General features: G+C 37.6%; 1 protein-coding gene and 2 long non-coding RNA genes across 18 annotated transcripts; 2 read left to right on the top strand and 1 right to left on the bottom strand.

Annotated features, from left to right (window-relative positions):
• Nucleotides 1-110,699: 110,699 nt before the first annotated feature.
• FER (FER tyrosine kinase) lies at nucleotides 110,700-243,368 on the bottom strand. 15 transcript variants are annotated; one of them, XM_058166510.1, is made up of 22 exons: nucleotides 243,270-243,285; nucleotides 241,225-241,391; nucleotides 234,252-234,377; nucleotides 228,870-228,969; nucleotides 225,174-225,443; nucleotides 221,081-221,254; nucleotides 220,343-220,442; nucleotides 215,444-215,627; nucleotides 210,035-210,172; nucleotides 208,269-208,388; nucleotides 204,091-204,213; nucleotides 203,269-203,458; nucleotides 182,130-182,234; nucleotides 179,127-179,330; nucleotides 170,569-170,691; nucleotides 158,361-158,417; nucleotides 155,760-155,875; nucleotides 155,244-155,338; nucleotides 138,162-138,285; nucleotides 118,802-118,956; nucleotides 114,076-114,198; nucleotides 110,700-112,454 (listed from the first exon to the last, which is right to left on the bottom strand). In XM_058166510.1, the coding sequence occupies exons 5-22, from the start codon at nucleotides 225,378-225,380 to the stop codon at nucleotides 112,309-112,311; spliced, it is 2,484 nt and encodes an 827-aa protein (XP_058022493.1). In that variant the 5' UTR covers nucleotides 225,381-225,443; nucleotides 228,870-228,969; nucleotides 234,252-234,377; nucleotides 241,225-241,391; nucleotides 243,270-243,285; the 3' UTR covers nucleotides 110,700-112,308. The 15 variants fall into 15 exon arrangements, 12 of the variants coding, with proteins under 12 accessions (XP_058022493.1, XP_058022495.1, XP_058022502.1 ...); XM_058166512.1 differs by lacking the exon at nucleotides 243,270-243,285 and adding an exon at nucleotides 242,628-243,259 and having other exon boundaries at nucleotides 241,225-241,263; XM_058166519.1 differs by lacking the exon at nucleotides 243,270-243,285 and adding an exon at nucleotides 242,628-243,259 and having other exon boundaries at nucleotides 182,142-182,234.
• On the top strand, nucleotides 119,989-126,294 carry LOC131189898 (uncharacterized). 2 transcript variants are annotated; one of them, XR_009153153.1, is made up of 4 exons: nucleotides 119,989-120,451; nucleotides 122,038-122,248; nucleotides 122,343-122,495; nucleotides 126,017-126,294. It is a non-coding gene; the product is annotated as an uncharacterized LOC131189898 (long non-coding RNA). The 2 variants fall into 2 exon arrangements; XR_009153152.1 differs by lacking the exon at nucleotides 126,017-126,294 and having other exon boundaries at nucleotides 122,343-123,091.
• LOC131189899 (uncharacterized) lies at nucleotides 196,035-202,593 on the top strand. The gene is made up of 4 exons (XR_009153154.1): nucleotides 196,035-197,020; nucleotides 197,912-197,996; nucleotides 198,844-198,902; nucleotides 202,145-202,593. It is a non-coding gene; the product is annotated as an uncharacterized LOC131189899 (long non-coding RNA).
• Nucleotides 243,369-243,793: the final 425 nt, after the last annotated feature.

Raw genomic sequence — 243,793 nt, forward strand, 5'->3', positions numbered from 1 at the left:
TTTAACTGAGGAAAGGTTGTAATAGACAAAGCTGTGTCCTCAGTTCCAATTCTTTTTGCCATTAGAGACACTACTCTAGAGAAAGGGGCTAGGTAAGATTAAAGGCAGTGTTTGAAAACTTGTTCACACACACACACACACACACACACACACACACACACACACACACTCACTCACTCATAATTTAAAAAAAAAAACAACGTGCTTTGGAGGCTTTCTTCAGACCATGCTAGCTGTGCATGATGGGGTTTGTGGACTAAATGTGGGGGTGTTGTCTGCTATGAGAAGGTAGATATATAACTAAATGATCATCATTTATCCTCCACTGATTCCATTTATCTAAAACATTTATCTTTGTTATTCTTTTAATGGCTATTTATTTTCTATCACACCTCACTAGCCAGAGGTAGACATTTTAAATCATAGGTTTCTGATTGAAAGAGATCAAAATATTTATTTGAAATCTTTCACTTAAAAAAAAGAAAAGAAATGTGTTTTATTTCCTATTACATTTCAGATGGCTTCTAAGAGCAAATCATTCAAAAAATAAATTGAATTGCTGCGATAAAAATGAGTAGATAAGTATAAATGTATGTAGACCTCTGGCCACTGAGGTCAACTAAAGAATCTCATTGAAAAGGGATCCATAATACAAGCTATATTACCTATCATTCTCCTATCATTCTCAAGGACCTTAGAAGGTAACTAGCATAGAATAGTAGTGAAGACATTTACTAGACTAGACTAGACTAGACTAGACTAGACTAGACTAGACTAGACTAGACTAGAATAGAATAGAATAGAATAGAATAGAATAGAATTTTATTGGCCATGTGTGATTGGACACACAAGGAATTTGTCTTGGTGGATATGCTCTCAATGTACATAAAAAGAAAAGATATCTTCATTAAGGTACAACACTTACAACACTTAATGATGGTCATAGGGTACAAATAAGCAATCAGGAAACAATCAATATCAATATAAATCATAAGGATACCAGCAACAAAGTTACATTCATACAGTCATAAGTGGAAGGAGATCGGTGATGGGAACGATGAGAAGATTAATAGTAGTGCAGATTTAGTAAATAGTTTGACAGTGTTGAGCGAATTATTTGTTTAGCAGAGTGATGGCCTTTGGGAAAAAACTGTTCTTGTGTCTAGTTGTTCTGGTGTGCAGTGCTCTATAGCGTCGTTTTGAGGGCAGGAGTTGAAACATTTTATGTCCAGAATGTGAGGGATCTGTAAATATTTTCACAGCCCTCTTCTTGATTAGTGCAGTATATAGGTCCTCAGTGGAAGGCAAGTTGGTAGCAATTGTTTTTTCTGCAGTTCTAATTATTCTCTGAAGTCTGTGTCTGTCTTGTTGGGTTGCAGAACCAAACCAGACAGTTATAGAGGTGCAGATGACAGACTCAATAGTTCCTCTGTAGAACTGTATCAGCAGCTCCTTGGGCAGTTTGAGCTTTCTGAGTTGGTGCAGAAAGAACATTCTTTGTTGTCCTTTTTTGATGATGTTTTTGATGTTAGTTGTCCATTTTATTTTATTTATTTATTTGTCAAACACAACAGTATATATAAGTATAAGCATGAAATAACCATATGAATTGGATATAATCAAAGGGAACATTAGGACAGGAACAGTAGGCACGCTGGTGCTCTTATGCACGCCCCTTACAGACATCTTAGGAATGGGGTGAGGTCAATAGTAGATAGTCTTTGGTTAAAGTTTTGGGGATTTTGGAAAGAGACCACAGAGTCAGGTAGTGCATTCCAGGCATTAACAACTCTGTTACTGAAGTCATATTTTCTACAATCAAGATTGGAGCGGTTCACTTTAAGTTTAAATCTATTGTGTGCTCATGTATTGTTGCGATTGAAGCTGAAGTAGTCTTCAACAGGAAGGACATTGTAGCAGATTTTATAAGTTATACTCGGGTCATGCCGAAGGCGGCGGAGTTCTAAATTTTCTAAACCCAGGATTTCAAGTCTGGTGGTATAAGGTATTTGGTTGTGATCAGAGGAGTGGAGAACTCTTCTTGTAAAATATTTCTGGACACGCTTAATTGTATTAATGTCCGAAATGAGGTGTGGGTTAGATCTTGCGATATGGTAGAACCTAGAAATTTGAAGGTTTCTACTGTTTCTACTGTATTTTCTAGTATTGTGAGAGGTGGAAGTATGGAAGGGTTTCTCCTAAAGTCTACCACCATTTCTACAGTTTTGAGTGTGTTCAGCTCCAGATTATTTCGGTCGCACCGATTGCCCTGTCCCCCAGATTGACTCGCTGGACATATTTCTGGTGGCATATTCCTACTGTTTGACCCACCGACCGGGCAATGATTTAGGACACGCAGACGCTTTAAGCAGGTGCCCCTTGCCAGACACAATTCAAGACCCAACTCCAGGAACCCCAATCTTGTTGATTGACTCTTTGAACACTGGCCCTGTCACTTCTGCCGAAGTTGCCAGGACATCGATTAAAGACATTATTATTCACACTGTAATCGGTTGGGTGCAGAGGGGGTGGCCCGTTGCAACGGGCAAGGAATTTAAGCAGTTTGCAACCAAGCGTTTTGAATTGTCTGTGCAAGGGGAATGTTTATTGTGGGGAGATAGGGTTGTTATTCCTTTGAATTTGTGGGAAAATGTATTGGAACTATTGCATGTGGGGCATCCGGGTATTGTGCGTATGAAAAGTCTGGCACGGAGTTATGTGTGGTGGCCCCAGATGGACAAGGACATTAGTGACTGGGTAGGCAGATGTCAATCTTGGCAGGACTCTAGACTGCTACCTCCAACGGCTCCGGTGAGGGAATGGGAGAAATCCCAAGGACCGTGGTCCAGAATTCACATAGACTTAGCTGGCCTTTTCACGGGCAAACATTCTTAATAGTAATAGATGCATATTCCAAATGGTTGGAAATAATATTGATGAAAACCATGACTGCCGAGGCAGTCATCAGAGTGTTGCGGTGACTATTTGTAATGCACGGTCTGCCTGACACAGTCTCGGATAATGGCCCACAGTTTACTGCCACTCAATTTGAAGGGTACTTGGCCTAAATGGGCATCCGACATGCCCTCTCAGAGCAATTTCATCCGGCTAGTAATGGCCTTGCAGAACGTTTTGTAAGAAGTGACAAGGAGGCACTGTCCAGGATTAGCCGGGGGCGATGGGAGGGTCTGAAAAAGGCACATCGATCAAATACAGAAAACAGGGTCCTTGAGTGGCTAAGACTGCTAAGACAGTCTGTTATTAACAGCAGCTGCTTGCAATTACTGCAGGTTCAAGTCCCACCAGGCCCAAGGTTGACTCAGCCTTCCATCCTTTATAAGTTAGGTAAAAAGAGGACCCAGATTGTTGGGGGCAATAAGTTGACTTTGTATATAATATACAAATGGATGAAGACTATTGCTTGACATAGTGTAAGCCGCCCTGAGTCTTCGGAGAAGGGCGGGATATAAATGCAAATAAAAAGAAAAGAAAAGAAAAGGTTAGAAGCCAAAATAGAAACACAACAACCAGGCCCTGACTACCCACTGTTTACACCAACAGCTGACTCAAGCCTGAAGTGGCCAGAGGACTTATCTGGGAGTTGCAAAGTCTAGCGACACCCCACAGTCCAACCAGAAGTCAGCTGGGAAGAATCCGCCCAAAATCCTGGCCCGGAGGGCCAATCAGAGGAGCTGGAAGGAACAGTGAGTCCCTCTGACCAGCTCGACTCCCCACCAGGGAATGAATTGCGCAGGTCAGCCAGGCACAGGGAACGCCTCGGCTACCTTTGTGATTATGTTGGTAAATAATATGTAAATACTGAACTAAGTGTGTTCTGGGAGGGGAGGAGTGTTATGTATTTGAATTATTGGAGGGAATTTTGGGCGGGAAAAAGCACGTTTCTGATTGGCTGGTGCCACAGCCCAAATACTATATAAGGAAGACTGTTCTGCTATTTTCTTCACTGGGTTCTCACAATAAACTTAAGAGCTGTTGTCACCAACGACTGTCTTCTGCCTCCTCATTGCTTGGTCCATGGTTAGGTAGAAATGCAGTGTACCTTTTGTGTGCAAATTTAGCAGCTACGTATTTTAGGTCATTCTGTCTTTTTTGCAGTTAATTGCTTCTTTAATTTCAGTTTGGTTACATGTAATAGAATTGAGTGCAGTGTTACATGCAATGTAAATAACTAAATGAAAAAGGGTGAATATGAGGGAAATATTTCTTTGGGAATGTGAAAGGAATTTTCTTTTTTTCTACCATAAATCTGTGGCAACCTGAGTAGAGTTCACATATTCTGAGATGTCCGGTAAGACAGAGCTCTTGGGATCTCTGAAATATTATTTGTCCATTGCTGAAAGTTATGCCAAATACAGTTTTGTTCCTTGCATTTGCTTAAGAATACATTGCAGAGCATCAGTTATTCTATTAAAAAAAAATCAAATGGTGTTGATACAATCTTACAATGACAAAACTGATCAATAATCCCTAGGCAGCCACTCTGATGGTTCAGAAACTGGAAAACCTGCTGAGTTTAAAAAGAATTTCAGGCCATGAGTATCTTATCTCCCAAATGATAGAATAGTAATCAGCTATGCTACCTTATCTATGTAGAGATAATCTCTTTAAAGTGAATATAAGGGTCATTATTCAAGTTCAGCTGATATTAAGATGCTTTCTATCAAACCAAGACAAAACAGCAATGTAGAATCATAGGGTTGGAACAGAACTTGATGGTCAGCACAATTAATCATGGTGTACTGCAGTGGTGAAATGTAAAATTTGTTACTACCGGTTTTGTGGGCATGGCTTGGTGGGGGATAATGTGTCTGGGTGGATGTGGCCAACTTTTTTTTTTTACTTTTAAAAGCATTTTTTCTGTAAAAAAGGCTTTTAAAAGGCTCCTCTGACAATCCCAGCTGAACAGAGGCTTTTCTTTTCTTTTAAAAACATTTTTTTTGCCTTTAAAAGAAAAAAAAGGCCTCTGACAATCAGGCAACTCAGCTGGGATCATCAGAGGAGCCTTTTTAAAAGCATTTTTTTTACAACCTCTTCAGCCAAAGATGTAGAAAAAATGCTTTTAAAAGGCTCCTCTGAAGATCCCAGCTGAGCCACGTGATCATCAGAGGCTTTTTTTTTAACTTTTAAAAGCATTTTTTCGCCCAAAGAAAAAATCAAGTTTTAAAAATCTCAGCTGGGCATGGCGGGGGGCAGGGATTTTTGCTACTGGTTCTCCGAACCACCTGCTGCCATAGCTACTGGATCAGGTGATCCAGTCCGAACTGGGAGCATTTCACCCCTGGTGTACCGAGCAAATAACTGTCCAACGTTCATTGTTGGGGCATCCATGACTTCAAAAAGCAGGCTATTCTATTCATTATTAGCTCTGACAGACAGTAAATCCCTTCTTAGGAAGGTTTGGATCTTCCACTCATTGCTTACTGTCTTACTCTTGCATGTTCAGAGGAATAAATCCATGTCCTTTGCCCTGGGACTTTTTATGTATTGGAAGACTGCTATCATGTTTTCCTTTAACCTTCTTTTCATACCTTGTTCCTTGAATCAGAATTTAGCCTCCAAGCACCTCATCATCTATGTCACTCTTTTCTGGACTTTTTATGCTACGATAGAATTGCATAGCTGGCTGGAGGAACAAAACTTGAAAAATGAAAAGCGCCACACAGTTTCATCAATCCTCTTAAAGATATTTCCCAAACTGAAGTTTATTCACTTTTTATTTTATGTATTAAATTTTGAGACCGAGTCTCACCTAGAGCAATTCTGTGCAGTGTACAATTAAAAAATATTGGCAGTTGTGAAGTGTGTGTATGAGAATTGCTTATATAGTGGCACATGATTAAGTGGCCATCTCCTCCAGCATTCATTGCCAACAGGTGGCCGGCAAAGATCACAGTCAGGGAAGACAAATGCAGTAAAGATTCTAATAAAAGGAAATGTCTAAATTTGCCTTGTTAAATCATTTCCATCATTACTCAGTTGAGAACATTGGGGGAAATGTAATTCATTCCATATATATTTCAGTTCATAGCTACCTTACTCTGACTAACAGCTAATCTGACCACAATCTATAATTGGTTGGTCATGGAATGCCAGCTATGAAGAAAGGGGCCAGGCAAACCCTGGTTTGCTTTACTGCCTGCTGAAAAAAGACCTTTGAGTGCCAAGGTATCTCATAATTCATGGGCGTCTAATAAAATTGGATATGCTTTATTGTTTATTCACTGGCAGATCCGCTCTTTTGCTGCTGCATTTTTCCCTTGACATATGTACTTCAGTGAACGGGTGGAGAAGTACTTAAATAAAGCTTTGTCCATTTATGAAAATGAACATGGTGTCAGATACGTACCTGTAGAATTTCAAAAACCAGAATGACTTTGCCTTCCAGTTTTCTTTGCCCTTGTGCTCTGTGTCTGTTAATGAGTTAGGAGCAAGACAGTTAATTAAGTGAGCAACTTGATTAGCATTCTTATTGAAAACATGAGGATTTAAAAAAAAAAAGCCCTAGTGGTTTCAATAGCTGGAATTAAATAGCTAGTGCAGCTGAGACTATTCAGCACTAGTTAGATGTAATTTATTGTTCCATGAGTGCAGCAAATCAAGCTGGATGTTCTTGAGGAGGGAAGTAATTGATTCGTTTTACTGATAACAAACTGAAGACCAGTCAGCACTGTGATACTGTAGCACAGATCAAAAGACATGAAGCTGTTACTGAAGCTGTTTTTCAGGGAAAAGCTCTATTATAAGTAAGGCAATACTTAAATTAAACATTGTAGCAATCAGTAAAAACCACAGAAATGGTGGTAGACTTTAGGAGAAACCCTTCCATACTTCCACCTCTCACAATACTAGACAACACAGTATCAACAGTAGAGACCTTCAAATTTCTAGGTTCTACCATATCCCAAGATCTAAAATGGATAGCTAACATCAAAAACATCATCAAAAACATCATCAAAAAAGCACAACAAAGAATGTTCTTTCTACGCCAACTCAGAAAGCTCAAACTGCCCAAGAAGCTGCTGATCCAGTTCTACAGAGGAATTATTGAGTCTGTCATCTGCACCTCCATAACTGTCTGGTTTGATTTTGCAACCCAACAAGAAAGACACAGACTTCAGAGGATAATTAGAACTGCAGAAAAAACAATTGCTACCAACCTGCCTTCCATTGAGAACCTGTATACTGCACGAGTCAAAAAGAGGGCTGTGAAAATATTTACAGACCCCTCACATCCTGGACATAAACAGTTTCAACTCCTACTTTCAAAACGACGCTATAGAGCACTGAACATCAGAACAACTAGACACAAGAACAGTTTTTCCCCGAACGCTGTTACTCTGCTAAACAAATAATTCCCTCAACACTGTCAAACTATTTACTAAGTCTGCACTACTATTAATCTTTTCATCATTCCCGTCACCCATCTCCTCCCACTTATGACTGTATGTGTTCTGTCCCCCTCCTCAGTCCGGGAGACACGAGCAATGGCTTAATTAGTCGGCAACTATCAGCTCTGGCAGCAAACTAGTGAGCGTATGCCAAGTGTCTCTGTTATCTCTCTTGATGCCGATGAATTAGCCAGGAAACCAGGAACAAACAGGACTTCAGCTCTAATTCTGCCCCCCTAAGCAGTTGATTTGCTTGCCATGAAGTGGTATAGCAGCCCTTGCTGCTTTTATATTCTGTGGGGTGTGGCTCCATGACTTAGCACTTCCTAGGCCTGCCCCACTCCTTCTTCTGTTGTTCCCGCCTCTCCTGCCTACGAAACCTAGGGTCCAGCCAGGCCGGTCTGGAGGTGTGGCCTGGGGGGGAAAGAGTCAGAGGACGGAGGCCTCATTATCTCCTCCACCTGGCCTGCCTCTGGCTCCTGGAGCTGAGCCAGGGAAGCCAGTGCTCCAGAGGTAAATCCTGATGGCCCTTCCCCTTCACTTTCCGAGTCACTTTCTGGCAGGGGCTCCGGCTCAGGGGGCGCAGACACAACAGTATGACTGTAACTTTGTTGCTTGCATCCTTATGATTTATATTGATATTTATTGTTTCCTGATTGCTTATTTGTACCCTATGACTATCATTAAGTGTTGTAAGTGTTGTACCTTGATGAAGGTATCTTTTCTTTTATGTGCAATGAGAGCATATGCACCAAGAAAAATTCCTTTTGTGTCCAATCCCACTTGGCCAATAAAAAAATTCTATTCTATTCTATTCTATTCTATTCTATTCTATTCTATTCTATTCTATTCTATTCTATTCTATTCTATTCTATTCTATTCTATTCTATTCTAAAATGCCAACCTGCTGATGTCTCACCTCCAGTTGGTAGCATTCTTGTCAGGTTCTCATTTTGGAGAGAAGACAGAGGGGCCTTCAGGAGAACTTTGAGCCCAACCTAATTTCTTCAGGCTCAGCCAGACTATGCCCTTCAAAATACCCTTCTAAAGAGAGATGCCGAGTAAACAGAGTAAGAGTTTGGGCTCTTGATTCCCCCTCTCCTCTGCAAGTCTGGCAATAATGCTAACCACAAGTAGATTCTTTCTAAGATGTTTAGAAACTTCATGGCTCCACTCATCTTCCTAATGGTTATCTCTGGATATGGCAGAAATTGAGAGAGATGTTGTCTCAAAGGGATACTTTTTTTTCTCTGAAAGAGCATTTCTTAGCATTTGATGTGGTAAAAATCAAGTCAAACAAGAGTAAAGGAGAACAGAATTTAAATGATATGCCACGACATACTCACAAATCAGGTGCAATATTCTAAATAAAGACGATAGCCTATGAACGTTATTAAATCCTCCCCCCCCCACCCCCAAAAATAATCCTGTCAAAATCTGATGTTTATCTATTAACTAGGCTGGCATACATTTTGAATTGCCTCTTGATCACAATATTGGCAAATTTGATTGGAGAAGAGCAAGAGTCGTTAATTTAGAAGCCATGAGGGTTTACCAATTAGAAAAGGAAATGTGATTAAGTCTCCCAAATTAAATTAAAAATGTTTAGAAATTGCTCAAGCCGAACAAGAATAGATACTTAGGAATTTCTGCATGGAATATAACATCTCTATTTATAACATATAAAATCTCACGATTTATTTTATCTTTACCCATCCCTGATAAGATTTCACAAGTAAAATAAGTAACATTTTTAGAAACTCAGAATTTTGTTTTATGAATTCTTAAAGATAGGTTGCGCCTAATTTCCCATCATAGAAACTTCTTTGACATTACAGAAACTGTGTCAATAAGTCAATTTTGCAAACATGTTTCATTCCTTTCATTTCTTCTCCTGATATGATCTCCATATCATTTCTGAGGCTATTCTGTGGAGACAGGCACCAGACAGGAAAAAAGGATTTAGCAACCCTCCCAAAACAATATATTGTAGCAGCAGAAAGAAAGGGGTGATATACTGTCTCCCCTCAGAGAGTATCATGAAGCTGCTAATGTAAATTGGCATGTGTTTATCTGCACATGAATACTTTCATGGGTTGCAGTCCATGATTTGGTGTTGCTGCTCCTGCCCTATGGAAGATCATTCCCTTTAGAGATCAGGTTGACCCTTACCTTGGTGGCCTTCTGTAAGGGCCTGAAGACTAGGCTTTGTCATCTGGCCTGGAGACCACAGTGGTGTGGAGCAAAGATGAAATCCAGCAGGTTCTAACAGGTTCTGGAGAACCGGTAGCAGAAATTTTGAGTAGTTCCGAGAACCGAAAAATACCATCTCTGGCTGGCCCCAGAGTGGGATGGAAATGGAGATTTTGCAATATCCTTCCCCTGCCATGCCCACCAAGCCATACCCACAGAACTGGTAGGGAAAAAAATTGGATTTCACCCCTGGTGTGGAGCCTATAAAATGACTGCATCTTGAAATATTGGGCTCTCCCTTTGATTGTATTGTATGCTTTTTCAATGTTCTAACATTTTGTATTACTTGCATGGTTGATTTTTTCATTGTTTGATATTGTTTGTACTTTAATTGTAAACTACTATAAGCTAATTGTAAGCAAGTCATGAATGTGTGGTAGGCAGCTATAATTAATTAAATCATACAAGCAACCAAGAAGTTCTTAGGATTGAAGGCTTTACCTATTCTGGTGTAGAGCTCACAGACTAAAAGCTCATATTCCAAAGACCTTGTTTGGAGCACCCTCCATATTTTTTTTTCCTACGTCATATTTCTCTTCAGCCAAGATGTAAAGCAGCCAACAGGAGTTAAATTATTTAGAAACTTGTAGCAGAGAATCTGACAGGTACATTTCTTCATCTCTGACAATAACGAGACAAATATAGTAATGGCATCCTGTAATAACTAATATTTTTCCCCACTCATAACACTTGACTGACAGCTGTTTCCAATGAGAGGGCCAGTTCTAACCACATCGATGTTTTTCCTATCAATAGGCTGAGTGAGGCAATTGTCCACAGGAAGCTCCTTAGATGTTACAATTACATCACTTGAAGAATATGAGAGATCAGTGATCGGATCTCTTAAGATGAGATTGTCACTTTTCCCTGTGCACTACTGTGCTGGTAACATTCGGATGTCTATAACTTGTAGTGTACTTAAAAGACAGGAAGATACAGGGTGAGATCTTCTGTGTTTAAAAGAAATGTTGTCTATAAATGTACACAGAATAAGCTGTTACTTTTAGTACTGACAGTATTTCCAGTTTCACATCAAATTAAAATATTTAGAAGGCTAAAAAAACTACGCACACAGTTTGAAATATGATAGAAAAGAACCAGCAAAGTAGTATTCTTTATTTCTAGAAAATCCACTTTAGATCTCTTTCAAACTATTTTTTTTTGCCTAAAGACAGTTATTTCACTTTTGTCATCTATATTCGAGTGGAGACAGTTCTCATTAAAGAGATATGCCTCATGACCTTAATTAGGAAAAATTGCTGACAGATTTTTCTGACTTTATGTTTAACAAAGTTTATTATTAGAAAATTCAATTAACAATCATAATTTTGGAATATTCTTTTTCTGTTTTCTGTTTCATGGCAGAATTAGATTTTAGATCCCATTATTTTGCTTATCGTTATATAGCTGTTGTTGGGTGTTGTTGGACATATTTCTTAAGACATCCATCTCAAAGGCTCAAACCTTGAATTTCATTTCTTGAAGAGACTGAAGCTTGGACATCTAGAGGAATAATAATGAATTTCATCATGAATTTATTCCTGCTAGGAGGAAAATTAACAGAGATGAAGATCAATTAGCTATTACAAAAGAATTCCAATTATAAATCAAACGCAAGTTCTATAGGTAGAACAATTAAAATTAAAATCCTTGTACCTTTTTTCCCACACATACATTGAGAGACAGAGACTTTATGTGTGTGTGCTATACATGTGGACTCTAAAATGAGTTTATAGCAGATTATGTGACCATGTACAATTACATGATCATCTAAGAATATCTTTAGTAGAAAAGACTTACTCTGCTGGGCATATGAGAGTCAGTTATAGTAAAGAAGAGTTATTATGAAACTGCCCCGGAAGGGGTCAGACAAATAGAGCTTAATCATTTGTGTCTCTTCATCCCTAGACAAGAAAGGGTTAAACAAGAGAGAAAATTTACTGCGTATAGATCTACATATATTTGGGCTTCTTCTATGGGAAAATCATTTTTTAAACTTAGTAATGAAAAAGGTGATAGTATAATTCAAAACAGCTGACAAAGAAAGGAATTTGAGGCAATTTAAATGACCTATGACGTGGCTATCTGTCAAGTTGGAATGATGACAGCAGAAACCTTCTGCCCCTCCCCCAGCAGGTTGGGACAGCTATATTATTACCAGTTCTGCTATAATCACAGATAATCATCTGGTGGCATTATCTAAACCACAAATCTGGCTCTTTCAACTATTGCCTTCTAATCTAATAGAATATTAGAATAGAATAGAATATTTTTATTTATAGACCGCCCTTCTCCCGAAGGACTCAGGGCGGTGTACAGCCAAGAATAAAATACAGAAAGAAAACAACAATACAAAACTAAAAACAACCCTTAAAAAACCTATTTGATATGGCTACTTATAGATAAAATATTACCCTCTAAAATTTAATGGATTTGAAAGCATGTGAAGATTGGATTTAAAAGCATGATAAACCATATACTTATTTTTTCCTTTTTCAGAAACTCACACACACTAACACATTGTTTTAAGCTATTAATCTCCAAATGCTACCATCGCGGAAAATTAAATACACTGGAAAACATGGACAAGCCACTAAAAATGTTGCAGCCAAGCTCTGAAAAACAAAATAAGATGAATTAGTGTTCATTCAAGCAAGACATCTGTTGAATGGTATGAAGATTATAAGATTTTTTTCACCAAAATAGTCATCTACAGTGTTCATCAAATTAGCATAATTTAATTTTTAAAACTCAGGCATTTAATAAGTATTGTATAATGGCATTTGGCATTACCCAATTTTCTAGATCCTTTCAAGGAGCAATTCTACTTTAAAAAAAATACCCTTTACAAGTTTTTCTTCAATAAATTCAGCCTTCATGTTTTTTCACCAATTGCTTCTAATTGTGTTCACAATAATTCTTTATTTAATACTGTTAGGAATTTCTTGGCTTTGGGCACATGTGATTAAGATCTTGCTGATCAGAAGATCAATGGAAAAATTGGAGCCGATTTTATTGGAACTTTAAGCTCAGTGCTTTGGAATTGCCACAAACTTTGGTTAGTGTCCAGAAGAGTCTTCTTAGGTAGTGTGAGTTGTATCAGGCATGAACAAACCAGAAGATAGTGGTGGGAGGACAATTAATTATCCATGAAATCTTCCAACTGTTTCTTCATGGTGCGTAAGGACTTCCTCTTAGAGGATATAAATTGAAATGCTAGGATTTCATGAATACTTCTCCAAAGCTTCAGAGGGATAGTCATAGTTCTTTCAAAAAATTTGCAGTGTGACAGAAGGATAAAATTATAAAATACATAGTGAACAATTACATTAACTACATATTATTTAATTTATATTCAGTTGATTGAAATTAAATTGTTTGGTCCATCCATTTTTTGCTTTTTTATCTCCAGTTACAATTCACTTTGGAATCCTAACTCCAAACCTTGAAGTTATCAGAATAGTGACTGAACTATTTCTCTATACCACTGATCCTTTGTCTTGAATTATCTCATTTTTCTATTACTAATAATAGTTAGTAGTACCTTTGTACATACTACAATTTTCCATTTAAAATAATTTCCAAAGTATCCAATCTGTAATGTTTTGATAAGGATAGAAATTGTGTTAGTACTCTAACCATATGAATAATTCTCCATGAAAGCTTTACCAGTCAAATGCACTCTAGATGCAGTGTGATATTGCTTCCAGATTTCCAATTCCATTTGAGTCTGGTGGCTGAGAATTATGGAAATCTGGAAGACGCCAGGCTGGGAAAAGCTGTCAAATACAAGTGCGTATGTTGGTTGATACAAACATTCTCTTCTCCTCTTCCCCCAATTCCCTTTTATTTATATTTGCTCATGTTCTACAAGTTAGAAGGTTCCTGATTATTGAACCATTGAAAGAATTCAATATTGCAATTAATGCTGGATCAGCTACTGCTAATAGATGGCAGAGTTATCTCTCTCAATTGTGATTTTTAAAAGCTCAAAATTTAATAACTTCACACCAGATGCCAAGTTTTAAAATTAAAGCATGATTGAATTTATCAGAGTATTTTTAAGATATCAGAAACAAAAGAGAGAGAGAGAGAGAGACGGAGGGAGAGAGGGAGAGAGGGAGAGAGAGAGAGAGAGAATAAATACTAATTTGTTGCATTTGGATATATGTGGTTGAAATCTTAGCATCTGTTTGCATGGTTGCCTGTTAACATATATTGTGCACCCATACATGTAGATAGTACATCAAAGAAGTGTGAAATGACAACATTAAGATGGGGAAGCAGTACAGACAGATGGTGTGTTCACTTAAACATGTTCTTTTCTCAAGCTTGGTAGAACAAATGCTGTTGAAATGTTGTAATTAGTAAAACTAGTTGAATTGTGTACACAAACCATTCAGAAGTGGAAAGGGGGAATCTGAAAGCCATACTGGGACTTGGTTAGAACATAAATCCAGGAATTTCCTTTTAGCAATAAGTTACAGCGCTTGCAAAGCAGGTCTTACAAAATTGATCATCCTAGTTTAGCATTTGTAAGTCATTACCAATAATAATTAGGATATAGCCAGAGGTTTGTTTTACATTTAACAATTCCACACTAAATACATCAGTGATGCGTGGTAAATGAATGGAGGGAATATATCTGTTTATGGTCTGCCATTTGCTTAAGTCATAAATATTGTTAATTACATATAATTAAAATATAGATGGGACATTTCCATGAATTCAAAAGTAGAACATGGGGCTTATGCCAGTAACTTTGGCCCCGCCACTTTAATTTGAAAACTTACTGATTTTTTTAAAAAAAATCAATATATTTAATACAGTCACAGCAATAGCATTGACCATATAAAATAGTAATATGTACTAATAATACATACACAGTAAAAATTTGAAAATCTTGCCTGCTCAACAAATATTGTTCCAGAAACAAACTGCTATGTAAAAAGGATATAAACAGGAAGCACATTTCAATAAAAGTTTCTGATTGGCTTTGACTGAATTGAGTCTACCACTTCTAACTTAGAATTTACCAATCACTGGTGGAAAATTTAATTTTGAAGCAGGCACATCTTTGAATACCGTTTAGTGGAGCACAAAAACCATGAATTACTTTATAGGACAATCGTTGCCAAGTCCAATCCCCTCAAAGTGAGGTCACTATCAACAAATCAAGGTGAACAGCAAAGGTTGCATGAAATAACAGTGGTAATTTCCACACTAATTGGTTTCTTGTTCTGAGCAAAATTGAACTTGATCTAAATTGCATTGGTGTCCATTACTTTTTTGGGGTGTCCCACGAGTGATTTATGCTCAGTCCATCAGAAACATTTTGCTCAGAACTACTTGAGTGGTTTTTCTGCCTGTTACAAGCAGTAAATCATTCTTTCTCTTTTGGGCAGCCTCCAGTGAATCTCTCAAGAATACCAAATAATATTGAAAGGGGGCTTGTATTTCTGTGATTAACTTCTCTAACTTTACTTGTAATGGTTTTATAATTTATTCTGAAGAAAAAGTACAACATTTTGTAACCTGAACCTGTTAAAACAAGAATTTCATCCATGTATTATTGTGGTATATGTAGATAAATAAGAAACAGAAATGGACTGCCAGTCTCCATTCTAGTAAATAAGGACCCCAGTAGATCTGCAGTAGAGCAACACAAACTTTTCTTATCTTGATAATTCAATTTTTATAAGGTCTTTGAATTTTTGTAGGTTGCCGGGTATAATCAAACAATGACTGCTATAGCTGGGCTTCAAAACCTACACTGTGAACACAAAAAATAGTAGGAGATGCAGCTGTAATGTCTGCATCTCCTACTATTTTTTGTGTTCACAGTGTAGCTTTTGGAGACCCTACCTGAGCACTGCCAGGGAGCGTTAGTCAGAATAGGTCTCATTAAACTGGAGAATCTACATCTGAATCATCAGACCTGCAAAGGAACGGAAGGGAGAAATCCTAAATGTAATTATTTGTATGCACACCTTCAATAACTCTAACATATATCTTTATAAATGTATCACACAAGTGGACCTTTAAAAAATCCCAGTGAAAGAAAAACAATATTTTAAAAAATGTTACGTTGCTGCATTTAGAATCAGTAACCATCTATTTGTCAAGCACATATAAGCATGATGCTGCTCAGGGGAGGGTTTTAAAACCCATCTCTACTGTCTGGGTGGGTGGGCGGAGCCTCTTGCCACCACGCTACTGGTTCGCCCGATACAGGGCGAACCAGTAGCAAGCCACCATTGATGCTGGTGTAATACTATGGTTTAGTGAAGGGGGGGGGGAGTCACAATATGTCATGTGACACTGCCATGACAACACGAGTTTGACACCCCTGCTGTAGCCAATCAAAATGCAGATATATTTACATAGACTTAACAAGCAGAGCAGATAAACTGGGCTGGCACATTCTGGAAAATATTATTTTCAAGCTGGAATAAGCAGAAACACATAGGTGGAGGGGAATTTCATGGTATGTTAAGACAAACCGAGGATGATTGTCTCCATTCCTGCTTTCCAGGAATGATTAGTAGCCATTATATGATGAAATAACTTGGCCATTCAGATCAGCCTGTTGTTTTTATTTAGAAAAGCTTAAAAAGATGAAAGGAAATTGCCACTTCAGGATTTGAATTTTTCTTCCTTTGGCCATGTAGATAATACACAAAATTGGCATGCACACACATTCCCCAAAGACTGAAATCCCACCACATATGTGCGGAATTCTCAATGCAAAGCAGATCTTTCTTTTCCTTTTTCATATCCATTACAGCTCCTGATATATCCTTCAACTCAGCTTCAGAAAGTTTCTAATCCTCCGATTCAGTTTTTGAGGACATTAACTGTTCAACAGAAATGGACAAGGACCCAGTGATCCCCACCCCCAAATATCATTTATGTAACTCTTCCTCTGTCTCCTTTTCCCTTTCCCTTCATCACAGTGCCACACTGGAATTCAGCAAAGAATTACATTCCTTTAAATACTTGTTCTGTGCCTGGGTATCTCTTGGGAAGAAGCCCTGGAGCCTGTTGAGCAATATGTTAATGCTGAAGAGGAGGACTAATGAGCAGATGTAGCACCGGGGATCAGAGTCTGATAGAAATTACAGGAGGTTCAGATCTCAGTTTTGCTATTAAGACACTGGATCATTGTAGGCAACCTCTCACTTCAATTTCAATTACATCTGAAGGTAATTTAATTCAATGTAATTCAAGTAATTACATACAAATCCAATTCAATTATAATAATTACATGAAAGTTGTGGCCACTATTGGAACAGAATACACGAAGTGTCTGGCAATGGGGAAAGCAATATATTTATATTATTTTGAGTCACAAGTAGAAGCCTAACATGTAGAAGATTTTCTCTTCTATTTCTGGAAGCTTTGCTCTCTCAGACTGGAATCTTGTTTTAGATATGGGTAAAGCTAGGGAGAGCCAGTGTGATATAGTGGTTAAGGCACCAGAATCCAGAGACAGTGAGTTTTAATCCTGCCCTAGGCATGAAGTCACCTGGGTGACTTTGGGCCAGTCTCTTTCAGCTCTAAAAAGCATGCAATGGCAAGCCACTTCTGAAATCTTGCCAAGGATACTACAGGGATTAATCCAGGCAGTTGCCAAGAGTCAATGCTGACTTGAAGGCACTAAAAAGAAAGAAATCCATTATGAAATCCATTTTTGTTAAATCTTTGAAGAATTTTGTGGGAAGAGACAAAGAAAAAATAAAAGAAATCAAGTTCTAGGACATTATTTCACTGATTAAATATCTCACTGTTAGAAGTAAAAGGAAGGAATATAAATTTGGTTGATTTGGCCAAGCCTAAAATCGATATGTTGTTATTTCTGATAATTCTTAGTGGAATTTTGTCAACATCAGGACCCACATAATAAGTTTTTACAGATTTGTTTGTTGATATCAGATGGGATATGTGGAGAAAATGTATTTGATATATTTTAAGAGAAGGTGATAAATTAGTAAAATTGTTTACTCTTGTGATAAAGAGGAAAATAATTTCTTTATATATTTCTTTTCTTTTTTAATACTATATTCTTATTTTTTCTTTATTATTTTTCTGTTTTTAGTTTCCTTTTTTCTTTTCTGCACCTTCTATTTTTATTTTTTTATATATGCTTGTACTTTATATTAGTTTTATTGTTTTAACAGTAATTTTTAATAAAACTACTATTAAAAAGGAGGCAACCAAACTATTTCCTTTCTTTGGGTTAACCTGACCCTTATTTTGAGCTAGCTTGATCTAGTGGTTAAGGCATCAGATTAGAAATCAGGAGAACTTAAATTTGAATCCCACCATATCCATGAAAGCCAGCTGAGTGACCTTGGGCCAGTCAGCTCACCTCACCTCAAAGGTGTGTAGTTGTGGGGAAAGTAAGAGGAAGAAGGCATGTTTGCCACCTTAAGATATTTGTAAAAATAATAAAGGTGGGATATAGATAAATAAATGCATAAATGATTCAAGAATATAGCATTTGGTTTATGTTTTAATGTACTGTTCATGGTTCAGCAACATTGTGCAAACTGAGGCATTTTTTTTTCATCAAAAAGCAAAAAGATCCAAGGCTTAGTTGATATATGAACTATTCAAGATCTGAGATGCTCCACTTTTCAGCTGAGCTAAAATCTTTTCTACTTGGAGACTGAATCTCAAATCACACACATTCAATACAAGCATTCTAGTATTAAACTAGATTTCAACCTAAGAAGCCCATATTATGTTGTCTAATGGCCATTGCTGCATTGGAAAAAGAGCCACACATGCAGTATTCTGTGTGGTCTTACCAAGGCTTTATAAAGCGGTAGTAACACTTCAAGATCATGTGAAATATTAGTATCACATTATAAAGCCTTAGTAAGTTCACATTTAAAATACTGCATCCAGTTTTGCTCACCATATTATAAAAAAGATGTGGAATATCTGAAAGAGTGAAGAAAAGAGCAACAAAGATAATTAGGGATTAAAACAATTCATGGTTGCAGAATTAGATATGTCTAATCTAGTGAAAACAAGAACTGGGATGACATGATAGGAATATTCCAATATTTGAGTGGCTGCCACCAAGAAGAGGAGCTCAACCTATTTTCTAAAGCACAAAAAGGCAAGATAAGAAACAATGGATGGAAACTAATCAAGAAGTGAAGCAACCTAAAATTAAGGATAAATTTCCTAACAGTGAGAACAATTAACCAGTGAAAACGGCTTCCCTTCAGAAGTTCTGGGTAGTCCATCAATGGAGACTTTTAAGAAAAGACTGGACCACTTGTCTGGAATGATATAGGATCTCCTGCTTGAGCAGAGAGTTGGACTAGAAGATGTCCAATTCTGTTATTCTGCTACATATAGCTTCCATAGTTACAATTAATCTTCTAATAAGAATTTGCATTCTAATTTAGACAAGTAAAATAATCTGGAATTGAATATTTGCTGTATTCTCAGCTCTGGGTAAAGTAAAGCTTGTTTTTTATTTCTCTCTACCAAAAATATAGCATATAGCAGTGAAAAACAATGGTGTGTTTGGATAATTCTACAGAAACTCAAAGAATGTACCCAGTATATATGGCAATGGCACTGCCAAGCTTGTAAAACCATACTCTTCCAATCATTCATGCTCAGGAGAATCTACAGAATGAATCGAAAGCCAAAAACAATGTAGACTCTCAGATCTCCAGCCAAACTGAGCTTAACAGCAGGTGGGCACCAAAAAATTGTGTTTCAAGGTACAAAATCTATGCGCATTTGTCAGGCCAAATGATCAAAAAAACCAGTGGGCAGTTGCTTGTACATGCTTGCTTGTTTGAGCTTGAAATGAAACTTCAATTGTGACATGACCCAGTGAGAAATTGGCTTGCTCTGTCCACCCAGTAAGCTTCCCAATCTAAACCACCTAACAGCTGTATCATGAAAATAAAGGAACCATGAAAAACCATATTTTACAGGACACAAGATGGGGATGCCAAAATTCTGCTGTGCATAACAAGACCACATCTTGTATAAATGAGTTTATTGAATGTCCCAAGTCAAGAGGAGAATTTGAACATTTAGCTTATTTCTAAGTCTGATATCATATTTATACAGGTAGTCCTCAACCTACGATCACAATTGAGCCCAAGGTTTATGTTGTCAAGTGAGAAATTTGTTAAGTGAGTTTTGCAGTATTTTTTAAGTGAATCACTAAAGCTGTTAAATTAGTAATAAGGTTGTTAAGTGAATTTGTCTTCCTCATAATCTTTGCTTGTCAGGAGGTCGCAAAATGTGATCACATGACCCCAGGACACTGCAATCTTCATAAATATGAACAGCTGCCCAGCATCCAAATGTAAATCACATGACCATGGGGATGCTGCAATGGCCGTAAGTGTGAAAAATAGTCATATCACTTTTTTCAGTGCTGTTGTAACTTTGAACAGTCACTAAACAAAATGTTGTAAGTCGAGGACTACTTGTATATGATAATAACTCTGTATAGATCAGTAGTGGGATTCAAATTTTTTACTACTTGGTGGCTGTGGCAGGAAAAGGATACAGTAAAATCTCCATTCCCATCCCACTCCAGGGGAAGGATACTGTAAAAATCTCCATTCCCTCCCCACTTCAGAGGAAGGTTACTGGAAAATCCACATTTCCTCCCAATCAGCTGGGACTCGGGAGGCAGAGAATAGATGGGCGTGGTTACTGGTTCCCCAAACTACTCAAAATTTCAGCTACCAGCTCTCCAGTTCTTGATTTACAACCATTCGTTTAGTGACTGTTTGAAGTTACAATGGTACTGAAATATGGGACTTACAATCGGTCCTTGAATTTACGAACATCAAAGCATCCCCACGGTTATGTCCCCAAAACTCGGGTGCTTGGCAACCGGCATTTATTTGCAACAGACATAGCATCCCAGGGTCTGTGGTCACCATTTACGATTTTTCTCAGTTTCTGACAAGCAAAGTCAGTGGAGGAAGCCAGATTTGCTTAACAACTGTATGATTCACTTAAGAGCTATAGTGATTCACTTAACAACCATAGCAAAAAAGCTTGTAATGTTGAGTATGATTCACTTGAAGCCACCTTATTTAGCAATGGAAATTCTGGTCAAGAACTACCTGTAATGACACTTTTGTCTGCTTACCTCAATTCCACATTGCTTTGCAGCATCATAACAAAAGCGACACTTAGAAGGGATCAGAGATAAAACTTTTTGTATGGGCTCATGATTGTTCTTGAGAGTAGAAACCAACTTTAGTAAGGATTACTGAAGCAGGGCTTATTCTTACAATAGAAAGGGTATTGCTTTCCAAATTAGTAAATTACAGGGATATCGTAAGCCAAGTGTAGCATCCAGATAGCTATATGTACTAGGAGAGTCCAAAGCATCTGTGCATATGGATTTGGCAAAAAAGGCAAAAGGAAGTGACCTCATATTCACAATCCATTAGATAAAGAGCAGGCAGAATGATAAAGAGAGGACATAAATTAATTCTCTTAATTTGCATTAACTCCAGTGGTGGGATTCAGCCGGTTCTCTCCGGATCACGTGAACCGGTAGTGGTGACTACGGGAGGCTCTGCCCACCTGCCTGGATGTAATGTGTGACTACTGCGCATGTGCAAAAGGCCATGCACATGCACAAAGGTGGTGCATACGCTCACATATGTGAACCGGTAGGGAAGGTAGATGAATCCTACCCCATTATATGACAGCTAGTTTGGTGTTGTGGTTAAGGTATCAAGTTAGGAACCAGGAGATTGTAAGTTCTAGTCTCATCTTGGGCACAAAGCCAGCTGGGTGGCTTTGGGCCAGTCACATTCTCTCAGCCCTTGGATGGAGACAATGACAAACCACTTCTGAAAAACCTTGCCAAAAAATTGCAGGGACTTGCCCAGGCAGTCTCTGAGTATCATACATGATTAAATAGGAAAAAAACAACCCTTCTTTATTGACACCCTATCAGTTTGTGGTTAGAAGGTGCTGAAGACCATGCCATTGGATTTGTACCCTAACAGGAAGAGCAACATAAAGTTAGAAATCGAGATATCTCTCAGTTGTATATTTTATTTCCAACAATCTTTCAGTTTTTCAAAGGTGAATGAATTATTTAATACACCCAAAGGCAATGACTTAAAATAGCCCTAATATAGCATTAAAATATTCAGACAATAAACAATAGATAATAAAAGAGAATTACATTAAACTGTGAAAGATTGTTAGTTATATACCGTAGGTAAATAGTTACACAATGACTCTGATTTTTACTCAGAAATAATTGCTGCAATTCAATAGTTTAAAAAACTTACTCCCTAAAACATATCATAAATTGCAAACATGCAGCTCCGTCTTTTGTATATCTTTCCAAACATAACCACAACACACTCTCCTCACTGTATACAATTAGGTTTCCACTTCAGTTAGTTACCATAGGATTTCGATCCAGTCTTAAGCCTACTTATCTGAAATTATGCCATCTTGAACACTTGGAGATTTATTTTTGAGGGGACATAATAGATCAGGCTTTGACATTTCCTTCAGCACAAGTATATGAAGATAAATCTTATGTAGTTCACTGTATTTTCATTCTTACTTAAACTTCTCTCCCCCAAAATTTTAAGGCGATGTCCAATGCTACAATTCTGTGCACTTCACAGTTTAGCCCGGTTTACTTCTGACTTCTGTATTGAATCTGGTTGCATTAATCTCAAAAGAGTCTCCTCAGATGCGCCTGATCTTACACCATGAAAGACTTTTGTAAAGTTGGGCACAAATCAAATGAAATGGCAAACGATTTGCCTAATATTACTGTATTTGGGAAAGAAACTCACTGTAGCAGATGGCATAAAGAAAACATTTATAATGTACAAGAAAATACATTTAAACAATCTTAAATATTGCAATAGAAAGTTTCTTCATTTTCCTTTCTGTCTCAAATATTTCCGCTAATGGCACAGAAATTTGCCAGACATTGTGATTGTATTCTTTTAACCTGGATCTGGTTTAGAGGAGTTCTTAACATTGTTACAATTGATTTCTGTTTCAACAGGGCATCCTGCTCTGATAGCACTGACAGCAGCGGCAAAATGCCTTCTCTTTGTCTGAAAAGTGAAAGCATTGCCCTTCAAGATGGACATGTCTTTCCACGTGCAAATATGTCAACAATCGTAGAAGTCCCTTTCATTTCTCAGTATAGAAAGACATAGGTCTGTGGAAATACAAAACAGATTACTATTCTGGCTTTAATTTTTATACACCATTTACTATTTTCTTTCTCAAATTCAATGGGTTTTTTTTTGACAGTTTTATGACTTAAGAATTGGAGCGAAGCACAAATACAATAAAATATTGCTTCTTGCAAAATAATTGAGATCTAGCAGAGTCTCACTGACCAGTGTTGAACAGAAAGCGTATGAATCAGTGGTGGGTTGCTACTGGTTCTCCCCGGTTCGGGAGAGCTGGTAGCGGAGATGTTGAAGTGACAGCGAACCGGTTCGCTCCGACCATCATCTGGGCCTGCCTGCTCACCCCAGTGCTATACCTACCTTTATTCCTCCATTTTTAGCCCAGCTGAAAGAGTGGATTATAATGCCTCAACTGTTCAATCAGTCAATGAGCTTGCGTGAAGCATGTGTGCCCATGGTAACACCGGTTAGAACCCACCACTAGTATGAGTCACTGCAAAAATTGTCCTCAAGTACAGCAATACCAGTCTACAATTTCTAGTAGCTTATACGCCTTCTCAGAAGTGGTTTTCTGGTCAATTCAAAGAATAGAGGAATCAGAAGAGGCAAAGGAGCATGCATCCTGCTACTGCTGTTGACTTTACATACTTTGAAGAGAAATGCCAGAAGGGGAAATGCATGTCTTTATCTGAATGGAACATAGAACATAAAATAATAGAGTTGGAAGAGACCTCGGAGATCTTCTAGGCTAGCAGTAACCAACTGGTGGTCCATGGACCACTGGTAGTCCACGAGAAAATTTTGGTGGTCTGCAGAAAAATTATTTGCATTTTTTATATTGCACTAAGTCCTCAAACTATGGTCCCTGGGCCAGATACACACAATGAATGTTTGTGTTGCTGCAGAGAGTCTCCCTCTTCAGGGTCTTTTTGTGTGGGTTGGAGGTGGGCAAAAATTCCGACTTGGGGTCTGCTTCGGCCTTCTGGTGCCGGGGAAAGTGCTGCTGGTGGCAAAGAACCGGAGGGCCTTGTTCCAGTGGGACTGCATCATGGCCTGGAACTGGCTGACCATCTCAGCCTGCTGAGCCTCCAGGCACCAGTACCTGACCTTGTACTCCCAAAGGTCTTCCCTCTGCTTGAAAAGCCTATGCTCCTAGTTTTCAGTGAGGTGCTTCTGCTGAGCCTCCTTCTCAGTCAAATCCAATTTGAACTGAGACAGCTGTTTTGCCAACTCTTTCTCATGGTGGCTGCTTAGCTCCAACAGCTGCTTCCTATTGGGGCCCTAAGGAGCCCGGGCTGGTGGGCAGGCAAGAAGTGGCGAGTAGAGGCTGGCAAGGTGCACCTCGACGTGAGTGACATCCAGTTGGCCATGCCCACCCAGTCACATGACCATGTTGTCACACCCAGCCAGCTAGTCATTAGGCAGATCATATTAGTTCTCCACAGGATTTAAAATTATGAATTTAGTGATCCCTGAGGTCCGAAAGGTTGGGGACCCCTGTTCTAGGCCAACTCCCTTCTCTGTTGTGGTCTGCCAGCAGCCTGCAGAGCTGTCAATGGAGTCAGAAAGCAATGAGGCTGAGGAACAACATGGGCCAGTCCTGGAGGCTGGGGAAGGCCAAGATGAGGTGTCTACGTCAGAGGTAGAGATGGGGCCAGGGCCATCGGGGAGTGATGTGGGGACTACTGAGCCTCCAGCCATTTTTGATGGCTTCTGAACTTCAGAACTCATATTTTCCCTCTACTAGAGAACTGTGATCAACTGGAGATTTTTAAACATATTCTTTTGAATGCGCAAGGAAGCATTTATAGGAAGCAGTTATATTTCACTTCAGAAAAGTAATAGTAAAATCAAGACAATCCCCAGGCTTCTGGCTTTCAGTTTAAAAAAAGACATATGATATCAAAGAAAAAGGTGAAAAAAGGCGAAAGGACAGCATAAGAGAAGTGACCTGGTTGGGAGAGGGATCCCAGATGTGTGTTGTGGTTCATAATACATTACTTAGTTTAATGTCTAATATAGCAACAACAATAATCTTCCAGCAATTTCCAGTAAGAAAAAGGTAGCCGTACAAGACTGATTTAAGGCTTGGGTGAAAATCCCATGGCTGGTATTGCCAACAACTGGATTCAATGGATCTTTTCATTTCTAACTAGTTGCCAGAGGCTCAAGCAGGTCAGAAAAATCAAGATGGTAGCCACAGCTGCTCGATCAAAACCTCGACCCCTTTCTTATGTGCAAGATTGTTTTCCATTTTGAGTGTAGAGTGGAAATAACCTGTTTAAAAGCCAAACTGCAAATAAATTGGAGCAATTCAGAGGGCTGCTATTTTACACTAGAGATGATTCTAGGCACTGCATACAGAAACCTTCTGAAAGGTTTTTTGCCGATGGTGATCAAGCGATAAAGCTCAAGAGATTGTTCAAATGATGAGATTCTTTGGGGCCATTGCAGATGACTTTATTACTTACATCTTTTCCTGTTGGAACATTTAAAAGGATTAAAAATAAAAAGTGGAAAAGTATTTGCTGGCAGGGAAATGTGGCAAGGAGGAAATAAAAATACCTCCTCTCGTGTGGTAAAATGCAGTTTCTTCTGGATTTGAGGCAGTTTGGTGTTTTACAAAAATTAATTATATACAAATACAGCCGACTTGTCCCCATACTGCAGAAGATAATATAGGCACGTATAATGTAACTATCCTCTTCATAGCATGAAATCCAACTGCTTCTCTTCTTACCAAATAAACATTTCCACTTTTATTATCATGATCTCTTATATTGAAACCATCACAACCCTAGAGCCTGAATGCTAATTACAACTACTACTGTTACATTAACATTTGTTTTTAGTCATTGTATGACTTAAACCTCAATAATGCAATGGGGAAAACGTGTACAGCCTTAAAACAAATATATTATTTTTTGTACTTAAGTACATTGCAATTCCTGTTGGGAAGCAAGGATTTTCCTCTGTTTCCTATTAAACATGACACCATTTCCCACAATTAAATCTCCTTCAGATACAAAGGATACAACACACATTATCCCTACTGGGAATGGTGTGAGTTATAGCCCAACAGGTTTTAAGAATCCAGAGTATGAATTTTATTGACAAAGATGATCAAAATTTGCAGAGGGTGTAATATTCTTTGGAGGCCAACAAGGATGAGTACTTACACTTTGCCAACAAAGAAGAAAAACTTCACCCAAGAAAGCATTTGTATAAGAGGACCATAAGGGGCGTGCATAAGCGCACAAACGTGCCTACCGTTCCTGTCCTATTGTTTTTCTTTTCTTCTTCCTATATATATATATATATATGCTTATACCTCCTAATATTTACTCATATATGTGTTTATATACTATATAATCTTTTTGTATGATACCTACATATATAGTTGTGACAAAATAAATAAATAAAATAAATAAATTTGACAATTTCCACGTTCAATTGCCTATTTAGTAATAATTACTACTTTTCCACTGAAGGAAAAAGCAAAGTGGGACAGCAAAGGATGACATGGTTAATGTCCCAAATGCAGTAGGTCTGGGCAGACTCCAGCAGACAGTGGAACACAATTGTGGAGCCTGGTATGCTGTGATCCATGGAGTTGTGAAGTCAGACACGACTTAATGACTGAACAACAACTACTTTTCCAAAAGAACCCATAATTCAAAGATGGACCATAGATTTGCAAGAGACAACTAAATGCACATTCTAATACAGGTCAAGAATGCAATTAAAATATTCCAAACATGTCATTGTGCCAACTTCTGCTTAAATATATCTACTGAAGGTCATCCACTTCTTCTCCAGGCATTTGGTCCTTCTATAAAAATGTTTTTGCTGTTAAGCTGCTTTTCCTAACGTTTAACTTCCTACCACTTCCTATCACTCATCCAGTCTCTTGGGAGATTAGAGAAAAGACGGTGGTGTTTTTCTGTGTGTCTTTTAGGTATCTGAAGTACATTATCATATCAATCCACGTCGTATTTTTTGGTTATATAATCATCAAGGGTATAAAGATTAATAAACAAATATTTCCTTGTGGCTGAATATTCTCACTGACCTCAATCTTTCTTTGTAGGATTTGCTTTCAGTCCCCTGATCATCTTGCTTCTCTCCTTTGCACCTGTTCCAGACAGTTTATTTCTTTTGACGTAGCTAAAATTACATTTATCTTTTCTGCAGATATGTCCCACTGTTAAATTAATTCAGTTTGTGACCCTGTACAATTTCAAGATGCCACATGTTTCCACCAAGCATCAGAACCCTCCTATCCCAAACCTCTCCATTTGATTTGTTGTTGTTTTTTCAAAGGAAATTTGATTCCTTTTCCCCAACTTTACATTTTTCTCTCTTAAATCTCATACCGATCAGATTTAAATATACATATGTTTTTGCCGTTTCTCTCCTCAGTTGCTTTTAACTTCTTCCGCCTAATATTTTTTTTCTTTTTTGATGATTTACTTAATTTTGCATATCTGAAAAGAAACAGCACATTGGATATGAATTCTTGCTTGAAGTATAAATAATTATTTCTCATCTTCTGGGCATGTGACTTTTTAAAAGGAAAAGATGGGTGCAGTTATTTGTTGAAAAGTGAATGCTCAAAATGTACTGCTGATTTAAATGAGGTGGTCATGTTCCTTTTGAGCTAAATAATTTTGCATATTACATATTCTGAAAGACTTATTACTGTAATTTATGATTTTGTTTTTTGACTTACAGGTAGTCCTCGACTTACAATTATTCATTTATTCATTTATTATTCATTAAAATTGGGTGGATCCAGGTGAGATGTCGGAGGGCTGTCTTGTTGAGACGGTTTGGGATGAGTTTGACCCTGTGGCTCCCGAGGATATGGACAGGTTGCTGGGGAGGTTGAATGCCACCACATGTTTACTGGACCCGTGCCCCTCCTGGTTGGTACTGGCCACGCAGGAGGTGACACGAGGCTGGCTCCAGGGGATTACGAATGCTTCCTTGTTGGAGGGGATCTTTCCGGCCGCCTTGAAGGAGGAAGTGGTGAGACCTCTCCTCAAGAAGCCTTCCCTGGACCCAGCTGTATTAGGTAATTATCGTCCAGTCTCCAACCTTCGCTTTGCAGCGAAGGTTGTAGAGAGTGTGGTGGCATGTCAATTACCTCGGTACCTGGATGAAACTATCTATCTAGACCCGTTCCAGTCCAGCTTCCGGCCCGGTTACAGCACTGAGACGGCTTTGGTCGCGTTGGTTGATGATCTCTGGAGGGCCAGGGCCAGGGGTTATTCCTCTGCCTTGGTCCTATTAGACCTCTCAGCGGCTTTTGATACCATCGACCATGGTATCTTGCTGCACCGGTTGGAGGGATTGGGAGTGGGAGGCACCGTTTATCGGTGGTTCTCCTCCTATCTCTCTGATCGGTCGCAGACGGTGTTGACGGGAGGGCAGAGGTCGACCCCGAGGCACTTCACTTGTGGGGTGCTGCAGCGGTCGATTCTCTCACCCCTCCTGTTCAACATCTATATGAAGCCACTGGGTGAGATCATCAGTGGTTTCGGTGTGAGGTATCAACTGTACGCTGATGATACTCAGCTGTACTTTTCCACACCGGGCCACCCCAACGAAGCTATCGAAGTGCTGTCCCGGTGTCTGGAAGCCGTACGGGTCTGGATGGGGAGAAACAGGCTCAAGCTCAATCCCTCCAAGACAGAGTGGCTGTGGATGCCGGCACCCCGGTACAGTCAGTTGCAGCCGCGGCTGACTGTTGGGGGCGAGTCATTGGCCCCAATGGAGAGGGTGCGCAACTTGGGCGTTCTCCTGGATGGATGGATGTCTTTTGAAGACCACTTGACGGCCGTCTCCAGGAGAGCTTTTTACCAGGTTCGCCTGGTCCGCCAGTTGCGCCCCTTTCTAGACCGGGATGCCCTATGCAGGGTACTCATACCCTTGTGACATCTCGTCTGGACTACTGCAATGCTCTCTACATGGGGCTCCCCTTGAGGAGCACCCGGAGACTCCAGTTGGTCCAGAATGCGGCTGCGTGGGTGATAGAGGGAGCCCCTCGTGGCTCCCATGTGACACCTCCCCTGCGCAGACTGCACTGGCTACCTGTGGCCTTTCGGATTCGCTTCAAGGTTTTGGTAATTATCTTTAAAGCGCTCCATGGCATTGGGCCGGGATACTTACGGGACCGTCTTCTGCCACCGATTGCCTCCCACTGACCCGTACGCTCTCACAGGGAGGGACTCCTCAGGGTGCCGTCAGCCAGGCAGTGCCGTCTGGCGACGCCCAGGGAAAGGGCCTTTTCTGTGGGGGCTCCCACCCTCTGGAACGAACTTCCCCCAGGACTTCGTCAACTTCCTGACCTTCGAACCTTTCGCCGTGAGCTTAAGACACATCTTTTTATCTGCGCAGGACTGGATTAGAATTTTTAAATTTTAAATTTGGTTTTAATGGGGTTTTTACTATTCTATTGGGGTTTTAATATTCGGCCGTATTTAATAAGTTTTTTAATTGGGGTTTTAACTTGTATTTATGTATATTTTTTACTTGGCAGTAAACCGCCCTGAATCCCTTAGGAGATAGGGCGGTATACAAATATGATTAAATAAATAAATAAATAAAATAAAATAAATAATAGTGACCATTTGAAGTTACAATTCACTGAAAAAACGACATGACCATTTTCCACTCTTATGAGCATTGCAGCATCCCCATGATTACTTGATCATAATTCAGGCACTTGGTTACTGGGTCTTATTTATGAGGGCTTCAGTGTCCTGGGATCATGTGTTCCCCTTTTGTGACCTTCTGAAGAGCAAAGTCAATGGGGAAGACAGATTCAATTAACAACCATGTTAGTAACTTAACAACTACAGCAATTCACTTAAGAACTGTGGCAAGAAAGGTCATAAAATGGGGCAAAACTCACTTAACAACTGTTTTGCTTAGCAACAGAAAAATTTTAGGCTCAGTTGTGGTCGTAAGTTGTGGACTACCTGTATATAACAATAATTTGAAAACTAATGTGGAAATGAAAGAAATGAATGTGTTTCACTTTTACATTGGCAAAAAATACAGATAATAGAAATTCAAAGGAGATGTATTCTTCATCTGTTATATATTGATCTGGACAATAATTTGAATACATATTTTATCTCTTAAGAACTCAGTTTTGAGGAGTGTTCTGACCCAGCTCCCCAAACACGACAAACCTTCTGAAGTTAACTCAAAGATTCCTTTATTAGGAGCTCCAGCAACCCCGGCAAAAAGCTTCTCTCACTGCAGGCTAACAAGTTTGTCCAGCAAGGAAATGAATAGTTGTCTGCCACATCTATTCATCTCCGCCCCCCGCCTTTTATCCCCAGAGCTAGGATGGGGCTTCGTTAGCAGAGATGGCTCTTCCTTCCCAAGGATCTGCCCACGGATTTCCACTGCTCTCCTCTCCTCTGCCTTACTGCACATCCGCGTGTCAGGCACTAGACCCAGCTGTTCCTCCTCTTCCTCATCAGCCACCTCCAGACCTCGGGGCTGTTGACTCTCCATCTGAGAGCTGACAGACAGCCCAGGCTTTGCCTCTGTCTCTCTCTCTCTCTGCCAGCTCCATTCCCTCTTCCCCCTCAGAACTCTCAGGTTGCCTTGATGCTGACCCTGACTCCAACGCTTCCTCCTCCTCTGATTCGGCTGTTGGAGGGGCTGGCGCTCGACAGGACACAACAACAGAAATTTGCACTGCATATATGAGTTTGTATACTTGATTTTCTTTTTTATTGTTAAGTCAAATAATTCAAATTTAATAATTATATAACATCATGAATATATAGGTTAGATTAGCTTAGTCTAGTATATAATTCACTGTAGAAAGCAATTATGTTTGGAAGAGCTGTAAAAGGAAACCAGGCTGTCAAAGAACTCAGTGGCTGGACACCATCAAAGCTGACACCAGCCAGAGCATGGAACAACTCAAAGAAGTAGTGCAAGATTGGAAGATGTGGAGAAATCTGGCCCATAGAATTGCCAAGAGTTGCGCTCGACTGAACGGATAACATCATCATCATCAGTGTATGAGAAATTCAATTTTAATTAACTTACAAATTAGTTACAACAGCTAATGTAAATTAGTTGTTTTTTTTTTGCTTAAATCCATTCAATATTTTATGGTAGCAAATTATTCTAAAATGCCATTGAAAGGTCAAAGGCAATCTTAGCATGGAAGAAAGCACGCACGCCTGATAAGGTAAATTGTTTAAAGAATGTCTGAAGTTGGCCACTTCTTTAAAAAAAATGGTTCCGAAAATGCAATCAATATATTTGCATTGAAATGTTAACCTAAAATGCTTTACTATCAATACGGTGTCTTCTTTTTTCCTTAAGTACTGAGAAATTCCTTTTAACCTTTCTGTTCCTTTCAAAGATCCAGAGAGCCAAGTAGATGTAAATGTACCATTCAGCTGTAATTTTCCAGATTTTATATTCTAAGCAATATTTCACTTGACAGAGGAAAAAGGTTAGCATAGAAAGGTCACAGAGAATTGTGCTAGGTTTTGTGTTTCATCTATAAATTGCTGCTTGTTCTGTTTAGCTTTTCTCTCTTCTTGTGAATTGTGCTTAGCATAAAATGAACCTCTAATATAAAGGTATAACTGCATACATATTAGCGAATTATTTTAGGGTGTAATCATAATGATCATTCAGAAAAATATTAATTCTAAACGAGATTCATGGGCTCTGCGGTTTTTAAAGACTCATTGACTGAAAGAAGTCAGTGCCTTGATTTACACGAACTTTTCAGCATTAAAGATTTCCTTCGCACACATGTGCTAGTTGCTCCGTTTCAAAGCCAAAGAGCCAGCGCTGTCCAAAGATGTCTCTGTGGTCATGTGGCTGGCATGACTAAACACCAAAGGCACACGGAACACTGTTACCTTCCCACCAAAGGTGGTCCCTATTTTTCTACTTGAATTTTTTTACATGCTTTCGAACTGCTAGGTTGGCAGAAGCTGGGACAAGTAATGGGAGCTCATCCCGTTACGTGGCACTAGGGATTTGAACCGCTGAACTACACACCTTTCGATCATTTTAGCCACTGAGCACCACATCCCCTCAGCATTAGTAAACCAATAACTGCTTTTAAATACTAATTTTCACCTTGGATTTTCCAAGTTTTATCTTTCTCAGTGTTATTCTAGTGTTAGAGGAAAACAGATATTAGGGTATATATTTATTAGACCAATTAAAGATTTTCATCAAAGCAAAATAGTAAATAATAGCAATAGCATTTAGACTTATATACCACTTCATAGTGCTTCACAGCCCTCTCTAAGTGGTTTATAGAGTCAGCAGATTGCTAACAATCTGAGTCCTCATTTTACCTACCTTGGAAAAATGGAAGGCTGAGTCAACCTTGAGAAAGAAAAGGGTGCATGGAGGAAAATAAAAAAGGGAAGGAGATGGGACAAGATGACTGGCTAATTCAACAAGCATGGGATTTCAACAAGCATGTGCAAGAAGGTCTGCGCATGCGCAAGATGGCGGCTCGATAGGAGATCGGAGCCGACGACGGGGATTGACGGAGGGATGGCGGCGTCCAGGTGGCATGCCGAGCGGTTTGCACCCCCCGGTCGGGTCTGTCATCTCTCTAGCAGCCGTGGGAGAGGTCTGTGGACCTTCTCGGATTCACGGCTGCTGAGAACGAGACCGGGAGGACGAGGGCAAGCCGTGGACGGTGGCCATTTCGCTGGGCGTGCGGCGAGGCCGCGGCTCGTCTTTTGTTTCCTCTTCCCATTCGGACCATCCGGCGGTTTTTGCCTGCTCCGGTTCTTCTCAAGGCTTCCCCCAGGTTTTTCTCTGTCGATTGGCTTGGGGTTGAAGGGCTGTGATGGGTCTTCCTTATGGCCCCTGCCCGAGACTTTCTGCCTGTGCTCCTCGCCGCGGTGACATCGGTGACATTTTTACAACATGCCGGCCCCTTTGGAGGCGTCTGGTTGGGTTCTGTCGACAGGCCTGGCCCGGTGGAGTGGGCAGACCCTGGATAGGACCTGGGACTCTAGGAGCGAGTGGCTGGCCTGGTAAGGCTTTTAGCCCTGGACTATCTTGATGGAAATAATGGGGGGGGGTGTTGAGGTTTCCTGGCCTAGTGTGGCCTGCTTCTTCCCGTGATTATAAGTGTTGCACCATCATCTGCAATGTTTGTCATCTGCATTCTGCATTGTCATCTGTACTTGACATAGGCCATTTGAGACTCTTGGGCCATGGTTGTGCTTTTTAGAACTGTTGGGGAAGATGACTGGAGACCGATTTATGACTGATTGGGAGACCTGTCTGGAAATATCTGTGGTCACCGCTGACTGGGAGAGAAGTACCACCTCTTTCATGCTATGGATTTTAGGACTGAGCTCTGGGCAGAATAGTAGTATTTTTGTCATCATAGACTCTATCTGCCTATTTTTTTCCCATCTTTTTCCATCTTTAAGCCAGCCACCATCTGAAGAGTCATCAGATGATGGGTATCCATCTGAACCTGATATAACATTCTGCCACCCTGGACAGTATTACCTCTCGTCGGCCTCTATCTCCTATTTATGCATTTATTCGTTTATTTATGCGATATTCAGCTTTGGAACTCTTGCGCCTGCGAGGTGCCCCCGCCTCGCAGGAATGGCCCGCTTCATTACCAAGGGCCGGCCTCAATGATGGGTCTTGGGACCCACAGAGGTGGCATGCGAAGAGAAAGAGCCTTCGGGGTTTTTTAGATAGGGCATTTTTAAGGGGTGGGAGGGTTAGGGCGGGTGTTGGGGGTAGCCAACACCCGCCCTAACCAGGGGAACCAGTTCCTGCGTGTGCTCGTGGCGGTTATTTAATGGGTTCGGAGGTTATGGGGGGGGTTGCGTTCCTTTTTGTGAGGGTGGTTCTATTTGTACAGTAAGTGGGAGGGGCAGATATGGCGGAAGGGGGGGATCGTATTGTTCTGGGGGGGTGCACGCTCGATGTTTGCAGGCGATCGCGCGCCCCGATCCCTCTGACTTCTCCCGTTTCCCAGATGGTCAAGACCCTCAGAGCCTGGGCCTTTGGCTTATGCTATGCAACGCACGGTCCGTGGTCAATAAGGCCCCCCCTAATACATGATCTTATCCAGGGGAGTGCCGCGGATCTTATATGCATTACGGAAACCTGGTTGGGCACTGAAGGGGGCGTGCCCCTTGTTGAAATGTGCCCACCGGGTTTCCATGCATTCCATCAGCTGAGGGCTCAGGGTAGGGGTGGGGGGGTGGCGGTTGTTATTAGAGAGAGTCTAGAGCCGAGGGAGACCACTGTACTTCAGATTGCCGGGTGTGAATCCCTCTTTGTGAGGTGGGGTCATAGGTGTCAGATGGGCTTGTTTGTCGCGTACCTGGCTCCTTGCTGCGTGACAGCTGCCCTGCCCGAGCTCCTGGAGGTGCTTGCTGGGGTGGCAGTGGAGACCCCCAGACTTTTAGTCTTGGGGGACTTCAACTTGCCATCTTCCGGTACATCATCGACAGCAGCTCGGGAGTTCACGGCTTCCATGACGGCCTTGGACCTGACCCAAGTAGTGGATGGCCCCACTCACATTGGGGGAGGCACACTGGACTTGATTTTTATCTCTGGTCAGTGGTTGAAGGATCTGGACTTGAGGGATGTAGTCACTGAACCTTTGTCATGGTCAGATCACTCTCTCCTTCGCCTGGACTTTCTGACCGCCAATCAACACCGCAGGGAGATGGAACCAATACGTTGGTTCCGTCCCAGGCGCCTGATGGACCCGGAGAGGTTCCGGATGGAGCTTGGGCCGTTTCCTGAGGGTCTGGCTCACGGCACGGCTGAGGAACTAGTTGCGGCCTGGGAACGGGCCGTGGCTGGGGCTTTAGACCGTGTCGTGCCTTTGCGGCCTCTGACCCGGCGCAGGTCCCAACCGGCTCCTTGGTTCTCCGAGGAGCTGAGGGGGATGAAACGCTGGAGAAGACGCCTAGAGAGTTCCTGGAGGTCCAGCCGTTCGGAGGCCGATCGGACACTAGTTAGGTCCTATAATAGGGAAGCGAGACGTTGCTAGGTCTCCTCCCTCATTGCGTCGGCAGATAACCGCCCGGCCGCCCTGTTTCGGGTGACTCGTTCCCTCCTTCACCAGGGGGAGCGGGATGACCCGCTGCAGGGACGTGCTGAGGAGTTTACCGGTTATCTATACGATAAAATCGTTCAGCTTTGGGATGGTCTGGACCAAAATTGGGTGGATCCAGGTGGGACGTCGGAGAGCGGTCTTGTTGAGATTGTTTGGGATGAGTTTGACCCTGTGGCTCACAAGGACATGGACAGGTTGCTGGGTAGGTTGAACGCCACCATGTGTTTACTGGACCCGTGCCCCTCCTGGTTGGTACTGGCCACTCAGGAGGTGACACGAGGCTGGCTCCAGGAGATTACGAATGCTTCTCTGTTGGAGGGGGTCTTTCCGGCCGCCTTGAAAGAGGCGGTGGTGAGGCCCCTCCTCAAGAAGCCTTCCCTGGACCCAGCTGTCTTAGGTAATTATCGTCCGGTTTCCAACCTTCGCTTCGCGGCGAAGGTTGTAGAGAGTGTGGTGGCATGTCAATTTCCCCGGCACCTGGATGAAACTGTCTATCTAGACCCATTCCAGTCCGGCTTCCGGCCCGGATACAGCACTGAGACGGCTTTGGTCGCGTTGGTTGATGATCTCTGGAGGGCCAGGGATAGGGGTTGTTCCTCTGCCTTGGTCCTATTAGACCTCTCAGCGGCTTTCGATACCATCGACCATGGTATCCTGCTGCACCGGTTGGAGGGATTGGGGGTGGGAGGCACCGTTTATCGGTGGTTCTCCTCCTATCTCTCCGATCGGTCGCAGACGGTGTTGACAGGGGGGCAGAGGTCGGCCCCGAGGCGTCTCACTTGTGGGGTGCCACAGGAGTCGATTCTCTCGCCCCTCCTGTTCAACATCTATATGAAGCCGCTGGGTGAGATCATCAGTGGCTTCAGTGTGAGGTACCAGCTGTACGCTGATGATACTCAGCTGTACTTTTCCACACCGGGCCACCCCAACGAAGCTATCGAAGTGCTGTCCTGGTGTCTGGAAGCCGTATGGGTCTGGATAGGGAGAAACAGGCTCAAGCTCAATCCCTCCAAGACAGAGTGGCTGTGGATGCCGGCATCCCGGTACAGTTAGCTGCGACCGCGGCTAACTGTTGGGGGCGAGTCATTGGCCCCGATGGAGAGGGTGCGCAACTTGGGCGTCCTCCTGGATGAACGGCTGTCTTTTGAAGACCATTTGACGGCCGTCTCCAGGAGAGCTTTTTACCAGGTTCGCCTGGTTCGCCAGTTGCGCCCCTTTCTAGACCGGGATGCCCTATGCACAGTCACTCACACTCTCGTGACGTCTCATCTGGATTACTGCAATGCTCTCTACATGGGGCTCCCCTTGAGGAGCACCCGGAGGCTCCAGTTAGTTCAGAATGCGGCTGCGCGGGTGATAGAGGGAGCCACTCGTGGCTCCCATGTGACACCCCTCCTGCGCAGACTGCACTGGCTACCTGTGGCCTTCCGGGTGCGCTTCAAGGTTCTGGTAACTATCTTCAAAGCGCTCCATGGCATAGGGCCGGGTTATTTATGGGACCGCCTGCTGCTACCTAATACCTCTCACCAACCCGTGCGCTCACACAGAGAGGGACTCCTCAGGGTGCCGTCGGCTAGGCAGTGCCGGCTGGGGACGCCCAGGGGAAGGGCCTTCTCTGTGGGGGCTTCCACCCTCTGGAACGAACTTCCCCCAGGACTTCGTCAGCTTCCTGACCTCCGAACCTTCCGCCGCGAGCTTAAAACACATCTATTTATCTGCGCAGGACTGGACTAGATTTTAAAATTTAAATTGGTTTTAAATGGGTTTTATTATGTATATTGTTATTTGTAATTATTCGGCCATTTGTAATAAGTTTTTTTAACTGATGTTTTATTTTGTATTTATATGTATATTTTTTATTTGGCTGTGAACCGCCCTGAGTCCCTAGGGAGATAGGGCGGTATAAAAATACAAAAAATAAATAAATAAATTAATTAAATAAATAAATAAATTTGCAATTTGCTACAAACTTGAATGTGGAGGATGAACTGCAGTTCTCTAAATTTCATTCTCTCAGATAATGGAAAGATTTCAAGTTGCCAAGACTGAAGAAATAGCTTTTTAAGCAAATGATATGCAGAAAGATAATGGATATATTAATAGCTTTGATTTGTAAGAGCTGACATGCTAAACGTTTTAAAGAATGTTCCAATTTTAGAATCCCATATGGACATAAAATCTATTTGCAAGGATGCTACTTGTACCTGTAAAAGTGTTTTGATTCTGTGCCGGCTAATTTAGTGAATGGGCTTATTTAGCATAAGGACAAAGATGGCCTAGAGAAGGTAAATCATCTATTCATTCAGCAAACTGGGATTACTGCAGAAGAAAAAAAGCTATTTTTACATTTATCTGAATGGTGCCAAGCAGCCCTCAGAATCTAAATTTAAATAATAATCCCATCTTGTTCTTTCTGATGTCCCAGTCAGCATCAGACTGTACCTATTATTGGCTAAGTGATACAATGACTGAAATCAAACTGGGAAAGAAACTGGATGCTATTAGTCATTCACAATTGCCTTAAGATGTCTAAAGGTTTTGAAGCTCACTATTTTTGAAGCTGAGTATTTTCTGTTTAGCAGGATGATCCTTCACTTCAGTAGATAGCTGGTTCTGATTAAAGACAAAACCATCCCCATTTTAGGCAATTTTAAAAGTACAGCAAGGAAGCAAGGAAAAAAGCAACTGAGTCATTAGACTTGGCCAGCTCCTGGACTTTTGTTGCAAACAGGATTAAAGAAGCACGAATCCAGTTTAACTCTTGAGACACTGTCAGACTTTGTGATGTAAATGCAGAAAGGAAGGCAGATTTACTACTCTACAGAAGAATGGCATCAATGTCAAAAAGGAGCTGAGAATATTTATCATGAGAGAAGCACTTGACAGCTCTTGGGGGGGGGAAAGCATAGCAATAATTTCTGCAAATGGTTAGATTGAATTGCTATTTAGTGGGAAGTAAAAGAGAAAGGGTAGAACTGAAGGGCAGCTATATCCTTTTTTTTAAAACAGGCAGCATTATTTTTTTTAAAAATTGTATTTATTATTTAAAAAGTTGGACAGGGCGCAAACGTCTTGGCGTTATCTCCGTCATATAAAACTAAAGTGTAACACAAATCTCTTATATATTCAATATGCATTACTAATTACTAATTATATACACATATTTAACCCCTTATAGATGCTTAAAGGTAAAGGTTCCCCTTGCACATACATGCTAGTCGTTGCCGACTCTAGGGGGCGGTGCTCATCTCCGTTTCAAAGCCAAGAGCCAGCGCTGTCCGAAGACGTCTCCGTGGTCATGTGGCCGGCATGACTCAATGCCAAAGGCGCACGGAACACTGTTACCTTCCCACCAAAGGTGGTCCCTATTTTTTCTACTTGCATTTTTACGTGCTTTCGAAACTGCTAGGTTGGCAGAAGCTGGGACAAGTAATGGGAGCTCATCCTGTTACACGGCAGCACTAGGGATTCGAACCGCTGAGCTGCCGACCTTTCGATCAACAAGCTCAACGTCCTAGCCCCTGAGCCACCGCATCCCTTCTAGATGCTTACATTTACATATATTACATCTTCTTTCGATCTACACAGTCTTGTTTTTATGTGTTCCAACTTCCATTCCTTAAATCTAACCATTGGTAAAATCTATTCCAAATCTCATGGTATTCTGACTCCTTTATTTTTCAGTTCCAACATCAGTCTATTACATTCCGCACAAATATTTTCTTCATTATTTCCCTTTCTTTAGGCATGTCCTCACTCTTCCATTGTTGGGCATAAACTATTCTCGCTGCTGTTATGATATGTAATATTAAATATGTTAACCCTTTACTTTGACGTTCTTTTATGATTCCTAATAGGAATAATTCTGGTTTAAGTTTCAATCTCTGTCCAGTCATTTCTTCCAACCACATTAGAATCCTTAGCCAGAAATCTGGTTAGATTGTAATGCTACTTAATGGAAAGTAAGAGTAGAACTGAAGGGCAGCTATTATCCTGGTTTTTTAACAGGCAGGCAGCACTGTTTTTTAAAGGACTAATTAATCCACTGCCTTTCTTCAGACAAGCTTTTGACTTTTCCAGTAGGCATAACAATTATTTTGAAATAAAAAAATTAAAATAGAACCCCCAAATTACATACCAACCAGGGGTGAAATGTAAAAATGTTTGCTACTGGGCATGTGGGCATGGCTTGATGGGTATAGCTTGGTAGTCATGTGACTGGGTGGGCGTGGCCAACTTGACATCACTCACTGTTAGAGCCAGGAGCTGCACACTTTGAAACACATTCTGTTCTTCTGAAGCCCCCAATGCTTTGAGTTTTCCTCTGCCACCCAAGCGAACATTGGAGCCTTCTCTTGCAGAAGCAGAATCCAGGCACAGAAATGGAAAAAGGAGGGGGGGAATGGGAAGGAGAAGGTGTAAGAAGCGGAATCCAGACACAGAAATGGAAAAATGGGGGGGGGGGATGGGGAGGAGAAAGTGTAAGAAGCGGAAACCAAGCACAGAAATGGAAAAATGGGGGCGGGGGAATGGGGAGGAGAAGGTTTCCTGAGATTCCTGACATTTGGCGATCTAAGGAAACGTCTTCCAGCTCTTCAAGATTGACTTTAAGAAGCCGAAAGCAAAAGTAGTGGCAGCGGGAGCAACAGGGACGTGTGTGTGTGTATGTGTGTGTGTGTGTGTGTCCCTTTGCAAGGATTTGGAGGCAGACACCGCCCCACCTGGGAGAGGAGGACCGAGGAGGGATACACACACACACACACACACACACACACACACACACACACACCCCTGTTGTCCCTGCTGCCACTACTTTTGCTGTCGGCTTCTCAGAGCTCTTAAAGTTGATCTTGAAGAGTTGGAAGATGTTTCCTTAGATGCTCCGAACAATGAGTTTGGCAGCGTGGAAGGCAGGGAAGCATGACAGGGCTGCAAGCCATGGACCGATTTGGGGGTGTGGCCAGCCAGTAATTGCTACTGGTACGGCAAACCATCCCCAATCTCCGCTACTGGTTCTCCTGATCCAGGCTGAACCGGTAGCATTTCACCCCTGATACGAATCCTAAAAGCGTACAACTCAGATGAGCGTCATAGATGACAACTCACTGGATTTTGGAAAGGCAAAATCCTGAAGCATCTGGCTAGGGCTGACTTATAGCGGGTCCTCCCCATCCAGGCTCTTACAGTCTCTAGGCACTGGGCAATCGCCTGGATAACCTTGCTTGCTGTATAATTATCTTCTGTATACTGATGATACTGCACCCCATGTTGCCAAATGACCTCTCTCAAGAGCTTAATGTAGAGGTTAAATAGAAGGGGTGAGAGAAATGAGCTCTGAACCACCTTACTTAAGAACTTGGGATAAATATTTCTTTCCCACATAGGCTTCTGGAACTGTTCTATCATTCAGTGTTCAACAATATCAGATAGCTGAATTCCTCAGACCTGGAACAGATTGAGTCTTCAGAAAGACCCACTCATTTTAAATATATAGTTAGTGGCAGGCATGGGCAAACCTAAGGAGTAGTTTGCCTTGTTTAGGACTAACCTAAAGCTACAGACCATTGTTGAAGCCACACTTTCCTGCTGAGAGTTTACCAAAATAATGAGCTTTTGTAGGGATTCTCCAGGTTCTTGACAATGCATTGCTAGGCCAGAACCAAGACTTTATTTCCATACCCTGTGAGTCTTCAAAGTGTTCTCAGATTCCTATCTATGATAGGTTAGGTCCAATCTAAATATAGTCGTGTGTGTGTGTGTGTGTGTGTGTGTGTGTGTGTGTGTGTGTGTGTGATGTTGTTGTTGTTTTTGTTGTTGTTAGTTGTGAAGTCTTGTCTGACCCATCGCGACCCCATGGACAACATTTCTCCAGGCCTTCCTGTCCTCTACCAACTTCTGGAGTCCATTTAAGTTCACGCCTACTGCTTCAGTGACTCCATCCAGCCATCTCATTCTCTGTCATCCCCTTCTTCTTTTGCCCTCACTCTTTCCCAGTATTAGGCTCTTCTCCAGGGCAGAGTCCTTCCTTCTCATTAGATGGCCAAAGTATTTCAGTTTCATCTTCAGGATCTGGCCTTTTAAAGAGCAGTCAGGTTTGATCTCCTCTAGGACTCACCAGTTTGATCGCCTTGCAGTTCAAAGGACTTGCAGGAGTTTTCTCCAGCACCAGAGTTCAAAGACCTCAATTCTTTGGCACTCAGCCTTTCTTATGATCCAACTTTCACAACCATACATTGCAACTGTCTCTGCTTTTTAGAATGCTGTCTAGATTTGCCATAGCTTTCCTCCCTAGGAGCAAGTGTCTTTTAATTTCTTGGCTGCAGTCTTCATCTGCAGTGAACTTGGAGCCCAGGAAAATAAAATATGTATGTATGTATGTATGTATGTATGCATACATGTATGTATGTATATATGTATGCATATGTATGTGTGTGTGTATATAGATATATGACTTCTTTTAAAAAGGTTGAGAGTCATTATAAATTTTGAACAATACACACATATATATACAGTATATATATCAAAATGTGTAATGACTCTCAACTTTTTAAAGACAGGTATATTGATTTTATTTTTGATGCTTTACTTAGAATTTGGGGCTTTGTAATTGTTTTTCAAAAGCTGCTAAGACCATCTTTGGGGACTGGATATTGCTAAATCATATGTAATTGCTGTCCATTACTAAAAAAACCAACAGCAATCAGAATTGTGCAGCTTGAGATGGCAGAATAATTTCAGAAGCATCCCACACAGCAGGCTGCAAATTCCTTTAATCATTAAACAAAAATGCACTCCCACACATAATACATTGTTTTCTTCACCTTTCTGAATAAACAGCATATGTGGTAGGTTTATTATTATTCACACTATACAGATGGGGACCAAATGTTGAAACTGGATAATAGTCCATAGGAGAAATAAGATCTGGAAACCTAGAAGACATATTCAACTATTCTGTTGGTGTTTTCGTTTGTTTGTTTTTCCCTTCTGTATAGCTCTTTGTTCAGTTGTTAGTTCTTAACATGTAAACAAAATATTTCCCCAAAAAATCTCAACAAGCCTTCAATCTGAATGAAAAACATTGTGACATCTAACCTTTTACCCCATCTAACCCCATCCCATTGGGTTCACAACCCCTAGTGATCACAGAAAAGGAAGTGCAAGACCTATTTCACAGACAAAAGCCAGGAAAAGCTGAGACAAGATAACTCCTTCTTGCTTAAAAGTCTGTGCTCACCAATTGGCCCCCATCTTCACCCGTATCTTCAATAAATCACTAGAGATGTGCTATGTTTTAAAAAAAATTAAAATGATATTGGGGATGCTCGACTGCCATTTCAGAAAGAAAAGGAGAGAGGAGTAGAAGGAGGGAAGAAAGTAGGTAGGAAAGAGTAGAGAAGGAGGAGGGGAATAAGAAGGTTAGATAGGGTGGAAGAAGGGAGGAGTGGAGAAGGAGGAGAGGAAGTAGTAAACTGAAGGAGATGAAGGATGTGAAAGTAGTAGAGGGTAGAGAGGGAGGTTGTGAAGAAAGGAAGTGGCAATCGGGCAGGCCTGAATCAGTAATAAATAAAAATTAATGATTAATGATGGATAATAGTTTGTACATAAATATGATGTTGGAAAATGGAAATAAAAATTATTTATAAAAAAAAAAAGGAACTGAATGACTAAAGACCAGTTTCTCTAACATTTGTAGTCATGAAAACCAGTGAAAGGCTAGTGCTGTCTCACTTGAAAACCATCACGGATCCGCTGTTAGACCCCAGTATACAATTTGTAGCAAATAGATCAACAGATGATGCTGTTAAAATGGATCTGCACTACATCCTACAACATCTTGACTTTCCAAAGACCTATGCAAGGGTCCTCTTTGTAGACTTTAGTTCAGCATTCAACACCATAGTTCCAGACATTCTTCTAACTAAGCTAAACCAGCTAGTGGTACCTGAACACATTTGTAAATGGATCATAAACTTCCTAAAAGACAGGAAGCAGCAGGTGAAGCTAAGCAGAATCACATCAGATACCTGTACAATTAGCACAGGGCTCCCACAAGGCTGTGTGTTCTTTCCACTTCTCTTGTCTCTATATACCAATGACTGCATCTCTAACGATCCATCTGTTAAACTACTGAAGTTCACAGATGACACAATAGTGATTGGTCTCATTCGAGACAATGATGAATCTGCATACAGACCGGAGGTTGAACAACTAGCCTCATGAGGCGACCAGAACAATCTGGAACTGAGCACACTCAAAACCGTAGAAATGGTGATGGACTTTAGGAGTAACCCTCCCATACTACCACCTCTTACAATACTAGACAACACAGTATCAACAGTAGAGATCTTCAAAAACGTCATCAAAAAAGCACAACAAAGAATGTTATTTCTGCGCCAACTTAGAAAGCTCAAACTGCCCAAGGAGCTGCTGATACAGTTCTACAGAGGAATTATTGAGTCTGTCATCTGCACTTCTATAACTGTCTGGTTTGGTTCTGCAACCCAACAAGACATTCACAAACTTCAGAGGATAATTAGAACTGCAGGAAAAAAAAATTACTACCAACCTACCTTCCATTGAGGCCCTTTATACGGCACGAGTCAAAAAGAGGGCTGTGAAAATATTTACAGACCACTCGCATCCTGGACATAAACTGTTTCAACTCCTACCCTCAAAACGATGCTATAGAGCACTGCACACCAGAACAACTAGATACAAAAACGGTGGGAGACGTGCGTGGATGCGTGGCAGAGCTGAGCTGGAACGATGGCTCGCGTGCCCACAGAGAGGGTGCTGCGTGCCATTTCTGGCACGCATGCCATAGGTTTGCCATCATGTATCTATGGCATGTGGTAAAATCTAAAGTCCAGCTATAAAACCCAGATCTATGAGATCTGGCTCATGTGTGAAATGAAAATAGTCCTTCCATGTTGACTAGTTATATATTCTTTTATGATTGTCTGAAAATTCCAGTCACTTATTATAGATCCATCAACATATCGGAGTATTATTTCTCGTATAGCAATGGTGAGGGACTATAACTCAGCAGTGGAGCGCTTATTCTATATTAGGAATGTCCTGGCCTCTTTAATTTAAAACCTCATTGAAGATGATTAAGTGAAATATCTTTAATGGAGACCCTGAATGTAGTCAGTATTGATTTAGCTAGATGGATATTTTGTTTTGGCAAGGTAACTTCCTACATATATTGTAACATTACTGTAGATGCTCTACAACAGCAGTATAAATTATTTTTGAAAAGCAGGCCTCCCCGTTGATTTTAAATGACATGCCAGGGAATGCACTAAAAATGGGTTGGAATTGCATTTAATTTAAGTATAAATTTAATTATATGGGAACTTAAATAATTTAAACCATTAATATAACTGTGACTCAGGTACATAGTAATGTTTTCCTTCGGTCATATTAACATTTGCAAATTGGCACCAAACTTTAGAAACACTTTAGAAGCCTACCAGAACTTTAGGCAATTATTAAATGATTGAAATTTTGTCCAATTTTATACAAGCTTTCAAGGTTGCTTGGTTGTTTTGTTTGCTTGCCTTCAGAAAGGATTTATACAGTATTTATTGATGCAAGGCTCACAATAGTACATGTCAACTCTTTTTATTAGCAAAAATATGAAAACTTACTAGTGCATTTGCCTACCTAGCAATAAAACTGAGAGGTCTAAATGGAAGAATTCAGCAAAAATGCACAATCTCTGTGCTGATCAAAACTGATGAACTAGAAACAGATAAAAAATGACTGATTAAAAATTGAAAAGAAATTTCTAGCATAACTCATTTTGCAAGTTAAGCAACACATGCAAATTTTTTATGCCTGAAGAAATTAATTATAAAACACCCAGACAATTGAGTTTGACTTGATTCTTCATTAACTTTTGATAAGGTGTAGATGATGGATAGGAATTTTAAATGTCTATATGGCTTATGATCTGAAAAGAATTCCATGTATCTCTCTCTTTGCATTTCTAAGAAGCTCATTCCTAGTATCTATGTGTTGTGGTCTGCCAGCAGCCTGCGGAGTTGGCAACGGAGTTGGACAGAGATGAGGCTGAGGAAGAACATGGACCAGTCCTGGAGGCTGGGGAAGGCCAGATGAGGGCTCTGCGTCAGAGGCAGAGGTGGGGCCAGGGCCATCTGAGAGTGATGTACAGACTCCAGAGCCTCCAGAGGCTGACAGTAGTGAGGCAGAGGAACAGGAGGAGACTGTTCCTAATGCACGAATGAGAAGAGCTGCCAGAAGGCAAGAGCAGCTAAAGCAAAGAGGACAACTCGGGAGTACAGCTAAGAGATGTTTGGCCACTCCCATAAGGTTTAAAAGACCAGCAATGGCATTTGCGTTCTTTGCCGGAAAACAACATTGATAGCTTTGTCTTGCTGCATTTGTTTCTTATTGGAGTCTTCTGCTTTTAAACTTTTGCCAAGAAAGGCCTTTGGCAGTTTGCCTAATTAGACCAAGGTTGGTGATAAGACTGAAGAATTTGCTTTTATTTAGTTTGAACTACGCTGAGAATGAGTTAATTCTCAGCTATTCTAATAAAGTCTGTTTGTTTTTGAACTGATTGCGTCTACTACTATCTACTTGGGCCTGGGTCACAATGCTATGTCCTTTCTCTTGTTGACCCCTTGTCCTAAAAAAAGAAAAAGAAACTGCCAGGGTGATATGCATCGCCTGGAATCTGCTCTAACCACATTGCCAAATTTTTGTATATGACTTTCTGTCAAAAAATGGGAGCATTGTCTGGTTGGTGAAATAGGTTAGGCTGATATCTGTCTGTCTGTCTGTCTGTCCATCCCTATCTATCTGCTTATATCTCTCTCTGTCTATCTGTCTGTCTGTCTGTCTGTCTATCATATACTTATCTATCATCTATCAATCATCTATCTATCTATCTATCTATCTATCTATCTATCTATCTATCTATCTATCTATCACCTCAAGTATCTTCATCCTCTCTTCCTCCCCTCTGTCTCCCTCTCTCTCCCTCCTTCTCTTTCTCTCCCTCTTGTATCCATCTATATTTATCATCTATCATACCTGGAAACATATTGAAGACCGTGCCATAGCTGCTAACAGCCAGCATGACTTTCTGAAAGGCAGGTCATGTGAAGCAAACCCCATCTTCTTTTTAAGGTAACCTCCTAAGTGGGCAAGAGAAATGCTGTGGATACAATCTGATTTCAGCAAAGACTTTGACAAGAATTCACATAACATTCTCATTGGTAAGCTGTGATTTGATGGCAATAAATTGGATCTGCAACTAATTGATTAACTGCACTCAGCATTCAGCATTAATACTTCCACGAATGAATATATGTACCCCAGGGTAATGTTGCAGGATTCAATCTAGGTCGATTAATACTTCCACATAGAATAGGAGAACTACTAGAATGGGGTTCTTCAGAGATCTCTCTTGGGGCCAGAACCATTCAACATTTTTCTTAGCCCTCATAACAGGATTGGTGGGCTGTTTTCTAATGTAATATGATTCCTCTCTGCCCAGTTTTCTAACCTGTTCTGATGAGATTGCAGCATTGTTCTGTCATTCTGAGCATTGTTAAAGGAATTTAGCTAATTTAGCTGGGCGGTGTGTGTGTGTAAATGCTGTTCAGGCCTCTACTCGGCATTAGTGAGAACACACTTTGAATAATGTGCATGATTCTAGGTACCCCATTTCCAGACTATTAAAATATTGTCTTTGATAGAATATTGTTAGGTCTAGCATACCCGACAGATACATTTTTCAGTTTAATTCATTTAAACTTAAAAATGTTTATTTTATTTTATTTTATTTATTTTTGTCAATCATATATAACAGTGTATATAACCATCCCGTGATGAATGCACAACCTCACCGGTTCCTCTTCACGTTCCCGTGCTCAAACACGCACTGGTCAGCTGGCCGTCACATGCGCAGTGCCGGCGGAACCCGGAAGTGCGGCAGTCCATCGTGCATGCACAAGCTGGCACCCAAACTTACGGGTTGATATCTTGTGCATGCACAATGGACCACCGCTCTTCTGGGGTTGCTGGCACCGCGCACACAACGGCCAGCTGACCAGCACATGTATGAGGATAGGAACGTGAAGAGGCGCTGGCAGGCTGCGCATTCATCATGGGACGGTTTCACGTGCCACTTCCAGCACACAGGCCAGCACGCGAGAATGCCAAAGGTTCGCCAACACTGATATATAAGATAACAGGTAAAAGTATAAACGTAATTTGGATACATGGAAAGAATAAGTAAAAAGGAATATTAGGACAGGGACGGTAGGCACACAGGTGCACTTATGCACGCCTCTTACAGACCTCTTAGGAATGGGGTGAGATCAACAGTAGACAGTTTAAATTTAAAGTTTTGGGGGTTTGGGAAGGAAACTACAGTGTCAGGTAGTGCGTTCCAGGCATTGACCACTCTGTTACTGAAGTCATATTTTCTGCAATCAAACTTGGAGCGGTTTACCTTGAGTTTGTATCTATTATTTGCTCGTGTATTGTTGTGGTTAAAGCTGAAGTAGTCATTGACAGGTAGAACATTGTGGTAGATAATTTTATGTACTATGCTAAGGTCAGACTGAAGTTGGCGTAGTTCTAAGTTGTCTAAGCCCAAAATTTAGAGTCTGGTAGCATAAGATATTTTATTGCCGGTAGAGGAGTGGATGACTCTTCTCGTAAAATATCTTTGGACTCTCTCGATTGTATTTGTCCAATATGCAGTGCGGATTCCAGACAGATGAGCTGTATTCAAGAATTGGTCTAGCAAATGTTTTGTATGCTCTAGTTAGTAGTACAATTTTACCGGAGAAAAAGCTACGCAAGATTAGGTTAACAACTCTTAGTGCCTTTTTGGCAATGTTGTTACAGTGGGCTCTGGAACTTAGATATTTAGAAATGAGTACTCCAAGGTCCTTGACAGAGTGAGGGTCATCTATACGGTCATGTCCATGTAATTTGTATTTTATGTTTTGATTTTTTTTGCCAATATGCAAGACAAAGCATTTGTTGATTGAGATTTAAAGTTTAAGAACCATGGCTGAGTTTATCTATTTTCTCTCCAATAACCAAAACAGGCAGAAACAGAAAAAAAGGAACAGATGCATCAGAAGAAATCATTAATACATTAAGACATGATTATCAACTTTACGCCTTCTTGAAAATCTTCAGTAGTTTGGGTCAATAAAGGCAGTAGTTCAAATACTAGCAATGAAGCTTGGCAGTCATGATCGCATGATGTCTTGCTCAATTGCTACCTATAAAAGAGCTTTGGTAAAGGAGGACTTTTGTAGCAGGCTAAGCTTGTCTGAATGCCTTAACATCACCACTACACCATCATTTTCACTCTTACAAGTGCTAAGCATCTGGACTGGATTTCCTGACCACTTCTTCCTTTCATATGAAGAATACTGTCTTTTTCATCTTAGACACACAGACGGGTGAAATGCTCCCGGTTCGGACCGGATCTCACGATCTGGTAATGATGGAGGTGGGTAGTTCGGAGAACCGGTAGCAAAAATCCCTGCCCTCCCCCCGCCCATGCCTCGCTGTTCCTCTTCTTTGTCCCTGAAGCTCTCGGGGGGGATAATATAGCTGCAAACGGCCTTAAATGACTGCTGCGGAGCTTCAAAGGGCCCCACTACAGCTGATCAGCGCTGTAGGCAGCTAGTAGATCAGTGCCTCTATTTTTAAAGAAGATAGACCGGTGCGCTCCCAAAAAAAGGCAATTAGTAGACCGGTGCCTCTATATTTAAAGAAGGTAGACCAGTGCCTCCCAGGGGCCTCTGGTGGCTCAACAGACTAAGTCTGTCTGTTATTAACACAGCTGCTTGCAATTACTGCAGGTTCAAGTCCCACCAGGCCCAAGGTTGACTCAGCCTTCCATCCTTTATAAGGTAGGTAAAATGAGGACCCAGATTGTTGGGGGCAATTAAGTTGACTTTGTATATAATATACAAATGGATGAAGACTGTTGCTTAACACATTGTAAGCCACCCTGAGTCTTCAGAGAAGGGCGGGATATAAATTCAAATAAAAAAAAAAGACAATTAGTAGACTGGTGTCTCTATTTTTAAAGAAGGTAGACCGGTGCGCTCCCAAGTTTTGTATACTTTATTATTTTTATTATTTATTATTATTGGCCATGCCCATTCCCCACCTGACCACCAAGCCACACTCACCAATTAAGCCATAGCCACAGAACTGGTAGGGAAAATTTTTAGATTTCACCCCTGCACATAGACTATAAAATGGACTCTTGGGTAATATAATCTTCTATTCCAAAAGCTAATACAATAAAAGCAGGAACAATAAAAAACAAACAAGAAAAGATTAACAAAGCAACTTGAATAGCCCTCTGCAGAATTTGTGGGGAAAAATATCTCCTGGTTCCTCCTTATTTGTACATGCATGGATACCAATCTTTTAATATATATTTTTAATATTTAATATTTTCTAGCAGACCAACTGAATCAGATTTGGATTTTACACATTAAAGCACCAAACATTTCAGATTTTTTTTTCCTGATATGGATTTACGCTTCTAGTTCTAGTTCTGAAATAAACATGTACCTTTTTATTAGAACTGTGCAGAGTGTCCAACTCATTTTGAGTTGTTCCAGAAATAGCCTGCCCTAACAAATCATTTTATAGCCATGACTGATAAAATATTAATGGCAAAAAACAAACTTGCAAGCATTTTGGCTATAGGAGCACACAGAGACAGAGCAGAGGGACTTAAATATAACCCTAATGGGAGACCAGGTTATTTGTTTTTGTATGATATAAAGTTCAATCTTTGAAATTTGTAATGCTACTGTTATTCAGTTTACATTATTCCTGAAAACCATTTTTGTGGCAGCAAAGAGCAATACCATTACAGATTTATTTATTTATCAATATCCTGCCTTTATTTTATACAGCTCAAGACAGTGTACTTTCACCACATCTTTTACCTGAGTCTGGTCACTTTTTGTACATTCCAGTTACCGTTGAGATCTACCTTTCCACTTCTACCTTCAGTCTACAGGACGTTCTGGAACTCTTTGAAGTGGAATTCTGGACACAATATTTCTTTTTTTTTATTGAAAAGGTTTTACAACAACAATTAAATTTTTCCCCTCCCCTCCCCCCTCCCCCTCCTTCCTCCCTCCCTCCAAAACTGCCCTCCCCCCACGACTTCCCGGAGCAAACACAAGGTATAGTTCAATAAACAAACAGTCATACATTAAATTTTTAAAATCTAACACAATTATAATCCTTCTCTCTCACATAACCTGACTTCTTCCATTAAAATCAAAAACAACGTTCTTCATTCAAAGGCAATCTGAAATTTCTTAATCTGATATCTATTTTGAATATAATCAATCCAATTCTTCCATTCATTTAGATATTTTTCTTGAGTACTGTCTTTCAAGAAGGCTGAGATTTTAGCCATCTCAGCCAAATTGGAAACTTTCAATATCCATTCTTCTATTGTAGGTAAATCTTTTTTCTTCCAATATTGTCCAATCAACAGTCTTGCTGCTGTTATTAAGTTCAAAATCAATTTAGTCTCAATCACTGTACAGTCTGTTGTTATTCCCAAAAGGAAAAATTGTGGTAGGAACTTTATCTTCTTCTTCAGAACATTCTGCATAATCCACCAAATTCTTATCCAGAAAGACTTAATTTTCTTACAAGTCCACCATACATGAAAATATGTAGCATCATCACAATTACATCTCCAACATTTCGCTTGCATATCTGGATACATACATGATAATTTCTTAGGATCTAAATGCCATCTATAAAACATCTTATAAAATTTTTCCCTTAAATTCTGCGCTTGCGTAAATTTAACATTTCTAACCCAAAATTTTTCCCATGTTTCCAACATTATTGGTTCCTGAATATTCTGTGCCCATTTTATCATACAATCCTTTATTAAATCTCTTTCAGAATCTATTTCTATCAACACATTATACAATCTCTTTATATGCCCCTGGGTTTGATTTCTAATTTGTTTAACCAAATTTTCTTCATTTTGAATAACACCAATTTTCTGATCTTCTTTCCATCTAGCCTTTAACTGTCCATATTGAAACCAAGTATAATTCCTCCCTTCTTCTTTTAATGTCTCCAAAGATTTTAGTTGTAAATTTCCCCTCTCATTATGTAAAAGATCTTTATAAGTAATCATTTCTTGTTCCTGTTCTATATTTATATTCTCTACTGCATGCCGAGGACTTGCCCATATAGGAATTTTATAATTTAACTTATAATAATATTTTTTCCAGACACGCAGAAGAGAAATTCTCAACACATGATTCTTAAAAGCTTTGTCTACTTTCTTATCATACAATAAATATGCATGCCAACCATATAATAAATCATAACCTTCTATATTCAAAATCCTTTCCTCCGTCAAATTAAACCAATCACTTATTACCGAAAGAACAACTGCTTCATAATACAATTTTAAATTAGGCATTTTTAATCCTCCTCTTTCCCGTGCATCTTGCATTATTTTCATTTTGACTCTCGCTTTTTTCCCTTCTCATATAAATTTATTAATTCCAATCTGCCATTCTTCCAAATTTTTGCCTTTCTTAATTATTGGTATCATCTGAAACAAGAACAAGAATTTAGGCAAAACATTCATTTTTATAGCTGCTATTCTCCCCAACAAAGATAATTGTAATTTTTTCCAAGTATTCATTTCCTTCTGAATTTTTTTCCATAACACATCATAATTATTCTTATACAATTTTACATTTGATGAAGTAAGAAAGACTCCTAAATATTTAACCTTTTTTACAATTTCAAATCCTGTTATTTCCTCTAGTTTTTTTTTCTGATTCTTAATCATATTTTTGGTTAACACTTTTGTTTTATTTTGATTCACTTTAAACCCTGAGACCCTTCCATATTGATTAATTACTTCCAACAAATATACACTCGAATTTATAGGCTGAGTCAACATAACAACCAAATCATCTGCAAATGCTCTGACTTTATATTCATGTCTTCTAATTCTAATACCCTCTATCTCCCTTAACTCTCTTATCTTATCCAATAAAGGTTTCAAAGACAAAATAAACAATAAAGGTGATAAAGGATACCCCTGCCTTGTTCCTTTCGCAATTTTAAAACTATCTGTCAAACTACCATTAATTATTATCTGAGCTTTTTGCTCTCCATAAATTGCCCTAAGTATTCTTATAAAACCATTTCCAAATTGCATTTTGTCTGTTAATTTAAATAAAAATTCCCAATGCAAATGATCAAAAGCTTTCTCTGCATCAAAAAATATAAACGCTGCCGGAATCTGATTTTTCTTTTCCAAATATTTCATTAAATTCACTATCTGCCTAACATTATTCCTCATTTGTCTCCCTTTTATAAAACCAGACTGGTCAGTATGAATCCTTTGTTGTACAATTTCCATTAACCTATTTGCCATTATTTTCACAAAAAATAATAATAATAAATAATAATAATAAATAATAAGCCGTGGTAGCTCAGGCTGGTAAGAAGCCTGTTATTAGAACACAGCAGCCTGCAATTACTGCAGGTTCAAGCCCGGCCCAAGGTTGACTCAGCCTTCCATCCTTTATAAGGTAGGTAAAATGAGGACCCAGATTGTTGGGGGGGCAATAAGTTGACTTTGTAAATATACAAATAGAATGAGACTATTGCCTTATACACTGTAAGCCGCCCTGAGTCTTCGGAGAAGGGCGGGATATAAATGTAAATTAAAAAAAAAATCTTATAATCATTATTCAAGAGTGAAATCGGTCTATAATTCCCAGGCTTAGTACAATCCTGATCCTCTTTTGGTATCAATGAAATAAAAGTAGTCCTCCATGATGGTGGCACTCCTCCTCCCATCAGTATCTGATTAAATAACTCCATAAGTGGACCAACTATCTCATCCCGTAACTTTTTATAATATATTGCTGTAAGTCCATCTGTGCCCGGGGATTTCCCTATTTTTAATTGCTTTATTACCAAAATAATTTCCTCAGAAGTTATAGGCCGATTCAACTCTTCCCTTTGTTCATTAGTTAAACCTTTAACCTTATATTCTTTCAAATATTTATCAATATCCATATTCAATATTGTATCTCTGGCATATAAATTTGTATAATATTCCAGGAAAGCTTTTTTAATTTTATCCTGTTGAAATCTCACTTTACCGTTATATTCAATTCTTTCAATAGTACATGCTTTCTGTCTTTTCCTTAACATATAAGCCAACCACCTCCCTGATTTATTGGCATTACAAAAAGTATTATGTTTAGCATATTGCATATTGGTTGCCACCTGATCTGCAATTAACATATTAAATTGACTCTATAATATCTTTATCGCCTCATTAATTTTTAAATCATGTGGATTATATACCAGTAATTGTTGTTTCCTCTGAATTTCCTCTTCTAAATCCCTACGCTGTTTTTGTAATTTTCTCCTCTGTCTACTATTAATATATATCAAATTACCTCTCATAAAGGCCTTGCTAGTGTCCCACACCATTTCTATCGAAGTTCCCATATTCAAATTATAATCAAAAAATTCTTTCATTTGTTTTTTACATTGATTTACATTATCCTCATATCTAAACAAATTTTCATTTATTCTCCATGATCTTCTTCCACCTTCATATTGCAACTCCATCCATACCGGACTATGATCAATTAAACACCTTGGAAATATCTTTGTTTTCTTAACCCTAGAAAGCAAGTCATTGGTAATTAATATAAAATCAATATGTGAAAAAGATTGGTGCCTGTCCGAAAAATAAGTATAGTCTCTATCATCAAAATTCTGCCTTCTCCATATATCTTTCAACTCAAAATCTTCCATCAAATCAAAAAAAGATTTAGGCAGTTTTGCATGCATAGGAATTTTCTTAGAAAGAGTTCTTTTATCTTTTCTAATATCCATTACACCATTCCAATCCCATAATATAATAAATTTTTTATAGTCCCAAAGAGTCAATTTTTCATGTAACAGTTTATAAAATTTTTCTTGTTGTTGATTAGGTGCATATATGCCAATCACAAGTGTCTTTTTCCCTTCTAAAATCAATTCAATAGCAATATATCTTCCTTGAATGTCCGTTTCAATTAATTTAGCTGATTTTTTTTTTCCAAATATATAACTATACCATTTTTCTTATTCGGAGCAGAAGAAACAAAATGTTTACCTAATTTCGAATTAATCAAATATTTCTGATCTGATAATTTTATATGTGTCTCTTGCAAACATATCACATCATTTTTAAATTGTTTCAAATAATGAAATATTTTTCTTCTTTTCTGTGCTGAATTCAAACCATTAACATTCCATGTCAAAAATTTATTTGCCATCACTGGCCTCTTGAAGCTTCTGAGCAATTAGCTGAAGACTCTCACTCTTCGGCTTGGCTTTTCCCACAGCTTCAGTAGTAGAATCCCATTCCTGTCTTTGAAGTCGTTCCTCTATCTCCTTACACCTAATATCTCCCCTTGTCACTCTTTGTTCTTGAGGTTGTTCTTGAGGTATTGACATCACAGGTGTAGTTTCAACTTCCCCACTCTGTTCCTCTTGAAGACTTTTATCCACTGTTTCTACATCCACTTTCAATATATTAAAAAGAAAATCTTTTGCTTTCAACTCAGTATCAATTCGATATCTCCTGCCTTGAAAAAATACTGTTAAGCCAATTGGAACCTCCCATCTGTATTGAATCTGATGCTTCTTAAGCTCTCGTGTAAAAAATCTAAAGTCCCTTCTATCCTTTAACATTTTAGCAGGGATCTCTTTCAAAACCAACACCTCCTGTTCTCCTATTTGCAATTTCTTTTGGTATGTAGCTTGCAAAATCTGATTTCTTATTGTAGAAGTCAAAAAATAAATTACAATGTCTCTTGGGAGCTTTTTCTGCCTCGCTACCCAAGAATTAACCCTATATGCCTTATCAATTTGAAAATCAACTTCTCGAGGGTCCATTCCTAACATTTCAGCTAAGGCTTCTGATATAACTTTTTAAATATCTTCTTCCTTCTGATCCTGGAGACCCCTAATTCTCAAAGCCTTCTCCAATGCTCTATATTGCAATACCACCACATGGTCCTCATTTTTATCCACTTTATTTTGGAGCTCTCCAACTTTATTATCCAAATACTGATTTGCTTGACTAATTACTTCCACTTTATCCTCCATTACTTCCAAATTTTTTGCCAAACCTTGAAAAACCATCAATAAATCATCTCTAATTTTTTTATTAGTCTCTTTAATTTCTTCCCTAAGTTGATCCTTCACACCATGAATATTATTCATAATTTCTTTAAATCTCTCTTCAGAAACTCCGTTCTGTTCCTTTAACATATCTTCCAAGTTAGTTTCAGACCCCCTTCTCGTCATGGGAGCTTTTGGTGGCTTAAAAGCCATTTTAATTTAAGTAACGTCTCTAATTAGAATTGTAAAATCTCAAAGTCTCAAAAAGTCTCAAATTAAAATTGTAAAATAAAAACTTTCACCTTGCCTCCTATGGAGAGCTTCTATTCAGCTAAAATCCACAAAGACAAACTTCGCTTTCTCTCACAAGCAGCCTCAAATCCACTTCCTCTCAGACGCCATTTTTTCCTTCACTAAATTAAAGTGAGAAAAAGTTTTCCCCTTTTGTTAAAAGAAGTAGAAGTCAGCTCTCTTCTTGCTTCCCCAGTAATCGATCACTTGTATTTGTCCCCGTCTGCTTCTAGTATTCAAAACGGAATCAATTGAGCAGAAGTGGGCGTCTTCCTCTTGTCCTGCCTAATTAGCAGGATCAATTGAATTTCCAGTGGCTTCCGTCTTCCCCGGAGGACGGCTGGAATGGCGTCCCGAACCGAGATCCTGTAAAAGCTGGTGTAACAGCGGAGAACAGCTGTTAGCCAGCTTCAAAGCTTTTCTCTGGGTGAAAGAGATTAGCAAGAGTGGCTGGATAGCAGAAGATTGCCCCAGGGGCTCTGCTTTCTTATGCAGAGTCTCGGAGGGGTGCCTGCCTAACCCAGCCCTACTCCAGACACAATATTTCTTTGTTTGGTGATGTTTTTAGATAAATCATTATTAGCAGAACACATTTCAAAATTGGAGCATGATAGAAAGAGATGTCATACAGCCTTTGCCCAAAGATTGGATTTAGGATTTTCTTTAACTGGGGCAAGTTTTGCCCAGTTAAAGGTCATAACAATGAAAGCATGGTGTATTTAGTAGCATGGTATAGATACCTGATGTATATTCTTCCTTCATTTTTAAAATTTCATTTCCAACATTATATTTAATTTCGAAGAAAAATGTGAAATAATCCTAACACTTAACTTTAATAACATCAATAGAATAGAATAGAATAGAATAGAATTTTATTGGCCAAGTGTGATTGGACACACAAGGAATTTGTCTTGGTGCATATGCTCTCAGTGTACATAAAAGAAAAGATACGTTCATCAAGGTACAACATTTACAACACAATTGATGATCAATATATCAATATAAATCATAAGGATTGCCAGCAACAAGTTATAGTCATACAGTCATAAGTGGAAAGAGATTGGTGATGGGAACTATGAAACGATTAATAGTAGTGCAGATTCAGTAAATAGTCTGACAGTGTTGAGGGAATTATTTGTTTAGCAGAGTGATGGCCTTCGGGAAAAAACTGTTCTTGTGTCTAGTTGTTCTGGTGTGCAGGGCTCTATAGCGTCGTTTTGAGGGTAGGAGTTGAAACAGTTTATGTCCAGGATGCGAGGGATCTGCAAATATTTTCACGGCCCTCTTCTTGATTCGTGCAGTATACAGGTCCTCAATGGAAGGCAAGTTGGTAGCAATTATTTTTTTCTGCAGTTCTAATTATCCTCTGAAGTCTGTGTTTTTCTTGTTGGGTTGCAGAACCGAACCAGACAGTTATAGAGGTGCAAATGACAGACTCAATAATTCCTCTGTAGAATTGGATCAGCAGCTCCTTGGGCAGTTTGAGCTTACTGAGTTGGCGCAGAAAGAACATTCTTTGTTGTCCTTTTTAATGATGTTTTGATGTTAGCTGTCCATTTGAGATCTTGCGATATGATAGAACCCAGAAATTTGAAGGTTTCTACTGTTGATACTGTGTTGTCAAGTATTGTGAGAGGTGGAAGTATGGAAGGGTTTCTCCTAAAGTCTACCACCATTTCTATGGTTTTGAGTGTGTTCAGTTCCAGATTGTTTTGGTTGCACCACAAGGCTAGTCGTTCGACCTCTCGTCTATATGCGGATTCGTCATTGTCTCGAATGAGACCAATCACTGTTGTGTCATCTGCGAACTTCAGTAGCTTAACAAATGGATCATTGGAGATGCAGTCATTGGTATACAGAGAGAAGAGAAGTGGGGAGAGCACACAGCCTTGGGGGGCCCCTGTGCTAATTGTACAGGTATTTGATGTGATCTTGCTTAGCTTCACCTGCTGCTTCCTGTTTGTTAGGAAGCTTGTGATCCACTTACAAGTCTGTTCCGGTACCTGTAGCTGGTTTAGCTTAGTTAGAAGAATGTCTGGAATGATGGTATTGAATGCTGAACTAAAGTCTACAAAAAGGATCCTTGCATAGGTCTTTGGAGACTCAAGATGTTGTAGGATGTAGTGCAGAGCCATATTAACAGCATCATCTGTTGATCTATTTGCTCGGTATGCAAATTGCAAGGGGTCTAAGAGCGGATTCGTGATGGTTTTCAGGTAGGAAAGCACAAGCCTTTCAAAGGTTTTCATGACTACAGATGTTAGAGCAACTGGTCTGTAGTCATTCAGTTCCTTGATGGTGGGCTTCTTGGCACTGGGATGATGGTAGGCGTTTGAAGCAAGAAGGAACATAGCACATCTCTGGTGAGTTATTGAGAATATGGGTGAAGATGGGGTCCAATTGGTCAGCACAGACTTTTTAGCAAGAAGGAGTTATCTTGTCTGGACCTGGAGCTTTTCCTGGCTTTTGTCTGTGACATAGGTCCTGCACTTCCTTTTCTGTGATCACTAGGGTTGTGAACCCAATGAAATGTGGTCAGTTGTAGGAGGCTTGGCTGTTGTTGGTGTGTCTGAGATGGGGTTGTGGAGATAGGTGGCTGTAGTTTCCTTTCAAACCTGCAGTAAAACTCATTCAGGTCATCTGCCAGTTGTTGATTACCTTCAGCCTGGGAAGGAGGTTTGCCATAGCGGTGATATTTTTAAGAGTTTTCCACATGTTTGCTGGTTCATTTGCTGAAAATTGATTCTTTAGCTTTTCAGAGTAGCTTCTTTTGCTGCTCTTATCTCCTTGTTAGTGCATTTCTGGCCTGATTGTACAGCATTTTATCACCTTTTCTGTAGGCTTCCTCTTTGGAATGTCGTAGCTGCTTAAGTTTAGGTGTAAACCAAGGTTTGTTATTACTGTGTATTCGCAAGTTTCTTGTAGGTACATAGGTCTTCACAGAAGCTGACATATGATGTTACAGTATCTGTGAGTTCATCCAGGTCTGCAGAGGTATCTTTAAAAATATTCCAATCAGTGCAGTCAAAACATGCCTGTAGCTTTAATTCTGATTCCTCCGTCCAGGTTTTCACTGATTTAATTATTGGTTTTATGGCTTTAAGTCTTTGCCTATAAGCAGGTACAAGGTGAATCATGCAATGATCAGAGTGTCCTACAGCTGCACGTGGTAAAGACCGATAGGCATCTTTTAGTGTTGTGTAGCAGTGGTCTAGAGTATTCTTGCCTCTGGTGGGACAATTGACATGCTGAAAGTATTTTGGTAGTTCTTTCCTTAAGTTTGCCTTGTTTAGATCTCCCAAAACAATGGCCAGTGAATCAGGGTGTTTGGCTTCAGCCTCCATGATTTGGTCAGCTAGAGTTCGTAATGCCTCGTTTACACAGGCTTGTGGTGGGACATAAACAGCAATTAGAAGAAATGAGGAAAATTCACGAGGCGAATAGTAAGGTTTGCAGTTGATAATTAGAGTCTCTAAATTGTTGTCACAGAATTTGTAAATTATGTTAAAATCTTGACACCAGGTTGAATTAATATATAGGCATAAGCCTCCTCCTTTCTTTTACCAGATGTTTCTGGAATCCTGTCTGATCGTTCAATTTGAAATCCTGGAATGTTCAGGCTGCTATTTTCAATTGATTCATTTAACCAGGTTTCAGAGAAGCATAGGACTGCTGAATTGCGAAAATCAGAATAGTATTTGTTTAAGAGGAGTATTTCATCCATCTTATTTGCAAGTGAGCGTATATTTGTTAGGAAAATTGAAGGCAGAGGAGTTTTAGTGCGAGTTCTTAGCTTGATTAAGATCCCAGATCTTTTACCTCGTTTCCTTCGTTTCCGTCGTTTGGTTTTTTTAGTAATCCATGGCTCCGTGGGAATTGCCTCCTCCTGTGTTAGAATCTCCTCCGTGTTTGTAAAGACAGGCGGGGGTGAGATTAAAGAAAGCTGCTCCTTAAAGAAATGTTCCTTAATTTTTAGCAGATGGTCTCGTGAGTAGGAAATCCGTAGTGAGTCACAGAGAACAATTAGAAATAAAGAAACAATTAGAGAGCATTTCACCGAGGCAGCCTTCGTCGGCGCCATCTTAGGTAGGAATGAATGAATAACCATTTTTCTTTCTCTTATCTATATTCAATACTCTAAGGCATCTAATTAATAGGATATTAGAATCTATTATATATATCATTGTACTGAAATAACACATCATATCAAAACAGAAGAGAAGAAGCAAGACATGGTTTACCTGGCTAGATTTAATAATAAGTTAAAGGATTGAGTTATATTAACTCTTTATGCATATATTTTCAGTTTCTTCAAATGTTACTCATTTAACCATTGTTTTATATAATCTCTTCTAATTTTATTAGCATTCATATCTTCTGGTTGTTATATTTCATCAATAAAATGTTTTTTTTAATTGCACTGTTGAATGTATTTTTATTCCTTTGATTATTTGCTAGAAACTATACCAAGTATTATTCAACATGATAATGTGTTTGGGTATAAATGTTTGTGTTTGGGTATAAAAAGCTGAACAAAACATGTTTTACTTAGAACCATCCTCAGGCACACAGTCAATAGCCATGCTGAGTTCCAAATAGTAACCTAACACATCCGATTTCTACTATGTTTCCCCAAAAATAAGACCAGGTCTTATTTTCTTTTGGCCCCTGAAAAACTTCTTTTCGGGGTGTGTGTGTCTTATTTTCCCCCATGGGGCAGAGGGGCAAGCAGCCCCTCGTGCCAGCTTCCCGAAGGGTCACAGCAGGCCATCCTACCATTCACGAAACAGCTGATTTGCAGGTGCTGGTCAGGCTGCCGCCTCCAGCAAATGTGGCCACTTTTGTAGCCAACTGTGGCCGCAAAAGAAGCCAGAGGCCAAGCAACGCACCCCACACACTTCACGCCCTCTGTTGTGTCTGCGCCCCCCGAGCCGGCCCTCCTGCCAGAAAGTGACTTGGAAAGCGAGGGGAAAGGGCTGTCAGGACTTACCTCGGGAGCACCGACTTCTCTGGCTCAGCTCCAGGAGCCAGAGGCAGGCCAGGTGGAAGAGATAACGAGGCCTCCATCCCCTGACTCTTCCCCCCCCGGGACACACCTCCAGACCCAGCTGATGGCAATCAGGCCTGGCTGGACCCTCGACTTTGTAGGCAGGAGAGGCGGGAACAACAGAAGCAGGGGTGGGGTAGGCCAAGGAAGTGCTGAGTCATGGTGCCACACCCCACAGGATATAAAGGCAGCAAGAACTGCTGTGTCTCTTCATAGCAGGCAAATTAATTGCTGAAGTAAGAGCTGAAGTGCTGTTTGACTCATTGGAGATAACAGAGCCACTTGGCAGACACTCGCTCTTTTGCTGCCAGGGCTGATAGTGCCGGCTAATTGAGCCATCGTTCGGACGGAGGCGAGGGAGGACGGAACACCCTCCTTACCTAACAGTGATAGTCACAGCAGGCAATTCTGTCCACGGAACAGCTGCCTCATGGGTGCCACTCCAGCCGCTGCCTCCAGCAAGCATACATTATTTTATTTTTGCTCTCTTTCTAAAGCCTGAATGCAAGGACTATATTAAATTGAGGAATAATCTTCAGTCATGCGTAATTACTACTCAGTGATTTCATTTGACAAGTTTGACTTCCCCATGCCCATGAGTTAAAATTTACATTTTTATTGCAAAAAACAACCTCAGACAGTGCTCAGGAAAGAAACGGCTTCAGCTTTAACTTGTTTTTGTTTATTTGAAAGCCTATTCCACCAGACAAGCTGACTTCCCATTCATTTTTTTAAGCATTAAAAAATTAGCATTAGCATTTACGAGTGAGAATATGATGGGCTTTGACAGTCTTTTGACTCAAACAAGTTTCTATATGACAAGAGAGGCAGAATAATATTTGGAAACTTTTCTGTTTATTGTTAGCATTTAAATATGTTTTAATGCATTTTTCTGGACTTTGTTGTACCTTGCTTAGGGTCTTCCAGGAGTGAGGCAGGCTATAAATTTTGTAAATCAAATGAATAAATTCATTGTTATTAACACAAATACATTAAGATTATCATTTCTTAACTATCAACATTATGCAAGCCTGCCTTTTTATAAATTAGAAAATTCTTATATATAGTTTTAATAATCTTTCAATTGTATTGTCTGGAGTAATACACGAAAAAATATAAAATGACAGAACATATCTCTTTTCTCAATAATAGGAATACCAACTCCGTCCTCCCCTCTGCTGTTTCTCTGTGAATTTTCCACAAATATACAAATACTCCAATGTCCTATCCAGAGAATTTGCCTGGTGCCTTGTGAATGCCATACTCAGTTAAACATTTTAAAAGATTTCCTACTTTATTATTTTAGGAGCTTCTGAAGATAGTCTGGACTGTGATATTGACTTTTTACATTTTTAGTTCTGTCATTCTTAGCTTAACAATTTATGTCTTTTTGTGATCTATTGTGACTGTCGATCAGAAAGGTCGGCAGTTTGATGGTTCGAATCCCTAGTACAGGTCTCCTGCGTGAGCAGGGGGTTGGATTAGATGACCTCCAAGGTCCCTTCCAGCTCTGTTACTGTTACTGTTCTACATTTTTGTACAATTTTGCTTCCCATATGTAATGAATACTTTCAAAGAACTTTGTTCAACTTATAAAACACTACAATATCAATAAAAATCAATAAAAACCTGCATCCATTTTGTCATTTTAGCCATTACTTGCTGTCAGGTTGATGAATATAAAAACACATCCTTTTGTAAAGTCTAATATAATATCAGGTTTTATTTGATAAAAACTCAAATATCTGGACTTCATGATTACAGGAAAATTATTAAGAATTTAATAAAGTTGTAGAAATCACAAAAGCTGTTTGCAGAGCGTAGAAAGGTTAGAAAGTAGTATTTCTCATTTCTTCTTCACCTTCTCCTTGTTTGCTTCCTATGTGTACTTAATTTCTCCCTTCTCCAGCTTTCCATCCCCTTCTCTCTAATTCAACAATACCATCAAACAATATTATCTATTGTAAATAGATAGAATAGAATAGAATAGAATTTTTTATTGGCCAAATGTGATTGGACACACAAGGAATTTGTCTCGGTGCATACGCTCTTGGAGTACATAACAGAAAAGATACATTCATGAAGAATCATCAGGTACAACAATAGATTTCAACTTTCCCAACAGTGTGTCCTTAAATGTATTTCACTACAACTCTCATACTTCCCACCCAGCCTTTTCTGAGTTGTGTAATAATTTAGTATCATGGGAGTTGTAATCTACCAGAAAAGCGCCAAATTGAGTAGGATACGTTACCTGAATTTATCCTACAAATTACCTGAATTTATCCTCTTGTTAAACAATGGCACATTTGATATCATTTTTGTTTGTGAAACATGGCTGAACTCATCCCTTCCTGACTCCGTTATCTCAAACAAAGAATATCAAGTCTATCGATCAGATCGTGAAAACCGAAGAGGTGGTGGAGTGGCTATCTTTTATAAAAAGTCACTGAATCTAAAAAATATTCAAGTAGCACATAAACTTTCTCTTCCTGAAACTATTGTATGCGACCTATCCCTTGACACTACTCTTCGATTCTTACTATGCTACAGAGCCCCTGACTATGACATTACCCATGTAAATATGCTAACCTCAATGCTAACATGGTCTACCTCTTGCCCATATCCTCTCATCTTCCTGGGTGACCTAAATCTACCTCTCATTAACTAGATAACTAATGAATGTTCAACTGACCCAATCCATGCTACACTATACAACGCTGTTACAAACCTAGGTCTTGAACAACTTGTAACTAACAATACAAGACTCAACAACTGCCTTGATCTCATCTTCTGCAACAATTCAAACTCAATTTATGGACTACAAATTAAAGAACCTTTTTCCAACAGTGACCACTGCATGATTGATTTTCGTCTCAATATACGTCCATACTTAAATCATCATAACAACAGTATTCCCAACTACAACTTCAAAAAAGCCAATTACGACCTTATAAACAACGATCTTTCATTTCTGGACTGGCAAAATCTGTTTGTAACCTGCATAACCGCTGAAGACCACTATAGAGTCTTCCTACTTGAAATCAATAGAGTCATTAAACTATATGTACCACAAATGACTACCATGACCAGGAAAAAAAAACTACCCATATCAATAAAAAAGCTTCAATCAAAAAAAAAATCCCTCTGGAAAAGAAACAAAAAAGGCTATGTTGCAAATTTCAAAAACCGCTACAGAAATATATGCAACCAAATAAAAACTGAATGCACAAATTACCACACCAAGCAAGAAGAGAACCTTTTGCGCACAAATTCCAATCGTGCCTTTTATAATTTTGTTAACAATAAACTTAAAGACTCAAGACCCATCCCACCACTAAAAGATTCTAACAACAAAGAATGCAATGACGAAACAGTTAAAGCAAACCTCTTCAACATTTTCTTTGGCTCAGTTTTCGTTAACTCCAATAACACATATCCGACATTCCACAAACGTACCAGCAATGATTATGACTTAACTCATATAGATTTCACAGAAGATAACGTTAGAAAAGCTCTTCATAACCTAAAACTATCGCTATCTATTGGACACAATGGACTATGTGCATACTTCTTAAAAAAACTTTCCATCAATATAGCAGAACCCCTAAGTATTATCTTTGATAAAGCTTTCACTACCAGTTCCCTTCCCAAACTTTGGTCACTAGCCACAGTCATCCCTATCTTCAAAAAAGGAGATCCCAGCTTAGTCGAAAATTACAGACTGATCTCTCTTTGCTGCGTCACCTGCAAAGTCATGGAATCAATCATCAACCAATCCATTACCTCACACTTAGAAACTAACAACCTACTCTCCAATAAACAATTTGGTTTCAGGAAAAAATTATCATGTAACTTACAACTTCTCCACTGTAAAAACATATGGACTACAAATCTTGATCAAGGCAAATCAATAGATGCAATCTACATAGACTTCTGCAAAGCTTTTGACTCAGTAGTACACGATAAACTTCTCCTAAAACTAATATCCTATGGCATCTCAGGACCCCTTCACAAATGGATATCTGCTTTTCTGTCTAACAGACAACAAGTGGTCAAAATTGGCAATGCTTTATCAAATCCTGTTCCTGTCAAGAGTGGCGTTCCTCAAGGCAGCGTCCTTGGACCAACACTCTTTATACTATACATTAATGATCTTTGTGACCTCAAGTAATTGTGTTCTCTTTGCTGACGATGTCAAACTATTTAACACCACAGACAATACTACTATCATTCAAAACGACCTTGACCATCTAACCGCTTGGTCTAAAAATTGGCAGCTCCAAATTTCAACCAGCAAATGCTCAGTCTTATATATAGGAAAAAAGAACCTAAACACTAAGTACATACTAGATGGACATTACCATACAGACGACCCCCATCCCGTTAAAGACCTTGGAGTTTTCATGTCAAATGATCTAAGTGCCAAAGCCCACTGCAACTACATAGCAAAAAAAGCTCTAAGAGTTGTAAACCTAATCTTGCGTAGCTTCTTTTCCAAAAACACCACACTACTAACCAGAGCATATAAAACATTTGCTAGACCAATTCTAGAATACAGCTTGCCTGTTTGGAACCCTCACCACATCTCTGACATCAATACAATTGAACGTGTCCAGAAATATTTTACAAGAAGAGTTCTCCATTCCTCTGAAAACAATAAAATACCTTATCCCACCAGACTTGAAATCCTAGGCTTAGAAAACTTGGAACTCCATCGCCTTCGACAAGAGCTAAGTTTAACTCACAGAATCATCTATTGTAATGTCTTTCCTGTCAAAGACTACTTCAGCTTTAATTGCAATAATACTAGAGCAACTAATAGATTTAAACTTAATGTCAACCGCTTTAATCTAGATTGCAGAAAATATGACTTCTGTAACAGAATCATCAGTGCTTGGAATACTTTACCTGACTCTGTGGTCTCTTCTCATAATCCTAAAAGCTTTAACCAAAAACTTTCTACTATTGACCTCACCCCATTCCTAAGAGGACCATAAGGGGTGTGCATAAGCGCACAAACGTGCCTACCGTTCCTGTCCTATTGTTTTTCTTTTCTTCTTCCTATATATATATATGCTTATACCTCCTTATATTTACTCATATAAGTGTTTATATACTATATAATCTTTTTGTATGATACCTACATATATTGTTGTGACAAAATAAATAAATAAATAAATAAATAAATAAATAAATAAATAAATAAATAAATAAGTGAACCCACAGTGTTTCTATCACCATAATGCAGGTGCTGCAAGAATACACATTCTATTGCACAACCCAAGGACCCATGGTAAATCTTTCTACCGTGTTTTCCCGAAAATATGACCTACTCAGAAAGTAAGTCCTAGCTTGATTTTTTATACGTGTGCCCAATATAAGCCCTACGCCCCCAAAATAAGCTATAATTAAGACCCCTGCCACTCCATGGTGCACAGGTAAAAATTAACATAGGGTGGGGATGTGGGGGTGGAGCTGCCATACTACTTACCTTCAGACAGTTGCAGCCTTGCACACCTCAACCCATTTCCTCTGCAGCCGGCAAGGCTTTCCTCAAAGCCTCTGTAGCCAATAACAGAGTTCTGGATTGATCTGGAGCTCTGTTATTGGCTGCAGAGGCCTTCAGGAAAGCTTTGCTGGACAAAGAAGTTCCTGAAGGCCTCAGATAGTGAAAAAGAGTCTTGTGGTGATGCGCACAAGTGAGGTGAGTCAGTGGACAACATTCCCCCTGAAAATAAGAACTGGTGCTTTTTTTGGTGACAAAAAATATAAGGCAGGGTCTTATTTTTTGGGAAACATGATATATGAGCTGAATAGACCCTGCAGATGACAACTTGGAGGGAAGGAAACATAGGGAGTTCATAAGCAGTATGCCAGTCTTAAACAAGCAGCTATGTCCTTATGTACTGTGAAAATGGACCCCTGAGGAAATGTTGCCTTAAGATAATTCTACTTCTCACATGATGAAAAATCACTGTCAGGTGCAATGATTTGATTTGCTGGGTTCTGACAAAAACTACCTATTCAGGATAATGGATTTGCTTAATGACCACATGGTTATTAGTAACCATGTGATTCCCTTAGCAGCCAGGTTGACTTCATAAAAATGGTTGTAAAACTGAGTCAGGTCATATGAACCGCTTAATGAACTCAATGGTTATAACCGAAATTTCAGGCCTGATTGTGGTTGTTAAGTGAGGACTATCTGTATCTAATAAAGCCAGAACCTTTACAACCCCACCTTGTTTACCAGCCAAAATGGTTGCTAAGTAGAGTGTGTATGGGGTGGGGAGAGCGCACAAAGATCATTGATTGGTACTTTCTCTCAGCTTTTAGCAGCCTTTGTTTGTTAAATGTAGTAATTATATTATTTCTTTAAAACATTTAAGGAAACTGATTATTACCTTTTTTCGCCCACCATTCATTTTTGGTCCCTCTCTCTCATGCATACACTTGCCATGTTACTGCTCCTAGATTTAATTTTGAATGAAGGTCATGACAGCTATCAGTTTTCAAACGTATCAAAAATTATAAGCCTTTGAAATAGAGCATTATAAAACACAAAATAACCTTCGCTGGAAAACAATCTCAGCATTATTTCTGTAAATATATATAGTTGTCTCAAAACTGCCTGTTGAATGCCACGATAGTATAAAGTACTCAATGGCTCTTTCGAATGTCTGTTATCTGGAATTCCTTCAGAATAGCAGCAAAATCTCCAGAAAATCAGTATTTTCCCTATTAATATTGTGATACGCTTTGTAGAGGGGAAACATTAAAACATTCAGTGCAAAAGAGGAATTCTGGCAAAAAATAAACTCAAGGAGCTGCTGTAGCAAATATAATCTATTCTAAAACCAAGTCCTACTTGTAAAATTTGAATGTGCTGTAGAATATTCAGAGGCACTTTGGGATTCTATCGTGAATCTTAATGTTAAAGCTAGATATTAATAAAATTGTTAGGTAATTAGAGAAGACAAACACAATGAAAATAAAGAAGCAAATATTCCAAGATGAATACTAGATATATAAAAAACTAAGAGCTTTTAGTTTAGATCCATTCTCAAGGACCACTTATCGTTTTCATCTTTAGCTTAGAAGTAGTGTTTCTCAACTTTGGTATGCATGTTGGCTGGAAAATTCTGGGAGTTGAAGTCCACAGATTTTAAAGTTGTCAAGGCTGAGAAACATTGGTTTGGAGGCTCAGCCCTTGATCTTCCTAAATACAGAATCAGACCAATCACTTCCTGCTTCACTTCAGAAGCCAAACATCGTGATTGAAGGTACTCATGTTTCTTAAAATAGGGCCCAGTCCTGTAATGACTCACTTAATGACTACATTGCTTAGTGAATGAAATTCTGGTCCTAATCGTTGTAAGTCAAGAACTACTTGCATACATTTGTTTCTTTTAAGGAATTTCATGAGGGCCTATTTCAGTGCTAGAAAAAAGCATATGCTCTCTCTTGCCAAGAATGGCTTATAGTAGAAGAACTAATAGATAGTTATAACTATAATAAACTATAAATAATAAAGAGTAAAAACTACAAATAATAATTATTGTTCCAATTACATTGGAACAATCTGTTGGCATTCTGCAACATATTTTAGTATCTTCTTAGTACTTTGGACAGTTTGTTCAATAAATTAATTAATATGACTGTCCCCTTTTCAAGCAGTTTATTTATTTATTTATTTATTTATTTTTGTCACAACAGTATATGTAAGTATCATACAGAAAGGTTATATAGTATATAAACATATATATGAGTAAATATTAGGAGGTATAAGCATATATATATATATAGGAAGAAGAAAAGAAAAACAATAGGACAGGAACGGTAGGCATGTTTGTGCGCTTATGCACGCCCCTTATGGTCCTCTTAGGAATGGGGTGAGGTCAATAGTAGAAAGTTTTAGGATAAAGTTTTTAGGATTATGGGAAGAGACCACAGAGTCAGGTAAAGTATTCCAAACACTGATGATTCTGTTACAGAAGTCATGTATGAAGTCATATATGAAGTCAGTTATGAAGTCAGTTATGAAGTCAGTTATGAAGTCAGTTATGAAGGGTTAAGAACGTCAAGAAAGAGAAAACAATAAATCCTAATAAAACCTATGGTGTGAGGTACAGCAAACTTCACACAGCAAGCTTCACTGTCTTTCTGGTCCAGCAACTTGTGGGACAACCTTATCGAGGGTGTTATTGTATAGGGCAAACACACAAACACAAATACAATTCTTATCACAATAAGCTGAATAAATACATTGTCGGTTTAAGGCTTCTCTATCGAAAGTTTTGAGCATAATCTACCCTGCTGGTCCAGTTTGGATTGATAGATGCTTTCCAGTTTCACCATCTGTGGCTGAGAGAGACTGGCACAAGCCCCTCTTATGGGTTTCATGCCTAAGTCAGAACTACAGCTGGGGTCTCCCTGTCCAGCACCTTAGATACTATGCCTCATTGTCCCCCATATACATGAGCAAGTGGCTTGTAAATAAATAAAACAAACCTATGATATATTATAGAGAAACTGGCTGTTGTGACCCAGGTCCAAGTAGGTAGTAGGAAACTCAGTCCGTGAAAAAACAAATTTTATTCAAACAGCTGAGAATTACTTCATTCCCAGCGTCTTCCAACTTAAATTAAAACAAATTCCTCCCAACACAAATTCCTCAGTCCTATCGCAAACCTTGGTCCAATTAGGCAAACTGCCAAAGGCTTTTTTTGGCAAACGTTCAGAAATCACAAAAATAAATGCAAGATATAGATGAAGTAGAAGATGAAACTACCAACATTGTTTTCCGGCAAAGCCCAAACACCATTACTGGTCTGTTTTAAGCCTTATGGGAGGGGCCAATCATCTCTTGGCCCTACTCCCGAGTTGTCCTTTTTGCTTGAGCTGCTCTTACCTTCTGGCAGCTCTTCTCATGTGTGCATTAGGAACAGGCTCCTCCTGTTCCTCTGCCTCACTACTATCAGTCTCTGGAGGCTCTGGAGTCTGCACCTCACTCCCCGATGGCCCTGGCCTCACCTCAGCCTCATCACTGTCTGACTCCGTTGCCAGGCTGCTGGCCTACCACAACACTGGCTGAAATCCTACCGGCTGAAAATTTTCTGAGAAGAAATAAAGTGAGAAGGCCATTTTTATCTTCTTGACTTTTTCTAGGTTTTTTTTCCCTTTAAAGTGTTTTCCACTGTTGTCATAACAAATGGAAATTTATTTGTATCAGTTTTTGATCTGATTGAAATGCTTATTTATACTGGGATATAGAAAAGACTTGGGAATATTCTTTATACTTGGATTCTTTATTCCTCCTTATTGTCTCCTTAGAATCCAGTTCCTGTTGGATTTCAGTCAGTAGTGGGTTTCAAATCCCGTCACTACCGGTTTGCGCGTGGATGTGTGTGCACTTGCACGTGTGCATGATGCTTCCACCCCCACCACTACTGGTTCGCCTGATCTGGGGAAAACCGGTAGCAACCCACCACTGATTCCATTGTTCCATACTAATCAAGTCAACTCTATATGAGGGGTTTTGAACTCCAAATCACCCTTCACTCCAGAAAGCACCAGCATAATATGATAAGGAGTAAAGAAACTGGGCCAGTGTTAAGAGTGAGAGAGAGAGAATAGCATAAGTCCCCTAGGCCAATCACAATATATTTATTATTATTTTTTTCAGATAAAATGTCACTGTACTTAAGAATGCTCAACAGCCATTTGTTGCTTGCTGCACTTGTGCTTCTGGTTTGAAAGGATTAGCCAATGACATCACCATTGCCATGGGGATGTCCAGTTGGGGATTGTTTTCATGTCCCTGAGAGGAGCTGGAGTGAAGGGTGAGAGCTCAACCTCATCCTGCAGCAGCTCTCGGGTCTCGAACGCAGGCTTGCTAACCTCCTGCCCAGTGTTCCAAGCACTCGAACCACAGTACTCCTAAGGGTCATTTGTTAAACAAGTAAAGAAGCAGTTAGAAGAAAATGTTTAATTTAATTTCTATATTAAATTTTGATAATTTAATATAGAAATTAAATTAAACATTTTCTTCTAACTGACTTGTGGTATACCTGATATATATCTGTTTAAAGGTTTAAACATCTGATTTTCTCCATGGTTCTGTATCCCAGCAGGAGCCTTCTATTGCTTTATTTACATATCAAAGAAAAGAAAACTATGTCAGGTGCTCATCACAATTTTAGAGTTAGCAGAGATTCATTCTGCCTATTGGTACTTATCTCTCCAGGCAAAACATTGAATATATAGGAACTCCAGGTTCCTTGCAGCTCACCTTCTTGGCTGAGACACTTAAAGAAGAAGCAGTGGTGACAACCTTTGAAATCATAGTAACTTTCTTTGGGAAACAAGGCGAAGACAGCTACTTTTCTTTGCCTTAGTCAGCAAGCAACAGAGCTTTCTTGCCTCATGTTGTTCAGAAACAGAATGCATGCTGTTCTTTAGGAACTGCATGGAGAGACCTATTCTAATATCAGTTTAAGTTTCTTGGCCACAGGAAACCTACTTCGAAGCTATTATCTTTTGGGCTGTGAGCCTTTGTGCATTAGACTGCTGCTGGCAGACCCGTGGCATGCAGTGATTTGGTGCCTCAAGGCAAATGCCATTATTGGGCACTCTCCCAGCGGCGCATGTCTATGCATCCTCATTACTGCCATATCGCATTGAGGAATGACACCATTACAGAGTCTTTTCTGTCATTATCCTCATGACTCTTTTGTGCAAAGCTGCCTCTCACCAATATTGTGGGCTCTATTGTAAGTTACGAGATGCAACTGATTTTCTACACTGCTCTAAACTGCCTGTATTTTGCAGCTATTATCCTCTTTGGTCTTCTCAGTGGGGGATAGACAAGACATTTCAGAGGTGGTGATAAACGGGGCAGGGGCTTAAAGAATGGGAAGGAGAGGGAAAGGAAGGGAAGGGAAGGGAGAGTGGACAAATGAAGCCACTCCTGGTACAAAAAAGACTTTGCCTTTGGATGGAGTCTAGTGTAGTATCAGATAGACTTATAGAAGCAAGGGACAGAGGAAGTTATGCTTCTACATTTCACACTTTAATACACTTCACAGCCTTTCATAAGAATACAAATAAGTATGTGACAAGATGTGTTAAACCAGGGGTCTCCAACCTTGGCAATTTTAAGACTTGTGGACTTCAACTCCCAGAGTTCCTCAGCCAGCTTTGCTTTCCTCAGGAGTTGGAGACCCCTGTGTTAAACTATCACTCTTAAAATTCATAGTTATTTTGATTTTGGTATAGTTCTAGTTCATTTAGTGACATGCTTTCTTTCTCTCACAGTCAAGCACTCAAAAACATAGATCTAAAATATAGCTAAATGTGTGCAATATTTTGGTCATCTTGTATAAGTCATCTTAGAAACACATTGGATGGAAGATTTGGGGAAGGTGAGAAAGAGATTCAGGAATATAATATATTCCTGTAAATTTTATATTGTTGATCTCTAAACTGGATAACATTATTTAATTAATGTAATTATTTCTCATTTTCATATACCTCCAGAATCCAAGGACTCCTGGAACCTGGTAGACAAAGGGGGGGAAAACATATGGCTAAAAACAAATAAAACCAGCATAAAACCAGGTTTTGGTTACCATCTTTAAAGTGCTCCATGGCTTAGGACCGGGATACCTTCGAGACCGCCTTCTGCCACTGATTGCCTCCCAACGACCCGTGCGCTCCCACAGAGTGGGCCTCCTCAGGGTGCCGTCGACCAAACAATGTAGGTTGGCGACCCCCAGGGGGAGGGCCTTCTCTGTGGCGGCACCAGCCCTGTAGAACGAGCTTCCTCCGGGATTACGACAACTCCCTGACCTCCGGATCTTCAGACTTGAACTGAAGACTTTATTATTTCAGCGCGCTGGACTAGCCTAAGAATAAAATGTTTTAACTAAATTTTAAGGGTTTTTAATGGGTTTTTATCGTTTTTAGTGATTTGGCTATGATAATATTTAGTTTTAATTGGGTTTTTAATGCTTATTTTTATATTGTTTTTTAATATGCCTGTGAACCGCCCTGAGTCCTACGGGAGATGGTGCGGTATAAAAGTATGATTAATAAATAAATAATAAATAAATAAAAAAACATCAATGGTGGGTTTCTACCCGGTTCGCCCCAGTTCAGGCGAACTGGTAGTGGTGGCGTCGGGAGGCTCCGCCCACCCACCCACAGAAGTGCATGTGCAGAAGCACCGCGTGTGAGCTTACAATTCTGAACCGGTAGCGAAGGTAAGTGGAACCCACTACTGATAAACATCAAATCTGTCATAACATTATTATGTACAAAGCAAGCAAAGCTACTCAGCATCACATAAACTCAGCTTCCAAACTTCTCTGTTTCAAGCATGTGTTAAAACAGAGTCCACATAACCTCCAATCAAATCATTGTAGAAAGTGTTTTATAAGGTTATCAATTATAAATCCCTAAACCAACATCACTAGGCATCAAATATTGGTAACACATTTAGTGTTTCTGGAATGGAATGGGGGGAAAACACAGAAGTCTGTAGAGAGAAAAAAGAGGTTTACTAATAGAGTGAAAAGCAAGGAGAGTTCAAAAAATAATAAACTTATTGAGGGATGTTTTATCTGACTCTGTATGATTTTGATATTTTTAGTATGTTTTCTGAAGGACAAAGTGCCATTTGCAGGTTACAGTAAATAGGACAGAAGTTGTAGCGGTATGTGTTTTTTTTCCCCTTTATGTATCTTTTCCAATTTATTTCCTTTTCAGGTAATAAATTGGAAAATATGTGTATTTTAATGCAGCATGACAAATAGACAGTTATGCAACAATGTGCAAAAATAATGACTCTAACTTCTGAAAAAAACCTGTGCTTTCATCCATTGAGGAAACAAAGAATGGGAAAATGTGCAGGTTTTCCTAATACAATCATCTGTTGGAAATAAAACCTTTGGCTAATGATTATCTGCTTGCTGCAGAATTAATTTAGAAGTCTTAATTATGAGTTTAGTTCAATTTAATTGCAGGAAATTTGATAGAAGATTGCAATTCCAAAATACAAACTATACAAATAAATTAAGAAAGTTCAGATATAGTGAAAATTCTAATTGGACCCCTGCTGTATTTGAACAGATCTAACCTTATCTTGCATAGCTTCTTCTCCGTTAATATTGAACTGAGCCGCGGTGTGGCTCAGGCTGTAAGAAGCCTGTTATTAAAACACAGCTGCCTGCAATTACTGCAGGTTCTAGTCCCACCAGGTCCAAGGTTGACTCAGCCTTCCATCCTTTATAAGGTAGGTAAAATGAGGACCCAGATTGTTGGGGGGGGCAATAAGTTGACTTTGTAAATATACAAATAGAATGAGACTATTGCCTTACACACTGTAAGCCGCCCTGAGTCTTCGTAGAAGGGCGGGATATAAATGTAAATAAAAAATAAATAATTTTTTTAAAAAGACTGCAAACTAGGGCATACAAAACTTTTGCCAGACCAATTCTTGAATACAGCTCATCTGTCTGGAACCTGCACTGCATATCAGATATTAATACAATCGAAGGAGTCCAGAGATATTCCACAAGAAGAGTCCTCCACTCCTCTGCTTGCAACAAAATACCTTATGCCACCAGTCTTGAAATTTTGGGTTTAGACAACTTAGAATTTTTCCATCTTCGGTCTGAGTACATAAAATCATCTGCTACAATGACCTACCAACCAATGAATACTTCAGCTTCAACCGAAACAATACAAGAGCACACAATAGATACAAACTCATGGTAAACCACTCCAAACTAGAGTGCAGAAAATATGACTTCAGTAACAGAGTTGTCAACGCCTGGAATGCACTACCTGACTGTGTGGTTTCTTCCCCAAATCCCCAAAACTTTAACCTTAGACTGTCTACTGTAGACCTCACCCCAGTCCTAAGAGGTCTGTAAGGGGCGTGCATAAGCATACCAGCGTGCCTACCGTCCCTGTCCTAATGTTTTCTTTTATTCATATCCTTTTCGTATATTTATAATTATGTTTATACTTGTATCTGTCATAAAATACATGCTTGATGAAAATAAAAATAAATAAAATAAAAATAGATCCAGTTAGATTACATTATGTAGGTATTAAATACAATGTGGTGCTATGTACAGAATGTCATTAAAATATCTGTATTATTAATATTGGATACCTGGATAGGATTCTGAACAGATAAAAAGAAAGCAGATCCATTAAACATTTAAGAACCAGTAGACCAAATATCACATTATATCGGTATTATTTGGAATATCACTTGATTAATTTAATTTTTATTTAGTTTTAATATTTTGTAAATGATACTACTAAATCCAATGAAGGGCGGGAACCCTTTTAATCTGTTTGAATAGGATCTGAAAAAATTGTTTGGTACAAGTCAGGCCACTTATGGCAGTTCCACTGTTCCTGAAGTATGACTTCCAGAATCCTCCCCCGCATCTGCCATGTTTCCTATAGATCAGAGGTCTCCAAACTTGGCAACTTGCCAACATGTTAGCTGGGGAATTCTGGGAGTTGAAGTCAACAAGTCTTACCATTGCCAAGTTTGGAGACCCCTATCAGGGTTTCTTAAGTTTGGCAACTTTAAGATGTGTGGACTGTCATGCATGCTTGCTGGGGAACGGGAGATAAAATCTTGAAGTTCCTAGGGTTGAGCGACACTGCTATAGATGCTAGAATTTATAACATGGAATTCAGCAAAATTGGAAGCTGCTCATATTATATCTTCCTAATGTAATAGTTGAAAGAGGCAAAAGTGTTAAAAAAGAAAAAAAAACAAGTATAAGTGGAAGTGTCATCTATCTAAATCAATCATTTCAGTTTCAAATAGACTAGAGTAAAGCTAGAAATGAATCAACAGTTTTCCAAATCAGCCAGCATAATGGATCTAGATTCTAGATTGAGCTAGAGCTGCTTCTGAATAGTTGTAGTTGGGATCACTTTACAAAATTTATATGGCTTATACTGTCAAATGGAAAATAGTGAAGTTTAGCTGTTTAGCTGTGCTAATTGTTGAAGCATAGAAAACATGAATTAATTTGTAATGAATCTCAGTTTGAGTGACCTAAATATTAAAGTAAATTAGATCAAAGTCAGGGGACTCATTATATACCTAGAAATTATGAACACACTTGATTCGAGTTATGAATTTACTATTTTGGCAGCTTGCTCGAATCAGCATCTTTTCTGAAAAGCAATAGTAGTTTTTAGACTTCTTTTGTGAAGGTGTTTGTGGGAGATAATAAATTTAATTTGTATACTCGTTTGAGTTCTTTGACTGGTAGCCCAGACAAGAAGCACAAATCATGAGTACCATGTTTCTCCAAAAACACAACCCAAGCCCAATAATAAGCCCAATTCTAATTTTTGAAGGGTGGGACTAATATTACCCCTACCCTGAAAATAAGCCTGGGAGGGATGGGTATAGCCAGCATGAGTGGTGGCGTAGGTGTGGGGGAGGGGCAACTGTCCAGCTGCATCTGCAGCCTGCTGGCCCCTTGGGGTGTACAAATACCACTTTTGCCCTTTTCTTTTTGGGCACAGTGTTTCTGCTTGTTGGGCTGCTTCCCCAAAGCTGGCAGCTCCGTGGGCAGCTGCTTTGCTTTTTCCCTCTTTTTGGGAGGTTTGTGGGAGGTTTGTTTGGTGCACTGGCACCAGCAAGTGGGGCAGGCGATCCAGACACCCCATGCTGGTGCTTGTTCGGTGCAGCTGCAGGCAAGCCAAGAGACAATAGGATGAAGGGACCGGTGCATTGGGATCACCTCTACCTCCCCCATGTTTCTGACTGCACCTGCTGCTGGTGACAACAAGCAAGCCTCCCATGAGGAAAAAGAGGGGAAAAGCAAAGTGGCTGGCTGTGGAGCTGCCGGCTTTGGGAAGTGGCCCAACAGGCAGAAGCGCCGCACCCCAAAAGAGACGGGTGAAAGTCATTCTGCACCGAAGCAGAGGCATTCCGAACCTTCAATGTATCCCAGGATTGCAAAGCTAAAAACTCAGAATGGAGCCTTCAGTGCTGCAATCCTGGGATATGCTGAAGGCTCGGAGTGGAGCCATTTTCGTGAAAGGCAGGAAAAATGGGAGGGCTCAGCACAGCTCAGCACAGACTGAGGGAAGGATGGTAAGCAGGAAAATTTCCATCCCCATTTTCCTGCCATTTGCGAAAAAGGCTCCATTCCGAACCTTCAGTGTATCCCAGGACTGTGCAAGGCTTGTTGTAACATTGCACATATGAGCAGTGGCATTGCTGTGAGGTTCGTCACATTGGTGCAGCCTCTTTGAGCAGGACCCTGCAAGGATTGCTGTGCCGTTGCATGCGCGAGCGGTGGCACCGCCATGAGTTTGGACACACCGGTGCAGTCACTCACAGCAGGACGCCAGCTGCACCGATGTGCAGCTCGTAGAGGTGCTGCCATTCATGAGTGCAACACCACAACAAGCCTTGCAGGATCCTGCTTCAATAGGCTGTTCTGGTATGACAAACCTCAAGGTGGTGCCGCCACTCCTGTGCACTGCTTGCTCAAGTTGCAAACAGCCCGGGGATTTTTGCAGCCTTTATGTGCCCAGGACAGCTGCAGGATCCCTGGCTTCTGAGTCCAGTGAGGCCCAGCATTTGGGCTTTGTTTCATTCTCCTCCTCCCAGGCAGTAACAGTGCGTTCATAGCATGTCCAGCTCACTAAGTCTGGCCTAATGCACCTCAAAAAAAGTAAGACCTCCTCGAAAATAAGCCCAACTTGCAAACCATCCTGCTCCTCCCCACCTCCCCCAGGCTTGGGACAGCTTGCCAGCAGGGAGGAATGGGGCTAGGATGACCAAGAGAGGGAAGGCAGTGGAACTGAGGAATGGTGGACCTCAGGCGATAAGCAAGGACTGCTCTGTCTTGATTTCCGAGCACAGAGAGTGGAGAGGAAGCAGGAACAGCACAGGCCAACCCAATGACTTGGGAGAAGAGCACCCTGCTCCTCTTCACAAGGCACACATGGGGACTGAGACTTAAGGAGACGGTGTGGGGAGGGGCATTTGTTGGGAATGAACACTGAATTTTTGTAGTTTTGTGTGCTGTTGCCGATGGCTGGAGTTTGCAGGACTTCTTGCCTTGTTTCTTGCTTTGTGAACTCATTGCATTATTCCTTGTTTTGTGGACTCATTGTCTTGTTCCTTGCTTTGTGGATTCATTGCCTTGTTCCTTTGCCTTACTGGACTTGATTTGAAGCCATTGTGCTAGCAGCGTTTTGCTGGACTCCTTGCAGCTAAAGGCTGCTGTGCGTATGAGAGAGAGAGCACTTTACTCCAGGACTTGCCATAAACTTGGGAGTGTTTGGGGGAAAGTTGGAGCAATAAAGGGGGGTTTGAACTATCAGCTGGCTATTGTCTTTGTGCCTTGTCCCAGGTCATCACAAGAAATCTTATCTGGCTGATAGTTGGTGCAATGAAATTGCTGTTGTGAAGATGTTGCTTTTAGATGAGGATCGTATGTATCATCTGTGGTAAGTTTATATTATTTACAAAGGCTTCTGAATCCTCATATGATATATTCTCTGTATACTATAGACTTCTGAATAACATTTTAAAAATTGATAATTTATATCCATTGAAGTTTTATATATTCCATGTCTTTCACCTCTAATGATTGGAATCTTTCTTTTGCTTTAAACTATTAGCCAAAATCTGAACCAGGTCTTTCACTATTCTCCCAATATCTCTGTCATAAACATGTTAATATAAATTTAATGTTTTGTGATATTATAGCATTCAATCGCTATTTCTTTTTCTGTATTCTCTAAACAAGATGGTGGATGGGCATTAGTTAGCAAAAATGCTAATTACCCAATGATCAAAGTTTTATCCACAAAGTCCAACAAACAAGAATTTGAAAACCTTTTAAGCAGGAAAAAAGTAAAAGATGTGTCTACAATACTATCACAAACTGGAAGTGGTACAGAATATGATCTTGAGCTTCTAGTTTTCTTTCAAGCTGAGGAGCATGGAGATTAGCTGAATTTAGAATTAGAAGAGCCTCAATGTTTGGACATATAATCTCTGCTTGACTAAATGTCAGATGTAAATAATGTAGGTGCATTTCCCTGCTCTTTGGACATCTGTAGTCTCGGAGACAAAGAAGCATTGTTTGCTTTCAAGGTTTTTTGACCTTTGAAAGGGGACAAAATGGCAGCTTTCTCCCAGACTTAACAAAAACCATAGGTACACATATTTGGATCTATGGTTTAATTCAGCAGCAGAGAAAGAACAAATTAACACTTCAGAGTCTCTGTCAGCCACAGCTTTATGAAATAAACTTCTCTACAAAGATTTCCTGTATTATCCTTATGACTGTCGGAGTAAGAATAAGAGTCTGACAGATGTGTTGAGTTATCTGTATCATTTCACCCAGCAATGTGCATTCTGGAAAACCAGTAATTGGCTCCTTTCTTATACAGGATGCTTGTCAGAGTGCATTTGCTATTGGGTGAATCTTATCTAAATAGCTTTATAAAGAATGAATCCAACTGGATCCGAGAGACAGAAGTTCAATGGAACTTATTTTCTCTCCTGGAAAGGCTGCCAGATCTATTTCTTTTATTTTTTTTTTTTTTGTTCGAAAAGTTTTTATTAGTCAAAAAAGGTTTATACAAATACATATCAGGTATGGTAAATTTTCATTTTTCTTATCTAAAATAAGAATTTTACTCAAATTTTTTAACACATACAACAGCCATAAGGCAAGCAGGTGACACGAAGTAGCAAAGTTTGCAAATTTTAAATACGTAATAAAGAAGAGTCAAGAATAAACAGAATATCGTACAAAAGAGAATAAGGAAAACCAACACAATCCCAAATATCTTTATCACTCCCTAGTTTTGGATCTCAGAACTCTGGGTTCAGCCTGACCCAACTCCAGGGCCGCAACAGCGGCAGCCGCTTCAGCCCCATGATCTATAACCTCCCCTTCTTCAATTCCTGGGTCATCTGATTCCAGGAAGGCTTTGTGTTCCTCCACATAGGCCGTAGCCTCCGCAATTGTACTGATTTTTTTCGTAATGCCCTCCCGGAAAATCATCAATCCCTCTGGCATCAGCCATCTGAAGCCCACTCCTTCTGGTACAATTTGCTTGACAAAAATAATATTTCTTTCTTTTTTCACGTACCTGTCTGGGAATCTGCCTCAGAATGGCTATCTCCCTGCCCCTATAAATCAGTGCCCCACTCCTATGTTTTCTATAAATTTCATCTCTCGTCTCTCTTCTCACAAATTTGACATGAACCTCTCTGGGAACTGCATGCGTGCGTGCATATTGCGAATTAACTCTATAAACTCGATCCACATCCCAATTCATGAAATCAACACCTCTCCCAAGAAATTCTCCCAACAATTTAGTCACAACATCTCTCAAGTCTTCTTGGTCCACTTCTTCCAAATTTTGAAACCTAAGGAAATAAGACATTTTATCCATCTGTGGTCAAGCACAGCATTGCCTGTCGTCTCCTCTCTTTTCTGCACTGCCGCATTTCACCCTCAGACCTTCCACTTTCTGCTTGTTTTCTGCTGAGACTTGTTGAGTATCCTTTAAATCCTTTTGGATAGTCACAATTTCTTCTCTTATTTCCGTTTGGCCTCTTTGCAAATCATCCAGTTTCTTGTCCATATTGGATAACTTTTCCAGAATTCTCTCCATCTCTCCAGCAGTTGGTCTCTGACCTTTTGCCATTTGAAAAAAAGAATCAAAATCCTCAGGCAAGCACAGTATCCTTGTAATTTCCTCCGGATCCACCAGGGGCACTCACAGGAGCAACGAGTCCAGAGTACAGTTAGTCAACCAGGAAACCGAAGGAAGTGATGTCATCAAAATTCTCATAGTGAAGGCGGAAGCTGGGCGCCACCACTGTTCCCCAGAAGGAGGGGCCTCAAACCTTCCCTCCTAAATTTCTCCATCACCTCTTCTCTCCAGAGCTCCACAAAACCGGTAATCTTCTTATTTTAAGTTCTCCTCTCTCCAAAATAACTCGTGCTCCTTCCAACCGCAGGGGAGAAAACCCCCGCACTCCGGGCACTCCACTCACGTTTACCGATATTCCTTCCTTCTCCTCCTCAATTCTTCTCCGTGCCCTGTTCACCACCAGGCTGCTGCAGTTATAAATCCAATGCCCGGTGTCACGGGCACAGCGGCAAGCGGCGACCAAAATAATGGCGCGGCCTGTGGCCTCGAACCCCGCCGAGCCTAGGGCCGCGCCAGCATCGGTCCCCACAGTCCTGTATGTCGGCTGGGAGACCCCTGGCGAGCCGTCCGTACGGCAGGTGTCCTTTTCGGAACACCTGGCCCCTGAGGGCCTCGGCGGCGGCCGGATTCGGGCGCTGGAGGCAGGAGAAACCTTCCAGACGTCCGTTGCCACTGGATACCGGAAGTCGTCTCCCAGATCTATTTCTTTTAAAGGAAATGTGAAAATGAAACACCTTGACTAGTACAAATTACAATTCAAACTGATTGTTGAAGACTATCAAAATTCCTCTGTCTCAAATTCCTGGTTTTGCAGCTTGTGATGAAAAGGAAGCTGTATGTGACGGGCATTTCAGAGAGAGCCATATTCCTCTAATTGCATTATTTTCCCATAAAGTTTGTTCACTGATTTTTAAAACTCTGTATTGCTTTCAAGGATTGTCCCCGATGAATGGTATATTGACATAAATTATGGATATGAATGTATGCGGAGGAGAAAAATGCATCCTTGTGAAAACTGTTATTTTAAAGACAATTATTTTACAGAGCTTGCTGATCCCACCCAACATTATGTTTTTCACAGGAAAAAAAAAACAGGGATATTTTGAAAAATTAATGACATAAAACAGTTCTTATTACTTTCCCCTCAGAAATTATTTTCAGAATATTGTTTCTGGTTCTAGAAGTATGAGAAAGTGGCGATCAGGATCTATGCCAAAATGCTTACATAGGAAACCGGTTAGGAATCAGTTTTCAGACTTTTCCATCACTCTCCCAGTTTATAAAATACTTTAGAGCAGGGCTGTCAAACTCCCGGCCCGCGGGCTGAATGTGTCATGTGCTGGCCACACCCATACCTGGTTTAGGGAAGGAGGAAAAAGTCACGATATGTCATGTGACACCATCATGACAACGTGAATCTAATACCCCTGCTTTAGAGAGTCAATACCTTGATGTGAGGGTTGGATTAGCTAAGGAGCTGTTCTTTATCCACTGAATAATCATATCATACAACTAAAGCTAAAAGCTAAAGCTAAAGCAGAGTTCACGCATGCCATACCCATTTCTTTTGCAAGATGCCTAATAAGCTTGAAATATGAATGGTACCCTGGCATAGCAAATTACGCTCTGCAGCTGAAATATTTTTCTTTGACTAAGCTGGGAAGATGGTCTTTAAAAGAAACATGCATAGAATTGACATCTATACATAGAGAGTCATGTCCTGGGTTCCAGTTTTCTTCAGTCTGATGCCTTCTCCTCTGTTACATTCACTCAAACCTTCCACTTTCTGCTTGTTTTTCTGCTGAGACTTGTTGAGTATCCTTTAAATCCTTTTGGATAGTCACAATTTCTTCTCTTATTTCCGTTTGGCCTCTTTGCAAATCATCCAGTTTCTTGTCCATATTGGATAACTTTTCCAGAATTCTCTCCATCTCTCCAGCAGTTGGTCTCTGACCTTTTGCCATTTGAAAAAAAAAAGAATCAAAATCCTCAGGCAAGCACAGTATCCTTGTAATTTCCTCCGGATCCACCAGGGGGCACTCACAGGAGCAACGAGTCCAGAGTACAGTTAGTCAACCAGGAAACCGAAGGGAAGTGATGTCATCAAAATTCTCATAGTGAAGGCGGAAGCTGGACGCCACCACTGTTCCCCAGAAGGAGGGGCCTCAAACCTTCCCTCCTAAATTTCTCCATCACCTCTTCTCCAGAGCTCCACAAAACCGGTAATCTTCTTATTTTAAGTTCTCCTCTCTCCAAAATAACTCGTGCTCCTTCCAACCGCAGGGGAGAAAACCCCCGCACTCCGGGCACTCCACTCACGTTTACCGATATTCCTTCCTTCTCCTCCTCAATTCTTCTCCGTGCCCTGTTCACCACCAGGCTGCTGCAGTTATAAATCCAATGCCCGGTGTCACGGGCACAGCGGCAAGCGGCGACCAAAATAATGGCCGCGGCCTGTGGCCTCCGAACCCCGCCGAGCCTAGGACGCGCCAGCATCGGTCCCCACAGTCCTGTATGTCGGCTGGGAGACCCCTGGCGAGCCGTCCGTACGGCAGGTGTCCTTTTCGGAACACCTGGCCCCTGAGGGCCTCGGCGGCGGCCGGATTCGGGCGCTGGAGGCAGGAGAAACCTTCCAGACGTCCGTTGCCACTGGATACCGGAAGTCGTCTCCCAGATCTATTTCTTTTAAAGGAAATGTGAAAATGAAACACCTTGACTAGTACAAATTACAATTCAAACTGATTGTTGAAGACTATCAAAATTCCTCTGTCTCAAATTCCTGGTTTTGCAGCTTGTGATGAAAAGGAAGCTGTATGTGACGGGCATTTCAGAGAGAGCCATATTCCTCTAATTGCATTATTTTCCCATAAAGTTTGTTCACTGATTTTTAAAACTCTGTATTGCTTTCAAGGATTGTCCCCGATGAATGGTATATTGACATAAATTATGGATATGAATGTATGCGGAGGAGAAAAATGCATCCTTGTGAAAACTGTTATTTTAAAGACAATTATTTTACAGAGCTTGCTGATCCCACCCAACATTATGTTTTTCACAGGAAAAAAAAAACAGGGATATTTTGAAAAATTAATGACATAAAACAGTTCTTATTACTTTCCCCTCAGAAATTATTTTCAGAATATTGTTTCTGGTTCTAGAAGTATGAGAAAGTGGCGATCAGGATCTATGCCAAAATGCTTACATAGGAAACCGGTTAGGAATCAGTTTTCAGACTTTTCCATCACTCTCCCAGTTTATAAAAATACTTTAGAGCAGGGCTGTCAAACTCCCAGCCCGCGGGATGGATGTGTCACACCGTGGCCATGCCCATGCCCGGTTTAGCAAAGGGAGAAAAAGTCCCAATATGTCACGTGACACCATCATGACAACGTGAATCTAATACCCCTGCTTTAGAGAGTCAATACCTTGATGTGAGGGTTGGATTAGCTAAGGAGCTGTTCTTTATCCACTGAATAATCATATCATACAACTAAAGCTAAAAGCTAAAGCTAAAGCAGAGTTCACGCATGCCATACCCATTTCTTTTGCAAGATGCCTAATAAGCTTGAAATATGAATGGTACCCTGGCATAGCAAATTACGCTCTGCAGCTGAAATATTTTTTCTTTTGACTAAGCTGGGAAGATGGTCTTTAAAAGAAACATGCATAGAATTGACATCTATACATAGAGAGTCATGTCCTGGGTTCCAGTTTTCTTCAGTCTGATGCCTTCTCCCTCTGTTACATTCACTCAAACTCCAACTTACCTAAAGACTGAATCGAATCGAATCGAATCGAATTGAATCGAATCGAATCGAATAGAATAGAATAGAATAGAATAGAATAGAATAGAATAGAATAGAATTTTTTATTGGCCAAGTGTAATTGGACATACAAGGAATTTGTCTTGGTGCATATGCTCTCAGTGTACATAAAAGAAAAAATACATTCATCAAGAATTCTAAGGTACAACACTTAATGATAGTCATAGGGTAGAAATAATCAGGAAACAATCAATATCAATATACATCGTAAGGATACAAGCAACAAAGTTACAGTCATACAGTCATAAGTATGACTGATATATGAGATGGTTGATAGGAACGATGAAAAGATTAATAGTAGTGCAGACTTAGTTAATAGTTTGACAGTGTTGAGGGAATTATTTGTTTAGCAGAGTGATGGCATTCGGGAAAAAACTGTTCTTGTGTCTAGTTGTTCTGATGTGCAGTGCTCTATAGCATCGTTTTGAGGGTGGGAGTTGAAACAATTTATGTCCAGGATATGAGGGGTCTGTAAATATTTTCACAGCCCTCTTTTTGACTCATGCAGTATACAGGTCCTCAATGGAAGGCAGGTTGGTTGTTTTTTCTGCAGTTCTAATTAGCCTCTGATGTCTGGGTCTGTCTTGTTGGGTTGCAAAACCAAACCAGACAGTTATAGAGCTGCGATGACAGATATCAGATAGTTATGTTTTCAGTTATGCCAGGGGATAATGGAGATGCACTTGCACAATTAGGTTTCTTCTATCCTGTGATTCTCAACTCATTTAAAGAATCTCTGCTTCTGCTGGCTTCTAGGGCTCATCAATGGCTGGTTCCGTTACAGTGAGCCTTCCAAAGTTTCTGTGCCAGAAAAACATCTGCCAATGATTTTCTTTTTGTGGGCTGGTCTTATTGGACCTATATACAGTTATATTTTAGTTTGTGTGCATTGCATAGACATGCATACACATAAATACAAAATATGTATACAAAGCTATACATATAGTATACACACAGACAAGAAACAAAGTTAAAGCATCAAAATATTCATAGTGTATAATTAAGGAAAACAATCAGTTTTAAATTAAAAAAAATCCTTTCAGGAATTTCCTGGATAAAGTCTGTTTATAACATTTTTTTCTCAACAATGTAGTGGTTATTAACACCTGATGAACGTATCTTTTCTTTTATGTACACTGAGAGCATATGCACCAAGACAAATTCCTTGTGTGTCCAATCACACTTGGCCAATAAAAATTCTATTCTATTCTATTCTATTCTATTCTATTCTATTCTATTCTAACATGAGGAACCCCACTGGTTGAAAATTCAGCAAGAAGTTTTTTCTAATTACTATTTTTCTTTCACTGAGTTACTCACTTTAGTGGCTTTTTAAAAACTACTACTTGGCTACTCATTTTCACTGAGCTATTCACTTTAATGGCTTTCTAAAAACACCAGTGGTGCTCCAGTTTATTATTTGTCTAGTCATTTGAGGTAGAAGCATTTCTCTGTTACCTTCGTGTTTGAAATGAGCAGAAAGTCAGTGAAACAGAGCACTGGTGAACTTATTAAAAAAGGAAGAAAAAGCCCAGTTGAAAACTAGGTAGCTCAGAGAAAGAAAAGTAACAACAACAACAACAACAACAACAATAATAAATAGGCTGAATTTCAAACTGATATGTTCAGTATATCAAGCAAGCTTTATAACCTTTATACTACTGAGAAAAATCTGAAGCCGATCTTATTAACATTTATTTTATTTATTTATTTATTTTTGTCACAACAATATATGTAGGTATCATACAAAAAGATTATATAGTATATAAACACATATATGAGTAAATATAAGGAGGTATAAGCATATATATATAGGAAGAAGAAAAGAAAAACAATAGGAAAAGGCACTGAGAGTTGTTAATCTTGCGTGGCTTCTTCTCTGGTAATATTGTATTACTAACTAGAGCATACAAAACATTTGCTAGACCAATTCTTGAATACAGCTCATCTGTCTGGAACCCGCATTGCATATCGGACATAAATACAATCAAGAGAGTCCAGAGATTTTTACAAGAAGAGTCCTTCACTCCTCTACCCGCAATAAAATAACTTATGCCACCAGACTCCAAATTTTGGGCTTAGACAACTTAGAACTACGCCAACTTCAGTCTGACCTAAGCATAGTACATAAAATTATCAACCACAACGTCCTACCTGTCAATGACTACTTCAGCTTCAACCACAACAATACATGAGCAAATAATAGATACAAACTCAAGGTAAACCGCTTCGAACTTGATTGCAGAAAATATGATTTCAGTAACAGAGTGGTCAATGCCTAGAATGTACTACCTGACTCTGTAGTTTCTTCCCTAAACCCCCATAACTTTAACCTTAAACTATCTACTGTTGACCTCACCCCATTCCTAAGAGGTCTGTAAGGGGTGTACATAAGTGTATGTGTGTGCCTACCGTCCTTTTTACTTCCTTTTTACTTACTCTTTTCATGTATCCAAAATATTCCTTTTTTTATATACAACAAAACTGGGAAAACCCAGTGAAAGGGGGTTTCTCCCTCTACACAAAAGTCAGCCAAAATGTAAAGCTTAGCTTACAAGAACATCCTTGCTTACAAGTCAAAACAAATGACAGTGCTAAAGCCAGGCACAAACAAAACTCACACTCACACAGGAATTCCTCTTTCAATTTGGAGTAAGAAGAAATAGGTAGAAGTTGATTTTTCTGTGGGAGCATGTCAGAGGAAAAATATAAGAGCTTGTACCCCTTCTCCAGTACCTGGCTAGTGGTGAGGTTTTTTTTATATATTCAGTCAGGACACAAAGAAAGCAGTTTGCGAATGCCAGGACTCCAGAGCTTAGTTAAGCATCCTGAGTACTGCTATAAGTAAACTTTTATACTAGAGTTATTTTCACCTGAAGAGCTATAGGTGCTATAACTGCATACATGAATTATTTCACATTTCTTCAACTTCTAAATAATCTAGTAGTTTGCTGCTTACAGTTCATCTTGCCCGTGCATAAGAAAGAATCTGAAAGTATCCATCATGATATATACAATAGGTAACTACGGAAATTTCCAGGTATCTATAGTTTTTGTGTTGGTAAAATATGCTCACTCTTTGGAACATTTTACCTTCTGAGGCAGGGGTGGAAAATGACGGCCCTTTAATGACTTGTGGATTTCAACTCCCAGAATTCTTAAGCCAGCCATGCTGGCTCAGGAATTCTGGGAGTTGAAGTCCATCAGTCATAAAGGAGCCACCATTCCCCACCTCTGCTCTAAGGTAAGGCTCAACTTGCTCCCATCCTCCTACCCATCTGCAAGAGCCTAAATGCATGTCTCTGTTGATTGGCTTGGGTTCCAAATGGGGGAATTCCACACTGGAGGTGGCTGCTGGATTGATGGCAGACTACCCTGGCTCTATGCCAGGGGTGTCAAACTGGCAGCCTGTGGGCTAGATGTGTCACGCGCAGGCCACGCCCACCCAGGCTCCACAAAAGCAAAAAAAATCGTGATATGTCATGATACATCACATGACGTGATTGAGTTTGACACCATGCTCTATGCTCTCCACCGCCCATCTTTTGTGATCATACTGATCTATTCTCATATTCTTTTCATTGTTTATTTCATTGTTTGACTTCGGTTTACACTCTTTTCATTTCTTCCTTTTCATTGTTGTAAGCTGCCTAGAGAAGCCCCACAGTGAGATAAGCAGCAAATAAATTTAACAAACAAATAAAACTAGTGCTTTTTAAGACTGAGGCTTTTCCTGGAACAGGGGAACTTGTATTAACTGGCTGGGAAATTCTGGGGGTTGACGTCCATGGATCTTGAAGTTGCTGAAGTTGAGAAATACTGCTCCAATATACTCCCCCTTTTTTCAGATAGATCCTTAAAGAGAATTTGTTTAACCAAGGAAAAAGGTTGCCAAAAAATACTCCTGATTGGGCTCAGCATTTGAAGGATTTGTGTGGGTGTGGGTGTTTGGATTTTGCTTTTTTTCTTCTTCTCTCTTTTGCTGCCTTTAATTTAAAGAACATATAAGTGAATCCTCCCCAAATCCTATAAATTTCCCTGTGCTAGTTCTGGAGAAAGAATATATACCTCACTGACCCTAAATGGCCTTCCCTTCATGGTCCCAATTTGAGAAGACATAATATTTCTTTAATTTACTTAATGAAACAGATTAGCCTTGAAGGAAATAATACAAAACAACACTCTTCTTGTTGGTGCTGATACACTGCAAAGCCAATGAAGATATAATTTAAGCTCTATAGCACTTGCCATATTTATCTGGATTTGGTAAATGTCACTGCTCTGATAACTCTGCATTCAGGAATATAAACTATATATCTGAAAATCTATAAAGTCAAGGTTTCTGTCTTTTTTTATTTCCCTGTAAATTTATTATGGCAGAAAGAAAGACTTAATTTTTAAAACATTCCTTGAACTGATATGTCATGTAAAGAATATTTATATGTGTATTTATTTATTTATTAACTGTATAGGCTTTTCAAAGCCTTCACTGTAAGCTGGCAGACTATTAAAAATAGACTTTGAACCCTGAATTCAATATGGGAGGATAACATTTCTTTTCAAGACACAACAAACCTGATCTTTACTTTGCTTTGCTGTTTTGTTTAATCCCTGATAGTTAAATCCAAGGCCAAAGGAACAATGTTTTCGCCCAAGAACCACTCATAATTCAGCTTTTAATAGTTAGGAAGACCTGCACAGCAATAACAACCAGAAGGGTTAAACAGGTATTTTAGGTTAATTTTTCAGCCTTGTAGACACTGACAGGGGTGCACGTTTGAAATTGAAAAGGTCAGTTTTGTTACTTGGCCTTTTGTAAAAGGTTGTAGCTCGGGAAAACAACTCGGACAGAGTTGCTATCAGTAGCTGCTCACAATCAACCCCAGTCCAGGAGGGTAAAATTGCCAAGCGTCTCTTAAGGCCAAATTGAGCAGTTTGGTTTGCAATAAGGAAAAACAAAAAATCAAATAGCAGCTGCTAAAAGAGTTATGATAATGGTCAGGATTACAGCAACTAGGAATTCAAAGTCCAGAGGATATATCACACAGAGGCCATTTAAGAAACAGCTTTAACAGAGAGACCTAATTGTATTACATGGAATTACAGTAATTATATTACTACTGTCTGGCTGCTTGGACCAAAAAGGAAGACAAGAGCACATAATGTATCTTTGTTCTTAAAAAAAAATGCAAACAAAACCAAAAATCTCTTTTCATTTAAAACAATAGTAGAGGAATTGTTTATATAAGGTATCTTGTTTTACCAGGTCCGCTTTTTATAAAGGAAGTGATCCCTTGAGTCTTTCCTAAGCAGATGTTAATACATTATTTTTAAAATTAGTAGCTGCATTTTCTCATGATGGAAAAATGCATGTTAGCCCCCACTTCCTCTGGGATAACTGAAAACAATGCTAATATACTAAGATTCATGATTACTCTTCCCCTTCTTCCATATTACAAAAAATTAAGCCCTTTCTTTGGGGTTTAACTGATTAATAAATAATCACTTATGCATTTTATCTGTCTTCCTCATTCCCACGACATCATCTTTGAGAACAATTTAGGAAATGTCCAGAAATTTTAAAGGTTAATAACTCATTTAGATTTTAGAAGTTGGAATAGGAAATATGCAGTCCTAATTATAGGCTGTATAAAAATAGTCTGACTTTAGTGAAAGATTGCCAAGTTTTAAAACCTTTTTTTTTTATCCAGCAAATCTTGAGTAATGGATAATTCATAAGCTAAGACCTTTCAAAACAAAGGTCTTCCAAATAACCTGATTTTTATATAAAACTTTTTTTGCTAATTAGCTAATGACAGGATTGTTTCTTATGGAGGTTACATACCTTTATCATTTCATATTTCCCAGAACAGTTCACAAAGTCTTCTTGACATTATAGGATAACCTACAAGTGGTCAAATGTTTACATGAATTGGTGTCTTTAGTTTCTCAAATGGTGTCCTTGGATGAATTGCCCACTAGCTTAACTGAGAGGGTTATCTCTCTAACTTTTGTATAAATGCTGACTTTTTTTATTTTGTTTGCTGGTTGTATAAATTGCTTATTTCAGTCAAGTAATTTATGTCTTGCTACAGTAATCAATGCTTATCCAGGAAGTCTGGCACAAAAAAGAGAGATGTCTGCAGAATCTTTGGTCAAAAATGACAAAGCCACCTGAATACTGTCATGACACATTTTTCTCCTTTTTACTGCCCATGTGTTATCCTGACATGGAGTTCTCTTGTTATTCACTATCCCCATCCAGAGCCTCCTGCAAGACACCTGGAAAGAGAAAACAATGCCCTCTGTACTTGGTTTTTATTCCCCTCCCCTCCCCTCCCCTCTTGACTCCTAAAAATAACAATATGAGGATAGTTTTGTCTGGATTATGGTGTTCGCTACTTGTAAAGTTCAACAAATAGAAATATGGAGCATAAATTGAAAAATAAAAGAAAATAAAACGGAAAGAAGAGACTGTGTCATACTATTAACAGGATGTCTATATACTACAGTAATGGTTCTGGCAATTAAGTTAGCCTATTATACTCCAATGTTTTGGAAGGTGCTTGAAGTATAATTCAGGAATTTTTGACTTTTCTACAAAAAATGAGAGGATAAAGAGGGTAGGGAGAACTATGTTGCCTTCCCTGGAGAATGACAAATGTCTTGGGTTTCTTCTTTGGTTGATTTCATAATCATTTCATAATGATTTCATTAGATTCCCCCCCCCCAAATGCTGTCTTTATCCAGCCTACTAGCTTTACCAAAAAGGCCATGCAGACTCTTATTAATACAAGATACAGGCAAATGAAGAATCACTTTTTCTATCTATTTGCAAAATTTATCAAACTATCCAAATCTCTAGGAGTCTTACAGAAATTAAGTATTGAAAAGAGATACAAACAAAAAATTACGTTAGGATAAATACACAAGTATTTGCATTTTAATCTAATATAATGTAGCACTAAAAATAATGTCATGATATGTCATCTTCAGAGATAGTTAAGAATAGTAATGTAATCATCCCCTTCTGGAAATTGGGATGTAGGGTGGGGTAGGCTGTGGAATATATGCTTTTGGAGATGAGCTATTCCAGATCAGTGGAGGCTATAATAGACAAATGTCATGCCTTCTGGTAGTGGGGACTTTTCACAGGCACTCTGTAGGTTTTTTTGGGGGGATAGGACAGGAAGAAACTATTGGGGATAAGTGGTTTCTAAGATATTCAGGCTCTGAGCCATAGAGGCATTATAGGTAGCAAGCAGTGACTTTAATTCTATTTGGAAACTTACTCACACAGCAATGGTATAATATGACAATACAGCATGCATGACACTCATTCTAGAATGACACTCATTCTGAAGATTCCGGATAAAATTTCAAGGACAGCCACATGTAGAACAAGTTGTAGTGATTCAGAGATGACAAGTGCATGAGTTTCAATATTTTCAGTACATCCTTTTCCAGGTAAGACTGCAGCTGGAAACCATCTGAAGTTGTGAAAAATCCATCTGGCTGTAGCTTCTACATGATCTGAGCAGGACTCTGAGTCTAGTAGCATCACCAGATTATGAATCTGTTCTTTCAGTGAGAGCATAATCCCACTAAGAGTCAAAGATAGAACAGTATTGGAGTTAGTTAGCTTTGAATCAACAGCCATTCCCTGGTGATTGGTTGAATCTTTGTCTGTTTTTCACCATCCAAAACCAGTCAGTCACCAGACACTATGACATGAGTTCTTCATTGGGCTTGGAGTGGATATGTACATCTAGATACTATGTTCAGCATACTGATGATACTTCATTCCAAACCAGAGGATGTCTTCTCCCAGTGGTTTCATATAGATGTTGAACAGGATAGGGGAGAGGACTACAAATAAACTCCAACCAACACTTCAGTAATAATGCACCAACAGTAATGGCTCACCCATTCAGTTGATGTCATCAAATCTGCAAAAGTGTAATAGATAACTGATACAAAATCTATTTGATAGCAGCATTGTTCAGTGTGTGTGTGTGTGTATATACATGTTTGTGTATGTATATATGTGTGTATGCATGTGTATAGTTTTTCTAGGTCCACATTTAAATTTTTGAATCACAGTGCCAGATCAGTGATTCTTAATAGTCTGTTTTTCATCTAATTTGGTCCTTCCCCTCTCCACATATTTTGTCCACATGTCTGACAACTTGATTCTTGTAAGTTTTTCTAATTTCGGATAGAGTTGGTATGCCTTGGAGACAGTTACATTGAGATGAACATATAGCATTGCACTTGTTTCAGACAATCACAAACCTTTGGGTATAAGGCCTTTTATACCCCTCTATGTTGTAAATCACTTCATTTTCAGTTTTCTGTCTCTTCTTTCTGCTTTGCCTATAGCGAACTAGCAAAATTTTCTGCATTGTTCCTGACCATTGGAGTTAATTAAATCTCAAACAAGGCCATTGTCTTTCAGTGTTTAACAATCAGATGCATTATCATATAGCTGACCAATCAAATATTCATTTAACAGATGACTTTAAAAAACAAAAAATCTTAGCTGAAACTAGAATAAGATCTATTCTAGCTTTAACTCCTATAACCTCAGTGCCAGAAAGCTTGCCCTCCAAAATTTGGTGTTGGCAGAGAGATGCTTTATTTGATGCATGGCAGCCACACTGGAAGTTTACAGATGTCGCATACATGCTGCACAATACAAAATTTATAATGAACAATGACAAAATTTGCCTGCAGCTTTACAGCCTAAACCAAAAGAGGTACAGAAAAGGCTGATGCAGGATGAAAAGAAAATCTCTTTCTGAAAATTATTATATCTGGTGCAGTAGTGGGTTTCAAAAAAATTTATTACTGGTTCTGTGGGTGTGGCTTGGTGGGCATGGCTTTGTAGGTGTGGCAGGGGAAGGATACTGTAAAATCTCCATTCCCTCCCCAATCCAGAGAAAGGTTACTGCAAAGTCCCCATTTCCTCCCGATCAGCTGGGACTTCGGAGGCAGCGAATAGATGAGGGCGGGGCAGTCAGAATTTTTACTACCGGTTCTCCGAACTACTCAAAATTTCCGCTACCAGTTCTCCAGAACTGGTCAGAACCTGCTGAAACCCACCTCTGATCTGGTGCTGCTTTTGTTTTTAGCTGTTCCTTAAACATTAAGGAAAAAGTTAAAATAAACAAAAGGACAATAAACAAAGAACAAAAGCATTTTTAAAAAAATACGCAAATATGTGTGCATGTGCAATCTTAAGGAAGATAACAAATATTGTAAATACTCAGTTTTTCTACCAGAATGACATTAATTCAGACGGAACTAAGTTAGTGGGAAGAATTTTGTTAATATCGTATAGCTAAGAAATGGTCATCACATTTGAGCAAACATATCCTTTATTGTTGGGTTATTCAAAGTTATTTTCCACACTTTTCAATACCATTGAACTGTGCTTTGGTAGTGTTATAACAATATAAATTTTGCCATGGGACTCAAAAACCCTGCTATGGAGCTAATAAGAACTTGATCCCTGAATTTAGAGATGGACTTTTACGTTTGCAATAGGGCATCTTTCCACACCTGAAAATACAAATCACCAAATAATTCAGGCCAAGCGATAAGCATATGGGAGGAGGGGGAGTAATGTCCAATCCTTTATAGGGAACAGAAGCAAAAATACATATATTCAGTATATGTGATATGTCATAAAGCAAGTGATCAGCCAATAAAAGACATTTATTGCATGTGAAAATTGAACAATAGAAAACATTGATTCAAGATAACATTCCACAAGTGGCAAATTTATGTGCTACATTATTCATTTTCCCAGCTGGGTTTGTATCTTTCTTGAAACTTGCAAGTATATTCAAGGGCTTCCAGAATACAATCTCTATTTCTTAGTTGCTAAAATGGCTAGGTTTTGCACCCTAAAAACCCCCAAAGAAATGGTTTTGGCTAAGAGGAAAACATGGATCCCTGAACTTCAAAAGGAGGAATGGATGCTATGCTGAAATGTTAATATCATCTTTTTTTAAAAAAAAGCTAGTAATGAAGCCTAGAATTCCAAGTAACAGCAAAAAGAGCATATGAATCCCTTTCATATCTTGTGCCATACCAGTAAGAAAAAAAGGGGCAAAAATGTAATTTTAATGGGCAATTCAACAGTTGTTACTCTTTTTAAAAAAGGAGGCGTTGTTTGAATAGAGAGAAAGCAATATCCTCATTTATTTTCGATTGGAACCCACTTATGAATTTTTTGTGTAAAAAATAAAAAAGGAATTTATGATTTATGGCTATGAGGATTAGACAGCATATTTTTCCTACTATTTGTTTTTGAATTTTTGTATTTTATATTATAAACTAATAAAAACTGTAAAAAAAGAAAAGAATCTTGGCAACAATTCACATAGCTACTTCAGAGGTACAGATACATTCTTGGCTGTGTGCATTAGCCCAGTTTCTGTTTAAGACATTATCCAAATGCATAGATATTTATTTGGCTGCTTATTAAAACTTATACCACACCATGCTTCTCCAAACCTTGTTTATTTGTCTGTTTGTTTGTCTATCAATCAATCAATCAAATTTAAGTACTAGCCATCAGACTTGCAGAGAAGATTTTTAGATTTTTTAAAAAGTAACATTTTAGTTTTAATTTTCTTTCTCCCCTTATTTCTATGGAAAGCACATTGTTTTGTGCAGAGTTCTATTGTGAAGCTGAATGACATTCAGAAACCTCCTGAGATGGAGGTCAGAGAGTAAGATTTTAATTTCACTTACACATTAAATAATAAAGTCAAGGCAACCTGCGCATACATAGTGGTGCTAATTTCTTTTTTAATATTTCATTGTGCTTGCATGATTGTTAAGCTAAGAAGCTCAGTCATCAAGTATATGTTTAGTGTCATATCATTTCTAGTTGTGCAACGTTTGAGACAAAGCTGGAGGCTTGCAGCATCATGAGATTCCAAAACCACAAATATTTTATGTTTGCACAGGTTTTCAAACATAGGATTCTTCCCCTTAACCATGGCACAAACATACTCCTAAGTGCACTGCATGATGTTACCTTATCCGTAGGAAAGTTTAAAGTTATCCTCCTCTGTTTTGGTTTTAAAATTCTTGCAACACAACTTTTGACATCGATATGCTTTGGCACATTTTACTAAATGTGTGGGGGCTGATGCAGTTAACGGTTGGGATTTGCCTAGCTTTCAGTAGCCATTTTGAACTGTTATAGACACCTCCCCAACCTTCCATTGCTTAGGCTATAGGCCAGCGGCTCACAACCTGTGGGTTGCGACCCCGTTGGGGGTCGAATGACGATTTGCCAGGGGTCGCCTAGACCATCGGAAATATGGGAAGTATACTTGTGAGTCGAAGAATCGCGCTCCAATGGCGCGATGAATTAAAAAAGAGAGAAATCTTTGCTCTGATGTCTCCCTCTCAAGCCAGTTGCAATCACTCCCAATCGCTAGCCTAATCTGGCTTCAGGCGCGATAAATTTAATAGGGGAGGAGTCTCCGCTTTAATGCCTCCGTCCTCAAGGCAATCACAAGCAGTTCAGATCGCTAGCCAATACGGCTTCAGGTGCGATAAATTAAAAAAAACAGTTTGCTCCTTTTTCCCCCCTTCTGCGGTTGGGGTCACCACATCGTGGGGAATTGTATTAAAGGGGTCGCAGCACTATAAAGGTTGAGAACCATTGCTATAGGAGATCCTGGATACTTCACCAAGGGCACAGCACTAGTCAGATTTTTATAAAGGCTTCTTAAACACAGGTTTAGCATTCCTTTGAATGAGTACTACTGGTAGACAGTATTGCAAAGAAAGTTGATTTAAACTGAGATAAAGAGCCAGATTCTGCCATTTGCATTCTGGCAGGGTTTTTTTTAATTGCTTCTACCAACAAGGAATTTTACATCACCATGGTTTTTATTGTTTAATTTTTTAATAGTTTTATTATTATGCCAGAGTGCTACCATTGTCATTTTGATTGGTCAACCTTCCCAAGATAAATCTCCTGCAGCTGAAATCCGTAAATATCTGAACAACTCACAATGGTGACCTATAATGTCTTTGTTTGGCAGATAAGGGCCATTTTGTCTACACTACTCTTTGGTGTTTTGGTGGCACTTGATATCAAGGTAATAAATGTTCTTAATTACAAGGTTATATAGTTCTGGAAGGGACATGGTGGCTCAGTGGCTAAGACGCTGAGCTTGTCAATCGAAAAGTCGGCAGTTCAGCGGTTCGAATCCCTGGTGCTGCATAACAAGGTGAGCTCCCGTTACTTGTCCCAGCTTCTGCCAACCTGGCAGTTCGAAAGCACGTAAAAAATGCAAGTAGAAAAATAGGGACCACCTTTGGTGGAAAGGTAACAGTGTTCCGTGTGCCTTTGGCATTTAGTCATGCTGGCCACATGACCACAGAGACATCTTCGGACAGTGCTGGCTCTTCGGCTTTGAAACCGCCCTGAGTCCCTCGGGAAATAGGGCGGTATAAAAATGTGATTAAATAAATAAATAAATAAATAAATAAATAAATAAATGGAGATGAGCACTGCCCCCTAGAGTCAGGAACGACTAGCACATATGTGGGAGGGGAACCTTTACCTTTACCTTATAGTTCCGGAAGGATGCTCAAGGCCCTGTGTTCTTCATTGCCTCTACTGGATTTTTCAGGGTGGGGGCTATGGTTACTGACTTGCCAGCAATGCTATTGTTTTGAAACACTAATTAGGCACCAAACTCCTTATTTCTTCCCACATAAGACAGCCTTGGTGGCACAGTGGTTAGAATGCAGTACTGCAGGCTAACTCACTGCTTATTCCAGGAGTTCGATTCTGAGCAACTCAAGATTGACTCAACCTTACATCCTTCCAAGGTCAGTAAAATGAGGATCCAGATTGTTGGGGACAATATGCTGACTTTGTAAACCGCTTAGAGAGAGTTGTAACAGTAGTGGGATTCAAATCCCAGTGCTACCAGTTTGCTATCAGTACCGTGCAAGTGTGCGCACTTGCTTTGTGAGCGCACATTGCTTCTGCGCATACGCAGAGCATTTTTATGACGTCTGGGCAGGTGGGCAGAACCTCCCACTGCTGCCACTACCGGTTCGCCAGAACTGGGGCGAACCAGGAGCAATCCACCACTGGTTGTAAAGCAATATGAAGCAGTATATAAGTCTAAGCACTATTGCTATTGCTTAACCCTCCACATCTCTTAGCCAGTGTAGTTTGAACCAAAATAACAGACTGTTTGGAAAGCAGTATGCCTGCATTTGGAAATAGGACAATTGAGTAGTAACAGAATTGGAGGAAGTATTATGCCAAGTAGGGTAAGTTTCATGTCTTAGATGGACAACTTAGCACTGTCCCACCTAATAATAGGATTAAGGATTGGTGGTTGTTTTCCTGCTAGTAGGTGATGTTTAGTGACATTGGAAATGCAACTGGAAAATCCACCAGTCTTTTTCTTTAACTTGGCTTACAATATTTAAGAACCTAAACATTCATTGTCCTCATTATTGTAGCAGAATAGGAATCAACAATGAAAACAACACAATTAATTCCAGCATGCTTCCCTGCCAGCTCAAGGACTACGGGGATAACATTATCACTCATCCGTGAGGAAAAACTCTCGGTCTTCTTGTAGCTTGTAAAGTCCCATTCATGAATATGCAAAATAATGATCGGTCTGGATTTAAATGTGATAAATGGTAAATTCTAGTTAAAACATGCAACTATGTTGTTGGGGCAAATGTATATGCCCATTAACCAAGTTTTTTAGTGTATGCCTTAGGATCTCATGTTAACACAAACTATGTGTACTTTTCTCAAATTCAGTAGGGAGAAATTATGATTCTTAAGATTTTTCAACTTTTCCAAAAGAATGGAATATACAGTAAACTGAACTTCAGAGAACCCAAATTATTTAAGTATGCTGAACAGATGAATTAAACATTTAATATCTAGTTGTATTTATGTTCCTAACATTGTAAATTAGATAAAAATGAAAGTCCTGAAAGGTTTCATTAATCAAACAGAAAATTATTTTTATTTTGACCTGTTATATGCAAATACATTCCTGAATCTTAAAAATGATTCATATCCACAATTCCTTGTCTAGTGTAAAAGCCATAGAATGTTTGTGTTCTAATCCTCCCTTCATTATTTCTCATAAAACTTCTCCAGCATTTTTATTCTCAAAACCCTTTTAAAAAAATAACTAGCTTCTATTTCTGAAAAAATCTGTTGGGATTTTACACAATTGGCAAAACTGACAAGTACTGAAGTTAAGAGAATGACTTCAAGCTGAAGTGAGCTAAGACAGTCTCAAATATTTAAAAGGCAGCAGGATGCAATAGAATAGAATATATAAGTTTGAAAACTTAATGAAACAATAAAAAGTATTATGAGCAGAGCTTTTAAACAAGATTAAGTATGCAGAACAATGAATTATTAACTAAGTTAGATCTAAGATACTGCAAAATATAAATTATTTCTACATGTCAAAAATGTAAATATTTTTCAGTGAACATTTTTTGATAAAAATATTCAAACCTTTGATGTATTTCCATGGGCAAATATTGACAAAAGAATACCAGTGTTCATGAGGCTTTTTCTGAATAAACCCTAGGAGATTTTTTTTTTTTGGGGGGGGGGGGGAGAAAGCACACTATTAGTTGTTTCAGATTTTAACAGCTACAGCAATCAGTAAATTTTTCTGCTGCATAGGTTTTTGAGAAGTCCTGTGGCTGGCTCTTATTAAATTCATTATATTTCATAAGATCTATTACTAACAAAATAGAAGCCTTATTTCATAATCTGATTCTGCAATAACAGTAGATGAAAGGTTCCCAATATATAAACATTTTCTTTGTTATTCCTGCAAATAGTCCAGTTTAATTACTACAATTAGCACTTGTAATGCTAATTACAATTGATTGTGATGGGCTTACAACCTTACTTCCCCTATGGTCATTAAATGGAGTGCGATGATCGCTATGCAAAATCATGTCACCGTGACTTACGACATTACTGCCATTTTCTGTATTGACTCTGCATATTGGAAGCCAGTTGCAAAGCACACAAATGGTGATCACATGACCACAGGATACTGCAACAACCATAAATGCAGGGATAACATCCCCTCTCCATTTAAAAAAATAAATAAATAAAATTGTGGGACCTGCAAAATTTTAAATTGTGCTACCTGTCATTTGATCCCTGATTCAGTATAAAGGCTGTGGATCATATGACTATACAGATAGTTTTCGACATATGACCTTAATGAAGCCTGCCCAATACAGTCTCAAGTAGTGATAGCCATTAAAATGACATGACTTCCCTCAATGACCCCCACCCACTCCTCTGTCTTATGCAGCCATTAAATGAACATGCAGATCATTAAGTGGAGCATTGGATGTCTCAGGAATAGGGGCTTCCCTGACCTCCCACATCCATTTGTTTGTGGAGTTTGTTGAAACACACACACACACACACACACACACACACACAAAACTCTGGAGTCTTCTACAGGACCGTGAAAATAGTACATGCTTTTAGAATAGCACGAGATTCTAAAAGAAAACTAAATCTTGCATTGCATCAGTCAGGTGGCTCTGCGAAAAACAGAAAGGTAAGTTGGGTGCTGCTGGGCCCTGGGCTGGGTGAGGAGCAGGCCGAATTCTGCAAGTCCAATGTGTGGCTGGATGGGAATCATGATAAGGGCTATAAGTCATAAATGCCGTCTCTGTGCCAGTAGATCAGGGGTGTCCAAACTTGGTCCCTTTAAGACTTTTGGACTTCAACTCCCAGAGTTCCTCAGCCAGCTTTGCTGGCTGAGGGACTCTGGGAGTTGAAGTCCAAAAGTCTTAAAGGGACCAAGTTTGGACACCCCTGCAGTAGATCCTGCTACTCAGTTTTAGTGGTTAGTTGGTTGAGTGGCTGGGTCCATTGGATGGGTGGGAGAGATAAGGGGGGGGCGCGTGCCAGCATCCCTGTGGTCAATTGTAGGTGCACAACCACGGGACCATAGCAGTGACTGAATTTTGAAACGAGATTGTAAGTAGCTTTGAGGGGATCGTAAGCCAAGGACTACCTGTTTGAAATCATATTTAACTATGTTGGCTGACTGAAGACTAAGAGCATCAGAAGGGCTGCAGGTTCTGCATTTTTGGTCAAGCCAAGAGTCCCATTTCTAAAAGTGGCAAGTGAAATGCTTTTGTGAAGCCACAAGGAAGTCATAAAGCATAAATCCTTAACTTTTGTCCAATGATTGGGTATTCTGGCATATTTCTGAAGGACACTTAACTATTGATGGTATTAACATAAATGTTATATATTCATGATTCTAATCCCTATTTAGATCATCCATTAAATCTCATTGGAGCAAATTAGATACAGTATAAAAATATTTGGAACATCAAAGTTCCGGACGGAGCTTGGCCCGCTTCCTGAGGATCTTACCCACGGCACGACTGAAGAACTGGTTGCGGCCTGGGAACGGGCTGCGGCTGGGGCTTTGGACCGTGTCGCGCCTTTGCGGCCTCTGACCCGGCGTAGATCTCAATTGGCTCCCTGGTTTTCCGAGGAGCTGAGAGAGATGAAACGCCGGAGAAGACGCCTGGAGAGTGTTTGGAGGTCTAGCTGTTCCGAGGCTGATCGGACACTAGTGAGGTCCTTTACTAGGACCTACCTAGTGGCAATGAGGGAGGCGCGCTAGACCTGATTTTTATCTCTGCTCAGAGGGTAAATGATCTGGATTTAGGAGATTTAGTGAAAGAACCGGTGTCATGGTCAGATCATTTTCTTCTTCGCCTAGACTTTCAGACCGCCGCTCACCACCGCAGGGAGACGGAGCCAATGCGTTGGTTCCGTCCCAGGCGCCTGATGGACCCGGAGAGGTTCCTGACGGAGCTTGGGCCGCTTCCTGAGGATCTTACCCACGGCACGACTGAAGAACTGGTTGCGGCCTGGGAACGGGCTGCGGCTGGGGCTTTGGACCGTGTCGCGCTTTGCGGCCTCTGACCCGCGAGATCTCATTTGGCCCCGTGGTTTCCCGAGGAGCGGAGAGAGATGAACCGCCGGAGAAGACGCCTGGAGAGTGTTTGGAGGTCTAGCCGTTCCGAGGCTGATCGGACACTAGTGAGGTCCTTTACTAGGACCTACCTAGTGGCAATGAGGGAGGCGAAGCGTCTCTACGTTTCCACCCTCATTGCATCGGCAGATAACCGCCCGGCCGCCCTGTTTCGGGTGACCCGTTCCCTCCTCCATCAAGAGGGACGGGATGACCCCTTGCAGGGACGAGCTGAGGAGTTTAACGGTTATCTATACGATAAAATCGATCAGCTCGGGATAGTTTGGACCAAGATTGCGATGATCCAGCCGGGACGACAGAGACGCCTTGTTGAGGTTATTTGGGATGAGTTTGATTCTGTGGCTCCGAGGACATGGACAGGTTGCTGGGAGGTTCCATGCAACTACATGTTTACTGGACCCGTGCCCTTCCTGGTTAGTGCTGGCTGCTCAGGAAGTGACACGAGGCTGGCTCCAGGGGATTATAAATGCTTCTTTGATGGAAGGGGTTTTCCCCGCCGCCTTGAAGGAGGCGGTGGTGAGACCTCTCCTCAAGAAGCCTTCCCTGGACCCAGCTATTTTGAGTAATTATCGTCCAGTCTCCAACCTTCGCTTTGTGGCGAAGGTTGTTGAGAGTGTGGTTGCATGGCAGCTCCCCCGGCACCTGGAGGAAACTGTCTATCTGGACCTGCTCCAGTCCGGCTTCCGACCCGGTTATAGCACGGAGACGGCTTTGGTCGCGTTGGTGGATGACCTCTGGAGGGCCAGGGACAGGTTGCTCCTCTGCCTTGGTCCTATTAGATCTCTCAGCGGCTTTCGATACCATCGACCATGGTATCCTGCTGCGCCGGTTGGAGGGATTGGGAGTGGGGGCACCGCTTATCGGTGGTTCTCCTCCTATCTCTCTGACCGGTCGCAGACGGTGTTGACAGGGGGCAGAGGTCGCCCCGAGGCGCCTCACTTGTGGGGTGCCTCAGGGTCGATTCTCTCGCCCACCCTGTTCAACATCTATATGAAGCCGCTGGGTGAGGTCATCAGTGGTTTCGGGTGAGTTATCATCTGTACGCTGATGATACTCAGCTGTACTTTTCCACCCCGGACCACCCCAACGAAGCGGTCAAGTGCTGTCCCGTGCCTGGAAGCTGTACGGGTCTGGATGGGGAGAAACAGACTCAAGCTCAATCCTCCAAGACGGAGTGGCTGTGGATGCCGGCATCCCGGTACAGTCAGCTGCATCCGCAGCTGACTGTTGGGGCGCAGTTAGTGGCCCCAAAGGAGGCGGTTCGCAACTTGGGTGTCCTCCTGACGGACGGCTGTCTTTTGATGAACACCTGGCGGCCGTCGCCAGGAGGGCCTTTACCAGGTTCGCCTGGTTCGCCAGTTGCGCCCTTCCTTGATCGGGATGCCTTATGCACGGTCACCACGCCTGGTTACGCCTAGGCTGGATTATTGCAATGCTCTCTACATGGGGCTGCCCTTGAGGTGCACCCGGAGGCTGCAGTTAGTCCAGAATGCGGCTGCGCGAGTAGTAACGGGAGCCGCTCGGGGCTCCCACGTGACATCGCTGCTCCGGAGCTTGCACTGGCTTCCTGTGGTCTTCGGTGCGCTTCAAGATTTTGGTAACTATCTTTAAAGCGCCCATGGCTTAGGACCCGGTACTTACGAGACCGCCTGCTGTTACCTTTGCCTCCCACCGACCAGACGCCAAGACAGAGAGGGTCTCCTCAGGGTGCCGTCCGCCAAACAGTGTCGGCTGGCGGCCCCAGGAGTAGGGCCTTCTCTGTGGGGGCAGTGACGCCTGGAATGAACTTCCCCGGTCTGCGTCAAGTGCCCGATCTTCGGACCTTCCGTCGTGAGCTCAAAACATATTTATTCATTAAAGCGGGACTGGCATAATTAGTGATGTATTTTAATTGGGGTTTTAATATTTTTTAACTTTTTAATTTAAATTTTAATAATCGGCCTTTAAAATTTGCTCTTTTTAATTGTTGTTTTAAACTGTATATATCTTTGTTTTTACTTTGGCTGTACACCGCCCTGAGTCCTTCGGGAGAAGGGCGGTATAAAAATTTAATAAAATAAATAAATAAATAAAATAAATTACTGCCATTTTCTGTATTGACTCTGCATATTGGAAGCCAGTTGCAAAGCACACAAATGGTGATCACATGACCACAGGATACTGCAACAACCATAAATGCAGGGATAACATCCCCTCTCCATTTAAAAAAATAAATAAATAAAATTGTGGGACCTGCAAAATTTTAAATTGTGCTACCTGTCATTTGATCCCTGATCCAGTATAAAGGCTGTGGATCATATGACTATACAGATAGTTTTCGACATATGACCTTAATGAAGCCTGCCCAATACAGTCTCAAGTAGTGATAGCCATTAAAATGACATGACTTCCCTCAATGACCCCCACCCACTCCTCTGTCTTATGCAGCCATTAAATGAACATGCAGATCATTAAGTGGAGCATTGGATGTCTCAGGAATAGGGGCTTCCCTGACCTCCCACATCCATTTGTTTGTGGAGTTTGTTGAAACACACACACACACACACACACACACACACACACACACACACAACTCTGGAGTCTTCTACAGGACCGTGAAAATAGTACATGCTTTTAGAATAGCACGAGATTCTAAAAGAAAACTAAATCTTGCATTGCATCAGTCAGGTGGCTCTGTGAAAAACAGAAAGGTAAGTTGGGTGCTGCTGGGCCCTGGGCTGGGTGAGGAGCAGGCCGAATTCTGCAAGTCCAATGTGTGGCTGGATGGGAATCATGATAAGGGCTATAAGTCATAAATGCCGTCTCTGTGCCAGTAGATCCTGCTACTCAGTTTTAGTGGTTAGTTTGTTGAGTGGCTGGGTCCATTGGATGGGTGGGAGAGATAAGGGGGGGGGCGCGTGCCAGCATCCCTGTGGTCAATTGTAGGTGCACAACCACGGGACCATAGCAGTGACTGAATTTTGAAACGAGATTGTAAGTAGCTTTGAGGGGATCGTAAGCCAAGGACTACCTGTTTGAAATCATATTTAACTATGTTGGCTGACTGAAGACTAAGAGCATCAGAAGGGCTGCAGGTTCTGCATTTTTGGTCAAGCCAAGAGTCCCATTTCTAAAAGTGGCAAGTGAAATGCTTTTGTGAAGCCACAAGGAAGTCATAAAGCATAAATCCTTAACTTTTGTCCAATGATTGGGTATTCTGGCATATTTCTGAAGGACACTTAACTATTGATGGTATTAACATAAATGTTATATATTCATGATTCTAATCCCTATTTAGATCATCCATTAAATCTCATTGGAGCAAATTAGATACAGTATAAAAATATTTGGAACATCAAAGCTTATCCATGAATTCAAATTCCATATCCAAAGCTAGTCTTGAATTGTGAAACTGGAGACAGATTTTATCTTTACTTTTCCTTAGTTTTGGTATTATAATTTTTTCTAGCATGCTCATCACCACTATAATACAACCTCTAGCATATTTATCTGGCTCTTTAGTTTGAATACATTTCTCCCATTCATGGAAAAGATTCTCTATTCCATATTTCATTTGGTTAACTATTTCTGCATTTTTTCCTACTAATTAAGACTGGCTAAATATATTAAATATATTCATAAATCCATTATGGCATTATTGATTTTCTTCACAATCTTTTCCATTAACCCTTAATGAAGGTTTTGACCACTCTTCACCAAAGTCACACCATTGTATTTTTCTGGTTTTGCCATGAGTGACATATATGCCTTTGTTGTGGTTCATTCATGCAACTTTGAAGTTTTTCATTTTACCTTTTTCAAATCTCACTATATTTATGATGATAAATTTATGTAATGAAAACAACTCTCCTTGATTCCAAATTGTTTGTGAGTAAATTATCAGAAAGCTTTTCTGTGAAAAAATGGTTAAACCCTTCCCACCTGTTTTAATTAATTGTTGACATGTCTTCCATCTATTTCCTGGGTTATGACAGCTAAGTATACTACAGAGATTTTGGTAGTGTTGTGACCTAGGCTCACTTAGGCATAAAAGACACACTTAGTCTTAAACAAACCTAATTTTATAATAGCTGGGAATTACTTCATTCCCAGCTTAGTCCAAATTAATTCCAAAACAGGTCCTTCAGAAAAAGTCCTTTGGCCTTATCACAAATCTTTATCTTCTTTGGCACCCTGCCAAAGGCTTTGCTTGGCAAAGCCCCACGAAGTTTAGAAACAAGAGACACTGGATAGAAACAGATGTAGCAACTTTGCTTTCCTACAAAGAGCCCAACAGCCTTTGCTGCTCTTTTAAGCTTTATGGGAGGGGCCAATCATCTCCTGGCCTTACTCCTGAGTCGTCCTTTTTGTTTTAGCTGCTCTTGCCTTCTGGCAGCTCTTTGCGCGCATGTACTAAGAACAGGCTCCTCCTGTTCCTCTGTCTCTCTAGTGTCTGCCTCTGGAGGCTCCGGAGTCGTGCATCACTCCCAGACGGCCCTGACCCATCTCTGCCTCCGATGCAGAGCCCTCATCTGACTTCAGGACTGGTCCATGGTCCTCCCCAGCCTCCTCACTATCCAACTCTGCTGCTAGCTCTGTGGGCTGCTGGCAGACCACAACAGGTAGTGGTATTTTATCAAAAACTCCAATGGTACTTTTTAAGGAAGATTTATTTTTCTAGGCACTTTTTTTATTTTTTTGACTTAAATACATAGGATTATTTCACTAACCCAGTTGGGTTTTTAAACATATCTGATACATATTTGGACAGCTGAGGAAATTTCATATAATGCAGTACATTTCAGATCCCTCTTGGAATAGAAGATGATCTTAGTGATATTTTCCAGTTCTTAAGAAAGACTGATTTCAATCAAAGACCACTGGGGGTGTTTGAAATGGCCATTCACTCCAGGGACAGTACTGGCTCAAGGGCCTTGAAACGGAGATAAGCACCACCCCCTTATACTCAACAACGACTAGCAGAGTAAAATTCATATTCACTCCATATATTTTACTACTGGGAAAATCACAGGGGACACAAAGCAGAGATGTTTCATCTTCTGTAGAAGTACCTGTGCACCATTAAATAAGGATATTTTGCAATCTTGCTTTTGAAGCACAGCTGAACCTGCCAGCAATGGAATGCTGGCATAGGATAGGAAGTGATAGATATTATGGAAGTATGGGTGGAGAGTGGAACAGCATATCAAATGGGGTTAGTACTTAATTGATTTAGTTATAAAACTGAGGAAGCAATAAAACAAATCACTGAATACCAAACAAACGTTTAGACTCACTCCGTACAAATATTTTACATTTATTGAAGTAATACAGTAAAAAAAGGTACTGAACATCTGTTAATTGTAGTTGGTCCAGTTAAAGAGAGAGAAGCCATTGAAAATTATCTGCACATTTTCTAAATACACAAAATACCCCTTTTTATAATAGGCTAGGAAAGTGAAATAAGGTTAATTTTGGTTCAATGTGAATACAAAAAATGAGAAATAAATAAAAGTTAAAATGTAGATCTGCTAAAATTGCAAAAGAACAGACAACTATTAAGGATATATAGGCAATCAGAGCACCTGTATTTTGAAGAATGCAATTCATTCCAGTGTTATGTATAATCTATGTGTTGCACAAATATATTATTTTTAAACAATAAAGGTGCTTTACCTGGTATTAAAACTGCTGGTGCTTATATTGGAACTAAGTAGTGGTAAAACAATTACAACAAAATACATGTAAAAAAAGCTGTAAACTCTTGTGGTGTTCTTACACAAAATGTCTTAATTTCTACTCTGGCTTGCTAAGAGCCCAGTGTCTCTAACCACTCTATGGCAATGAGGGGCTAGGTGCGGGCAGGCGGAAAGTTGGAGAAAACGCAATTTGGAAAACGTAATTCTCTGGTCTCAAATCAACTTCTGCTTCCGACTATATACTGTCAAATCAGTTAAAAGATACAGTGGTAACCACACATCTTTCTGGAGTTTGGCAGAAGGCTGACATGGCATTTGATAGGGCAGAATTACCTTGCAGTTTGTGTCCTGGGATTCAGAACTCAAAAGCCACTAAGACTAGCCATGACACATCTAAACATAAAATTAAAAATAAGTGTAACCTAAAGGTTGGGTTATGTTTTCTATGCACATTTTCATCATTCTTATTGTTCTGTTTGTCTACAAGTCGTATTTTTTCTTTCCACATTACACCTTTCTGAATACATTTTTTAAAAAGAATAACGTCTTCTGTTATTCCTTTATACCTTGAGAATAATAACCTGTTCTGTCTATTCTTTCCTGTATCAATAAATAACTGTAGCATTGACCTCCTTTCCTTGACTTAAAGAGTTATTTTTCTCATACACAGTCATCCTTAGTTTCCATTGTTAAGGGCATTTAGAATATACCCTTTCCTTAGGTGTTAAAGATGGGCCTACTTACATGAAATGACATGTACTTTTTCAATCAGAAATGAAATCCCACCAAAGGTTTAGCCAAGCTAATAATTCTAAAGCAGTGCTTCTGTGACTGACTTTCCAAGGAGGATTGTGACTTTTGTCTTTTCATCTTACATGGTTTAGCTACCTTTTATCAAATGATATGTTAGATTTAGTTGGAGCTGATCTTTTCTGCAAAGACTGTGTTTTGCCTCATTTCTGACTTTAGCTACTTTTAATAGGCCTAGCACATCTGTGACCACTAAAAATTAGCAATTAATTCTTATATACATTAATTCTTATCTCAAAATTGGAATATGTATATGCCTATTCAAGGTTGTTAAGTTTGTGGTGCAATAGGCTGAACAATAACATGTTTGCACTGTTCAATTGCTCCATAGTAAATTGCACAAAACAAACTTGTTTAAAGGATATAGATCTCCCTTATTTTACCATCCTACTTTTTATAGCTTCCCTCTTACCAGAAAAAAAATCTCTTTTTTCTTATAAATACTAAAATGTTGCCAAAAATAAAAGATGGAATTCAATTTTTCTAAGCACAGTTTTTGCACATTATTCAGTTTCAAGATCTAATGTTTTAACAACTAAGAGGAGAAAAAACTACATACAAGTAAAAGTTCTTTCTTAAATTGCATGAAACAAAATCTGTTAGAACTCAATGAAAATTTATGAGTTCCACAAGACCTACAATGCTCATAACAATTACTTTATAAAACCAAAGTTGAATTTTTTTAAAGAAATAGCCATTCGTATGATTCCCCCCTGAAATTCTTGGGCCTTCTTGGATCAAGACTATTTCTCCTCTTAAGGATCTTAGCATAAAATTACACTACGGACTAAAATATCTTATGGTATTTAATCTATTTTGACTAATCAAAGAGAGATTAGATCTGTTTTTGTTATTCAAGACATACAAAAATATTGTATGACCAAGACCTACTCCTTATTCATTTTTTAAAACGTTAAACTAATAAATGTTTAAAATAGAATTTTAGAGTTAGCAGTGCTTTTTTCTTAAGACGCCTTTCAATTCTGACTGAGAATATAGCACAGGATGAAAAAGAATATAACCTACTCCCTTAATTTCCTGTTGAGCAGGCTGCTCAGTGGCTGGGAAATAAGTGGTTTTGGAAGCAGAAGGAAATTTTTGAAGGGAAAAAATCCTCACGTTCATGGACTCAGTTCAGAATGGGCTCCTCCTATCCTGGCAACATGCAAAGGCTAAAAGCAGATATCTCACTGCAAGCAATTAAGGAGAAAAAGCTCCACCTTTAATTACAATTTGTAAATTCCAGATAGCTAGAAATAGTATGGTTAAAAGCTCTTGTTGTTTTTAAAGAAACAAAATGCATTAAATCTTTTAATCAGCTAGCAAAATATATAAAAATTGTACTGATAGAGACCTGTAAATTGTTACTTACTACCTTCTGTTTGCAACATACTGCCAGCAATGTGCAACCAGGCTCAACCATTGATGTAATCAGTTGATTCACTTCCCAAAACTTAACAAACTAACTGAACATTTCTAACCAAACAAGCTTCATACAATTGCTGTTTTCAACCTTCTTATAGTATCTGCGTCAACATTTAAAAATAGCAAAAAATGTGGCACTTGTTAAATATAAGTACCTTCATCCATAAATAAAAATACACCCCATAGTCCATAAATATTTCAAAAATGGAAAGTTACTAAACAATTTTGAATGAATGAGGTCCTTTAATGCTTTCTTACCTTGTTTTTTTATATAAGGTATATGGATCTTGTATTTCAGAATAATGTGCTTTTGGCAAGAGTCTTACGCTATATGGCTAATTTATTTAAAAAACGTAATTTTTTATAATGAAGCTGGGTATAGAGTGCAAATCAATTTCAAATTATGTTTTATGTGACATCTTCAAAAATTTTGGCTTTTAGTTGTAAAATGTTAATTTGTTCACAATTTATTAGTTTCTTGCATTTTCAAATTTTGCTAATATTTATTATTAAGAAGCAACAGAAATGCTTATTCAGTATTAGATATTATCAGCAATAGTAGAGGGATTCTAACTTTATTTTTACAAGAACTACTTTAATCCTGGAACAACAGATTTTCTAATTATGCAGAAAACTTTCACTTACTCCATTAAGAAAGGAAATGACTATATGCATTTGGTATGGATATAAGTTTATAACATAATTTAATAGTTTTATATGGTAGGTAAAACTGGTTTTACAAATTAAGTTACAAACCAAGAGAGTAGATTGTAAGAATGTGTGAAAAATATAATATTAATTAGCTAAACTTATTTTCTGAGAATGAACCCTAACTATATTCTAATTTCTGATTTTAGGTGACCTCTGATTTTAGGACAGGAGACAGGCAAAACAAATGCCCGATGTTCTGGTATTATGTTCAGAAATGTTTTCAAATTTGAGCAGCAGTCTGACATGAATTGCAAATTTTAACTGCTTACATAAATGAAATATAAATAGCAGTTATCCTTTACATTTATACAAGAAGATGAGGACAAGGTGTCCTTCTAATCAATTTTAAGACAAAGTGCTGTCTTTTTCCATGGTCCAAGACAGAATACATTCAAAAGACTTTAAGAAATGGAACAATCTCTCCTATATAAAAATAGTAACCCTTAAAAGAAAAATTAAAAACATCATGAATACAAGGAAATACATTCTTTACATTCTGTCTTTACATTTACACATTAGTGAATGCATAGACGAAAATGTGCAACTGGGCAATTTGTGGTGTTTTCCCCCTTATGGTGTTAGGATTCAGTCCTTGTGCATTTTAATTAATAAAGGAATGCCGATGATTAAAGGCACAGTATTTGGATCCCTTTAGGATCACAAAAATCGATTTTCCTACTTTTGCTGAAAATTCATTTTATGATCCATGTATGCCCATTACTATACCTAGAAACTCCCATGTTACATTTATTTCTCATTTCTTTTACCTCTTTACTGGATTATGAACTATAAAACAATCTTTGTATATAAGGCAACACTCACCTGATGTCCCTTGCATTATGTTACCAACAAGCTCATCTACAATGAAGAACGTTTTCCTCCAATATAATGCTTTACTGTTTTATTCTGATATTAATTTTTATCACAGAAATGACATCAATTGTTCTAGTCTAAAAGTAGAATACATCTTGCTCAACATCACCACTACCACAAGACACATGCACAAAAGACCAAAAGTGCTCTTCCAGAATGATGAGCAAAACAGAGATGTTTTGCGATCACAAACTTCACCAACAACTTGGTTCACCCCTATTTTAAGGAGCAAAACATCACATTGCTTCATCTGGAAGTGCTTGATTTCCTGATACAACATGACTAGCATTTGGCTGCTTCTGAGGTATAATCTGAAACGCTTTGCAACAGAACTGACCAGCTAAGGATTCAGGAAATCAGGATGAAACCAATAACTGGAAAAAAGTGATTCTCCTTGGGAATCTCAGGGAAAATCCAGTCATTAATTTTGCTGATTATTGATTGATAAGTCTCAGAGCATCCAAATATCAGTTTAATAAAGGGTGGATATACTCAGCTTAACTGGAAAAATGGAATTGTATTCTGTTCAAGTTTGTAGTTTTAGAGGGCAAACTACTTTTTTCAAAGATAGTAATTTTTTACTACCATATTCTTCTCAGGCCCTTTTTTAAAAACACAGCTGAGAAACTAATAGTGGATACAGTATGAATGTGTGTGTATTCCTTTCTGCAGGGACATACAGAATGGAAACATCAATTCACAAAGTTTCCAATCAGGTAATTCACTTTGCTTTTCTGATATAAAATTGATGCTACTGGTTACCTCAATCATATGCTACTTTCATTTGCAAATATGTTGTTGACTGCACTACCGAATGTGCACATTTAAAAATGTCTATTTCTATATTCCATTCTTCTGAAAGACAGCACTTCCCAGTAGTTGCTTTACATGTAACCCTCACTTTTGAATATATATATTTTTTCCTGAAAATAAAAAAAAATTACACTATTAATTGATTTGTGCTTGCCAGTTTCTGGCAAATTGTGCCTCTTTCTCATTTAAAGATGCAAATAAATAATATCCAATATTAGAAACAATTACTACATTGAAATGTCTTTAAAAAGTATGTGCCCAAACTCTGCATTCTACAAGCATATCCTTACATAATGTTCTTGAATAAACACATACTCAGTATTGCATCAGCTGGTGATTTTGCATGTGTGTGTTCTTTTCCTTAAAAGATATATTGAAAACTGCCTTTAACTTTAAAATTCATGGGAATGATTCATGAACCACTGGGCTTACACTAAGACTGTTGCAAGTGCATGGATTGAAAAGGAGAAACAAAGGTCCCAAAATATTCTTTGGGATTTATCACAGAAATATCTAAATGAGCCAGAATTTCCTAACTCTACACATATATTACATGTTTATCTATTTACACAAAACCTAAATGACAGCATATAAAGCACTTAGCAGAACACTCTGTTTTTAACAGTCAATTTTGACATTCTTCAGGTTGGGCACATTTGAATAGAGTAGTTTTTTTTTATTATTTAAAAAAAGGAATCCAAGAAGAATATCAGAAGAAATGTGATATAAATGTGCTGGATTTGTGACAGGAAAAATAATACTTTTCTACAAAAAAGGAAGTTCCGTCCTTTGAGTCCTGCTAATTTCTCATGATGTCACCTTCTTTTTCAGTGCAGACAGCTCTTTGTGAATCTCGCTGAATTTTGGTCTCATTTCAGGATTGTAATCCCAACACCGTTGCATTATTTTATAGATATCCTCTGGACACTTCTGAGGTGCTGACATTCGATAGCCTAGTATGTATTTTTTAAAATAAGGTTATTAGAAATGTAATTGAAGAGAAAGTACAATTTAAATTGAAATGACCAAATCTACTTAGAACCGACTCCTATACAATCATACATACATACATTTTTTTAAAAAAATATTGAACAGGATCTTCTCTGTTGCAGCATCTGCCCTCTGGAACAGCCTGCCTACTCAAGATTTTATGGTCGCAACTGGGACATTTCCCTGGTCTTGAGGCCAGATGACAGATGAACCTGGTTTTGATTTTTGGGATTTCTTGGAGCTTGGTTGTGGGGCCTAAGCGTGATTTTTATTTATACATGTTTTTTGCTATTCATTTGCTATTTATTGGGGTTTATTATGTTAAATCGTTAGGCAGCAGAATATTTTACACTGCTTGACCTAGTAGATAGCCATATGCTATAACCTAGATCTCTTTCCCACGATGACCACCCTGCCTGCTGTTTATTAAAAAATTTAATCCGTGGTTATATATAGCAAGCAACCTAGAAGAAAATTTAGAAGGCAAAGAAAAGGGAGATGAAATGAAAATCTCTTTTCTAAAGCAGCTGATCTCAGTCAATGGCCGTTTTCAGATCAAGATCCCTTGCACGCATTTAGACCGGAAGACATTTACATAGCCCGGATCTCAGACCACAACAAAACAAAGCTTTGAAATCAAGTGGCCTCACTTATTCTGCCTGGGTATCCAGATTCAGTAGGTTTCAGCCTCGTGGCTACTAGATGGAATTTCATTTTATTTGGTTTGCAGGCAACCCCCACCCCCAGAAGAAAAACCAGGGAGACAAAGACAAAATGGAAACTGCCCTCCTCTCTCTTCTGCCTTAGAAGGAAAGCCACAGTCCCTAATTATCTTAGCAAGATTTTGTAAGTGGTTTGCCATTGCCTGCTTCCTAGGGCTGGGAGAATGTGAGTGGCCCAAGGTCACTCAGCTTTGTTTTGCCTCTAGAGTGGTTCCTTCTGTTGCTCTTATTTAATAATATTTAGGAATATAAATATGTGTGCATGTGCGCATGTGTGTTCGCACACCATGTAAGAAATGGCAGATGGGAGAAATGTAAGTCAGATGCAGTGTTTCAGATCTGAAGGCAAAATAGTGATTTGGAGCATACGTGGGTGTGCAAATCACAGTTGCCTGCAACTCCTTAAACCAAATCCATCTTGACCTGGTGTCAACTTACAGCTACAAAATGCTATTGCCCAATCTTTATGGGAAAATATTGCTATGGTTTCTAGGGGTAGAAAACAATGCTATGTAAGCACAACTAGAAGCATAATTTGGCCTGCATAACTGCTTTCAAGCTGCCGCACAGCCTTAATGTGCAGGTCATTCTAAGAGCCAAAGTCCACTTCATCAAATAATGTCCATGTAGTTCTTCTGAAAATTTACAGATAGCTAAAGATTAGCCTTATGCTGGTTATCTAATAACCAAATAGCAAAAGGTATCATCTAGCACGAATACCTGCTATATCATTTCAGCTATGCTGAATTATCTCCTGTTCGGTGTTAGACCGTCCACCTAATTTATAAAAAATAACAAATATACAAATAACCAGGTGGAATTATTTAATACATATTCATTACACACACACACACGCAATTACCTTTCTCTACTTGTTCCCGTGCTTGCTGATTAGTCATGCCTGGATACGGGCATACACCTAAGCTGAAGGTCTCCCACAGGAAAATTCCATAGCTCCATATATCGCTCTCAGAAGTGTACCGTCCTATTGGATAAAGTGATAACAAAAAGATGGACAATGAAAATCCACACAGAAAAATAGGCAAGAAACAAAAGGCCCACCAGGCTGGGACCGTGGACCTTCAGAATTCTGCAGGAAGATGTGGGTTCTTCATGTCCAGAGGTTTTAACTACAGGCTCATGTTTTTTGGTTAACAATAATTATAAGCTCAATATGATTTTGAACCTATCAATGTAGTCCTTTGCAAGTTGTGCAGACTTGCACTAGATGACTTTTGTGGTCCCTCCTGACTCTTTACTTCCATGATTCATAATCCTAACTGTATCCTTAATCCATGCCATTTCCCACTGCTCATATACTAAAACAAAACAGACTTATAGTTTAAAAAACTCATTGCAAAATATTAAAATATTGACACAAAAACAGTTTAAAACAATACTTTGCAATATTAAGTCGAAGCAGCAGCAGAGCGTAGATAGAAAAGCGAAGTTTAAAAGTTCCTTTGGAAAGGAGAAATTCTTTATGCCAATCTTTATCTCCCTGGTTATAGAAGATGTTATATATTTAAGGAGCTGGTACATCCAATAATTAAATAAAACTAAGTCTTGTGTCTTAAAACAGAGGTATACCATTCAGTAGCCACTCTTATTATGAATGTCAAGCTATTTAGCAATCTGCTGTTTTCTAATCTCCATTTGCAGCCCTCTTCAGTTTCCTCATTGGTTAGTTGACCAACATGATCAAACGTCTAGTAGCTCATTTCCTATTGCCAATAGCATACTATGTGGGATGTTGGGAGGAAGCAGGAGATTTGTTGATATCTAGCAACATTGTTTGTGGTGTATTAGTTTGGGACTGTCAGTAATAAGCAACTTTGACCAGAATTACTGCAACAGAGCAAGATCAGGCTTTTCGCTGCACAAATCCTGCTTTCAATATCTGACTTCTTATAACTGGAAATAAAAACCAGCAAGCAGATTAGGATAAAGAGGAAGACTGTAGAAGGTTTGATGGTAAGTATCCAGATGTGAAACAGGATCTCACCAGGTAATAATAGATCTCTCAAAATCTAACCAATTTTTTATTGGCAAAAAGGAATAAGCAAATTTGGTTAAGTTTCCTAATCTTGAAAAATATAGTTCCAGTTGTTAATCAAAGGTCAGATACTTGTCAATGTGGTTAAATGTTGCCCTGTAGGGGGGAAAAACCATATACCCACTTGAATCTCAAGTTTATATAGTTCTTTAATATTTAAAATGACTATAGCAAATATTTAAGCTACCCTGGGAATTTGTGAGATTTATTACTCTAGTATTGCCTCAGAAAAAGTGATTGTGGATTGTGTTCTACTGAAAATGTCCCTCTTGGATACTCAGACTAGAAGCCAAGCATTTCTTGGTCAAAGCTTATTAGATATCAATAGCAAGATATGTCAAACCTGTCTTTATATCAAATTTGACTTTTTTTACAGTATTCTTCATAAAGGAATTTACTCTCCAAGATAGGAAGCAATTTGATATGTTGAGTCACTGTAATAAAGAAGACCAGCACTGCTGGAACAGCCTAGAATCATACTATTTCTTTGCATTATTTTGAAAATGGAATCCTTCAGGTTCTGAGGGGTTGGGAATTTTGTGTACCCCATGTTTTTATCAGCTGAAAGTATTCACAAGATGATTAGGATAGATGTCCTGCTGGATCAGTAACCAAGATTATTAATTTTTCTGCATGGAGGTTTAAACATTTTTCAGAAATAGCAAAGCAGAAATGGATGGAAGTAATTATCATGAGAAAGGTTCAATAATTTACAACCATTTTTGAAAATGACCTCTGAGTTTGCAGGTTTTGTTTTTTTTAGAATTTCCAATTGCTAAATATTTAACTTACAATTTAAATCTATGATACAGCAGTATAAAGGAAATGCACATAAGTGACACTGTTGGTCAAACTATATTCATTGTTCCAACTCTCAAAGTTCTATTTGCATTTAAACATCTCATGCTGTTTTAAATTAGGCTACCTGGTAGGTGGAGAGCAATTATGAGCATTCACTGTGCTGCTAGAAATGTGATTACGTGTCTAAGTCTACATCTCTTTTCCTTTGGGACTTAACATCTAATAGCATAGCATGTTTTATTTAAAATATTTAGGAATGTCAATTAGAAACAATTGTAAGAAAAAGTAAGTTATATGGAATTAATTACCTTTCTCAGTATATGACAACTTTCCCCAACCTGCACTTAAAATTTCCAAAAATCTCAAACACAGTAACCTTGAGGAACACTCAATGGAAAGCTACTACACCTTCAAAGGAAGCTGGTGCTAAAACTTTAGCAGTATGCATTAAGGCCATAGAAAATTGAGAAAGCTATGCTGAAAAATGAGAGCATAACTATTTGCCAAGAGCTTTTATGCAACTATGAAAAATTGCTGTTGGACTAGAGACAGTGTTTTATTCCAAATGTCACAAAAATAACTTTCCAAGTATTGTGAATAAGGTTTCAGTAATGCAGATATGAAATAAAATATGTATTTAAATGCCAAATTCTATATATGATATTTTCAAATGCTTCTTTCAATTCTTACCCAGGGTACTGCTTCCTAAATATACAAAATAAGAAAGGTGTGACAAACAGTTTTGACATGCAAAAAGGTATATTTTTAAATAATTCCTATGTTAGATTTTAGACAGGCGTTTCTTGGACTTGCAGATGTCAATCACTTTCTCTCCCCTTTCTCTTAGGAGTGGGAATAAACGTTTTAGCACTCAAACTGAGTAACTGACTCAGTATCTCAAAATTCTTTTAACACAGAAGTCATTAACCCAGTCACAGGCTGGACACCCTCACACTAAATGGTTTAATGGCTGCTATTTTGTGAGATACAACCAATCAGCGCTGTGAAGGTGTATTCTGTGGCCATCAAACTCCCAACCAATAGCTGTGTGGGTTTTGTGTCAAACCCAGGCATCCAGACTACTGGTGTCAGGAGCTGTCATGGTTACCATCATTCCTAATACCGATCTTGCCTGCCACAGCCAGGGGGAAGGGCTCAACCCCTAAGCTCTCACTCTCTTGGGCTAAATTAAGGGGCCAGGGACTAGGGAGTGTTACCCCTAGTGTATGTTACACTAGGGGTAGCAGTTATGAGAGTCTGCTGCCATTTTCAATCTCTTATGCCAGCTCTGCTTTTTCTGTTCTTGGCTGAATCACTGCACATATTCCTGCCTTGTTTCCTTGCAATTTGAATCCATGAGATAAGGCAAGTAATGAAAAATAGGAAGCATGTTGGTGGGGCTGCAGACACTGAAGACAATGGGCCAAAAGCACTGTTTTGACAATTGTGGCCAAGGGACAAGGAGGTGGCATTCCAGGGCCTAATGGTTACCTCCCAGAAAAGCCATTATACCGTTGCCCAAGCAACCCTAACCCTAATGCCCCTCCCCTTTGCTTGGTGGTGGCCCAATTATTTCTGGACCCAGCAACAGGTCAGACATTTTTCGCCTTCCACCTCATTTCTTGCCTGCCATAAGTGGAAAGCAGGAGGAAAATGTCTAGAGAAATAGGTTCGACTTGAGAGGTACATTCATGTGAGCAGGTATGTTATCAGAGGGGATCTGGCTGACATGTATTTGGATTTTCTAAAAACTTTTTGACAAACTACCTCATCAAAGAATACCAAATACGTTTAACAGCCTCCCAGAGTTGCTTTGGATAGTAAAATGGGAAGCATATACATTTAATAAATGAACAATAATTACAGTTTAGGAAGATAGACCTCAGGATAAATAATCACTTAAAATAAAGAAAAACACAGGCTAAGAAAATATAGACCCTACAGTATTACTTCTAGAACAAGCAAATAATTGACTTTTTGGTTTAGTTGTTACATTCTGTGTAGCTGAAATTAAGGTAATTTTTTACAGCTGTTCGGTAGAAGTATAGAGAAAGCAAAGTAGTAAAAATAAAACAAAAGTGGTAAAAATAAAAGCAGCTATCAACCAAAGAAATTGTGTGTTTTTTTCCTCTAAAGAAAAATGTAATTTTTAAAATAAAAATAAGAGTGGGAAGTATTTCGGGTCCAGTACTTATTTCCAGATACATCTTTAATTCCAAGCTCAGGTTCCAGGAGTCTTCTATTTTGAAAGTTTTCAAAGTTTTCCTAGTTTACAAATCTCATTGCTTAGGAATTCATCAGCAATATCAATTGCTTTAAAAGGCAGGGGCTCAAAGCCTGGTATTTCACTGGGTTTCAAATTATTAAAAGTTTAAAGGTTTTGATTCAGGGATGCTATTCAGCAGGTTCTGACAGGTTCTGGAGAACCAGTAGCAGAAATTTTGAGCAGTTCGGAGAACTGGCAAATACCACCTCTGGCTGGCCCCAGAGTGGGGTGGGAATGGAGATTTTGCAATATCCTTCCCCCAGGAGTAGGGAATGGAGATTTTGCAGTATCCTTCCCCTGCCACACACACCAAGCCATGCCCACAGAACCAGTAGTAAAAAAATTTGGATTTCACCACTGTTTTGATTCCAAGGGCATTTAAGTATCTTTAAGTCTTTTACTCCTACTGTCTTATTCAAACAGTGTATGCTGGGGAAACTACTGATAGCAGCAATGTTTCCTTACCATAGTTCAAGGCCTCTGGGGCAGTCCATTTAATTGGAATTTGCTTTAATCCTGAAGATGAATATACTCCATCATCTTCTTGACGAGACATCCCAAAGTCACTAATTTTCAGAACATTATTTTCACCTACTAGACAGTTTCTTGCAGCAAGGTCCCTGTATTGAGAGAAGATGCGGTCTTTAAGACATTACAATAAAAACAGCATTTTTTATATTCAAGAGCTAAATGAGTTAAGACCGATACAATCTCATTATTTTTGTACCAGGGAAAAAAACTAATTCACTGGGGGGGGGGGGGGACAAAAATGCACAATATAATATCTGGAAAATAAAGTATTTTTGTGCCATCTATATGAGAGCTTCCAAGGAAAAAATATGCTAAGATGACATTATTTTTGAGAATTATTTCCAGTGCAATGAAGAGTAACAAATCAGACTTGATATAGAAGGTAGTCCAGCTTTTCACAACTGTTTAATGCAGAAGAGAAAGAAACATTATAATATTTAAAATATATTTAATTTATGTATTTATTACTGTGGGGTACTCCAAAATATTTTTCTTTACTACTGATTGCTAATGAGATATGTGATTTAAAGGCCAATCATTTGTTTCTTCATGTTTCAACTGTATTTTTTAATTTAAAGTCCATACCCTTAAGTTTATCCTTCATTTTAAGAAATATTTGATCAAATATATCAGGAAACATTGGAAGTATATATTTTGATCCACACCTTTCACATTCCTTGGCAATGATTGTACATGTTGGATCTGATGGAAGTTGATATTTAAAACATCTGGAGAGCACTACTGGAAAGCAACAGGAATTCAAATGAAGTGAACAGCCAACCAATTAAATTCTTCCAAAATTGGTGTGATTTGGTTTGAACATCAACTCTCAGTAGTCTGTTAGCTATATTCTGGTGTTCTTAGATTGTTTTCTAATTCAGTTTCACACAGAGAGGATTGAAATAATCCAATCTTATTATAGTCATTGAAGTAAGATAGCTAACAGTAGGGGTTTCTTGTGACAAGGAGGAACAAAAATTCAGTACACCCTGGTGTAGTGTAATACTGCATTTACGTGAAAAGAATTAAATTCTGCTTTTAAAATGATATGTACATACACAGACACACAAACACACACACACACTTTCTCTATATTGCTAATCTAGGTTTTGCCAATTCAGTTTAATTAAATGTTGGAAGATTCACTTCCCATTCAAATAATTGTGTATCTATATATCTGCATATACACTGTTACGGGCCACACTCTCAAAAAGGAAAAAAAAGGATCACGACAAAAATTAAATAATTATTAATAGAATTAATATACTGATGATTAAAATTAATTACATATAAAATAAAGTATTCCAGCCTTAAAAATAAATTGGGCCCCCACCACCTTCATGAATATGCATAAAGCATTGTTTTTCAGACACAAGCTCACAGTCTTGCCTCTTTCTCCTTCATCAAAACAGCAACAAAAGAAGAAAAGGAGAAGGGGGCTGTATTAGGAGAGATCAAGACAGGATGGAGAACAAAAAGAAGACAGACTGATGAAAACTCAACATAATATATACCTGCAAAAAATCTCACTATAATATGGAATGCAAGGATGCTTCTAGCCTTGTTCAACTATTATGAAATCTTGTAAGTCAACTTTTGGTTCCCGGAGGAGGATAAAGGTTATCAGCTTATGTGTCCTTGTTACCCTCATGCTTAGAGGTCTGTCTGCAATGAGGAATTGAAGAGGGAGAAGCCTCCATTTCTTTTCCTGTTTTAAAAAGTGGAATCATCTTCCTTGTTGCCTTTGACCAGGCAACCATAATGGTTTCTATCTTAAAAACAGAACTTCATGATTTGTATTACACTATACAGAGTTTGTCCTGTCAAGAAGTTTGTTTGGTTTTTTGTTTAGTGTGGGCGAGTAGAAATTTAATAATCAAACCAGCTCAGTGAACTTGGGCCAATCAGTTTCATCCCAAACCATTTCACAGGGTTGTTGTTGTTGTGGGGAAAATAGGAGGAGGAAGGTGTGTTGGATGTGTTTGCCACTTTGAGTTATTTGTAAAAATAATAAACAGGGGTATCAATCAATCACTTAACCAATGTTTGGAACTGAAGCACAATTACACTGAAAAGTATGCCATAACAAAACTAAGAGCCATTTTCAAAATATACCAGAAATTTGGAGAAAACTACAAGTAGTCCTTAACTTAAAACAGTTCATTTAGTGACCATTCAAATTTACAACAGGAAAAAAGTGATTTATGACCGATTTCCATACTTACAACCATTGCAGCATCCTCATGGTCATAATAAAAATTCAGATGCTTGGCAACTGACTCCTATTTATGACGCTTGCAGATCCTAAGGTTATATGATCATGTTTTGCAACCTTCTGACAATCAAAGTCAATGGGGAAGCCAGAATGACTTACCATGTTAGTAACTTAACAACTGCAGTGATCTACTTAACAACTGTGGCAAGAAAGTTCATAAAATGTGGCAAAATCCACTTAACAACTGTCTCACTTAGCAACAAAAATTTTGGGCTCAGTTGTGGTTTGTAAGTCGAGGACTGCCTATATAAAGAATTATGGGGAAATGTCTTTTCCTATATTAAAAAAAATAACCGTACTGTCATCACTGAACCAGCACTAAGTTCCTCAAGACATGGCTTATGATCATGATAATTTTGAATTTGTATTTTAATATTTTGATTATTGGAGTCCTTGGAGGATCAACTTCCTAACATTTTACTGCAGCTCTCATAGATTTAAATAATTGGAGAATTTATGCTGCTGAAAAACAAAGCTAAAAATAAACAGAAATCTGAACTCAAAGGCAGTAAGGCCTGTTGATAACTGCAGTAGAGAAACTCTTTTCAACTCAAATGTTCCTAAAAGCACTCCAAAACAGCTTAATTCCCATTTGTTTATGAGCATAGCTGTCCAAAGGAAATTATGTTAAACTATTTGTACACAAGCATTTAATACATAGAATTATACTTATAGCTTTAATAGCTACTCCTGGGGGTGGGGGAAAGATGAATGAAGAATTTCCTATTTACTTTCATCATCAACTTTGCTAATGTTACTAATTTATCAAAAATAAATTGTTTTGAGAATTAAGCTTTCTTTAAGGATTAAGATGATAAATGATATGTTTTTAAATGGAATTTTATTTATATGCAAATTGAATCCAAACCATAGATTTAGTTGTTTTTCTTCGTAGGCATAAACTTAAGTCATTCTAATAAAAGGTGATAAATTATGCTACTTTGAGCAATGATATTGAACGAACATCTCAAAAAATATGCACATTTTGAATGAAGGGATGAAACTTTATTTCATGGTTATTAAAATACAATATTGTGTTGCTACGGATAAGCAAATTGCCCACTCAAAGGAATATTTTACGACAGGCTCAAAAACTACAAAGAAATGTAAGAAAGAAAAATGGAAACTTCAACTTCAGTCAAAGCTATTATTCATTCATGACCCATATACCCATATTAAGCAAACTTCTCTCTTATTTAGGCAGGAGAAGAGAGTTTAATTATCTTGGAAGACTTCAATGTGGATGCAAATTCAGCCTTGTGGAGACCGAATATGACTTCCAAAGTATTCAGTAACAGGTTTAAGCTCCTCCAGGACATATTAGCAACATTATCTCATCTGAACAGATGCAAGGTATACCTGCCAGAATCAGTCCTGATTGGAAAATGAACGAAGCAAAGCAGTTCCCTTGCCTTATGGGAAGCATGGAGGCTTACATCCAAGTGACATGGGATGTTCATGTTAGAATTACCACTTCTGTAGTTAAACTAAATTTAGACCCTGAAGCATTGCTTTTATATGTCTGAAAAGTAGCTCTAGGGATGACCTGCAAAAGGAAGCTTCACCAGGAATACTGATTAAATAAATTCAAAATTTTCCAAACTAGATTCTATTTAAAAAAAGAAACCAGAAACATTTCTGCTTGTGCTGGTGATGAAGAAAAGCAATAAAGAAGCAGCCATCCTTCAATTTTCATGTTTTAAGCTTAGGAAGACAGTTTTTAGATTGGATGGTTGAAAAAGTATTCAATAAAAGAATGAAACGATTATAATTATATTTAAGAGGGAGGAGGAATCATTTTGACTGTAGCTGCTATAAGGAAGGCAGAAATATATACATATTTTTAAAAAAATATTTAATGGTATTGTGGATGCTCTATCAGTAGAGGCTTTTAAGAAAAGATTGTCTGAAATAGTATAAGGGTCTCCTGCTTGAGCAGGGGGTTGGACTAGAACAGGGGTCTCCAACCTTGGCAACTTTAAGACTGGTGGACTTCAACTCCCAGAATTCCTCAGTCAGCAAAGCAAAGCTGGCTGAGGAATTCTGGGAGTTGAAGTCCACCAGTCTTAAAGTTGCCAAGGTTGGAGACCCCTGGACTAGAAGACCTAGTCTTTCCAATTCTGTTATGCTGTTTTCTTCTTTCCTTTTATATATTTATTTTTCTTTTATTCAAGCAAAATATTTGTTGGTCTTTTGAGAAAAACCAAAACACTTTTTTGAGAAATAAAAATAATTTCTGAATAAAAATTATTTTAAAAAATGAGAAAGGTTTGAGTAGTTCAATAATCCCCCCCCCTCAAAAAAAAAAAAAATCCAGCAAAGCCATGTTTTTATTAGCTAGGTAATACAAGTGGAAGCCACCCTTTTCTCAGGACACAAGCTGTTCCACAGGAGGGGAGCTGCCACTGAGTATGCCTATTATCAAACTGATTTTGTCACACCATCTGTTAAGTAGGGACCCTTAGAAGATGCTCATTAGTCATTTGGATGACAAACTTTGTGGGAAAGGCCATCTGCCTGATACTGGTAGGGAATCAATCAAAGGAGATTGGAATTCTGGCTTCTGTAGGCATCAGACCCCTTCTTTAAAACGGTGTGATTCAGTGGGTGCCTCAGATAATGTATTCTTGAAATTGGTAAGCCGTTTTTTGGCTTACAGGATTTGCCTTTCTCTCAAATTCCAGCATTTCAAATACCGGCGAGCAGGATAATTCTTTGCTGCCATTTCCTGGTCAGAATGTTCAATGGTTCATCTAAAGAATTCAAAGCCTTGAAATTGGCTAGCATGTCCTTGGCTTACCCTTCCAAACAGAGAGCACACTAGAAAGATGCAACTGTCATATTTCTGTAGACTGTGTTTTGTAATTGCTGCTTGCTTTTCCTCGTCATATTATATTCTTAGGACAGTTTACAACTCCCACATCCATCCTGACAGCTAACCTTTTTTCTTAGACTCCAGCATTTATCCACTGATCATATCTTAACAACACAAAACCAAAACAAACAAACAAAAAATATGGTATCCGGCAGGGGTGGTTTCAAAACACGTCGCTACCAGTTCGCTTGTGGGCACACACACGCTCAGCTTCTGTGCACACGCAGAAGCATCCGGACAGGTGGGCGGAGCATTCCGCCACCGCCACTACCAGTTCGCCCGATCCCGGGCAAACCGGTAGTAACCCACCACTGATATCCGAGATTGTGGATTCTAGTCCTGCCTTAGTTATGAAAGCCAGTACAGGTAGTTCTTGGCTTACAACAATTCATTTAATGACTGTTCAAAGTTACAATGGCAATGAAAAAAGAGATTTATTACCATTTTTCACATTTACCACCTTTGCAACATCCCCATGATCATGTGATTAAATTTCAGATGCTTGGCAACTGGTTCATACTTATGAACTTATGTCCCAAAGTTATGTGATCAGCTTTTGCAACCTTCTGACAAGCAAAGTCAAAGGGGCAGCCAGATTCACTTAACCAGGTTACTTACTTATCCACTGTAGTGATTCACTTAACAACTGTGGCAAGAAAGGTCATAAAATGGGGAAAGACTCAATTAACAGATGTCTCACTTCACAATCAAAGGTTGGGTTCAATTATGGTTGTAAGTCGAGGACTACCTGTATTGTCATTTCTTACATTTATGGGTTTCAGAAATTGGAAGATAATTATCACTCTCTCTCAGCACAACTCATCTCATGGAGTTGTTGTTGTGGAGAAAATAGGAGGGGCAAGGTGGATATGTTTGCCACTTGGAGTTGTTTGTAAAAATATTAAAAAGTGGGATATAGATTTATTTATGAAATTTATTTGCTGTCCATCTCATATCATGAAAGGAGGAGAAAGACAAGGAGACATACTCTTGCTGCCATCTAGTGGTCATGAGGTCAAACAGTCAATTATCTAAAGGATTAACAGTTTAAGAAGTGAATGAGAAACAGAGAAAAGGAAAAAAAATCAGTTGACGTAAATTGGAGAAGGCTATTCACATGTTGGATGATGATTGGTGGCATTGAAATTTCAGATAAAGGAACTACCAATCATGTTGCTTGGAATGTTGCCTTTTAAAGCTCTGTGGACAGTAGCTCAGTATAGATCTATTCTGGATGTTTGCCATGAGCATCCTTGTAGGGACAAGAAGATTTTAGATTTTCTGTAGACTCTGGTATAGAGGGAGACCAAGGCAAAGCAGATGTGTGGATATGGCCCTAGTGAGTGTGGATCCTGTTCTGAGATCTAGAAATCTGTATCTCCAGTACATTTGCTGCACCCTATGTCCTCAATCCATCCTCTCACACTTATTAGCACCAGCAAATTAAGAGAATGCTTTTCACTCTTACAGAGACTCAAACAACAGAGCAAAGGTATATGTTGTACTTGCTCATATACTTAAAAGAAGCTGCTGTTATACTAAAAAGATTAATAAGATATTTTAAAAATAGTCTCAAACATTGGTGTTATTCTTATGACTGAAGCAGATGCTCCAAATAAATGTAGCTTAGCATTTTCAAATTGTTTGATGCAACTTTATTACCCACTGTAATATATTTGTGTGTGTTCTGTCTCCACATATATAAAAATACCTCCCTCTTGATTTATATAATTTCTTCTGTCCTTATGATTTTTACAATGGGCTGAATCAAAATGTGAGATTACAATATGAATAGAGTTTTTGCCTATAATTCATTTATATCTGGAAACAAATGTTTGCAATTCAACTTCTCTGTCTTAACACATTTGTTTTGTATAGTTGGAAAACATGTCCTATGTTTGCCCAATTTCAGTAATCTAGCACTGTGTTTGCTAAGACTTTATTTACAGTGATATTATATTAGGACCTAATCAGATATTGTGGATCTCTTTCCTTGCAGCAATGCCAGCTGATTTATTTATCTATCTAATTTATATGGCCACAAGAAACCCTGAGCAGCAAACGAACAAGAACGAAGAATTATATTAAGACAAAAACCAAGTAAAATGATATTGAGGTTCAATAAAAATACAAATTATTGCACATTTGTGCTTATGTTGGAGATTCCAATCTAATGTCCCATTCCCAATGCCTGGAAAAGAGCATTACCTGGTCCCATGCTATGTAGGACTCATAAAGGAGCAGCAAATCTCTTGAATTCTATTGAGAAGTCTGTTGTAGCTAACTTAACATGATGTCACATGGGTGGGCGATAGTTGTTCCAAAACCATACATTTCTCTGCATTCTAGACCTGCTGAGGCTTCGAGGTTATTCCCATGTGCAGCATGGGATTGAGAAATTACAATTGAGAAATTACTAAGGTATGAATGACTTGTGTAGTGCTTCATGATGGAAGAATACATGCAATGTGAATACAAGGTTTATTTGTACAGAAGCTCTCCTGGATACAGCTATCACTTGTCTTGAGTAGGAGCTATGCATCCAAGAAAACTCCCCATTTGTATACTGACTTTGACCGGGGAAGACATTATGACAGCACTGAAAAAAGTGACTTACAGCTGGTCCATGCACTCACATGTTACAGTGCCCCTGCAGTCACATGATCGAATTTGGGTGCTTGGCAACCAGCATGTATTTTTCACGGTTGCAAGGTCCTAGGGTCACGTGATTGCTATTTGCAATTTTCCCAGGCGGCTTTCCACAAGCGAAATAAATGAGGCAAGCCTTATACATTGTAAGCCGCCCTGAGTCTTCAGAGAAGGGCGGGATATAAATGTAAATAAAAAAAAAAAAACCGGATTTGCCTAAAAACTGCACAATTTATTTAATGATTATGGTCAAAGGTTGCAAAATCAGGTGTTGAGTCACTTAATAACTGCATCACTTAGCAACAGAAGTTATCATCTCAATTGTGGTTGTAAATCAGGACTACATGTAACTTAGATCTGGAATACATACATACTTACCTTGAGGTAAGATGGGTGGCCTATAAATTTTATAAATAAATACAATGAGGGGCAGTTAATGGAACCAAATTAAGAAACATAGTAATCATTCATTGAAGACTTTACTTCAAATAATTTGTTAACAGAAGCCAGGCATTTCTTACCACTTGTGAATATAGAATCATTAGAATATCACAATGTAACACTTTTCATAGTTTCATATTATAGAAACAAATACAAATTCTGAGGCATCAATTTTCTCATTTTCTCAGCAACTCTTAAATACCTGCAGTTCTGCTCTGGGGATTCCCTAATTCCTTGGAATAAATTGCTGGATGGGAGGGGGAGGAGGGCTTTGCAGGCTCTATGAAAAGTTTCAATTACTTGCCAGAAGTATCACACCGTTCAACAGTTTTATTTCTAAATTAAAACCATTATAACTGCCTAAAACAATCAAATTTGAGTTTATTCTATAACAATGTGATAACATGAAGCTTTTAACAGTAAAGATGGCATGTGGAACTGATAGACTTGCCAAATGATTTGTAGATGAGAGTGCCTGGCTGTTTTCTTTTGGAGTTGCCAACCAAATTATCATTTTTGCTTGAGTGAAAGAAACTGCTTTTATCTTCGCTGCTGCATTTCAGTAATTGATGTACTGATTATGCTTCATACACGCAGAAGCCTGAAAAGGAAACAGCAGGAGGACTAGGTGCACTAAAATTCACCTGTGCTGACATAGATAGCATTGGAAGCAGCAAATATCTAACTGCTATTTGCCAAGCTTGTTCTTCTGACCAAACTACTACCTGATATGACTTTGGAGAGAAAACAGTAGTGATGGGAAGAGTCCATTATCAGTTTGATTATTTAGAGCGACAGGAACTAATTGGGTTGTAACAGGAACACATCTAGCCCGATTACTCATAGTCTTGTATGAGTTCATCACTGTGCCTTCTAACTGACGAATGACACTGAAATAATGCACAGGGTGTTTAAAAGAACAATAATTATGTAAATCTAGGATCCTCCAAAGAAAGCGCAATGAGTAAAAATGTTGGCTCTCTGTACCAGGTCTCCAAACTTGGCAACTTTAAGTCTTGCGGATGTCAACGTTGGCTAGTGAATTCTGGGAGTTGAAGTCCACAAGTCTTAAAGTTGCCAAGTCTGGAGACCCCTGTTCTAAACTGTTTTAGAACATTATTGTTGAATCTCCCAATGAATATTATTCTGAGAGCACCCATAGAGGTCCCCTGTTTTGATTCAGGCTATGCTGCCCAGATTAGTTCTCAGCTGCTGTTGGTTATGAAGAAAACTAAACTAAACTGGATTTTGGCAAGAAAGTGGACACACACTAGCATACAAATTAATTAGAAAATGACAATAACATGCAAATGAGGTTTCTCAAAATTAATAAGGGCCAGTCTCATTTTGGAGCATAATGGACCATAATTTACTTTTACAGATGAAAAACAGCTACAAATGATATTTGCAATTTTTACTTTTTGGAGAATATCAGAAGATGATTTGTCTTCATTTCAATGTTTACCCTTTAACTAAATGCAGAACAATATAATTTTATAGTAAACCAACTGACTATATGTTGGAAATAACTTCAGAGATTTGCATTAATAGTCTTTGTATATCTATCTCTAACTCTCTATTTGTAGTATATTTAATTATTTTCTGTCTTTTAGACCTTTTCTGATATATTCCTAACACTTTGTTATCTCATTTTCATCAAGTAAAGCAAATACAATAAATAGAAATTCCAGAATTAAAGAGTTTGTGCAGTTTAAATTACACCAAATATGAGTTTACAATGTCATCAACCCAGCTGTGTTTTTTTAAAAAAACTAAAGTATATAAATGTAATAGGTGAAGAAACTGGTAATATTATTATAAATAGTTCTCTTTATTAAATATTATTTTCAATATAGGTTCTTTTATCACAGCTAACTTCTTTCTCATAAAGATCTGACCCTAAAGAGAAATTAGAAAGATACATAAATGGCCAAAAAGTTTTTTTTTAATATGTAACCTAGACTCTTATCTTCAAAACTGCAGATAGCTTTTACATAACTTCTATGGTGACCATGTTATGTTTATTAAGAGAACCAAAAGTTAGAACCATTTTCAGTTGTGATTTAATAAAAGCTCTGGAGTAATCCTAAAAAACAGCTATTTTGACAAGAAAAATGCAAGGATAGTGACATGTTAAAGACTCTTCTACTGCTAAGCTGCTCAGAAAGCCTTTATAAGCTTTTTCCTAATAAGTACAACAAAATGGGAAACATTTGTTGAAGGACATAAATATCTGTAAATGACAAATTCCAGGGACAATAACCCATATAATTAATTTCAATTCAACTTAGCACATTAGCACACTGACAAAAAACATACTCAGCTATTGCTGTATTGTGAATATTATTGAGTGAAGAATGGAAGTATGTCATTACAAGAGTTATAAACAACCAAAATATCAGAGGTAGTTTTGGTTTCAGTAATTCAAGATGCCTTTATTTCTGGAAAGAATGAATTTTAAAAGAACAAAACATCTCAATTGATTAATTCAATAAATATTTTTTACTAATCTGCCTTTGTTGTGTAAGAAATTAATTAAATTTCTATCTAGATTAACATGATTTACCAAAAAGTTAGATAAATGTGAAATAATTAAAAATACCATTAAAAATAATTCATTCTGCAAAATATTAATCCAAATTTGTGCCACTCATCTATTTGCTCATCTTAAAAAGAATAAATTTGCAGAATAAGTAGAACCAAACTGATCCACTGTGTGAAGCTTCACTCAGTGATAAAACACTTTCAAAAAGATCAGAACCCATCTTCAGGATTACAAGTAGACTTGAGAAAGATTTCTATATGAAATTCTAAAGACTAAATAACAGTTCCTGCAGACTAACAGCAAGTGTCCTTCAATTGTCTTGAATTTAAAGAGTTCCAGATAGCATAGGACCAGATTGTGTGCCCAGGATAAAAACAATTTAGAACTAGGCAGACAAGTGCTATAGTTTTGCCTAGCTTATGAAACTAACAACATTTCCCCATTATTATTACTACTACATTACTAAAGTTATGTACAACACACCAGTATGGAAAATACAAGTATTTAATTTAAATGTCAGTTAAGATTCAGCCCTAATTTGGATGCTGAATGTAGATATGAACACTTAAAGTTGAAATGTCATCTATAGCTACAGTATAGTTTCCATAAAACTGTTGCTTAACAATTAAAACAAAGCAAAACAGAAACTCATAGACAAATGAGTTTAACAACTTTAATGAGTTAACACTTTAACAAACTTTGACAAAAGATATCCTTAAATGTAATATAAATTTCTATTAGTTCTCTATTCTGATTAAGTATTCTTATCATATTGGCTACTTTGCTCATCATTGATTATTTATGTGAATAGTGACTATTTTATGTAAGATTACTTGGAAAATTCTTACTTAATTTTACTTAGCTTGTAAATATTTCCTTTTTGTTTCTTCTTTTTTTTTCTTGGTTGTGCTTTAAACAATCTGTTAAATGTGATGAAGGTTTTTTTTTAAAATAACAACAACAACAACAACAAACCCTGGAGAAAAATGAAAGGGGAGGACAAGATGTGTAAAAATGTAATAGTTCCTCTCACTCATTTTCTGACACAGGAGAGATGATCAGACTAATAGCAGCGCCTTAAAGGATGCACAACCATTTGCTGATGCCCTGACAAAACCAATCACTGGCAGATCTCCTGCCAATAAAGGAGGAATAACGAGTAGAAAAGAAAATATTATTTACTGTCAGTAAAGATGTCCCTATATGTAAGCATACAGGAAGAACTTCATGAAGAAACCAACAATATTATGTTTTTAGATATTGACTGGACTAGTGGAATCTGCTGGTTTACAAATAATGAAATAATGCAACATACAAATACTAGATTCTAATTTTAAGGGAGAAATACATATTTGTGCATGGTACTGTACCATGCACAAATATGTGCCTCTCCCTTAAAATTAGATTTTTTTCTGTTCTTCTGTTTCCAGATAATGTAACTGAAATTCCCTTAGTTATTATGGAACAAAATCTGTTGGGGGAGGTCACTGCCTATATAATGAATTTAAAAGTTGAGATTTTAGGGATGCATGCATGTTGATTAATCTAAGTACCAATCAAAGAGTTTCTGAGCAATGGTTGAATATTGATTTTGTTACTATGCAATATAAAAGCTGATGTGAAAATATCCACTAATTATAATTAACGTCCTTGTTAAACTTAGAAGAATTATCTGCAATACATTTTTGAATGCACTGTTCACTCAAATTCAAGTATTGCTTGGCAGTTACAACTTCCTCCCTCAAAAAGGAAACATACAGCATAGCTTATAAATATAAGAATCGAATTTTGGTTTGGTTTTCCTATCTGCAAGGTTCAGTGTAAAGCAGAAAATCAAAATAAAGAGCATTGTATTCTACAGAATACAATACTATTCTACAGAACATTGTATTCTATAATGACAAACTTACAAAACGCTAAGATGGTGAGGAGACGAATAAGCTAGGAGGATTCGGTATTTTGAAACTGTTTAAAATATGGAAGATGGAAACTTTACTTATAAAAGAATTCTAAGACTCATGTTTCCTCCTCAAACATCCTGCTGACTAGCTGAGATAGTCATTCTCTTGGCACAAGGGCAAGATCTCCTGGCTGCAGCACAACATTTCAGAGAGTTTGGAATAAGAAATCTATTCTGACAATATCCCATATGATATCTGTTCAAGGCTAGGCAAGACAGACTTATGTACAGATTGCTGTGTTTAGATTTATTTTGCAGGGGCATTGCTATTTTTAGGTCAATTATAGGAAGGAATTCAAAGTCCTCCCACCATACATTTATCCTGCTGTAATCAAGGCAAAAGGCTCAAAATCACAAATTAGAATAGGCCCTGAGATTAAGATCAAAAGGAAAGGTAAACATTCCCCTCCCCTGTTTGAATTTTATTGTGAGATCCCTTGGGCATCTCCCTTCTTGACCACATCACAAATGACACAATTTGACAACATTTTGGTGTGGCACCAATTATAGAGAAGATAAGAGAAGGCCAGCTCCACTGGTATGAACATGTCTTGACAGCAGGACCTTCCACCATTGCCAAGACTGCCTACCAACCAAAAGTCAATGGCTGGCAACCTCACGGACGCCCAAAACAGAGATGGCAAGACACCATCAATAGAGAGATGCAAGCCGCAGGCCTGAGCTCTGGAGACGCAGCTGACTGTGCAAAGTGGCGTTCAATGATCCGAAAAGCGAACCCAGCACTTGTGGGAATATGCTAGGAAGACATCTTCGATCAAATTAAAAAAAAGGTTCCTTTCTCCAAACAGACCATTGTTTTCGATCAACAAATGTTAAACTAAAAATACCACAAACTCAGCAGGGTGCCAGACTACAGAGAGGAATTCCTAGAGGGTGCACTTTCAAGAAATAAGGGCAAGGTTTTCCTATATAAAGATCTCATGGAAAAGACTTAGTGCACTACAGCAGCTACCTCTGACAGCTGGTTTTTGTATATTGTGTTCTTGAAATAAACTTCATCTTTGATTCAAGCAACTGCCCGAGGTCTTTATTCCCAGCTCAGAAACAAACCTGGTAAGATTTCCTTCTAACACTACTACTCAGGAAAATGAGGGCAGAGGGCACACACAAAGAGCTAGAAGTGCTGTGCTGCTGTTCAGTTTCCCTTGACCTTCATCATACATACACGTTGGAGGCTTGAAGTAAAGCACTGCTTGCATATTTGCATTAGTTCTCATTTCCAAGGGAATATGGGGGAATTTCTGCTAGTTGTACAGGTAGTCCTTGACTTACAACAGTTCATTTGGTGACCATTCAAAGTTACAATGGCACTGAAAAAAGTGAGTTATGATCAAAAGTGAGCGTCACATTATGGAACAACCGGTTTGCCCAGAACCGAAAATGTGCACATGCACCTTCCGCGCATGCACGTGGCATCAAACACACAGCGATTATATAGGACAGAATAGCACCGGGATGGGTGGGAAGGCCCAGCCACTGGTTGGAACTACTGGTTAACCTGAACTGGTCCAAAGCAACATAGCCCACCTCTGTTTATGATTGTTTTTCACATGATCATTGCAGCATCCCCTTGGTCATGTGATCAAAATTCAGATGCTTAGGAACTGACTCACATTTATGACCATTGTGGGTCATGTGATCACCTTTTGCAACCTTCTGACAAGCCAAGTCAAGGGGAAAACCAGATTCATTTAACAAACATGTCACTAATTTAACAACTGCAGTGATTCACTTAACCAACTTGCCAACTGTGGCAAGAAAGGTCGTGAAATGGAGCAAAGTTCGTTTAACAAATGTATCAATAGCAACAAACATTTTGGGCTCAATTGTGGCTGTAAATCGAGGACTACCTGTACATGAATAGATATTACTGTTCTTTAGCTATTCTATATATTGGCATACTATGGCACAGTCTGGTCCTCAATTTCCATGTTTGGCTTCTCAGATTAAAGAGAAACAGCTTTTTGTCCCAAAATGGAGCTTCCTTACAAGGTTTCAAAGTGCAGAATACCCAAGCTACATTTTTTTTTGTAAGCAGACAGATGGGTGACAAGGATGACACGTTAAATGTTTTTTGACTTCTTCCTGATCTAATTTTTCCCAAAGTAGTAAATTAACACTGTAAACATACTGTACATGTGTAATAAAAATGCAGTTTTAAATATTCTAATTCTAATTATTTTTAGTCTACACTTATTATTAACAATTTATGGGGTGGGGGGAGAAAGAGAATTATATCTTTAGTAAAGTCTAAAACACTAGTGGAAATTTGCAGCACTCAAGGTATCAAGTATTTCATGATAAAAATCTGATAAAATTATGGTAACTGACTAAAAATTAGATGTCCACTTTCAAAATGGAAATGCCAAGTTTAGTTCTGAAAAAGTTTAGGATTGTAATAGTGACATGTTCAGAAAAACTGGTTAATAATAGCCATTTGTAGAGAATTGGAATATAACAGCAAAATAAAGTATCAAAATCAGTAGTGCCTCAATATAACACAAATCTTTAAAGAAAAATACTGTTAGCATTGTAACTGGAATGAATTATATGTATCTTTATGAAAAGCAAGAGTGGTATAGTGCTCAATTAAGCTATTTCAAAACAAGAAATAACAGATTTATAAAAATGAAGAATCTAGAGAAAATGTGTTATGAAAAATTCTCTTTCAGAAATTGTGACATTTATAATAATGCAAAATAACTGAATCTTTTATTACATATACAGAATCTATCCATTTCCTGTTCTCTGACCTTTAAATCATGATTATATGAAGGAAAATATTTTATTTGGATCTACTTTAGTCTCTTTTTATAAAGACTTTTAATAGGAGTAAAAGAAAATAATAAAGCAAGTATGAACCTTTAACATACATAACATAACATAACATCAGAGTTGGAAGGGACTTTGGAGGCCTTCTAGTCCAACCCCCTGCCCAGGCAGGAAACCCTACACCATCTCAGTCAGATGGTTATCCAACATTTTCTTAAAAATTTCCAGTGTTGCAGCATTCACAACTTCTGAAGGTAAGTCGTTCCACTTATTAATTGTTCTGTCAGGAAATTTCTCCTTAGTTCTAAGTTGCTTCTTTCTTTGATCAGTTTCCACCCATTGCTTCTTGTTCTACCCTCAGGTGCTTTGGAGAACAGCCCGACTCCCTCTTCTTTGTGGCAGCCCCTGAGATATTGGAACACAGCTATCATGTCTCCCCTAGTCCTTCTTTTTGTTAAACTAGACGTACCCAGTTCCTGCAACCGTTCTTCATATGTTTTATCCTCCAGTCCCCTAATCATCTTTGTTGCTCTTCTCTGCACTCTTTCTAGAGTCTCAACATCTTTTTTACATCGTGGCGACCAAAACTGGATGCAATATTCCAAGTGTGGCCTTACCAAGGCATTATAAAGTGGTACTAACATATAAAGTGGTACTAACACTTCACGTGATCTTGATTCTATCCCTCTGTTTATGGAGCCCAGAACTGTGTTGGCTTTTTTAACAGCTGCTGCACACTGCTGGCTCATATCTAAATGGTTATCCACTAGGACTCCAAGATCCCTCTCACAGGTACTACTATTGAGCAAGGTACCACATATACGGTACTGGTGCATTTTGCTTTATTTGAACTGTGTGTTGTTTATCTAAGAAAGTATCCTCTTAAAGACAAAAATGTAACATAATTATTTTGTCTATGTAATAATACTGCATCAGTACCAATTAATTTGAAATACAACATTAGTTAATAATTCAGAATCTTGCCATAAATGCAATACCTAATATATCTGTAAAAGGAATTATATTTTAAAACACAGTGCTATAATACAAATGATTATGCCTAAGGTATTTTACATCTTTCTTTCTTTTTCTTTTTCTTATCATAACTTTAACAGCCATTGTAAAATATCAGATGACTAAAGTGGTTCTACTATCAAAGGTCTCAAAGTTATATAGTGCTACAAACAAGATTGAGGTCTATACTCCCAATAGAGGAAAGAGACAAAATAGAAGCATTCAACTTTTTGATTTTGGATAGCCTACATTTTAAGGGTGTTGATTTGAAGGGGATCTATGAGGGCCGGGAAAACAAATGACTAATGAATTCAGTGAACTTGCCAAAACTGAAGTGTGATGTATACAGTCAGCCTAAACAGCATAAGAAGGCTGCTATTTTAAGAAAGTATTCATTGGGCTCAAATATTGTAGAATCATATAATTTAAAATCTGCCTGTTTACATAAGTAATAGAACAAGCGATTCCAAGGCAAAAAGAAGTAGAAAGAAAATGTCATACTAGAGAAATTGCCCATTAATGGTCTTGTGGTATTCTGCTTTATCAATGCCTTAAATGGTGGGTAACTAAGCACTACTATAAATGTATGAACAAAACCCCTCAATCTCATAATATTTACATAGACAAACAGAGAGTGAAAGCTGAAGAAAGAAATGATATGTAAGTGAAATATATATAGATTATGTGAAATGTTTTGTTTACTGAGAATTTAAAGGAACATTTTTCCTTTCAAGCTTTTGTTTAATATTATTTAAGAATTCTTTTTTAAAAGATATAAAAACCTATAATGTTGCAGTATCATTATGACAAGTAACATGAATCTGTAATAAACGAAATGACATTGGATAATATTCATTGCTATAAAAGCTTTGGTGGATGACACTGTAAAATGAATTCTCTGCTTAATGTGCTTCAAAGCACAGAAGAGAGCTCGAAAACAATTGTTCAAATAAAAAATTCACAAAAGCACTTTGGAATCTTCCAAATATTCCATATCTCTTGAACAATACGGTTATACTCAAAAACATTCAGAGGCATAAAAATTACCACTTCTTGCTATATATATACAGACAAAGGTAATCAAAGTATCCAGTTAATATAAATTCTGTAAAAACTATTTAAATATTGCCCTTTTGAAAATATTGTTTTATACTTGGGTATTCAAAATTATCAGTGAATCTGAAATAATTATAGTAAATAATTATTTAGTTATGAATTGTATAGATAGCTGCAATCTGTTATAATTCTGAATGGTTTTTGGAGTTATTTCCAATCCCTTTTAGCATTATGTTAGCTCTGCTTGTGTATGTGTGTATATGATAATCCAATTTTGAGTCATGCAAATGTGTTGCCTATGCTTACACAAGTATCTGAGGATTTATCAGGAAAGATACAAGATTTCATCTATAGTTCAGTAATTTGGTTTGTCTTAAACTACAAATAGTAAATGTTAGTTAGTTGATAGTGTTGCTAGGCAAAAGAAAAAGGGAACCGGAAACAAGTGCATGTCCTAGGTGCTGTTTGTCCAGGGGCTCACAACTTGGTTTTCTCCCACTCAATATAGGTAAAACAAAGTTCAAAGGGTGGAGAACCATGTTTGCTTAGAACTGGGTCCAAATGTTCTTTGAAATTTCTTCATCACATAAAGGCTATTTCACATTATTTCTCCAGATTAAGAAAAACTTTTCTTATTATCTCAAAAGCAAGATTCTGACGGTATCATTATTATTTGTCATGGTATGTTCCCTTGGAATTTAATGGAAGCATAGGAAATTACCCTAAGTAGGCTGCAGGCCACTCAAGTGCTTATTGTGCAATGAAAGACAGAGCAATCTGCGTGTATACTCTGCAGACCTTATAACAAAGTAGTATAAGAATACCACGTCATCCATGAATTTTTTTTTTAAAAAAAGATGAAAGCATTTTAAAATCCTCTTTCACTAAACTGACAGAAAAAACGAATGCAGGAGAACTTCTCTGCTCTAGAAGTACTATCTGAAGAACTATCTGATGGTGGGAGCACCAGATAATGATATCCAACTACTAGTTAATTCAGAGTTGGGGGTGGCAGTAAAGCATGGCATGAAAAGCTTTTGTGAACAAGTGATCATTCTGACACTGTATTGCTGCATACTGTCAATGTAGCATCTGTAATTATTAGGGAAGGGAACTGGGGTATAAAGGCATAGAATTGCCTTGATTGAATGGTAATCATTTGAAATATGGGTATGGAGTGCTAATTAGATACTGAGTAAGTGCTGAGATGCAAATGCTACAGGCTTTCATTCTGGCTAGATAAGTGAGTGGGGCTCCTGCTGCAATGTGTCTGAGCACATTCCTTCTTTTCTTCATGACAGAAGGAAAAAAAACCTGTTATTACTAACAGAAAATGTTTAGCAGGAGATGACTCTTCAGAGATGTGAACAATTGGAAGCTATTCCATCTTCTGAAGCTGTATTTTTTTCTCAGATACTACTTGAGCCCTCTAGTTTAATGGGGTACCATTCAACATTAGATTGGTTCTTAGCAAAACTGAAGCTCTCTATGATCTCTGAGAGCTGACCAATTTGGTATACGATATATATTACCCAATAGAACAGGATGTGACTGACTAAAGTATGCTTTGCCTAAACCCAAATGAATAAATAAAGTAAAATAATTATGATACGAGCCTGAGATTTTGTTACGGCTCATTTATGCTTATGTATTTTATACTAAAAAGATTATATGGTTTGGTCTTACCTGTGTATACAGTTTTTGGATTCAAGATACGCCATCCCAGCAGCAACATCTAATGAGAATTTCACCAACTGTTTGGTTTTTAGCTCATCCTTTTTCTTTCTTAAAAAGGAAAGGAAATCACCTCCTAGAGAAAGAGACAGATAAGCAATGAGACGTGACAGGGTGATATTCCCATTTATCTCTCATTAGTGATGCTTAACTGAACAGGAGGCAGTGTACTCTCTGCAATGTTTTCAATCTGAAGGTTGACTAATAAGAATAAAAATATCAAGATTATAGTTTAATTAATACTAATTTTTTAAAAACTATTTTAGATATATTTTTGTTACAAGATGAACATTTAAGCAGAACCCTACGCATATTTATTTATATATATATAAAAAATCTAGCCTGCATTTTCATCATTGAATTCAATTCCAAAGTTAATTCAATTCACTTAAAATAATTTACAGTAAGCTACATTAAGCACAGGACATGTCTACTATCTCTTAGCTGATATTTAAGCACTTAGGGGAGAAAATGCTCTGCTGGTTCATTATTCTGATTATTGAAAATAATGTGTGCTATTTACATGATGCAGTGAAAACAACTCTGTTATCTGTTTAAGAACGGCACAAAACATTTGGGAAGTTTGCATTAAAGTAATCCATAAAAAGTAAGATGTGAAGGGATATATGAAGATGAAATGTACAGAATGGGAACTTGTCTATTCCAGAAGTTAAAGGCTTACAGGAAGGCATGCTCCAAGTTGTAATAGGAAATGTACTAGGTACAGGAAGAATATTTCTCAGGAAATATCTCCTGGAAACATATCATTTGGAATTTTTTCCCCCTGCAAATTATGTGTTCTAACCACAGATCTTCCTACTTTATCAGAATGCAAACCTCACACAGTTATTTTCATTTGAATTTTGTGACACTGTATTGTGGTTTGATATAGAGCACATTCTCCCTTGGGGTGGGATCTAAACTTGCGTGTCTAAAATAACAACTTAAATGATAGTTTGGGAATTTATTTGCATTTTTATCCTACTGCATTCTCTGAAAGCTCATTAAGATCAGAAGGAAAAAACTGATATGAGAATTATCAAATATAATAGTCAGGGTTTTATTTTAAAGAATCCATTTATTAACATATGCTTGGAATTCAAGGTCTTACACTGCTTAGCCCCAGGATTGATCACAGCAGGGGTAAGTAAACTGTAGCTTATATATAGGGTTTCCAGCATCTGTAGAGCCCTAAAATTTCCTTTCTATCTTATTTTACAACTAAGAAGCAGAATAGTCTTCAATAAGGCTTAAGGGTCTTATTTTACTTAAACTGCCAAAAAGGAAGAATTCTAATTTTAGATGCCATATCTCCATGTTTTCTGCAACACACATAGGGTCCAAAATTAAATTAGAAATGCATTCCCAAAAGGAAAAGAAACTGCTTTAAGTCTCCCCTGTTTTAAAAGAAACATCCTTTTTCTGTAGTACATTCAAATAAATATACATATATTAGTAGGAATAACAAAACCAACATAGACATTATTTTATTCTAAGCTAATTAATTTTCCTGAATCTAAATCAGGCATTTGTTTTTTACAAAGACTTGCTTTTAACACAAAATATTTCAAACTGCAGAGATGTGCTTATTTAATGTATGAAATCATTAACAACTGCCTTCATATAAAACTGGCATGAGTGTGAGAGGGATTAGCTTAATTACCAAATTCTGAAATTTTTACCAAGTGTTCCAAAGAACCAGGCTTCCATACATAGAAAGACTCAAGAGGTGATAACTTAATTACACGCTGTTTAGTTAAAGCTTTCAAGAAAACAAACTGCCCTATTAAACCCTTTGGTTGTGTTCTCACCTATATTGCCTACCACGGATTATATGGTTCTAATTTATGACTTCAGTAAAAATGCCATCACATTTATGAATCAGATTGAAACACTGGAGAGTTGTAAATAAAATTCAGCCCATCATTAGTCACTTTAACAATAATAAAAAAAATATCCAAAGTGCTTTTACATAGCCTCAAGTGTGTAATTATGTGCTTCTTTAGAAAATGGATGTGAAAATAAGTGTTACAGTTGTAGATTGCATTTACATAAAATATTTCATGCTCCAATAGCCATAAATATGGTTATAGTCAAGCCCCTAAAAATAAGTTATACATGGGATTAGACGAATTTATTTATACAGATTTAGCATCTCACTAATACACTCATATTACTCAAGGTGATTTACAGTCGTTTAAGCAGCAAACCAAATGAGCAAAAATAAAATCTTACGAAATTAGGCATAAGGGATCCTACACCTACTACCTTCTAACCATACGACATTTGCTCTTTGATGATAACAAACTGGGGCATTCTTCTCAAGTTTTTGCATCAATCTTGTTGAAAACTTCCCCAAATCACCTTAAGACCGAGTTTTATTTAAAATATGTAACCAATTTGGCAGAACACTTTGAAAGATCTTTTTTCTATTAAATAATGCTACGTCTTCCTCATGTTCTGAGTGATATGATCGTTCTAGAAATAATGGGGTTTCTATGATATTCCCTTTCCTCTACAGCTCCCATTGCTACCATCGATTGTGAAGATTCTTGGTAAAATGAGAAATGTGGCTAGATATAATCAGAAAAATATATTCTCCTGTTAAGTCAAAAGAAAAGTTTCACTAGATAAACAAATATGATAGAGCCTTGACATAGGAAGCCATAATTTCCAAATAAGTCAACAAGAGAAGCGCACTTGTAGGAAAGAATTGTTTGATTTAAGTCTAATACCAGCTCTCATGCTTTCCAAAATTTCACTTACGGACACAAAAATCCAAGACATTTGTCTTAAAGAATGGAAAATATCTTGTTTGGAAATGGTACTTGTGAAAAAATGATGAAATTGGTTAGAAATTGAATGTAATCTAGATGTGTGATAAAGCTATTAAAAAAACCAAATGCAATTTTAAGCTACCAGAAGAATAATTTCTAAATCTTGTAAAGTAACCATCATGTTCTATTTTGCTGTGTTTGATTCTGAGCATTTAAAAGACTTTGTAGGAAACTCAAATAGGTTTGGAAATGAGCAACAAGGATAATGTGGAAACTAGAAATTATAATGCCTTTCAAATTTTTTAAACTATAAGGTAAAGGTAAAGGTTCCCCTCGCACATACGTGCTAGTCGTTGCTGACTCTAGGGGGCAACACTGTCCGAAGATATCTCCGTGGTCATGTGGCTGGCATGACTCAACACCAAAGGCGCACGGAACGCTGTTATCGTCCCATCAAAGGTGGTCCCTATTTTTCTACTTGCATTTTTACATGCTTTCGAAACTGCTAGGTTGGCAGAAGCTGGGACAAGTAACGGGAGCTCACCCCGTTACATGGCAGCACTAGGGATTCGAACCGCTCAGCTGCCGACCTTTCGATCAACAAGCTCAATGTCCTAGCCCCTGAGCCACCGCATCCCCTTTTTTAAACTATGCCATACAGGAAAATGTTAAACTATTTTTAAAAATGATTTAAGCAATTTATATGGCTGCCCATCTCACAACAATGATTGACATACAACGATTAAAACAATTTACAAACAATAATCCATGATGCTTGAGATAAATAATACGTTTCGCTCATAAAGTTACATTAACAGCAGAGCCTGCCTAATGACCTGTGGAAACAGCCAGGTCTTTAGAGCCTTATAAAAGGCTAACAAGTTTGAAACCATCTTGATCTCGGGCAGGGGGGTGCTATTCCACAAACAAGCACCGCCAGAAAGAAGGCATGACTCCTGGATCCAACAAAATGACATTTATAGAAGAAACCTGAAACATGTCTTCTTTTTGTTAGCTCTGGTGGGATAAGCAGAAACAATGGTAGAGAAGCAATCCTGCTTCTTGTTGCTTTTCTGAAAGACACTAAATATGTGGTTTTGTCAGTGGCCCTGGGAATTCCAAATCAGGTGGTTGAGTTGTTGCTACTGCCATAGGTTTGGGTAGGTTTTTTTTGTTTCTATGTTGTGGATTTTTAATGTTGTAAGCTACCCAGAGTCACCTCTGAGTTCGGTGGCCATATAAGTGTTTTACATACATACATACATACATACATACTTACTTACATACATAAATGTAGGGCTTTATAGGTGGCAACCACCACCTTTCATTGCACTCATGGAGCAGCAGAAATGCTAAAAACTGTCCATGGCATTGCATTCTGAGAGAGTTTCTGATTGCTCTTCAAGGTCAGCCCCACAAAGTGCCTTATAGTAATCCAAGGTGGTCTTTTCAAATACTAGTTTTTTATTTTAGAAGTATAGTTCAATTATAGGATAGAATAGAATTTTTTATTGGCCAAGTTTGATTGGACACACAAGGAATTTGTCTTGGTGCATATGCTCTCAGTGTACAGAAAAGAAAAGATATGTTCATCAAGGATTCTAAGGTACAACACTTAATGATAGTCATAGCTATAAATAAGCAATCAGGAAACAATCAATATCAATATCAATCGTAAGGTTACAAGCAACAAAGTTACAGTCATACAATCATAAGTGGAGGGAGATGGGTGATGGGAATGATGAGAAGATTAATAGTGTAGATTTAGTAAATAGCTTGACAGTGTTGAGGGAATTATTTGTTTAGCAGAGTGATGGCGTTTGGGAAGAAACTTCTTGTGTCTAGTTGTTCTGGTGTGCAGTGCTCTGTAGTGTCGTTTTGAGGGTAGGAATTGAAACAGTTTATGTCCAGGATATGTGATTATACCTCCAAAATAAGACATCCCCTGATAATAAGCCCAATCGGGCTTTTGAGCGCATGGCAATAAGGCTAAGCGCTTATTTCAGGGTTCAAAAAAATATAAGACAGGGTCTTATTTTCAGGGAAACACAGTACTATCTGTAATTTTTCTTGAATTTATAATATTTTGATGTTTGTACTTTAAAACAATTGTCATCCATACTGTCTGTGTCTCATTGACCTTGCTCTATGGATTTATGTATTGATTGCTGAGTGGTTAGTTCAGTTTCTTGATTGCCTGATTTGATTCAAGGCAGTTAAGTAAGGCAGAACAAATTAGATTGGAACACAGAGTCTGGCTATAGACAATGGATTTGGTGGTGCATTCTGGATGTAAGCAGGTAAGTTTACCAGATGTTATCTTTGTATTTGTTCAACAAAGTGCTAGCATATATGAGCAAACAGAAAATAAAATAAGAATATACAAATCATATATTTAATTGTGTAATATTTTAAAGAAAACCATTATTTGTTTAGTTCCTAATAATTAGTGGCTAGTGAATAGAAACTTTCAGAGAGATCACTTTTAATTAATATCAATTTTTAAGACAGAACAAACTTTAACTACAAAGAGTAAAAATAGAATTCAAAATCTACAGAACAAAAAAGCAGAGAACATTTCTATATAGTACCAAATGACTGAAAGAACAAATATAATGATTTGAAGTTAAGTGCTTTGATTAAAACAGTGCCAAGTCCAAAGAAAGAACATAGGCTTGACGATGAGAATCAAAAATAATCACGGAAATCATAATAATTAGCATAGTTTTCCTGCAGAAGAAATGCTTGCCTTACAAAACACTTGTACATATTTTTAGTGTTAACTGAATATTTATAGACCATTCATTTGTATATCAAGTTATCAAATAACAAAAGGGCTAAAATAAAATTTCCCACAAACGTATAATACCATAAAAACCTCCATTGCTCGCGTTATTTTTAAGGTAAGTTTTTAAAAACAATCTCAAAATGTTGAATAAGTGAGCTTTGGAAGACCATACTAACCAAAAGATTCCATGATATAAGTCTTTAGTGTAAAAGATTTATTTCGTAATGCTTAAAGATGTTGAAATCAGAAGGTTGTGTTGCACTGATTTCTTGGGAAGTTCCTTTCAACTTTTTTTCATTGATTCACCAGGTTCATTTTTTTCAATCTTAAAGAATTAGGAAAGGCATACAATATAAAGAAAGAGTCAGCAACCATTTAGTAAGCCACTCTTACATCATCCCACCCAGTTTGAGACAACAGGACAGTGCCTGCTACTATAATGGCTTTTTTCATTTTTTTAAAAAAAATGAATCAAAACAATCCAAATACAACTCTCAAAACAATAACCCATTCACTTGGAACAGACAAAACATGCTAAACAATTCTAACTGAAGTAGCCAATTTCATCCCAGAATATAAATGTTTTGTTTTCAGCTTCAAAAATTCAAAGCAACTATTTTGGTATTGAACCATTTCACACACCTCTCAGCAGCAACATGGTAGACCACTGGTACTGAACATGGTAGGCCACTGGTACCTGCACTCTCAGGTCTAACCAACCTTTGTGCTCCAATTCATCTTACTACAAATAAACAAAGATGTATTATTCATACGTTGTGTTTGGTTGAACTAGCCAAGACTCCTGGATTCAGGCATGATACCATCAGGTAAATTGGTTAGCATATCAGCTTTCAAACTGTCCATAGGAGACCAACTGCAGACTCTCAAATTCAGGAGAAAGCAGATAATTTATAAAGAATGGAAACTATACATAACTAAAAATCAGCCTGACTCTTGAATGGCTTTATTAGAAAAATAAAACAACAAAAAAGAACAAAGTCTGAAAGAACTAATTTCCAAGCAGCATATAAAAAATCAGTGGAATAGGAATATTTCATTCTTTTTAATCATGTTTTGTTTTTATCACATTTCACACTAGACTATCTTTTGTTTATGGCATAAATAATCTACAAAAATAGGATTTATATGATATTTAACCATTATTCATTCCTTATAGCTTGCTGAAAAGGCAGCCTAAAGAGAACAGTGTTTGAAGATCTTCATCAGTGCTCCTTCTATAATTTTTAACTGATGAATTTACCATTTAAAAGATGTTTTATGAAGATTTATGTTGCAACATGTAAAATATTATATGCTCTATTCCATCACAACGGAAGCATTTAGGTAAGGAAAAGGGTAATTTACATTATGAAAGTGCCAAATACAAGATGTGATACCAACTGCTATTAGACCTTGATTATGCTCATCACTGTGACATGAATTAACACCTAATTGCATATCCTTTAATATAAAGGGATTATTCTACTGATAAACTCAGACATTTATATCAACTGTAGCAAAAATCACCGCAATCCATCTTTATAAGGAATAGGGCACATTAATACTTCAAAGCTAAGCTAAGAGGATTTCACTAGAGCACTTTCATTCCATATCGCTAGCTGTGAATTTTATTTTTTTTACTGCCCTCTGGGGAAAAAAGTTTTAATACTATCATCATGTTACATTTATTGAGAATACATGTTATGAAAACACCACCATCTACAGTATAACAGCAAACAGTATGAAGCTGAAAGAGACTATGTGGAACAGCAAACTATTATTTTTGAAATGAAAGTAACTTGATAGAAGAAACAAACAACCTCTATCAGAATCTGAATTTAATGGCCTAGGCCCAGTCTGTAGTACAGTAATTCTATTCATGGAACAAGGCTTTCTATCCCACTGCAGATCCATGAACATATCTTACTGGAAGTTGAAGTCTGAAATGGTTTATGCATGTTATTTGCATATATGCACATGTACAGAGGGGAAAAGGGGATGAACTAAAATCAGAGATACTATATGTTGTACCAGCTGAAACATTTTTCTCCTACGACAAGGGATTTCTCTCTCCTGTAGATAAATCTTCCTAGGGAAACCTAAGTTATCAGCTTACTAGAGCAAAATATTTAGGTGTCTTGCTGCTTTTATGACAGAGTCACAGAAAAGTATGATGTCCTATGTCACAAAGCATATATTTAAGTAAATATAATTTATTTTAATGGGCAGATATCTGAACGATCATCAAATTCCTACGTTTCAGCACAAGTAGTTGCCCATGAGATATAAAACACCCTTATATTCCCTTAGAAATGAAACGTAATGAAGTTTTATTTGGAAACAATACCTCCAATGCTACATATATTTACCCTAATTTTACACCAAAAAAGCACTTAACACAATGAAATTGCATTTTCTGGACCAAACTATTAATTTAATTGGACAAAATGTACTTGCTTCTTCAAAATGATTTTTAACTAAAGAAACAGTGTTAAATGCAATTTCCATCTTAAATGTGGGAATGTAATATGTTGTTTCGCTCTAAAAAAAAACATTCTGTAAGCTACCATGCTGGACAGCAGGATGAGTAAAGAGATCAATAAGGAACCCTGGTGACACAGTGCAATATTGCAGGCAAACTCTGTCATTAGGCTCGAGTTTGATCCATTGGTTGACTCAGCCCTTGATCCTTCCAAGGTTGGTAAAATGAGGACCCAGATTGTTGGGGGCAATATGCAAATAATGCTTACATTACAAACCACCCAAAGAGTGCTGTTAATTGCTTTGGAGTGGTAATGGTATATAAGTTTAAATGCTATAGCTATTGCTAATAAAAAGTACAAGAAGTTAATATGCAAGACCTAAAATGCAGAGATATTAGATTCACCTATTTAATTTAATATTAAACAGAAATGCATAGCTCTAAACAGACTTGTTTTGTTAGATAAGACTCATAGAAACTCAAAAAAGCTGAAGAGATTTCTTTGGCTTGTATAACTCCTCTTTATTTTCTCTGTTGATCACTTTTCTACTGAATTACATGTAAAATTTAAGCTTGTACAGTATTTTCCATTCTGTTCAGCTGCCAATTGTTATCCAATTTCATCAATTCCCTGACTGCTGTAGCTAATGGGCTCCTACTGTGGATTCAGTGTCAAGTTCATCAATTAAACGTTATCAAAATTAGTGACTAGAAAACTAGAAACTCTACAGGCAAGTCTTCAGCAATGTAGTATGTACAAATTAATCCATTCCACATGATTCTCTGTACAAAAACATAATTTTGCTTTAAATCTTTTGTCAAATACTAATTGCATAAGAAATCAAAGGAAAAATGATAAAAACAATAACATATGGTTGTATATTGGGGCTGTAAAAAGCATTTGAAAGAGGTATTTTGCAATGACCTGTCATTAAAACAGCTACATTGTTTACAAGGTTTTTGTAGCTAATTTTTAAAAAGCCAGTTGTGTGTGCACAGCCCTACCAAATATTGGGCCTCCAAGCTCTCTGGCCATCCATGATTCACACACAATCTGCTCTGGACCTGCTAAGCCCTCCTCAGCTTCCCTCAACCGTCTTTATGGGTTTAATGTGCCTTTTTAACCCACTGACAAATGGTGCAGTGATGCATAGATCTAGCTGTTAACAGATAATTCTGTACTTGAAATAAATGAACTGTTAAAAATGCTCAAGAGTCTTCCTCTCACATATGGCTGACCAGTCCTCCTCCTCTTCCTGCTGCTCCTCTTCCAATAGAGGACAAAGAAAAATTCTTTCAGCAAGAAATATGACAGAAATATGAACTACTGATGTTTTCTAATCTCAGTGCTTGAATAGTTTAGTTATTGAAAGGAAAAGAGAAAATTTCTGTTATTAGATATGTGCTTTTTGTCACTATGGATGTTCATTCTGTTGCATGTGTTTTAAGTATATGCATTATTTCTTTCAGAACTAGGCAGATTTCAGGCTAATTGGATCTTTTTTTCTTCTTTTAATAACTGCAATCTGAGATCTAACTAAAGGCAGGTGTCAACACATATGAATTAGTATAATATATTATTTGTTTATTACAAGCACTTAAAATCTATCTTTTAGGACAGAAATTGTCCCAAAGCAGGTTATAATCAATATAAACAACTTAAAATAAAAACACAATAAATATTATTCAAAAGCAAAGACATTTCTAGAATGCTTCCCAAAATGTAAATGATAACAACAATAACCTTGTTGAGGCAAAGATCCCACTGGTCAAGCTTTCATGGTGGCTACTGCCTGCCTTTTTGTGCCCTCCCTTCTCTTCAGGGATATTTCTCACAGGGAATTTGGTAATAATGATCTTGAGAAAGTAGGAAGAAGAGTTTAGTCAAGTTGGCTTCTGTGATGTTTAACATTTTAAAAATCCACAATGTCTTTGAACATATTCTGAGCCTAAAAATTTGTTTTCAGTATCTCAACTGCATTGGGTTTAACCTATTTTTTTAAAAAAATATATACCACACTTTCTTTTTTAGCATACTATTTTAAGCAAACAAGATCACTTTGTTGCCAATTTGTCAAGACTACTGTCAGATCACAATCTATTCTATGTCTTTATAGTCAAAAGGGCAAGCTTAATGTTTCATCAAATAATTTTTAAGTACATTTTTCAGTACTGAATACTATGGCAACTTGTTTGGAGAGAAAAAAAATGTCAATGCAGACAATAGCCACCACTGTTTTTCTGTCACAGTAATAACACTTATATTTTATTGCCTCTGTAAAGAATATCAGAACTGGCTTGTATGCACTGAAAACCTCAGGCTATGGAATATCTTTTTTGACTTCATTTTGCAAAGCAGATTCATGAGAGGAATTAGGAATTGAATCCTCCTGGAATGTGGTATTTACTCTTAATGCATTCCTGAAAAACTGAACTTTATGTCTGAAGGGAAGAAACATGTGGCATTTCCATTTAATTCAGATATTAAACATGCTCATGTACACAGCATTCAGGAGCTGGCCTGTCATACTCTTGAAAAATATGATCTTAATTATTAAGAAAGAAAACTAAGCAGACAGGTAGTAAACAAAACTACTGCTTCCCAGAAGAGAGACTGAATTCAGCTGTCCATGTGTGTGAGAAAGAGATATTAGATCATTAGCTTCAGGATCCGGAGGGACTGGATCGGCAATAATCATTTCCCGCCACAGGTAGCTGTGAAATGCACAGAGAATAAGGGCTGCTGGGATTTTTCTTCTCCCCATATCAACTACATATACATCCTGCTGCTTTTTCTTTTACATGTACAAAGCATAGAACAAGAAAGAACACCAATAAAAAATGCAATTTCACAACATTATTACAGAACCCTGGAAGAGCCTAGCTTTTGGTCTCCTCCCTTCGCCTCCCAGTTCACGTAGGGAAACCTCAAAGCCATTCCTATTAACATAATAACATTTTCTGAAGCAGCGGGTTTGGCAACAATTTGTTGCAGGCAGAAGGCAGGAAAGATAGGAGGAAAATCCTTCTCAGCTTGGCAGTACTGAGAGCCAGAAGATATTAAGAAAGGGCTATAGAGTGAGTTGTTCTAAGCTACTATTATTACACATAAAGGTATCTTTCACTAATTGCATATCATACTTAAAATAATGTTGTACATTATTGTTTCTAAAAGGATTTTTTTCCTGCCCTCGTTTTATGTGCCCAGATAGACAAAAGATCATTGCATCACGTCTTTATTTAATGGGAAACTTCTCTTCTACTGGTGCAACCTGTACCAGGAAGCAAAGCTGGGTTGAGGCTAAAAATGGAAATGATTGTTCTCAGGTTATAATTCAATTCATCAAATGCCTTCTTGGACTCAATATATTTGATACTACAGTACTGACTACAGGGATACAGCTCCAGTTTCAAACAGCAACGAAATAAATAGGTATAATAAAGGTGAGGTGTGTGTCTGCAAGAAGGCTGAGATGTGATTTTGTTTGGATGTAGGATGATGCTACCTGATGTTCAAAGATAGACAGGTATTTTCCTGACAGGGTATACACATTCCTGTCTCAGGCAGGTTCTGATTAAAGCATGGCTGGAGATGATGTAGGCAAGGATGTTACCCAAAACTCACTTTCTGCTAGTTGGAAAAAAAATGTTTTTCCCTTTAAAATTAGGTAGAAATGGCAGATTCAGCAACTGGGAAGTGGGATTTAAAGACCTCTCCTTTGCCTCAAATTTAACATAGAACACAATTTTCTGGTTATAAATTGGCAAAGAGATAACATTTATTACAAGTTTAGTCTATTCTCTGGAGCAGGGGGTTCCCCACACCCAGTCCATGGACTGGCAGCAGGCCATGGCATGCCAGAAATGGGGCCACACAAACAAGCGAAGCTTCATCCATAGGATGCAAGCAGCATGCAAAACCACACCCCTGCAGAAAAAACTCCCGGGTGTCCAAAAGGTTAGGGGACCACTGCTCTGGAGCAGGAGTCTCCAACCTTGGCAACTTTAAGACTTGTGGGCTTCAACTCCCAGAGTTCCTCAGCCGGCAAAGCAAAGCTGGCTGAGGAAATCTGGGAGTTGAAGTCCACAAGTCTTAAAGTTGCCAAGGTTGGAGACCCCTGCTCTGGAGGATGGTTATCAAATTATTATTGAAAAGTTAGCTATTGTGCTATGTTAGTTTATACTTTATTGTATCTGATATTTATATATACTTTATACGGTAAATTTTCTACTTGTATGTGACTTGGAACTCTTTACAGCAAAACTCTTTACTTTCCTCTAAATTAGGAAAAAACCAACATCATCTGAAATCTATGAACAATTCTGAAAGAACTTTCAACAGATATAGGGTTGGAGGAATTCAGTATGTGTAGTATCTGAGATCACTTTAAATGGATTGTCAGTGACCTATGAAATGGCTCGGACAGAAAGATACCAAAATGTATTACTAAACAACCTGTGTCCTTTTGGGTAATCATTTCAGAGATATTTTCTTGCCAGATTCTTCAATGCCTTCAACAATGACAGACCTTCTAATGTGCTTCCTTCAGTAGAAAAGTTGGAATATCTGCCTTGAAAATACCCCATACGGAACTGTATAGCAGACAAACATCAGCACAGGAAACATTTTATCACATTTTGTATTATGTCATAAATTGCTTTATGATAATACTTACGTTACACAATGTTTTATAATAATCTTTGACTTATGACCTTAATGCAGTCTGCCTATTATGATAGTAAGTCATAGTGGTAGTTAAGTGAGGCTGCCCACATGGTTGCCTTGTTTAACAACCAAAAACTTTTCTCACTGGGTCCACCATGCATCTACCTGGTTGGGTCCCCACAGGCCTTAGATGTGTTTGCTGCCCCATTGGGTCCCACGCCTTCCTCTCTCCTATTGTGTCTCAGCCCACTTACTTTTTCCAAAGATTGCCTTTGGAAAGGAGATGAAGCTGATCTGCCACATGACCTTCCTATACAGGGGCCATATGATGTCATTTGGGAAGCAGACGCCATTTTAGAAGTGGCTGCAATTCTCAAAGTAGCACATCTTGATCCTGTCCAACTTGCACCTGCTAATGGGGAAGGTGATGTCTCACTTTAGGACCACATCATTTAGTGATGGAAATTCCTGTCTCAATTGTGATTGTAAGAAAGGATTATCTTTTGTTTTTAAAAAGGTTGACTTTTTCATTTCTGAGGATCTCTTCACTCCATTGAATCACCATTTATGATTTTCACTTCGTCTTGACCCATTTGCTCTTTCTTCTTTTATTTGTTTCAATTCACATACACTGATTAAATTTCATTTTTTTAACCACATACATTTCCTACGTTCAGCTCAGTTTTGTTTCTTCTCACATACCCACTCTTATTTTCATATAAGAAAGTAGGCAGAAGTATGCTTTTATACACAGCCATTCTACTTATTTAGATAAACATTCATTATATACCCACACACACACACATATTCTCCTTGTTTAGCCACTGCCCTGTTTAACAGCTGTTTGCACTTACAACAGTGAGGTAGAAGTAACTTTATGATCAATCCTTGCATTACATCACAGGTCTGTAAAGCAAAGAAAAATGGAAATGCAGTTTCACTTAGTGACTGCTTTGCTTAATGACTGAATTGCTAGTTCCAGTTGTGGTTCCTAAACAAGAACTATCTGTAATTTATGTATCCAGATCACTGCATCAGTGTTTAACTAGAATATTGAATGAAGGCTTACCAAATGTAGGAGATTGGAAACAAAACAAGAACCTCTACCTACAAAGATTTCACTGTTTCCTCCAAGAGTATAAAATAGGATAATCAACTACATCCTGTTTTCATGGATTTAACATACTAAATTCCAATATAATAAATCTGTGTAATGTGCAACCTGAAGACCTGGTTCCAAGTATTAATGTATATTCAGTGTGATTATGTTATGACAAGTTATGCTCTTCTGTTCTCATTTGGATTAGAACATTAAGCATGAAATGAAACATCACCACAACCAAGCAAATAATGTGGAATAGCACTTTAAAATACACATTAACACAATATCAGCAGTATTTTGAAGGATGAAACCAACAGGAATAAAGATTGAAATATTACAAATCATGAATGATACTACCTATATGCATTGCTTCCCATGACTGGAAAAAGAATGGTTGGCTACCTAGTGCTTAGGGGAAGGCTAATTTTCAGAAATATAATTATGTCCCTATCTTGATACTCATTTTACAAATCTGTCAACCACAGATATCAAATATAATCACAGAATATTTTTATATAATTTATTATGTTTTAATATAGTGGACTTATTATTTGTAAACATTTTTGAGATAGAGAATTTTAAAGTATACTGAACATTTCAGACAGGAATAGTAGACAGCGTTGGAAAAAATGCTTTTGATAATAAATTATAATAGGTATATTCTACTAATGCTATTGTAAATAATAATAATAACAATAGAGTTGGAAGGGACCTTGGACGTCTTCTAGTCCAACCCCCTGCCCAGGCAGGAAACCCTACACCATTTCAGACAAATGGCTATCCATCATTTTGTTAAAAATTTCCATGTTGGAGCATTCACAACTTCTGCAAGCAAGTTGTTCCACTGATGAATCGTTCTAACTGTCAAGAAATTTCTCCTTAGTTCTAAGTTGCTTCTCTCCTTGATTAGTTTCCACCCATTGCTTCTTGTTCTACCCTCAGGTGCTTTGGAGAATAGTTTGACTCCTTCTTCTTTGGGGCAACCCCTGAGATATTGGAACACTGCTATCATGTCTCCCCCAGTCCTTCTTTTTATTAAACTAGACATATCCAGTTCCTGCAACTATTCTTCATATATTTTAGCCTCCAGTCCCCTAATCATCTTTGTTGCTCTTCTCTGCACTTTTCTAAAGTCTCAACATCTTTTTTACATCGTGGCGACCAAAACTGAATGCAGTATTCCAAGTGTGGCCTTACCAAGGCATTATAAAGTGGTATTAATGTTCTTGATTCTATCCCTCTGTTTATGCAGCCCAGAACTGTGTTGGCTTTTTTGGCAGCTGCTGCACACTGCTGGCTCATATCAAATGGTTGTCCACTGGGACTTCAAGATCCCTCTCAGTTACTACTATTGAGCAAGGTACCACATATACGGTACCTGTGCATTTTGGTTTTTTTGCCTAAATGTAGAACCTTACTTTTTTCACTGTTGAATTTCATTTTGTTCGATAGCGCCCAATGTTCAAGTCTGTCAAATGAGTACCTTAAACTCTTTCACTGGTTTCAAGATTAAACTGCAGTAGCAATGCAATCCAAAATTGAAGAAAATCCATGTTAGAATTATCTTATGTGATACTAAAATATTTATCACATAAACATTTTGGGTCACATAAAATAAATTGAACCAAGACTAAAAACATAATGAAATAAAAATGTGGGTATTAAAATTATTAAATATATTGAATTAAGTCTATGAAATACTGAACTCATTCAAAGATACGTTATGAATGCAACTCTACTTTTTAACCCATTCTTCCCCTTACAGTTGCTATTTCAAAATTTGCAATGGTAGTTGAAGCTTTACATGGCAAAATTAGTTGAGTTTTTTGTCCCTAGCCTCTAATAATCTCTCATGTTTTTTGACCCCACTTCCCATATCATACAGTTCCCATTATCTATTTCTCGGCACAAATACAAGCAGTAATTAAATTTCAGTATCTTGTGATTATGCAACAGGAACAGTCCTTTCAGACAAAGCGCTTCAGAGATTGGGGAATAAGACTTCACATATCATGTTTTTCTGATATTTCTCTTTTGCAGCTTTTAGTGCCTTCTTAGAAAAGACAAAAGAACCCATTTGTAAAACATTTAATAAAGTGAAGCCAAAGATTTCAAGTGGGCTACTGTGACCATCTAAGGAAATAGTAAGACTAGCATTAAAAGACTGACCTCACTATCTATTTTATTAATTTTTATCCTTTATGGATATTTTATTGTATCATGCAATAATGAATTTTTGAATTTTAATTTTATGACCTTTAGTGAATTACTTATGTGATTAAGGTTTTGATAATTACTATCTCAAAACATACTTACTGTGGACTATTTTATGTATAGCCCACAATGGAAAAACTATATTAGAGTAAAACCTACCAGCAGCCATCAATGGTTGCTGCATATAAAATCTTTTCAACACCCACTTTACTAAATGAACTAAATGAAATATTCATCTTGTGGCTTCAAATTTTTTTCTCTTCTCTATATTAATCATTCTTTTTCTCCCCAGTCTTACCAAAAATATGTTGTGCATAAATAAATATATACAAATGCAGTTTAGCAAAAATACAACCATTTATTCTCCAAAACCAAATTTTAAAGAATGGGGTTTTGTTTGTAAAAGGGACATTAGGATTATATTTTGCTTTCTATCACAACATGCACAAAGGTTGCAAAACATATCAATGTTTGCAACAAATTAACATTACAAATACAAAAATTCATGCATGGAGATCACCATGTGGAAAATACGTGAAAACAATTCTGCAATATAGTTTCTCTTAACTTTCAACGTTGTTTCTTTTACATGAACTTGACAAATTAATCAATATTTCTTTATACTTTTAATAGAACTCATACAACAGAGGCATTTTTTACTTTTTTTCTTATACTGTATATTCAATATTTACAAGTAACATGGATCAGCTAAGATTTGCATACTTCCATGTTCTAGAAAAAATTATAATGAGATATATTTAAAAGCTATGATTTTGATACTACTTCCCTCTCCTGGCAAAAGCAAAATATTAATATTATTTTGAATTTCCTCAAGCCATTTTTATCTAATCTGATAAATCACACGTTTAAATTCCAAAATGATGTAATTTAAAAATCATAAAATGCATGTCCAAGACAACAAAATACAAACATGAGATAAAGAGAAAAATAGAGGAAAAATGGCATATAAATATATTTACAAATAATATTATAAACCGACATTACCTGGAACAAGCTCCATCACAATATAAATAGGCTGCCTTTGAGTGCATACTCCTATAAGTTTTACGATATTGGGATGGTCATATTGTTTGAGTATTCTGAAAAGAGGTGGAAAATTTCCTCACATCAATGTAGTATATCAATCTATAAATGCTCTTTAATTTATCATAAGAAAAAAGTTCATTCACTTACATTTGTTCTTCCAGAAAATTTAATGACAAACCATGAAAGATTTTCCCGAATTTTTGAGAGTATCATTTTAGACATATCTTGCTTCAGAAAACAGTAAAGATCTAAATATACACTTTGTATATAGAAAAAATCTAAGATAATGTTCTCATTGCTGATTTCTCTGCCCTTTCCCCATCCCAGAGAGGCTTAATTTAAGTGACTTCTACATTATTATCAATGTAATAGGATAAACACTTTCAAATTGAAATACATTTTGAAGTGGGAAATATTTTCAGCCACCAAATGACTTTTAAAATTATATGTTTTGGTATTTTTTTTACTTCTTACCTGGCCTCTGATAAAAACTTTATTTTCAGTTCTTGAGGAAGATCTTCTTTACACGTTTTTACAGCAACAGGTGTTTTATCTTTTAATGTTCCTTTATAGACTTCACCAAAGTTACCCTGAAGTTGTAAATATTAGAAGTTATCAGTGAAGAAAACAGTGAACAAAATCATGTTCTAAATGCATAAAATCTCAGAATACCTTAACTCAATGCAGTCATACTAATTTTCTTTTATATATAAGCTCATGTGACTTAGAGAAGTAGATATTGTTTTTAACACATGAACTAGTGCAATGCAGAAGTATCTTCAGGGGACAAGACGAGTCAGGCTGACATCAGTAAGTATCATAATGTAATTGCTGCACTTGCACATGCCGCAAAGGGGTAGAGCTCATATTTTAAAATTGTGGTGTTTCCCATGTTACTTATGTTAGTATTTCTCAAAAATTATATTTAAATTGTTATAACAGTGGGTAATCAAGTAGACATGAAGCCAGTGGAGTGACCTTGGGCCAATCACACTCTCTCAGCCCTAGAAAGCAAACTACTCCTGAAATTTTGTTAAGAAAATTTCTTAACAAAGGGGTTGTCCAGGCTGTTGCCAGGAGTCAATACTGACTCAAAGGCTTGTGCATGGCCACACATGTGCCCACACAATTATAAGTGTTGCCAGAGGATTTTTCAAAAAATAAATTAGTGCTAAGAGTAATAATAACTCATATAATATTGTTTGGAAGAATGCAGGTACAGTTTTAGCAATTTTCCTATGCAATTCCTTGTGAAATCAGATCATATGAAGAATGTGTTCTCTTTAGTGGAGACTCCATTTATATTAAATTTTATCACAGTTTACCTCCAGTGTTACCATCTTTTAAAATTATTTTAAACGTTTATTAAAAAATTTTTTTTAAAAAGAATGTTCTGGTACTCTTGCAATTCAATAGTACTGGGACAATGGGGCAAAATAAAAGATAAATACAAGAAACCCATGGTATAATTTCTCCTCATGTCACCATCAATACCCAAGAGATTTGAGAATAATCACTTCAAATATAACATTATTATATATTATTAAAACCATATTAGGCCTGGGCATATGACTCTTCTTCAGAATACAAATAGCAAACTGCTATACAAAGCAGCAATATCAACTAGAAAAAAATGAAATTAAACCTATCTTTTAACAGTGATTCTGTTTTGGAGACCATAATATGACTAAATCTTAAAGGAGTAAACTCCATAAAGCAATGTTTCTTAATTTTTTTTAAGATTATAGAATATGTTTCTATATTCAAATATATCATCATCATATCATTTCTTTCTTTTTAAATAAAAAGGAAAAATAAATATTTAAATAAATCATATTTTGATATTATTTACCACCCCTGACATTTAATACATTTATTGAGTGCAACTTTATATTTAATAAGACAATAAATTAGCAATATTAATGGTATGTATGAACTTGCACATGACAGAGTATTTCATCAGCATTTGGAATGAGACATATTATAATCCTTATGATTTATATTGATATATTGACCATCATTTGTGTTGTAAATGTTGTACCTTGATGAACGTATCTTTTCTTTTATGTACACTGAGAGCATGTCCTATTGTTCTCTTCATTATAATATTATATGCATACTTTTACTTATACTTTTACTTATATATATTTTTTCTCTCATGATGAGTTATTTTTATGTTGATGATTGTATATACTGTTGTGACAAAATAAAATTAAAAAAAATATATGCACCAAGACAAATTCCTTGTGTGTCCAATCACACTTGGCCAATAAAAAAATTCTATTCTATTCTATTCTATTCTATTCTATTCTATTCTATTCTATTCTATTCTATTCTATAAGAAGTTTTAGAATTAGCATCCTTGGCCCTACCCTAATCTTTCTAAGTTTTACTAAGTACATTGTGAATTCAGTACCTTTTCACTTAAAAAAATCATTCTCTGAACTGTCAGCCAAAATTCTTCAAGTGATTTTTAAGCGTTTCAATGTGGTGATGATATAAAGAAAGATTAACCAACGTGTCTTCATTCAATAATAGGTAATTTTGAATTGAATGAATGCAAAATTCACACATTCATACACATACAGTACAAGACTTTTATTACATCTGAGTTTGAAAAAATAAGTTGAAGTGACAGTGTTTTCAAATTATTTAAAATAACAACTGCAAACTAAAAAAACTCTAATCTTCATTCCTTTTTATTCATACCTTCATATACTACATATTGCCCTCCATGATCTGTGCTGAAATCTGTTATAAGTCCCCACAGTCCTATCTTGAATAGAAGAAGCTGTTTATAGCTTAGGGCTAAATTGTGGAGTCCTGGTATTCTCTCAAATAAGCTCAGAGAGCACCAAGGACCTCACAGTCCTGTCTTGCTTGTTCTTTCCTGACTTCTCGTGGTTGTAGCTGATATTCTAGAAAGATCTCAAACTAAAGAGACAAACTGGACATAAATTGGTGTTCTATCATGCATTGAGAAGGCTTAATAACTGCTATGTCTTGAAAGAAGACGGTGTTTTCTAATAAGGTTTAATATTTAGGAGTTTCCCCATTACTTTGATAGTTACTTACTTTGCCAAGTAGTTCTCCCAGAATGACGTCTTCATGATTGAGAATCCATTTTTTATCCTGCAGCAATAGACATTAATATTTTGTTTTTTAAAAGTATTTCTTATTCGTATCATTGGCTTTCTTCCTGAAGTATGATTCGATGAAACTAGACAACCACATACTAAACAGTTTCAAGATAAAGATGGTCATTTGAAATCAGCTAATAAAATCATGGCAAATTCCTAATCAAATAGGATTATATTTGGCTCAATATAATACCCATACAATATATCTATATTATCTTTAATATATGAATACATCTATCATTTTTAAATATTACTGAAAAAATCATTAAAATTTATTATATTACATGTGAAAAGCCCAAATATTTATAATACTGATGAACTGACTATATGCTTGCAATAGCTTTATAAGCTTGATATAAAAGTTTCAAAGAGCCCTTTCAACAAATTTTACTTAAAGAGCATTTTAAAGATTTTATATACATTTTAATCCAAAATTTTTATTGCCACTGCTAGAAAGAGTTAAGCAAAAACCTATTTACCTAAAAGAACTTTTGAGGTTACTGTTATCTTAACATTGTTTCTATATTTTTAGCTATGTATCTTTACTGAAATATCTCTTAGGAGATCAGACCATGAAAATATAAACCAAGTGTATCTTAGTTTGCACTGAAGAAACCTGCAGTGGGAAAACCAATATCATCAACTCTTGAAGATATGAGATCTTGAAGATATGTTATTGAAAAAAATCCAAAGCACTCAATTTTAAATTGTATACCAAGTAAATGGCAGAATTAACTTTGGATGCATTCTTAATATCCTATAGAACTTTCAACAGCTTGTAGGTTGAAAGACAGATTCTATGGGTATGAGTCTTAAAGAACTACCCCTATATTGATCATCTAATGAAAAATGTTGTAAGACAGAGTATCTGGTTTTAATAAAATATATGGCAGAGAAACAAGTATCCGGTAGATAAAATCAGTGGTTACATTTCAAAGGCACTTGAAAAATGAAGTAAACTGAGGACCCAGATTGTTGGGGACAATATGCTGACTCTGTAAACTGCTTAGAGAGGGCTGTAAAGCATTGTGAAGCAGTCTATAAACCTAAGTGCTATTGCTATCAGAAAAGAATAAGATGATTTGCATTAAGCAGAATAGCAAAAGATCTTTATTAGGCATGCTTGAGAGGACCTCTCACTGATTATACATTTCATAGCATAAAGGAATAATACTGAGGGAAACAGGTAGGCAAACCTAGAGATATATTAACTCAGTGCACTCAAATTAAAGCAACAATTTTAGGAAGATTCAAAGCAATATTAGCAATATTTATTACCCCAAGTCTTTAAAAAGAAAAATGAGCATTTCTTCAATTTCTGAAAAAGAATTATAGCAGACAAATATGTTCATTATTCATTGTCCAGCCCTCTGTTGGTTTCTTTTAATTCCTATTAATTTAATTCCTATTTGTGATATTCATTTATCTAACTTAAATCCTGACATACTGCTATATAATTAAAACCAGGACAAAATTAAAATCAGTAACTTGAACCTCTGTTTAAGCACCTGGTAAAAGAGATGGATTTCTATAATTTTACTAGGAGAGCAGAAGGGCAAGGGTACCTGCTTATAAAATGTACTTCTTAAGAATACAGGAAAATACCCTTTTCCATGATTAAGCAGGCTTCTGGCAGCAGGGGAATCTCCAAATGGATTTCTCCTGCTGATCTAAATAACTGGACAGATTAAAGCAACAGAGATGATCTCTCAGATAATCAGTTCCCAAGCTATTTAGAGTGTTAAAGTTCAACATTAATATCTTAAATTGTGCTTGGCGAGTTATTGCCAAGCACAATTGGGTTTTTTTTCTTCCATTCAATCATGATTAAACAAGCTAAAACAAGATTCTTGGATTTGGACCACATTTAACACACATAATACATAACTTGTGCCAGACAACAGCTTGTTTAATCATTTTGCACTAAAAACTATTGTTAGTCATTTTTCAACAGCAGATGCACATTGAAATCATTCATAAAAGATGTAATCAAGGCATAGATAGCAATGGTCAAGTCAAACAAGCTCAGGAAGAATCAAAGTTGGGGCAATCACTATAGTTATGGAAAGATGTTCCTTGCCATAGCTTCATATGCAAATCCATTAACAACTGGGAGCCAAGGAGTGGTCCCATACCCTTTGTTGGAAAGAAAAACTTTGTGCTAAATAAACTTCACATCTACCTTGAATCCAGTTTTACCAACAGTATTGTACTTTGTCTGGATTTAATCATTCAAATTAATGATAATGACATGAATGATGAGGAACAACAAATGATGAGGAACAACTATACTGATGATACCCATTTCAAAGCTGATGGCCATATCCACAGGTGCATCTCAACAAGAAGGATCAATTCCATCCAGCATTCTGGTCAAGGTAGAACCTAGCAAACTCCCCCTTGCAATTGCCATAGGTCCTTGTCAACATACTAAAAGCAATCCACAATTAGAGTCTGACCAACAAACGCAGCCACACCCAAAGTCATGATGAATACAAACACACACATAAGAAGAAAATAAGTACTAGAATAAAAGATGAAACGTTTCACAGTTTAGTGGTTTAAACTATTTGGTTTAAAGGCATGAAGATGATATTTTAAAGACTTCTTTATGAGAAATACATTTGATGTATAATTATTCAGACCAATAATTAAACAAAATTGTACTATAAACTGCAATCAAATAAGCTGTCAGAAAATATTACAACTATTTAAACCAGTACATTAGTCATTATGTCTGCTGCTTTTCTAATGCCTTTTCACACCATTGCTTTATGATATAAGCTTTCCACATTCATTAAAGTCAACATTTTCCGTCCCAGATATTTCTTTGCAAAAAATTAATTGGGCTGTCCTCAGTAATATACTCAAGATACTAAAGTTCTAACATTGACTATAACAATTTAAACAGCATAAGAAAAAGAAACAGCTGTTTTTACTGGATATCCCAACTATCACTGGGATAGCCTGGGGAGACATATAGTTGGATAGATATTGTTGATTGGGTGCCAGGTTTTTCTTGTTTCTTTGTTGGACTTGTTTGTTTTTATTATTACTGGTAGCCATCTAGCAATAGCACTTAGACTTATGTACTGCTTCACAGTGCTTTACAGCCCACTCTAAGCAGTTTACAGAGTCAGCATTTTGCCCCCAACAATCTGAGTCCTCATGTTACCAACCTCGGATGAATGGAGGACTGAGCCAACCTTGAGCCAGTCAGGATCAAACTCCTGGCAGTGGGCAGAGTCATCTGCAATACCGCATTTTGGCCACTGCACCACCATAGTTAAGGCTGAATTTCATAAGATGAAATCGTAAGATGGGTGGCTATGTACATTTTTTCAATAAAAAAAATAAATTTGTATATGCAAATTTTGCAACCTATTTTCAAATTATTTTCAACAGTAAATGAATAGTCTATAAATTAATTTAATTATCTATGAGTAATACTGAATAAAATATCTGCATATTTATGTTGACCTTAGCTATTAAGTTAAATTGAAGACTAGTTTTTTCTTTAAGAGTAGATAAGCTATCCTACAGCAATATCCCCTTTCCATCTTAATTTCTAGAAATAAGCAGAGCATTTCCATATTATGAATTTGAATTTTTCTTCAGTTTTTCTACTTTTATACCATAAGCCAATATTGCTTTTCAAATGTTTCACAAAATATTATTTGACCCCCAGAACAGGGCACAAGTTTGAACATATGCTGATATATAATTTACATTTACTACATTCTAAGTTAACAGAAGAGCACAAACAATAGACCATCATTAATCAAATAATTTTTGCCTCCATCTGGAAAGTAACAAGTTTTTGCTATGGGGAAACATGTAGCTAATTGAGGACACCAGCTGTTAGAAAGGCAAAAGCTCATTCAGGGAAGGGATGAAAAGTTTAGTAGTAAATGAACAAAATTATGACATCATCCTATAAAATTCCCCTTCATTCAAGTACAACTGTTATTAAAGCACAAAAAGAAAACAGCAAGGGAGGCAAAAATGACAATATTTTGCCTGTAAAATGGGGGGACATTAACTACTGGAAAACTCTAAGGGAAAGAAATTGACAAGAGACTGACTGGATTATATTTACATTAAGGCAGACTATAGTTTTGAAGGTTTTGTTCACTTTAATATGTAAATGTGGGCATGATACTTTGTGAACCATGTTTGTGGCTTGATATTATGTGTGAAACTATTAACAATTTAATACTTAAACAGAAAAACCCCAAGGAATAAAATCAAATTTGTGCCTTTTGTGAACTAGATGAAATAGATAGAATGATAAATTTCCTCTGTGGAAAAAAAAATGAAACCTGTAGTCTTATTTATAAAGATTTCCCAAATGAAGTACAAAGCCATGAATGTGGGGGTGAAGGATTCAAAGTCCTTCCTCACAACAGCCTTCTGCTGCTCATCTCATGTGAATCAGCTGCTTAGAAATGAAGCTAGCTTTAAAAAGAGACTTTTTCAAGTCTCTTTTTCCACTTTGGACATGAGGGATGGCTTCACCCTCTACTCTGACTGATGGATTGACTTTCATATCATGCTCATTTCATGTGGACTTCTATGGATAAATTAGCACTTGAAAAAGACATACTTTCTTTTACGACACCTTATATGCTTATAAATTCATGGATGCAAATGCTTTTGTTTCATATATAACTTTTACTCTCTGGAAATTCATCTTTTTCAATATATTTCATTTAACATTTCCACATGTTTTTCAGCTGCACTGAATAGTACACTCAATGGAAACTTAGCAACAATTTTATATATACTGTATTAGTATAGAACACCATCTCTGGCAGGTTAAAACAGAGGGGAGCTTCAACTGAAACCTTATTTATTTCCTAAGTTCTATTATTTTTCATTCTGTATTAAAGCAACAGAGGACATAATATAACTTGCAAAGCAATTGTTAAATTCAGATTAAGGGGCTCAAAGCCTTGAAATTACTTGCCAAAGAGGAAAAGCAATATAAAACATTTTATATATTTTTTTTTTTTTTCTTTTCACATTATACGGATGGTACAAACTTGGCGGGCTTTTGCATTAGCGAAGCCCTGCGGTGCAGTGAGAGGGCGGGCGGGGAGCCGCCAGCCTTCTCGGCTGAGGGAGGAGGCTTTCCTGACCGGTAGCTGCCTCATTTCCCTCCCTCGGCTTATACTCGAGTCCCCAGTTTACCCCAGTTTTTTGGGGTAAAATTGGGGACCTCGGCTTATACTCGGATCGGCTTATATTCGAGTATATACGGTAATATAACTTGCAAAGCAATTGTTAAATTCAGATTAAGGGGCTCAAAGCCTTGAAATTACTTGCCAAAGAGGAAAAGCAATATAAAACATTTTATATATAATTGGCCTTTTTTCTTTCTCCTAACATTTTTTATTGCACTTGTTTATTAAAGACCACTTTGTTCTTTCCTATTTACTCTTTCAATGGCCATTTAATAAACCATCAAGCCAGAATCTTATTTAAATATTTAGGAGTTACAGATATTCGGTTACATGAGGCATTTGTGACAAGACCAAATACAACCTATCATAGGCCTGTGTGTGGTAGCTCAGCTTTGCCTCAGAAGTGTGCTTTTTGACAAATGGATGTTGTGGCAGTTCTCCTGGAGGTAAAAAGGCAATATGATTTGTCTGAGTGAGATGCTTCTACTAAGTCTGACACTTCAATCAGCAGTTCCAACAGAAGGTAACCAAAGCAAATAAAGCACTGCAATGCAGCCATTTTACTTTTACTCTTAGGAGGATGGAAACTGTGTTACTTCAAGAAGCAGTTTCAAGGGAATGTTCACTTCAATGTTTATCAAAGAGACTGCAAAACACAAGCATATGTATCTGCTAGAAAGTAGAGCAGATCTCATGCAGTTTGTTTCTGCTTGCTAGCAAATCAAAAACACACTGGAAAAGTGTGTTTAATGCAAAAAAAGATTGCTATGCAATTCCAAATTTGGAAAATGTTCAAGCTTCACCATATATTAAGAGCTCTTCCTACTGATTTATTTTTTTTTAAACTGATTCATGTCAGAGCCTCACTCAGGCCATATATACTTCATGAAAACAAAATCTCTGTATAAACCTATGGTTTTGTCCATCTCCAATTAGACTGTTCCATATCACAGTGTGTAAAATAGAGTCCAACATCACCTTGGCAAAAATCCTCTCTATTTATGCAAAATTTTAAGATTCAGTTGCTGCTTTGTCCACTTGAACTATTTTTGGATGATTCATACAGAAACAGAAAGGCTTACATTTTCCACAGGGAAACCCCAGTAGATGGGAATCTGAAATACAGTCCTGTTCTTTCAATGCTTGTCAATTATGATGAATGTTCAACACTCTTTTCTGGTTAGCCTATTTCAGAGGCAATTTTCTTACTAAAAGAATCACTTTTCTTTCCAAGTCTCAGAAAAAATAATGTATTGTTTTTAGGACCCTGCACTCAAGCAGCTATCTTGAAACAGAATTAAAATTGGGGGGGAGGGGAGAGTAGAAATTTGACAGCATGTGTGAACTTTGGTTCAAAGGGCTTTCCCATTAATTACAACTATGTTAATCAGACACTCAATTGACTGAGTCAAAACAGGATGCAGAATTTAGCTATTCTGTAAAGATGATCATGTGAAATGATTGTAAAAAAAAGGCTCAAATGGTATAAATTCAATCTCTAATATGTATTAAACAGGTAGTGGGGTGGGGATTTGAAGGACTATTATCCTTAAAACAGAAGAAGGCAATCAAAGGAAATTCTAAGTTTGAAGGTACTAAAAGTTCTGTCACCAGGTCTCTTATGCCTGACATCATAGCAAAATATGCCCCAAGTAAATGCAACAGATTTTCTAAAATATGGCTTCAAATACGTCTTACGATAACATGATAGCGAATTGTACAAGGATTTAAGATTCTAAACTAGCATTTTAAATGTTTTAAATAAACAGAAAGCCAATGAACCTGACCCAATTGCAATATATCATGATCAAAATACTTAACCTCAGAAAACATATTAAATTCTAATGAATATTCTACATTAACTTTTTATTTCCTTATTACTACCAGTAATACATATTTACAAAAACATATATATACTGTATATAGGTTACTATTATCTTCAAATATTTTGGGCAATGATCGCTACAATAGAATTTTCATTACTCTAATGATAATTGAATTGGTAACACGTTATTATTTTATATATAAGCATAAAAGGAAATCTTTGTTTACCTCTTTTTCTTTCAAAAAATTACTCACACATTGTTGTTTAATGTTTTTGGCACTTCTAATTTAAATTCTATTAAGATTTTGCCATTATGTTTCCTAGCTTGACATACAGTGAACATGATATGTAATTGGGCCTTAACTATTAAAGTTACCTCAATGACACAGTAAAAAAAAGAACATTTATTCAATAAACTAACTGAACATCATTTTGTTTGTTCCATAGCATCAATTGTAATGCTTCAATTTAAATTTCAATTACTAAATGGGTACACGTAGGATAATTTTGTATGAAAGGAGAATTAAAATATTCAAGGACTCCTGCCAAGGACTCACCTTGCATGAATTTTAAATAAGCAAGCAAGCAGTGATCAAGCGGTACTTAACATAGAAGAAAGCATTTGTGTTGCATACATCATATGAAAAAATCTAACAAAATATTTGAAATTCCTCTGTACACTAATTATTTGTTAAATGAATTGATTTGTCTAATTTTATGAACATGATCGCAATTTAGCTGTTTGAAGATTTTTAAAAGAAATCCAATTAAAATAAATACAAATGAATATTTCTATAGGTATGAATTATTTAAAAAAGAATTCAGTATTCATTAAAATATATTATAAGTCTACATACTATTTCCCAAACCAGATCTATAGTATATTCCTACTATCATGATTAATATGTTCATATATTGCTGAATAGTTCCTGCCAGTCAAAGTTCACCATTAGGGTCCAGTTTTTTGCTAAAAAGAACCCCCCCCCCCATTTTCTTGACAATATTTACAGAAGTTTTACTTGTTCAGAAACAAGTGATTTTTTAAAAGGATATTTTTGTGCAGAATATTGATAATATTTCATTCAATCAATAAATCAAAGCTTTATATTAATTCTTAGGTGAATTAATGTACTGAACATTGAAAGGAAAAAGCTTCAAAAAAATAGCTGAACATTGTAGATTTAGAAAGGTTGGTTTTTCCATTACCAAGAGAGCTGTCAGGGCCCTCAGTAAACCCCAAATATTTCTTATCTAAAAGGTTTATTACAATAGCAGCACAAAAGGTTTAAGATAAATCTGACATCATTATTACAACCAGTGATGGGTTTCAAAAAATTTTTACTACCGGTTCTCTGCGTGTGGCTTGGTGGGCATGGCATGGCAGGTGTGGCTTGACTTGGCGGGCATGGCAGGGGAAGGTTACTGCAAAATCCCCATTTCCTCCCAATCAGCTGGGACTTGGGAGGCAGAAAATAGATGGGGGCGGGGCCAGTCAGAATTTTTACTACCGGGTTCTCCAAACTACTCAAAATTTCCGCTACCAGTTCTCCAGAACTGATTAGAACCTACTGAAACCCACCTCTGATTACAACTAAGGTAGGTTCACAGAGTATAGTTTTAGTCGATAAAGTAAATTACTAATCTCAGTGATTATTGCCCAGCCCTAAACAATCTCTTTCCTAACTTATCCCTGATACATACACATACATACTACTTTATTCAGAAAGCATTATTTCAAGTAGCTACTAGAAGTCCTCACCTGTTTCACTGTCTGGGTTCATATTCTAATAATAATTACATGCTATTATTTGGAAGAATAAGGTAAAGGAAAAGGTTCTCCTTGCACATACGTGCTAGTTGTTGTCGACTCTAGGGGGCGGTGCTCATCTCCGTTTCAAAGCCGAAGAGCTAGCACTGTCTGAAGACGTCTCTGTGGTCATGTGGCCGGAATGACTCTACACCAAAGGCGCACCAAACGCTGTTACCTTCCCATCAAGGTGGTCCCTATTTTTTCTACTTGCATTTTTACGTGCTTCTGAAACTGCTAGGTTGGCAGAAGCTGGGACAAGTAACGGGAGCTCACCCCGTTACACGGCAGCACTAGGGATTTGAACCACTGAACTGCCGACCTTTCGATCGAAAGCTCAACGTCCTAGCCCCTGAGCCACCGTGTCCCCTATTTGGAAGAATACATTTATACAAATCACTGTGAAGAAATGTTGTAAAGGGAAGCAGAGGATAAAATATCCATTTACCACAACCAAAAGCCTATGTAAAAGCTAAAGAAAAAAACTTCTCATAATGAGGACTAATATAACAGATAGTTCTTGTTTAGCAACTACAATAAGGACTTGCTATCCAGAGTCCTTCCCAAATCTTCATGCCACCAAATTGGCCCATCATAATTAATCCCAGATCTCCATCCACTTTTTGCTTATCCCAATGTTGCTCCCAAGTGTCTGCCCTCAACGCAGAAGAAAACATGAAGCAGTAATTTCAGCCTGGTTGACATTTTAACTTTCAAGTATGTCTGAGCTTGCATAACTCTTTGAAAGAATAAAGTTTAAGTGTTTTTTACATGATTTCAGAAACAAAATATGCAAGTAAGATAAAATATTCATGGACTCTTCCCAAAGATGGCTGCTGAACAGTAAGGAGATTTTTCTCTTCAACTGATTCTTTGGCAGCCCTGCTATCTGGAGTTGAATGGTAACATTTAGGAATGACCCAAGATGGTTTTTGGATTAGTGTGGACCCACCCAGGACAAGGTATCTTGAAGATTACAATTCCTAGTGGGAGCAGTGGAAAATTAGGTCATCCATCTTTTTCCTTTTGGCAGACCATTCTCTTAGGCAAACCTGGGTGGTCAACAAGCATTTTAAAGCTTATGTTTTTGCTTTGCTTCCTATCTCAAAAGTTGACCAGCCTGTTTATTTTACCTTCCTACTGGATTTTATCTGTTTCTCTTGCTCTTCTCCTTTGATTTGATTTTTTGAATAACCGTTGTTTTCCATAAGGAAAGCACGGCATGCCTTGGAGTACTGGAAGTGTTTATATTTCATTTACATCTATTTTGGATTTTCACTACACTTCGAAGGTTATTTTTTCAAAATTCTTTTTATCCTGGATTGAAACATCTGAAACATCTGCCTCTCTATTCTGAGGAATATCCTCCCAGTCTCAGAGGATCTTTACCTCTCCCTTGCCAAGTTATACCAGAGCAACAATGTATCAGATTACAGACAACTAAGTATGGCTGGTAGAAAAAAGACCCTTTGATAATATGCAAACCCAAGTTGAAAACTTTTTTAAACAGTTTAACAACATAATAAAGTTTGCAAAAACATCCAAATGCAAGTAATTGGAGTTAAATTAGATTCACCAAAGGAATTTAATTTGAGAGTGGCAAGATTCGATGAAGAAGACTGATACAGATGTTAAACATAGAACTGCCTGAGGGGATTATGCATGCCTTCCCAAAGTTCAAGCTTGCACTCTTTCACAATAAGAGAAAATTGAATGGACAAGTGAAGAAGTTTGGGGAATGGATTTATCACACACAACTAGGAAAATAATTTCAGTTGGACTTTCTGGAGAAGATTGATCGATTTTGAAGAATGGGTCTACTATATTTAACTAGACAACAATTGATAAAAGATAGCATTAAGGTACAATCATGGATATTTGATCCAGGACAAATCAGAGTTAATTGTTGGGATGATTGCGGATAGAAAATAAGCCATGGTAAACGTCTTATGAGTTGAATACAACACTAGTTTGTTAACAACGGGTGATATTTTGTTCTTGCCTTTTTTGTTTGTTTGTTGTTCTATTTGTTAACTATTTGGCCATTAATACAGTAGATAGATGACAGGATAATAATTTTAAACAGATGTTGGGGAAAAAAATGGGGCCTGTTTCTCAAGGGGTGGGAAACTAATTGCAGATGACATCAAGCTGGCAGGAATAACCAACACTCCAGAAGACAGGTTTAAGATACAGAAGGATCTTGACAGACTTGAACATTGGGCACTAACTAACAAAATGAAATTCAACAGTGAAAAAAGTAAGGTTCTACATTTAGGCAAAAAACAACAACCCAAAATGCACAGGTACCGTATATGCGGTACCTTGCTCAATAGTAGTAACTGTGAGAGGGATCTTGGAGTCCTAGTGGACAACCATTTAAATATGAGCCAGCAGTGTGTAGCAGCTGCCAAAAAAGCCAACACAGATCTAGGCTGCATAAACAGAGCGATAGAATCAAGATCACGTGAAGTGTTAATACCACTTTATAATGCCTTGGTAAGGCCACACTTGGAATACTGCATTCAGTTTTGGTCGCCACGATGTAAAAAAGATGTTGAGACTCTAGAAAAGTGCAGAGAAGAGCAACAAAGATGATTAGGGGACTGGAGGCTAAAATTTATGAAGAACAGTTGCAGGAACTGGATATGTCTAGTTTAATAAAAAGAAGGACTAGGGGAGACATGATAGCAGTCTTCCAATATCTCAGGGGCTGTCACAAAGAAGAGGGTGTCAAGCTATTCTCCAAAGCACCGGAGACTAGGACAAGAAGCAATGGGTGGAAACTAATCAAGGAGAGAAGCAACTTAAAACTAAGGAGAAATTTCCTGACAGTTAGAACAATTAATCAGTGGAACAACTTGCCTCCAGAAGTTGTGAATGCTCCAACATGGAAATTTTTAAAAAAATGTTGTATAACCATTTGTCTGAAGTGGTATAGGGTTTCCTGCCTAAGCAGTGGGTTGGACTAGAAGGTCCAAGGTCCCTTCCAACTTTTGTTGTTCTATTCTATTCTAACATTGTTGTAATATATTTATCAGAATTCAACTAGAAAGAATAATATATGTAGTTGTGTTTGTGTTTTTTTTTCTAAATGCAGTTTTTCAATGTTTTGTTTCTTTTGCTTTTTAGTTTACTTGTTCCTGTGAATCTTCTTCTTTTTTTGTAGTTTCGTATTTTAACTTTTTTGAGTAACAATAAAATTATGACAAAAAATCAAATATTCATAAAAAGGAGAAATACAAATACCATATAGCTTATTCTCAACAAACAAACAAATAAAAAACAAACTTCAGTTTCCACCATTGGTATTAAATACACCTACCTTAACAATAGGATTCAGAAGAATAACGCCTGATTTCTTTGTAATCACATGTTTTGTTGTATAATGATATTCTATAAGCTGAGGAATCGTTGAAAATCCTGTTCCTTCAAATCTGTATTGATTCTATAGAACAAAATTGAGGAAGAAATACAAAAGTTGAGCAATGGGAGCTCTTTCCATTAATAAAGTTACGCCCGACTTTACTGCTTTTTTATCCAACGAATTGTCTTTTAAGAGCTTCTACCAGAGAATGCTGAAATGATTTACTAAAGTGTACTTATTTGGATAATATATAATGTATGGCTTAATTTGCTAAACCATAGATCAGCAGCTGGAAACATTTGGAAATATCAGTTAATAATTGCTTCTTTTAGTTTCTTCATGCCTCTCTTCATGAAGGTTCAAATGATAGTTTATTTAACTTACTTTGTTCATTGTTGTTATATCCAACATTGGAATGTAGCCAATATACATATTTACTAAATAAAATTGCAAACTTAATTAAAAACAAAACGTTTATTTATAGCTTTCTCAAGTAAGATAATCAAATAAGAATATATGGTATATAACCAAACTGAACCAAACTCTGTGGAAATAATTAAAAGCACTGCCATGCTATAAAAATGAGCAGGAAATTACAGTTTAATTCAGGAGTGTCAAACTCAATTTCATTGAGGGCCACAAGATTGGGTTTGACCTTGGAGGGCTGGGTGGGGGTGGCTTGGAACCACACCTCCACAGACCTGGTTTTATAAACTTATAAAAATAGGGAGCATACATTTCTCTGATTTTGTTTTTTAATACTTATTTAATTACTTTAATTTAATACTTAATACTTATACTTAATACTTTAATACTTTAACCTTATGAGAGAGACCAGATCAAGACTCCATAGGAAGACTAGAACTATAAATTATTAGCATACGCTGGTAGCAGAATCCTGTAAGCCTGAAAGGTAAAATATTTTATTTTTCCTCCCTTTTATAACCTTCTGAGTCAAGGAAGGCCTCCTGCAGTACTCTGGAGCCCCGTTTTGGGTCTGGAAGGCCTCCTGGATCACTGCGGAGGCCAAACCTGTTACAGGGTGCACCCCACCCGCGCCTCATTTTTGCAAACAGAGGCACCGCAGGTTGGTCCTTTGCTATTTCCAGACAGGCCCTGTGGGCCAGATCTAAGCACCTTGCAGGCCGGATCTGGCCTGTAGGCCTTGAGTTTGATACTGTTGTGGTCCGCCAGCAGCCTGCAGAGCTGGCAGTGGAGTCGGACAGTAAGGAAGCTGGGGACTCCAGTCCTGGAGTCTGGGAAGGCCCAGATGAGAGCTCTGTGTCGGAGGCAGAGATAGGACCAGGGCCATCTGGGAGTGATGCAAGGACTCCGGAGCCTCCAGAGGCAGACAGCAGAGAGGCAGAGGAACAGGAGTCTGTTCCTAGTGCATGCATATGCAGAGCTGCTAGAAGGCACAAACAGTTAAAAAAAAAAGGGACGACTCAGGAGTAAGGCCTGGAGATGATTGGCCCCTCCCATAAGGTTTAAAAGAGGACCAAAGACACGTGGGCACTTTGCAGGAAAGCAACATTGTTAATTCTGTTCCTCTTGAATGGTGGGCACATCTCCAAGTGCAATCAAAGTATATGAAGGATAAAAAAGATTGGGGCATAAAAACAGAGTTAACAGGACTAGATAAAATTTTATTAAGAACAGAGGAGAAAGGAATAAGGAAAATATATTATCTATTGGAACAAGATACATTAGAAGAACAAGTAAAAGAAACAATGTTAATCTGAAGCAAATATTTTGGCTATAGTATCGATCTAGACAAGTGGCAGGATCTTTGGGAAAGAAACATAAAAATTACCTTAGCTACTACATACAAAGAAGATTTATACAAGATGTTTTATAGGTGGCATCTCCCACCCACAAGATTAGCAAAAATAAGCAAAACAGATTCGTTGATGTGTTGGACATGTGAGGCAGTGCCAGGGACCTTTTATCACATGTGGTGCGAATGCCCAAAAGCCGCAAAATTTTGGCACCAGATAAGATAATGGATAGAGAAGATACTAATGCAAAATATAGAAGCAAAACCGGAATTCTTTCTACTGGTATTATAGAGGACAAATACAACAAGTGCACAATTTACCTAATGTTATACATTCTAACAGCAGCAAGATTAGCTTTTGTACAAAAATGGAAAAACAAAGAGACCCCTACAGAAGAAGTGTTAGCTAAAATATTAATTTGCCCAGAAATGAACAGACTAACCTTGGAACGTAAAGATAAGAATGAATCAGAGTATTATGTAATCTGGAACAAATTTTATTATTGGCTAGAAAGGAGGAGAAATGCTGGGATATAGGACGAGTAAGATGCTTGGAAGTTTTTATGCTAATTTGTTATGATAGATACGATTGAATTAGATATTGAAATAACCTATATGGATGAAAGAAAATATGTATTTGAAATGTGATAATTAGTGTTAATATGTATAGAGATAAGGAAATGTCTCAATTATATGACAAAAACTGATGAAAATGTTTAAACCAGAGATGTCACACTACGTCCACTGTTTTTAATTTGTATTATAAATAAAAAACTTTTAAAAATAAAAAAAAAATCTGTTCCCAGTCGGCATCTCTGTTTGATTCTGGAAGCCGTGTGGCTTTGCCAAGTAGGCCTTTGGCAAAGTGTCATGGGAGATAAAGGTTGGTGATTATCCTGAAGGACTTCTTCCGGACTTTTTGCAACTAATTGGGACTCAGCTGTGAATGATTCACAGCTGTTGCAATAAAAGAGGTTTTTGGGACTACTCATATGTTTTAATGACTCAGGAAGCCTAGGTCACAACAGATACCCCTGGCTTAATTGAACAGAACTTTAGGGGGTTTTTTTCAGTAAATTGAGATAAATATTATATCTTACGGACAGAAAAACCACGAATTGTCTTCGAGTACAAGAACCAATCTTCAGTGTATGCCTTGAAATACTTCCAGATTTAACAAAGAAAATATTTCACAACATTTATAACTTTTGTTCTAAGCCATGAAATAAAAATTAGAATGGAGTAGCAACTACTGTTGGATCTATTTTCTAATAGTTGTTTTTAAACTATTAAAAACACACTGGATTTGATTTATATCTCTTGGCAGTGGTTAAATGATCTGGATTTAGGAGATTTAGTGACAGAGCCTTTGTCATGGTCAGATCATTTTCTCCTTCGTCTGGACTTTCGGACCGCCACCCAACACCGCAGGGAGATGGGACCAATACGTTGGTTCTGTCCCAGGCGCCTGATGGACCCGGAGAGGTTCCTGACGGAGCTTGGGCCGTTCCCTGAGGATCTAGCCCATGGCACGGCTGAAGAACTAGTTGCGGCCTGGGAACTGGGTCGTGCCTTTGCGGCCTCTGACCCGGCGTAGATCTCAACCAGCCCCTTGGTTCTCCGAGGAGCTGAGGGAGATGAAACGCCGGAGAAGACGCCTAGAGAGTACCTGGAGATCCAGCCGTTCCGAAGCTGACCGGACACTAGTTAGGTCTTATAGTAAGACCTACCTAGTGGCATTGAGGGAAGCGAAGCGTTCCTACGTTTCCTCCCTCATTGCGTCGGCAGATAACTGCCCGGCCGCCCTGTTTCGGGTGACCCGCTCTCTCCTTCACCAGGAGGTGCGGGATGACCCCTTATAGGGTTGTGCCGAGGAGTTTAGTGGTTATCTATACGATAAAATCGTTCAGCTTCGGGATGGACTGGATCAAAATTGGGATGATCCAGGTGAGAGGTCAGAGACTCGTCTTGTTGAGATTGTTTGGGATGAATTTGACCCTGTGACTCCTGAGGACATGGACAGGTTGTTGGGGAGGTTGAATGCCACCACATGTTTACTGGACCCGTGCCCTTCCTGGCTGGTGCTGGCCACACAGGAGGTGACACGAGGCTGGCTCCGGGGGATTATCAATGCTTCTTTGTTGGAAGGGGTTTTCCCTGCCACCTTGAAAGAGGCGATGGTGAGACCCCTCCTCAAGAAGCCTTCCCTGGACCCAGCTGTTTTGGGAAAATATCATCCGGTCTCCAACCTTCACTTTGTGGCGAAGGTTGTAGAGTGTGGTGGCATGTCAATTACCCCAATACCTGGATGAAACTGTCTATCTAGACCCATTCCAGTCCGGTTTTGGCCCGTATATAGTACGGAGACGGCTTTGGTCGCGTTGGTTGATGATCTCTGGAGGGCCAGGGACAGGGGTTGTTCCTCTGCCCTGGTCTAATAGGACTCAGCGGCTTTTGATACCATCAACCATGGTATCCTGCTACACCGGTTGGGGAGTTTGGGAGTGGGAGGCACCGTTTATCGGTGGTTCTCCTCCTATCTCTCTGACCTGTCGCAGACGGTGTTGACAGGGGGGCATAGATCGACCGCGAGGCGCCTCACTTGTGGGGTACCACAGGGGTCGATTCTCTCGCCTCTCCTGTTCAACATCTATATGAAGTTGCTGGGTGAGATCATCAGTGGCTTTGGGGTGAGGTATCAACTGTACGCTGATGATACGCAGCTGTACTTTTCCACCCCAGGCCACCCCAACGAAGCTATCGAAGTACTATCCCGGTGCCTGGAAGCCGTACGGGTCTGGATGGGGAGAAACAGGCTCAAGCTCAATCCCTCCCAGAGGGAGTGGCTGTGGATGCCGGCACCCCGGTACAGTCAGCTGCAGCTGACTGTTGGGGGCGAATCATTGGCCCCAATGGAAAGGGTGCGCAACTTGGGCGTTCTCTTTTCTCGGTTGTCGTTTGAAGATCACTTGAGGACCGTCTCCAGGAGAGCTTTTTATCAGGTTCGCCTGATCCGCCAATTGCGCCCCTTCCTTGACCGGGATGCCCTATGCACGGTCACTCATGCTCTTGTTACCTCTCACTTGGATTATTGCAATGCTCTCTACATGGGACTCCCCTTGAAGAGCACCTGGAGGCTCCAGTTGGTTCAGAATGCAGCTGCGCGGGTGATAGAGGGAGCCGCACGTGGCTCCCATGTAACACCACTCCTGCGCAGGCTGCACTGGCTACCTGTGGTCTTTCGGGTGCACTTTAAGGTTTTGGTCACTACCTTTAAAGCGCTCCATGGCTTAGGGCCAGGGTACTTACGGGACCGCCTGCCGCTACCGAATGCCTCCCACCGACCCGTACGCTCGCACAGAGAGGGACTTCTCAGGGTGTCGTCTGCCAAGCAATGTCGACTGGCGGCCCCCAGGGGAAGGTCCTTCTCTGTGGGGGCTCCCACCCTCTGGAACGAACTTCCCCCTGGACTTCGTCAACTGCCTGACCTTCGGACCTTCCGCCACGAGCTGAAGACGTATCTGTTTATTCGTGCAGGACTGGCCTAGGGATTTTAAATTTTAAATAGTTTTAATTTTTTAATATTTGAATATTTGATACAAATTTTATGGGGTTTTTAAGGTTTAAATGTTTTAATTTGGCCATAGATCTAATAAGTTTTTTAATTATTGTTTTATGTGTACATTATCACTGTTTTTATCTTGGCTGTGAACCGCCCTGAGTCCTTCGGGAGAAGGGCGGTATAAAAATTCAATAAATACTAATACTAATACTAAAACAAAACAACAGAAATCTCTCCTATTGGAAGTAGTTGAAATATACAGTATCTCTTTTATCTCTAAATTATTTTAACAGGATATAAATGGATATTTTTTGTATAAAGCAAAATGAGAATATACAGTAATCAGAAAAATAGTGAGGTTTTAACAGTCTAATATTCCTCTGAAACACATTGTGATGAATCATAGAAACAAAGAAAATAACAGGGATTTTTCTTCCCACTGAAATCAAAAACTGCTTCATAACTCTTGTTCTAGAATATTAAGTGATAAAAATAATTTGGAACTCAAACAAATATAAACACAAACATACACAGACGCACACGTGATTTGCTTTTCTGAAATAGTTCTGATCAGCTGCAATTGTCTTTAAAATTGCTTTTAATAATGAAGTCTTTTGAGATAATGGTTGAGCATAGGTTTTTAAAAAACTTCATTAACACCTAAATATAAGCTGATTATATAATACATTAATCATTACACCATAAAACTTCAGATTGCTAAATACATCTTGTGTGTATCCAGGAGGTTTTCAAAACACAGACGATTAAGAATCTTTATTTAGCTCTATCAGTATCTGCTTCTTCCAAAGCAATAACCCAATCCCATCATTTCATATAATCTCCATCCCTATCTTATTCAGGGAACATTATTTCACACTCTTCATATTTTAATATTCCCTGTTTAGGCTTTTGTGCAGCAAATGCTTGTAGTGTTTTACCTCTGTGGATTCTTTTGAATTTAAATGCTTGAGTGATTTAGTTCCACTAAGAAGTTTGTGTGAAAAAAATGAATTAATCATTCCACAAATTATAAATATATATTTCACAATTTAATGAAACAGTTGTGAATTAACTATTGCAAGTATACTACAGCTTTATGAAAAGTTGGCTGGTCTTATTAGGAAATGCATGTATCTAAAATCGGGATTAGGGTAGAAAAATGGAACATAGATATCCTCCTATCATAGTTTCATGATTTTAGGAGAATTTGTTTGAATAATTAACTTCCGCCATCCACCCTTTTACTAGTAGTATACCTCTAAAGAACAGGAACAGCTTGTGTAAAACTCTGGTGTCTGGAAACTGAGTATGCCAGTGTTCCCGAGAACATTCTGCTTTATATTTATTCTTTCATTCATTCCATTTATATAATGTGTACTCAACTACAGATTCACTGCATTTTACAACATCAACAGTAAAACATTCATAATTTATAATCAACAATTTAAAAATCCAGAGAACAAATATAAACTTATAAAAACCTAGACATAAAATATGAAAAAGCAAATTCAGCCAATACATACATCTACCACTACTACTACTAAAGATGGTGGCAATATAGAAATTCACCAAATGCTGTCCAGAAGAACTCCATTCTGAGGAACTTTGTAACAGAAGGGGCAAGCCTTAATTCTAAGGGAAGGTAATTCCACAGGAGGCTGCAATACAAAAGTAGTATCTCCTGGCCTAAGTTGCCCTCACTTCTTTGGACCTGGAGTACAATCAAGTGTTTCTTCAGGCATACTGCTTTGGCCAATTCAAATAGGAAATGGTGCTCCTGGAAATACCAGGCACAAGCATACAGGCTTTACAGGGCGGGAAAATCAGCACTTTGAACTGCATTCAAACAACTACTAGCAATGAAGATAGGGACTAAGGCACGTGTATACTTGGAGGTAAAACCCAACAATTAGTGAGAAGTTGCATTTTGCACCAATTCCAGTTTCTGAATGCTCAAGGGCAGCCTCTTGTAGAATCCTCCTCCTCCTTTTCCTTTTCTTCTCCAACAGGTACAGGGTCCGCTTTTCGGATCATTGAACACTACTGTACACAATCAGCTGCATCTCCAGAATGCAGGCCCATGGCTTGTATATCTTTGTTGATGGTGTCTTGCCATCTGCTTTGGATACCCGCGGGGTCACCGGCCATTAACTTCTAATTGGTAGGCAGTCTTGGCAACAGTGGAAGGTGCTGCTCTCTGGACATGTCCATATCAGTGGAGCCAGCCTTCTCTCATTTTCTCTATAATAGGTGCCACACCAAAATGCAAATGGTGTCATTTGTGATGTGATCAAGAAGGGAGATGCCTGATATCCAATGGAGTATTTGCATTTCCATGGCATGGAGACAGCTTTCAGTCCCTGTTGTTGCTGCCCAACATTCAGTGCCACACAGTGCAACAGGGAGGATGGTTGTCTTGTAAATCTTAGATTTAAGATGGGTTGGCATTCGTCTGTCACATAACACACCAGTGAGTTTTCGCCAACACATCCAGGCTGCATTCACCCTTGCTCGCACCTCACCACTGATGTCGCCATTGCCTTGGAGATGGGATCCCAGATACTGAAAAGTATCTACCTTCTTTCGTTTTCTCCACTGATATGAAGTGTTCCAGGGGTGGTAATAGTCTCTAAGGACTCAGTTTTCTTGATATAGAACGCACTGCAGTAGTCTTATTGCACAGTGATGCTTTGGCAATTGTAACATGCCAGTTTGCCTATTTGGAGGGTATATTATCATTTTCAGAAATTGCTACATAAGGTTCTGGACATGAAATTCAAGAATAACTGGAAGAACCAATGGGAAAAATAAAAAAAACTGTACCCCTCTGAAAAATTACATCAGTGCCTTTTAGGGTAAAAATGGCAACTGGCAATCACACAATTCTAAAGATCTCTAATTAGAAATTAACAACAGAGCAAAGAACATTCCTATCCGCTAGTTCAAAGGTTGAAAGATTACTATTGAAAACTACTGAATCCTAAAATAAATGCACAGAACAGTACTTGTGGCTCTTAAGAGGTAGATAATGATTTCTTAGCTTTAAAAAGCAGGTAAGTAACATAATGCCCAAGCTGTGCATAATTATTTAGCTATCTAACTATAATTTAAACCTAATTATGTAGCTATTGAAATCAAGTGTACTTCAATCACTTAAAAAATCAATGTCAAACTTACATCAGCATACTGAATGATAAAATGTCTCCGTTGCCCATCAGAAAACACAGAAAGGACATATTCACCAGGCTTCCCATGGCTCTCTCGCACCAAAAAGTCCCCTTGCTGTTTTAATAGCTCTTGAGCTTCTATTCTTGGAATTGCCCCATGGTACCAATCTTGTTCTGCCAGGGGTTTTTCACTCGCTGATATTACATCAAAAAACTTAAAAAAAGATATGAAAAAGAATGATTAATATAATGCCAAATTTGAGAATCAAGTTACTGTAGTTGTTAAAGGCACTGGGCTAAAAATGGAAGATTGTGAGTTGAGGTCTAATTCTCCCTTAGGCATAAAATCAGCTGGGTAACTTCACAGACTATGAAAGTTAACACAACAAACCCAGACAGAAACTAGTAGGCCAATAAGCCACATTGTTTATATTCACTGACTACATGTTAAAGACAATATAGATACCATGGTGATTTAGTAATAAGGGATAAATAATGAGAAAGTCATCCATTTTTTGAAACGTTCCAACATAAGGGCCTCTGGTGGCTCAACAGACTAAAGCAGTCTGTTATTAACACAGCTGCTTGCAATTACTGCAAGTTCAAGTCCCACCAGGCCCAAGGTTGACTCAGCCTTCCATCCTTTATAAGGTACGTAAAATGAGGACCCAGATTGTTGGGGGCAATAAAAGTTGACTTTGTATATAATATACAAATGGATGAAGACTATTGCTTAACACAATGTAAGCCGCCCTGAGTCTTCGGAGAAGGGTGGGATATAAATTCAAATTTTTAAAAAAAATCAATGTTGTAGTTTATTCTGTCTGCCTTTGTCTTGTCTTTTCAATGTAGTAGGCCAAAAGTGCATCATAATAATAATAATAATAATAATAATAATAATAATAATAATAATAATAATAATAATAATAATAATAATAATAATAATAATAATAATTTAATTTTTATACCGCCCTTCTCCCGAAGGACTCGGGGCGGTGAATAGGCAAATAAAATAATACAATATATTACAATAAAACACATTTTAAAAAACTTATTCAAAATAGCCTAAATTTAAAATACCATACAAAATATAAAAAATAAACCCCAATAAAATCCATATTTAAAAACCCTATTTAAGCCAGTCCTGCTCGAAAGAATAGATATGTCTTCAGCTCGCGGCGAAAGGTCCGGAGGTCAGGAAGTTGTCGAAGTCCTGGGGGAAGCTCGTTGCAGAGGGTAGGTGCGCCCACAGAGAAGGCTCTCCCCTGGGGGTCGCCAGCCTACACTGTTTGGCTGATGGCACTCTGAGAAGACCCTCTCTATGGGAGCGTACCGGCCTGTGGGAGGCATGTGGTAACAGAAGATGGTCCCAAAGATATCCCGGTCCTATGCCATGGAGCGCTTTAAAGGTGGTAACCAACACCTTGAAGTGCACTCAGAAAACCACAGGTAGCCAGTGCAGCCTGCGCAGGATCGGTGTTATATGGGAGCCACGAGTGGCTCCCTCTATCACCCGCGCGGCCGCATTCTGAACCAACTGTAATCTCCAGGTGCACCTCAAGGGGAGCCCCATGTAGAGAGCATTGCAGTAGTCCAGGCGAGAAGTGACGAGGGCGTGAGTGACCGTGCATAAGGCATCCCGGTCTAGAAAGGGGCGCAACTGGCGGACCAGGCGAACCTGGTAAAAAGCTCTCCTGGAGACGGTTGCCAAGTGTTCTTCAAAAGACAACCGTCCATCCAGGAGAACACCCAGATTGCGTACCCTCTCCATCGGGGCCAATGACTCGCCCCCAACAGTCAGCCGCGGTTGCAGCTGACTGTACTAGGATGCCGGCATCCACAGCCACTCAGTCTTGGAGGGGTTGAGCTTGAGCCTGTTTCTCCCCATCCAGACCCGTACGGCCTCCAAACACCGAGACAGCACTTCGACAGCTTCATTGGGGTGGTCAGGGGTGGAAATGTACAGCTGGGTGTCATCCGCGTACAGTTGGTAACTCACCCCAAAACCACTGATGACCTCACCCAGCGGCTTCATGTAGATGTTGAACAGGAGAGGCGAGAGAACCGACCCCTGTGGCACCCCACAAAGGAGGCGCCTCGAGGTCGATCTCTGCCCCCCTAAGAACCACCCTAAGTTGTGGTTCTGCTTTTGCTCAGGGCTGCTCAGGAAGCTGCCAATTCTTTGCTGCAAACCCAGTGCTGTACACTGTTGTTATTTGCATACTTAATAAATGTATGTTATATCTTCAAAGTAATTTTATTTTTTTAGGTGATCCAGATTTTGGTTACAACATGAACTAACATTAACATAACCCATCTGAGTACAAGCTGTTCCCATTCATGTTTTCCTATAATATAATCGCATCAAGGTAAATCAAATATTTAACAAGTGAGAGCATATGACAGATAAAGGATGGAAAATGATGATGTAACCTATGTCAGCACATTTTTAACTGAAAGCTCTGATGAAACCACAGGTTTAATTAATTTAGAAGTGTTAACAGTCAAATAAGGCAGTGGTACAAACATGACAAGCAGATCAATGACTAAGAAAAGCTCCAAATAGACCAATAAATGTGTACAGTATTTCTTTTCTGATATCTCATCAACCCTTTTGTTTTCAATCGTGTTGGTCTACCTTTTGTATTCTGATACTAGCCATTAGGTTGAAAGTTTGACCATAGATAACTCTTATGGACTTGGTCCAGGGACAGACATTTTTTAAATTTATAATGATACTTGAAATTTGATGACTTGCTTGATCACAATAATATATATATAATCCAAACTTTGCTTATTAAATGAGTGTGCACCTGTACTTTTGGAGTTCAAACTTTTGAATTCTTTAGCGGTAGGTTTCATCTACTGCAGACTGTTAGGAAATACCATTCTCAATATAGGAAGTATTATAAATATTAATCAAATAAATCATCCTGCAGCAAATAATAAAAAATTATGCAGAAAATAGTGAAAGCAATTATTTTTTCTTAATAAAGACAAAAGAATACATTACCTGTCCACTTACCGATGAAGAGCCTAACATAGACTTTGGTGATCTTATCATACCAGCAATGGAATGTCGAATAGTATCAAACCTGGAAACTTTATCTTTTTTATCCTAAAAAAAAAGAGAAGAAGAAATAGTCCAACAGAAAATAAACCAACCATTTTTAGCAGATTACATAGTCACTGCTAGATAAAGTGTTGGTTTTACCCAAGTTAATCATCAAACATGAGTGAAAATGGTTTCCTGGTCTCAGTTTTTGTCTAAAAACATTAACATTTTTGAATAGTTTTGCCAAGAATAGACAATGACATTAAAAAAAATAAAATGTTTTTCATATATTACCAAAATAGTCTCATTCTATAACCCTGATTTTTTCTTTTTAAAAACTTAAATGTATTTTATTAAGTGAAACTATGTATATTTTAGTTTCATTTTTCTATTTTGTATCTTCCTGAGAAGTTTTCCGTGACACTTTTCTATCACAACAAAACTATGCAATGGTTTAAATGGGACAAATGGGTTACAGCACTCTCCAAGAGAATGTGGTCTACTTGTAGCATTCTGATTCTGGTAGACTGAATTCAAGAGCAGAAGACAAACCCAACAGTACTGTATAACATATTCAGAAGAAAGAAGCCATATAAAAGGAAAGAGCAATGGAATTACAGCATATGTAAACAAAATGCAGGTCTGTACTGAAATCTAACATGAGTTCCAAAAGAAAGCCTTTGTGTAAAAATGTAAGAAAGCAGAACATTACAAATATATTATTTGGAGGTGATATAGACTGCTAATTTTCTAGATGTTGTTGGAATCTACTCACTGTCTGTATTGGCAAATTGAATTTTGATTAACTTCTTTCATACCTTACTTTTAGGAGTATCTTCTTACACTTCAATATATGAGTGTTCCTGCTTAAATAGTGGAAATGATATTTCATCCACACAAAAGACTGCAAAACCAACCTAAAACAATGCAACCGATTGTTATTCTTGACATCATCTCTTAATAATGACCCGATGACTACATTACCATGGATACAATGTCTAATTTTGCCTCTAGGTCTTCCAGGCATTGGACTGATCAGCATATTTCATGCACCTTAGTAATGGCAAGACAAAGGGTCTTTTTTCATATAAATGAATTATAGGAATAATTAGCAGCTAAATGACTCATTCTCACATAACTAAAGGGGGAAAGATTATTTTCCCCAAACTACTTCAAATAATGCAGTAATATTACATTCACCAAATTTCTATTTCTTAACTGTCGTCTGTAGAACAGATAACTAAAATAATATCCTTATATTTAGCCTGGCTTCCTTTACTATATATATATATATTTTACTGTATATATATATATATATTTTACTGTATATATATATATATATATATATATATATATATATATATACATATATATATATACTAATATAAATATATATATATATATATATATATATATATATATATATATATATATATATATATATATATATATATATATATATATATATACTGCCTTTTAAGATATTAATATTTACCTAGTTAAGTATTTTTAAAAACTAGAAAGCAGAAATGTTGACAACTTGCTAATTTTAAGATGGACAGCAACAGCGGCTGTCAAAAATACTAGTATGCATGAAACAGATTGCCTTGATGTGTGAGCAAACATATCAGTTAAAACAAGTTAGATATAGGACAATACATCTCAATTTTCTGATCTTTAAATTGTCTAGAAGAAGGGAGGCTATTTATATTCGTATAACAATTACTATCTGCTTTTGAATATCCTCACGTCAATAATTTTATATTTATACATATATATTTTATGCAATATATTTTAATAGTTGAGTCATATGAAATACCATATTTTTCAGAGTATAAGACGCACTTTTCCCCCTCCCCCAAAAAAGTGGTTGGAAATGTCTGTGCATCTTATACAGTGAAAATTGTGGTGTGGGGGAGGAGGAATTGGTGCGGCATTGTTCTAGAATGGGCCGCAGCAGTGAACAGGCTGCAGTGATGAATGGGGCATGGTGGAAGCAAGAACGGGCTGTAGTGAATAGGCTGTGGAGGCAGTGCGAACGGGTCGTGAATGGGCCCTGGCGGCAGCAAATGGGCTGTGGCTAACGGGCCGTGGCGAATGGAAGCAAACAGGCTGCGGTGGCAAATGGGCCATGGCGGTAGCAAATTGGCAGCAGCGAACAAGCCATGGCAGCAAACGGGCTGCGGCGGGGAATGGGCCAGATGAATACCAGACGGAACCTGGGAGACAGAGGCAGACTTTTTTTTTCTTGTTTTCCTTCCCAAAAGCTAGGTGCATCTTATAGTCCAAAAACTATGGAAATTCACTTCATTTAATGTAATAATAAAGACAAAGATGAACAAGTAATTGGCCTAGGATAGTAGAGTCATGCTGGCCACATGACCATGGAGATGTCTTTGGAGAGTGCTGGCTCTTCGGCTTTGAAACAGAGATGAGCACTGCCCTCTAGAGTCAGGAAAGACTAGCACATATGTGCATGGGGAACCTTTACCTTTAGTAGAGTAAAAACAGCTTTACATAAAGTCTTATAATAAAAGCCTTAAAGGCATCAGAAAAGACAGTAAAATGTAAATCAAACAAGGCAGATGGAATCTGACACAAAAGCACATCCTTTAAGTGTTTATAAAATTCTGCTCAAGGCGTAATTGTAAGAAAATTGTCAGAGAAAAAATACAAAAAGAAGTATCTTGGTAATGCCATTGGTAATTACCAACAGTAATTGGTAATGGCAATTATTATGATTCCTTGATAAAAATTGCTTCACCTTTCTAAAAATTATATATGCCCATGTCTATAGACTCTTTTTGCATTGTGTTCTTGCATTGTGAGTCGGGAATACTTAAAACTGACTCAGACAAGCAGTATATAAAAAAGAAGGAATGAAAAATATAATGTGCTGTCCAAACCAATAAATTAGCTTAGCAACCAAAAGTTTACACTTTTTGAAGAAACTAGTTTGGAATATGTGCATATATCTATGCAATCCTCCTAAATATCCAAGATGAGGAATGAACCAGAATTCAGTTTTCTTTTAATAAATACTAGACTATTTCTTGTAAACCAGGAATTGCAGCTTAATGAGTTTTGGAAGTGATCAGTCTAGCACACAAATTGATAAGGTTGAGCAGGGTCCCCAACGTCCAGGGCATGGGCCACTACCAGGCTGTGGCATATTCATAAGCAGGCTGCACAAGCAGTGGGCCAGCATCCAATTACAGCTTGACTCACAAAACCAGAGGGCCGATGTGCAAGCGTGCAACTTGACTCACACAAGTGGCGTGCTCACACCAAACACATGAACTGGCCCACCGCTCATGGGGCCCAGTTCCCCTCTCCCCCCCCCTCCAGCCGAGCCACCAAGCCACAAAGGTTGGGGACCACTGAGGTAGAGGATATGCAGCTGTCCTTGAAGAAGTTATTCAGTAACTAAGTAAGCCCTGAAAGGCAGGATGAAGTCAGAAAGAAATGCCAGATTGCTCTGTCTTGATTCACTTTGGTGTAAAGGTAAATGGTCTATGTCAGTCCTTCAAAACTCTGTCAATACACTCTGAAGTAATAGAATTCCAATAATCCTTGTGACATCTATTTCCTATTCTGTCTTCTTTGAAGGGCTGATAAGAACTTTTATTCCAGCAGTACAGAAGGTGAAGGAAATGGTTGAATTCAAAAGTTTTGCACAGCCACAATCCTGCTTATACTTCAATATTATGTTTTCTTCCATTCTTAAGTAGTTTGTGACTAAAAATGTCTAGCTCACTGAAGATTTAAATTGAAGACAATTTGTATAAAGAAGTCAAACTAGGTTAGCAGATATGAATCACAACATTCTCTCTTGACTTTTAACATTGCATTTGCTCATATATTTTTCCTCATAAGAGAGGAACATGTTAGGAAACATCATAATAATTTACTTCCTAGCACCAAATCAGCTTCCTTCTCAGATTAAGTGTCGAAAGGACATCAATTTCTGTGTGTTTTGTGAGGAGGGGGAGAAAACTACTAACTGCCTGATATAAACCAGGAATTTATTGAATAGTTCTTTGAATATATGGACAATGGATTAAGTGAAGAGGGAAAACAGATTTAAAGTGGAGGTTCTATGTGCAGTAGAAGTAGTTGTTGAATTAAAGAGTAAACCAAATATTATCTAAATTAGTTCTTGGGATATTCTGTAGCAACCTCAGTAGTTTACTTGGATTATGAAGTTTCCTTCCTCTTATGAACAGAAAAGAGGAGAGTTGTTAAAGGAATCACTGGCTGTCAACGTAGCAGATTGCAAGAAAAAACTTCAAAGGAAGTTTTGTGCTTCTCAAATAATCTCAGAATTCCTAAAATAGGGAGATTAATTTCCATATGTCAAACCACTCTTATGCCATCTCTAAAAACTAATTGTCTTTTACTCTAAACTACCTATTTCATACCAATAGTATGAGAAAGCAGAATAGTGTTTCAGGAAGTTTCCAGATGGCACTCATTCTCAGATTCGACTGAGTCACGCAAAATATTCAGGATGCTGAGAAGATAATGTTCCTAAAAGCCAACTGTTAGCTATTAAAAACAGCAGCTTTGAAAGAATATGTTTGCCAAATATGCAAAAATTCTAATACCCAATTAAAAAGGCCTTGATATTGATTTATAATAATGCATCATAATGCAAGAAAATGTTTTCAGCTTACATTGTAAAATTGGACAATCAAATAGTTGTATTTGTGGACAGAGAAAATAGTAAATAAGTTCCGATAGATATTTGGAATGTTCAACCCTAACACGCCAAGTTCCACCCAGACAGAATACTATAAACTAAAGGAAGTCAATTCATTTTATGTAAACATCCTGCCTGCCTTTTAGGGTTTTTTTTCTCTTTTTCAACATATATAGATAAGTTTGTGAACTTATTGTTTTGCAGTGCCTTATTTTTTAAAAAGTATTTAAAACTTGGTCAAAGAACTAATCAGAGAAAAAGTAAATATAAGAGTTTTATAAATTACAAATTAACTCTAAATTTTGGTATATACATTATAAAATCCAGAATAAAATTTAGCATTTTGGTTTATATTTCTTAAAATATTTTTCCCAGGATACCATTAGATATTTAATAAGTTAAGAACACTTAGATATTTTGGAGTACTGCTACACAGCTACTCTTCACAAATCCTATTCACATAAAATAATTAAACTATTCCAAGATAAGCAAAACAAAAGTATATAAAATGGAATTATGATAAGGCAATTCATATTTAGGCAATTCCTTTTTTGTACATGTGCATATAACAGAAGCTGAATTTAATCCATCACTTTATTTTATAGTCTTTATCTTCTTACTGTAAAATATACTTAAATCATAGATTTCACCAATATTTTTCCAGAAATCAAAATAACCATGCAGAGGAAACGGGGAACCAGTTTATTTACTGAAGGAAATGGAGTCCTTCTTTCCAGTGTCACCTTTGCACAGACATTATGGAAGAAACTGATAGCTTAATCTCAAAAAAACTGTATCTCTACCAAAGCAGTAACTCATTACAATTCTGGACATGCCACATAAGCATTTAAGTTTAAATTGAGTAGTACAGCTTTTGAACTAGAGATACTTTGGAAATGTTGTATGTTGTCAGTGCTCTATCAAAATAGCTCCATGAAATACCTGTACATTCACAAAATTACTGCTCTAGTAGCACAAAACCTCAATCTGAAATAAAATGGATAAGATTGCACAATACCACCTCTTCTACAATTTTAGCTCATCTTTGCCTCCCACATGACTGGGCTGATCTGATTTTATTTTCTAAGAATGTCCAAGGATTCTATAAGATCCAGAGACAATCTTGTAAATATCAATCCACACTTTTCTTTGACAAGTGTTATATCATTATTTATCAACAAAAGTTGAGAAAGAAAAGGACGGATTACAATGTAAAAGAATTCCGACTACCTGTGCTCCAATAAAATTTGCAGCCCTTTTAATTATTTTTGTAGACAATTTCTTCAATGCCAAAAAAATGAATTAGAAATATCAATATGGCATTAATCATGATGAAAATTAAAATACACAATTGGCTTAATCTGACTAAGTCTTAAGGCTACAATTTAAGAACAATGGAAGATGATACATGGAATTTCATTATTATAGCACAATGAAATGTTTGACTCAGAAAGCTTTTAAAAAATCTACATAAGGCTCCTAAAAACTGCTAGTTATTTATTGAGAACTAGCTCACTTAACATCATAGCATGAAATTTAACATCAAGTTGCCTTCCCTGTTTGTAAACCCAATTAACCTAATAGTTCAATCTTGATAAATTGTAAAAACAAGGATTTATAGTTAATTAGTTTACATTTTTATTTAAATGGCACTGCCAATTTGCCAGCATTTCCCCAAAGCATTTCCCAGTTCAGTTTTTCAGTTTAATCTAATATATGACAGAGTACAAATAAGCTTTAAACTGAAATTGACTGAATATATTATATATGCTACAAGTAAAATAGGTTATTAATAGCTGTTGAATTTTTAAAATGACTATTTACAAACAGATGAGATGATTTCGAGAGCTTTTCCTAAGGTTACTGTTGAAAAGAAAAGGATAATAAAATTGAACAAAATGGACATTCTCTTCAATCTGAATTTTGCCTAACAAAGATACTACACTCATTTCTTCACTAGGTTTAGAAAGAAGATAAGTGCAAAGGGAATTTTAACCCACATACATTTGTTTTTTTTAATAGAGTACCCTGTGTTACCTGAAGAACCAATAAAACAATTATATGATGCTACATAACATACACCTGGTATAATGCAGTCATTTATTGTCCAAACTGGGCAGGAAAAATATGACATTTAAGTTCAATACATTTGGAGAATACCAACAATGTAAATATACTGTACGTTTTCACATGACCAACCTCATTTAGATTGCCTTTTAATCATGAATACAATGAGTTCTAGAGCATAAACATTTTTTGCCTTATTATATTTATCTTTACTTTATTTACGGGACCGCCTGCTGCTACCGAATACCTCTCACCAACCCGTGCGCTCTCACAGAGAGGGACTCCTCAGGGTGCCGTCTGCTAGACAGTGTCGTTTGGTGACACCCAGGGGAAGGGCCTTCTCTGTGGGGGCTCCCACCCTCTGGAACGAACTCCCCCCAGGACTTCGTCAACTTCCGGACCTCCGAACCTTCCGCCGAGAGCTTAAAACATATCTATTCATCTGCGCAGGACTGGATTAGATTTTAAATTTATACGGGTTTTAATGGGTTTTATTATTTATATTGTTCTTTTTTAACTATTTGGCTGTGTAGAATAAGTTTTTTAATTGATATTTTATTCTGTATTTATATGTACCTTTTTATTTGCCTGTGAACCGCCCTGAGTCCCTAGGGAGATAGGGCGGTATACAAATACGATAAATAAATAAATAAATAAATAAATTTACTGAACAGATTTATATAGTTATCCCCCTAGTTTTCTTTCAATATAATAGTCATGCAACAGAATTTATCCTTTATTTCCCAAATAAATCTTCAAAGTATTTCCCTGATAAGTCCTTCAAATCTTTGGAAGTTCTGAGGGGTTCTAATTTGGCCAGAAATGTTTATTTGACCAGTGGATATCACTAGATTTAATACGTATCACTATAAACAAGTAAAACCTGTCATTTTAACCTATTTATTTACACACACATTTACACACAGCATGCATAAGAATGATATGCTTATGCTGCTTTTATACTATCTGTAAGTTATTATGTAGAGATAATACTTTAAAAATTAAATGTGAATGCTACAAAATCTATTAAGTTCTAAAAGTATTTTATTTGAAAAACCATATAGAGACTTGTGCTTCTGATTTAGCTAGCATTATATCCCTTACCGAAAAATTAATAACAAAAGATTAAAAAATATCTTACCTCAATAAAAAAGTACCAACTGAATTTACTCTGATCAGCTTTTGGTAAAATAGAGGAGAAAATGCACTTTTAAGCAATTAAACCTACATTAACTATGTTAAAGACTAAATCTTATCCTTTCATAAATTGAAACAGAAAGAAATATGCAACCTTTAGAAGATTAAAACAAAACAGATATTTTTGGTTGGTAGGCAATAGAATTTATGATGCATATTTAATCAGCATGTATATGACAAATATTTTTAAAGTCTAGATATGTAATGTTTTGCTGTAATTGCTGAGTTTTCTTAGTACTCAGTATAGAATCTCAAACTACAGGCCATGTTGAATAAGAATACAAGCTAATAATGCTTATGTATTGTGATATTATAACAGTAGATATTTTATATAATATTTAAATATTGGATATTATATTTTCAATCCCTTTCAGTCCATGAATGATCTTACAATTTCTAATCAACCAGAATTTACTAAATAACGCTATTTTTGAGAGCCATGGTGGTGCAGTGGTTAAAATGCAGTACTGCAGAATACTTCTGCAAACTGCCAGCTACCAGCAATTTGGCACTTTGATTCTCACAAGCTCAAGGTTGACTCAACCATTTATTCTTCTAAGATCAGTAAAATGAGGACCCAGATTGTTGGGGGCAATATGCTGACTCTGTAAACTACTTACAGAGGGCTGCAAAGCACTGTTAAAGCGCTATATAAGTGCTATTGCCGTGATGGCGAACCTATGGCACATGTGCCAGAGGGGGCATGCAGAGCCCTCTCTGTGGGAATGTGTGCCATCACCCCAGCTCAGCCAGCTGGTTGTTGCGTTTCAGACATGTACATGCGTGCTGGCCAACTGGTCGTCGGGTTTCCGAGGCGCACATGCATGCTGGCCAGCTGGTTGTTGGGTTTCTGAGGCACGCATGTGCACCGGCCAGCTGGTCATCAGGTTTCCGAGGTGTGCATGTGCGCCAGCCAGCTGGTCATCAGGTTTATGGTGCTCTGCCAGCTTTGGGCACTCTGTGCCTAAAAGGTTCACCATCACTGTGGTATTGCTATTTCAGCTTCAAATGTAAGCCCATAAAATGGAATGAATTTTTTCCTATGTCTATTATTAGTCTATTTTCATTCATCTGAAAATTAAAAATCTATTCTTCAGAGGGTTCCAATTCTGCCAGCATGTTTATTTGACGTGGATACCATCACTAGATTTAATGCAAGTATCACTATAAACAAGGGGGAAAATGTCATTTTTAACTTATTTATGTAAATGTACACATTAGTGGCCCTATCTGCTGCTCATGTTCACATTAGAATTATGTGCATTATCTGAATCCTATGTGATTATTTCTGACATCCTAATTTCCTTACAGCATATACCCTCAGAACTAGGATAATAAATTATGTTTGACTACGTGGTTTCTATAGTGCTGACTCTTCACAGTCTATGAACTTAATCAGTATAGATGAAAACTAAATTTTATGATTCAATGTCTTGTGTGGATCCAGCTTTTTGACTTATTCAACCAACCATGAATATTCACTGCTTTCACTGGCCTTTATTCTCTCCCTGAAAGGGAGAAAAATATCAGAACATACTTAATAAAAAATATTCTGAATTGATAATTTTATGCCAATTTGTTAGAGTAACAATAGCAAATGAACTGCCTAAGCACATCATAAAAATAACCACAAGAATCAAAAAAACCAGTTTATAAATCAATGAAAAAATTCTTTTTACCACTCCATGTTATTGTGGAATATATTGGGCAAGGTTATAAGCAATGGATGGAAAGCAAACTGCTTTGTCTGTTAAAATAACAATATCATGTCAGCCTCTTGCACACACCAAAAAAAAAAAAAAGAGGAAAAAATTATGAGAAGTATTTTCTTTTAAAGAATATATTCTTACCTTAACTTTTGTGGATGCTGTATTTGAGGAAAGTGGCAGAGATTTGGTAGTAACCGAAGAAACCATAGGTTCAGCATTTTCACATGTAGAACAGAGTCCAGGATCTGGTTTATCATGTAATGCTGAGCATTTGTAACATTTTTGAGCCATAATGAATAGCAGTACTGAGCCAGAAATATATGACCTGTCAGTATGCTAAACAGATTGACCCAAAAATGAACAATATCTAGTTGCAAGATAACAATCTAATGTAACAAAAACAATTTTGTTCCGTTTTGGAATAAGCTGGCATACTATCTTTAACCTAGAATGTCTTTGATCTCATAGGAAGGCAAGCTGGATTACTCTATGATACGTAACAAAAAGTTGCAAAGTGTCACATTTATTTCTTCTACTTATTGCTGTTAGGAGCCCTCTTACTATAAAAGTTATCAACTATTTATTTCCATTCTTATTCATAAGTAAACTCTTTGACAGTACTCAAGGTACCACTGAAATGATTCCATTTTGTTAAGCAAGCAAGCAACTATTAGGCAGCTGTTTCAGCCTCCACTCTTTAGCTCCAATTGCTGAACTGACAGAACACCCCAGAAGCTGACAGTTTCCCTGTGTCACTTTGAATATAAGAATTCTGCAGGTGAGAATGCTTAGAACACTTGCATGCATTCTGCTGTGATGAATAATGCTGTAGTGCCACAGTATATCCTGAAGAAAATAAGCTAGACAAACTAATATGTAGTATTAAGCAACTGTACCAATTGTACTGAGAAACACTAGCGGAAACGTCTTGACTGACTGAGGAATTAACTCACAACAATGCCACTCCCAAATTCAGTATATTGTATTCAATGGCTGCTCATTCTCACTGGCCATTTTCCTTGCCTCTACTTTTAAGCCCAATAAAGGATAAAGCAAGCACAGATTAGTGCTCTTCTTACTGCTTAATAATTTGGAAAAGGCACTGAACAGCAGCAAAAGGAAGCTTCACAGAATGGCAAGGACAATCCTACTAAATATATATATATCTTGAGGGAATATATATATTAGGTAGACCAGACCAGGAAATCAACTTTTATTGAAATTGGTTATAGTAACAAAATCTTGCAATGTCTTCCTCGTTTTTATACTCCAGTGACCTAGGGAAGCATTTGCCTGAGCTATTCCCAAATATTATCTCAAACCAGGTTTTTAAAAAGTGCTTCAGTCCCTTTTACCTAGGCAAATAATCCTACATATCTCTGTTAAGGTTTCTTCCTTATCTCTACAACTATACAATAATGAACTACCAAGTCCTAATGAATAGAATAGAATAGAATTTTATTGGCCAAGTGTGACTGGACACACAAGGAATTTGTCTTGGTACATATGCCAATCCTACATAGTGGGATTCATTCCAGAATTCTGAAAAATTTTAAATGAGAAATTACTAATCTCATAGGAATAATATGAAATCTCTTTCTCACATGGCCTCATTGCCAGAGGACTGGAAGAAAGTCAATCTTGCACCAGTTTTTAAAGGGGTGGTGGTGGTGAAATTATAGCCTGGTCTGTTTAATGTCTGTTCAAGGCAAGGGGATATAAATGATAATTAAGAAAAATAAAGGAGTTTGATAAACTCACTAAGGCAGACTTATCAAGTACTATCTGTTTTGAAGATTCAATACAATATCTCTCCAAATGCCAGTCCTAGGAGAATAATGGTGGAAGAACAATATGTTTCCATCTCCCACTTGCGAAATATTAGAAGCATCTGGCTAGCCATTGTGAGAAAGAGTACAGGGTCTACTCTTGTGTTCTTAAGACTTAAAGTCTTATTTCATATCTGATGATGCCAATGTAGACACAAAGAGTATGAAGACCCAGTAATTCTTCTCCAAAATTGAAATTACACACTGACCCATTGAAGTTGTAACTTCAGTTGAGTTGTTTGTCTGAATACTTTATGCAATAAGAAGAGTTACAATTGCACCAAGTAAATCATTAAAAAGGCAATATCTGAAGCAGGATAAGTGGACTCTTATTTTATGATGATTTATATTATAGAAAAAAGGTTTAAATTTAGTTTTGAAATTAATATATTTCTTGAATAAGTAAGTTTGATTGTTTTAACAAATGAAATATACTATAAATATACTATTTGCAAATAAATACAGGTGCTCACTTAATTATGGTAACTAGAGTAATTGGGACTGGCAACAATTTCACTACAACATGATAATTGGCAGTTGTGGTTTCTGTCAATAGGTCCCATAAAGTCCCCATTGACCCTGCTTGTCTGAAGCTGGAAATGAAGGTCACAAATAGCAATCATGTGATCAAAAGATGATGTGAACATTGTAATTGCAAGTCAATGTCCAAATGCCCAAACTGAAATCATATAACCTAGGAGATGTTGTGATAACCACAACTATAAGGAATGATTGTAAGTCCTCTCATTCAGCACCATCATTTTTGAACAATAACTGAATGAATTGCCACTGAAGGAGTACTTGCATCATCTTTATGCAACTGAGTACAATCATGCAGCTCATGTATATTTTCTATGTCTACATTGAGACACGAGAAAAAGTTTCATTTTAGCATTCAATGTATTTTACAAATCTGCTAAGCTCTGTCACACATTTTAAAAGTTGACATTACAATCCTATGCACATTGGTTTCAGAGCAAACATTATTTAACAAACTGAAATTTAATTCTGTGTGACCATACACAAAATCTGTATAACCATTCAGAAGTTCCCAGAAGCAAGGACTGTTTGTGGTTTTATAATCTACTAAAAAGAAATATCCATATTGCTTGGCAGAAATAAAATTAAGAATTTAAAATAAGTCTATAATTAATTTTATTTATTATGAAATAGCATGATTCATGAAAACAAAGTCTCACATATGTAAAACACTATGAAAAGAATCTTCTGCTGCCATCCATCCTTAAGTGTTCATTCAGAAAAGCTGCATATTGATAAAAACAAATTTTAAATGTAAGTTTTTAATATCGTTTTTCTTGAAGTATAAAAATACAAAGGAAAACTAATACAAACTGAGAAAAAAATATACATTAAAAAAGTAAAAAGTGCACAGAGAAAAAAGATGGGAGTGGGAAGAGGGAATATATAAATGTCTTTCCACTTCATCAAGATAAGTACACAAAATTTCAATAGCTTATCACCTTTGTATTTCAGTCAAGTTCTTTTCATCTTATTGCTCATCTTTTATCTATTAGCAAATAATAAAGCCTCATTATTCACTCTTAATCATCAAAAGTCCAAGAGTTACCAGAATTATATATTTTAACCTTAAACAGGTAAATCAATTTCAAATCCCTTAAAGAATCAAAGTCTGATTCTCAGTTCTATTGTTTTCTATCTCCTCTTTTGAACTTTATAGTAACAGCCAATTTTATGAGACAGTTCTGAGTTCATTGTTGCTATTTTACCCTGTATTCTTCTAGAATTAAAATACTTTTTTTAATTCTGTATTAGTGAGTTTTCTCCTTTAGTTCTTTCTGGTTGTTTGTAGTAACCAGTCTTCCAAGGTCTCCTCTTACCATGTTCTTCTCTAATCCACAAGATTTTTCCACAGAAAGGTTTCTTATATTTAAATTTAAATTTTTGGTAGATTTTAAAGGAACTGCAGAAACTATTCTTATAATTATTTCAAACTCTGAAGTGCCTGAAAAAAGGAAGGGACATTTTCCAATATTGTGTAGTGAGTTATTAGCCTCAAGGTACAGCGGGTTAAGAGCCACAGGCTATATCCTACAGAAATTCCAGATGCGCCATCTGACAATCTGACAATGTTGAATGCACTTGGGTAAGCATGATAGCCTTGGGTGGTTTCCTAAATGCTTTTTAAAAGTTTCCCATTTGTCTGCTGGCAATATTGTACTGTTGAAGCTCTGTCTGATTTATGAAATAAAAAGAAAGCTTGTTGCACTACTCTTCCAAAGTACTATTGATCTGTAAAGCACTAAGCAGCTTAAGACACAACTTTCTGTGTGACCACTTCTCTTTATACAAATCTGTCTGGCTATTCACTTCTAAAGATAACCTTGTGTGAAAGACTTGCCTATCTGGCAAACAGGAGAGAATATTCTCCTTGTTGTTCCCAAGAGATAAGATGTTCTGCCTCTGGAGAGACATTTGCCCTATACTGTATTTAGAAAGTTTGTAAAGAAGCTTTACTTCTGTATGAATGTATAAAGTTACAATATTTTAACATGTTAATTGATTTAATTTAAGTAGCATGTGCATTTCTAAGCTTTTGCATATTGAAGAACTTATTAATTGCTCTGCTTTTCTGAACAAAAAGATAAAGATCAAAAAAATAATAAGTTAAAATATATTTCAAGGTAATATAAAGTCTTTTGAACACAATGACACTTACAGGGGATGGAGATTGGAACTTTCTCCCAGCCCTCTCCCCCATGCAACTCAGAAGGAAATATATTTTTAGAATTTTAATCTGGGTAATTATTGGCCAATATAACTGTGAACTTCATAACAAGGACCATTAAAATTAACTCTGAAATAATAAACCAACTCAAAAACCATTGGGCGATAAAGCAACATCATGGGAAATTCTGTAGCACATCAAATGCCACATCTGCATACTTGTTAGGACATAGGATACAAAACAGAGATTAAGTTGGGAAGGGAAATGAGCATTCTTCACATTTTTCTTTTTTTCTCCATCTCTCCTGACTGATCATAAATTGAACGAAAAATCAGAGTAGTTCAGAGCTTGGGAGTATGCCAGAAAATAAAGACCTTCAGATCTTTACTGAACTAGTTTCTCACACACCTCTGGAATACTTAAATTTGAATCCCTACTGATGTGAGAATATAGCTCTGTTGGGGGCTTTGCACCACTACACAGTATGATAGTTCCTCTACAGAAGTGGAACAGCTCTCCCACATTCTATGGCGTCTTATTCACTTGCCAAGATTTTTTTTGTTTGTTCTAAGCATTAAAGATTTGCAGCCAATCTTCTGCGTTGACTAAAAGGAGCCAGATATGCTATCAGGACAATTGTAAGTGATTATGTTTCAATTCTAACCTTATTATATCATAGCCAAGCTCTGTTAATAATTTGGTCACATAATTGTGGTTTAGTACAAAAACAAGGAGGGGGTAGATTGAGATACGTTAGCAGAACTCAGAGGATAAGTGAGGATTTGCATTGTGCTCTACTGGAAGAATTCAAAGGATTAATAAGGATTTCTAATTCCTAATTACTAAATTGGAAAAAAATAGTTCTTTTTTCTTTTCAGTTGAAATAGGGCTACTAAAATTTCAAATGAAGAAAACGCAAGTTGGTCTGCAGATAAGATTTATGCACAAAACAATGTTGTGCAAAGTCCAATTCTGTGTTTAAAAAAGAAAATAAAAAAATAATTGAAATTGTGCTCGGAGCCATTTTGCTCACAAATTCTTTGGTTACAATGTAAGCAACTATTTTTATCTGGCATTTCCTGTGATATTTTATAAAGAGATTCTGTTCACAGATAATTTTTGTTCTATAAACCATTTTGTGAATAAGTACATTTAATTTTTTTTCCAAAATCATGGCTTTAAGCTGGCAACGAGCTCCATCTGCTGGTGAACTGTTATAAAAAAATGTAACTTAGCATTGTCCATTTAGGCTTGAGATTTTTACATTATTATGACATCAAGCTGACACAGATACAATGCACATAATTGTTTACAGTACGTATTAAAACTGAAGCAGTAATAATTTTTGATATTCTTTTACAATGTTTCTTCTATATAGTGTATGTTAAAGCCTTTGTGGTTATTTATGGTGTCACCAGACTGGCCTGCTAACCTCAATTTTATCTCATGTCCCCTGGCTTTGTCTCCTCTCTATCTGAGGATTAATGATGCCTTACCCTACTATTCCTGTACCACACAATATCAACCAGCTTCAAACTGAGGGTCAAATCAGAGCAATTCATGATTATGCTAGGATCTTTCTAATGCTCTAGTGAGATCTCCTTTCCAATGAAGGTATGCTACTGGATGAAATTTTTTGATATTATTTTTGTTTCAAGGAAAAAGGCAATGTTTCTAACAGAATATCAATAGTGAAAACCCATAAGTTCATAGTTACACTGAAGAGAGAGCAGCATAGTCATCCAAGGTTTCTACATGAAACTTTAAACCATAGCTTATCAGTGTGAAGCTGACTATTCTGTAGCATCACTTTTTAAAATTGTTTTCATACTTCATAAAAAGTATTCCTTCATTCCCAGGAGATACTGAAATCCCAATTTTGGCAGAAACAAAGAATTTCATTCAATCTCTCCCCAGTTGTTTCTACCCATCCTACCCAATCTGACAGAAAATACATGCTCCAAGTCACATTGGCTAAGGAGTATTAGCCCAGAAGTCTCTTTTCTGCTTTCATGCTTATCATCTGAAACATTATCCTTCTAGAGATTTGACTAGCCATAAACCCCACTGGCCTTTGGTAAGGCCTTAAAGACCTGATTCTGTGTTTGGGCCTGAGGAACTAAGTGTGTGAAAGAGGCCATCTCCTGGCATGGTAATAGTTCTGTTTTTTCCTTAGCTGCTATGTATTTTAATTTTTGTATACATCTATTTTTACTTTTGCTTTAATATTGTTAGCTGCCCCAGCTTATTTATGGAAATAAGCAGTCATTTAAATTGTAGATTTCCTCTTTGCTCCATGGATCTTTTCTGTAATTGTTGTAATATTTTACAATTTGAATTCATTTCCATAAGAGGATACAAAGGGAAAAATCAGGATGCTAGCAAGGATCTTAAAATTTAATTTTATTATTCAGTCAAAATACAGCAAGTTATAAATATATAAAAATTCTTTTTCTTATAGAGCTTTTGCCCTGAAGGTTAATAAATGTTAACTGGATTGAATATTTTACAAGAGAAAAGGTCAGTTCAAACTCTTCACAAAAAGTATTTTATCTGAAACTAAACCTCCTCCAAGGAGCTCAAGGTGGCATGCAAAAGGTTGTATCCAATGGGAGAAGGTATAAGGTCAGACCACTCCATCAATGGAACCAATTTTTGATGTCCATTATTCTTTGCAGCAATTCTGGACAGTGTAGGAGATGTTAAATGGCAAGTTTCATTAATGTTCAAAGTTGCCTACAAAGCTCTCACCGACCCGTGCGCTCTCACAGAGAGGGACTCCTCAGGGTGCCGTCAGCGAGGCAGTGTCGTCTGGCGACGCCCAGGGGAAGGGCCTTCTCTGTGGGGGCTCCCACCCTCTGGAACGAACTACCCCCAGGACTTCGTCAACTTCCGGACCTCCGAACCTTCCGTCGCGAGCTTAAAACACACTTATTCATCTGCGCAGGACTGGATTAGATTTTAAATTTATTGGTTTTAAATGGGTTTTATTTTTTATATTGTTTTTAAACATTCGGCCTTTTAGAATAAGTTTTTTAATTGTTATTTTAATCTGTATTTATGTGTTTTTATCTGCCTGTGAACCGCCCTGAGTCCTTCGGGAGATAGGGCAGTATATAAATACGATTAATAAATAAATAAATAAATATTCTTTCTACCACTCTGCAAGATATTAGCATTTACATATAGTCCTCAACTTACCAGACTAATTGGGATCTTGCAGTCCCAGGTACCTTCATTAACCAAATCCCATGGTTGCTAGCAACATGACTTCCTCCTGGCTTCCCACAACCAAAATCAATGGGGATGTTGGCACAAGGCTACAAGTTCCAGGTGATCAAACAGAGTGGCTGTTAAGTGGGGGAGGGGACAAGGGAATGCATGGGGTAGGCACAGTGAGAGTGCACAAGGAGTGCACAGGAGGTGTGGCAAGGTCAAGGGAAGGACATGAGAGAGTATGCAAGAGGCATGGTATGGTTGGGTAGAGTGTGAAATGCACAAAAATCTCAGTATAAAAAACACTGCCCAAGAGATTGATTTTGCCCCATTGGGGGACCCTCTCTCACAAGCACCATTTCTGGTCTCAAAGAGACCTAGTAAAAAATGTATGTCCTGAAATCCAAGTAGGATTTTGGAACAGGGCATTTGCAGCATGGGATATTTGTAGCTAGCCCCTCAGAAGCCCCTCATTTCTAGGGGCTGACTCCTAATGCTCAATGCTCTGTGTCAAAACCCTGCTTGGATTTTGAGACAGAGTTCCCTTCTGCCCACTTCAGGAACTTCAGGAAGATCTGGGCTTCTTTTCTCCAGCCCAGTGTTACTATTCCCTTCTGCACACAGAAGGGTTACACCTGCCCCTCGATGGCAGTAATTCAAATTGAAACTTGCAATATCCTGAAACTATACTCCCTTAGTTCAACATTTTTCTTCTTTTTTCTCCTATCTATGTTATGAGGATTTTTAAAAATAGTACGGAGAAAAAGAAATTATTACCACACCTGCATTATATTTGGGGAGCACGTCTGCTGGTAGAAGATCTAAATCCATGCCCCAGCACATGGCAAATTAATTAAAAAAATGCATCTGTTTCAATGAACACTATTTGCTTAAAATTAAGCAATACCTTAATTTTATATTAATACTATATTTCATTTTCAATCATCAAAAGAAGAGGAAACAATATTGTGAAGATGTCTCGATGCTACCATTGTTAGGTAGAATTTTTGGATTTAGGTTTAGAAAATCATGTTTGAGCTAAAGCTACATCTTTTGATGTGCAAAAACTAGCTTTTTCAGGAACAGCGATGATAGTAATCGAACAATAGGACTGTATACTAAAGTCCTTGATCAAAGCTAAGAAAGAAACAAACTCAGTGGGAAAGGAGGAAATGCAATATATACATTTGCCACTTGAGGAATTTTATCTAAGATGTCTGTTTTTTCTCACATTTTAAAAAATGACACCAATGATTTGTTGCCTTTACTTTTGTTCCCTATCATACATTGAAATATATGTAATAACCTGTTTCTGTACTTTTCAAAGGTATTGGATGTTTCTCTCTCAAATTCAGGAACTCAATCAGCTCAGGTGTTTGAGTTTTATGGGTAATAATAGGTAGATTGATTTGTACCATAGAATTAGATGAAACTATTTTGACATGTCATATTTAAGTCTACTTATCCATAAAGCATAGCCTCAGAGCCCTTATACAGCCTCTAGCTTATAAAAGATGCCATACAAATAAATACCTTAGAATTTGGAATTCGCATTTTTTAAAAATACAAGTTGGCACATCGACTGAATAAAACCTTGGGCATCCAATTTTTTCATATTTTCAGCTGTTTTATTGCTTCTATAATTAGGTTTTTTTGGGCAATATACTTACAAGAAAGCTTATCTTCATTATTTTACAAATGAAAACAGTGTGTACATACACAGAGAGAGAAAATGTGTTATATCTAATTTAATTTGTAAACAAAATTTCCTACCAAAGATGCTAAATAAGCCAATATAGTATATCGTCATATGAATTAATATAATTCCAGGTCTGAAAAATGTGCTAAATAGAAAGATCAAGAGACTAAACAAGTAGCACTGATATATCTAAATACAGTAGTATAGTTATAAGACAATATCCAGAAGGCCACAGCATCCTGAAATTCTTACAATGATCAATTCTCATTTACATGTAAATTTTTTACAACATTATATTCTCATATAATGAGAATTGGGAAGATATGCCTCCAAAAGTATAACATTCTCTCTTGCAAATCAATATATGATTTTGATTTGATATCAGGTTTTCAAAATAAGAATACTTTTAGTTCACTGAACACGAGTATAAAATCTTTGTATGTATTTTTTTAAAAAACCCTACTCAGTCATTTGAGGCAGTGAGCCAAGGAGTCAGTTTGGTGTAGTGATTAAGGCATCAGGCTAGAAACCAGGAGTGAGTTCCAGCCCTGCCTTAGGCACAGTCAGCTGAGTGACCTTGGACTGTCTCTTAGCCTAAGGGAACAAACAAGCAAAGGCAAATCATGTCCAAGAAAACTTGCCAAGAAAACTGCAGGAACTTATCCTTGCAGTCACCAGGAGTCAAGACTAACTCAAAGGCACAAAAATAAATAACTTGAGGCAAATGTATGAATGATTACTGTCATAAAATTAATCTCTTTCAAATGTTTTGCCTGCTGTAGAAACAAAATGTATAACTGTATGGATATAACAAATAAGTACTATGTATTTTTTTTTTATTTTCCAGGATAGAAAGAGCATTGGTGTTTTCATTTTGTTGTGGGAAAGAGCTCTTGAGAACATCATGGACAGCAAAGAAAAGAAATAATTTCTACTTCAGGCACAAACAATCAAACAATTTCCACGTCAGGCTTAATTTATCATATTGTGCATATTTTATGAAAAGACTCACTTCTTGGAAAAGTCAGTAATGCTGGAAAAGTTATGAGAAAAGACAACAACCAGCAACAAGATGGATGCACTTGATTACAGCAGTGATAGGTACACCATTGGCAGATGAGTAGTCAGGCTAGGGACAGATCATCTTAGAAGAGGTCCATCAATGTAGTTGCTAATAGTCAACATCACTTTGATAACACCAAATCAATGTCTACTTTCAACATAGGAACGTAGCAATTATAATTTAGCTGGGATTAGTTTATTAATCTTAAACAAGTCTTATTTTAGGTTACCAATACATTTGAATCCATTTTAAAGCCAATGAAAATAGTGCCAAGATTCTCAGTAAACACTGTTTTGTGTTAAATACTGTTACGATTAACTGTCAGGAAATATGAATACCTTACAATGTACTACAGGTAGTCCTCACTTACCAACCATTCAGCGATAAAGGTTATGATGGCACTCAATGAGGGGGACTTAAGACAATCCTCAAAACTGCAGCCTCTGCAATGTCCTTGTGGTCTCGTGACTGTGATTTGGGCATTTGGCCACCAGCTCTCATTTACAGTGGCTGCAGCATCCTGCAGTGACATGATTACCATTTGCAATCTTTCCTGCCACTTTTCCATGAACAGTCAATGGGGAAGCCAGCAGAAGGTTGCAAGTGGCTCAGGTTAAGTTGTTCCCATTGGTTTTTTTACTGAGGAGGAGAAGAAGAGGAACCCATGAGTGGCAGGATGAGTGTGGACCCTGATTACTATCCACACTGCACAAGCCTCCAGGCCCAGCATTGCCACATTTGTACCATGGCACACTTTTCCTCACTCAATTGTACTAATTCCAATTCAATTACTGTTATTAAGTGACAACTACCTGTATATCATTTACTTTCAGTTACAAACAATACAATTCTTTTTAAAGTAACATTAGCCACAGTGCCCTAATTTACTAAATAAATGTAATTTTTACCATGGAAGAGACTGATCTGGCATCCTCCTCATAATTTACAACAGGTGGGGGCTCTTTTCCATCATTTTCTTGCACTTTTTGTTGAAGAAGTTCCTTCTGAGCTGCAAATTTGACTTCGGTGCATTTCAGCTGCTGAACAGTTTGCTTTAATTCTTCAAGTGCTTGCTTCTGGCTTAGCAGAAGCACAATGCTGAAAAGAATGGCATCAAAATTATACTAAAAGCAAAATGGAAGAATGTATTTCATTTCTCAAGTTCATAACAAATAATATATCTTTAGCAGATTTAAGATCTTATAAGGTGGGATTAATACTACATGAAGTTGAGTGGTTGTTAATTGTCAACTTGTTTTTCCCCTCAAAAAAGCCTAATCTAAAGAACAGAATAGGAATTTGTTTAGACTATATTAAAAATTAATGTGGAGGAAATCATTAATAAATAACAATCTAAAGAAATCCATACAAAAATTCCCAAATTCCATATAACTGAATTAAAGAAATATAGTTTAAAATCATTACATTCAATCAAAGGGATAGAAAATAAATTATGCCATTACAGACTCAATAAATAATAAAAGAATTAAAGAAAAATAATGCTAGAAATACCGTAAGATTTTTTAAAAAAGTTTTATATTAGCTTATAAAATCAGTTAATAAATATAGTCAATAATTCTAAATTTAAAAATAGAGTGCAATGAAGCATGATTTTAGCAAATGAGTTACTGTGCGTCGTCTGGATTTCATTTTCATTCAAGAATATTACATGAATAAGTTGGAAAATTAATTTTATATATCATACACTTCCATGTCTGCCATTTACTCACTCAGATTTTCTTTCACAGATCTTAGAAGACTCTTCAATCTTCTTTTCTAATTCCAGAACTAATTCCTCCTTATTTAGAAGTGTCTGCTGTGTCTGAATCAGTTCTTCTACTACAGTTTTCAACCTGATTTAAATGAATAGTAACAAATATAATCTGTGACTATTTAGCAGAACATTCTTTGCATTTTTCAATGGAGAATTCTTTTTCAAATAATCATCACATTTAATTTTTGTTTTTATTATTTACTATTATTAATTTTATTATATTTGAAAGCTGTTTAGAGTGGTTATATTAAATAAATCTTTAAATCTCATAAGTAACATGGAAGCTAAAAAGAATTTATACTTTTTGTGGAATCTTTTCAAGCTGTCAAACATTTATATTGTATGCTATTTTTTTTTTTAAAAAGTACTTTCATAAAAAAGAGGCACAATAACAGGAACATATTGCAAACAAACTAGAATTTAATGGTTTTCATTTTGAGATTATTTTGCTTGTAATATAGTTTGAAATAACATAAATGCAATAAAACTCCACAAATATATTTTTACTACATATAAAAACAATTTCCTTTAGCTCATTGCATTTATTTATATGCTGCTGGGACTTTTCTTGTTATGAACTAATTATGTTCATTTAAATGTAACAAAATTAATTTACCATAAGGACAATTAACAGTTTAGAAACTTGTTATATTAAAACCATAACTGTCCTACAATAATATAAATTCATTAATTCTTAATGGCCAGTTTTTTAAAAATGCATTGCCCTTTTAAGATGTTTATACACAACTGAGAACATCTGAATTCTGAACTGACCACCAAGAATGCCAAGAATAATAACCCTTCATTTAAAAAAATATCACTTACAATGTTCCACAGAAATGAAGAGTTGAAAGATTCACTAAGCTAACTGCACTGAGACACATTAATTTTCACCAAACTGTCCAATAGTAGGACAAAACTTATCATCTATTATCTCAAGAAACTGAATAATAGAGTAGCACAGAACAATGTCAAATTAAACAGAGCAGATTAATTTACTAGATTTATTAACTTACCACTTCCAATTTTCTTTGCTTTCACTATTCATCAATAGAGGGATCATAACTAAAAACTCATGTAACAGATCTTTTCCAAGAGAACAATCTATCTTTCAATTTTCTATTTTATACTACACAAATCTTATTTCAAAGCAACTAAGTACAGTGCAGTATCTTGTTCCTTAAACAATCAAACAGAGAAAAGACACGTTCTAATGGTGATTAGAAGTCTGGAAGTCTTGCTTTTTATTACAAGAAATTATGATCACCGTGGCAAGACCTTTTATGAATTAAGTCCTGTATTGAAAGTTGTGAGTAGAAGTTAATTTCACTTACAAACAGGAAATTATTAATTTTACTTTTCAGGTATTTCACAGCAATGACAAGTTCATCTATTTCCTTGTACATCTTTGGGGGTGGGGTTATGGTCAACCTTGATGATAGTACAGAAATGAGAAACTTTCTTACATAAATGAAAGCAAGTTCTTCACACGCATGGGGGAAATGTACAGTGTTATCATGTTATAACAATGATTATTTGTTTACAGACACAAATACAAAGATATATTTTCTGACAGAATTATTAGTATAGAATTATTAGTATTAATTAGGTGGTCTATCATTCAAAATCCTACCACCCCATCTACATTATAACAAAATCCTACCACCCTCATCTACATTAACACAATCATAGCTCCAAACTAGATAATTTCTTATCATTCCTCATACTGGGCCAAAGGCCTATTGAACTGTTTTTACAATCTTGGTGATTTCTAAAGCATCACAAGAGAAAGGACAAAGCACATCTTTGGGTGGACTGCCACAGAAATGTCTGGTTCACATCCCTTTTCTTGTTACAGTGGAAAAATTCAGGTAAGCTCTTTAGATGTATAGACTAAAAAGACAAAATCATGTTTAATAAGGCTGACTCATACATGTCCTAACAACATGTCAGGTCTTTATAGTTAATAGTACGATGAATTTTGAACTGGCTGGTAACAGATCCAAGAGACCGCAAAGTACATGAAAATCTATAATAATGGGTTCTGTTTTCATGTCATTTGGTACACTGAACCAGCTGCAAATTTTGAGTCATTACCAAAGGCAACCTGGGATGGTTTGCACTGTAGTAATCCAACTGCGTGCTGATTAATGCAGCAGTTAAATTTACCAAGGATTTGTGGTCCAATTAGTGTTATAACAAAAAATGAATAAAAGTCTCCTTGCCACAACCCCAGTGATTATGCTGAACATGGCTGTTGACAAAATGCATAGACAGATGTTTTACTGCTTTTATTGTTGCTATGTAGACACCAATATGGCCATTTGGGTCTCAGTCATTTTTTATTTTATATCACGATTGGTTCTGGGTTTTCAGTTCCTTTCATTCCTGAAGCTCCTCCAATAACCAGAGAACAGAAGGATTTGACAACTGAGATTGGGTGACTTAGAACAATCTCATCTAGCACTTGGACCACCTCAACGTAATGGAGACTTACAATAAACTCTTAAATTACATTTAGACTCCCACTGTTCATATTCAAAATCAGACATAACCATCTCCATTTTTCCTTTTCTCCAGAATCAACTACCTATTATAAAAAAATTATCCAGAGCCTACCTGTTTATTAAGTAAAGCAAGGGCTCCTCTTCAATTTTCTCACTCAAAGGGGATCCTTGCAGCATATCAGCCAAGTAGTCTAATATTATAGCCCATCACCAGTCCACAAGCTATTTATTTATTTATTTGTTTTTCAAACAAAGCCTCTGCTGTTTATTTCATTCAGTTTCTCTCTCTTTCCTCTTTTCTCCAGCCAAACAAGTATTTAAGAACCTGTTGCTATAACAGCTTCCAGTCTTCTACTCTTCTGGCTTTTGCTCCAACCTTGCAAACAATTCTCTACTCTTTGTCTGGTCTCTACCATTCTCACTCATTTTGCCAGGATATTGTTCCAGCCACAAATTTTAAGTATTTTTCTGGATGGGCCAGCTCCGTGCCTTTCCTGTGAGTGCCTGATCAACAATGGCAGTTATCACTCTTTCTTCTGCAGCTGTCTCTGCAAAACATAAACCAGCAGCAACTTTGCTTACTCTTCAAAGCCTCTGCCATTATCCAGAGTCAACTCCAGTCCGACTTGCCTCCCCAATTAGGCATAGGTCCAATATGTCTCATCTTATTTCCACTGTGATTACCCTTAACTTTCCCCTTCCCGACATCCCATATCCCATTCAATATCTTTTAATTTAACCTTCCTTCCAACATATCCTCTAACATCCAACTGCTTCTCTCTACGAGTTAGTTTTTATATATGGAACAGCTAGTCTATTGTCAAAACAAGACAGACAATCTGGGCTTTCCTGTAAAACAAGAGTACTATCCAGGTTATTACATAATTCTAGCAGGAGAAAGAACTACAAAAATGGGAAGACTGATTTCACTGTTTTGATACAAAGCTGGTCCAGTTTTAGATACATGTTTGTCAGTCCTATGGGCACATGTTCTTCTTGAAGTGTGGATTGCTGTCCTAGAGTTCTCTTCCCAGATGCTGTAAAACCTTGATTTAATAGAGTCCCATTTACTAGACTTAAAGTGTAATCAACCAAATTTCATCCAGATCCTTCCTCTAAATAACAAATGTCCACTGTGTCCGAAATAAATTGATGCAAATGACACAATTTGTGATGTTTGCATAATGACATCATTATGAAATGCCCTATGTAGTCCTGATGATGTACTTTAATATTAAATGGACATTGAAAAGTAAATGAACTCCCTCTTACTAAGTGGTAAGTAATGTTTCACTGTCATTATTCTCCGATTTTCTCTAAAGTAGCCATCATCCAGTCATAATCTTACACAACTCTTTTATGTAATTCTTGGCAAAAGAAATATAAATCCACATTTCTCAAAACTTAAATTAAGAAAGCAAAATAATTTTTGACAGCATAACCAATTTGATTTATATTTTATTTTGTATACAACCTGATCATTAAGAAAAAGGAGGAGAGAGGGAGACAGAGAATGGCTATAACTTTCTTATAAAAATTATATTACATAGAACTTACCTGATTCAGCACATTTTTTATACCTTACATAGCCAAAATTGAAAAAGGAAAAAGAGGCTAAATTACTTACATAGCTTGTAAACCTTCAGCTGTCAAATTATTCCACATAATCTCATTAGCTTGAAGATTTTCATTTTCTTCTAATAATGATGTATCAAATTCTATTTCTTGTTGTTCAATATCTGATGTCCTTTAGTTTAAAAAAGGAACAATAATACAAGAGTAAGGCATTTCTTTTTTCAAACCACCTGACTGGAATTTTTAAGAACCTACTCAAAGAACTGATGAACTCCTAGGATTTTCTTTCCTCAGGAGAAAGAAAAGAAAAAGAAAAAAGAAATAATTCAAAATTATGGCTGCAGTAACAAGCTTCCACCACGGATCATTGTACTAGGTAGATTAATTATAAGTTAAGATGCATTGGCTCTGGAAGTTAGAATAATCTAAGACTAGCTGAATAACCAATACTACTTTATAGTTATACTATATTTTCTGACAAAACTATGCCATATCATGTAAAATGTTCAATATCTACTGTCATTTTATTTTTCTTCCCCTGCCCATCAGTTTTTTGTTCTATGTTGTAATGGTTCTTCATTCATTCATTCATTCATTCATTCTCTGCTGGAGATGGGCACAAAGAAATTTATATTTTTGTTATTATTTGATTTTGTCACAACAGTATATACAATCATCAACATAAACAATAATTCATCATGAGAGAAAAATTATATATAAGTAAAAGTATGCAATAACTATGTTAATTTGATATAATGAAGGGAACAATAGGACAGGAATGGTAGGCACTTTTGTGCTCTTATGCACACCCCTTATAGTCCTCTTAGGAATGGGGTGAGGTCAATAGTAGACAGTTTTTGGTTGAAGATTTTGCGGTTTTGAGTAGAGACTATAGATAATCTTATAATCTGTAAGTAAGAAAATTCTAGATATCAAATCAAAAGAACAGATTCCTCCACACTAGTGTGCTAGAGTAAATCACATTTAGATTTTTAAAATGAAACAAAGTCAACTACTACAGAATATACTTTTTTTTTTACTGATTCAGTATATTAGAATTCGGTTACCTCTTCTGTGAAATTCCAATTGCAGCAATAGATTTCTAGCAAAGAACTACGGTGGCAGAAGGAAGGAACTATTAAAGAACCAGACTGCTTCCAAAAGTATTACAAATAGAGCACTCATTCTTGCTAGAAATGTTCTGCCATTCTAAATTAAATCTGATTTTCTTTACATATATATCACATTTATAATTGCTCAAAAGTAAATTCTGTAAATCAATAAAAATGTAGTAGCCATAAATAACAGTTTATCTTTGAACATATATTTTATATTTAAAATAAATATTCTTAAAATAACAAACAAGTAAAAAAGTGAATTTTATTTAATTGCTAAAATTAATAAATTCCTCAAGTAATAATCATGCAGTTTAATAGTCCTGCATGTTCTTTTAAAACCTATGCATCAATAACACCCGAACTTTCTAATCTGTAAATTTTATATGAACAACAAAAACTCAGTCCATATAGCAAAATATCTGAATACTAGAAAAATGTTATCAACAGAGGAATTTTTTTTGCAGATTACAGTAATAGGAATACTGCACAGATTTAATTATTTACCCAGATTACTACATCTGATGTTATTATGTGCATTAAATAATTTATGTGAAAGAGCCGTTTGTAATAGTTGGGCAATTTAAATCACAGAGATCACTTTTGCTATTACATGGACTTATTTCTATAAGCACAGTTACTATGTACTGCATTGTTAAGAACATACTTATTGTGCAGTAAAATACTACCACCAATATTTTACCTGTGAGTTTCTAGGAAACTACTGTACTCTGAACCAGGGTCTAATTGTTCAACAGATATCTGTATCTCTTTATGAACATTCACTAGTTCTTCTGTCACAAGGCTGGTGATCTGACTGTACTCTTCTAAGATTCCTTTCCTGAAAAAAAATACCATGAAAATATATTCAAAATATATTTTAAATAATGTATAAAGTATACATGTATAAACATAGAATCAAGGTGATTTAAAGCAATGTAATTCAGATCCCAGTTTTGCACAGGAAAATAAATTAATGTATATAGAACAGAGAATTGTCCAACTATTTTCAAAATTAATTTCTTTACTAATACTATAGTATCAATCTGTTTTTACTGTTAACACCTTTTTTAACATTCAGTAGAAATTGCCTTCTATAATTCACATTTATTAGTCCATGCTCTGCCTTCTGGGATGAAAGAGACCAGTCTTGGCTGCCATCTGTGTAACATCCTTTCAAATATTCGAAGAGTACTCTTATTTATTCTTCAAACTGAATATTTCCAGTTTTTCCATTTCTTTTCATAGGGTTTAATTTTCTGTTCTGTGATCACCCTTGATGGCCTACTCCCTACTTACTCAAGGTTGTCTGAATTTTATTTCAAATGAGATACCCCAAACTTCTACATGCCAAATTAAGTCTACATTAGAAAACCCTTCAAATGATCAGGATACTTGGTAGTACATGCAGTTCATTCCTCATGAAACTCCTACTCCAACTATTCAGAATTGAGTGTTGAGCTTATCTGCCTAGCATTCTTTGACATTATGATTCTTGATCATATGTAAGGCCAAATAAATTAATAGGCTTTACTCCCAGTTCATCTTGGTTTAGAAACTTAGGAAGAAAAATATGAGATATCTGCACAATATTTTTATTGAGCTTATTTTGCTCAGGGTAAGACTGAAAGTTAACCATTTGTCTTATAGACTAAGCTCTATTGTGGGGCTCCATCAGGATCTTTCAAATACAGTACTTCTGCTAAGGAATCTACTACCTACATTTGGACATTGTCTTTAATGTACAGCAAGGCACCAATATGTATCTGACTCTCAATTAAAATACTACTACTATAATTTTAAATGAAAAGCTCACATCTACAATGCAAGAGTGCCATCTGCACATGATCTTTACTTCCAAGGCTATCAATGGGTCTTTAAAAAGTAAAACCAGAAGATAATTGAGCACTGCTTTATGGAAGCCATGCCCATTTATTAGGAAAAAGATAAAGATGCACTGGAAAATGAATAGTTGTATCCTGCACAGATAATGTTGAGGGGGAAAAAGTCAACGTTTTCCTCCTGGAAAATGGGACTGATTGATTTAATAGTTGTCCCAACTTTTCTACAGCAGGTCAAGGCAAAAATAGATTATAATCTATTTTTTAAAGTCTTTTTGCTATTTTAAGAGAAACTTGTTATATCCACTTGTTCTAAATACATCACAAATATTAATGGACCTTTTAGATTCCTTGGGCAAGGGAAGTTACTTCACAGTAATGATACTGTGTAATCTTTCTCAATACACAAAAATCAAACTGGAATGAAACTTCCAGAACACCAAAGTAACAAAAAAGTTTGTTTTTTCTCCCCACAGAATGACAAAAATACTGTTTGAATTAGCAACAGTGAGGTATACTTTTAATGCTCATTGAATTTGCAAATATTTTGGGGATTACAAAAATCATTGTTGTAGAATATATTTATATGGTGCCATTTCTCCATGATAATCCAAGAATGCCAAACGATATTAGTACAGTAGATATTGGCCAAACTACTAAAGAAAGATATGCTAAATGCTCTGAAATGTATGCATTAGAAATTTTACTAATTTCTCATAAACCCATTTTAATAAAGATTATAATTATTTTTTAAAAGTTTTTTTGCTCTTTTAAGGAAAACTTGTCATGTCCACTTGTTCTAAATAAGTCACAAATATTAAGGAACCCTTTAGATACCTTGGGCAAAGGAACTTCACAGTATTTTAGCTAGTTTAATCTCCCTATTTTTAATTTTCTTCATCACATTACTGATAAACAGCTTCTCTTCCTCTATTTGAACTGGAAATAAGCAGTTCAAGTGTACAGCTAAAACTGCTCTATTTTTCTTCTCTTGTTTTTCAGACCACAAATGAAGTACTGAATGAATGTACAGTATCTGCCTTAGTTTTCCTCATCTGACTGTTGTTTTGTTACACTGAAGAAGAAACTAGATGAATGAATAACCCTTTATCTCACATAAACTGGTAATAATCTACTCAGTGTAATCTATTCTAATTATTCTATTTTAATGTACTATAGTTGCAGCACAATGACTTTGAAAAAATGTGAAAAATACAATTATACTAAATATATTATATGTCATTACTTTCGTGCAGCATGACATTTTTCAAGACATAAACACGGTCACTAATAAAAAATAGCCGGTACCCTAAAAATGATATCTCTTTATGGTTTCTGAAAAACCCAATATTTTAAAATCTTTCATAATATATAATAGAAATGTTCATAATATATAATATAAAATATGGGGCAAGGATAGACTAACTATTCTTTTACTTCACATAAACAAGTCCAACAAACACACAACTTCTACAGTTACAAAATAATCACTAAAGAATTGAAAGCACTGGACAGGTAAGGACACTAAGCAATAATGCTGTGCTTTTTTATTGAAAAAATAAAACAAACTTGTCACAAAAGAATACGTCTCCTGATTTGGGAATTGCAATTATGCTTTCCATTAAAAACAAATATTTTGAAGCATAGCTGTGATGATTTCAAAATACTCATTAGTATTTTAGGGAACAATCTGATTTCAGATACTGACAGAAATAATTATACTGAAAAGACTATCATATAATATGAATAGCCAACAAGAGTTCAGAAAGTAATTATCATTAAAAATGACTCCCAATCTATTTGTAGGTTTGTTTATTTATTACACTACCAGTTGTATCAAAGTCTATCTGATAAATAAATAAATAGAATAAAAGAAATTACAATGAAGACATAGGAACCTTTGAATTTTTGATTTACACAAAATAAAGCAAATTAATATAATTAAATTTAACAGTTAAAATCAGCAGTTTGTACAGTTTGTACAATATGTTTTAAAGCTCTTTTTAAAAAAATTAATAAAGATGTCAAGCCTCTCAGTTTGACTAGTAGTGTATTCCAAAGATCTGGGGCAGAAACGGAGTTGCCATCCAACGGTCCTACATCATCAACGGAATACCCTTGGATGATATCAGTAATTGTGAACATTATTCAGAATGAGAGATTCTTTCCAACACAGTAGCCAGGACCAAAGCCATAAAGTGCACTAATAATGTACCCTTTTGTATTTTGCTTGCAACTGGATTGGCAGCCACTGCAGTATTTTAATTAAAGGTATCATTTGGAGTATTCTTCCATGGTGTAATCTAACTGGTGTATTTTAAACAAACTAGTTTCCAATCATAGGACAAAAACAGCTCCATTTAAAATATATAACTATGGTCAAGCATGTTGATTACCAGTAAGTGTAGCAAAGCTTTATGGTTATTATTTTCCAGAAATAGACATATTTGGTGATCAACCAATGCTGATAAAAGGCAGCTCTGAATATTTCTTCAACTTAACTAACTAGAGAAATTGTGGATCTAGAAAAAAAAACTTAAAATGTATGTTCTTGCTACTTCTTGGATTGTGTAATCCCATCCATGACTGGCAACGACACTGTTCTAAAATTATGGTCCTTCATCATGAGCACTTCATATTGTATGATCAGTTTCAACTGGTTATTTCTTACCCAGCCCACTAATGACCACAGGCAGAAATTCAGTAGACTGTTTCCTATGTAGTAGACTGCATCACATGGAAATGTATTAATGTACAGGTTGCTCCAATCACAGTTGATACCAACTAGCATGCATAACTAGATTTCATCAGTATGTTGACAGCACCCAATGACTTTAAGCTAGAAGTGTCTAATACCATCAACAACAGCAATCTTGTCAGCTCAGTAAGAGATTCTGTTAAGTAGCAAGCTAAGTAGAATGCTAACAGAACCTTCAATCTACTCCTAGTCCAAAGATTTGTCACATATATACAGTCAACATGAAACAGTACTCTCAGATATCCTGGTGAGGGAGATGCTAGTCTCACAGACCACAGCCACACCACCTCCATTTTGCTTCTCCTGGCTTCCTCTGCTAAAAAGTATCCAGACACAAAGAATTGGTCCATTCTGATTTATGTGACTCTCACTGCCAAATCTCTGTTAAGTCAGATATCTCACCCATGATCAAATTGTGCAATATCTCACAACAAGTCCTATTTTTGACTAATCAGGCACAACAGACAAAAAAATACCAGGATCTTTAAAAGTGTGAAACCAATGCTTGGTTTCAAGGATAAAAAAAACAGCCAATATGTTTCTCTTCTCCCTTCAACTACAGCAGTTGCCAGCCTGCTGATATTCAATCTTTTATTCCTCATTCCACCTATAACTATTCCCTCAAGACCCATAGATGATATGCCCACATGTACTTTAACAAATGGAATTAAATAGTTTAGCTAACTAGCTAGACAGATAGACAAAATTGAAACACAAAAAATAAATAGCAGCTAAGGCTGTAATGGCGAACCCTTGGCATGCGTTGCCCGAAGTGGCACAGGGAGCCATGTCACCTGGCATGCGTGTCGCCCGTTCCTCTTCCGGGTTTCTGGCATGCATGCGCACATGACAATAAGCTGTCCTTTTTGCATGTGGCAGTGCCAGAAACTAGAACAGCTGGTCTTACGTTTTCCTGTGTGAGCATGTATGCCGGCCAGCTGATTGTCATGTGTGCATACGCGCCAGAAACCCAGAATAGTAGCTGGCTGAAACCAGAAGTTCTGTAGCTGAAACCAGTAGTTCATTAACTCCTCTTCCAGGTTACGGCCCAGATGCACAGTGCCAAAAAGGTTCGCCATCATAAGCTAGGGCAACAGAAAAAGCAGAAACAAAATTATAAACAGAAAGCCCAGAAGAATGAAACGACTCTCACTGGTTAAGAAAAACAGAGTATCAACTATGAGGAGCATTCTACAATAGGGCACTTATATAAGGGAGTTAGATGTTCAGTAGTGGAAAAAATTCTAATTATAGTTGCAAAGTACAATTTTACTATAAAAGATGAAATATTAAAATTCTATGACATTGATTCATAAGTGAAGTTTCTACCTAATATACAAAAGTTCAAACATTACAAAAAACTGTTATTTGACTTGTACTGCTATAAAAATTTTATACCAGTTAGAAATATCACATGTAGAAGCTTAGGACATTGCTATTCATTTCTAAAACCGTAAAATGAAAAGTTAGGAGGGCTACACATGCTTTTATGAGACAAAACACTACATCTTACAGTCCTTTAATCATTTCTTCTTGCATCTTCTGTAAAGAGTCAAGGAACAAAGGAAGTGTAGCATCATAATACTGGTGCTGATGTAACTGTGCTCCTTTTAATGCCAACACGTATTGATTGTGCAACATGTGGAGTTTCATTGTGGCTTTATCATAACGATCTTTGGCTTTTTCAGTTTCCTTGCCTGAAAGAAAGGAAGAGGGGAAGAAAGGAAGAAAATGCATACTTTCCAGACTGAATGCCAAAAAGTGTTGGGGTGAAGGAATAAACCTTAATCATCTTAATTCTTAAAAAGTAAAATGCAGTGCTTCCTTTGGTTGTTGTTGTTTTTTTTCAAATCATTTGCACTCTATCAAAGCATACCTAAATTTTGTTATTATGATCACATTAAGATATGAACTAGGCAAAAAAATGTAAGAAAAAAATGATTTTGACTTGTATTGCCAATCTTTTCAAATGCACATATGAGCATAATATAATTATTCCAAACATGTAAACAAAACTCATACTTATGCAATGCCTGAATCTAACTAGGCTCCAGACTAAACAAGACCACAATAATCAAACTATTTTGCAGGTTTTGTGCCATTTTAAAACAGGTTTAAGCCTATTTTCCAGAAGAGAGATAAATACATAATTATATCTTCTTTCCTTCTCTGTATGGCAATAACATAAACACAAGTGAATCATCATATATAACTCCACTGTGCAAACGCAAAGACAGTATAAAGATCAGGAAAAGGAAACATGAGCAATTTCTTTTAATTCTATAGCTCCCAAAGTTACAAAGAATGCCAGTTAGTCTAGTGGTGGGAGCGTAAGAACAAGGGGGACAGTTCTAGTCCCATATGACACATCAAAACCAGTTGGGTGACTTTGGGCCAGTCAGTCTCTCTCTCTCTCCCAACCCAAGCCAACACCCAGGAATTTTGCTGTGAGGAAAATAACAGAAGGAAGAGCATTAGTTATGTTTGCTGCCTTGAGTTATTTATAAACAAAAAAAGGGTCAGATTGGCTAAAATAGAAATATTGTATGTAGCCCAAAGCAGGGATAAATATCATTTGAATAAGTACTAATTTTAAAGAACTGAGTGCTACAAGAAGCAGAATATTACTGCAAATTGGGGAAAGTCACAATATTCTGCCTTGCTCTTCAATTTTTGTAAATGTAGTTTTTTTTGTTATATTATAAAGTATAAAGTGTAGCACCACAGAACAGATTTCATGTTTTTTCTCCTTAAAACTATATGACTCTATACCAATGATGACTAACCTTTTTGCCATCACGTGCCAAAAGCTGGGGGAGTGCGCAGGGGTTGTGTGCGCATGTGCCCACCCCCATAATTCTATGCGCCCTGCCCCCCGCATATACGTGTTGTGACCCAGGCCCAAGTAGGTAGTAAGAAACTTAATCCGTAGAAAAATAAACTTTATTCGAACAGCTGGGAATTACTTCATTCCCAGCATCGTTCAACTGAAAGTAAAACAAATGCCTCCCAAACACAAATTTTTCAGTTATCTCACAAACCTTAGTCCAATTAGGCAAACTGCCAAAGGCCCTTCCTGATAAATGTCCAGAAGTCACAAAAACAAAGATATTCACGAAGCAGTGGACGCAGCTACAACATTGTTTCCCGGCAAGCTGAAACACCGGTGCTGGTCTGTTTCAAGCCTTATGGGAGGGCCCAATCATCTCTTGACCCTACTCCCGAGTTGTCCTCTCTGCTTGAGCTGCTCTTGACTTTTGGCAGCTCTTCTCATGCGTGCATCAAGAACAGGCTCCTCCTGTTCCTCTGCCTCACTACTATCAGTCTCTGGAGGCTCTGGAGTCCGCACCCCACTTCCCGATGGCCCTGGCCTCACCTCAGCCTCATCTCTGTCCAACTCCGTTGCAAGCTCCGTAGGCTGCTGACGGATCACAACATCCAGCACTTCCCCCACTTTTGACACATGATGGCACAGTGGGCCCGATAGGCCCGTTTTTCGCCCTTCGCAGGCTCCAGAGGCTTTCTAGGAGCCTGGGGAGGGTGAAAGGAGCCTTCCCCGGCCCTCCGGAGGCCAGAAACAGACTGTTTGCCAACTTCCAGTGGGCCCAGAAGGCCTATTTATCTCTCTCTCCAGGTTCCAGAGGCTTTCTAGGAGCCCGGGGAGGATGAAAATGGCCTTCCCCACCTCCCCGGAGGCTCTCCGGAGGCCAGAAATGGCCCATTTGCCAACTTCTGGTAGGCTCAGAAGGCCCAAAAATTAGTTGGCCTGCGCATGCATACGCACCGGAGCTGAGCTCGCGTGCCCACTGATATGGCTCCACGTGCCACCTGTGGCATGCGTGCAATAGGTTCGCCATCACAGCTCTATACGATTGATTTTCTGCAACTGAGCCACTGAAAGTTGCTGATGACCTCATTCATGCTTGGGAGGTTATAAAAAATGGAATATGACACAAGAAATGGGCCACCTGCTGCCTAACACTAGAAAGAAATATAGAGTACTTTAAACCATGAAAAATAAAATGTGAAGTGATCAAGGACAAAGATAGGAAACAAAATATAATCGAAGATACCCAAAGATGAAGAAATATTTGCTTGCAACGTATTATATAAAAAGAGCCTTGGTGGTGTAGTGGTTAGAATGAAGTAAAAGGTAAAGATAAAGGTTCCCCTTGCACATATATGCTAGTCATTCCCAACTCTAGGGGGTGGTGCTCATTTCCATTTAAAAGCTGAAGAGCCAGTGCTGTCCGAAGGCGTCTCTGTGGTCATGTGGCCAGCATGACTAAATGCCAAAGGCGCACGGAATGCTGTTACCTTCCCACCAAAGGTGGTCCCTATTTTTCTACTTGCATTTTTTACATGCTTTCAAACTGCTAGGTTGGCAGAAGCTGGGACAAGTAACAGGAGCTCACCCCGTTGCGGCATGAGGCATTCGAACTGCTGAACTGTCAACCTTTCAATCAACAAGCTCAGCTTCTTAGCCACTGAGCCACCATGTCCCTCAGAATGCATTTTAGAATTTTAGAATGCAGTATTGTAGACTAATTCTGCCGACTGCCAGCAGATGGATTCTCACTGGCTCAAGGTTGACTCAGCCTTCCATCCTTCCGAGCTCAGTAAAATGAGGACCCAGATTGTTGGGGGCAATATGCTGACTCTATAAACTGCTTAGAGAGGGCTGTAAAGCACTATGAAGTGGTATAGAAATCTCAGTGCAATTGCTATAATTCAGGTATTGCTTGTTTAATAATCACTTGTTCAGCAACCAGTCAAAGTTACAATGGTGCTGAAGGAGGGGGCTTATGACTAGTTCTCCTAACCACAGCCATTGCAGGATCACGTGATTGTGTTTACATTGCAGCATGTAATTGCCATTTATAATCTTCATTGCTACTTCTGGCAAGCAAAGTCAATGGGGAAGCCAGCAGGCAGTTGCAACTGACAATCACATGATTGAGAAACACTGCAATCATGTGAGAGTCACCTGATGTCAGCAACCAGAACTATAAAACTACCATCGTAAGTTGGGACAGTTATGTAATGTTCCAGTTCACAAACTTTTTTTTTTTTTGCATTTATATCCCGCCCTTCTCCGAAGACTCAGGGCGGCTTACACTATGTCAAGCAATAGTCCTCATCCATTTGTATATTATATACAAAGTCAACTTATTGCCCCCAACAATCTGGGTCCTCATTTTACCTACCTTATAAAGGATGGAAGGCTGAGTCAATCTTGGGCCTGGTGGGACTTGAACCTGCAGTAATTGCAAGCAGCTGCTGTTAATAACAGACTGCATTAGTCTGTTGAGCCACCAGAGGCCCTTAAACTTGTCATTTAATGACATTCCTGGTCTCAGTTATGTCAGTAAGCAAAGACTACCTGTACAACTAAATCAAATTCTCCTACTTGAAGAACCTCTTATAGAATGCTTGAGAAGTGCTGCAGAACTCCCTCTTGTAGTCCCTCTTGTAGTTCCTTCCTCTTGTAGAAGCACTTGTACAAATTCTGATGCACAAATTATTAGTATAGCCTGAAGCCTGTGGTGGTACTAAATTTCTGAATGAAGCTTATACGATGAAACACTAAATTGCTTACATTCTTCTACAGAAAATTAAAGTTACTTAGTTACTTTCTTACAAGGAAGGCAACCATAAAGCTAGGAGAACTTGTAGAAAGGGAGTAAGAGAGAAGAGGCAGCTGAAAAGTGGACTGAGGGGGAAAAAGAAAGAGAAAAAGACATACAGTAACTAGTATTTCTGAAATAAAATTGAGAATACTAATACTTGTGACAAAATAAATTATAATTCTATAAATAAGCATGGGGTAGTGTAATGTTAAATCTTTAAAAAGAAATTTCTATTGTATTGTTACTCATAATATTACAAAATTTTAATTAATCAATAGGTCCTCTGAGTTTTTTATTAATTAAATTTGTATGGCCACCTATCTCACAGGAATCAAATGAGAGATAGACTGTGAAACCCACTGATATACAATGCTACCAGGAGAAGAATCAATAAGAAAACAATTTTAGAACTTTTTAAGTTTATTATTTAGGTGTAAGGGAAACAAAATTCTAAAGTATATGACTTTGGCACATATAATTTTAAGCTATAATGCATGAAACTATATCATTTATAAAATACAGTTTATCATTCAGCACTGTGTCAATCCAGTTATTGACTTATTCAACAGTGGTTGTAATAGCTACATGTCAGGATGTACATTCAGATTTTTGCAAAAGAACTCAAGGTGGCATGTATAGCCCTTCTTCCTCCCATTCAGTTCAACATAACTAACCAGTAATGTGTTCACCAATTGTATTGCTTCTATAAATTTTATCATGTTCAAAGGTCTTAGGGATTAAATCAAATCTAAATAATACTTTAAGAGCCATTATATACCTACCTTTAGATAATGCTTCCTTGTATTTTTCTTTGGCAGAATTTACTTCTTTAATTAATTGTCTATAACTAGATTTTAATTTTTCCAATTCAGTTTTTGTAACCTATCCAAAAAAATAGAAAATAAATTGGCATATCAACACATACTGTGAGAGTTTAGACATTATCTACACAACCAAGCTGAAGCATGGAAAAATGAGTACGGGAATATTTCATTTCCTTATGTGGGGCCCTATTAAGCAAAAGAATTCTGAGAAAACATTTGAGTAATTCCATGGATCATATTTTTGAAACAAATGCCCACAACGATTTCGATAGGAAACAACACTCTTCAGCAGAGACCCATCTGTATTCTTACTATAAAACAGTGTGGGTTGGGGTTAAAATTCTCTTTTCAAAGAAAACTGAATTCTATGATTTTGAAAATGTAAGTATTGAAAACATAATCTGACTTTTTTTTCTTACGATAAAGCCTAGGAATACTGCAATTTGCAATGACAATTTGCTATAAGTAATATATTAAAAATGCTTGGAAGTAACTCCATTCCCATTTTTAACTTAGCAAAGGAACTTTTATTTCTGTACAATTTTCCACATTTATATATTTGCTTATAAGTAAAATTTAGAATTTAACAGAAGTTAACAGTTAAGAAGAATTGGCAGTCAATTGGCAGACAAAAGTCTGAACATATTTTCAGTGAATGAAATGTGCATAAATTTAAAATGTACTTTTAAAATATACCTTGAACATCTCTGCCTCAATTTGCTGGTGAACACCTACATAGCTCTTCTTTATCTGCTGTTTGTCTTTAATCATCACAGTAAGTCTATGTAATGGCCCAGCATTCAAATCTTCTGCATGTGTCTTCATGATCTTGCTAAGCTGCTCTGTTTGTTGCACAATAAGCAACCATGACTTAAAAAAGATAAAAAGAGATTTATTATTGGCTTAGAAACCAAAAATATAAAGGTAAACTTTCCAGAGATAAGACATGTTTAATTATTTATTGGCAGAGCTCACAGTACAGTAGGATTACTAACATACCTGACTATATTTCAAACACGTTCAAATAGCAACTCAAATATAGGGCCATAAAGACAATATACTTTAATGTACATAAAGATTATTCTATATAAACATGGAAAGAAACAGAACAATTTTCAAAAATCACTGCAGATTACATTTATATAGTTAGTTTTGAGACATCTGAAGAAAAACTATTAATTCCAAATTTGAAAATACAGTGTATCACAGAAGTGGGTACATCACCTCACATTTTGTAAATATTTAAGTATATCTTTTCATCTGGAAACACTGAAGAAATGACACTTGGCTACAATGTAAAGTAGTGAGTATATAGCTTGTATAACAGTATAAATGTGCTGTCCCCTCAAAATAATGCAACACACAACCATTAATGTCTAAACTGCTGGCAACAAAAGTGAGTACATCCCTAAGTAATAATGTCCAAATGGGGCCCAAGTAGCCATTTTCCCTCCTTGCTGTCATGTGACTCGTTAGTGGTACAAGGTCTCAGGTGTGAAGAGGGAGCAGGTGTGTTAAATTTGGTGTTATTGCTCTCACTCGCTCATACTAGTCACTGGAAATTCAACATGGCACCTCATGGCAATGAACTCTCTTAGGATCTGAAAAAATGAATTGTTGCTCTACATAAAGATGGCCTAGGCTATAAGAAGATTGCCAAGATCCTGAAACTGAGCTACAGCACGATGGCCAAAACCATACAGCAGTTTAACAGGACAGGTTCCATTTAGAATAGGCCTTGCCATGGTCAACAAAGAAGTTTAGTGCCCGTGCTCAGCGTCACACCCAGATGTTGGCTTTGGGAAATAGACGTATGAGTGCTGCCAGCATTGCTACAGAGGTTGAGTGGGGTAGGGTGTCAGTCTGTCAATGCTCAGACCATACACTGCACACTGCATCAGATTGGTCTGCAGGGCTGTCGTCCCAGAAGGAAGCCTCTTCTAAAGATGATGCACAAGAAATCCCGCAAATGGTTTGCTTCAGACAAGTAGACTAAAGACATGGATTTCTGGAACCATGTCCTATGGTCCAATGAGACCAAGATAAACTTATTTGATTCAGATGGTGTCAAGCGTGTGTGGCGACAACCAGTGAGGAGTACAAAGACAAGTGATACACTTGTTTTTGTCAAGCATGGTGGTGGGAATGTCATGGTCTGGGGATGCATGAGTGCTGCCAGCACTGGGGACCTACAATTCATTGAGGGAACCATGAATGTCAACATGTACTGTGACATACTGAAGCACAGCATGATCCCCTTCCTTTGGAAACTCTGCCGCAGGACAGTATTCCAACATGATAATGACCCCAAACACACCTCCAAAACAACCACTGCCTTGCTAAAGAAGCTGAGGGTAAATGTCGTTTCCCACTCCTCTGCTGACGGCCGGGTCGGGGAAGTCCGTATCAAGCGTGCCTCTGCAGCTCTGCCAAAGTCCTATTAGAGTTCTCAAGGCAGGCAGGAGACCAGGAAGTGACTTCAGCAATCCAAGTTAGACTTTGCCTGACTCAGAGAATGCCAGAAAGCAGATCTTTTATATAGGCCATGGGGTGTGGCTCCATGACTCAGCACTTATCCAGGCCTGCCCTCCTTCCTTTGGAAACTCTGCCGCAGGACAGTATTCCAACATGATAATGACCCCAAACACACCTCCAAAACAACCACTGCCTTGCTAAAGAAGCTGAGGGTAAATGTCGTTTCCCACTCCTCTGCTGACGGCCGGGTCGGGGAAGTCCGTATCAAGCGTGCCTCTGCAGCTCTGCCAAAGTCCTATTAGAGTTCTCAAGGCAGGCAGGAGACCAGGAAGTGACTTCAGCAATCCAAGTTAGATTTTGCCTGACTCAGAGAATGCCAGAAAGCAGATCTTTTATATAGGCCATGGGGTGTGGCTCCATGACTCAGCACTTATCCAGGCCTGCCCCTCCCTTCCTTTTGCTGACGTCGCCTCTCAATTCTCCGGAAACGAGGATCTCTCCAGCCTCCAGCTGTTGGTAATCTGGCTTCACATTCTTCAGGCTCACATGCTGTGGGGGAGGGGTTTAGTTGCTCCGTTTGCCTGGGCATGGTGCCAGGACTGGGGGCTGAAGGCACGTCAGGCCCTTCGTCTTGCTCGGCCTGTCCGGGCATGGTGCCAGGGCTGGGGCCTGGAGGCATGCCAGGACATTCTTCCGAACTATCAGCGCCCGGCAGGAGATAAAGAGGGCCCCGGCTGCGGCAGGGGGAGCGGGAGCGGGCGAGACACAACAGTAAAGGTGATGGACTGGCCAAGCCTGTTTCCAGACCTAGCCCCTATTGAGCATCTGTGGGACATCCTGAAACAGAAGGTGGAGGTGCGCAAGAACTCTAATATCCACCAGCTCCGTGACATTGTCATGGAGGAGTGGAAGAGGACTCCAGTGGCAACCTGTGAAGCTCTGGTGAACTCTAGGCACACAAGGGTTAAGGCAGTGCTGGAAAATAATGATGGCCACACAAAATATTGACACTTTGGGCCCCATTTGGACATTATCATTTAGGGGTATACTCACTTTCTTGCCAGCAGTTTCTTATTATTATTATTTATTTATTGCATTTTTATATTTTTATATAAGTTTAGATATTAATGGCTGTGTGCTACATTATTTTGAGGGGAGAGTACATTTATACAGTTATACAAGCTGTATACTCACTACTATACATTATAGCCAAGTATCATTTCTTCAGTGTTATCACATGAAAAGATATACTTAAATATTTACAAAATGTGAGGGGTTGTACTCACTTCTGTGATATACTGTACATGCTACGTAATATTGGTATCCTATGTATTTAGAATGGAATTCTATAAGTTTTATTTCTTTTAAGTAATTTTGGCTCATAAAATAATTTGCATATGAAAAGTAGTGATCAGAATAATAAGTAAAATCTGAAAATTCCAATTCATTTTTAAAATTATTTCTCCAAAACAGTTAAAGAGAAAAGGCAAATAAGATGTTCTAAATAAACTGTCATTTTTGCTGGCTACCCGCATACCCTTCCCTGCCCAGCAGCAGTCACTTACCTTCTGCCAGCTTGCTTGCAAACAATTTGGGATTTACTTAATGACTCAAGATCCTTGGTTAGCAATGGCAATGGGGAAATGCAAGGAGTGCTATTGCTAAGCAATGCAGTCACACAATGTCACATTTTACAACTGCATCACTTAGGAACAGAAGTCCTCATTGCCATAACTAAGCAAAGGCTATCTGTATAGCCTTGTTAGATGCATTTCAAGTTCCAGCTGTCCCACAATCACAAGATTGTGATCTGTGCATTTGAATGCAAAATCAATGGAGAGACTGGGCAGAAGGTCACAAATGGCAAAATGTGATATTCTTGCTTAACAACTGCAGTGATTTAATGATGGCAATGAATGCTGTAATTACTGTTGCTAAACAAATGTCATTCTTTACATCCACATCATTTAACAACAGAATTCTAATTGTTATTGTTAAGCAAGGAGTACTTGAAACATAAATTTTTGGGCATATGATTTACCCCAAAAATCCACAAAGAAATTCTCAAACACAAAACAAATCAAGTCCCATACAGAAAACATACACCAAGCTATTAAGTAGTTTAGCATCAAGATAAACAATCAAATTATGCTTATTTAAATCTACAGAATTCAACAAAAACCAAGAAATTGTATCCTTACAGCTGCGGTCTTAAAATCACTCTGTGTGTTTACCGCAATATTTGTAAATTTGTAGATTATCAGTTTTTAAAAGTTTACTCACTTTAAATTAAATTTAAATTAAATTTTCTTACCTTTGCTACATTACTGACATAATCCAATTGTGACGTACTCTCTTTATCAACTTGATTGCAAAGGTTCTGTAAAGTGGATGCGTATTCTTTGTCACTTTTTATTCTCATGGTCATAAATTTCTTCACTGTTTCCAATAGCCGTAACTCCCAATCTTGCAGTTTTAGCAAAGCTTCATGAGAATACTTCAGGTCATTTCCAAACCCCATCTTTTTTCTTAAGGCACTAGATTTATCAAGGGCCACTAGTAAAAATTATTTTTGCCAGCACATCTGTAAACATCACAAAATAATAACAAAGGGCTATTATTATTATCTTTGGTCACATAGTCAGCCAGATATTTATACTATTATTATTTATACACACACAAATACACACACATATACATATATCACAGAGAGAGAGGGGGAGGGAGGGAGAGAGAGAGAGAGAGAGAGAGAGAGAGAGAGAAACAAACATACTTAATATTCCTGTGTCCTGTTTTCCCACAACAATTCTGTGTGGTGGGTTAGGCTGAAGAGAGTGACTCCCTAGCCTGAAGTTATTCAGCTGGCTTTCATACCTAATGGAGGCCTAGAATTTACGGTACCCTGTTGTAGTCCAACACCTTAACCACTATACCAAATTGGCTGTATATCTTCTTACATAAGCATTCCCAAAGAAGAGCTAAGGAGAGGAGACAAACATTCCTTTTTTCACTCACAAAGCAACAGAGTGAACTAATGAGGAAGTAAAAAATCAAATCTCTTTATTCATCATCAGATCTGATTGGAGGGGCTTTACAGTGGAGAATCTTTGTATTCTAGGGGCTCAGCCGTTGATTTACAAGCTGCTTTAAAACATAATAGGGGTTTCCTTAACAATCATGCAAACAGAGCCAAATAGTACTGTATGTGAATAATAAGCAAACAACTGTTGTTTAATGAATTACAAGTAATTCTTGACTTTCAACAATTGTTTTAACAACAATTTGAAATTATGACAGACAAAAAAAAGTATATATGAAATCCTGGGATTAGAAAATTTAGAACTCCGCCGACTCCGACAAGACATGTGTTTAACACAGAGAATCATCTATTGCAATGTCCTTCCTGTTAAAGACTACTTCAGCTTCAATTGCAATAATACAAGAGCAAATAATAGATTCAAACTTAATGTTAACCGCTTCAATCTTGATTGCAGAAAATATGATTTTTGTAACAGAGTTGTTAACGCTTGGAACACACTGCCTGACTCTGTGGTCTCTTTTCAAACTCCCAAAAGCTTTAACCAAAAACTGTCTACCATTGACCTCACCCCATTCCTAAGAGGACTATAAGGAGCGTGCATAAGAGCACAAAAGTGCCTACCGTTCCTGTCTTAATGTTTCCTTTCATTATAACAAATTAATACAATTATTACATACTTTTGCTCATATATATGCTTATATGATATTTTGTTGATTTATGTTGATGCTTGTGTATACTGTTGTGACAAAATAAAAAAAAATGACCTATTCTCAAAGTTATGTCTGTCACAGCTCCCCACCCCCCCACCCCCATAGTCACATGTTCACATTTTGGGCCCTTGGCAACTTGCTTGCATTTACTACAGTTGCAGTGTTCCATAATCATATGGAACTTATCATAATCACAATTTGTAACTGTTTTTGCTGATTATTAGCATTTTTGCTGGTTTCTGGTAAAAAATGCCCATTGGATATGCTGGATTCACTTAACAACCACATGATTTGCTTAATAATTGCTATGATTAGCTTTACGATTGATGTAAAAATTGTTATAAAATCAAGCCCAGTCACATAATGCTTCAATTTACAACAGCTCCATTGTGGTCTTAAGTGGAGGATTATCTGTATAGTTAAAACAACTGTAATTTAGTGTAATATATTAAGCCAACCACTGTTATAAGATGGCATCAGGAAGTGCTCCAGAAAGCAACCAAACCTGAACAAATAAAATATATTTTCAATTGCCTGTAGACTTTTACAAAACAACTTTAGCAAAGATATCATGAAGTTAAGTATATCAGATGCTTTTAAAAAGTTCCTTCTTTTATGGTTCCTCCTTTTATTGGCTTTTTTATAGATCTAGAAGATGAACAAAACTGATTCTTATTTCTCTTCTGACTAGCTAAAAGCAAGCTTTTTGTGCAGTGCTATGGTTCTCCTGTGTGGTGAGAAAAATTCTCCACTTACAACCTGATTTGTCTCTCTGCACAATCAATTCATGACTGAATTCCCCCACATTCAGTAAAATGAATTAAACATATTAATATATTAAGTATAAAATAGTGTAAAATGACAACTTTCATATAATGTTATCAAAACCAAAACAAAAGTCTCCATCCCATTCATATCGGAAGCGAGGTTTAAGGTGCTTCCAAGTTGAAAGGATTAGCCAGTGACATCATTGATTTCTGGAAGACGCTGGTGGGGGGCCTCTTTTAATGTCCCTGTCAAGGAACTGGAGCAAATGACAGGAGCTCACCCCACCATGCACCATCCTTCAGGTCTCAAACACAGGCTTACTAACGTCCAAACCAGCATCCTCACCATATGAGCCAATCGCACCCCTAAAGCTTCTCAAAATTAACATATAACTGATCTGAAGCCAGATAGCCCAAACTACATGCCAAAAAAAACAAAAAAAACCCTTGTAACTTATTTGCATACAAAACTAGTCTATTTATTGTGCTAATCTATAAAATTCATTTTGAGGGCTTTTCTCCCTTCATTTTTATTAGAACTTGGAACTGAAGATCTGTGGTCAAAATTCTTCTGATTCAGATGAGCTAATTATTTGTAAAGTTGATCTTTCCAATCCTGCTGGTTCTCAAACTTTTGCAAAATTCTGAAACAGGTCTGAGTTTTGGCAATTACAAAATACTGCATAGAAGCACCTTTTTATGAGATAGGTTTAAACCATACTATACTTTTCATGGTGCTGGATGGCCATTCTAACAGTATCCTTCAACCCAAAACAACTTGGCGCTGCATCCATAAAAATTATATTGTTGCATTGTGATGATTAAAAAGGAATAAAATATTATTGTTCCAATCATTATTTTGATGAGCAACTTTTAGTTACGGTAATAGGTCTCAGATAGACATTACTGCAAAAGATGCAATTTTCTTAAATGTCATTACTGATGTAAGACTAACAATGATAATTTTGACTGTGTGTATGTATACACACACACGTACACAGACACACACATACACAATATACAAACACATATCACATGTAAGTATTTGAATAATAGTTTTCAATTGAAGACAGATATGATAATGATTGAATTGTAAGTGTATTACGTTATTGTTCAGAACAATGCCAGAATTGCAATTAATAATATTCCTTACTATGCCAATATTTACAATGTGTGAATTATTATTGTTTTATACAGAATAAAGTACTGCTCATAAAAAAATGTTTATAAGTAGGGGCTGTAAATATCTTTTACTAGCAAGATTCATTCATATATGAGGTGATGAAAATACTGAAAGATTTTATATAACCAAAAGACAGAATTCAAATGAAAAACAGCACTAATGGTCATGACACATCCTAAAAAGCTTTCTGGGGAAGCCACATATTTATAAATATGTGGATAAATGCCCCAGACAGAGCATGCTATAAATGTCAATGAAAATCAAATTCTCCAGATAAATTCAATAACAGAAAGGCAAAATATACACATACCTTTTTTAAAAAAGTATTGTTCTGATAGTCTTTCCTTTCCAATGTTCACACCGCTGGTTTCTGACTTAGCACTTTCAGATTTTCTGTACTTTATTAAATTCTGCAAAACAAATGTTATATGATTCATTTGGCAAACCATACAATGTCACTGGTCTTTAATAGGGAGCCGCATATTATGAGATACTGATACATATTACAAACTACAGGTAGTCCTCAACTTACAACCACAATGGACCTCCAAATTTATGTTGCTAAGGAAAACATTTGTTAAGTGAGTTTTGCCCGATTTTACGACCTTTCTTGCAACAACCTTTCTTGCCACTTGTTAAGTGAATCGCTTAATCATAGTTGTTAAGACAGCTGGTAAGTGAAGATGGCTCCCCCACTGACTTTGCTTGTCAAAAAGTCGCAAAAGGTGATCCCTTGACCCTGGGACACTGCAACCATCATAAATGTGAGCCAGTTGCAAAGCATCTGAATTTTGGTCATGTGACCATGGGAATGCTACAACAGTTGTAAGTATGAAAAACTGTCATAAGTGACTTTTTTCTGTGCTGTTGTAACCTCAAATGGTCACTAAACAAATGATTTTATGTCAAGGACTACCTGTACTAAGTCTATATATCACCAAAAGCATTTACATCTGGGGAATTTATTTCAGGTAAGACATTTACAAATCTTTTAAATTTCTGTACTATATTGCTTTATCTGAGAATCATATCGTTGAGCACACCAAATTCTCTGTATCCATTTCTCATCCTGCTTATAATGCTTCCCGAACAAAATTGGGTCAAAATATCTAAGACAGCTAAAGTTCAAAGGAAAGTGCAAAAAGCTAAAGTCCTTATAAAATTTATATTCAAAATAGCAATAGTGTTAGTAAATACAATGTATAAAAACACAATACAGTTAGTAAATACAATGTATAAAAACACAATACAGTTATATGAAATCAAATAACTATTCAATTCAGAGTTCTCACAAGGACAAATGACAAGGCTCAAATTATCCTAATTTGAATACATCATTCAAAGACCTAGTTCTCTTAGGAAGCATAGACTGTAGTGCTGGGAAAGATGGGAAAGATAGAAGGAAAGAGAAAAAAGGGAAAACCAGCAAGATGAATTATTACAATTACAGCAATTATAATTACAGCAGCAATAGGTACAGCACTGGAAGATCAAGTTGAGGACATATCATCCAATATTCATATTTATCTATATGATCAATAGATGGAAGTTGACATCACAGTTGACATTGATTTGATGGCACATAATCATTCAATTTTATTAAATTCTATGACAATACTTTTGGGATCTACTCTTTAAGGGCAAAGTCAATAATATTGTACTAAATTTCTACATAAGAGTCAAAAACATAAGTGATGGCATGTGGAAAAATACCAAATGTCCCTATTTGTATAAATCTGCAATATATTATTTCTGAATACATTGAGAAAGTATTGAGTATTCATTTTTGTCAATGTTATGTTGCAGCCTGATTCTACAGTCGTTGAAAATTATTTTTCTCATTAATCTACACTCAGTATCCCATTATGACAAAGTGAAAACAGAATTTTAGAAATGCCTTGTAAAGTTATTAAAAAGAAAAAACTATAAAATCAGGCTGCAACATAACAAAATTGACAAAAGTGAAGAGGGTCTGAATACTTTTTCAATGCACTGCAAGTATTATTAAAACTTAGATTATATCCAAGAATACATTTTATGAAATCATTAAAACTTAACTCTTGAATAGACATAAGCAGAATTGTATTACGATAGCACAATGATCTGACTGAAGCAAATGAGTGATGGATGCCTAGAAACTATTGATTTTCCTTTTTTGAGTTAATATGCAGAGCTACAATTTTCTCTGTTTCCCACTTGTCATATAAGGCAGAGTTCCCCAACCTTTCTGGCTTTGTGGACTGGCAGGAGGAGAGAGGGGATGTTCCGTGCAAGTGGCCAGCAAGCACACACATGGCAGCTCCATTTGCACCAGCAGCGTGCACGCATGCCCACTACTCATGCAAACGGAACACATGTGCACGTGCTCACCCACTGCTCACTCAAGTGGGAATGTGCATGTGCTTGCCATTTCCACAGCCCAGTTGCAAACAGCTCAGAGCCCATCAGTGGCCCACAGCCCAGAGGTTGGGGACCCCTGACCTATAAGGCTAATATCTTCTGAAATATCAACTTCAGAAAGCAACAGGCTGCTATGGTCCCCAATCTTTTGTTATGGCCCTAAAATTATATTAAAACTATTTTTGACATTTATATTGAAACCAGGGAGTGGGGTAACAAAAGCATTGCTCCCTTTATTTGCAACATGCTAATTTGTAACAGCAAACTTTTAGTGTTTTTCAAGATATTATGGCTCAAAAGCAATTGTTTGACTTATTTGCTGCTGTACCTCACAAGGCTTTCAGGCCCAATCGTTCAAAAATAAAATCCTTAAATTATATTGCTGTATGGTAGACTATAAAGCAGTGCTTCCCAAAGCTGAGTAAATTATAAAAAATTGGATAAAAGGTGTTTTGTTTTGTTTTTTGTAACAAGAACCTATTATCTATCACTACAGGGACAATTACATTAACCAAGTGTATTAAAATATATTCAAAAATCACCCAAGGTATTAGGACAAAACAATGAAATTACCAATGGTAATTTATTGAAATGACCTAAAGATGATTCAATAATACTGCTTTTGTTATACGAGTTCAGCAACTGTTTGAAGCTACAAGAGTGCTGTAGGAAGTAAGTTAGGGAGTTATGACAGGTCCTCGAAATTCAAGCATCTTACCCCATTAAAACAAACCCACTCTACTCTTACCAGCAGAGGAGCCTGCTGCAGATCCCGTCAGTCAAGGAACTCCAGCTGGCAGGATCCAGAAGGAAAACCTTCTCTGCTGTAGCACCAGCCCCTCTGGAACTTCCTAGTCCCTGGTGTGAGGTTTGCCCCTGCCCTTTTATTCTTCCACAAGGCCTTAAGACCTGGCTATGCCAGTTGATGTAGGGATCCAACAGGGGAGCAGACACTGGAGGTGGCTACTGGACTCATTAGCTGAACCCACCTCCCCCCTGCGCTTCCTGCTCCCCCTCCACCCATCTTTTAAAATTTCATATTATTGTACTTTTATTGTTTGTTTTTATTGTTTCATTGCTTTGCTTTTGTTATGTTTACATTTTTCATCATTTATCCCATTTTACTGTTGTAAGGTACTCAGAGTAGCCCTAGGATGAGTTGGGCAGAAAATAAATTTAACAAATAAATAAATCTGATTGTAACTGTTCCCTGTTTACATTTAAAGAAGTTATTGTATTCTGCATATGACTTTTAGTTTTAATCATCCTTGGTGGCCTGCCCAATTAACAAATATATAAAAACCCAGGATTTATTCTAGCTAAATCTCCTGAACTCCAGCTTTTTCAAGATTTTACCTAGCTCTTTGTTTAAATTATCCTTTCAATTTCTCACCATGTCTTTCTCTAACTTTGGAGCTTCATCTTATCTATTACAAGAGGAAATGAGTAAGAGCTCCACTGTAAATTAAAAGCCAAAATTGTACCTTATTTATCTACCTACTAACTCAAGTTTAAAAAGAAAATAAAACTGAACAAAATACTCTAATAGTGATCTAATGAAACAGCTCTTATCGCTAAATGTACATGATGAAGTAACTGCAAGTACTTCGAGGCACTGACTAATGCTGTTTGCAACTGCAAGGAAAAACAGGTCACCTTTCCAGATTTTTTTTTTTAACTTCCAGCAGTTGGGTGTGACCTGTAATTAGGAGGATAGTGAAGACATTTATTTCTCCAACAGTTACTCACTGAAGTGGACAAGGTTACTTGTAAGTCTCACTTTACAGCAAAACACTTGAGGTATATAAACACAGGGGAGACATTTATAGCTTAATCTGTTTAGATTAACATCCAAGAGTAAAGCTAAAGAATAAAATAAAATAAAAGTAAAAGTAAAAGTAAAGTATAAACTTGTAGTTTATTCAAAAGTAAATACTGTTGTCTTCAATATTATTTATTTTCAATTATATATAGGTATATAGCCATAGATATGAATTCCAAAATACAGTTTTGTTGTACATAAAAAGACACTAAAATAAAATTGTAAATAACATTTTCTTATTATTATGGTTGGTCACAGTCAGCCAGATGCTTAGACTGGATTTGGCATTTTTATCAGCAGATTTAGACGTTTACAAAGTAGTAAAAAGGGGAAGAGAGAAATACAATTTCTGAAATCAGGGCGGATGTGATTTAAATCAAGTCAATATAAATCACAGTTTAAATCAAGTCAATTTAAATCACGGTTTAAATCAAGTCAATTTAAATCAAGTCAATTTAAATGACAATTTAAATCACTACTAAAAAGATTTTTTAAATCTTTTAAAATAATTTTTAAAGAGCAACTGTCATCTCTGTCCCGCAGCAGCTCCTCCTCTGACCCACTGTTGACACACAGACAGTCCCATTCACTTTATTGAGATAGCTGCAGTGGTGGGTTTCTACTGGTTCTCCCCGGTTCGGGAGAGCCAGTAGCAGAGATGTTGAAGTGACAGCAAACTGGTTCGCTCCGACCATCATCTGGGCCCTCCCGCCTGCCCCTGCGCTATACCTACCTTTATTCCTCCGTTTTTAGCCCAGCTGAACGTTGCAGCAGAGAAGATTGCAATGCCTCAGCTGTTCAGCTATTGAATGCGCTTATGCAAAGTGCAAGTTTGGCGTGTGTGCGAGCAAAGCAAGCACACATGCGTTGATCGCACGCAAAGCACATGCACGAAGCAAACCGGTGGTAATACTGGTTAGAACCAACCACTGGATGGCTGTTGAGGCAGCAGTGACACAACAAGGTGAGGGACATGGCAGCAGCAGGTGAGTGGATGATGGCTAACAGGTGCTACCTTGATGGATCAGAAATGACAGATGCTCTCTAAATGCAAAGACTCGTTTTTGCTGGTAGTTAGAATCTATAATCTTATTATTTCCAAACAAAATGAAAGTTTCCCATTTAGCTTGCAGAGCTTGGATTTGTTGAATGAGTTTATCAAAAATAGAAATACTGCAGAATATACATCCTGATGCTTGATAATTAAGCTCCATTTCATGATGAATAAACTAAATTATTAATGTATCTTAAACAGAAAACTGTCTTTAGATATTTTTACTCCAAAAGCATTTTATTAAAATAAATTTGATAAAAATAAAAATCCAAATTAAATTTTAAAAATCAATTTTTATCCACCTTGTCTGAAATTCATTTTCCCCCACTCCTCATGCTAGAATTATTCCAGCTAATATTTTTCTTCTGATTCAGAGAATTTTTTATACCAGGAAATACAGACATCTAAGTAATTACATTTGAGTGAGCAATGTCAGATCATCTGTTTGGACATGCATGGGAAGGGATCACTTTGAATTTCTTGTCTTCTAGAGTTGAAAGTCATTTGAAGAAGTATTTCAGGAAGAACTATTGATTGTAAGCCTGGGGAAATAAAAATTGAAATAAAATGCTTTTATTTGGAATGGAATACCATGACACACCAAAGGCTGTTATTCTGACATAACTGAGACTATTAATAGAGTTGTTGCTAAACTGAAAAAATTGTGAAGATACAAATCTAACCAATAAGTATTTAATAAATAAGCCTCAATGTACTCAGTAGGAATTATTTCTGGATATATACATACTGGATTGTAACATGATTAATACAATTTGCCTACTCTTCTCCTTTAAAAAAAACAGTAGGAAAGATTTCAAGTGGAATGTTCCAAATTCTCTGAAAAGATTGCAAGCTTATTTGTTAAATAATTGTTTGATTGATAAAACAACAAGCAAACTAGAAGTCTATGACAAATCTGCTTAAAAATGTTACACCTAGGCAATTTTGAATGACAACAGAAAGGTAAGTATCAATCAAACCTTTGTTATGGTCACAGATCAGCATGGAAGGGTAGAATACAAACAGTAGAAAACAGATAAAAATTTTAAAAGCTAATAAAATAAAATACATGAAAGTCGAAAAGATATATATATATATCTTGTATAAAACACAAATGTAAAAAAACTATAAAAAGGAATAAATATATTTTAAAAAACAAAGATTAGTACTGTATGCAGCTAACTAAATCTATCATAATATAAAACATGTATCACAAGGCACATCTGATGAATTTTGACCGCTGCTGCATAGAATCTAGCAATATTGTATGTGGTAGGAGGATTAATGTCTGCAAGCAGCATGAAAGTGTAAAATTGTCCTGCCCTAGGTATTTACTATTTGTGAGATGAGGGTAGTACAAATGTCTCTGTAGTACATGCATCAGAGAAGCACAGACTCTCGTTTTTGTAAACCCAGAGTCATAGGGTCATTGCCTCTCTAGATAGGGAATTTTCCTGTATTTGCCTTCAAGAACAGTTGAGGGGTGGGCATGACCCTGTGACAGAATGAAAGTCCTGCAGTGGATAGGTATTCCAAGATTTGTTAAGTATATTGTGGGAGAAGCAAATACTTTTTGGATTCACCGGCAATTAAGATTGGAGAGCTGGCTAAGTCCAATTGGTGCTATATGCTATTTAATAAGAGCTTTGGCGTAGTCAAATCCAATGCTGAGTTAAAAACCTGAAGAAAAGTCCAAGGATGAGATTTTAGTTGCCACTGTTTTCTTCCATGTGAAATGAAAGTCATCCCCCATAGTTCATGGGGCAAAGCCAGGTTAAAAAGAATAGGTAAAGGTAAAGGTTCCCCTCGCACATACGTGCTAGTCGTTGCTGACTCTAGGGGGCGGTGCTCATCTCTGTTTCAAAGCCGAAGAGCCAGCGCTGTCCGAAGACGTCTCCGTGGTCATGTGGCCGGCATGATTCAACGCCAAAGGCATGACTCAACGCCAAAGGCTGTTACCTTCCCACCAAAGGTGGTCCCAATTTTTTCTACTTGCATTTTTATGTGCTTTTGAAACTGCTAGGTTGGCAGAAGCTGGGACAAGTAACGGGAGCTCACCCCAATACACAACAGCACTAGGGATTCGAACCACTGAGCTGCCGACCTTTCGATTGACAAGCTCAATGTCCTAGCCCCTGAGCCACTGCATCCCTATTTAAAAAAGAATAGTTTGAGCCAATAGTTGAATACCGGTATGATCATTTAAACTCTGGCCTCCACTTTTGGGACTTGAAAGGCTGACCTTCAAAATCTGAAAGGAACACGTTCTAATGGTGCAAAGTTGGAAAAGGGGCCCCACTGGGCACTATAAAGAAGTTGTGTTATTGGCTTAGCTTTGAATAGTTTGATTGCAGCAGGTATGTATGATGACTGAAAATCTTCATCAGCACACTGCAGGTATATATAATGGCCACCTCTTGTCTTGAGGAAGGCAGTTAAGCTCCTCTATGCATTTTCAATAAGGTAGTCCCCATGGGATTTCCTGCTGTTAGAGGAAACTAAGTAAATTCAGCTCTGATTAGTAATTAAATGGATAGGGAATTACTTGAGGGTTAAAAAAAAGATAACAGCAAACCTGTTTCATCAGGCTTCCCCCAAAAAACTGCATGGTTGCATTCATATGCAACAGACATAATCTTATCTCTGAAGAGACTTATTGTGTCTGAAAACAGTTTTAAAAAATACTTAAGATCACTCTTTATTTAGAAAGAAAAGCAGACCATTAATGAGGAAAGGTAATTGATGTTTTTTTTTTAATCTGAGGGCAGAAACTTGGAAGATAAAGGAGAAGAATGTCCATAGATAAAGGAGGAGAATGTCTAGCCTTCTACCAGAAAAAGCAGAGCTTTCTAGCTCTCAATAACCTTCCCTAATAGTCATCAAAGAAAATAAAATCTAAAGCACGCTAGAAAATATTTCTACCTTGCAGCATGAAATTTACCTCATTCTCTGGGCTCCTCATTTGAATGTTTTTGTAGAAAGCAATGGGCCCAATTAGCCAAATCTTCTTTATTATGCCAGTGAAAGCAGTCCAAGGAGTAGGCAGAAATGCTGCTTTATTGAGTTGCTATCCGCATAATCATTGAGAGCATTACAAAAGAGTCCTACCAATATGCTAGTAAGAATTTTATTAATCTACCTGTCCATCTTTTATCATACTGATATACTCTCATTGTGTTCTTTTTCATTGTTTGTTGTTCTGTTTTACTTCTGTTCTGTTTACATTCTTTTTATTTCTTTCTTTATATTGCTGTAAGCCACCCAAAGTAGTTCCACAGCCAGATAGGTAGAAATTAAATTTAACGATAATAATCTGTGATATTCAAATCTAAAAAAGCTTTCAGTTCTCTTGAATACACCTAGATTCAGTAATGGGGAAAAGACACAGCTGAAATCAAATCCATACAATATGTAAGTATTAATGGGACTGTATTCTCCTTGAATGACATCTGAAGCCTAGGAGTGCTCCTTGCTTTTCCATCTGTTAGGTTCTTAGGAGCAACTAAGGTCAAGAATATGTTATTTAACAATAATTGTTGTGCTGCCTACTCACTAGGAAAAAAAATCAATGTCATACAATCCCTTATACTGCTGTCGATTAAGAATCTCCCATCCTAAAAGCCCTACAAAAGTAACAAAAAACACAATTATGTTTCGTACATCAACTGCAATTGTTCTTAAGTTGATCACTTTGCACATCAGTAGCTCAGTTTTTCAGCTTCATTGTTGCAGCATGTTTAATAGAGCTTCCAAACAGCTTTTGAAAGTAATCTGAGTTGATGTAGCAAATAGGTTGTTATTCAGCGTTCATACCAGAATCCCATTATGTCTATATTAAAAGATTTGAATTAGTAGCCCTCTGCTTTCCAGATATATTCAGTGTAGTGTTAACTTTCATAGTTTAAACAGTCTACAGTTTGATTATTTAAAGATAATCAATATTTACAGAAGAAATTCTTTTGAAAATGCTTCTGCGTTCAAATTAAGAACCTATATTTCCCATAATTTTCAAATTTCTTCAGTTTTTATATTGGTACTTATATCACATTTCTGAGTATTCATTAACACTTGTGCTATAAACCAGAGGTGAGAAGGCTGTAAATTTTAGGAAACAATTCAGGTCATATGATCATATTCTGACTCCACAAGCCAATATGAACTGTTATAATCTATACGCTACTAAAACTCTTGCATTTGTAACATTTAATTAGGAGAAACCAATGTACCTCAAATGGGCTACTTACAGAATGTTGGGACCCATTACTATGGAGGTAATGACATTTGGGAAAGTTGCGGCTACAGTGCCATTACCGTGTGGTCACATAATCTTCATTTTCAATGTTTCCAGCCATTAGTACAATCCCTTACTTCCTCCCCCACCTAGCAGCAGCCACATATTTACCTGCTTTGAAGAGAAGGAAAGGAAGAAGAGAAGGAAGGAAAATTGCTGCCATTCACTGACAGCTTCTCACAATGGGAATTCAATGGGGAAGCCAACAGGAAGACAGAAGTTGTCCCGTTTCCCCTGATTATTTTGCCTGCCTATGGTTACTCTGTCTGTTTATGTAAGGAAATCTCTGAAAAAGTGATCTAATGGGTTATGTATTGTCTATCTGTAATTAAAATCCAGAAGTATTTGGTTAACAGCAATTTCTCTCATTAGCTAATTTTCTCATTTTGACTTAACCAACAATTTCCAGCATGAAAACCAAGTATAGCCTCAAACAACTTAATTCTAAAATGGGAAGAGAAGATGCATTCAGAAAAAATGTACTCCTTTCTTAAATACCTCAGATATTTCAGTGACGCATATTACATAATCGGAATAACAAGAGCCAATTCAAGTGTCTGTGTATATTTTTACTTACTTAAAAGTAAATGGCTTGCTTTCATTCCTTCCTATAATGGTGTTTTCACTTAATCACTGAGACAAACTGATATCATGATGACATTTACTTATATTAGGCTATGAAATCTGTATACTACAGTGTATAATTTATGGAAAAGCTATCAGCCCAATTGCAAGATGTCTTATTCAACCCATTACAAACACCGTGGTTTAATACAGCTTGTAACACCTCACTTCACCCCCTTGTTAAGATTACGATAAACAGTTCTTCAAATACGTTTTCTCAGACTCCAACAACTTAACTGTATTATGACTTAACATAGTACAATAGGGAAATATGTTGGAAGACACTAAGCGAACTAACAAAAGAGACTTCAGTTACTAAACTATCAATTTAGAGAAAAACATAGGTGGCATTTCTCAGAACTCATTAATATAAGATTAAATTGAAATTACTGATTAACAGTTATACATTTAAATCAAAGTGTTCTCTTCTTGAGATCATGCTCTCAGGCAAAAAAAGGTCATTCATTTTCCATGAATTGTTTGCCTTCCCTGGTCTATTTTCAAGATTCTTTGATAGGTTTGACAGTGATCAAAAGCTGCATTTTCCCTAAAGATTTGAAACCAGAATATAAATTCTGTTGCTAAACAAAGCAAATTAAAATGCATGATTTCTCACAACAGTAATTATCACCTTAATTGAGCATATAAAATTCAGAAAGCAATTCTATCCTCTGCCGATTTAGCATTTGTAGTCCAATCAGCTACCACTGAAAGCATATAATGTACAACCTTTGAAATACCTAACTTGGCTTCATGTAAGTATATGTAGAACCACTAACACACCTGGGGATTTAAAATTAGGTGTTCCAATTAAATAGAAGTCGAGCAATGGAAGACTGAATTGACAATTGCTCAGTTAGGTTTGTAGAACAAAGTGAATATCTAGTTCTAACCCATTTTTGAATCTCTCTAGTTACATTAAAAACACAGTAAATTTTCAAAAATATTCTAAAATCAGGACATCACCCTTGTGAAAGGCTTTGTTGCACACCTAAAAACTAAATTTCATGTGAAGGATGGTAAACATAAACATCAGCTGTGAAACTCAATTAATGGTGCAGGGAAATGACTATTTCTAACATGTATAGAAAATGAAGATACAGATAGTCCTTGAGTTATGATGGAAATTAGTTCCAAAATGTTCATTCCTAAATAATGCAGCTGTAAAGTGCAATGTCACATGATTGCATTACTTAGTGAGAATAATCCCTGCATTCTCCATTGCCGCTATTAAGTGTGGATTGTGGGATACTTTTTGAGCACCTCCTTGTAACTTTCTGCCAGCTTCCCACAAGCAAAGTCAGTTGCAAGTTCCAAGCGGTTTAAAAACAGGCTGATAGCAGGTGACTGCTGCTGGATGTGGGAGGGAGGAAGTGAGTAGTGGCATTCACTTACCTTTGCTACCGGTTCACAAATGTGAGTGCACGTGCCATCTCTGCGCATGCGCAGAGCATCTGTGATGATGTCTGGACGGATGGACAGAGCCTCCCGCTGCTGCTACCAGTTTGCCCAAACCGGGTAAAACCGATAGAATCTCACCACTGGTGCACAGGTGGCTGGGGTGGTGTGACATGAGCATGGCAGCGCCTGGAATGGCTGCTGCTGAAAGTACAAGTAGCAGAAGCATGGTACAGGCAAAGGAGGGCTTAGAGTGGCTGCTGACAGTTGGGAAAGATAACAAGGAGATTCGTGGTTCACCAGAGAGGTGCAATGAAAGTGCAGTGATGCTGTTGTAGGGTACCCAAGTGCCTGGGGAAGTGCAGGAAAAGTGAAAAGAGCTTGGAGAAGGTTCACAGGTAGGAGAGACTTAAGTAACTTGCAACCAAGACAAATTCCTTGTGTGTCCAATCACACTTGGCCAATAAAATTCTATCTCCCCTGCTAACTTCCCCACTGACTTTGCTTGTGGGAAACTAGCAGGGAAGGTTGCAAATGATCGCTTGATTGTTGAACATTGCAACATTGTATTTGTGAGCCCGTTGCCAAGAACTCACTATATCACTGGTCATAACCATCACTTGTTCAGCATCATCATAACTTTGAACTGTTGCTGAACAAGTGGTCATTAACCAGGGACTACACTGGAAAAGCGGAACAACTAAAACTCATACAGAGCCATGGAAAGACTCGTCATTAAAGTGCATATGAGTTTACTGTATACAAAACAAATGAGAATAAATTTTGCAACATATTTTGAGAAAGTTTTAGGATAAGGAAAAGAAATATGTTTAAAAAGAATAAAATCCCTTAGATTCTGATATTACATTCCCCTGATTTAACTCTTAACTCTATTCCCATATGATTATACACCTGGATCAACTATACATACAAGTTTGCACAATTCAGTAATGTAAGGTTTAAGGTTGTAATGTACAAACATATTTCTATAATCTAAGAAATCCCATTTAGGTGCTAAAACAGGCTTATTATGATAAGGAATGACATCTTAAATAAAATTGCCAACAAAAGCTCACTTTTTTGTATTACGGTTTTCTTCTAAGATTCTTATGGTTCTGCAAAATTCCAAACATTAAAATGTATGAAGGTATCCAATCAGCAATCATCCCATTTAATGCAATGTTGTATTCATGGATGGAGTTTCAGACATCAGTTCTACTAGACTTCATAAAGTTGCTAGGGACTGAAATGAAAGCTTTTATAATGCAACATTTATTTATCAATTGACTCTAATCTCATGCAGTGAAAAATTATTCTACACTTTTCCATGAAGCCAATAAAAGATCCGATATTTATTCCTCCAAACTCTAATAAGTAAAAAATGTATTGCTGTAATAAAATATATATCTTAGCAATTAACAGACTGTCATATTAATGAAAAGATCATTTAGGGTCATGCAGCTGCTTTTTCTGGAATCAGATGTTTGACTTCCACAGCTGCAGTACACTCCCAGAAAACACACATCTAAGGACCCATGCAATTTAAAGTAGCATCCCTCTTCCTCCCTTATTCTTGTATTGGTAACAGTACCAACACATTAAGTTTCATGGATAACTAACAGCTCATCATAGCTGATACTTTTACATCTATTCACTCAATTTATAAAATTCAACCATTAAGAAGTAATGTTTCTGCTAGGCCAAGTATTGAAATACGAACTGTAAGACTCTTTCCTTCAACATATAATAGCCTCTTGGGGAAACATGAAAAATTTGGCTTTTTAAATAATTCCAAGCTTCTACTATTATACACAAGCAAAAGTACGGTAATTTAATACAGTTTTCCTGTGTAAGTTCATAATGCACACATGGATTTTCTTTCGTATCCCCCTCTCCCCCCAAACTATATTTCAATTGCATCCTTGCCAAGTGAAACAGTTGGAGCAAACAAAGAAACTTTTACAGATACTATATATTATCTGTAAATTATATAAATATTATATAAAAGGACCTTCACGAGAAGGGATGGCTCTACTTCCTTCAAACCTTCTAACTTCCAGTGGGGCCAAACTGTGACTAGGGAAAAGGAATCCCAGTCTCTTCATATAGACAGAACAGAATAGAGTTGAAAGGGACCTTGGAGGTCTTCTAGTCCAACCCCTGCTCAGGCAGGAAAAGCTGGCCTATACCATTTCAGACAAATGGCTGTCCAGACTCTACTAAACAACTGCCAGTGTTGGAGGATTCACACCTTCTGGAGGCAAGTTATTCCACTGATTAATTGTTCTAACTATCAGAAAATTTCTCCTTAGTTCTAGGTTGCTTCTCTCCTTGATCAGTTTCCACCCATTGCTTCTTGTCCTACCCTCAGGTGCTTTGGAGAATAGTTTGATTCCCTCTTCTTTGTGGCAACCCCTGAGATATTGGAACACTGCTATCATGTCTCCCCTAATCCTTCTTTTCATAAGACTAGACATACCCAATTCCAGCAACCGCTCTTTATGTGTTTGAGCCTCCAGTCCCCAGACAACCTTGCCATCAACAGCAGTTTAAAAGCTTTCAGTGTTACGCCCAAAGCCAACTATGGTCGGTAACGACGAGCAGGGAAACCAGGCACCAGCGAAGGGACAGAGACGGCGAGGAAACTCCGAAGCCTGTGCAAGTCGAAAGCCCGACAACTCCATCTCAAGCGAATCGTCCCTATCACCTCATTTCCGAAGTGACCTGGTCGAGGAACCGAAGACGACTGGGCGGCGGCGGAGAACCGCCGGCCCAGGGACTCAAGGCCGAGCGGGGAACTCCACACCGCCTCCCCCCAACCCAAGATGACCAAAATGGGGGGGGGGGGTGTCCACGACTGGTCAGCAGCCGGCTGCCCAAAGGAGACCCGTAGCTGGCCGCCAGAGCGGCAGCACCTCCCTTTTGCCTCGCTTCCTTCCTTTATCCTCGAAAGCGATCCCGGCGCCGCCCCCGCCCACTCGTCCGGCCTAGGCGCCGCACCTCTCCCAATCCCCGCACCCTTCGAAAGGGCCCCTGCTGCGCACCCTTCCTCCGCCCGGCTTTGGCCAAGCACAAAGCCTCACCGGCGGCACCACAGACCCCGGGCGCAACATTCACCTACCTGACAAGCTGAGCCCCCTCCACCACAATACGCCTGCCACCCGCCCCGCCTATGTCTCACGGGCGGCCGCCGCAGCGAATCCTCGCTTGCTTCTCCCGCCGCCGACAACCAATCGGTTTCCAGAGCAGCTCACCCGCCGGGAGCCAATCCGCACGCCCTCAAAGCCCTCTCCGGTGAGAGGAGAGGCAGCTGGAGAGGGCGCGCCAATGAATGGAAGGGAAAGTGGTGGTCTCGAGCTTCAGAGCGGAAAGGCTATTGGCTGAATCGCGGGGGTGGGCGGGCCAACGAGTGGTGTGGGGGTTGATTTGATTTCCTCTGCTCGAGTAAGAGTAGCTCTGCGAGAGTAACACTGGTGGGACGTGGGGGTAGAAGGACGGATACGGGAATGTATCGGTCTTCCTGCTGGAGTCCTGATGATGTAGGAAACTGGACGTTTTGGGTGTAGCTCATCAGTGGATTTTCTTCTAAAGTTTGAGATATACTGAATGAGCCTTATCTGAATTCAGCGGGAGCCCCTTTGTGTC

The sequence above is a fragment of the Ahaetulla prasina genome, chromosome 2 (genome assembly GCF_028640845.1).
Source record: "Ahaetulla prasina isolate Xishuangbanna chromosome 2, ASM2864084v1, whole genome shotgun sequence".
NCBI classification, from domain to species: Eukaryota; Metazoa; Chordata; class Lepidosauria; order Squamata; family Colubridae; genus Ahaetulla; species Ahaetulla prasina.

Coding starts and splice junctions, on each gene's coding strand:
- FER (XM_058166514.1), bottom strand. CDS start 225,380: ATGGGGTTTGGAAATGACCTGAAGTATTCTCATGAAGCTTTGCTAAAA. Junction 215,628..220,342: donor CAAGGAAGCATTATCTAAAG/GTAGGTATATAA, acceptor CCTTTCTTTCAG/GCAAGGAAACTGAAAAAGCC. Junction 118,957..138,161: donor TCCAAAAACTGTATACACAG/GTAAGACCAAAC, acceptor CTCTCAATACAG/GGACCTTGCTGCAAGAAACT.